The sequence below is a fragment of the Eretmochelys imbricata genome, chromosome 10, assembly GCF_965152235.1.
Source record: "Eretmochelys imbricata isolate rEreImb1 chromosome 10, rEreImb1.hap1, whole genome shotgun sequence".
NCBI lineage: Eukaryota > Metazoa > Chordata > Testudines > Cheloniidae > Eretmochelys > Eretmochelys imbricata.
Window position 1 is genome coordinate 22331629 of NC_135581.1, and position 225279 is coordinate 22556907.

The window sequence follows — 225279 nt, forward strand, 5'->3', positions numbered from 1 at the left end:
CGATTCTGGGACTCCATCATGGTCACCTCTGCTGATGAGCTCTGCATGGTCACCTGCAGCTTGCCACGCTGGCCAAACAGGAAATGAGATTCAAAAGTTCGCGGTTCTTTTCCTGTCTACCTGGCCAGTGCATCTGAGTTGAGAGTGCTGTCCAGAGCGGTCACAATGAGCACTCTGGGATAGCTCCCGGAGGCCAATACCGTTGAATTGTGTCCACAGTACCCCAAATTCGAGCCGGCAAGGCCGATTTAAGCGCTAATCCACTTGTCAGGGGTGGAGTAAGGAAATCGATTTTAAGAGCCCTTTAAGTCGAAATAAAGGGCTTCATCGTGTGGACGGGTGCAGGTTTACATTGATTTAATGCTGCTAAATTCGACCTAAAGTCCTAGTGTAGACCAGAGCTTAGGAAGGGGACAAGGAGGCCCTGCTGTATCCCCCCGGACTGGAACAAGGTGAAGAATTTCAGGACTAGAGCTGATGCGGGGGGTGTGGGGGGGTGATAATTGAGTTGGGGTTAGCGCAAAATTAATTTCAGGCAGGAAGACAGGCAGATGTGGGTGTGAAGATAGAATCCTATCTACCCAACCACCCACACTTTTTTCAGCCCATTTTAAGCACTACTTAAGCTGCTACTTCAGAAAAGTGCTACTTTCTAATAATTGTTTACAAAAGTTCATTAGGAATTTTGTGTAGATTAGACGTAACTTGTGAAGTTCCCCCCTAGGGAGAGAGAGCTTCATTTTCCCATAGTTTTCATAAAGAGACCATGGATATGGAAATGTATTAAAATGAAAAGCATTTTATTCTGAGAATCGCTGGCTTCTACATTAATGGTACCAAACACTATCTTAAAATGGTGTTACTACAGAGTTTTGTCCAATTTGGGAAGTAGTTTTAAAGAGAATCTAGTTCCTGGAATTAAAGATTTTTTTAAAACCTGATAGATTAGAAATAATATTTTGTATTTATCTAATTTTTATTTATTTGCCACAAATAATAAAGCAATGCATGAAAGTATTGTTTTGTGGTTAAAGCACCAGACTAAAACTGGTATCAGAATTCAATTGCTAGCTGTTTCAGACACTTTCTTGGGCATGTCATTTAATCATGCTGTGTCTCCTTTACCTATCTGTAAAACGTGGGTAATATTACTTCCTTTCTTCCACACTTTGTGTATCTTGTGTATTTAGAGTGCAAACTCTTCCTGCAAGGGACTGTCTGTCTGTACTGTGCCTAGAACAAGGTGGCCCTGATCTCAGATCAGGCTGTAGGTGCTACTGTGATAATGATACTGATATTAGCCCTGATCCTGCTACATTAGCATCAGACATGCTAACACAGACACCCATGTGGGGTCCCATTACTTTTATTTGTCACCCTCTTTAGGAAGAGGTATTGTGGAGAGGGCTGCTGCACTGGCTTGCCTCACTGGTATCACATGTGAAAAAGAGGTTTGCCTGTTAAAACATGCAGCAGAATTTGCCTCCAGCTAGAATGCATTGTCAGTGATGAAGTGTGGCAGCAGGTTTCTTAGACTCCATTCTGGCTCCGGTCCTGGATCTCAAAACTGCGTGCATGCAGATTTCCAAATGGCCACCAGAATAAAAGGTCATCAGTACCTACGTCTTATGGTGATGTTGGGCAGTTTAGAAAAAGCTCAGAAAAAAAGATCCTATTTCCAAACCATACCAGTTTCTTCAATTAAGAAATCCTATTAAAGAACTGAAAATGTAGTTTTGAGTATTAAAGGGAATGAACATCTAAAACATGCTTTCAAACAGCGCTTCACTAGTCCCTGAAATACTTGCTGGCACTTACACTTCTCAGGCCATTAACTTTCTCACAAACTGGTCATTTAGTGGTATAATTATTCCTTCCATGTATATTATTGGTTTTACCAACCACATCTAATGGCCTTTTAAAAAATTCATGCTATTATCAAGTAGAATGGCTTTCATACAAAACATTTACATGACAGTAACTTTTACCTTTGTGTTTTCTAGTTCATCCTCCTCCTGCAATGCTGTACTATCAATTAAATGTAACATGTTCATCATAGCCCACGGCAATCAAGGTATCATTTCAATTCTCAGTCAGTTACAATTTTATGATATGGTAGCAATATGCATGCTGTTGCAAAACTATTGTAGCAATAATCAGCAGTTTCTGCACAATACTATGATACCAAAGTCAAATGCAACTTCAGGATGGAATTAAAAGGTCAGATACACTGAAATGCAATAAACAGGTTTTCCAAACAATAATGACGAGGTGATATCTGCAGTACATATTTGCTAATGATACTACAACTCCTTAAACACAACATCAGACATTACTACCAAAGTTGTTTAGTAGGACTGTAGTATCTGTTGGGAAAATAACACAGCAGGGCACAGATTATCCAACAAGTTCCTGGAATGTATTGGAGACAATTTTTTATTTCAGAAGGTGGAGAAAGCTACTAGGGGAGAGGCTGTTCTAGATTTGATTTTGACTGGGAGGAACTGGCTGATAATTTGAAAGTGGAAGGCAGCTTGGTTGAAAGTTATCATAAAAGGGTAGAGTTCATGATTCTAAAGAAGGGCAGGAGGGAGAACAGCAAATGTTACCTGAAAGTAAGAACAGGCATTCGCATAACACTGTTGTAGCCAGCGTTGCAAGATATTTATGTGCCAGATGCACTAAAGATTCATATGTCCCTTCATACTTCAACCAACATTTCAGAGGACATGCTTCCATGCTGATGATGGGTTCTGCTCGATAAACAGACCGACGCATGTTCATTTTCATTATCTGAGTCAGATGCCACCAGCAGAAGGTTGGTTTTCTTTTATGGTGGATCGGGCTCTGTAGTTTTCACACTGGAGTGATGCTCTTTTCTGACTTCTGAAAGCTTGCTCCACACCTCGTCGTCCTCAGATTTTGGAAGGCACTTCAGATTCTTAAACCTTGGGTAAAGTGCTGTAGCTATTGTGACAAAGTTCCTGTTCTACTTTGGTGGATCTTGCGCTTATTGGCAGATTTGGTCACCTTGGAGCTTCATGGCAGCCTTCAGCTTGGCCGTTTTTCTGAACCCATAGTCCAGGTCGACTCCTCCTTTGTCTGACCAGGAGTTGGGAGCCTTCTACTCCGGGTTCCAGCCCAGGGCCCTGTGGAATGCAGCTGTCTAGAGTGCCTCCTGGAACAGCAGTGCGACAGCTACAACTCCCTGGGCTCCCTCCCTCCCCATGGCCTCCTCCCAACACCTTCTTTATCCTCACCATAGGATCTTCCTCCTGGTGTCTGATAATGCTTGTACACTTCAGTCCTCCAACAGTCTGCGTTCTCACTCTCAGCTCCTCACACTCACACCACAAACTGAAGTGAGCTCCTTTTTAAAACCCAGGTGCCCTGATTAGCCTGCCTTAATTGACTCTAGCAGCTTCTTGATAGGCTGATTAGAACACCTGCAGCCAGTCTTAATTGTCTCCAGAAGGTTCCTGATTGTTCTGGAACCTTCCCTGTTACCTTACCCAGGAAAAAGGGACCTACTTAGCCTGGGGCTAATATATCTGCATTCTATTCCTCTCCTATAGCCATCTGGCCCGACCCTGTCACATACCCTCTGCTCAACACTACGGGGTTGGGCAACTTGGGACGTCAGGCAGCGTACTCGTGACAAGCCATCTGCATTGCCATGGTGGCTTCCAGCCCGGTGTTCTATGGTGAATTGGAAAGGTTGTAGGGACAGCAACCATCTGGTCACCCTTGCGTTCTTCTCTTTATTTCGCTGCATCCACTGGAGGGGTGCCTGGTCAGTCACAAGGGTAAACCATTGTCCCAGAAGGTAATAACGTAGTGTTTCCATGGCCCATTTCAAAGCTAGGCACTCTCTTTCAACCACGGCATACTTCTGCTTTCTCGGGAGGAGTTTCCTGCTGAGGTAGAGGATTGGGTGTTCTTCAGCTCCAACCATCTGCGATAGGACAGCTCCCAATCCTACTTCAGATGCATCTGTTTGTAAAATGAATTCTTTGTTGAAGTCTGGGGCTATAAGCACGGGGTTTCTGCAGAGGGCTGTCTGTGGATCCATGAATGCTTTCTCTGCGGCATCTGTCCACTTCACCATGTCTGGACCCCGGGCTTTTATCAGGTCTGTCGGGGACTCGCTCTGGTAGCAAAATGGGGAATAAATAGTCTTTAGTAACCCACCACACCCAGGAATCCCCAGACTTGCATTTTCTGATTCGGCCGGGGCCAATTTTGGATAGCCTCCAGTTTGGTTAGTTGGGGCTTGACCATGCTCCTTCCTACAATGTAGCCAAGGTATTTAGCCTCGGCTAGCCCTATAGCACACTTGGCTGGATTGGCTGTGAGGCCAGAACCGCTGGTCCAGAACCGCTTCCACCTTTCCTAAGTGGGTTTCCCAGTCGAGGGTGTGAATAATCACATCATCCAGGTATGCCGCTGCATAACTGGTATGGGGCCATAGGAGCTTGTCCATAAGATGCTGGAAGGTGGCAGGTGCCCCATTTAGTCCAAAAGGAAGAACAGTATATTGAAACAGACCCTCTGGTGTAGAGAATGCAGTCTTTTCTTTCGCATCTTTGGCAAGGGGAATCTGCCAATATCCCTTTGTTAAATCAAGGGTGGTCAAAAATCGGGCATTGCCCAGGCAGTCAACCAACTCATTGATATGGGGTATGGATCAAATTTGAATATCTCATTCAGCTAGCAAAAGTCATTACAAAACCTAGTGGTGCCATCGGGCTTGGGCACCAACACAATTGGGCTTGACCACTGACTGTGGGACTCTTCGATGACTCCCAGCTCCAACATCCTTTTTACCTCTGCGTTGATCTCCTCTCTTTTTGCTGCTGGGACCCGATAGGGCCTTGAAGTTACCTTTGCCCCATGTGGTGATATGTTTCAGTGGTCTGGCCTGGTTGGGTTGAAAACACGTCCTGGTATTGGTTGATCATCTCAGTTACCTCCTTCTTCTGGTTTGGTGTCAGATCAGTGGATATCCTGATCTGCTCCTGCATATTATTTCTCTGGATCAGGGTCTCTTGGGCCACTACACATGCCTCTCATTGGTCCTAGGCTTTAAGAGGTTAATGTAATAAATTTGTTCTTGTTTCTGGAATCCTGGCTGCCGCACCTTGTAGATTACTTCCCCCATGGGTTCAACCACCTCATAAGGCCCCTGCCATTGGGCCAAAAGCTTGGTTTCTGTCGTGGGTACCAACACCATCACCCAATCCCCTGGTTGGAACTGTCGGACTTTTGCCTGGTGATTGTAAAGGGTTCACTGGGCCTCCTGCGCCTTTTCCAAATGTTCCCGTACAATAGGGGTGACCCGGGCTATCCATTCTCGCATCTGCAACACATGGTCAATTATATTTCTCCCCTCATTGGGTTCCTCTTCCCAGATTTCTTTTGCAATATCTAGTATGCCACGAGGGTGGCGTCCATATAATAATTCAAAGGGGGAAAGCCCAATTGAGGCCTGAGGTACCTCCCGGATTGCAAACATAAGGTAGGGTAGTAGGGTGTCCCAATCCTTCCCATCTCTACTTACCACTTTCCTTATCATTGCCTTGAGGGTTCGGTTAAACCTTTCTACCAGCCAATCGGTCTGCGGATGATAGACTGAAGTTCTCAGGGTATGTATATGAAGCAGCGTACAGAGGTACTTGTATAAGGTGAATTGAAAAATACTGTTTCTTTTCTTTATCCCTTTTTACATTGCAAATTTTTGTAATAAAAAGTAATATACACTGATTTCACAACGCAGAACACAATATATATATGAAAATAGAAAAACATCCAAAATATTTAATAAATTTCAATTGGTGTTCTATTATTTAACAGTGTGATTAAAACTGTGATTAAAAAAATTAATCGCAGTTTTAATCACATGAGTTTACTGCGATTAATCGACAGCTATACTGATTAACTATAGCTGATTGCCATTCATTATTTACAAAGCTACAGTGGTCTCCATTAAAGAGTAAGTATTTGCCAACAGAAGTCAGACATATAGTATCTGAAATAGATGTCATTACATAGATGTCAAATTATAAATACCTTAGAAATACCATGCATAGCTTAGAATGCTTGATAGCTACTTCTTCGGAAAATAGAAAATAAGTGGGATACACCTTACATTACCTTGTGTGATAAATATTAACAAATACTGATTTTTTTTTTAAAAAAATTGCAGCTACTGTACATGTGTTTTATATCCTGATGAAAATAATAGAAAGGAAAATATTAGGAAAGAAGCCCTGTGAGTTCAGAAGACACAACTTAGCTGCAGAAAATACTTTCAGAATATGCCTTTATAAGTTGCTTTATTGCTGGGATCTAATTTAACACACCAGAGAGTGAGGTTTCATTTACATTACACATTTACATTACATCAGAAAGTTCTAGGAACTGATATAATTTAAAAAATTTTGGCCAGTTAAGAAATATTTAAATTTTTTTCTGATACCATTAAAAAAGCGCTGGTAGTGTGAAATACTCAAAAAAAATCTGATGGGTCCAGCAAAATGGATGGACATGTAATGGGCTGAATTACTGTGAGCTTAACTGGGGGTGGATGTTGCTAAATGGAGACTTATGGGACACAATTTTATTGAAAACTAACCAAACCTATTTTATTTAACTAGCACTATTGACAAGTCACAAACGGCCACGTGTAATACAAAGGTGTTGTGCTCATTTGACCTCTCTCATCCCAGTCCAAACACTAACTACTTAGCCCCATTTTCTCTTCCTTCATAGGTGGTCCCTGGTTTAAGCAGAAAATTGCTTCTCTTGCCTGCTAAAAGTCACAGGCCCACCAATTCATAGATTCCAAAGCCAGATGGGATCACTGTGATCATGTAGTCTGATCTCCTATATAACACAGTCCATAGAACTTCCCCAAAATAATTCCTAGAGCATATCTTTTTAGAAAAAACATCCAATCTTGATAAAAAAAATTATCAATGATAGATAACTCACTATGATTCATTGAGGAAAAGATTATATTACACAAAATATGATGGGTTGAGTTCAATCTTCTAGGTGCACCACATGGGGCTTCCATAATCCAGTCTGTGGACTCCCAGTGGTAGAGAAGAAGGCAGACTAGAGTGGCATGAACTGCTCAGCAAACCTACTCTGCAGAAGATCTTGAAATGAGCTAATGCAATTCTCAAGTGGGCCAGGCCATAGTGGAAAAGACAAGGACAAACTGGCAGGAAGATTACTTGATTCACAGCTTCTCCTGGAAAACCCCTGCTGGGTAGACTCCTATTGAATGCCAGCTGAAATATAAAGCTAGCTTCCCAAGAAAGGGTGAAAAGCAATACTGTCATCTGTCCTTCCCTCAGGACCCCTTACAACATAATTGACCCAGCAGAGGTATGTGGGTGCAACTTACAGCCTCCTGTGCCCAAGGAAATGAAGTTGGCCAAATGACTCTATAGCTCAAATATTATAAGCTTGAAAACTCTCTTTCAACTGAGGGCTGTCATCCTTGCTTAAACTACAGTACCCTGAAAAAGCAAAATGAATTCAGAAAACTCACGAAAGCTTATGCTCTAATAAATTTGTTATTCTCTAAGATGCCACAAGTACTCCTTTTCTTTTTTGTATACTTTAAGAATCAGTGCATTCAAAGATAGGAAAAGGAGAAGATGGTTCCACGAATCAGGCAAACACGAGATTTTTTCATATCTGTTCCTAGATTACTTATAGCCATTCTTCTTTACAGATTTCGAGATCAGAAATGACTAGTTTTAAAGTTGTCAAAGTAGTAGTTCCTGTTGCAGGAACAATGTTAAGGGGGATAATTCTTCGTACGAATCTCAATTTTGGTGTTTTTTTTTTAACTGATTGAAGTAAGACAATAATATTTTCAGTCACTCTTGGTGGTTTGTAAATGCAGATGATGGACTAGAATGCAACATGCTTGGTTGGCACAGCTGTTCAAACTTTGGCATCAGTGGAAAACTACACAGCAATTAGATCATGTTGGTTATCAAGTCTGTTAAATCACTTAACCTTAAAAATGTTTGCATTTAGGCACTAACCTGTTCATGTGCATATACAGCTCCCACTTCATTTACAAATGGACATAATAAGGGCAAGGGAGTTTAAATTTTCACAGTTCTACTGAATTTTCTCCTATATTGTATGTAGGAAAAGATGCATTCCACATGGGTCCAGTAACTGTGACAGCCCCTTGATCTGCTGTAGTTCTCAGTGAAGCACATGGCAGCCAATAATTATCCTGATGCATTTTTGAAAGGAGCATCATGGATATTTAACAAATAATAAAATGGCAGTAACATCTTAATTACAAGTATAATTAACCCTATAAATTACAGCCTAATCCTCCAAACATTATTCGTCACACCATGGTGGTGTTGCAATATTTCTGTAAGGCACGGAGATAAAGTTTACTCAACAGGCTAGTGCCTGAGTAACATTTGACAATAAAAAAGATGATCTCTCTTCATTTAGTAAGTAGACTTTGGAATAAGTGAATGAGCTATTTGTGGAATTCTGTTCACTGCAGACATCTGCTCATCTGGCAATAATCTAAGGACTTTAGAAGCCAAGGACTTTTGATTATCTTGAGTGGTCCTGTGTGTGTTCTGAAGCAAAAAGTGCAGAAGGCATTTTTGCTTGTATTACATTTATTATTTCTTAAATAAAGACATGGGACTCAATCAGATGTCAAGAATTTCCTGGGGATCATGACAAAACTCATCATAAACCCTTAGAGAGTAGTAGGGGAGAAAGAGGTCAAATACCTTATCAGTTATTTTTATTCCTTTTAAAATCATAAGATACAATTCACTACTCAACTGTTTCCTTGGGGAAAAATATTCCCCAAGGAATATTTAATATTCTATTTAAAATTTTTATTTATCCTTTTAATATAAGGAATGTAGTACTTGCAGGATCAAAATGTACCTTTAAACATTAAGGGGGACTTGGGAATCTACAATCCTCAATGCATCAAGATTAAATTCATACACTGGAATTTTGATATTAAAACACTTTTCTTGGTGGATTATCTGGTCTCCGCCTTTTACTAAACTCAATTAAAATCAAAATTCTCATTAAGCATTTGAAACCCTTTAGACAGTTTGGTAGGTGATATTAACCATAACATACAATAGTGACTAAAGTTTGCAGGCATATGGATATGATTTGTAACTCATTTTACAAGCATGCATCAAATGCCCAATTATCAAAAATCTGAAAGTCTCTAAAGTTGTAGCTTAAAATTTCCCCCCAAAGAATACCAAAAATATGTAGCTCACATCATGGGCACACTAATTCCTAAATTTCAGTTTTTTAAAAAACCTCTCAGTTGTAAAACCACAAAAAAACCCATCACACTTAAGCTATTTTGAATACAAATAATGGTTTAATGACAGAAGATACATTTTCTGGACTAGCACCTCATCTCTAAATATACACATATTTGGTTAACTTTTAGTGCGCTCTATATAGTTAAGCCAGAGCTCCCACTATTCATGATGGAGTTGTGCAGCTAATATAAATCACTATGCTGAAAGTTTAGTGCACTGGAATATTTGGTGGTAAGGATTTGAATTACCATTTTTCTTCCAGTTTATCTTACATTTAATTCCTAAGAGGCCAACTATTTTTACATTAAATGTGTTTAACATGAAGTAAAAAACAAATTATGTCACACATAAAGGCAGTTAATATAGGACAAGAAAGGAATAATATATACATATTTAACTACTGTTCCCAGTGAATGTTACTATAATACAGTATTTAAAGCACAAAAATTTATATTTTGACTTATTCTCACGCACTATGACAATATGCAGGGGGACAAAGTGCAAAGTCAGCTGATAAATGAATTTATCACACACTTTTGATGACATTGACCTACCTTTTTACATGGGTCTGTCTGGACATGGATCAGCTTTATCATCAGGTGTGGCCATTGCATCAGTTTTCCCCTTTTTTTACTTGTCTTCTCTCTGCTGGAAGGATGAGTTAGTTTAGCCCTCCGGCTATATTAGAAGTCCTCCATTCTTCTGGGGTAAACAAGAGTCTGAAATCAAACACCACCACAAATCTAATGTTGTCCTCACTTCACTGTAGAAGCTCTATTGATACATTTTTACCCTACTTGGGCCACAGTTCCTTCTCTCTATGGTCTCATTTTCCCTCCCCGACCATCTCCCTCTCTCTCAGTCCTTTGCACGTAGGCTGCAGGGTGCAAACCAATCCCTCTTTAGGTGGCTCTACTCCCAGAGCCCTAGGCAGCAAAACAAATCAAATATTTTGCTTCACTGTTCTGCCTGGCCCCCCCAACCCTACTTCCTACACTTAATATGGCCAATCCTAAGTGTTCAAATGTCATGAGTCAGACCGCAAAAAAGTAATGACGGGCTTAAAAATAATGATTAATTTTAAATAAATCAAATAATATTTTTCACCAGCTTTCGGATTCTCACATTTTTCATGTTCTCTGTGTATATAAATCTCTCCACTGTATTTTCCACTCAATGCATCCGATGAAGTGAGCTGTAGCTCTTGAAAGCTTATGCCCAAATAAATTTGTTAGTCTCTAAGGTGCCACAAATACTCCTTTTCTATTTTCAATTGGTAAGTGATCTCAGGTTTAGAATTCAACCATAAATACGCTCGTGGTTCACCCCTTGGAGATGACCCTGTTTACCTCCTCGGGTGTGAGGACCTATTATTCTATCCCTCTTCTTAACTAGACAAAATAGGCAATGTTTCCCCTCATTCTCCCTCCATGCTCTCCCAGTATCTGTTCCGCACTACCCATTACATTCACTTGCTCTCCCTGTCCTAGCATTACCACCTGTCCGGATTTTCCCATGATCTTTCCTTTTCTGAAGTGTCTGTCCAAAAATATCTGTAAGGGTGCTCAGCAGATGCTGACAACTGTCTGGTTTTATGGACTCAGAATGATCCAGATACCCCTTTATTGTACCTCAAAAATGGCACACTGTTCTTCAGCCACCACATTTTCCTCTTCTGCCATAATACACTCCCTGGCAACTTCTTCAGTATACCACATGCCTGAAACAGTCTCCCACATCCCAGCTTCCCACAGTCCTCCCTCCCCACATACCCTGTTTGCCTTCTGCACCTCACATTCCTCTGACTTCTCAGTTTCCTAGCCTGCTCCTGCTCCCATTCACCTCAGTCTGAGTTAGAGCAGGTCTACATTTTCTGTCCCCTGCTTAGCCCTTACTCTGAAAAAAAAAAGGGGGGGGAGGCTTGGCTGAGGTAGTCTTGACATCAGCCTCACTTTCAGCAACAAAGCAGAAGGGAAACGGCAACCATCTTGTTAAGGGCAGCCTGTGACTTCAGTCCCACTGATGATAAAGTGAGTGGCCATTTGGGATGAGGGAAAATCTTGAGTTTAAAGGCAGAAATCAGAAAGCCATGAGAACTCTTGAAAAGCACCAAATATCTCAGACTTGTGATGAAGTCTGAGAGCCGGCCGAAGTACACACTGCAGCCCTTAGTGAATTTCCATAAACACATGTTGAGTATGACAGAATTACTTTTACTGGGGCTGCCAGAAAAAAAAAAAAAAAAAAAAAAAAGGTGCAATCACCAAAGGCCCAATTAATTATTTCCCCCTATGAATCAAAACAGTTCCAAACCCAGCCCAGAGAGCCAGGCCAGTAGAGGGTTATACAGATAACTTCAGTGTAAGGCCTTCTCACTGCCCTGTATCCTCCTCCTGCAGTGACTGCTCACCCCTGCCAGCAACAGGCTGTTGCTGGCTTGTTCTCAGCCTTCCAGTCCCAGCGCTCCTCCACAGCCAGCTCTCATGCTGTTGTCTCCAACCTGCAGCTCCTGCTCACCAGCAGTCGCTCTCTCTGCTGAACTGGGTTTCCTCTGATCTCAGGGTGACACTTCCTTTTCAGAGCCCTCTCCTGGCTGATGTTGCTAATGTAGCTCATTAGTCTTAGCCTGTGTCTCCAGCATATTCGGGCTACTCCCTCACAGGCTCCTTCCCCCGCTTGCTCACAGGAGGGATCTTTAGTCCCAGGATAGCCAAGCCAGCAAACTACTACTCTCCCTGGCAGCGGTGGAGCCAGGTTTTGCAACTGGGAGGGGTGATGGCCAAAGGGGCACTAACCACCTGCAGCAGTACTCTCCTCCCCAGCGTTGCAACCCTAATCCTGGCCCAGTGCAGCACGCAGACATTGGGGATAGGCTGTCTCACAGGGCTGCGCCTGGCTCCTTGCTCACAGGGTCACAGTGCCATGTGACCCCATGAGGGAGGGAAGCCAGGGAGAACCAAATTTGAGTGACTAGTGTTGCAACCTGGCACACATTGAAGTCCCATGTGAAAAGGCACAACACACACACCTAAATGCTGCTGTGGGGTGGTTGCTCCTTATAAGCTTTGCCACTGGTCCCTGGCTCTCTCTACAATGAGCAGAAAGGGCTTATTTGTAGTCCTCACTCTCACTTCTTAGCAGTCTTTGTTCTTTCCCCCTCATCAACCTGAAGCCAGTCTCATATGAAGGGAGAGGAGCAGAAACAGCCCAACAGCTCAGGGCAGCTTTGCTCCCGCACCTGCATTGTAACTAACGGGCAAAATGGTGCCTCTGTTCCTCTCCGTGCAGCACCAAGCCTAGGGAGAGGAACAGAAGACGGATGAAGAGCCCCTAGAGCTGCCCTCCCAAGCTAGGAAGGGGGAAAGGGGGCTCACTGCTGCTCTCCCAAACCTGGGAGAGCAGGTAAAGAACCCCAGAGGAGCAACAGGGAGGCTAGAGGATCTGTAGTGATGGGGGTATTGTAATTATCAAGCCCTTAAATGTACCCCTATTGTAAATTTAAATATAAAACGTATGTAAAAGTTTCTGAGATGTGGCAATAATCATGAAAAATAAGTAAAGTTGTTTACAACATTTTGTAACAAGTTCAAGAGAACTAGACACAGAAGCCAGATTAGTCTAAACCAAAAAGGCCATGTTGATATAATCCAAGGACTATTAAAATTACGCTTGGTAAAAACAAAAGATATGGAATCAGATATTAATAAAACAAAACTGGGGTGACATATTAAGTCTAAATTGTTGAACAAAATAACGAAAGGGATAAACTATGCAGCCCTTTTTGTGTTTTATAAAAAGAGACTGAAAAAACATGCTCAGTTCAGCCCTCCCTCATCTCCTGCCAACCTTGCATCACAGCTCACCTCATCTCATCCCCCAGACTGCCAGCACTGGAACTCATCGCGGCTCATCTGAAGGAGTTTTTTCCTTAGACGAAGGCTAGCTGGCTTTGCTTATTTAAAGAACTTCATTTTCACCTGTAAGTGCTGAAAGTTATCACATTACTATGACATCCAGTGGTCAGCCCATCAGTGGGGCTATCTAATTACCAGCACTGCAAAGGCACGTAAGATCTTGTATTGTATACTCTTCCCTTGCTGTATTATGTTCTGCCCACTATTTTCCCTCCTATCCTATCTCACTCATCCTACAATCATCCAAATCTGCCTTATCTAAGGAGAAAATATCCAGTCAGATGACAGCCCTGACTAGATCATAACCAAGGTCCAAGCAGCATGCGTCGTGGAAGACTTGCAAGCCAAAGCATCCACTTGTAACCATCCAGTGTTTCAAACATATCAACAATGTATTTTAACCATCTTTTCTATCCTGTCTCTCCTCTACCTTGCTAAGAGCAAGATAAGTAAATGCCATCTATACATCAGGACTGGGAGTAAAATTAACCCTTTTCCTTTTCATCAAAGAAAGGGAGTTCTGAAAATAAGAGACTGATGGTTTGCCTCCAAAAGGAGAAAGACTTGAAAGGTTTTGACTGTTTTGCACACTCAACCACAGTTTCAGTATAAATGACTGTTTTAATTTCTTGTTCTTTCCTGTGTTTAATAAATTTTAATCTGAATGAATGTTTTTGGCTGTTTGCCAATTAACCAAGTAAAACCAAGGCCTCACTGTTTAAAAGAACCCATTTTATGTTGGACAGTGAAATGTATAAACACCTTTAGGTCTTTGAGGTCAATATCCTTTGACATCAATATCAGTGTCCACAGGGGGACAGGACTGATTTTGAGGTTTGGGGTAGAATTGCTGGGCAGGTAATGGTCAGATGTGGGGGTGAGAGCTCCTGCAGCAGGAGCCAAAAATCAGTTTTACCCAATAAATTTGGGAAGAGGCAAAAATTGTTTCTTAGACACTGGGGAGAGGCAGGGATAGTTCAAAAATCAAGACAGATCAGAAAACAATATAATCTTTTAAAAAACATGATATTTGGAGACTTATGCATGATTTTTGATTTTTTGAGGTTGGTAATACTGGAGCCAGGTTTTGAGCTGTTCTAAAGGTCCAGCTCACCCTGTACCAGGTTCCTTTTATGGTATTATCCAAATTGGTGATTTTCCTACTGAAATAGGAAGACCCTCAGACCTCTAACAGGAGCTGTCACTTTGTTCTAATTTTAGAATATTCCAAAATGTCAGGCTTCAAAGTCATGATGTCTTTATGAACAGAGTCCATTTTAAGTCACATTTAGTAGTTTTAACTTTATCAGCTTTAATTTCAGTCATGTACAGTTGGAATTGTAACTAAGGCAAGTGCCTTTCCAGGCAGAGGGCTACTTCCAATACAATTTTAAAACTAAAACATTCCTAAAGGATTTTTGGTAAAATGTGTTATATACAAATTACATTAAATTCTGACACATTTTATTGGCCGTTAATTGGGATAACCTACATAAAACCACTAATTGCCACTTGATGCAAATCTCAAACTCCTGGTGAAGAACTGTTCATGCCACATCATCATTTTCATGTTTTATTTATATACATTTTAATTTATTTGTAGTATAGTAGTGCCTAGAAACCCTAGTCAAGGATCCTGGGATTGTGCTAGACACCACAGTTATGAAGAGAGAAAACACTTAATCACATTATTAAGTCTGTAACATTCCACATACACACAAAGGAACCAAAGATCAGGATTGTATGTATTACATAAATGAATTAGGAAACATTAGCAAAATTGATCCAATATAGGAAGTTGTCCTCTCCTTTTTAGAGTTACAATTGAGTGATTTCACTTAAGATAAAGGAAAATTTAATGAATCATGTTATCCTTCACTTGAGGATAGCATAGGAGGTCTTTGTGATACCACAGGGTAAGGAACTTTTTACGTTGGTGAGGGTCACTTCTTGCCTTATGTTACTGTTCAGAATTAATCCCTACCAGAACCCTTAAAAGTACAATTAAAGAACTATATATGCCCTGACTTCATTCTGCTTTATTGGTTTAGATACGTTGCTCATTTTAGACCAATAACCATAACAGCTACATTAAAATCTTTTCTGCTATAAGCAGAATAGCATGGTTATCTTATCTTTTAAAAACAAAAAAGACTGTAGCAGCTAGAGGCACCAATCAAAATGCCAAAGCACATACAGTGAGAGTTCCTGTCCCAAAATGCTTAAAATCTAAACAAACAAGACAAAATGGTAGGGTTGAAGATATGGTAGTAACAGTTCTCAAGATTAAAGCTAGGTTTCAGAGTAACAGCCTTGTTAGTCTGTATTCGCAAAAAGAAAAGGAGTACTTGTGGCACCTTAGAGACTAACCAATTTATTTGAGCATAAGCTTTCGTGAGCTACAGCTCACTTCATCGGATGCATACTGTGGAAAGTGTAGAAGATCTTTTTATACACACAAAGCATGAAAAAATACCTCCCCCCACCCCACTCTCCTGCTGGTAATAGCTTATCTAAAGTGATCACTCTCCTTACAATGTGTATGATAATCAAGTTGGGCCATTTCCAGCACAAATCCAGGTTTTCCATTTATTCTTTTACGTAGAGACTGTCCAGTTTGACCAATGTACATGGCAGAGGGGCATTGCTGGCACATGATGGCATATATCACATTGGTGGATGTGCATGTACATTGTACAATGTACTGCCATGTACATTGGTCAAACTGGACAGTCTCTACGTAAAAGAATAAATGGACACAAATCGGATGTCAAGAATTATAACATTCATAAACCAGTCGGAGAACACTTCAATCTCTCTGGTCACGCGATTACAGACATAAAAGTTGCAATTCTTCAACAAAAAAACTTCAAATCCAGACTCCAGCGAGAAACTGTTGAATTGGAATTCATTTGCAAATTGGATACAATTAACTTGGGCTTGAATAGAGACTGGGAGTGGCTAAGTCATTATGCAAGGTACCTATTTCCCTTTGTTTTTTCCTACCCCCCCTCCCCTCCTCAGACGTTCTTGTTAAACTCTGGATTTGTGCTGGAAATGGCCCAACTTGATTATCATACACATTGTAAGGCGAGTGGTCACTTTAGATAAGCTATTACCAGCAGCAGAGTGGGGTGGGGGGAGGTATTTTTTCATGCTTTGTGTGTATAAAAAGATCTTCTACACTTTCCACAGTATGCATCCAATGAAGTGAGCTGTAGCTCACGAAAGCTTATGCTCAAATAAATTGGTTAGTCTCTAAGGTGCCACAAGTACTCCTTTTCTTTTTAAGATTAAAGCTGGCTTCCACTAGAAAAGCCAGCAGAATTCCTGGGAGAACAATTACTTTAAAGTTTGGGGGGAAAAAAATATCCTCATAGCACATGCATTGTTCCATCTGACCCAGTCCAAATAAATGGAAAAATTGACCATTGTAATGTATGATATTCAGATTGTTACTAGAATTTAAAAAATTACGAAACTACTGTATTACTTTTTTGAATATTTACAATACTTGTTTTGCTGTTTTGCATCAAGGTAAGAACGTGAGGCTAAGCTCCTTTTCAAACTGTGTTCTCTTTGATCCATTCACATGTTTGAGGACTTTGCATTCTTGAAAACCACATTTTTAGAGAATATAGACATGAAAATCAGACATTGTGACTGCAGCTTATTTGTACATCTCAGCGTTTGAAAATCTTGCTACAAGATGGTGCACAACATGAGTAGTTCTTCCTGAATAACTCAAACAATGATCAGACTCACATTAAGGAGGGATTTGAAGCCTCACTTTGGTTTGAGGCCACCAAAGGCACATGGAGCTTGGTGATCCATACTAAGTTTTACTCCTGATATCATAGTACAGAAGACCTGGGGATCCCTAATAGCAACAGAGCTCACTCAGATTCATTACCATCATCTCCTGCACTCCAGTCAGACATTCTCTGCCTCACAACACAAAGCAGTGGAGCAGATGATGTGGAGCAGAAGTTAGTGCTAAGATTGAAAGCTAGTACATTCCTGGATTGTCAGATGAACATGCTGCCTTCAACATGTCAGGACCTAATATTTCAAAAGAAAAGTCAACCAGGAAAATTTAAAAATTACTTTTGAGAATTTGAGGCAGCTGCTATAGAGCATAAAGGAACAGTAAAGGGCAGAAAGTTGTTTTTGCTACACCCCTGACCTCCAAGGGGTTTCCCTTTATTGTATTTAAGGGGAAAGGGGTCAGGCTCCACAATAAATATTATCTCATGAACTCTGGTAGTTATTCCATTTGCTAGAATGATTTATAAAACAAGAATGTATGTGTCTTAATACCCACTAACCATATATGAATGGCAAAACAAGAGAAAAGTCACATAAATGATGTGAAAAATACAGACACACTGGGTCCTAAGAAAATGTTTTTTATTTTCATTTTATGGAAATACATTTTTCATTTTTATTTCCATGATACAAAAATGTTAAATATCAAAGTTTCTGAAATCTACCAAAGCAGATTTTTTGTAAATGAATAAAGGGCTGGTACAGTTTGCAGGTTTGTCACAGGTTTCAAAAACATTTTTACAAAAAACACAAACCATGGAAAACCAGATCAAGACTTGAGTGAAAACAGAAAAGAAAACCCACCTCCTCCCAACATTAATTTCTTTCTTTCTTCTTCTTTCTTTCTTTCTTCTTTTTTTTTTTTTTTTTTTAAGGAAAGTATAAGTTAAATTTTTCCAAGAGAACAAAAGGATATATATGTGTAGGATTAGTTTCCAGACAGATACTGGCTGAAGTCTTCCTACTGAGGAAAAAGGACAACACTGTAAGGTTTCCAGGGTAACTGGTAGAAAGCAGTAACCGATACTGAGGTTTATCTGTTCAGGACTACTGATATCGCCGGAACATCTGAAGATGAGAAGACTTATGTGATAACTCCCCTCAAGCACAAGAAACAGCCTAACAAAATTCTTAATAGTGCTGATTCTTTTTGTACATTTCATAGCCAACATGCCATAACAGGTGACCAAAACATGTTTAGTCTTGCTTCTTAAATCTAACATTGTTTACGACAGCAAAGTTTTCACATGATCAACAGACAGAATTGTAAACTAGTTAATACACGAGTAAAACTGACAGTGATTGTTCAGTAGACAGTTTAAAAAAATTAAACTGATTTTCAGGAGACATACTTATTTTTCAACACCACTTTTTATTTAAATAAAGTATGGCTTCCAAGTGGTATACTCTTGCAATTGCTTTGAATCAGCTTCACTTTTTATTAATACAGATGTTGGCTACCACGTGTCAGGAACTTCAAAGAGTGCTGTGGAACCACTTGTGATGCTTCCTAAGAGAAGAGAAAGATATTTACAACATTAAAAAGTACCATCTCAAAACATTTAAATGGACTAAGACACCTTAAAATACAACAAGTTGTAGCATAATACTTGCAATTCAGGGTAAATTTATAATGCTATAGTTATATGGGGAAAATCCTCAAAGCAACAATCTACATTTATACCATTATATTTAGCAGTCAATCCTAAGTATGTCAGAACTATGAAAAGTATGATTACAAACAAATCAGGCTTTGATAATGGACAAATTGCTATGTTTCAGCAATTAACTGTTGTTTTTGTTTGGAGTTTTTTAGGGGGTTAGGGTGGGGGGCATTTATGGGTTTAACAAGTGCAGCACACATGGCATGCATCACCAATCACAATTTGCAGACCGCCATGTAAGCAATTCTCCAAACAATAAGACCAAGCATTCTCAGTGCAGACACTTCCTTAAAATGTGAGGCTTGTTGGTAAAAGTTTACCAATTTTTTTTTAACCTGGATTTTAAAAGACTCATTACCTGTTTAAACCAAGAATCAGAGAACTTCACTCATACTCTTTCACATTGTGCAAAGACATTTTTCTTCAGAGACAGTTTTTACTGCTGGAATTAGCAAGTGAGAAAAGAGGACTCTCTAATTGGAACCCTAACAGACCCTGCCTTGATTGCCTGAGTGCTCTCAAAGACTAAAAACAAAACAAGATGGAAGACTGGTGAAACCTTTCTCACCACATGAAATTATAAGGTAACAAAGCAATGACCCTGGCAAATCATCAAGTGAGATTTAAGTACTTCAGGGACTTTATATTTTCATACAGTATTTTGCAAATCAGATCTAATTTTATTAAAACGGATGCAGCAGCATATTCAGTTTGTAGCTGCAGCATCAAAATTATAATAAATAAAAACGTTAGTGGTACTGTCCTACCTCCAAAGATCTGTACTGGGACATATGCTGTTCAATATATGCGTAAATGATCTGGAAAAGTGGATAAACAATGAGATGGCAAAATTTTCAGATGATATTAAATTACCCAAGATAGTTAAGTCCAGATCTGACTTTGAAGAGTTTCAAAGGAATCTAACAAAACAGGGTGATTGGGCAACACAGAGGTAGATGAAATTCAATATTGATGAGTGCAAGTAATGCACATTGGAAAATATAATCCCAACTATACATACAAAATGATGGGTTCTAAATTAGCTGTTACCACTGAAGAAAGATCTTGGAGTCATCGTGAATAGTTCTCTAAACATCTGCTCAATGTGCAGCAGTAGTCAACAAAGCTAACAATGTTAGGAACCATTAGGAAAGGATATATAAGGCAGAAAAGATCAGAATGCAAATTTATAAATCCATGGCACACCCACACATTGAATACTATGTGCAGTTCTGGTCTCTCCATCTTAAAAAAAAAAGAAAGCAGAACTGGAAAAAGTACAGAAAAGGGCAACAAAAATGATTAGGGACATGGAACGGCTTCCATACAAGGAGTGTTCTTAGAAAAGAGATGAATAAGGTGGGGGCGTGGGATATGATAGAGGTCTAAAAAATCATGAATGGTGTTGAGACTGAATAGAGAAGCATTATTTACTCCTTTCCATAACACAAGAACCGGGTGTCACCCAATTAAATAAATAGGCAGCAGGTTTAAAAGAAGCAAAAGGAAGTATTTCTTCACACAACACACAGTCAACCTGAGGAACTTGTTGCCAGGGGATGTTGTGAAGGCCAAAAGTATAACTGGATTAAAAAAAACAAAACAGAAGTTAATGGAGGATAGGTCCATCAATGGCTAAGGTGGTCAGGGACACAACTCCATGCTCTGGGTATCCCTAAATCTCTGATTGCCAGAAGCTGAGCTGGATGACTGAGGATGAGGATCACTTGAAATTGCCATGTTCTGTTCATTCCCTCTGAAACATCTTGTGCTGGCCACTGTCGGGCTGATGGGCAAGATGGACCACTGGTCTGACCCAGTATGGCCCTTATGTTAAATTCTTATGTCCCAACTGCGATTGTTGTTTAATCCTTATTCAAGGCAGTTGAGTAGAGGTAACATGCTGAAAACTAAAGTATTTCAGTTTCAAACTAATGTTGGAAAGAGAAATTATTTTCTGTTTTTACTGGCAGTCTCCATTTCCAAACAAGTACTAATGCCAAATATAGCAGAGGGATTTTACACACAATAGAGGCAGTTCCTTTAAAATATTTCTGTGGACAGATTTATCTAACATATTATTACGTTTGCACAATATGTTTTTATCTTTGTTGTGTGTGGAAGGAAGAGAGGCACTGAGAAAGATCTTAACATAAAATCAAGATCTAGGCAGTTTGAGACTTAGATGAAATGATTTGATAAACTGATCAGCTCTTTATCACTGACAGACAATAATTTGAGGAACACCAGTGTGGGATGTGTCACCTACACTAACAAGTATATCATCTTGATAGTGTTTAAAGGACTGTTATCCATAATTTAAGAAACATGAAAGTCCTTTAAAACAAAGCTATACATGAAAGTTTTATGAAAGAACAAAATTGTCAACAAAGGTACATTTGATCCCCCCCCCGTTTTTTTTTTTTACTGGTATGCTCAGCATTAATGGGACATCCAATATTTTTGAACAAAAGACAAGTTACTATACAGCTATGACCACCTCTGGGAATTACTTTCAGAGTGGTAGCCATGTTAGTCTGCATCAGCAAAAAAAACGAGTACTTGTGACACTTTAGAGACTAACAAATTTATTTGGACATAAGCTTTCGTGAGCTAAAACCCACTTCACCAGATGCGTGCAGTGGAAAACACAGTAGGAAGATATATATACAGAAAACATGAAAAAATGGGGGTTGCCATACCAACTCTACCGAGACTAACCAATTAAGATGGGCTATTATCAACAGGAGAGAAAAAACATTTGTAGTGATAATCAGGATGGCCCATTTCAAACAGTTGACAAGAAGGTGTGAGTAACAGTAGGGGAAAAATTAGCATGGGGAAATAGTTCTTTAGTTAGTGTAATGACTCATCCACTCCCAGGCTTTATTCAAGCCTAATTTAATGGTGTCCAGTTTGCAAATTAATTCCAGTTCTGCAGTTTCTCGTTGGAGTCTATTTCTGAAGCATCTTCAGTCCCCAACAAAAACCTCTCCAGCGCTTCATCAAGGATCTACAACCTATCCTGAAGGACGATCCCTCACTCTCACAGATCTTGGGAGACAGGCCAGTCTTCACTTACAGACAGCCCCCCAACCTGAAGCAAATACTCACCAGCAACCACACAACAAAAACACTAACCCAGAAACCTATCTTTACAACAAAGCTCACTGCCAACTCTGTCCACATATTTATTCAAGGGATATCATCATAGGACCTAATCACATCAGGGGCTCATTCACCTGCACATTTACTAATGTGATATATGCCATCATGTGCCAGCAATGCCCCTCTGCCATGTACATTGGCCAAACCGGACAGTCTCTATGCAAAAGAATAAATGGACACAAATCAGATGTCAAGAATTAACACATTAAAAAACCAGTCGGAGAACACTTCAACCTCCCTGGACACTCAATTACAGACCTAAAAGTTGCAATTCTTCAATAAAAAAAACTTCAAAAACCGACTCCAACAAGAAACTGCAGAACTGGAATTAATTTGCAAACTGCACACCAGGGTTAGGAAGAAAACACCATCTGATTCAATCACTGTATTTCAAGTAAGTGGCTTTGATGTGCAGGCTCAGAGGACAACTTGGAGAGCCTATGGAACTTCAATGTTGGGTTTTTCATTTGAATTAGAATGTAAATGAGATTTTTTACATGGAAATTCTGGAGCTCGGTATGGCAGGGATACAGTATTACTTTCTGGATAAGAATCATTAGAGCAAGAACTGAAGTGACATTTGAGCTAAGACATTCTGACATAAGAATGAAATATGTATCACTTTTAATACAAGTAGTTCTCAACATGACCAGGAATTGAGCACCTGGATTATAATTTATTATTAACAGCAGGAATTAGATATAAAACAAAGCCCCTATCTCAGAACCTCTCAGAACACTGTACACAGATAAATATAATGTTAAAGTATCCCCTTCTTAAATACAAATTATGAATCAATGAATTTTATAATTCCAAAGCCAGAAGGGACCATTGTGATCATCCAGTCTGATCTCTTGCATAACAAACCGTAGAACTACCCCCAAAATATTTCCGAGAGCATATCTTTTAGAAAAAATCCAATATTGATTTAAAAATCATCAGTGATTGAGAATCCATCACGATCCCTGATAAATTGTTCTGATGTTAAATTATCTACTCTTAAAAATGTCTGGCTGATTTCCAGTCAGAATTTGTCTAGCTTCAACTTTCAACCATTGGATTGTGTTACACCTATCTTTGCTAGACTAAAAAACCTATTATTAAATATTTGTTGACCGTCTAGGTATTTAGAGACTAATCACCTCACTCCTTAACCTTCTCTTTGTTAAGCTAACTAAACTGAGCTCCTTGAGTCTATCATTATAAGTAGGGCCCTACCAAATTCACGGTCCATTTTGGTCAATTTAACGGTCATAGTATTTTTAAAATAGTAAATTTAATTATTTTAGCTATTTAAATCTGAAATTTCATGTTGTAACTGTAGGGGGTCCTGACCCAAAAAGGAGTTATTATAGGCAGGGCTGTGGTACTGCTACCCTGACCTCTGTGCTGCTGCAGGTGGCAGTGCTGCCTTCAGAACTGGGTGGCCAGAGAGCAGCGGCTGCTGGCCATGAGCCCAGCTCTGAAGGTAGAGCTGCTGACAGTAGCATCACAGAAGTAAGGATGGCATGGTATGGCATTGCCCCCCCTTACTTCTGCACTGCTGTTGTCTTCAGAGCTGGGTGCCCAGGCAACAGCCACTGCTCTCTGGCCATCCAGCTCTGAAGGCAGCGCAGAAGTAAGGGTGGCAATACCACGATCGCTCCTGCAACACCCTTTTGGATCAGGACCCCCAATTTGAGAAACTCTGGTCTCCCCCATGAAATTGGTACAGTATAGGGTAAAAGCACACAAAGGACCAGATTTCACAGGGGGAGACCAGATTTCATGACCCGTGACACTTTTTTATGGCCATGAATTTGGTAGGGCCCTAGCTATAAGGCAGGTTTGCTTTTCTAATCCTTTAATCACTCTGTGGCTCTTCTCTGAACCCTCTTCAGTTTATCAACATCCTTCTTGAACTGTGGACACTAGAAGTGTAGACAGTATTCCAGCAGTGGTTGCACCAGTGCCAAATACAGAGGTAAAAATCACTCTACTCCTACACAAGATTCCCATTTACGCATCCAAAGATCACGTAAGTCCTTCTGAGTGCCCTGTGTGACGCCGGCCATGTTCAGCTGATTATCCATCAACACTCCCAAATCTTCTTCAGAGTCACTGCTTCCCAGGATAGAATCCCCCCCAGCCTTAATTCTTTGTTCCTAGATCTACACATGTACATTTAACTGTATTAAAATGCATAATGTTTGCTTGTGTCCATCTTGCCAAGTGATCCAGACCATTTTGTATCAGTGACCTGCTCTCTTCATTCATTTACCACTCCCCCAATTTTTGTGTCATCTGCAAACTTTATTAGTGATGACTTAATGTTTTCTTCCAGATCACTGGTGAAATTGTTAAAATACCATGGGGCCAAGAATCGATTCCTGTGGAACCCCACTAGAAACACACACGCTCAATGATGATTCCCTATTTACAACTACATTTTGAGACCTGTTAGCCAGCTTTTAATTCATTTAAAGTGTGTCATGTTAATTTTATATCATTTTAGTTCTTTAAATCAAAATGTGATGCACTACCAAGTCAAATGCCTGATAGAAGTTTAAGTGTACTACATCAACACTTTACCTTAGCAACTAAACTTGTAATCTCATTAAAAAAAATGAAGTTATTTGATGGGATCTATTTTGCATAAACCCATCTTGATTGCCATTATATTACCCTCTTTTAATTCTTAATTAATTAAGTCCCATAACAGTTGCTCCATTATCATGTCTGGGATCCATGTCAGACTGACAGGTCTATAATTACCTGGGTCCTCCCATTTACCCTTTTAAAATACTGGTCCAACATTAGCTTCCTTACAGTCTTCTGGAACTTAGACTTATCAAAAATCAACATTAACTGTCCAGTAAGCACCTCAGCAAGCTCTTAAAACTCTTGGGTGTAGGACAGACATTTTAAAATCAGCAGGTCTGACTCACTTTAGTAGCTGCTGTTTAACATTCTCCTGCGATACTAATGGGATGGAAGGAGTGTTGTTATATGATATTACTATATCATATTTTTTCTTCAAATAGAGAACAAATATTTATTGAACACTTCTGTATTTTCTGCATTATTATTGATAATTCTACCATTTCCATCTAGTAATGGACCAATACCATTGTTAGGATTTTTTTTGGTTCATAATATACTTGAAGTCCTTATTGTCCTTAACTCTGCTGGCCATAGATTTCTCCTTGTGTTCCTTTGCTTCCCTTGGCCATTTTCTATACTTCCTAGATAATGATTTACACTCATTACTATGAACTTCCCCTTTCTTCCATTTGTTATATATATCTTCTTTATTTCTTAAATAGTACCTTCACTTCCCTCTCAACCCGTTTTTTATTTTTTAACTAATATGGCCTTCTTCCTCAACTGTAGGATTGAGACTTTTTTTGGATATCTAGTAGTGTTTTTAAACAATTTCCAATTATCGTCCACATTTTTCTGATTAAATTCTTTCTCCCAGTTGATTTGGCTCATAATTGTTTTCAGCTTTGTGAAACTGACCCTTTTAAGTCACAATGTTTTTTTATTACCGGTCTGGACTGGATAATATTTGTTACGTGCAAACAGAATAAAGTCATGATCACTTGTACTTAAGCTATCATTTTCATTTCTGTGATCAGTTCACTCTCTCTCAAGATGAGGTCCAATATAGAACCCACCTGTCGATGCAACACTTTCTGTGTCAGGAAATCATCATCTATAATAGTTAGAAATTCCAAGGATGTTTCAGTATTGGCAGCATGAGACCTCCAGCATGTTCCACTCAAACTGAAGTCCCCCAGGGTCTCTCAGCTTTTTTCCCCCCTACACATTATAGATCAGTGCATAAAGGATCCAGTCATTCTGTTTCCCTGTGTCATTGGGTGGTCTGTATCCAATCTTATTCTTTACCTGTTAGGGAACTGATCCATAAACATTCAAGATCATTTTCTTTCAGTTCCTGGTGACTTGGAAACAGGCAATGCCACTTTTGCTGAGTGCTCTCTCCCCCACCCCCCGCCGTTGCTCATTCAATCTTTCCTAAATAGGTTATAATAATTGATTTTAAACATTCCAATCATGGGAATCATCCCACCAGGTTTGAGTAATACCAATTATATTGAATTTATGCTCATAAATGAGCAATTCCATTCTTCTTGTTTGTTACCCAGGCTCCTGGGATCAGTGTATAGGCAATTAAAGAATGTCCTTTCATGTCCTTTGCCACCTTGATTAATTTTGTTTCTCAACATCTGGATTTTTGTGCTAAATGAGTACTCGTATCTTTCCTCTTTTTACCCTTCTCTTCTGTCATTAATTTAATGCCCTCCTGACTAAATGAAGCGGGCCAGTTTAATAAAATAGGAAGATAGAAATATATATATTTTTATTTTTAAAAAGAGAATGTGGGTGGGAGGAGGAATGAAGCACTGGAGGAGGGATTTCCCACCACCAAAACATGAGTCCTACTCTCTAGTGCTCAGTTTTGTAAAAATGTGATCTCAAGACAACTCCACATGTGGTGAAATGATCTTTTAATAGTGGTGTGAGAAAATACACTCCAGACTTCATTAGACAGCTTTATATATACTGAACGCTAACACTGATAAGGGCCTTTACAAACTATTAAATACTTTTTAAAAAGTCCATCTACTATTTAGGCAGATACTATAAAAAAACAGAAAGGCATAAACTAAACAGTGTGCAACTGTGCTGCTACAGTCTGAACAAGCTCTAACGAAGAGAGAACTACAATGATTTCACTTCATGGTCAATGGGGCAAGATCCTGCTTGCTGACCGATGATTCATTCCAAAGCTGTGAAAAAACTCTTGGAAAATTAGTAACAATAATTTCAGTGCCAACTAATTAATTGTCTTCAGTAAGCCACTGCCTACACAGTAACTATCCAAATAAAATACTGACTCTGGGCTGTGAAGCTGTCCAGGATTAGAAGAATTGTGGGAGATACTATTAGCAGAAAAGAAACTATAAGGTAGAAGTTTCCCATTCTGTGGCCCAGTGTCTATCACAATCCTGATACGTATGGGTAGTCGTGAGCAGTAATGAGGAGTAGGGAGGAACAGAAAAGCGAACATAAAAAATAGGAAAGACCCCCTCCATCCATTTTTGAACTAAGCAAAAGCAATGTCTGGATCACCATCTGGAGCACATTCCTGCCAACGGAGATCTGTGTAGAGACAGAAAGTCCACCTTATAAATGTCTGATAGAGACATTTGCCCATGGCTACATGGCTGGTTTGCAGATCTCTGCAGTGAAAGCGCACAGTATATCGGCCCATGAGGTTGCCATGGAACTAAGAGAATGAGCCTTGATTCCTTCTGGAACAGGCGTGCGGGAAGGCTTGTAGGTCTCAATGATGCATAGTCTCATCCATCTAGAAAAGGATAGCTTGGATACTCTAAGCCCTTGGCATGTCAAGACGAAAGGAAATTAACAGGGAGCTTCATCTTCTTGTGGATTCTGTACGCTTGATTAAAGTCTTTAGTGTTCTCCTGACATCAAAGGTGTGCCGCTGCTTCTCATTTGGATGCTGTACCAATAGGCAGAATGAATGAAATCAGAGGCTCAAAGGGATGAATGGGTAGAGCTTTCAATCCCAGTGCTAGGTCCCTCTTAGAGAAGATTGGTCAAACTGTTGCCCTGATTGCTCTGAGAAATCCGGATATCTGAAAGTTCTGCGAAGGAGCTGGACCATCCTGTGAATAGAACAATACTTAGAGCTGATACCCAGGATGCTATGGTGCTGGGATGAAGGCTCCATGTGAACCTTTCTGAAGGAAATCCTGAGTAGCCAGAATCCCAGGATCTCTTGGATCTGTGTTGAGCTCTTGGACGACATGAACTCCATCCATGTGGAGGAGTAGGCTTTTAGAATGGAAACTTCCCTGGAATAGAATAGAATAGAGTCCTGATAGCTGCACTCGGCCTAACACTTCCCGTTTGATAGCCAGGCTGTCAGATGAAAACTATCTGGGTCTGGATGGAGGAATGGACAGAGAGAGAGAGAGAGAGAGAAAAAAAAATCACCTCATCTCACGGGAAACGGCAACTGCAATTCCAGTTTGTATTCCATCAGATTAGAGAACCAGGGTCTCCTTAGTCAATACAGAGTTCGCGCTATCACTCTTGCTTCTTCTTGCTTTATTTTTGGATAACCTTCCCTAGGAGATGGTATGGAGGGAACACATATAGCAGACCTAAAGGCCATCTATGTGACAGAACATCTGTCCCCATGCACTTGGTTGGAGTCTGCTTCCCAGGTGAAGAACGTTGGTCATTTTGCATTCTTGCAATTACCAAACAGGTCAACTGAGGGAAGGCTGAACATCGATGAGATCAGAGTGAAAACTTCCTGGTTCAGACATCACTCCGAGTAGTTGATTGAGTCTGCTGAGCCAATCTGCCTTTTGGTTCAGCTCTCCTTCCACGCGTATCACTTTTAGGGAAAGGAAAGTCTTGTCTGACGTCTCCATTGCTTCTGCATGTACAGCTATGCTCCTTGTTCCCCTTGGGTGTTTAATATGCAACTGTGGTCATGTTGTCTTGTTGGATCAAAATCTGACTGCCTTCTAGGTAGCTCTGGAATCTCAGTAAAGCTAGTTTAGCAGTTCTGAGCTCCAACATCTTGATGCTGCGATTCCTTTCTCTGGAGCTCCAGATATCCTATGTTGTTACTGGTCCCAGAAGTGCACATCATCCCTTCACAAATGGTGTCTATTGTGAGAACCAGCAGGTCTGGAAGATAGATAGGAAGACCCCTGCGGATGTTCTCTGGGACTGTTCATCATCTTAGGGGATCAAGCATCTGGTTGGGAACCAGTACCTCGTCTTGCATTTGCTCCAGGAAATGGTTCCATCCTCCCAGAAAAAAGGTGTGGAGACATCCGATATGTGACATCACTCATGGAGAGACCCATATGCAGAAGACCAGAAGGCCCAGTGACTAGAGACACTGTGCTATGGTTGGCCTGCATGCATTTGTCTAACATAGATATCAGAATTTGGATCTTCTGGAATCTGTCTAGTGATGGGTAGATCTTCATCACCAATGTCTCTGTCCCCACTCACAGGTGAATTATGTTGGTCAAGGGAATCAGCTTTTCCTGGTATTATCGTGAAGCCATGAGCTTGGAAGTTATCCAGAGTCCAGGTTGCAAAATTGTGCACTGTGGCCTGTGAGCTGTACCTTGGCTGGGACTACTATCAGCTACTTAAGATTCCGTGCAGAAGATGGATCAGAAGGAAGTGTCATGCTGAGGATTTTGCTGGTTAAGAGGAAAATTAATCTAGCTTTCCTTGGAAACTTCTCCAGATTCCTCGCACTCCCCCAGGTTAACAGTCCTCTCTTGGATACTCTTTGAGTTGGTAGCAACCAGTGGATTGCTGTGCTGGCTTTGACAGCAAGGGTTGAGGCCTCTGGCAGTCTCAGCTACTAATTTTTCTAATGTTTTCCCCAATAGCTCCTCATGTGTAAGTTTGAATGCACAAGATATCCATTTAGAATGAGCGATGACTATTCATGGGTATAACATGACATGACACCAAATTAGAATCCACTGCTTATCACAAATCACATCAAGTGTTTGAACAAGACAGAACCCAAGATGTCTCACTCCAAAAACCCATCATATTCCTGAAAGATGAGCCACTCGTTGACTACAAAGGAAGCTTTCCTTACTAAACATGTGAAAAACCTTTGGTCTGAACAACTATAGCTGAGGTTTTGCAATTGCTGTGCAGCATGTCATGATTCTTATGGTCTATAGGGTCTTTTAGAAGGAAGTCCCTTCTGAAGGCGTGAGTGTACCTTTCAATAGTGGAGCTACTACTGCTCCAAACTTAGGCTCCCAATATATATGTAATTTCTTTGTTTTTGTATTTTATATTATATATAAATTATCATTTTAGTTTAACATTTGGTTTAATTGGGGATCCTCATTTGGATCTTATGATGCTCTCAAAGGAGGCATCAATAGGAAAACATGTAACAGAATGCTAACAAAGAAAGATATTTTATTAATATTAATAAATTCCTTACAGGCCACCCACTGACATGTCTTGGAAAAGTTCTGTAGGTTTGTTTTTTAGGGTTGTGTGTTTTGTTTTGTTATGTTCTTTGCATGTGTGATAGTTCTCCCCCTGACTGTTTTACAGGTGGACCATACAATACAGAAGGGGTACTGGCATACATGCCTTCATCGTATGAAAGGTATGTGAAAGGCTGCCTGTCCCAGGCCAGCTAAGACCCAAGACAGTGTTGTATGAGTGACCTAGTACCACTCTAGGCTTTACATAGTAAATCAGAATAATTTTTGAATACAGGAAGGGATTTCTTACATACCCCTCTGTAATCCTATGAAGACACACCTTGTCACATATCTCTGTTATGGTCACACACTGCCTGAAGTGCTCAAGGCTTTAATGTCAAGCAGGGGAGGGGTGAGAAGAGAGCCACTTTACCCACCTTTCAGGGTCTGGACCCCTTTCTCTGGCAGATAAAAAAGCGGATGATAAGAAGGCACTTTCCATTCTGCTGCTGCCTCAAAATCTTAGTCCCTTTCTCAGGCAGAGCAAGGGTCCTCAAGCTAAAAAACATACAGACACAATTTCCATTAGGCTGAAGCCTGAGGCAGGGCTGCACAGATGGAACGGGCTTCTCTGCATGCCCAGACATACTGCAGAATTGGGGACGGGCACGGAGTGCGGTACAGAACACTGATAAAGATTCTGAAGGGGATAAATCCCAGCAAACCCTTCCTCAGGGGCAGAAGGGGGTTTAAAATCCCCCTTCACTTGGGGGGGGAGGATTTTCACACCACTTCACTTATTAATAAAAGTACCAGGTGCCTTGCAAAGAATACACTTCCTTTTTCCATTCTGGGACCCGGAGTCTCTGGGTTTTGCAGGACTTACCCCAGAGTATCATGAGAAACCCCTTATTCACGCTGAGAGGAAGGGATCTGAATAGGAGCCCAGCTTGTCTTCCCAGAGTTTCTAGGACCCACTTTTGGACTTGTGGGGGGACCAGTAGCCCAAAAAGGGTCTTAGCTTTTATGGTGTTTTTTTGCCCCAGGACTTCCCTGTTCTATTCTGTTCCCCTGGTTGGGGTTTTTCTGAGATGGAGTCTCAGAAACTGGGGAAGAGGTGAGGGACACATCAACGTGTTTGGCCAACTCACAGGCCCGTGCCCTCGCAAGTGGGAGGTGCTGCACCAGAGATTCTGGCTGGCTGTGACCACTGCAATGCTCAGTTCCCAGACCAGGAGGCAGTGTGGAGGCTTGAAAACATGCTTTATCTGCCCCCCAAATGGCTAACAACTAATTGAGAAGAAAAGGATGAGAGCTAAACACAATGACACCTAACTACTGCCATGGAGGCAGAAGATCTAGTAGCAAGCAAAAGAAGGGGTGTGGGCTAGCATAAGCTGTGTTGCAGATTTGAACCGCCTCCAGAAACTGCAGCCAAGAGAGGAATAGTTTATATGTATCAGAATTGTGGGAGAAGCTGAGCATCAAGAACACTTTCATACAATTACCTTTCCATGGAAAATAAATGGTCAAATGGACATCAAGACCCTTTCAATATGCCTTACTATTCTCAAACAATCTCACTGGGAGCATAAAAGAATGGGGCTCCATTTACAGATATCCTCTACCAAACAGCAAGATCCTGATGAGAAAGATATATATTACCAGCTGAATGCATTGCAGTTAAGCATTTGTTCAAAGCAGAGACCAAGCCTGCCTGGTCAGCTGAGGAAGATGCACACAATTGTGTGTAACAGCATACTCATACTATACCACACATTCATAAATGATCTCACTAAGAGGCTTTATACAGATATTCAACATGGGAAGCTGGATTTAATCACTGATTGACTACTGATACAGTAGGTCTATAAGTGTATTTTTCACACTTCAGGTGAACATGTAAACTATCAAGTTTCCAAGATCACTTAAATTTAAAGATACAGAAACATTGACATTGTTAATCAAAAAAAGGTTAAACCTGTATAATTCTTAGTGTCTGCACCATTTCTCATGCCACATTTTTCAATGCTCATTCAATTACAAAATCTTGACATAACTACCTTCATTTCAGAAGCCATGAGCCATCATCTTGGGATCTCCCTAAAGAAAGGTATTTCCACAATCCTTTTAAAAATGACCTGCTACACAATCATAATTTAACAAAGGCATACCCTGAAAACTCAAATACCAAGATGGTACTCTGTTTTACAGCTCCCAAGGTATAGTACAAGACAATATTTAGCCCTTCCATATTTTTCAAACCTATCACCATCAGTTAGGTAAAGCGGGTGAAAACTTCAACCTGCACAGTTAGTGCTTTTGTGAGTTTAATTAGAAGCTTGATGTTTGAACATGTTTATGATTTAATTCATAATAGCCTTATAAATAGGAATTAAGTTTTGCAGGCTAAGTGTGGAAATCTGAGGTTTGTCCTATATTATATGGATACTAATAGGATTGGGAATGTTTACATGAGACCAAGGTAATAGGATTCATTAAACTACCTTATTTGCACGGCTGAAAGACTTCAGTATTTTTGGTAATCTGAGAAGATAAAAATCCCTTGATTTAACTGATTTAATTTTAAAAAATAAGGTAAACAATGCTTGTAGTTCTTATTTATAACTACTTTGAACACTTTTTTAAAAAGTTAAGAATTAAGCTTCCTCAAAGTTATATTTAAGGTTAAACTCTTTAGTGAAATATGGTAATTTTATTGTGTATAGCTGGACATTGTTGCCTTATTTGCTATCAGACAATATTTGTACAGCACTGAGCACAATGGAGTCCTGACCCTGCCAGCCTCTGGGTGATCCAGAACATAAATATTAAGTTAGACACACAAAAACTAAATTAAAACAAACATTAAGATTGTAAAACGATGTGCTCAAAAGTTAGGAAACACCAGAATTAAAAGTTACGTCTGCAACCTTAATTCGGCATCCTTCTGTCTATGTATGATACAGTCTTTAATTACACAATTACATACAATTTTTTCCACAGGAATTCTGCCATATTCAGTGCACAGGATGCCTTGCTCTAGGGATGAACTAGGGCTATTAAAGAAGACTGGTCTGTAGAACCCCTGCCTCATATTGCAGAAGTTGGAAGGCATATAGTGAATGAGGCAAGGGATTGCAGGAAGAAAGGAAGGTCTCATGGATAAGGCATCTATATGCCATCCTGAAGAACTGGACTGTATTAGTGCCTATGCCACAAAGTTCCTATGTGATACAAGGCAAGTCACTGAAATCAAACTTTTCACAGGCGATCATTGTGTGTTCCTCGTTTTCTGGGTGTCTAATTTGAGACCCTGGGTCTGATTTACAGAAGTGTTGAGCACTCAAGTGCAACTAAAGCCAATGGGAGCTTTGCTTTCAACATATAAGACTCAGGTCCAAGGCACCTTAAACTGGGAACCCAAAATTAGTGCATACTTTTGACATCCATCTTTTTATTCCTCAGTTGCCCATTTGCAAAAATGAAGACCAGACCACATCCATGGGGTATTATGAATATAAATTCATTAATATTTGTGATGCATTCATATACTACAGTAATGAGTGCCACAGGAAAGTCCTAAGGAAATAATTCTGTATACAGATCAGGGTTTGATTAGTGTGCAGTAAATAAGGTATGGTGCATTATGAAGCTAAAACAAAAAATGGAATAGCTGCTCATTAAGTGAGCATTGTCCATCCTGGACACTGAATGAGATAGGGGTCCTATGGGGGTGGGGGGGGAATCATGAAATTAAAGTATCACAATGCAAATGTACATGGGCATCAAATTCAGGTTGCATAGGTCACTTGTAATTCTGACATTTCCTAACTTTAAGGTTGCAAACTCAAAATGTTCTTTTAACAACTTTGGTGTGTGTAATTGCCAGGTTTTTAAAAGAGAAAACTGAAGAAAACAAATTCCATTATGTGGAATCATACTGTCCCCTTCATGGGTCATCAGCAGGATTGGAACCTTTAGATCAGTGATACATAGATACTCCGTCAAGCTCGGGAGCTGCAAGTGGCTCTTTAATGTGTCTCTTGCGGCTCTTTGCAGTACAAGGTATTAAAATACTATGTGATTTAATTATTAACCAATCAAGATGCTTTTACTAGATTATTAACCAACTGTAGAATACTTGGTCAGTCATTTTGTAGTGAAAATTATATACATAAAATAGTAAATGGAACAACGAATTCACAATACTGTGGCTCTTTTGGGTAATGTTGATTGCTAATTTGGTTCCTGAACCACTGAGTTCTGTGTATCACTGCTTTAGATATACAGCACAGACCTCTAAACGTGAGTTAAAAGAGTAACTGACAGCAGTAGGTTGTCATCTTCTACATGATGAACCAGCCACTAGAGGGGGATGAAAAACGTTGCCAATGGGTATCAACTATAATTGTATCCGATATACTAGGCAGGAAAAATGGTATTTTCTCCAATGTTGTAGGCCACAATAAAGAACAGGTATACAGAAGTCTTCACCTGGCAACAGAACTGCATGTCTGAATACTTAGACCAGAAGCAGCTTGGGTACATTTTGTTCCCCAGGCCATACTGACACACCTAAGAATGGAGGAGGATGTAATGTATGATAGAAATTGTACCTCTCAGACAAAGAGCAAGACTAGGAGGCATGTATGCAACCTTCCTATTTAACCTGTGAAAACAAACAGAGGCTCAAGAAAACCAGGCTATACACAGAGGAGGGGAGAGAAGAGAATAGTGATTATTCCCACAAAAATCACTTTCAAAAATGATGGCTGATCAACAAAGATTAAAATGAACTTTATGTAAACATAGGATCTCTCAACTATTTAATCTGTGCCCCCATTAAATAGTTATGTGGTATAAGATTTCCCCTTTAAACACCACATTTACTCTGGGAAGAACACTTGATAGAGCAGGTGTTCCCAAACTTTTGTGGGAACAACCCTATTTTAATGCATTATTTCCTTTCAGGATCCCAGACAGCATGGAGGATATCATTTTGTAGAGCAAAATGTCATCCTCCACACAGCGTGACCTTGCACACACCAGACACGTGAGGTCATGCCACATGGAGGACACTATTTTGCTCTGCAAAATGGCATCCTCCATGCATCGTAACCTTGCATGCACCATACATGCGAGATCATGCTGTGCAGAGCAAAATATCATCCTCTACACACTAGGGATTGCCGTGACCCCATCTTCTGACTGCATGACCTCATTCGGGGTTGCAACCCACACTTTGGGAACTTCTGTGATAAAGACATTATGTGACTACATCTACATCAATGGAGAAAGGAAACTAAACAGCCACCCCCTCCAAATTATGTCACAAATGACCAAGTCACACCTGTGAGTAGCTCAGTAACGAACCTGCAAATGTATCTAAATAGCTTTCAGAAGATGTTTGAGAAGCCAACAGTCAGTTCTCTAGCAATCTAATTCAAACCTTTAGTTCAAAACACTCAAATTGTGGAAATTATAAAATATTAATATGCAAGTCAAAGGAAGGAACACCCACACAAAGGGCTGGTCTACACTAAGAAGTTAGATCAGCATAGCTGCATCTCTCAGGGGTGGGAAAAATCCACACCCTCATGAGATATAATTAAGCCTACCTAACCCCCAGTGCAGACAGCACTAGGTTGATGGAAGAATTCTTCTGTCAATCTAGGGACTGCCTCTTGCGGAGGTGGATTACCTACAGTGACAGGAGAACCACTCCCAATGCAGTATTCAGTGTGTACACTTAAGCACTAAGCAGGACAGCCGCAGCACTGCAGTTCTGCCGCTATTCTGTTTTAAATGTGGACACAGCCTAAGTTACCTAGTGCTGTAGAGTCTTACATGCAAATTAGAATAAAAACTACAGCTACAGCTGAGCCCATATGGAAGATGCACACAGAACACTGGGAATGTTTATTTAAACAATTAGAGCACTAGGCTTGTTTTGGGTGTGTGGAAAATATGGTTTTGGGTTACTTTTTTCTTTGTTCACAAATATAATTGACTTTCAAATTACACATCTTCATATCAAGACACAAACAAGACAGTCATACATACATTACATGGCAAAACAAAGTGCTCTTTTACTGTTTAGACAAATCCAGAATTTGGCAGTACATAACCAAAAAGATTTTTGCAACCTACAATAAGGTGGGTCAACTAAAACGTTCTACTTGTCCTCCAATGTCCAACAGACATGGGAACACTGGTAACTTACATTTTGCTCCTTTGAGCAAACATTGACAACATTTAATAATATGGCATTGGTCCCTAAAAGCTTTTTGATATACTGTACATACAACCTAAAGATCTTTTTAAACTGTAGGCCATTTGCACAAAGCTACTTGCTAAACAGAGTGATTAATATGCAAAGCTTGAACCTGTGAGCATGCCAAAACTTTCACATGATATCTGTGACTGAAACTGTATGGACACTGAATAAACTGGTTATCAGCAGTGTTCCCTTTATTATGAAAAGAATATTCCTCTCAATGCTTACATTTCATTTAACTTTTCATCCAGTAGAGTCATGATTGTGCACTCTGCCTTTCAAGTATGTAATGAAGTGACACTTGCATAAAAGTGAAAGCAAATGTGTGTGCATCACAATGATTGTTGACAAAATTTAGATTTGACAACATGCTTATTGTGGTCATAAATAGCGTCCACAGATTCTACCATCAGGTTTAAGCTATGCAAGTTAATACCACATGAACAAAATAACTCTGAACTGCACGGTAGTTCAGATGATTGACCAGTACTAATTTGGAAAACAAAGAAATAGTGGCATAGTCAGGTTTCAAATGAAATAATTCTGATAAGATATATATGGGAAAGTCTTTATTACCTCCTATATTTAATCTAATTATATTTAATATGCTGCAAATATCTCTATAAAGAGAAAAATTACAGTGGGTGACATCAAGGCTGAGAAGGAAGGTACTGTCACAATTCCTACTTTCTGTATATTTGTTGCTTTATCTAGATTCAGCCGCTGGATTTGTTCATCAAAACACAGAAGTTACAAGATCCCTATAACCTCATGATATACCTCCCTTTGTAAGAAGTACATGTAAACACACACACTATTATGACCTGCCATTAATATGGAAACTTTGTTCGCAAGTCAGTTCAGCATCCCTACTGCCTTCAGAACAAGTATTCACCTGCCCTTAGTTAACAGGAGGCAAGTGCAAACAATGAAAGAGGAGGTCACCTCCTGTTAATCCTATTTGTCAATAGGCTCTTAGTCTTCATGAAGTGGTCAACACTACATTAATCCCAGAGATGTATCAAGTAAATCCATAATTTGTTTTAGATAGCTAAAAATAGAAGTCATTTAGGCATGACCATCATTTCAAAATCCTTATGACATGATTATAAAGCTATTACAAGAGAGAAAGAGGACTTTATATTTAATAAAATCACATTTTTACTCCAAATTAAAGTGGAAAGAATTTACCATTTAACATTTTGCTGGACTCCAAATGTTTACTCAGAGTAATAAGAAAAACCAATTTATGTATGACACATGACATTCACTTAGCTATACTGAAAATGGGAAGTGATCAAGTTTTTTCCTATTCTACCTGGTGAATGAGGAAAGATGTTTCTTTAAGCCAGTTGATGAGTTTGCTTACATCAAATAAGCATTGACATTTTAGGAGCTAGGGAGAGAACATGTAATATCTTTAGGGATGACCTGGTTCATATTATGGGAAACTAAACACAATTGACAACATGTATGCACATGCTCCAATTGGAGGATATTTTATGAGGTGGACAATATGGTGTGGAATCTCAAATTCAAAGTTGGGGATTCAGAAAGCCCCACGTTCTGATGACTGACTTGATGTGTGACCTTATGAAAGTCCCGTCATTTCTCTGCCTCAGTTTCCCCATCTGTAAGATAATATTTTATTTATCTTGATGAATGGACTATAAGGTGGACAGAAAGCTGGCTAGATTGTCAGGCTCAACGGATAGTGATCAATGCCTCCATGTCTAGCTGGCAGCCGGTATCAAGTGGAGTGCCCCAAGGGTCGGTCCTCGGGCCGGTTTTGTTCAATATCTTCATTAATGATCTGCAGGATGGTGTGGATTGTACCCTCAGCAAGTTTGCAGATGACACTAAACTGGGAGGAGCGGTAGATACGCTGGAGGGTAGGGATAGGATACAGAGGGCCCTAGACAAATTAGAGGATTGGGCCAAAAGAAATCTGATGAGGTTCAACAAGGAGAAGTGCAGAGTCCTGCACTTAGGACAGAAGAATCCCATGACCGCTACAGACTAGGGACCGAATGGCTAGGCAGCAGTTCTACAGAAAAGGACCTAGGGGTTACAGTGGACGAGAAGATGGATATGAGTCAACAATGTGGCCTTGTTGCCAAGAAGGCCAATGGCATTTTGGGATGTATAAGTAGGGGCATTGCCTGCAGATTGAGGGACGTGATTGTTCCCCTCTATTCGACATTGGTGAGGCCTCATCTGGAGTACTGTGTCCAGTTTTGGACCCCACACTACAAGAAGGATGTGGAAAAATTGGAAAACGTCCAGCGGAGAGCAACAAAAATGATTAGGGGACTGGAACACATGACTTATGAGGAGAGGCTGAGGGAGCTGGGACTATTTAGTCTGCGGAAGAGAAGAATGAGGGGGGATTTGATAGCTGCTTTCAACTACCTGAAAGGGGGTTCCAAAGAGGATGGAACTAGACTGGTCTCAGTGGTAGCAGATGACAGGACAAGGAGTAATGGTCTCAAGTTGCAGTGAGGGAGGTTTAGGTTGGATATTGGGAAAAACTTTTTCACTAAGAGGGTGGTGAAACACCGCAATGCGTTACCTAGGAAGGTGATGGAATCTCCTTCCTTAGAAGTTTTTAAGGTCAGGGTTGACAAAGCCCTGGCTGGGTGATTTAGTTGGGGATTGGTCCTGCTTTGAGCAGGGGGTTGGACTAGATGACCTCCTGAGGTCCCTTCCAACCCTGATAGTCTATGTTTCTATGATTTATCTACCTTCCACAATGTTTTAGGAATCAGTTAATATTTGTGTAGTGCTTTGAGCATTTAAAACCCCTATGTAAGTGCTAAATAATATTAAAAAAGAGGAGTTCATGAACTTAATCAGAGAAGCTGGAAGATTTATTAAAAGCTGAGCATATTTGCAATCAATATAAAAGACCAGCTAACAAAATACAATCAATGATGTATCAGTCTAACCTATGCCAAGTCGAAAAATAAGACTCCATCCACTCAAGCCAATAGCCTAAAACAAAAGGTTGGCATAATAGGCAAGTCTTGCAATATGCATAGGTTTGCTGGACTGACTGGGGAAAAGTGGAAGAATCATGCTTCCAGCACTTAAATTTTCGATAGCATAAGCAAAAGTGTCCCAGATGACCCTAATTGTCAAGAGAGTGCTTAGCCACACTGGGAGAAAAATTACCTCATATCACCAAGATTATCCTCACAGAGGTCTTTATTTTATAACGGAAAGTAATCTTCTAGTAAATGACCCTCACCCTCGACCTTTGTTCTGGCCTCAAAATCTAGGTTAAAATATTTCAAGTTTCTATCTTATTGGCAATTTTTTTTTACACTGATCAATGCAATCCCATAGTTTGCAATTCAGAATGGGCTTTAAATTAAAGCACTGTCTTAAGATAGATATGGATAAAAGGAATGCTTAACACTCAAAAGACAACTTGCGCCTTGTTTAGGGTTATGGTGATTCCAAATAGAAAAAGGACAGAAATGAACATTCAGCCATATTGCTCTTACCTGTTGGATCTTGCTCTTTCTTGACTTTTTTGAACTTTTTGGCTCTCTTCCTTCCCTCTGGAACAGACTCTGCATAGCAATCTGTTTCATCAAGCTCTGTTTCTTGGATTTCTCTCTCTTCCATATCATCAGAGCCAGTTTCCTCTTGAATAGGACTCATACTTCTTTTTCCCATTGTGCTGGTAGCTGTAAAACTGAAATTAAAAAAAGGAAGACAACATGGTCATCTTGATAGAATGAATACAGCAAGAGTATTTAATGAAGCAGGTGGGTCTGGCTGCTGTATACCAAAATTAAAAATATTCATAGGCCAGCTATAAATTTTAGTAATAATGACAGTTCACCATGTCAACTGCATAAGTTGTCTGAAAAATAATGCAGTCTTAAAATTATCTTTCCAGGTGGAAGATTTGTCTAGAACCAGTGTTCCATAAAACTGATATTCACAATTTCATCTTTTTTAGATGCAGAATGATCCTTTCTTTGTCCAAGAATATTTTATATTTTCCCCCTTACTTTGATCAGGATATTTTTTAGCGCCACAATTAAAATCAGGTCTTAAAAAGTAAAGTTTTCCTGCATGTAAAATCTATATATCAAAATAAAATTGCACCTTCTCTTGTACCGTATATACCATATATACTCGATCATAAGCCGGTTCGTTTATAAGCTGACCCCCCGCAAGATGGATAAGTAAAAATGGAAAATTTTTATGACCCATTCATATACCGACCCTTTAATTCAGGGGTCAGCAAACCGGCTCCTGGGCCATCAGGATAAGCCCTTGGTTATGGTTTGTTTACCTCGAGCGTCCGCAGGCACGGAGGTAAACCGAAGTAAACAAAGTGTCCCAGTGCGCCAGCTGCTTACCCTGACGGGCCAGAACAGCAACTGGTGGGGAAATTTTTTTGGGGCGGGGGGGGAAGCTGGGTGTCAGGGGAGTAACTCCTGTGACCACCCCTAGCCCAGGACCCCCACACTTTCCCCATCCCATCCCTTCCCACCTTATCTGGGAAGGGCCAGGGGAGAATGTCTCTGGCCTGGCTGGAGCTGCTCCGGCAGGCTGAGCAGCGTGGGCGCAGCCTGCTCCAGCGGGCCAGACCGGGTGGCGCAGCTGCAGCATGCTCTGGTGGGTGGGGCCGAGCGTTAGGGCTCCAGCGTGCCAGCCCCAGAGCTGCAGCTGCTTCAGAGGCTGGGGGGAGAGCAGCGTGACCAGAAGCGGAGAGACTCTGGCCCCGCCTCTTCCCTTCTGGCTCTGCTGGATGTTCCGCCTCTCCTTGCTCCCTCTGTTGGGGGGAGGGGCTGTGTCCCACCTCTCCCCTCTCTACACCCACTCATAAGCTGGCCACCTCTGATGCTTCCCTTTTACTAAAAAAATTCGGCTTATGAACGAGTATATACGGTACTTACCCATAACAGTCTAAATTCATCAAGACTTGATTAAAAAGCCACGGTCTGAAGAGAATAATTATAACCACATTTTATTCAGAATGCATTGAAATTACACTGCACAAGACAGTTTCACCTTTTAATCCACTATAATTTGCCATTAGAGCAAAAATTCTTGGACATAAAATCAAGGTTAGCAAATATGAGTAACGCAGTACGAAAGTAACCTAGCTCAAAGAACAATTACAGTAATGTAATTGCTGTGTATCTGAATATCAGATGTTTGCTTAAAAATTACTGTGTACATTTTAATGCTTTTTAAACAAGTCATTTTAAGATTATTATAAATTTATGCTTATGAAGCTTCAAGTTTTCCATTAATTTAAAATGACATCTCACAGTACAGTATTCACGAGTTCCTAAACAAACGCTCTTACATAAATCAAAATGTAACATCTTCGTTAAAAAGCATATCACATCACATGGCTTTTTTGCACTTAATGACAAGGAAATATGGCTAACAATCCTTCAGAGGAATTCCTGTTTAGTTGTATTTTTTGGCTTCAAGATGAATTTTTTTTTTTTGCAGTGGATTCAGGAGAACTTCTCTCTAATTGAGAATGTCTTCTATTCGGATACCCAAAGGCACTAAAATATAAAATATATGATTAAACGTCATGCTCTTTCTTCCACTTCTGGGCCACATACACCGCTTGGTCTGAATGAATAGCTGGATTCTCCTCTCAATAGTCAGAGAAGAGAGGCCTTCCTTTGGGTCTCTTACAAGATCTTCTCATTAAGTCACACCATGACTACCATTAACAAGCGCTTGAAGGCTATTTAGCTACAAAAATTCAGATGGCCAAAAAAGCAGAAAAGAACTATTTACCATATATATCTACTCTAAACATCATAGTAAATCTGGATTTTGAGTTTTAGACTAAAACTGAAGTGAAAGAAGAGAAGGCAGGACAAGAGGTTTCATGCATTCAGAAAACTAAGAACCCAAACTTGATTCAAGACTTCTAAAAAATAGAAAAAAACATAAAAAAATTCGACTTCTGAGGAAAAGTATTAGTTCCAATGAAAGTGTGGGGAAAAGGAGGGATGAGAGGATTGAATAGTTATGTATTCTAATCCCATAGTTTACAGGGGTACTCAAAGCACCTGGATCTTAGAAGGGAACCTGCTGTCTTTTCCCAAAACACATTTTAAATCAGGATCATGACCCTCCCACACAGCTGCACAGAAAGAGTTGCTGCAGCAGTATAGAAAAGGAGTACTTGTGGCACATTTCCAGCACAAATGGCCCAACTTGATTATCATACACATTGTAAGGAGAGTGATCACTTTAGATAAGCTATTACCAGCAGGAGAGTGGGGTGGGAGGAGGTATTTTTTCATGCTTTGTGTGTATATAATAAGATCTTCTAAACTTTCCACAGTATGCATCCGATGAAGTGAGCTGTAGCTCACGAAAGCTCATGCTCAAATAAATTGGTTAGTCTCTAAGGTGCCACAAGTACTCCTTTTCTTTTTGCGAATACAGACTAACACGGCTGTTACTCTGAAACCTGCAGCAATATAGGAATGTGAGTGTTGCTGCAGCACATTACTACTAGGTTTGGACTGGATAAAGTGCAAAATTAAAAACAATTCTAGTCCTTAATTTCTGCCTGCATATTTCTGGAAGAAACATCAGGTAAGCAGCATAGAGACAGCACAGAGTGCAGAGACCAAGTGCACAGTCTATAAGAAGAATTGGTAACAGGCAACTTGCTTTCACTACCCCGGTGAAGTGTTCTCATTTCTTTTACAATAACATATATTTTCTGGTTTTTCAACTTTTTATTAAGGCAAAGTTTCAACAAAATGTTATCATACTACATCGTACATTACCTATTCTGGATCAGGTTAATATTCTAAAAATCTGGCTAAAGATTCTGGGTTGAAGAGCTGAAGAGCCTTCTTCCTCTGAGTACACTAAAAAGGATGACCAAATATCGAAATAACTATTCTCTTTTTTGGTGCTGCTCTTGTTTACGTACTTGGTATGAAAGATTTTCTATTAAAAGGACATATTTTACTATACCACAATTTCATAGGAGCAGCCTTATTTTTCCAATAATGTGCAATATAAAGTCTAGCTAACAATAAAAAAAGTTTAAAATATGTATTTTTTTAGTGGAGCATTAAGTGAGCAGGTCAGGGGATCTCTAGGAAGCTGGAATTTTGCTTCCTAGAACATTAATCTCTTTAATAATTTCCTCCCAAAACTATCCAATTTCTGGACAAAATCACCACGTGTTCAAGTGTTCCCCTGTCCCGGAGTGTGCCACCACAATAGCAAAAATAAGATTGATCTCTACATGGAGTCAAATGCAATCTATACAGAAATTTCAGATGATCTATATGCCCTTTCAAATATAGAGACCCACTCATCCAAAGCAATTGGTTTGTCCAAATCCCTCTCCCATCTTTTCACGTGGGCTGTTTTCTTATAAATATCTTTCAATCAAAATTGTGTGCGCGCACGCGAATATGTACGTGTGCACACACACCCACAAACTCTTAGAAATGAAACCTTTTGTTGTTCTAGCTTGCACCTGTGTCTACGCCAAAAATGCAGTTAAAGGTCTAAATCAGGGATGAGCAAACTACATCCACATCCGGCCCTTCAGGTGTTCTAATCCAGCCCTCGAACTCCCGCCGGGGAGCGGGGTCCAGGGCTTGCCCTGCTCCACATGACTCCAGGAAGCAGTGACATGTTCCTCCTCTGGCTCCTATGTGTAGGGGCAGCCGGGGGCTCCCATACTGCCCCTGCCCCAAGCGCTGCCCCTGCAGCTCCCATTGGCCAGGAACCATGGCCAATGGGAACTGCAGAGGCAGTGCCTGTGGACGGGACAGCACGTAGAGCCGCCGGGCCACACCTCCGCATAGGAGCTGGAGGGGAGATATGCCGCTGCTTCCGGGAGCTGCTTGAGGTAAGCACTGCCCAGAGCCTGCACCCTTCACTCCCCCCGTACCCCAACCCCCTGCCCTAGCCCTGATCCTCCTCCTGCCCTCTGAGCCCCTCGGTCCCAGCCCAGAGCACCCTCCTGCACCCCCAACCCCTCATCCCCAGCCCCACCCCAAGGTCTGCACCCCCAGCTGGAGCCCTCACCTCTCCCACACCCCAATCTCCTGCCCCAGTCCGGAGCCCCCTCCCACACCTTGAACTCCTCATTTTTGGCCCCACCTTAGAGCCCTCACCCCCTCCCGCACCCCAACCCCCAATTTCATGAGCATTCATGGCTTGCCATATAATTTCCATACCCAGATGTGGCCCCCAGATCAAAAAGTTTGCCCACCCCGGTCTAAATAGAGCTGCTTTGTATTCAGATTTCACAATAAAATGTTTGACTTGTAAATAATGAAAACACAGAATCTTTATATTATTACATAGCTCTTGGTATGATTTCAAATCAGAACCAAGGAACAGCTGTCCGATTTTAGTAACCTCAGCCACAATAAACAGTTACTTTAATATTTCCTAGGGATAAATTCCTGATGAAAGTAGCTAAGGGAGAGGGCCTCAGCAAAAAAATCTATTGAGACAAAGTTCCTCCTCTACCTTGCTGGGTCTTGTGCTTATTGGCAGATTTGCTCGCCTTGGAGCTTCACAGCAGCCCTCAGTTTGGCCGTTTTCGTGAACCCACAGTCCAGGTCAACTCCTCCTGTGTCTGACCAGGAGTTGGGAGGTTTGGGGGGAACCCGGGCCTGCCCTCTACTCCGGGTTCCAGCCAGGGCCCTACGGAATGCAGCTGTTTAGAGTGCCTCCTGGAACAGCTGTGCAACAGCTACAACTCCCTGGGCTTCTTCCCCTTGGCCTCCTCCCAACACCTTTTTTATCCTCACCATAGGACCTTCCTCCTGGTGTCTGATAATGCTTGTACTCCTCAGCTCTCCAACAGTATGCGTTCTCACTCTCAGCTCCTAGCACCTCTTGCTCCCAGCTCCTTACCCGCGCACCACAAACTGAAGTGAGCTCCTTTTTAAACCCAGGTGCCCTGATTAGCCTGCTGTAATTGATTCTAGCAGCTTCTTGATTGGCTGCAGGTGTTCTAATCAGCCTGTCTGTCTTAATTGTCTCCAGAAGGTTCCTGATTGTTCTGGAACCTTCCCTGTTATCTTACCCAGGGAAAAGGGACCTACTTAGCCTGGGGCTAATATATCTGCCTTCTATTACTCTCCTGTAGCCATCTGGTCCGACCCTGTCACACTATCCAAAGCTGGTCTGGATAGGTGGGTGGCTTTTTTTTTTAAATAAAGATTTTTGTTGACAAATTTCTTTGTAACCCAACAACTATTTTGAATAGCTGTATTTGGGCTCCAGTCTGAGTTTTATCTATTGTTTGGATAGTCTAATCCAACTGATCAAGTCTTTTTATTGCGATGCATAATACTAATAAGCCAAATTAAGGAACACTAGTTCACCCCACTTTTAGGCTTATAGAGAACTTTAGAAATCACCTTTTTGCCTTTTATGTTTTCATATAAATTTTAATAGTGCATCCTGCTATGTTTTTAAAGTCATGTTGGGGATATGTACAGGGATGCAATTAAACAAAAACTACACTTTGGGAGGATTTTCATCTTTACTGAGATTACCCTACCTAGCCAAGAAATTTCATATTTGTTCCATTCCTTCAAGTCTTATTTTACTCCATATTGGCAGGCAACTTACCTTAAAAAGATTAATTTCTCTCTACAATATTTACTCTTAAATATTTTTAAGATTTCTTTATCCATTTAAATTTATGTAGCTGACAGTTCGTTTTAATCCTCATGAAATATGGAGAAAGTTAACAAACATCTCAGATCTGTTTAGTGCCAGTTACTAAATCTCCCTTTTTATTTTTCATCAGAGTGATGGCTGATTTATCCTGTTTCTCTTAACTTTCTAGCTAAAAGCATATTAGCATTATTGCCCTTTTCATAATATTTGTATTTCATATATTTAAGTTTTTGCTCAGCCCTACTGCTTATAATAGGTTAAACTTCCATCTCCCCTCTTTTACTTTCTTATCTGCTCTTCAATCCTGTAGATTTATATCTATCTTTCAAAATAGAAAGTATTTTCACCAGACTCTCTTAAAGAATTCTCATTTTTTTTTTTTTTTACATATGATGCTTTATTATAAGGATTCCCCCCCTCATTACTGCCTTTCCAGCATCCCAGAGAACACTTTTATTGAGCCCTTCCTTACAATTTTCTTCTAGATATTTCTGGACATTTTCTTCCAGCTTTTGAATTCTAATGAAGTCATACAGCAAAGCTCTATTCAACCATGAGGCCATTTGTTTTTCCAATGAGTTCCAATCTTTTAATCTAATATATACAGAGGAATAATCAGATCGTGTTATAAACACCCAGATTATCTTTTTTGACCAAATTAGCCAAAGTCTTAGAAATAAAAATCATATCAATCCTGAAATGAGATCCAAAAGTAGAGAACATGTATGGTCCTTGATATCTGGATTCATTTCCCACAAGACATCCATCAGATCCTCATTTTCTAAGTGATGCAACAAATTTGCACTTCTCCTCCTGAACACCCTGCATGTACATTGCATTGATCCAGAAGTGGTACTAAGCACCTCACTAAATCTCTCCCCCACCCCCGCCCTGAATAATATCCTCTTCCATAAAACTTCCTAAATCCCTAATCAATTGGCTAAGGTGAGAAGTTTATCTTTCAAGGACTCCTTAATTCAAATATATCTGCCCTCTATATTTGAGTTGTGCTAAACAATAAACGACATGTTTAAACAAAGAATATTGCCACTCTTCTTCTACTAGATTGCTTTGGAGAGACATATGGTAGCTGTATCCAAGAAGTATTCAGGCATTTATCATAATTTATTTCAAGTATTTCCTGTAAATAAATTAGACTAGAAAAATCCTTTCAGTGGCAGAATTCCCTTTTCCTTTTTATTGGATTGTTCATCATTTAGCATTAACAGTCATTACAATATTAAACTCTCCCAGGAGTACCAAGTCTGCTCTTCTTACCCAGAACATTACCTTTTGTTAAAAGCAGTTAGACCAACCAGCCAAATGCCCGGTTTTCATTACATTGCATTTATTCTTTAAATAAGACATTTTAGATGGAGTTCCCACCATACAGACAGTAATTTTAAAACTCCCACAAATATCGTTTTTCTCCTTCTAATGCCTATATTGTTATATCCAGTCTCATTCAGAGTTTGATTTCCCGTAAACTTTTAAATTCTGAGCTCTAATATACTTTTTATTAAAACACATAATACTTAACATTTGTCTGTGTTCTAGGGACACGAAGCAATGAGCTTAAATTGCAGCAACCACGGTTTAGGCTGGACCTTAGGAAAAAATTCCTGCCAGGGTAGTTAAGCACTGAAACAAACTGCCTAGGGAAGTTGTGTAATCCCCATCATTGTAAGTTTTTGTCTAACCTGCTCTTAAACACCTGTCAGGAATGGTTAGTTATTACTTCGTCCTGCCTTGAGTGCAAGGGACTGGACTAGATGACCTAGTAAGGTCCCCTCCAGGCCTACACTTCTGTAATTCTCTGATTGTTTTACACCCTCCTTCCGTCCCTCTCTATGTATTCCCTCAGTCCTACTTCTTGTTCAGCCAATCATTCAGACAAACAAGTTTGTTTACATTTATAGGATATAATGCTGCCCGCTTTTTATTTACAACGTCACCTGAAAGTGAGAACAGGCGTTCACATGGTACTTTTGTAGCTGGCGTTGCAAGGTATTTATGTACCACATATGTTAAACATTCATATGCCCTTTCATGCTTCGGCCACCATTCCAGAGGGCATGCTTCAATGCTGATGACGGGTTCTGCTCAATAATGATCCAAAGCAGTGTTTTTCTGAGCAATTGGCTAAACAAGAAGTAGGACTGAGTGGACTTGAAGGCTCTAAAGTTTTACATGGTTTTATTTTTGAATTCAGGTTTTGTTTTTTTTTTTACATAATTCTACATTTGTAAATTCATCTTTCATGATAAAGAGATTGCCCTACAGTACTTGTAATGGGGAAATTAAAAACAAAAGAAATAGTATTTTTCACAGTACAAATATTTGTAATCAAAAATAAATATAAAGTGAGCACTGTACACTTTGTATTCTGCGTTGTAAGCGAAATCAATATATTTGAAAATGTAGAAAAACATGAAAAATTATTTTTAAATGATATACTATTATTCTTTAACAGCGTGATTAATCACATGATTAATTTTTTAATCATGCAATTAAATGCGGTTAATTTTTTAATTGTTTGACAGCCCTACCATTTACTAATCTTGTTCTTCTGCATCCAGACTCTTCTTCTCTCATGTCTATCCTGTTGTCTTGATGATGTATCTTCTTGACCAGTTCTGGTTGTCACTGATCTCACTGATTTCTTAGTGACCTGTAGGACTGATTCAGATTGTTCTGAGCCCATTCACCTACTCCCACGTCCCACGAACACCTATTTCCCTTCTTTTGGATCTGAGACAAACACATCTGTCCTTCTATTTAAACGACAGCCTAAATGGGATCCCTCACTTGTATCTTATATTGTTCTTTCTAAGAAGTATAGTCATCTGGTATAGTTCTCTTCACTTTCAAAGGGTTGAGGTTACCAGATCTGGGAAAATCTGTATGGACTGTTTGGGAATAATCACTGGTTCAACTCTCTCTCTCTCTCTCATTGCCCTCAGTATTTTATCTTTGTCTTGATAGAAGAGTAAACGGAAAATCATCTCTCTTTGTCTGGGAGTCTGCTGGGGGGAGGGGAAATAGGGAAAAGGGCTCTAAGTCCTCTCAATATAAATGTGATCTTTATTGCCAATGCATCTAGCAGATTTCTCCCTTCAGTCTCCTCTGGAATATCTTTAATCCTTAGAGAACCCAGGAATAACATATTTTCCATGTCCTCAAGCTTCAATTCTATTTTTTTCTATTTTTACAATTATTTGGATTCTTTCCTCTAGGTTAGTAATTCTGTCTGATTGCTTGTTTAATCCTGTTTCCATATCTGATATTTTCCCATTAATCTCATTAATTTCATTTTTTATATCTTTAACGTAAACTCTTCCCTCATCTCCTTATTCATCTTTTTGATTTCTAACAGGAGGTCCTTCAGGTCACCCTTAGTGACTGATACTTCTCCACCTGGCTTCATAGTTAGCTTTTTGGAGGGGGAGTAACTCTCTTTTGTGACTGTCAACTTTTGGTGGATGGAGGGGAGACAAACCTTTGTACCAGAGGATTGTTTTTTTTACTTTCCCAGACATCTAGATCTTCTGGTCTTTCCTTGCTTGTTGTACCTCTCTCAATATGGCTGTTGCCATATTTACTTTTTGTCTAATCTTTCCAAAGTGGCCACTGCCACACTTCCCCCGCCCCTCCAGACAAACAGTAGAATTATTTTTTTCTTTTAAGTAAAAAAAAATCTCATTGCACTCACCCACCCACTGTCTCTTTATGGGATAATGAGAATCCAAGTTTAATATCTCTAAGCTTACAGTCATTAATATGTTTTGCAGGCTGATATTGTTGCTGGATTTTCTCCCCCAGAGGCTGGAACTGGGATCTGCCAGCTCTCAAACTGGTTCCATGGGTACTCATTCATATTTAGGGCACATATCTTTGTATTCAAGTTGCCTTGGCTCTTTTTATCTTAAGTTGTTTTCATTTATTCACCCTTTATTACAGAGATAATACATTAAAAAACATTAAACCACCATTTTGTTTGCTGTCTTAGCCATGCACCTTCATTTTACATTCTTTGCATCCAATTCTGATTTTATACCACTAATACCTTATTTACTCTTGCTTTACATTGCTATTAGAATCAGGCACCATATTATCACCTGACATGATGTGTCAACATTATTTAGCTGACCATAATGAGGAGCATCTTTAGGCAGTTTACAAGGGGGGGGGGGTGTGTGTGTGTGTGTGTGTGTGTGTGTGTGTGTGTAGAGAGAGAGAGCGAGCGAGAGCGAGAGAGCGCGCGCTAGATAGATACACACACACACAGATTCTTATTTTTTTATATATATATAGGAATAAGAATCTAAGTGACCTAAAACAAATTTCAACTTTCTGCATTTACAGGAGATTTGGAATGGATCCACTATTCCGTATTGGAGTCAATTTCCTTAATTAGAGGGAGAACACAATTAAATCCAAAAGTTCAAGTACCAAACACAATAATAGTTCTCAATGATTGTTATCTTTAATTTGGGTATACTAGTTTAAGATCTTCAATTGTTTGCACATCTGTAAGATCCTCAAGGCAGGGACCTTTTCTTCTATGTTTAACATACAGCTGAGAACACTGCCCATGCACAATGTTCTCACATATTTGTGCCTGATGTAGGACCCTAGGTTCCATTATGGTTGGCAATTATATTTATCCTAAGACACCTGAACCTAGCCAGTTCTTATTATGCACAAATGCAGTGCATAATCTCACACAATATAAATATACAAAACTTGAACTGCTAACTTGCATGCAGAGTTTCAGCTCAGAGTGAATTTTGAGGCAGAGCTGAATTCTCAGGCTAAGAATTTTAATGACAAAGGTTCTAAACAGCATCAGCCTCCTAGAATAAGAATGTGCATAAACTATTTGCAAAAAAACACAAAAATCTCAGTTCGTTTCAAAATGTACATATACACCTGTCATCTAGGTGATAATGGGATTTATAGCCAGAAGCAATCTAAAAAGGATTTTTTAAAAATGTCTTTTCCTTTATATATTGTAAATCATTTTTGGTTCTCATGTTTTTCTTATAAAATCACTAGCCAACTTAAAGAAAAGAAAAACCTATCACACATTGCCAGTTGGCAAGACGCAGTTTTGGGAACACACTATTGCTTCCAGATCAGTGCTAATGAATGAGTGTTTAGTGGGTGAGATTCTCAGTCTCTTGAGTGAATGCAACCCCCTCCTCTCCCAGCTTTCATTTTGCATTGATCCACACTCTAGCAGTGTTGTCAGCTCTGAAAGAAGCTGAACAGATGAGTGCCAGTGGTGGAAGTGGCAGCAATACAAAGTGAAAAGTTTAACGTTAACTTCTAGTCAATTACACTGATCTCAATTCACAAAACTAAGTACATTTAGGGCCACTGTATATATCTGTTAAATTCCAACAGTATGACTAGTAAAAAAATCAAACAGAATTATTCGAACTAATCAACAGGACGTGGTGGATTAGTAGAATTCTATAATGCCAGAGAATTAAAGGAACAAAAACGTCACCTTTGCAACGTCATTTCAGCTACTGAAGAGCAAAAGTCTACTCACTGTTGGCTGCAGCAATTACTTTCCAAGGGACAGGGCAGATGGACAACAAGAGATCCAACTTTTCAGTTCTGCACGGTACATACTGCTTTACTTTCCTTGCATTACAACTGAGTATTTCATGTTTGGAGCATGACTAAATACATATCCCTAACTTCTTGGCTACTGTTTATGTGTACCAGAACTAAGATACGTGCTTTACTGGCATTTTAGTTTGAACATTTTAGTTTAAAACTGTTGTAGGAAAGAAGCCATATAGTCAAAAACACATCCTTCCTGCTTTTGGTATGGCACCTTTTTGGTTTTTTAAACTGACAGAAATAAATGTTGCCATTAATCCCATTTTTTATTCATTTTAGGCAAATGACCTGGGAAATAAACCCTAAAAAAAATTAAAGCTGCAAATAGAGCAAGATTAAAATTTTATACAAAAAGATAGTCTACTTCTCAGTTTGAATGCTATGATTTAACACTATTTTGCAAAAGAAAAGACCTGAAATGGTGCATTTAACATGAACATCAACTAAGCACAGACAGTGTGCTTTGCGCTGTGCAAAGCACAATAGGACATAATCCCTCCTCCTGGAGCTTAGAATCTAAACAAATGGCACTGAAACAAGAGAAGGTGATTTAGTGATAAACAGTTAATGCTGTCAAATGCACCAAGTAAAACTGAAAGAAGAGTTTTTCCTCCAATCTTTCACTTATCTTTGTATTAACAGAAAGCAATTTTTCCAGAGCAACGTATCGGTTTTTAAATCCGCAACATCCTTTTAACTTGACTCCTTGCAGTGATACAGCATTATGTAGAAGGGTGTATTTTCAAAAGAGACAGCTTTCACTGTGTAAGTACCATTAGTATTAGTGAGCATTAATGCATGACTTCAGATTTACAGATTGGCTTTAGAATGCAACACTGAGCACAAGACTTCACATGTCAATTTCTACAACACTCAAGTAAAAAGAGATGAGCTTGTGGGACAGAGGGTGACTTATTTTGCAATTTTTTCTTGTATCACATTAAGAGTTTCAACCCTTAAAGTCTAAGCCAAAAAAAAAAAAAAACAATTATAAGGCAACTGTCCCACACTGAAGAATGTCAAACTATATTAAATTAAATTAATATTTTATACAATTGGATCGATAATTCATATGAAAGGTCTTGGCAAAATCCAAGTCCATAGTAAGGAACATTAGGATATTACAGAAATAAGTTGCTGCTTTTGGTGATGTATTGTAGCTAATTTTCAAGTATTGCTCAAGCCACTAATTTTAGTGTGAACACTTGTAAACAACAGGCTTGCAAGGGAAAAGTTAATATATTTGCTTTATCTACCTGTTAAACTTAAATTCTAACATAAAACTACTTTTAAAAAATATTGTTGTAAAAGTGAATCCTGGGCTGACATCTTGCTTACCAAGTTTAAATCTGGACTGAATTTTTCAGGCTCAGTCCTAAACGCATGAAAATTGGCATTTATAATGGAAATGCTAATAACTGATTATAGCAGCATGAAACAGCACCTAAATAATATTTCTAACACCTACAGCAGGATTCAAAGTTGAGGAAAGATAAACCACATACAAAAAACAGTTTAAATTCAATGGAATTAACCTCTCAAGTTCTCTAACAAACCTGAATTAGTGGCTTTTTGATATGACCAACCAGATGTACAGTTTGATTTTTAATATATACTCCTCCTCCTATTGTAACTTTCCCATTATCAAGTTTTGAGTAGACATTTCTCATGTCTACTGATTAAAATATATTAACCAAAAAATTAATCTATGTCATTTCCTTACAATGGTACATTACCCCCAAATTCCAAGTGCAGGTAGGCAGAGAAAGTGAACTGGATTAAGAAGGTTTAATTTAGCTTTTTCTGAAAGCTGGACAATTTGCCTTAAACTAAAAATTAAATTGAATATAGGCTTATTTATTCTTGCCCTGGTACTCGATGGTTAAGGTTTAAATCAATAGCTGTGGTCCAGAAGACTGCTTCATTTAATCCTTCAGTCCACTTAGAAATCTCAAGATCTGTTCAAGTCTCCAATATGTACATTTTTTATAGGTTCTCACAGAAACACCAGTATAACAAGATGATTAAACTAATTATGTTTAACACCATTCCACTGTCAGACCTGACAGTACCAACCATAGCTCCAATGTGCCAAGCTCTCACACAACAGAAACTTTTACCTCTGAGGATGCACCTTAAGGAGTAATGTGAGAACTTCACCAACCCACTAAAAATCGTTATTTAAATTGAATTACCGCCTATTTTACCGTTCCACCTCCAAACAATTTCACCTTGACCAGTTCACAAAGGATCAGCAACAGGCTGACCTTTAGATTGGCAGCCCATCCCGACTAGTGACTGTGCCCCAACTAGTGACTGTGACTGATGAAAAAGTTGAGAAATTCTAGAGTGACACCGGGAAGGAGCTAGCATCTGTTCAACTCAGAGACATCCTAATTGTACAAGGTGAGTGCAATGCATGCAGTGGTCCCAAGAGTTACCCAGAATGGAGCAGCTGTGTTGGGAATTTTGGGTATGGCAAGACAAACAGCAGAAGACTGTGATTCATGCAATAAGCAACTGGAAATTGCTAAATACCCTTTTCAAGCATAAACTGTCATGGTGATGGACTTGGACACTGCCAGATTTCCAGATTCAATACCAAATACAATAACTCCTCGCTTAACATTGTAGTTATGTTCCTGAAAAGTGTGACTTTAAGTGAAACAACGTTAAGCGAATCCAATTTCCCCATAGAATTAATGTAAATGGGGGGATGAGGGGTTAGGGTCCTGGGAAATGTTTTTCACCAGACAAAAGATTATTATATATACACAATATAAGTTTTAAACAAACAATTTAATACTGCACATAGCAATGATGATTGTGAAGCTTGGCTGAGGTGGTGAAGTCAGAAGGTGGAAGAGGGTGGGATATTTTCCAGGGAATGCCTTACTGCTAAATGATGAACTAGCACTCGGCTGAGCCCTCAAGGGTTAACACATTGTTGTTAATATAGCCTCACACTCTACAAGGCAGCACAAATGGAGGGAAGGGAGACAGCATGGCAGAGAGAGACACAGAGACACACACCCTGTGTGAGTGAGAGAGAGCGCGCTGTGCATTGCCCCTTTAAGTATGCTAACCCACTAAGTACGTTGCCTTTTTAAGTAGATCAGCAAGCTGAGACAGCAGATGCTGCCAGCAAGCTCCCTCCATCCTGAGCCCTGTCATGTGTGTGTCTCCCCCAGCTCTATGGAGATGGGGTAAGCGGGTGGCAGAAGCAGGGGGGAGAGGACACTCTGACATTAGCCTCCCTCTTCCCTCCCCCTGCAGAGCAAGCAGGAGGCTCCCGGGAGCAGCTCCAAGGCAAAGGGCAGGAGCAGCACATGGCACTGGGGGGAGGGACAGCTGAATTGCCAGCAACTGATAGCCTGCTGGGCAGCTGCCACACAGGGAACTTAGGGGAGCGGGGAGCTGACAGGGGGGCTGCTGGTCCACCCTGGTTCCAAGCCCCCACCAGCTAGCTCTAATGGGCTGCTCTTTCTGGAAGCAGTGGACAAAGCAGGCGATTGCCAAACAACATTATATAAGGGAGCATTGTGCAACTGTAAATGAGCATGTTCTCTAATTCATCAGCAGCGTAACAATGAAACAATGTTAACCGGGACGACTTTAAGTGAGGAATTACTGTAGACCTCATCATGATCCCAATGAGGTGATGTTCTATTGTGATGGGAAGTCAATCCCTCAGGAAGGCTAACATAAGATCTGATCATAAGTTAATAATAGCCACCATAAAGATCAAATTGTGAAGCAAGAAACAACCAGCAAGTGCCTTCAGAGTCCACTGTAATGTTGATAAACTGAAAGTCTGTGAAAGTGGAATTCAAGATGAACGAACAAAAGCTGCAAGCTGCTGATCCTCTACAAGGGTAACATAGATCAGATGTACAGCAGATGTAGTGCTCTATTACATACACCACAGATGAACTCCTCGGGAAACAGATCCTAAAGCTGCAGCCTTGGATCACAGAGAAGATTATCAAGTTGTGTGATCAATGAAGGAAGCTAAGAGCACAAAACAAGATAGATCAAACTGCAAGAGAGCAAGCATTTCTGTGTGATGTGAGAAAGACTGAAGAGGCAAAAGAAGATTGGCTTGACAACAGTACATCACTCTATTGTGGCAAATGCCACGAGGAGCAAAAAGAATTTTAAGTTGGAAGTGAGGCAGAGATCTATGTCAGAAGATTGACTTATCCTATTGAACCTCCTCCTATGATCGAAGAACTTGATGAAGCAATGCAGACACTGAAAAGTAATAAAGCCCTTGAAGTGGATAATGTACAAGCAGAACTATTGTAATTAAAAGTGGTGAAGAGGCATTCGACAGGCATATCATAAGCTGGTCAATGTGATTTGAGAATCTGGAAGAGAACTTCGACACAGTCCCTGATGGTTCCTATACATAAAAGGGGGGCCCTGCTGTTAATGGAAATTACAGCAGAATCTCATTATTGACACACCCTAACAAAATACTACCACACATCATCCTGAAGAGAATTGCATCTAAGATAAAGAGCTTTGTGGTTGAAGAACAAGCTGGGTTTAGACCCAAAAGAGGTACATTGGAGGAGGTATTGGAGAGGCATCCTAGTACCTATAGCTGTTCCTACATTTGAACAAAGTATTTGTTGTTAAATGTAAAGGTGTCATGAGTGAGGATGAAATGTAAAATGAAATTGCATGCTGCAATCTCTTATCTTCAGTATCTTGCTATAAACACGAGACAGGATAGTAAGGAAAAAAGACATTAAGAGACTTTCAGCCTTCAAACTGAAACGCTACAGGCAATTTCTGCACACTAGTTATATCTCACATATGATTAAAGAGAAGGCAAATCACTCAAATTTACAGCCTAACTGGCGTGATTCCTGGTATTAAGACGACCAGATAAAGAAAACTTGAATATGCAGGACATGTGGGTAGGGTGGATCAGATGAGTGGAGGAAGGTTGCCAAAGCTAGTTTTGCAGGGACTGGTGTCAGAAGGCACCCACAGGGAGTGTGGATCAACAATGTGGCTGACTGGATGGGATATGGTATGGCATCAAGGCTGTGTGAAGATCATAAAATGTGGAGAAAGATTAGTCACCAGTGACTCCCATGTGTTGTGTTTAGTGTACATTGTGAAGTGACTATTTTATAGGTACATGCATACATTATTTTATAGTGCAAAGCAGAATAAAGTCCCATCTGTAGTCTTCCTTGCTAGCTAACCCACTGTCAACTATTCAGGCCACTGGACTTCAATTTGGGACATGGATTCTGCTAACAAGAGAATATATTATACATTCTGCCCTTTAAAGACCAAAACACAAAAAATGCTGTAAACTACTCATTATGGCACCGTGATGTGTGTGTGGGGGGGGAGGGGCTCAGCTGTAATAATGCAATCCTAAACCATGGTGAACAGAGCAGTCAGTATCAAAATACCTCAGAACTCTTCCATGATCAGATTACCAATGCTACCTAAATCTATAGGAAGTACAAACTGCATGAAGATGGATTACAGCAATGCAGTGTATTTTACTGTATAAATTCTATTCCTAGATCAATTCATTTCACAGAAAGATAAGTAACTGAGGTTTCAGAACCTTTAGAAGTCCCATAGTAGATTGCATAACATGCCTCTCTCATTATTCATGCTCCCTCATACGGAATACCCAACTATGAAACACAATATTTTGGAAAACCTAGATTAACTCATCACTCCACCTCCCCGAAGAATCACTTGTGCTCTTCCTGCTCTCCTAAACATTTCTCACAAACTTTTAAACTCCAAGTTTGACATGCCATCAAAATGTGACAAGCAGCCAAAACACCTGTTTTGTTCATATTAAATATAAATACTCATCTACAGTGTAAGTATAAAACCTATTTTTAAGGATGTTCTTACTGTGAGAGAGAAGCCAGTTTTCCATATTGCAAAATCCAACACATTCACAGGAGGACAGGGCGTGGAAAGTATAGATCGCCACATTATTCATACAAAAGAAGGAAGCAGACAAAGCCCAGCAGTTCACGGTCAGTTTTGCTCCCTATTTGTACCTCCTCCCAACCTGTAAAAATGTCAGGCCTGCAGCTCCCTTGAGATTTTTATAAATTTAAGAAGGAATCTGAAACATTGCAGCAGAGACTTTCAAGGACAAATACAGAGATGCTATGAATTACAGTAACACCTAGAGCCCTCAGACCTCAGACTTGCACCAGTGTACAGTGAGAGCCCCTTGTCTGAAAAGCTCACTCTAAACAGGCAAGACAAAGCAAACAAGAAACAGATGCAAGTCATACAGCAATTTACTGCATCAGGATTACAACACAGTTCTGCTGACTCAGTCCAATAGATCATCGAGGGCAAAAATTCATGGCAACCCTTTAATTTTCACTAGAGACTCAAACAAAATCTAACCTAAAAAATAATTCTTTCCATTTTTCCTCCCCACTTTTAGATACACAGAAGGAATTTTCATTATGATTGTTCAGTTGGCTGTTTCCCAGGGAGCGAGAGAGTATGTATTACCCTGTGCTAGCACCTTGGAAAGTCAGCCACAAGACATGGATAGTAGTAGTAGGAGAGAAAGCAGCTTAGGGCTTGTCTACACTGGCACTTTACAGCGCTGCAACTTTCTCGCTCAGGGGTGTGAACCCCCCCCCGAATGCAGCAAGTTTCAGCACTGTAAAGCGCCAGTGTACACAGTGCACTAGTATTGGAAGCTGCGCTCCCAGCTCTGGTAGCTACGCCCCTCGTAGAGGTGGGTAATTTTAGAGTGCTGGGAGAGCTCTCTCCCAGCGTTCTGCTGCGACTACACAAACCATGTTAAAGAGCTGCCACAGCAGCGCTTTAACTTTGCCAGTGTAGACTAGCCCTCAGTTTCCAAATCCTAAGAGAAGCCATCCAGAGCTGCTGAAATTAAGGATAAGTTGTTTTCTTTCCATGTGTTTTATTATTATTATTTTTACTTATGAAAAGTTCTCACCTGTTACCACAGTAGTACCGACTCTGGGGAATGTATGGTGTGTATTGCGTTTTTAACCGCTTTCTCTCCATCTCCTTCCAACTATCTTCTGTCCACTTTCTTTTTGCCTGTTTCTCTTCATGTTTTTTCTCAACATATTCTGCATAGGTCTGGATCCTATAACTTTCAGCATACCTGCTGGTGTTTACAGCTATGGGGAAGAAGAGCATTGGATATTATGTACAGAACAGCCTTTAAATACAGTCTCCCCTCCCCTGAAATAACTTATTTTAAGGTGGAGTGAACAGCTTGATCTGTGAATATACACAATCCGAAGTTCAACCGTTAGCCTTAAGGAAATGCAATAAGATCCTGCTAATTTTATGATAAACACTTCAGGAATGCAGGAGGCACAAGAAACAGATCTATTATGTAACTGTAAAGGAGAACTTCCAAGTAAGGGTGCCCACATTTTGCAGTCATCTATCTAGGACAGGGAAACTAGTTTGCAGGAGTGGAGATTTCCATCCTTACCCCCAGGAGATGGAAGTTTAAACATGACACTCATGGATACAATAGCCTACATTTACCCATACCAAATACAGTAGGACTTACTACATTCACATTCATCTTCCTTTGGTGAAGGAAACAAGTTGTTTTGTACCCTCTTTAATTCACATTGTTGCACATCATAGAATACTTGTACTGTTAGCACTGCTCACAAAAATGGGCCTCACAAAACGGTTAATTGGTTTGAAGATTTTTTTTTAAAATGAGAAACCATCAAATCTTCTGTCATTATCCCTTCCAGATTGCTCACTGCCAGAAAAGCCTTCTTGGATTTTTTTTTTCCTTTAAGTCTCATTACTTAACCCAACAGGTTTACTTTTCAAGATTGCCAGGAAAAGGCTACATTTACAAAACCTAGTTTTGATTGCTGCACTACACAGCTTTAGTTGAGTTGCATTTTCTATTATGCTAAATATTCATTAGAGAGGCAAGCAGTCTATTAATTAGCACCCAGTTACTCCCATTATTGCAGCCCTCTACTGTTAGGACTCCATTTCACTGAAACATGACTGCCAATTTATGGTGCAGGGATTTCTCTCAACATATGCAGAATTAGGATCACTTAAAAAAACACCCCACTTTCATTGGCTGCCTTTGCACAGCAACATTTTACCAACATTCCTTCAAGTCCCAGCAGTTTTACAGTTGTCAGCCTTTAATCTGCAAGCCCAGTTCTGGCCTGAAGCCATCGCTATAATGGATGAATCAGCAAAATGAATTGGCTGTCAACTGGTGTCCTCTGCTGTTTCCAGTTTAACTGTTTGAAAGAAAGTACTGTAGAGTGATCAGTAACACTAAAGTTTTACAAAAACAGTTTATAAATTATTCACACACTGTGTAATTCTAATTTAGTGAAGTTAGACACAAAATACTGAAGTTTATCATTGCTTTTTCAGTCTTTTGTAAGGGTCAAGTTGCTCCTTGCTTAACGTTTTACATTACTATCCCATGTATTGAAACTGGCATGCCTTAACCTCACAGTTCCATATAGGCTGGGAAGCAATATCAATGATGGTGGAATTTATTTTTCTTTTACAACTGACGTTTGTATCCAATAGATTAAATATTTAAAGTTATATGTAATTAAAGACCCATGAGCCACAGGTGGCATATTAGTGCTGTTGAAGGAGCATAAACATTTTATTACAAACACAGATAGCTGAACTAAAGCATGTTATAGACTCCAGGAATAGTCACGTCTTATTTAATTTCTGATTAATGGGAAAATTTTATAGGATTTTTGTAGCAACAGTAAGGCATTAAACATATACAGTACATCCACATACATTAAAATTTTCTATTAACAACAAAGCTTCAGGATCTGTGTCCTTAGAAGTTAAAGTTATTTATTGCCCAGAGAAGAAGTTTTAACCCTTTAAATATGATTTAAACATGGCCAAAAATGGAAGAACTGCAAGAAATACATTGAACTCTCCCCATATTTTTTCATCCCAAGAAATAAGTTTAATACAACTGAGGAAAAATCCACAGGAAGGAGCAATGTAATAAAAATTTGATGTTGGTGTGCATTTTTAAAATAAGAAACATTAACTCTATGTGAAATTATTTAACTAAGTGGAGGAATCTGCTCTTTTTGAAGCCCTGTGTTTTATAGCAGCACATTCAAAAATTTTATATACTGAATGACCTACCACTTTATGCATTGAGCAGTTGAGATTCGTATATACAAAGTTTAAAGAAGCAACACACAGCTGAAACTTTCTTGTATGGTTTTCAGCAATGACTGGTAAAGAAGGGTGGTTCTTTAACTCAATTTGCAGCTATATTAGGAACAAAGCTTTTAGAATAGTACTCTTCATGCCACAATAGCTCCAGCATGCTACACAGTGTTATCTCATTTTGCATCTCCAGCAAAAGAATGTGTTTCCAGAAGTTGAATCTCCCTATAACACAGTGAGCTCATTAAAAAAAGGTTTGCACTATTTTGTTAGTTGAAAAAGCTGTCCTCTCCCTTTCTACATCTGAGTTAGCAAGTCTGGTTTAGGATACCAAAAGAAAGCGGCTAAATTATACACCAAACTACATCCACTAAATGACTATTTTAAAAAACCCAAAAACTAAACTGTAATTGCAAACATAACACTATGTTATGAAGAATATTTCTAGCAAAGCATCACCCCCAGTTATGAGGCAGATTATTAAACAGACTGACTGAGCCTGAGTGATCTAAAAGGAATGTGCACAAACACAAAGATTTTCTTTCACCAAGTCACTGCCCTTGTACAAAACTGAAATCATGCCAGACAGCCACTGACAATACTGAGCATATGAAGTACATAAAGTGGTCCCACAGCTAAATACAGAAATTAAATGTGTAGATAGAAAAACTACACATAGATTATATTACACACAAAGAGCTATATTAAAAGAACATTAAAGTTGGAAAAAATCAAGCACTCAAAACGTAGGAAATTGCAGAATAAAGGTTACCGGGGGAACCTTAATTTGGCCCCTTGTATGTATGTATTATGATGCTGTCTTTAATTACATGATAACATACTATTTTTTCCACAAAACCCCCGACTCATTCACTGCACAGGATGGACGCCGTGCAACTAATGAGCAACTATTCAATATTTTGTTTTATCCTCATTGAGTAATGTGTACCTGTAAGACTTATTTACTGCACACTATTCAACCCTTGTTATGAACAAAGAAATATTAATTTCCTCATGGGCTTTCTATTGCACTCATCACAATAATATCCAAGTACTTTACAAATAAGCTATTTGCACAAAATCCCTGTAAAGTGAAGGGTGATGATATCTTCATTTTACAGATGGAAATCTGAGGCAGAGAAAGAGGAAGGTCAAAAGAAGCCACAAATTGTGTTTGCCCGATTTGAAAAATCAGATCCTCATAGTTTCAGAGTACTTTGCATTATATATCCCACTGACTTCAGCTGCAGGTGTGAGTGCTCAGCCCTAGTGAAAATCAGGACCCACAGTTTCGAGCTGGGCACCAAGAAAATGAGGAACCCAAATTAGTGACCACCTGTGAAAAGCTTGGTTTAAGTGACTTGCCCAGCATCACAGAGGAACTCTTTGGCAGAGGAAGGGATAGAATCCAATTCTACATGACAGCTTTCAACTGCCTTAGCGATGAGACCATTCTTTCTCTTCCTACAACCCCCCATCTCATTCATTACACACTTTTCAATTTCTGCAACCCATGAGGCAGGAGAGTCTTGCAGACACCAATTTCTTTCACTACACAACACTGATTTATCTCAAGCAGAGACATTCTGTGCACTGAATGAGAAAGGGGTTCTTTGGAAAAAATTAGCTGCGAGCATATAATTAAGGCTAATGTCTACACTACAGTGCCACAGGTGTACCACTGCAGCTGTGCCGCTGTAAGGTCTCTTGTGCAGCTGCTCTATGTTGACGGGAGAGAATGGAATGTATACTCCTGTTTTTGTGTCTTTTTGTATCTTAAGGTTTTGCCTAGCGGGATTCTCTAGGTTTTGAATCTGATTACCCTGGAAGGTATTTACCGTCCTGATTTTACAGAGGTGATTCTTTTACTTTTTTTCTTAAATTAAAATTCTTCTTTTAATAACCTGATTGCTTTTTCATTGTTCTTAAGATCCAAGGGTTTCGGTCTGTGTTCTCCTATGCAAATTGGTGAGGATTTTTATCAAGCCTTCCCCAGGAAAGGGGGTGTAGGGTTTGGGAGGATTTTGGGGGGGGGAAGAAGTTTCCAAGGGGGCTCTTTCCTGTTATAATATCTGTTAGACGCTTGGTGGTGGCAGCAATAAAGTCCAAGGGCAAAAGGTAACATAGTTTGTACCTTGGTGAAGTTTTAACCTAAGCTGGTAAAAATAAGCTTAGGGGTTTTTTCATGCAGGTCCCCACATCTGTACCCTAGAGTTCAGAGTGGGGAAGGAACCTTGACACACCACCTAGCATAAAATAAGAGATCCCACATTTAAGGACATATTCAGGATGAAAACAAATATTCAACTTCTGATTTGTGGTCTACATAGACAAAAAAGTCATTAGTGAAATGAAAAAGTACAAGTGAGATAATTACATTAGGTCTTGCATCACATAAGAGCATCACTTACAAAGATTTCCTTCCTTCAGGTTAAGACCTCTCCTGAAATCATTTCTCCAGTCAGCTGAAATAGACTGCATTTTAAAAACTTCTTTCCTATGTGAATGTTAATAGCAGTGCTGTAAGAGGTATGGGGAAAGAAAATGCCTTCGTTCATCAACTGCTCAGTAATAATACAAGCACAGCCTTTTAAAAAAGTTTTTAAACAGCTTTTAAATTAAGGTTATGAAAAACATTTCCTGTTCAATTCATTCTGAATTAAATCCTTAGCAACAACAAGGAGGAATGGTCATACTGGCCAGAGCCATGCTACCTTCAACTATTGGCGAAGAACCATATATTTACTGGCTCTCTTGCCATACCTATATCCACTTGGACTAAATGTATTTAATCCACCAGATGTGATTACAGATGGCAACCACCCTAAATGGAGAAACACAACATATTCCACAAGTCAGAAAACAAGAGAGACCACGATTGTAAGCGTCCTCCACAACCTGGACTGAATGGAGGCTTTTGCGTTAGCTAACTTGTTGCATCATTCACCAATTTTCATAATGTCATGAAGTATGGAGAAGATTCTGCAAGACTGGAGGAGAGGAAATGTAGTGCATTTCTCTCCAACAGCAATGACTTTTCCTCCCAATAACTGTTCCATACATAATTAAGTTTTGTCATTAGTTAAATAAAGGAATAATTAAAAAATTAATTGAACATCTGGTGGATAAGAGAAACGTAAATAAGCCATGTGGATTTATAATGAATATATCTTTCTAAACTTGAATGCTTTTGACAGAATTACAAAATCAGTGGACAAAGAGAAGGCAGCAGATTTATTTGTATTTTAGTAAAGAATCTGATGTGTCCCAACTTTCTTGAAAAGTCGTTTTAAGCTTTTGGCATTGAGATTATTCATGAGGAATAAAAATGGCTGAAAATGAATGGCAGAACAAGGTGGAAATATTAGAGAAAAGATACAGCGGAAATCCATGAAACACTTATCTCCCACCAATAGAAAGGAGAAAGGATAACTAAGGAAGTTGCCTGGTGAAACGGATCATGGATTTCGCAACTCACACTCAAAGCAGACAAGAATACCATGGATAATAAAGATCCTACAGAATTTCAACTAAACATCTCACCAAGCAGGAGGCAATACAACTTTTACACTGTTTTCTAAAGAATGATTATCCTAAAACATCATAAGGAGAAAAGCTTGGTTTGATTTGTAGTGAAGAGATTGGTAATAAGTCTGTTAAATATGTATAAATACAATTTTTCCTAGCAACATTCTCTGACTTGTGTACAGAAGAAAAAGCCTAACTGTGCTAGAAATCATTACTGTATACAGTGGTCCCTCTAAAAGTTGTAATTGTTTTTTTTAATGGAAGTGTTTACACAGTTTCTGTAGCACCAGAAACGTACACAAGAAACAGTCTGAGACACATTCCCAGTCCCAAAGAGTTTACAATCTAGAATGGTTTACTATTGATCTCAATTCAGCAACTGAGAAAGCAATCTTAACCATAGTATCACAAATCCATAATATTAGGTGGTGAGACTCTGTTAGCATTAGTTCTACTACTGTATAAGAATTGGTCCACAAAAGACTAAAGCCATAACAAATCTTCATTGATTTTAAATATTATGGCCAGCTGCATTATTTTTTTAAAAAAGGTGACTTTCATTAAAAAAATGTAAATATGCTTTTTCAAGTAGATGCAGAGTGTATTTCCAAGTAGGTGTGTGCATGCACTGGAGCCAGAGACTTTTCCTAGCAGTACATGTAGAGGGGTGATGCTCACGCCTTATGCCTGTAGCCCTTCCCCTAATTATATGAGCTGGCATTGCCCCGACCACCTCTCAGTTCCTTCTCATCCCCCATCGGCTAGAGTTGGAGCTCTGTGCAGTTGTTCTTTTATAACCTCACAATTTATCTCAGCCTAGTTTTTATTTCTATTTTGTTACATAGTTAATAGTTAATTAGTAGTGTTAGTTAAAGGTTATAGTATATAGTATAGTGGTAGTGTTTCCTGGTGATGCCCCCACCAGGGTTCAAGCATTGCCCTTTATGTGGAGTGGCGATTCCCAACAGTGACCCCACACCCATTGCTTGCTCTGCCTTGGCAAAGCCCATCTTAAGTAGTGCTGTTTGACCTGCAGATCAAGGCCTCAGGTGGTGCAGGACCTTCGCCTTAAGCGGCACCTGCATGAGCAGATATGAAGCCTGACCCAGTACCAAGGCGTTCTCACCCTTGGGTTTGGAGAGTGCTGCCAGCTCCTATTCTGGGGCAGGGACCGCTCTGAAGAAGTGCAGGAGTCGCATAAGACCGATTGGGAGTGCTTCAGGTCCTGGAGCAACTCCTCTGCCTCCCCTAAGACGCGTGTGAACTGGGATGTGGAAGCTTCTGACTTAGAATCTGTACCTCTATGCTCACCCCTTTTATAAGACCACGTTAAATTTTGTACAAAGCGTACTGTGTAATGTATCATTTGAAAACTCATGTTTTGCTGATTGTGTGGTAAAATGAGTGAGGCAACGTTGTATGTAAAGATAGAAGATTCCACTGTATAATATTAACAAGCCATGTTTCAACATCATGTTCTGGAGGGCAGTAACAAACAAGTTCCCCATAGACAAAAGGCTAGCTAATGCCTCAACCAGGTGTCAATGAGATCAAACCGACCATCACCTAATTAAGTGGCCACTCTTTGGCCAGAGACGGGGGGGGGGGGGCAGCGGTGGAAATCTAGATTTTGACAAAGCAGCAGTTTAAGGTTCCTGGCCCTGCACCTGGCTATATAGGGCTGGACAAGTGAACTGCACTCCATTTCTTCTTCACGACAAAATCTCTCAGCGAAAATTCTGAAGCAGAGAGAAAGAAGGGCAGGTAGTAGCACACACACCTTGAACAAATCCATTACTGCACAAGATGAGTAACCTCTCCTCCTTTGGATGTTCTCCCTATAGGTGCTCCACTTCAGGAGACTACTGAGCAGTACCCTGATTTAGAGGGAGATTTGGAGCAGAGTCCACGACTGAAAACACCACTGTATTCCCAAGGGCAGCATCTGATCTAAAAGAATGGACCACCAAATGTTTGGAAAAGGTATTACTGAAGTCCAAGTTGCAGCCTTGTAAACCTCCACAATGGGAACCTGCTTAAGCAATGCCACAGAAGTACAAAGAGAGCTTGTAGACTGGCTAACAACCTAGAATAAGGTTGTATATTGGTAGATTCATAGCATGAAATAATATACCAAGAAATCTACCTGAAGAATCTCTGGATGGAGACTGCAGACCCTTTGGATCTGTCAGCAATCGAAATGAACAGTCTGAAAGACTTTCTAAATAGCTTGTTTCTGTCCAGATAGAAATCACCACCTTACTGATGTCCAAGATGCCTAAGACAGTATCCTTCCTAGTTTTGTGGTTTTGGGGGGAGAAGGGAAATGAGATGGATGAGTTGGTAATGTGAAATTCAGATGACTCATTAGGTAAAAGTTTAGGATGTGGGTGTAACAAAGCCTTGTTCTTGTAAAACACTGTAAAAGGGAGGACCTGGCCTTTAAATTCCCCATTTCTCCGACTCTTTGGCTGTTTTCAAGGTAGAAAATCTGCCCTAAATGGTGTGTGTTCCTAAATGTGCCCCCAACCCAACAAAGATGCACTTGTTGTTAAAGTGACGATTGAAGATGGTGGATAAAGGAGAGACCTGCACAGACCTTGCCAGGGTTCTTCCACCGAGAGAGTCTCATGCTTGACAAGGGACTGATACCAGGTAGGCTAAGAGAAAAGGTAGCCATCGGTTCAAAGGAAGATTTCATAAAACACTTCAGTACTAAGCTTAGATTCCACCCACGGGTGTGTTCTCTTAGTCTGCGGAAAAAGGTTTCCTAACCTTGATAAATCTTACCATGCGATGAGCAAACACTGAGAATCTTTCAATTAAGGAACAGAAGGGCATTATAGCCAACAAGTGAACTCTGACAGAACTCTTAGATAACCCGGATTTTTTTTAAATTCCCAAACTGTTGTTCAGCATATGAACTGTTCTGAATCACCCCTGGAAACAGCAAATACATAACTTTGCATAACGTTATCCATGATGCACAACAAAGGTACAAGCTGCCATATGTCCCAGAAATTAAGGATAATTTCTTGTCGATGTCTGGAGTACTGGAAGTGATCTCGGCCAACCAGAAACCAAAAGAATTTCATGAGATGGGTGAATTGCGATATGAAAATACGCATCCTGAAGGTTAAGGGCCGAAAACCAAACTCCTGTATCCAACGGTGCCAATATAGATGCTTTCACAATGTTGTTTAGAAGTCTTAAATCTAGAATAGTTCTTCATCCTCTGTTTTTCTTCGGGACCAGAAAATACTTGGAGAGTAAAATCCCTTCCCCCTGGGCTGAGCAGGAACTGGTTCTATAGCTAGTAAGTGTAGAAGGGAGGTGATTTCCTATCACAACCAGTGTCCATGAGACAGGTCCCTGCAGAGGGGAAGTGAAGTGGGATGGGAGGAGGGAGGTAAAATGAGTGGAGTAATCCAATCTTATAAACTCCAATACCCATTTGTTGGATGTAATCTACTCGCATGCAGACAGAATGTGGGAGACATGGTCCTGACAGAGAAGGAGGTGGGTAAACTGGTGCAGCTGGAGATAAGAGAAGCATGGTTGTTCTGGGCCTCAACCAGACTGTCACACGTTTTGACAATGTGGGTGGTCGAGTGGCTCAATCAGAGGTAGTGTGTGGTCTCTTTCTTTGAAACCTGGAGTTCTTCCTTGACAGCTCAGTAGGTCTCTAGAAACCAGAAAACTGAACTGAGTAGGATCTCTGGGCTGTCTGGGATCCACTAAACCAGTTTATTTTTAGGTGTAGATAGATGCACCCACTGCAAGGTGCCATGCAACAAATCCCACAGGCTCCCCCTGGGCAACCATCTGGCTAGACTTCATTGTGAAGCTCCCCAAGTCTAAGGGGTATACTAACATCTTAACTATCGTCAACCACCTCACAAAGATAGCCCACTTTGTACCTGGTTACCCTTCTCCAAGGCAACTGTCCAGTTATAGGTAAACTAGGTTGTCTGTCTCCATGGACTCTCAGAGCTCATTATTTCTGACAGTAGTGCTCAGTTCATCTCTCACTTCCGGCAGGAGGCCCTCCGATTGCTGGGACTATGCTCCTGCCTCTCTTCAGTGTTTCAGCCCCAAACGAATGGCCAGATGGAAAGGGTGAACCAAATCCTGGAGCAACATCTCCCGCTTTATATCAACCATCACCAAAATGATTGGTCCTTGCTGTTACCTGATGTGGAGTATGCATATAATAATGCCAATCATGCCTCTATGGGACAAAGCCCCATTTTTTTTGTGAACTATAGGTTCCAACCCCAATTCCACTTTGAATTACCCCCATCCTCCCTCAACCCAGCCTGCTAAAAAGTGTCCATCCCCCTAAGCTCATTTTAAAAAGCGTGATACTATTCACAATTTAGTCCTAAGTAACACACAAGTTTATTCAAGAGCGAGCTATAATTGATCCATTAAATAACAATGACCACAGTATAATTAAAATTCAACATCCATGGGGGAAGACTCTGAGTCAAAATCTAACACTGCAACACAAACTTTTAGAAAAAGAATTTTAAAATAGAGCGTTATTCATGACCCAAAAGTGAAGAGAGGGAACTAAAATTCTTACACTAAGCACAGAGGCTGCTTAAGTAGACCATGTCAATCACAGAAAATATACATAACTAAACAAAAAAGAAGCAAGAGAAAAAAGTTAAAAGGCAAGACTCAGGAAGTTATCTGAGACAAACTTGGTCTCTTTCAGGTAACAGAAACCCAACCCCAATAGAAGTCAACAGAAAGGAGCATAAGCTATGGAATGTAAAATGGGAATTAGGAGAATTAAGAAGAGTATTTGAAAAGCAAATAACCAGACAAAACCAGGAAATGTTATGCATCAGAAATAGGAACTGGCCATTTAGGACTTTACAGGTTAAAATCAACAGATCTAATACCCTGAAAACCAATAGGTAGACAACACAGATTCCACAGATTAGTGTTGTATGTGCCTCACAGGTATCCTGGTTAGCAAAACAGGATGACATATCCTGTGTCAATTTCAGATTATGGGTTTATTTCAGGCACACCCTCGTGTATGGGACACTGAGTACTCTAATTTTGGTGGGAAAAAATTATGGATTATGACAGAAAGGGACAGAAAATACTGAAAATATGCCATTCTATAAATGGATGGTTTGTCTTCGCACAGAATGTTCTTGTTTCCTCTCTCTGAGCTGATATATCAAGAAGAAGATTCACAGATGGGAGACAGTAGTCAGAGGCACAGAAAGACTTTGCATAAAGAAATTGAAAAAGACTAATTTAAAGAGGAGATGAACAACAGGTGATAATGGCGATATACAAAATAAGCAGTACAGAGAAAATTAAGGCGCTAGTACTAGCTACGGTCAGGCAGAGGATACTGGACTACATGCACCATTGATCAGACCCAACATGGAAATTTTTGAGCTCCAGTTCAGATGCCTCAGCCAGTACTGTAACAGCACAATCTTCAAAGAAAAGTCAGATTCTGGATATGCAGACCTGAATGTGGTACTGCAACCCACTCTCCATTTAAGGTTACTTTAAAGATGTTATACAAATACTTCTTTACACATTGACTTTATTCCTATGTATGTTTCAAGATTCAATTTTTTTTTTTTTAAAGATGACAAATAAAACGGATAAAATGAAAGGAGTTAATCCAAGCTGCAAAATTTAAGTGACACGGCAAATGCTGCAAAAACAAGGAGTCCAGTGGCACCTTAAAGACTAACAGATTTATTTGGGCATAAGCTTTAGGGTATGTCTACACGGGAAACTCTTAAGTGTTGCTGTGCAAGCACTGGGAGAGAGCTCCTGGTAATCCACTTCCAAGAGGGGATTAGCTCAGAGTGCAGCTCCCAGCACTTGGAGCTTGTCCACACTAGCACTTTAAAGTGCTCAGACTTGCTGCGCTCAGGGGGGTGATTTTTCACATCCCTGAGCCAGCAAGTTAGAGCACTATAAAATGTAAGTGAAGACAAGTCCAAAGTCTTTAAGGTGCCACTGGACTGCTTGTTGTTTTTGTGGATACAGACTAACACGGCTAACCCCTGATACTTGACAGCAAATGCTGCATTTGTCATGGCTATCAATCACATTCCTTAACCCAGAAAGGAGAAACAAGTGGGGAAGTGATTGGCTGAGCTAAACTGAAATTGAATCACAACTAACAAAAAAACCAAGGGCTTGGCTACACTTGCGAGTTACAGTGCATTAAACAAGCCCGGGCACACTAGCTCACTACCCGTCCACACTGGCAAGGCACGTAGAGCACTCTGACTCTGCGGCTGGTCCGCTCCTGGTACTCCACCTCGGTGAGTGGAATAACGTTTGCTGCGCCCCGCTGGAGCACTGCAGCGCCAGTGTGGACGCACTGGTCTGTTAGTGCGCTCTGATCGGCCTCCAGAAGTGTCCCACAATGCCTGTTCTAGCCACTCTGGTCATCACTTTGAACTCTACTGCCCTGCCTTCAGGTGACCAACCAGCAGACCCGCCCTTTAAATTCTCTGGGAATTTTGAAAATGCCCTTCCTGTTTGCTCAGCCAGGCGTGGAGTGCTCTCAGGGAATCCTTCCAGGTGACCATGCCTCCACGTGCCAGGCGATCCCCAGTTTGGAGCAATGGCAAGGTGCTGGACCTCATCAGTGTTTGGGGGGAGGAAGCTGTCCAGCCCCAGCTGCACTACAGCTGTAGGAATTATGATATCTTCGGGCAGATATCAAGGGACATGATGGAAAGGAGCTAGGAGCGGGATGTACTGCAGTGCAGGATTAAAGTGAAGGAGCTGCGGAATGCCTACTGCAAAGCCTGCGAGGCAAACAGCCACTCCGGTGCTGCCCCCGCAACCTGCTGCTTCTACAAAGAGCTGGACATAATACTTGGGGCTGACCCCACCTCCACTCCAAGTACCACCATGGACACTTCAGAGCCCAGTTCAACAAGGCGGGAGGAGGAGCAGTAAAGCAGGAGCGAGGGTGCTGAGGGGGAGGAAGACACCCCAGAATCCCTAGATGCAGGCAACCAGGAGCTGTTCTCAAGGAAGGTAGCCAGTCGCTGTGGCCAGTGCTTGGGGAAGGACAAACACCAGAAAAGGTTGCTGGTAAGTGGCTTTTATTTTGGGAAGGAAGCTATTTGGTGCGGGCTCTTGTCGTGAGGAGGATTAGGGCTGCATGCATGCCTAGATGTGGAATAGGGCATTGATGTGCTCTCTCACATCACGGTAATCGGCCTCAGTAATTTCTTCAAAGATCTCATCCAGAACTTGGGCAATGCACTTTCGCAGGTTTCTCGGGGGAGCCACTGTGCTGCTTGTCCCAGTAAGGCTAACTTGTCTGCCCCACTGTGCCGTGAGGGGTGGGGGGGACCACTGCTGCACACAGGCAAGTTGCATATGGGCCAGGGTGGAAGCAGCATTGCAGTAGAAGACCCTCCCTTGCTTCCCAGGTCACCCTCAGCAGTGAGATATCTTCCAGGACGAACTCCTGTGGAAAATGTGGGGACAGTGTTCAGTATAGGGGTCCCCTGCTGCTGTTGGCTCTCCCCAAGGCCCAGAAACCTAGAGGACAGTACAGCTATGAAACAATCAGTCACGCTTGACCCTGTGCTTACTCACCATTTTGGGGCTTCTATGGGTTATGTGCGCTCGCTTGGGGATGGACAAATTATGCTATTGTGTAGACTGTGCTTGCCCTTAAGTACAGGGGAACATTGCTCTGTCTGGTGTGAACAATGCTGTCTCCGGTAAGTGTTGCATTTTGCCTTTACAGATGCAACCTTGAGATCTCAGCCGTCCGTGTTACCAATGGCGAAAGAATCAGAAAGAGGCCACGGAGAAGCAAGGAAGACATACTGCATGAAGTAATGCAGCATTCAAGTAATGAAAATTGAAAACTGCAGGGATGGTGGGACAGTGAAAGGAGGATCCACCAGCAGAATGAGGAGCACCAGCACAAAAGCGCGGTGCTCCGGGAGTAAAGCATGGATCAGCTGATAAGCATAATGGAGCACCAAGCAGACTCAATCCAGATGCTTGTAGTCATGCCCGACCCCCGAGCTGGAGCCCTTGTCCCAAAACTCTTTCCCTTGTGCCTTCATGTCACCTCCAACCCACTTTCCCCAACATCCGGGTTCTTACCGCCACCTGCTGCCTCTAACACCTGTAACTTCACCACCCAGCCCTGAAAACCTCGACCCTCACCCACTGCACTCAATCCCCATCACCATGCAGTATAGCCATCCTGAAGTGCAGCACTCATTGCACAGCACGCCAGACAGGAAGGCGGAATATGATAACAGGACACTCACAAATCTGTGATTGAACCGTTCCCCACCCCACCCCCTTCCCCTTTCTGTTTCCCAAGCAGTTGTGTTTCTTTTCAGTGAATGAATTTTCTTTTCAATAAATGGATACCTTAGCCCAGGAAAGAAACAGGCACTGCAAGTCAGCGTAGCAAACAGATTCCTTCTAATATTGGAACCACTACATTTCATTCCCATGCAGGGCACCATACATTACTGGTGGCTTTCAGCCTCAAATTGCTCTCTCAAGGCATCCCTAATCCTTGCAGCCCCACACTGGTGCCAAATGTGGATGGAAGCACAGGGATTGCTGGGATGCAAACCGATGCATCACAGGGTGTTGGGACAGAACCCAGAATGCCCCCCCCATCCCCTTCCCACAAGCCACAGGGCCAGAATGGGAAGAGGTGCTCTGTGGGATAGCTGCCCATAATGCACCGCTCCCAATGCCACTGCAAGTGCTGCAAATGTGGCCATGCCAATGCGCTTGTTCCTGTAGTGTGAACAGACGGCAGCGCTTTCCCTACTGCGCTCTCCGAAGGCAGGTTTAACTCAAAGCGCTGTACATCTGCAAGTGTAGCCATGCCCTAAGTGAAAGTCAGGCAATCCTATCACTAACATAACGGTGTCTTATGTGCAAAGAAGTTAAATGACTAATGATAAAGAGTAAAGTGGATATTAATGTCTCCTAATTTCCTCATCTCAGTAAACCTAACAGCTCAGCTATTTCATCTGTACAAAAATCTTGAGTTTGAAAAGCCAGTAAGATTGCTGTACACATATGCAAAACCACAACAAACAAGATTAAGACAGCTGCTTTACTCCTAAGCATCATGAGTTAACTACCTGTTAAACTATTATGCACAAACTGTGCTTTATATTTATCAGCTGATAACTGTTTTACTCTAGTTGCCAAGGAATGTGTCATTCTACTAGGGTACTGTAACAAACAGTTCTCAAACACAGTGTGGCTCACCAGAATGCTGAGTAATTGTTCCATCAAGTGGCTATTTAGAGGCTGTAACTTCGTAACACGTACATTGCTAGCACATTTCCTATAAAACACACATTCTCTGTAAGTATTCGCTTACAGACAATAGACAAAGCATACAAAAGAGGGGAAAACAAGCAAACTTTTATGCTTTTGAAAACAATCTTGTAAAAAACAAGATCCACATGTGGGAACAAACTGATGTACTACAATATAAGAAAACATCATTAGAAAGTTAGCTCACTAAATGATTTGAGCTTATTTTTTGGTCATACTCTTTTTATGGTTAAAAAATTAGCACCTATTTTAGAGTTTTAGTAATTTTAGGCAGTGACTGATTAACTTTCTTGTCCTTGGGTATTTTAAAACTATTGTCTCCCAGCTCACTCTCAACCTATGGGCAGGAAGTTAAAACATCCCCAACATCCCTTTAAGTACCTAAGGTAAATAGGAAAAACTTTATATATATGAAAGAATATAGATAAGAAATAGCATCCTGAGAGATCAGAAAGGTGCACAGTGGGTTACACACAGGCATGTCACATCAAAATAGAACTGGAAACCATTATGAAAAACATGTGTGTTCTTTTAATAAAGAGGTCCTGGACCTTAGACCATCCAGCTTTTAGGATAAGGGCTTGTCTACACTACAAAATTAAGTTGACTGTATCTAATTCAACCTAGAGTCCCCGAATTAATGAAGCTGATTGTGCATGGCACACCATGCTCATTGTCTCAGTGGAGTGCGTCCTCATTAGCACTGCCTGCATCGAAGCACAAAGCAGTGCATCACGGGTAGCTATCCCAAAGTGCAACTTGCCGCAGTGTGTTTTGGGAAATGTGTGCGATGCCCATGGGACCAAAACATTGTCGTAGGGGAGAATGGGAACATTGGGTCGGCATCCCATGATGCACTGTGTTCCCTCTCTCACTTCAACAGCAAACAACCCAATGGTTTTTGCATCTTAAAACCGCTGCACATACGCCATAACCCCGCCATAACCACTGCACATACGCCATAACCTCCAGAAGCATGGAGCCTGTTCAGCTGTGTACTCTTGCTGTGAGCATCTCAAACACCTCGCGCATTCTCCTGCAGTATTTCCAGAGCCGAAACAGGGCCCACCATGCAGAACATAGCGAAGTTCTGCAAGCAGCCCTGCTGCAAGCCATTGAAAAAAAACAATTCACAGTTGCTGATGGCAGTCACAGAGCAGCTGCACTCTGAGCGCTGTTTCTGGTCCCATGAAACAAGCACTGACTGGTGGGACTGCATCATTTTGACGAGCAGTGGCTGCAGAACTTTCGAATGCAGAAGGCCATGTGTCAAAGGTTGCTGAACCCTGTTACAGCTGCCTGCTGTGTGCTCCATAATATCTGAAAAAAAGGGGGGGAAATTTTCCACAGGGGTGGGAAGTTGAGACAGATCACGATAGTCATTTTTGAGCAGCCGAACACCAGGGTAATAACACAACAAGCGGTGCTGAGTATCCATGAGGTTTTGAAAAGCCATTTCAATAATGAGTCACAGTAATGTGAGCTGCTTGTCTGCACTGTGCTTTCTCAAACCTTCACCTGGCTTGTATCACTGTCCCTGTAAAGCCACCCCCCCACCCACACCCACTTATTCTACTCAATAAAGAAGATTTATTTCTCTAATTTGTTTACTTTATTTAATAAACGTAAGTAAAGAGGGAGAACAGAAAGAAAAGGTAACCTTGGGGAAAAGGCATTGGAAAGGGAGAAACATTTTCAGCTGTGTAACAACACTCCATTTTAGACCATCAAAGGTCTGAATGCGTGCCTTCTGTTCCTTGTACCCTCCCTCCGAGTTAAGTGAAAGGGATAATGGACTTTTCACCCACGCTTCATGGAAAGCTTGGGGAAAGGTGATTCTGCGCCAGGCGATGCTGGCTGTCTGTCCACTAGTGTCTGCAGAGGGACTCTACCTTCCTGCTTCTGTTCCTGAAGTTCAACCAGACACCTCAACATGTCTGCTTGGTCCCTCATAATCTGAAGAATCTCATCCTGCGACACACACTCTCACTCATTGGAAGCTGTCCTGTTCTCCATGTCCATGTCTAACTTTTCAGACAGTGAAATCTTCCACCCTCTCAGCTTTATCATTGTCCCGGAGGCGTTCATTATCTCGGTGAACATGTCCTCCAGTGTTCTCTTTTGCTTCCTTCTAATCACCAAAAGTCTGCTTTCAGGTGTTGATGACCCCCCAAAGGACACATTTCCAGCTGTCAGTCAGGGGGAAAAATAAAGGAGCCATTCGGGGGGAGGGATAGCTCAGTGGTTTGAGCATTGGCCTGCTAAACCCAGAGTTGTGAGTTCAATCCTTGAGGGGGCCATTTAGGGATCTGGGGCAAAAATTGGGGATTGGTCCTGCTTTGAGCAGGGGGTTGGACTAGATGACCTCCTGAGGTCCCTTCCAACCCTGATATTCTATGATTCTATGATTGTATATGAATAAAATGTTTCCAAAGCAAGGCTGCTTTCATTAAAATAATAAAAAAAAAAAACAAAAACAAAAAAACCCGCTTTCACTCCCAAATTACAGAATCTCTTATGTGGGGCCCCAGTCCCCTATCAGCCACTTTAAACTACTTCCTGACCCATGCCAAACACAGTAAAGGCACATTAGTGGCAGCGCGCTTTGGCGTTCCGGAAAGTGGGGGTGAGGTGTGGTGGGTTTACATGCTCTTTTTTTCCCTGTGTAAAAGCACTTTTAATGAGAACTTCCCCCGTTTCCCCTAGGTGACCCTATGTGATATCAGTCTCCTGAGGGTAACATAGGTGGAAAAGAAGGAGATGCTGCAAGCGTCTGGGTATAGACCCGGTTCATATGCTGCTATGCTGTGTACTGCAATGATGCCAGCAGAATTAATTCAGGAGTTGCGTGGGAAAGTGTCCTAGCATGGTGGAAGAAATAAGACTGCCCTGCCCAGAAATCTTCTGCAAAGGATTGCAGAGTACCTCTATGAACGTTTCCTAGAGATATTCATGGAAGATTCCCGGGCTATCCCAGTCCACATAAACAGTCTTTTCCGGGGCCACCCTCTGCATACCTGGAGCAGCCTCTTGTGAGAAGAGAACCATAGCACCTCACTTTTTCTTCACAGTAAACATGCAATACCACCGAATGTGTGTGCCCGCTAAAGTTTAACTGGACTTTCCTTTTAACTGTATAATCGCTAAAGGTGCCTTCCCTGGCATCACAGTCCGCCATAATGATGTCCTGCAACTCACAAGGCTCCAGGGTTAAAAGTATTTCCTGGCTCTCAGGGAGAATAGATCCACTGCTCGCCTGTCTTCCATTATCCTCTTCATTCTCATCCACCATATAATCCTCCTTGTTGCCCCTAGACACTCACACCTGTGAGGTGTCCATGTTGCTTGTGGGGGTGCTGGTAGGGTTACCCTCGACATTCGCATGCAGCTCGTTATAGAACTGGCATGTGTGGGGTTCAGCACCAGAATGACTGTTCGCCTCCCTTGCCTTCTGATATGCTTGGCAAAGTTTTTATTTTCACATGGCACAGTGTCCCTTGTGTAGCCTATCTCCTCCATTCCATGAGGAATCTTTGCATAGATGTCAGCATTTCTTCTGCTGGATTAGAGCTCTGCCAGCACAGACTCTTCTCCCCAAACAGTGATGAGATCCACCACCTCCTGTGCAGACCAGGTTGGAGCGCGTTTGGGGCAAGTAGTCTTTATGATCAGCTGTGCTCAAGCTGGCATGCTCCCAAAGCTGATCAAACAGGAAATGGGAATTCAGAAGTTCCTGGGACTTTAGCAGGGGAGGGGTTGTTTCCTATGTATGTGGCTGCAGTGCAGCGGAGTTGAGAAGGATCTCCAGAGCGGTCACAGATGAGCATTGTGGCACACTACCTGGAGGCCAATTAAGTCGAATTACACAACGCTGTGTCTGCACTACCTCGCGGTTGGCCCATGAAAATCAAACTAAGTGCTACACCTCTCACAGAGGTGGATTACAGAAGCCGACATCAGAGGTGACTTAGGACCCGGTAGTGTAGACACATACAACAACAGGTCAACTTAAGGAGGCTTCCTTCAAGCTAACTCTGTAGTGTAGATCAGGCTTAAGTCACTGATTTTTATGTACTCTGAATCCTCATCCAGATGTAATGATGCCTCCAGGATGATATCTTACAGGGACGGTGTGGAAGGAAGAAAGTACAACGGACCTGAGTTTACATATCTATTTATATTGGATTTTCATCTACATGAACAAGAAGGAAAGTCCAAAGTTGTTTTTACTTGTTCCTCTCATCTTCTAATCAGAAGTCAAAGTTGGACAATAATCAAAAACATAGGTTGGTGCAGATAAAAAAGTTAATATTTTCTGTGATTTGTTCTTAAGAGCTCTAATTTTGCAACTAAAACAAATTTTTCTTCATCTTGAAACATTTGGAAACTAGATAACTTAAAATCTCATTTGTCCATTTATGCTTTTCTTTCATAAATTCTCTGTAAGTAGATTTTCATCATAGCAACAGACAACATAGAACCATGTACCGTAGTTATTTGGAACGTGAGCAAAAATCTTAACGCCAGCTTTGACATGTAACCTGTCACCACCAAACTAATTTTTCAAATTGTAAATAGACATTTTTAGTTCACATACTTGTAGAACGTATATGAGCTTACCAAACAGAAACTGGCTAAGTGCTGTCATTAAGAACTATCTCATTGTTATAAACAACTACATGGAAGACTACCAAAGTTTGAGGAAATGTCTGTCAATAAATTTAATTCAGAGATTTGGAGATGCCACCAGGGTGAGCACAGAGTGTATCTTTGCTCAGTTCCTATGTCGCAGCGGTCTCTGGTGGCCAGGAGGGGCAATTGCAGGGAAATGCTTGCTCCGAAACCCTGCACTGGAGCACACTTGGTACAGATCGAAGAATTTATTTGGAGAATTTAGTCTACTGACCATGAATGCATAGACTTTTCAAAGGCTTATCAGTTTGCCAAATTTGGATGGTTTTCACAGGAAGAACTAAAAGGAAATCTGAACACAAAGGCAACCTGTCAGTCAAATTTCATACCTCTTCTCCAAAGCATGGGGATGTGGGTGCGTGGGTAACTAGACTGTTTCAATAGAGAAAGGTAAGAATTTAACATAGGCAAAATGTATTTGTCCCTAATCATCTTCTCGAAAATGGCTAATTCATCTTTGCTGAATCCATTTTGAGGATTGGTAGAAAATTCAAGCCCAAACTGCTATAATTTGGCAAAGTTATAAGCATGGTCTTGTAACAGGAAGTGCCAGGCAACCTTCACTGTAAGTGTTGCTACCATCTTTGCCAATAAGCAATATCCTAAGTTTCTCCTGGAAGCAGACTGGAATCAGTCCACTGCACAAACATGAGCTTGCCCTGTCGGATACAAAACTAAGAACAGGTGGTAACACTATTTAAGTGGGCAATTAAGCTGAAAGTGTAAGTGACTGTCTCCTGTTCAGACTGCTTATTTTGTAGTTGGAGTTTTAGTTAGAAATAAAGTTGTATTTTTTGGAAGCTGTATTTCGAAGCTTTCAATTGCTAATAATGATTTATTGCTAATGACAGTGAAGTTTAGATATACCAACACAGTTTGCTTATCTGGGAATGATGAAAAGGAAATGACAAATACTCTTCCATTAAGTGAACAGCGGACAGAAAATATTCCCTCCATTCTCACACTTTTAATGTAACAGACTTTTCTTCTGCATTGAAGCATCAATGCTAAATTTGAAATGTGGACATCAATTCAAATAAAACACCACCTATCAACTCTGACCTCACTAAGACCCATCCATGTTCCTGCTTTACTTACTCTTTTTCAAAAGAGGGCTTTTGAGAGTTCTCTGGTTAAAACGGCCATTTCCAACATGTCTCCCATCCATTTCCTTAAGTCAGAGATAAAACTGGCTCAAAACCAGAGAACTTTGAGTCATCTTTGAGCAAATTAGGATACAAATTAGAAACAGGTCCACACCTTAGTCTCTGAAAAATCACTCAGGAAAGAATGCTGGGCTATTGAATCTAACGACTCAAAAACCAGAGTCTAGGTGCTACTTTAGTCTCAAGTCCTAAAAAGGTAAGCTATTGGCTACTCCTGACAAACATCTATTTTTTTGGCTGAAGGCTCAGGCTCCTAGGGTGTTTCTTCTGTTCTCCAACCTTTCGTCAATGGCTTTTCTAAATTGCAAACAAAATTTGTTTGTTTGAAGTCTCTGCATCTCACCCAAGAAAAAAAGGGTGCACAACTTGCATTAAGCTTCAGAAAAATTTACACATTTTAAACTTGCTTTTAATTTTGTAAATCTTTAACAGTTGCTATAACTGTATAAGATGCACTGTACACGTTGATTGGAAATATTCGAATAAATGATATTTGGGTTGGCTTGCAATTCTGAAAAAGAAAAAAAAATAATTTTGGATTGACCCAAAAACAATTTGTGAAGATTTTTTTCAGTAAAGTGAAAATCTTGTGTTTGGTTGAACAAAATACTGTTTTTATTTTAAAAAACAAGCTGAATTCTAATTTATGAACATTTAAAAAAATAATTTGGAGTTGAAAAGTAAAAATATTTTATTTTGGAAATACCAAAACAAAGCATTTTGATTTTTTCTGACTTTTTATTGTTTTGGTTTTTCCAACTGAAACAATTTAGCAAATTCCACACAAAATGTTTTGGTCGACCCAATTCTGCATTTTACACCAGAAATAGGTTTGGATTAAAAAATTTCTCTGAGCTCTAACGTAGATATAATTTGCGGCTCAGAAGATTTTATAATTTAAGAGGCACAAATAGAGTGAAGTGTGACCTTTGTAGTTGGAATACTTCACAAAATGGAAAATTTCTTACCAATATTTTTTTTATTAGCAGCATCTCCCACAATTCTCATACATATGGGCTATTCCCCTCCTGTCAGCAGTTTTCAGAAGCAGTTCAAAGCTGCAGCATAGCCTATACTACCCATACCTTCTCCTGGTTGGTGCTGCCAGACAATTCATTCCAAGACTGCGAAACAAACCCTTGGAAAATTATTAATAACAACTTCACTATCAGATAATTAACTGTGTATGGTAAGCCACTCACTATGCATTAACAAGCCAAATAAAATGACCACCCTTGGCTGTAAAGCCGTCCAGGGTTGGTAGGATTGTGGGAGATGCTGCTAGCAGAAAGAAAATTATCGGGTACAATTTTACGTTCTGCAGCCCAGCATCTACCATAATTCTGAAACATATGGGACGTAGTGAGCAGTGAACAGGAGTAGGAAGGGATAGATAATTGAACATACATATTTTGAGTTGCTTAAATGCCAAGGTTAAGTCTGTTCTACTGCTTGAAGCACCTTCTTGTCATAGGAGGCCTCTGTGGAGACAAGTTCCACCTTATAGCATCTGATAGAAGCATTATGGGATGACAAGGTCGAGTGATTGCTCTACAGATCTCTACAGTGGAAGTGCACACCATTTCGGCCCATGAAGTTGCCATGAATCTTGTAGAATGTGCCTTGATTTCTGCAAACAGGCATGCCAGATGGTTTTATGCCTTAACAATGTACAGTATGATCCACCTAGACTGCTCGCTGGTCTGGCCAGTCTGATTGTTCTGAGAAATCTGGATACCTGAGAGTTCTGCCAAGAACCCTGAGGATCCTGCAAATAGTATGCTACACAGGACAGATACAGTGCTCAGTTGAAGGCCCTTATCTGCACTTTTCTGAAGGAAGTTCTGAGTGGCTGGAATCCCAAGATCCCTTGGATCTTCATTGTGCTCTTGGCACCAGGAATTAAACTTTGTCTATATGACCCATGATTTTTAGTGTGGAAACTCCCCTGGATGAGAACAGAGTCCTGATCACTCTGGAAGTGATCAGCTACAAGTGATCTGGGTCTGAATGGAGGAATGGACCTTGGAAAAAAGAAGTTCGGACTCAATGCAAGCTGCAACGATGATTCTAGCTTCAATCTATCAAATGAGCGAACGAGAGAACCCTGGTCGGTACAGATTTAGAACAACCATCCTTGCTTCTGCTCTCTACCTTTGCATCACCTTCCCTAAAAGACAGTATGGCAGGAATGCATAGTGTAGGCACTGCAACCATCTATGTGACAGAGCATCTGTCCCCATGGATTTGAGCTCTGCTTCTCAGGTGAAGAATTTTGTCCTGTTTTCTGGCAATTAGCAAATCAGTGTCCATCAGTCAACCTAACATCCACAAGATCAGAAGGAAAACTTCCTGGTTCAGGCATCACTCTGAGTAGTTTATCCACTGAGTCAGTCTGCCTTTTGGTTCAGCTCTACTATTATATCGCCTTTAGGGAAGAGAGAGTCTAGTCTGCCCATTCCATTGTCTTTGTTGCTTCTGCATGTAGAGCTACGTTCCTTGTTCCCCCTTGGTTGTTTAGTATGCAACTGTGCTCATGTTGTCTGGTTGGATCAAGATGTAGTTGACCTCTTGGTAGCTCTGGAATCTCAGCAGAGCTAATTTAACAGTTGTGAGATCTAACAGCTTGATGCTGTGGTTTCTTCCTCTGGAGCTCCAGATACCCTACATCATTCTGGGTCCCAGACGTGCTGCCCATCCCATCAACTGGATCTGTTGTGAGAACTGGCAGGTCTGGAAAACAAATGGGAAGACCCCTGCAAAGTTTTTTGGGCGTGATCATCATAAAGGATCCTGTATCTGGTCGGGAACCGATTCCAAGTCTTGCATTCACTCCAGAAAATGGTTCCATCCTCCCAGAAGAAAGTCCTGGAGACACCTGACGTGATCTCACCCACTGGAAAGCCCATATATACAGGACCAGAAGGGCCAGTGGCTAGAGACACTGAGCTATGGTTGATCTCATGCATTTGTCAAGCATGAATATCAGATCCTGAATCTTTTGTATTATGTCCAGTGATAGGCAGATTTTCATCTCCGAAGTGCCTAACTCCACTCCCAGGTGAACTATGTTTGTGAAGGGAATTATGGAGCTTTAGCCAGTGGTATTGCAAAGCCATGAGCTTGGAGGTGATCCAGAGTCCAGGCTGTGGCACTGAGTGCTGGGGTCTGTGAACTGTATCTTGGTGGGACTACTACCAGCCTCTTAAAAAATTAATCTAGATTTCCATGGAAACGTCTCCTCCTCCTCCGTCCTTTTTGGATACCCTTGGCATTGGTAGCCACCAGTGGATTGCTGGGCTCATTTTGACAGTGAGGATTGAGGCCTCTCTGCAATCTCAGCTACTAATTTCTGTAACAATTCAGCCAATAGCTCCTCACCTGTTAGTTGATACAAATGTTTAGCAGCCAGTTTTTGTAGCAAGTTAAGTGAAATTCTGCAGCAAGTAATGAGGGAGCAACAGGAGCCCATGCCTGGCTGAGGAGTTTCTGGTATTCCCTGTTTATCATCTAAAGGTAGATCTATCTCACCATACACAACTTTCTACACCAGTCCCCAATGGAAGAATAGGGTAAAGAAACCACTCTGAGCAGAAAACAGATTTTGCATGAAGTATTATAGAAGATTTCAATCGTCACAATATTTACTGCATTTTAGAAGTGCCTGAATCTCCATCTGCTTTTACATCAAAACAACTTCATCCTGGCCTAGTCTAAATCATTCAGTTTCTCAGGACCAGGGAAATGAAGCACCAGTGATGTCACTCTACACCAGGGGTCTCAAACATGCGGCCTGCGGTTATTTTCTGCGGCCCGCCAGGTCCCCGCAGCCCCCCCTCCAGCATTTACCTAGAGCGGCTCCGGCCTGGCACGCACCGGGAAGGGGTGGGAATGGAGGCAGGGAAGGGGTGGGAAGAGGCGGGGCAGGGCGGGGCACCAGGGGGGTGGTGATCAGTGGTGCGGCCCTCAAGCCAATGTACTAGTCCTCATTTGGCCCTCGTGGTCATTTGAGTTTGAGACCCCTGCTCTACACCGCTCTACTCTCAGCACAGGAGCAAACATGCATACTTTTGCTTAGCTGGCTATGGACTTTTCTTGAGGATATGAACTTCTCCATTCTCTGACTGCATGCCATCACCACAGAACAGCCGCCAAAAATTGGGACAGGTCTACACTATGGGGCTATGTCGACTTCAGTTACACAACTCCAGCTACGTGAATAGGTTGACTTACTGCGGTGTCTATACCGCGCTGGGTCGATGGGAGAAACTCTCCCGTCGACTTACCTTATGCTTCTCATTCCGATGGACTACCGGAGTCCGATCAGCAGTAGATTTAGCAAGTCTTCACTAGATGAAGACCTGCTAAATCAACTCCCGGGGGATCGATCGCCGCGCATCGATCCCCTGGTAAGTGGAGACAAGCCCTTAGAGAGTTCACTCTCTAATACAGATTTACATTAACATTCATGTAATCATTATATCTGGCAGTCTAAAGCACTTTGCAGTTAAGCTTAGCTATCTCACAAAGATATTATCCTTTTACAGATTGGAAAATTTAAGAAGAGTGGTTAGGTCACTTGTCCAAGATCAAGTAAGTCCTTGGCAGGGCCAGGATAACTGCTCTTACCATAATACACTCTTTTCCCCTTCATATTTTTAAAAATAAATCCACATTTTCCTTGAACTATACAGCTGGCTTAAACTTCCTATGTGAGCTACTTAAGAAAATAAATTGATCACTATATTTCTTTAAAAATCTTTAAACTAAGAAAATCTAATACAATCAGACCCAATACCCAGAATTACTTGAATTTGATTAATAAATCAATGAAAGATTAAACAATTTCAGGACTAAGTCAGAAATATAAAATGCCAACAAAAATGTTTTGACTCAGGGCAGCTTTTCTTGGAAAGGTAGCACCGGGAAAGCTTTGAACCAAAAATCTGTTAGGGGAAGTTTAAAAACTTCACAAAAACCAAGAGCCCAGTCAGGCCATGCAAAGTTAATACTTCCATTTTTAAGGTGTCCATTATTGAATATTAATTTAAATCACTAAGTGACTCTGTAAAATGAAATACGATTGAAATATTATAAACTGAAGATTTGTTTCAGAACTTTTCATAGGAACCAAACTGCACTGGATTACTAACAAGTGAAGCCATTACTAATTACACATCATCATCATTTTACCAAATAAAATTAATAAAATTTAATTATGAAAGTTACTACTTTTCTGACGTTTGTCCATATTCCCATATGTATATTGATAACAGCACCTGAAAATGCTAACTCTAGTCTATTTGCAGCATTATTTTCCTCAGTCCCGCATCTCACCTGTGGTCATGAACTTTGGGTAATGACCAAAAGGGTGAAATTGCGGGCATAGGTGCCGACTTGCCCTCTTTCCCCTGGGTGCTCGACCCTTGCTCTACTTCTGGCCCCACCCCCACTCCACCCCTTCCATGAGGCCCCACCCCGCCCCATCTCCATTCCAACTCCTTCCCCCAAATTCCCACCCCTTCCCTAAGCACACCACATTCCCGCTCCCCCCTTACCCCCCAAAGCTTGCCAGCACTGCCAAACAGCTGTTTAGCGGTGGCTGGGGAGGAAGAACTGGGAGGTAGGCAGAGGAGTGGGGATGCGGCGTGTTCAGGGGAGGAGGTGGGGCGTGGGGGTGAGGGGATCTTGGCTGCCAGTGGGTGCAGAGCACCCACTAATTTTTCCCTGGCGGTGCTCCAGCCTCGGAGCACCCACGGAGTCAGCGCCTATGATTGCGGGTATAAGCGGCAGAAATGAGGTTTCTCCGCACGGTGGCTGGGCTTACTTTCCGAGGCAGGGTGAGGCGCTCTGCTATTCGGGAGAGCCTTGCAGTAGGATATATACTCCTTCAGATAGAGAAGAGCCAGGTGAGGTGGTTCAGGCACCTGATAAGGATACCATCTGGAAGGCTTCCTTTGGAACTCTAACAGGCATGTCCCATTGGGAGGAGGCCCCGCGGTCAACCTAGGACACGCTGGAGGAATAATATCTCCCCAGCTGAACCAGGAATGCTGGGGAATACCCCAGGAGGAGCTGTAACCTGTTTCAGAGGAAAGGGAGGTCTGGTCCTCCCTACTCTCCATACTATCGCCGCAATCTTTACCAGGAAAAGTGGCATAAAGCAAAGAGAAGAAGAATTCTCAGTTACAACTATGTTTGTGAAGTCTTAATTTACTGGGCCATGTTAGGCAATATCGTTTCTGTATTATACAATGATTTATTATGTCATTTCAAGGCCAACTTACATATATGAATACTATGCAGCATCAGTTACATCTAGCCAAACATTTGCCTTTATGCATAGTCAGCATTTCTTTAAAACTGTGAAGCCTTTTTTAAAAAGGTTGGGTTCAGTTTGTATGTTTCATTCACTATGGGTTTGTGATTTCTTCAAACAAAAAATTATGTTTAGGTAAATTCACCTGCTGACACAGAATGCCTTACACAATGTTTACATTTGTAGCTTTTATGAATCAAGATTTAACTTGAAAACTAGCATTTTTATTATAAGGAAAATATAGGTCAAACATTGGCACTGAATTACACTGATGAACACAAAAATGTATACCAGTAAGAGTGAGAAAAAGACACCATGTACCCTTCACATTGCACATACTTTCAGGCACTGAATATAAATATTTTGACATTCCAAAGGAACTACTAAAAAATTTCCTCTTGGCAATGAAAACAGATGAATGATAGCACAGTCCATTAAATATTTCATACTGTGCATCTAAAATGTAGACTTTGTTCTAAAACGGTTTAAATTTCTTAAAAGATCCAGTTCGTTCTTAAATACTGAAAGGAATTCAAAGCATTTGACCTTTGCACACTGTTTAAATACTTCAGGGATTGAAACAGAAGCTGAGAAATAAATGAATCTATTCCAAAAACAGCCACACAATGGACCAGCTATAAAATGAAAGATCATCATTAAAGTTACATTTTTGCAATGGAGCATTATAAATGCCAGGGTCCTATATTTAAAGTTATCAGTCAAGCAACCTTATTTTGTGTACAATACATGTATCTAACTGAAGTGTTTAATAAAAATGAGGTGACAGCTGTGAATCTACAGCCAATGAAAAAGCGGTTTTTTCACATTGATTATAGAAGTCTGCCCCTGTGTACCCTCATAGTGAGTCTGCAACAGGAAAAATCAGACCTGTAATTCTCCACGAGTGATATCAATACTAGAAGCTGTAAAACAGACAGGGCTCAGGCATTGTAGCAGTCATTTAACCAGAGCAGCATTAGATAGTGATAAATGTCTGGTGCTTGCCTCCATTACAGCTCCACCACTGAAGGATAAGTTCAACTTCTCCCAGGGTAGACTGACCCTGATTCAGTAAGCAATTCAGTTCTTAGTTACAGGCAAATACTCTTGATTAGTTCAGTAAATGGACAAGTGCATTGCATCTCATATCCAGTGTTTACTGGTACAGAAATACTCTTGAAACAAAACACCAACACAAGTGCACAATTCAGAACATTTCTTACATCTCCAAAAGATCATTTAAATTAGTATAGTACTTTAAATTAACATTTAAGTCTATTAAAGTCTGGGAGCTAAAAGCCTTTAAAATATTTTGTAGCGTGTGTGTAATCAGACAAGAGTCCTCAGCCTTTATTATTACTAGCAGCAATAATTAGCACTTACATATATTGCTTATCTTTAAGGCATTTTACAGAAAGTGCTTGAGAATCACATCACCAAGTTCAGTAAATATCCTCAGGGTCCCTTTGCTGTCACTCCAGCAGTCCAACTGTCTGCAGGACTCAACCCCTGCTGCAGGATTTGATCATTTTTTTTTTAAAGTTTGCAATTATAAAACTTAGAAAAGAACCTTCAGAATATGAACTAATGTAGTGTCTCTGCCTGCGTCTGCAGATGACTTCAAACAATAGTTCCGAGGTACACAAAACAGCTTGCATTCACCGTAATAGGAGAGGTGCTAACTCAAGCCTACTAATATCAAAATTTCACGGCTAATCACTGTAGCAGAAACACCCAGCTAACACATTTGCCGACTATAGGATACAGTAGCAGGTATTGCTGGAGATACCTTGGTGGTTGGTTCCAAGGATTAGTTCTAACATGCTCAGCCTTTTTTCCCTCCCCTGTGACTAAGCTGTTCCTCCCGCTAAAGAGGGTAGTGATTCAGTTCCCGTCCATAAGCCTCCACAGCCTCGTGGTGCCAAATCTCCAAATCACTGCTTGCCTGTTCCTTGGTGCCAGAAACACTCAAAACCATAATGTTTGTCAGTGGTAAAGATAATCTCTTCTATTATATTCAAGGCCCATCACTATGGTATACAAGCACTTTTCAAAGACTAATGTGACTACTGTGGAACTTTTGAATTTCAAGTCTCAAGTGGCTTAACTTATAAAAGTCAGTGAGTAACCAAGTTGAGATAAAAACCCTAGAGTGCTGCTCTCAACTGGACTAAGGAAGTTTTCTACTTCATTTTGGATAGCCATTTAAATTAGAGCCACATTACCTTACCACTCCAAACATATTCAGTCACGGGTATACAAAACACACAAATTACAAGGAGAAACAGACAAGACTCATACACTTTTTTATTGCAGACTCTAAATAAGAAGGTTATGCCCCAATCACAGCCTCCAATAGCCAGGTAAGGGAGAGGATTCACAAGACTGAAGTCCACTAGGACCCTTGCTATCCAGATTCTGGAAGTGGTCAAATTAGGCTGAAAGATGCAATTGGAAATGATAAGATAAATACAACCTAATGCCCACTTCAGCCATCTCGATCCCATTCGGCTCTCAGAGCTTTACAAGCTCAGGAGGATTAACAATTGAAGTGAGAGTAGTGCAAAAAAAATATTACAACTTGCGCTGTTGCACCTGCTCTAGTCCCATGTCCTCCAGCTGTCTAAATGAACTGGACTACTCAAAGCCCAAGGGAAGAAAACATCTGACACAGTAAATCGTGTATGATATCATGTATCAAGATACCAACACACGGGAGAATTTAACAGTTGCTCTTCACCTGGTACGGGTACATTAAATTGACATTTTAAACATTTGAAAGCAATAGTAAAGACAAAAAAAAGTCCAAACTAGGAAAATTCAGAGGCTAAAACTATCCTTAATCTGAGCTTTTGTCTTTAAAATCTTGGGGAAATCGCCCAGAGACAGTAGATACTCCAGAGTACAACCTTCATTAAACTGCAGACAAGCCTTAAAGAATCACACACTTCAGAAAAACTCTGACAGCGTCTCTATAAACTAATCTTAAAAGGAAGAAAATGGTAACCAGATATATTCTTCAATGCAAAACTTGGATGAAATAAACCTGCAAGTATTTGGAGCGCATACTGTCTTACATATCTGTTTTTTAGGGCTGTGAGCAGAGTTAAGGATGTTTGGGAGACAATAGCTCTTTGAAAACAAATGCTCTTTAAAGTGAAACCTGCATTTTTCATTTCCTTATTTTCATTTTTAATTTCATTCCATTTTTCATTTCATTTCAATGTGTGTTTCAAAAAGCTGCAATAGTCTCATAACGGAGTTTTTCCTTATGTGACAGATTATTCCATCCTTAGGTACAGGTTAGCATTTTTTTTAAAAAACAGTTTTCGGTGACCCATCATTAAAGACCATTGCTATTAAGTAACCATGCTATTGTTTCTTTAGTGGTCACCCACAACAGATGTCACTGTTTCATGATCAAACCTGATAATTAAATATCAGAATAGGATAAACTGGATTTATCTGGCCAAGTGCCCATAAACATTCCAATAATTTACAATGATTAAAAAAATGTTATCCTATCTCCATTATAGCTCACAGTGTTTCAAAAAGTTTTTTAAAGAATGAATTAAAATGGCGAGTTATTTTGATTTAACCACTTTCTACACATGTACAAATATGGATTAATGACAGTCTACACTGCCTTCTAAAATATTAATATGACATTTAAATTTGAGAAGTGTATATGAAAAAGACATGTTTTTCTAGCTAGTGAACATCTCAAATCTAAACAGTTTATGACATATACCTCTATCATACTTAAGATCAGACCCTTGCTTTTAGACCATCAAGACTTGCTACCTGATACATTTTCCCTCGAGTATGAGTAATGAAAAACAACTTTACCTAAAAAGGAGCTGATTTTGACTCAGTTGATTGTTTCTTGTAGAAATTCACTATTAAAAAGTCCTTTGCTTTTTCATGATAGAAGATAAAGATAAGCTAGCAGTAGGGTTAGAGTAATTGCTCTTTTCGTGCATGCAAATACCTGAAAATTGCTTTTGTGGATGTTTCTAGAAGGGTCCTATACTATTTAACATTGATTCTTGGCCCTATGCTATTCAACAATTTTAATCGGTGGCCTGGAAAGCAATATAAAATCATTACTGATGAAGTCTGCAGATGATACAAACAAGGGAGTGGTAGATAATGAAAATGACAAGTTATTGATAGAGAGATCTGGATCCTTTTGTAAGGGCACAAGCAATATGCATATCGATACAACCAAAGATAACACTACACATCTAGGAATAAAGAATGCAGGCCATTCTTACAGACTATCATCTCGGGAAGCAGCAACACTGAAAAAGATTTGGGGGTAATGATGATGCATTATTATGCACAGTAGACTGACTGACTGCATGGTAATAATCCAAATAAAAGTGGTAGCCATCAGCTGCGAAGCCATCCATTGTGGACAGAACTGTGGGAGATACCTAATAATTTTCTTTCTGCTAGTAATAAGAAATTTTTTGCAGCCCAGAGTCTCCCACAATTCTGCAACACAGAGGTAGCAAGCAATGAACAGGAGAAGGGAAGGATAAAGAGAAATTAAAACAGAATGAGATAGGGAACCCTCTCTCCGTGAATATTAGTCGAAAAGCAAGGGTGTTACTGAACCACCGCCTGCAGCATCTTCGTGCCAAAGGAGGGCTCTGCAGAAGAACTAAAGTTCACATTTTGGTGTCTTATAATCATGTTAGCCAATTATCAAGTGGCCATTCTGCATCTCTCTGCATTAGAAACACAGTTTATTTGGGCCAAAAAGCAAAAAGTCACATCATCTTCCAGTGCATCTCAACAATGCACAGACTGATCCATCTAGCAAGAGATAGCTTGGAGGCTCCGAGTTCTTACCACTTTGAATGGAAGGAGACAAATAGGGCACCTGACCTCCTTGTGGAGTCTGTATACAATGTAAATCTTCAGTGCTCTTCTAACGTCTAGGGCATGCTACAGCTTCCCAATCAGGTGCTGTGACCTTAGAGAGAATAAAGGAAGGATCATCTTCTGTGATGTATGGAAAGGAGAGTTACACTTTGGGGAGAAAAGATTCTGAAATTCTCAGCATCGTTTCACTATGGAACATGCAGTAAGGTTCCTGGATAGATAAAGGTTGCCAGTTCTAAAACTCATTAGCAGACATAATGGCAAGGCGAAACAGGTTTTGATGGAGACACAGAATGCTGATATTCAAGTCAGAGGCTCAAAGGGGTGAGTGGTCAAGGCTTGGACACCAGTGCTAGGTCTCATGTGGGGAAGACTGGTATAATTGATAGCCTGGCCAGCCTGACTGCTCTGAGAAATCTGGATATCAGGGTGTTCATCTGCCAAACAGCCTGAGGACCCTTTTCGAGCTCCTTAAGGTAGAGGATGGCTCTCACTCTCCCTCCAACCCACCACAGTGCTCTTCTGAACGATAAAGGGGGGGAAGAACCTTTCTTCTAAGGGAATTCCTTTTATTGCTCCGATATTCAGAAGATAGGAAATCTCCTTCTGGAACAGTTCATGCCTGGCAGCATTTGCTGACGAAGAAGAGATGGGTTGGAGCCCAAAGTTCAAGGAAGTTTCCCTGATTCTCTCTGTTTCTTATCCACTTGTCTGTGGTCAACACACACTGCTCCTCTGAAAAGTGGGAAATTCTGCCTTCTAGATTCAGGTCTGGATGGAGACATATTTGCTCTTTGTCGTGTCATGGGGCCTGTGGGACTGTTCCACAACTTGCCCTTGGTTTATCCTTCCTTTGGTACTTCTTTCACCCATCTTCCTGACAGGAATGTCTCTGCCTAAAAGCTAAAAACTCAAAACTCCCTTCTTAGTGAGCTCAGGGAAGAGGGAAGGGCCTACTTAGATTTATCTGCATTTTTTGCCACTATCTTATCTAGTTTTTCTCCAAAGAGGTTAACTCAGAGGAACACAGGACTGCTTGGAGTGAGCATCTACCTTCCAGAGACCGAGACATACGAGCTGTCTAGCCACTGAACTGGGTACCACAGCCTGGCTGAAAAATCTCATTGCATTCATTGAGGCATTAGCCACAAATGCTGTTGCCAGGGAAATTTTCTTTAAAATGGCACTGAAGTCAGGGTGATTTATGTCCTTCAGGGTCCCCAGCCAGGACACTGTAGCTCTCATGAAGCATGTGGCTGCAAGAGATTTTTCTAAAGTGGCCAAGGAAGCTTCAAAATCCCTTCTGAGGGGGGCTTCCATTTTCCTGTCTGTTGGGTCCAAGAACTCCACTTCTAATGGGACAACCTCATCCTCTGCCAGGGAGGCCATTGCAGTATCAACCTTTGGAACTTCGGTAATATTTTGTTGGCTGTTACAGCTTATATCATCTTCAGTCATGTCTGTGAATGCATTTACTCTTCTTGGGTCTCTCCCACTGCTCTCTAATCACATCCTCAAAGGAGGAGCGCAGAAGAATCATGACCTCAGAGGACGATTTTGAAGGAAGGTGTTTGCCTGAAAGCTTAGCCACAGAATAACGACTGAATCCGGATTGTGGATGCAACTTTTTAGCAGATGGCTTCACACTTACTGAGGGGGAAAATATTGCTAATTTTTTTTCCAAGTCCTGCTCATATTCAGTCTGAAAGCATTCCTTCTTCAGCAGAGGAGTAGGAGTCTGAGTCGAATGTTTTTTTCAGGCTATTTATTTTGTGCACGTGCACTTTGTGGGCACTGCTGCCATGCTGTGGCCAGAGCATGGTCTTTTGCAGCTTGCCTTACATGGATCCTGGGGTCCTCCCATTTGGGGTCTCAATCCATCTGAGTGGGGGATGGGATCCCATTACCAGAATTCACTGGCTCACATTGTGAAGGAGGAAATCTCTCCTCAAGGAACTCAGACCCATTTTAGGACTTGGATGGGGACTGGCAGCCCCACAAGGATCTTATCTTTGCAGTCGTGTGTTGCCCCAGGTTTTATCCCCTGGGCCAGCTGGATGTGGTCCTCCTCCTTAGAGCCTCTCCCTGTTCTGTCCTCTGTCCCCTGGTCAGGTTTTCTCCCCATGGGAGAGTCAGGACTTCTTGGGGTAGCAGAGTACCCAACATGCCTGATCAATGAAGAGCCCCATCTCCCAGCAGAGTTAGGGTTGTGCCTAAGAAAGCTGCCTCGCATATAAAAGCGCCTTTTAGATTTTGCCCAGTGCTTATGCGGCTGCTCTGCCATGGCTGAAAGGGAGCAGAGGAGCTTGGCAAGTAGGCACTACTGCAGAGGTTTCAGGTGGCTGTAACCACCACACTCTTCAGATTCAGGACAAGGAAGGAGGAGAAGCTTGAACTAAAAAAACCTGCTTGCTACTGCCTGAAAAACAGCTAAAAATAAAAGGTTAAAGAAAAGGATGGGAACAAAGCAAACCACCATTTGACTGCTGCCACCAAGGCTTAAGATCTGGCAGCAAGGGGGCATGGCCAGCACATGATCTGCTGTAGCTTTGAACTGACTGCAGAAATTAGACAAAAAGCCCATGCATAGCAGAACTGTGGGAGGTGCTGGGCGGCAATATGATAAAATATACCCATACAACCTGACAGACTCAAAGTACCAAGGTACTAATGAATAGCTCAGACTGGTTATTGAGTTATTTCTGATTTCTTACGCTTAAACCTCATTTAAAATAGGTATCTATTAGATTTTGCTTTAAAGCTGTACCAGGTGCTGAATCTTTCCTCCATCTCACCCCCACTATTCACAGACTACCTAAATGTAGTCTAAACATACAACTCAAGATTCCTACAAAGCAAAACTCACTCAGATTCTCCAACAGTACTTATTTACATGTGAACTTCTACAGATGAGAAACCAGCTTCATAAACAGATGAAGCTGGCAACCATCCAGAAACAGAATAATCTAATGCAACTGGTTGGAGAGCTGAAGACCCTAATATTATATGCCAAGAATTTGTTGTGAAGTTTTTTCCTATATTCCCAACTGACATCAAGTTAATAGGGTGGACCACGTCTACATTGGTTTGTCCTTTTAACCAAACGTTTAAACAGTAAAAAACCCTGAACTTAATATCTGATGGAAATATCTGCTAACACAGGTGGTGCAGTCGTCAATGTACTTTCTTTCCTATCATGTAAAAAGCTGCCGATATACACAGTAAGAGAAATAGCAATGGTCAATCGACAACCAAAGTGCTTTCTAATTAAGCAGTTGCCTCTAATTGGAGGCTTCAGATGGTAATTGACTATACTGTAGGTTGTATGCTCTGAGGTGAAGGAAAGGTTGCATAATGAGGTAGAGCTCAATTATTCTCCAGAGAGCACATGTAACTCAAGGAATAATTTTTATTAGAACATGTATAAAGAGGTAAATTAAAGAAATCTGAATCACTGTATTTTAGAACTACGTTTATTTGCAATTAATTTGGCAGTGTAATGAATTAACACCAAATATTTTCAGACAAATGTATATTAAGATAGAGCCAGCTAGGAACTAGAATTTACAAAAAAAATTTCTAGTCAGATTTAATGTGAACCATATAAGCAAACAATGTCAGGTGACCAGTTTAACACAAGGAGGTCCATAAGGCAGATAAAAGTGTATGAGAACAGGAGTACTTGTGGCACCTTAGAGACAAACATATTTATTAGAGCATAAGCCCACTTCATCGGATGCACAGAATGGAACATATATCTCACACACACACACACACACACACATATATAGAGAAGGTGGAAGTTGCCATACAAACTGTAAGAGACTAATTAAGATGAGCTATTATCAGCAGGAGAAAAAATACTTTTGTAGTGATAATCAAGATGGCCCATTTAGACAGTTGACAAGAAGGTGTGAGGATACTTAACATAGGGAAATAGATTCAATATGTGTAAAGCTTCAAAAACAGACTTCAGCGAGAAACTGCAGACCTTGAATTAATATGCAAAACTAGATACCATTAACTTGGGTTTGAATAGAATCTGGGTGTGGCTGGGTCATTAAACTTATTGAATCTATTTCCCTATGTTAAGTATCTTCACACCTTCTTGTCAACTGCCTAAATGGGCCATCTTGATCATCACTACAAAAGGTTATTTTCCTCCTGCTGATAATAGCTCATCTTAATTAATTAGCCTCTTACAGTTTGTATGGCAACTTCCACCTTCTCTGTGTATGTGTGTATATATCTATCTCTTCTTACAATAGGTTCCATTCTATGCATCCGATGAAGTGGGCTGTAGCCCATGAAAGCTTATGCTAAAATAAACGTGTTAGTCTCTAAGGTGCCACAAGTACTCCTGTTCTTTTTGTGGATACAGACTAACACGGCTGCTACTCTGAAACCTGTCATAAAAGGATATGTCTTCAACCAAGAATATCCGAGATATAAATTGCACTTTCTGTTAACATACTGTAATTCCAGAGAAAATCTCAGCATTACAAAAAAGTATTGTGACAATAAAGGTCTTTGTTTGTTCCACTGCATAATAATATAGAATTCTGTCAAGAAGCTATTAGTCTTCAGTCACTTGAATGATTGAGGGCTTGGCTACACTTGCAAGTTAGAGCGCATTAAAGCGGCCCCAGGCGCCCTAGCTCACTACCAATCTACACTGGCAAGGCACGTAGAGCGCTCTAACTCCACAGCTAGAGCGCTCCTGGTACTCCACCTTGGAGAGAAGATTAACGCTTTTTGCACCTTGGCTGAAACGCCCGGGCATCAGTGTGAACAAGGTGTTGCATTACTGTGCTCTGATCAGCCTCTGGAAACATCCCATAATCCCCTTAAATCAAGTGGCCACTCTTCTCATTGTTTTGAGCTCGCTGTAGGAATGCGGATATGCCCTTTGAAAGCTCCGTTTCTGACAGCCAGCATGCTTATCTGCTCCGAGACAAAGCAACCATTACTATGGAATGCTGTGTGTAAGAGAGAGGGGTGGGGAGGGGTTCTGCAGCTATCTGAACTTACAAGACAGCATGCTGACATGCTCTCCCCCCACATACACACAACACACTTCCTGTCACACTCCACCTCCCACCCCCATTTGAAAAGCACATTGCAGTCACTTGCATGCTGGGATAGCTACCACAATGCACTGCTCTCTGTGGCCATTGCAAGATCTGCTAATGTGGCTATGCCAGTGCGCTTGTAGCTGTCAGTGTGGACAGACTGCAGCACTTTCCCTACTGCGCTCTACGAAGGCTGGTTTAACTCAAAGCGCTCTATATCTGCAAGTGTAGCCATGCCCTGAGTTGGTTGAATATTCTTGGGTACTTTATAACAGAAAGAACAAAACTGTTCAAAAGCAAAAGAGTTTCTACCTGGTTTGAAACATTGAGAATGTGGTAATGCTATGCAAATTTCAAAACAGGTTCATATACTGCCTGTAAAAATAGTGCCCCATCCTGTTTGCTTTCCATCAAAATATTTCTCCGACATGTAAAGATCTGTCAGTCTTTGGAGGGCAACAGGAATGCTTAAAAATTAGCATGTTTTTCACATTGGGCCATATGGGATTTGAAAGTAAATTTTACATTTCTTAAAGTAAGATAGAGCTCATATGCTCTCCCACTTATTAAATATTTTTTTACTATGCACTACAATTACCAGGATTGATATTATTTCTTTCAGAAACCGATCAGTAATTTATAGATCACTGGCTCCACAGATACAAAAGCTTTATTGCTTCACACTTTTATACTGGATTTTAGTTCATATTGGACTGTTACATCCGGAGCTAAAACATTCCCAACATGCAGATAAGCAAGCTTTCAGTTAATCTGAAACCCACAAATCTACAGTTAACAGGGTTACAAATGACAAACAGCACAGAGGAGATGAAACAGAAAACTTCACATTAAGAAAAAAACCTCTCTTTTAAGTACTGTAAATGACTTTGTATTAGTCTATCAAAAGTAATTAGACATAATGGATTAATCTGAGATGTCATTTAAATAATCTGAATGTGTTATGGTGTGAAGACTTGAAAAATTAAAAAAAATCCTCATACAGAAGTTTAAACGAAGAGCTCAATCCTGCAACTTAATCTGTAGTCTTCAGTGAAGATCCAAAGAAGCAAAGGTCCACCTGCTCAGATCCAATTACAACCCTGGAGTTTAATATACTAACCAGACTTTTCTATAAACTGGTGACAGGTTTTTTACACACACACACACACACACACACACACACACACACACACACACACACACACACCCCCCCAGCATTGGTGAGTACTACTATAACCAGAATAGTGAAAACTGACATTTCTGTAATTTGAAGTATATTCAGAAGTTTTCAAACTAACCTAGATGTGTGCAGTATTCCCTGTGTTGTTCTGATATTATTCTTAAATGAGATTCCTGGAATACATGTCCATTTTATGCTGCAAAATCTTCAGTTTTTAATTTGGCACAGAATTATGTATTGTCAATGCACACTTAATATCTTCAGTACAGTTACGTGAATGTTGAAGTTTGGTACGGGATATTTATAGCCTTCTGATACCAATGAAGGGTTAAAAGATGGTTGAGGCTTGTCTCTCTGGAAGGGGCTGAACTTCTTTCCCTGCCCTTGCTGGTAATAATGGAAGTGACCTAAATTTTGGAGGTGTAACTCCTAGTTTTCCAACCCAGCAATGCTTGACAGGAATCAGCCATCCACTGAAACTATAAGCACATAAAGCTGTATGTTTCCATGAAAATCGTAAGCAGTTAAACAATTAATATTGACATTAAGATTGATTTAAATGAATAGGGCAGATTTACACTTCAGGGCAATTATTCAGGATGTCTGAAGCCTCAGGAAGACAACACTTCAGTTTAAGAATAAATTTAATTTTTAATATTTTTTGAATGTGTCTAACTTCATACAGATTTAATTTTCAAATAACTGCTTAGATTCTGTACCAATTCCAGAGCCATGAAATTAAAAAAAGAACTGGGATCTCAACTGTAATAAGCACAAGCAGGTCAATAAATAAAATGGTGGCTACATTCCCCTGAGGAAGAGAACACAAAAATGTTTAACAGCTAAAGTATTAATGCCATTGTCAAGGTTCCTTCTGCACTCTGAACTCTAGGGTACAGAATGTGGAGACCTGCATGAAAAACCCCCTAAGCTTATTTTTTACCAGCTTAGGTTAAAACTTCTCCAAGGTACAAACTATTTTACCTTTTGCCCTTGGACTTTATTGCTGCCACCACCAAGCATCTAACAGATATATAACAGGGGAAAGAGCCTCTTGGAAACTTCTTTCTCCGCAAAAATCCTCCCCAATTTGTACAGGTGAGTACACCCACTTTCCTGTGGAAGGCTTGATAAAAATCCTCACCAATTTGCACAGGTGAACACAGACCCAAACCCTTAGATCTTAACTATGAAAAAGCAATCAGGTTCTTAAAAGAAGAATTTTAATTGAAGAAAAAAAGTAAAAGAATCACCTCTGTAAAATCAGGATGGTAAATACCTTCCAGGGTAATCAGATTCAAAACATAGAGAATCCCTCTAGGCAAAACCTTAAGTTACAAAAAGACACAAAAACAGGAATATACATTCCATTCAGCACAGCTATTTTATCAGCCATTTAAACAAAACAGAATCTAACACATATCTAGCTAGATTACTTACTAAGTTCTAAGACTCCATTCCTTTTCTGTTCCCAGCAAAAGCATCACACAGACAGAGAGAGCCTTTGTTTCTACCCCCCTCCAGCTTTGAAAATATCTGGTCTCCTCATTGGTCATTTTGGTCAGGTGCCAGTGAGGTTATCCTAGCTTCTTAACCCCTTACAGGTGAAAGGGTTTTTCCTCTGGCCAGGAGGGATTTTAAAGGTGTTTACCCTTCCTTTTATATTTATGACAGCCATAGTTTATGCTCTATTCTGCCACTGAGAAGTGGACACTTCTTGTACCAGTAAGTGGCAAACTATACTAAAATTCTCCCATTCTGTAAGTAATAATGTCTTAACCAGCCACCACACATTTTGCAATCATACTCTTGTACATAACTAAAGTCTCTCTCTGGAGTATTCTCCAACTTGATCAACTCAATTTGCTGTAGAGTGAATTCAGTTATGTACCAATACAAAAATCTGTGTAAGTTTTCATGTAATATTTATTATCTTCCTTGCTCTCCATATTGGCTAAAATGCCATCAGCACTGCATTACTTATCCAATATAACATACTGAAGATAGCTCACTACATGTGAAGCATATTCCCAAATTTTATTTTGAGAGGCAGCTTTTCTAGAACATATTATGTAAAATGAAGTGGGGATTATCTTAAAAACCTCTGACTGGAAGAAGAAAAGGATTCAACAACGGACTCTGAAGGTGTGTGGTACATCCTCACGTCTCAGACAAGGATGTGGACAATTCACTCAGTTGAAATGAGGATTTTAACAGCAATCCATGTGGACTAAAGATTTTGAGAGTTTTGTTGATTTTAAAGTTAAGTAAGTTCTAAAAAATGAATTTCAAAGTGTGTAGCTGTTTGACATAAGCTTTGTTTATCACAGCATTAAATTTGGTGTGATTAAATTTAGAGTATTTAATAGTGATTATGTTAAGAAGTTAGTGCTCCAAATAGGAACTAATCGGTTACAAACAAAATATTAATTGATTAGGTACATTTAAATTTGTTCTCTATTTTTCTACTTCAGTATAAAAGCCTTAAGAAAGTGATGCTCATGTATGATAGCCATTGAAAGCAAGAAATACTAAAATCAATATAACTAGCTAGCTAATCTTCTTAAAATATTAAATATCTACCCAGGGTACATTTAGACCAAAAACTGTTGCAGTAGAGAAGTGATAAAAACAAGTTTCATTCCACCACAACTACAGCTAGCAAAATACATGTGAAATCTTGAGCTCTGTGACGGAACAGAGAAAACAGGTTAACTGTCTTGACCATTAGCTCAGATATTAGTTTTTACAAATACTCAATGTTCAAGTTTTAAAAGAATGAAACCTGTTAGTTGCTGAATTCAATCATATTCAAAATGAGACATGCAAGAATTCTAAGTACAGTCCAGGTAACGTAAATTCTAACTTCAGAAATTTAAGACTACTAAAGTCTCTAGTTTAAAGAAAACTGAAAAGTAACTAAAATTATTAAGGACAATCAATGTGCAGATTGAATTACATCCGAATCTGACGCTGTTCTTTACATTAAAGATTTATACAGTAATTCATCCCGAGCACATACAACGTCTCTCATAAAAAAGTTTATATTCACTTACATTTGTATGTCATTTACTGATACAAAGGGAACCCAGAGTCTGACTCACCTTCAAAGGAGAAATGGTGGCAAGTATCCTCTATATGTTTAAGGTAGCAGACCAATTAAGAACAGGAGTATCTTCTATTTTTGCAATGCACACACACTGAAGTACAATGATCTTGTGCTCCCTCTCCTGGATATACCACAGCAGTGAATATTCACAGACTTATGCATATTATATTAAAATTGAAGATGCTATTGCATTACAGAGCCACCAGTGTCCATTATGAACCAAATCAAGGTTCACCAAGAGGATGAAAGCTAGGTGTATTTAAAAAGGCAACAAACACATAGTTCTAGTCACCAATTCAGAGCTAGCAAAAAACTTCAAATTCAGACAGAAAATACTAGTCACAAAACCAATTTGTAAAGAGATTTGAGTCCTTTGGCTAGAGAATACAAGCAATGAATAGAATGAAATATGAACCCAGTAACAAGCAGATTAGGCAACATTTTAAGATGTTAATTTTAAGAAGTTAACTCCACCAATAGCACTGATCTTCTCTACATCTGAAATTAACATGTTTTCTCCCACTTATAAAGTGGTGATACCGAGACAGTTGTTCATCACCAAGCAAGTCAGTTGCACAGACCGTATTAGACCTATAGGTTCCTGACTCCTACCCTAACCTCTAATAATTCAAGGTGATTGAAGTCTCGCCAACTGCTACATAGAAACAAGAGCAGACAAGAATACACCCTGTAGCACATTGTCTATGGACAGAGGGAACAGCGTACCTATAACCTAAAGTTATGAAAGCTGAAAGAGGATGTGATATATAGCTCGACATAACAGCATGAAAAATCTTGAAAATAAAATTCCAAGTAATCAGACCATTATGACTTCAAAATACTCTCCTTTAAGAAGGTGGATCTACACAGAACTAAGACTTCAAAATGGTGGACAAATTTTGTTTTAACATCTATAGTTCAAAACTGATTAAAATGACAAGGAGGGAACAGAAAAAAAATTACAAGAAACATGTCTGATTCTCTGATTCAGTCTAACAGTGCGTACTTCAAGCCTGGTCTATAGTGAAAAAATCTTAAGATTTTGAAAGAATTTAGTACTGTAATCTTATTTTAGCATAGTTACAACAATTAAAGGTTCAAATATTCTACCATCCATCAAAGGCAGCAATAAGGTGTTTACCTGGATTTGAAGCTGGGAATTTTATTTAATAATTTTAATTAAGACGACTACATCTGGAAATGACACTTTATAGTAAGGTCACAAAATGAGTAAACATCTATAAGTCTCTTCACAACATTTCTAAATGCATCACTAAATAGGAAGCATGTATGTCTGAAAAGACATTAAAGAATGCTGACACTGAGACATCTAAGACATAAGCCAAATCAGGCCACCTTACAAATGCAGAAATACCTTTGCCATGCTTTATCATTTAACTCAACTCCCAATAGTCAAGAGGAATTTATGCCCAATCCTCCACATATCCAGAGTTCCTGCTGCATATGTACTCTAATGCAAGATCTGAACCAATCAGACAGCTCTTCCAAATTAAGCATCAACCTCAACCAGTGGCAGTGAGGTGCTGAATTGCACAATGTATTCTGCTTGGTGACTTTGCAAGGTTATTCTTCTCTTGCACACAGAAGATTTAGAAGCATTTTTAACTCAGGTTAAGGAATAGGACATCATGTTTATTTTTGTATTGTTAACTATTTAAAAAATGAAGTTCACTAAATCACCAACACAGCAAGAGACCTTTATTAACAAAAAGAACAGGACTACTAGTGGAACCTTAGAGACTAACAAATCTATTTGAGCATAAGCTTTCTTTGTGGATACAGACTAACACATCTGCTACTCTGAAACCTTTATTAGCAAGTAATTCATGAACAAAGGAATTAAAATGAGCCTTATTTGAAATGAAAATAGAAAAGGATAGGATCCTTCTGAACATTCTGCTGGTACTGCTTGCTCTCTTCACCTCCTCCACATGGTATCCCTTCACTTGGTTCCAGTGAGCATAACTAAAAATGGCATTCAAACGGAACCCAAAGGCTTTATACTGCAGCATTTGAATTTCTGGCACAAAGAAAGAGAGAGCAGCAGTGGGGAGAAACAAAGATTTTTGTTTGAATACTCAATCTCTGCAAATATGCAGGGCCGGCAACTCAGCTATAAGGGCCCAGAAATATCCCGAAGTAGTGTGGGGCAACTCAAACATGCACAGTAGCTGTTTCTGAAACTATGTAAGAAATTTTAATTTAGGGCAAGCCGTCTTGCACGTCCCTCACACATTCACTGATGCTTGAGCCAATCAGTGCTTAGGGGCAAGGTAATGAACATAGGCGATAAAGACAGCCCTGTAGACTCAGCAGCTGACAGACACAGGACCAAGAGTGGTATTTGGTGAATTCCTGTAACACTCTGGACACAGGTGAATGCTATTTCAGCTTACTTATTAGGGAAGCCCTTCATTAGGATAATGTTTGATCCACTGCAGTACTCTATAGACAGAGGAAGAGCTGGAAGGGGAGCACTTTTATCCCTTGAGGCTACATAGTCTATGGAAGTTACATTTAGCTGTTAACTAGCTGCTTTTAACTGGGATTTTGTTCCAGTTAAAGATAAGAGGAAAGATCTTAATGAGTTGAAAGACTGTAAACGCGTCCCCGTCCCCCCACCACTGTTCCTCAGATGTTCTTGTCAACTGCTGGAAATTGATTATGACTACAAAATGTTCCCCCCACCGGTAATAGCTCACCTTACCTGATCACTCTCCTTACGGTGTGTATGGTAATACCCATTGTTTCATATTCTCTGTGTATATAAATCTCCCCACTGTATTTTCCACTGACTGCATCCAATGAAGTGAGCTGTAGCTCATGAAAGCTTATGCTCAAATAAGTTTGTTAGTCTCTAAGGTGCCACAAGTCCTCCTTTTCTTTTTGTAATCAGAGTACTTATCAACTGTTCTCTGTCAAATTGGGAGGGTGTATCTAGTGGGATCCTGCAGGGGTGAGTACTGGGTCTGGAACTATTCAATATTTTCTTAAATGACTTGGATAACGAAGTGCAGAGCACGCTTATAAAATCTGTGATGATATGAAGCTGGTAGGCGTAGCAAGCATTTTGGAGAACAGAATTAGAATGTAAAACAATGTTGATAAATTGTAGAACTGATCTGAAATCAACAACATGAAATTTGTACTACGGTTGGGAAGGAAAAATCAAATATGCAACTACAAAATGGAGAATAACTGGCTTGGTAGGATCTGAAAAAGAGCTGGGGTTAGAGTGGATCAGAAATTGAATGTGAGTCAACAACGTGATGCAGTTGCAAAAAAGGCTAACATTCAGAGGTGTATTAACAGGAGTGTTGTATGTAAAACATGGGAGATAATTGTCTTACACTACTTGCTCAGGCCTCACGAGTACCGACCTGGAATACTGCATCCAACTCTAGACACCACGCTTTAGAAAAGATGTGCACAAATTGGAGAGATTCCAGATGAGAACAGCTAAAAAGATGAAATGTTTAGAAAATCTGTGGAAAAAGCTTTCAAGCGAGTTTGGGGAGGTTTTTAAGAACAAAGTTGGACAAACACCTCTCACGAATGGTCTAGATTTACTTGGTCCTGCCTCTATACAGCAGCTGGACTGGAGGACCTCTCAAGGTGCCTTCCAGCCCTACATTTCTATAACATTATGATATTCTTAACTAGCTTATCTCAGTTTATGGCGGGGGTCTCAAAGTCCTGGCCCGCGGGCCATCTGTGGCCCGAGAACCTCCCCACTGCAGGCTGCAGAGGAGAGATGCACGCAGCCATGCTGCTCACAATGTCTGCTGTCGGTGCTGCTCCCCACAGCTCCCACTGGCTGGGAGAGAGGGACAGAGATACCATCACTAGTCGTCGGGCAGAGTCAGCCAGGGAGGCAGCATCATTAGTTGCCAGGCAGAGGCAGCCATGGAGGCAGCATCACTTTTTTCCACAATGAATATAAACAAGTCAAACTACCGAACCCAACTATCTGATGCACACCGCGCTGCAATACTGAAGGTTTCAATTGCTCAGTCACTGAGGCCAAACATCAACAAACTGACAGAACTGAAGCGTTGCCAGGTGTCTGGCAAACACTAAAAACTCTCTGGCAGGCGAAGAATTGTATAATGTTGAATGAGAGTTTTATTATTTCTAAGAAATTCAAAATAAAAAAAATATATAAACGTTTTCTTTTCTGAACACCATCTTCAGTGACATTATTGGCCCATTGGGAGGATTTGAGGACTGGCATTGGCCCTAAGGTAAACTGAGTTTGAGACCCCTGGCTTATGGGGACAAGATACCGCCCTCCAGAGCGATAGCCTTATAGAACTCTAGGGTACAACTATTTTTATATGCTGATCTTTTCCAGTTTGGATACAGGCTACAGATTTGTTTAATCAGAAACTGAGTCCAGTCAACTATTAACCCAAAGACTGGAATGCTGCTAGCTGTAAGGATCCTCAGAGTTGCTTACTAGCAAGACTCTGAAGTGTTTGGAGAAGAACAGAGATGCTGCCATTCTTCTCAAGCTCTGAAGAATCCAGGTGACAAACTACATATGACCACACTACAGAAAGGGGGAAATCATCTCTAAGAAAGTCAGAGGGGAATGTGTGTACTAAAGTACAGAACTGTAGGTGTTATGTTGAAACTTTGCATTTAAATATATGTAACAGAAACAAAGATTGGCATCACTCATGTAGTCTGAGTTGCTAGCATTGAATTAAGTCTTTTTCAGTCATGTAATTTACCTGATAGCAAAAACAGATCAAACAAGATATGCCAAATTTCACATCTGCCCACAAGTCACAAACTGAGGTCTACGCAACTGTTCAACTACCGATAATAAAGAACAAAAACTAATTTTTGCTATAGCACATAAGCAGAATGACCTCACCTCACATAAGAGTGGGGGCCATTGTTTGAATTGTAGGAAAAGGTGTGTGGCCACTTTAAAGGCTAGATAGCCAGAGAGTGACTCGCTGCAGCAGCTTCAGACTAGGTCAGCATGGGGACACTGCCCTATCCCTCCTCCCAGTCACTGGAAGAGAGGGGAAACTATTTAGGTCCATGCCAGTGCAGGAAAAGCCCATGTGGGTAGTTTAATACTAGGCTTTGTCATAACCCACTGAGGGCATTATGCTAATCGCTCCTTACACAGGAGGCTGTGAAGGAATTTTTTCCCTCACCACAGACGGGCCAAGGTGAGGTGGGGGCTTTTTCCATCTTCCCCACAGCGAGTTGGGGGCATAGTTTGGGAAGACATGCTGAAGAACTGGCACATGGCAGTGCAGGTATGGGAGAACCAAAACGACCTTTGGATGCTCAACACAAGGGGTCACCTAGTTGTTAGTGGATGTTAAAACACAGCCTTTTGACAGTAAAAAAAAATTAAAACCTGGAAATCTTGTGTGTTTCGAATGACTGACTTTTGCTGCCAAGCTGTGTGTTATAGAAACAAATAGGTATTTAGAAGAATTTATGGGTTAGGGAAGGAAGAAAGCAAGAGTGGCACTAGAAAAGAGACTTCTAGATATCCAGTTGGCTGCTCCCCATATAGGGGTTGAGATCGTTGAGAAAGTACATTTTACGCCCATTTTTGACTTTAAACTTCAGAAGGTGGTGCAAGGATTGAACTCCTGCCAAGTATTCTGAAAACACTTCCATTTATGCTATGTGACACACAGTTTTCTCAATTAAATGCACGTATTTTTGGCTGCTGAAATTTTCTATAGATCTAGCATTTATGCATTTCATATATTTGGAAGACAGAGCTGGGGCTTATTCTGTTTTCTTTTAAGTGATTAATAACATTTCTAACCTTCTGGTGAACACTGTTCTGCTCCATTTCAAAACAGAGAGGACAAAGCACATGCTCTCATCTAGCACTACATTCTATCTTTTTTATAAAGCTAATGCACATGCTTAATTAAAAGAAAGTAAGATAATATTCTTTGTTACTTTTTCACATACAAGTAGTCCAAGCACAGGAAAACTGACTTGAGCAAAATGTAGTAATGTGATATATTTCTATAACTTTTTACAGAAAAAATAAGCTACTAAAGGTAAAGTTACACAAGTTAGAAAGTTTTCATTGTGTTATAGTGATTCCTATCTAATTCTCATGGGGTCACACTATGGTGCCAAGTTACTCAGCCTCCAATTTACACACTTTGAAATTTAAAAATCAAAAACTGTCTATAAAGTATAGGTCAGTTATGAATTCCATTTACAATGTCCACATTTTATCTCAAACCTTTGCATTTTGCTGCAGAACATACTTAAAGTTGACATATATACACAAGCACTGTTTTTGTAGCCATGTTGGTCCCAGGATATTAGAGACAAGTTGGGTGAGAAAATATCTGTTATTGGGCCAACCTGAGTTGGTGACAGAGATAAGCTTTTGAGCTTACACAGAGCTCGTCATGATCTGAAGAGTGCCAAGCATACTCGAAAGCTTGTCTCCGTCAACACCACAAGTTGGTCCAATAAAAGATACCTCACCCAACTTGTCTCTCTAACACACAACTGGTGTAAAAGTAAACTGTACTTTGTTCAGATATTCTGAATATCTTGACTTAATAGTACCTACTGGCAGAATTAACAGACTGGAATTTTTATAAGAATACCTATAGTTTATAAAGCCACTATCAAATCTAGCAGAAAGGCGTTTTCATCAGTGCATTTTGTATGCGATAGATACACAAGTCATTAACTTTAAGTGCATGTGTATTACAGATGTGGTCTCCTCATCTCAAAAAAGATATACTGGCATTAGAAAAGGGAAACTAAAATGATTAGTGGTTTGGAACAGGTCCCATATGAGGAGAGATTAAAGAGACTAGGACGTTTCAGCTAGGAAAAGAGGAGACTAAGGGGGGATATGATAGAGGTATATAAAATCATGAGTGGTGTGGAGAAAGAGAATAAGGAAAAGTTATTTACTTGTTTCCATAATATAAGAACTAGGGGCCACCAAATGAAATTAATGGACAGCAGGTTTAAAACAAATAAAAGGAAGTTCTTCACACAGCGCACAGTCAACCTGTGGAACTCCTTGCCTGAGGAGGTTGTGAAGGCTAGGACTATTACAGGGTTTAAAAGAGAACTGGATACATTCATGGAGGTTAAGTCCATTAATGGCTATTAGCCAGGATGGGTAAGGAATGGTGTCCCTAGCCTCTGTTTGTCAGAGGGTGGAGATGGATGGCAGGAGAGAGATCACTTGATCATTACCTGTTAAGTTCACTCCTTCTTGGGCACTTGGCATTGGCCACTGTCTGTAGACAGGATACTGGTCTGGATGGACCTTTGGTCTGACCCAATATGGCCATTCTTACGTTCATACTCCCCACCCCATTATCCAAGTCATTAATGAAAATATTGACTAGCTCCAGACCCAGGACAGACCCCTGTGTGATCCCACTAGACAGCTTACCAGTTTGACAGCAAATCATTGATATTTATTGAATACTGTGTTTCAGCCAGTTGTGCACAAATCTTATAGTAATTTCATCTAAATCACATTTCCCTACTTTGCTGATGAGACGGTCATGCGGGATTGTCAAAAGCCTTATTGTTAAAAGCTAAAAATCAAGATGTGATATATCTATTGCTACCCTCTACCCACTAGGCTGGTAACTTTATCATAAAAGGAAATTAAGGTTGGTTTGGCATGATTTATTCTTGAGAAATCCATGTTGGCTACTACTTATAACCCTATTATCCTGTGGGTGTTTACAAACTGATTGCTTAATAATTTGTTTCAGCATCTTTCCAGGTATTGAAGTTTGACTGACTGGTCTATAATTCCCTGGGTCCTCTTTGTTCCACTTTTTAAAGGCATGTACTATATTTGCCCTTCTCCAGTCTTCTGGGACCTCACCCATCCTCCATGAATTCTCAAAGATAACTGCTAACAGTTCCGAGATTGCTTCCAATAGTTCCTTAAGCACCTTATGTACTTCAGTACATGTTTATTGATTATTTGCAACTTTGAGTGGAAAATCATGGCAACTAGGATGAAGAATTCCTTCTAAGGATGGCTAGTAATGGCATAATGCCTGAGGAAAGAGGGTTTGAAGATAAGCAACCTTCCTGTGAACAAAGCAACTGCCCTCTCTATCCAGGAGGTAGAATTGGACCTGCAGGGATTCCCAAACACTTTTACAGAGCTCAGTGGCACTAAGACTTGACCTGGCAGGCTGTAGAATAGGACTACTCATATGGGTTTTGGGGAAGTAGATTGGTCATGATCTGGAAATTTTGAAAGGCTCTGAAAGTGATCTTACATTAGGAAACCGTTGAAGATGACCTGGGGTGACCCTTTCCTGTACTGTTCTAGATTCACTATCAGGTAGTGCTGCCCTCAGAAATTATCCTCCAAGTTATCTTACTTTAGTGCACTGTTGAATAAAGTTGCAGCCACTTATCCAAAAATTTCAGATGTTTGTTTTCAATGGCCCCTTACCACCAGCCAAGAGAATTTTCTACCTGTTTAAACTGGAACTGCTAGAGGAGAAAGTCAGAATTTGTTCTCTCTCCAACCACTACATAGTCTCACTGAATTACTTTTGAAAACTGAATTATATCTATGTGGTAACAGTTGCAGCATGGCAGGTAGTTGACTGCATGAATGAATTTATGTGAAAGTGGCACCTAATTCAATAGACCTGGTCTATGTGTGATCTGGACTCTGCTCACTTCAAAAGCTAAGTTTATTTTACTTCCATCTGCACTGTAGAGTCAATATATCTAAGAGAAGATGCGCAGATTCCAAACAGGGTCACATCATTCAAATTGGTCATGTTCTGCTTACAGAATTTTTCTTGATCTGTGAATGAAAGAGGACTCAGCTTGACTTTCAGATCCCAAGTTGAGCTTGCAGAGCTGGCAGTTAGGAAAAAATGCATCAGGGAGACTAGAAGAAATATGAAACCCCAAAACTTCATTTACTACAATGCTTAGGAAAATGGACTGACACCACCTTTTATTCACATGTGCAGCACTTCAATATTGATTCTGAAAGCCATGTACTTTCAGCCAACCTTGATGACATTTCTCCAGATTAACAGGCACCTAAACAAATACCATAAAACCCTTCTCCCATTTTAATTATACACACTGTATCAAGATTAAAACTGGAAGAGATTTAAAACCTTTAAAAATATTATTTGTTTGGTAACGTTATTTTGAAAGGATGATGATTTTCTGCCTTGGCTAAAACCCAGTTAAAACAGAACATATTGTGCTAGAAAAGTGTGTATTAATTATTTCACATGCAGTTTACCCTCAAATTTCTTACTAGAAAGTCTTTCAGGTTTCAAACCCTGAACCACTCAGCATTTATGGTGTTGTTGGTCTCATCATAGAATCATAGACTTTAAGGTCAGAAGGGACCATTAGGATCGTCTAGTCTGACCTTCTGCACAATGCAGGCCATGGAATCTCACCCACCCACTCCTGTAACAAACCCCTAACTTATGTCTGAGCTACTGAAGTCCTCAAATCGTGGTTTAAAGACTTCAAGGTGCAGAGAATCCTCCAGCAAGTGACCCGTGCCCCACATTGCAGAGGAAGGTGAAAACTCCCCAGGGCCTCTGCCAATCTGCCCTGAATGAAAATTTCTTCCTGACCCCAAATATGGTGATCAGCTAAACCCTGAGCATGTGGGCAAGACTCACCAGCCAGAGACCCAGGAAAGAATTCTCTGTAGTAACTCAGATCCTACCCCATCTAACATACCACCACAGGCCATTAGGCATATCTACTGCTAATAGTTGAAGATCAATTAATTGCCAAAATTAGACTATCCCATCATATCATCCCTTCCATAAACTTATCAAGCTTAGTCCTGAAGCCAGATATGTCTTTTGCCCACACTGCTTCCCTTGGAAGGCTGTTCCAGAACTTCATTCCTCTGATGGTTAGAAACTTTAGTCTAATTTCAAGTCTAAAACTTCCTGATGGCCAGTTTATATCCATTTGTTCTTGTGTCCACATTGGAGCTTAAATAATTCTTCTCCCTCCGTGATATTTATCCCTCCGATATATTTATAGAGAGCAATCATATTGCCTTTCAGCCTTCTTTTGGTATACTGTAGGTCAAGTCAACACTACCACATTCAATCCTGATTAAATAATTTCTAAATCAGAACAAACAAAACTATTATTCTACAGTAACTGTGCTTCTTTAAGATACTGTAATCAGTGTGGATCCCACATAGATGTTCATGTGCTTGCACAGGACCAAATCTATTTATAGCAGCTGCATGCATCCAAGCTGCATGTACTCTGTGTACCAATATCAGGGCATAACAGGTGGGGTGGCCACAATCCTCTTAGTTTCCTCACAGTTCAAAGCCCATGTAGCTGAGGACTTTGAGAAGTGGGAATGGAGGTGGGTTATGAGACCCCCATTGACTACAACATCTCAGAGAAGCACAGTTATTGTGAGGTAAAGTAACCATTTTTTTTTTTCAAGTATGCGTCAGTGTGGATCTCACTGTAGATCACTGGCAAGAAGTACCCTTCCCGGATGGTGGGTATGAAGTCTCAGTTGTATTAGTAAAACTGACTGGAGTACCACTCTTCCAAACTAGCATCTGCCATTACAGCCATATCAAATGCATAATGCTTAACAAAGGTCAATAGTTTGGCTCCACATGGCTGCCTTACTGACCTCAAAGATCAGCTCACTCTGTAGGAGGCAGAAAGTGTTGAAGTATGCCCTGGTGGAGTATGTCTTGACGTTCAGAGGAAGAGGTTTCCCAGCCAACTGATTTCAGATGAAAATACAATGTATGAACCATTCTGAGCTTCTCTATGAAGAGATGGTTTACCCTTTTGATGTGCCAGACATGGCCATGAGGAGGTGGGGAGAGAATCTCAAAGGCTTGGTTCTGTTGAGCTAATAAAGCAGGGCCTTAGACATATCCAGTATATGAAGTTTCTTCCCCGCCCCCCCAACTCTGTGAGGAATGTGGCTTCAATAAGATGACTGGTAAGGTAATAAACCAGTTCAAAGGGAATTCGGAGAGCTAGGGTGTGGTTTCGTCACTTTCTTGTACCTCTGGAATGATGCGTATGGCAGTTCAGCCACAAGGGCCTGCATTTCACGGACTCTTCATGCTGATACAATGGCTATGACTCAGACAGTTGAATTTGGGGTGGTATAATGAGCATCCTGATAAGGGTTCAAAGCTCTAAGAGGACAACACTGAGATCCCACGTGAGACTTAGGTCTCTAATCAGAAGGCAGACATGAAGGCCCCTGAGGAATTTTGATAACACAGGATGTGAAAAAAACAGAATACGACAGTATCAAGAAACTGCATGCTGCCAGTTGGACTTTAAGAATACAAAGGCTAGACCTGCTTTCTTCAGCAGCAGTATGTTGTCCAGAATCTTTATCATCAGGGTCTCCACTGTGTTCACTTTGTTTCAGGCTGCCTATTTGGAAAAATCATTTCCACTTCCATGGGTAACTCTCTGGTGGAAGCTTTCCAACTTCATAAAAAAATCATCTGAATCGGTCAGTCTTGCTCATCCAGCCTGTCATGTAAAATGGCTGAGGGCCTGGATGTAATTTTGGCCCTGATTTTGCAACAGTATGTCTAGACAGGTGGGAAGGTGTAGGAGAAACTGACTGCACATCTGCAGGAGAACAGAAAACCAAAACTGCCTCAGCCAATAGGAGACACCATCTCACATCACTGCAGATGACAGACTTCTCATAGCTCACCACGAGTCCTAAAACAGGAAAAAAACAGGGAGAAGACAGGATATCTAGGGGCGCTTCAGTCTTCTCCCAGGACTTGCCTCTGATCTGCCAGTCTTGATATGGGTAGGTGTGGATTCAGTTTCACTAGATGTGTCGCTAGTTGGTGAAAACTCAGTGCTGTGGAGGGTCTCAAGGGCAGAACCTTATTTTGATAGCAGTCCCACAGTGAAGCTTTAGTGTTTCCTGTGGGCCAGGTGGATGATGAGGAGCTACGAATGAGTTGTGGGTTTGGAAAGATGGACACAAGTATTACCGACCTGAACCTGAGACAGAATATGTATCTTTGTGCCATCTCTTCAGAGATTTCCCGCTGCTCCCCCATCTCTTCTGAACTGTTGGATAGCATTAGTTCAATGTAAAATTTTCAGTGGTTATGAAATATTATTACATTATCATAGCCTTTCTGCATATTGTCCTGCTTGAGGGGTTCTCATGTAAAACTCAATGAATTTTGCATCTCGGTGTTTGCCACCTGCACACTGACTGACACAGGCACAGACTTGCTGATGTGAATTTGCATGTTAAGTCAACTGTCAAATTCCACTTCAGGACCAATTTAACAAGTTCGTAAAAGCATTTTCAGAGATTGTTCTTTTGATCATTAAGGGATAACGAAAGAAAATCCCATCCTCACAATCTATCAGTATCCTGGAGATGATGCTGCAGATGGAAGCTAGCTTGTGTACATTTACTGAAGCCGGAAATTACACCATCAGATCCAGTGCAGACATACCCTTAGTGGGTTAAAATGACCCATTACGTCTTATCTTGTAAAAATGTAATGCCTATTTCCAATCCTAAACTTACCTAACAAATCAAATCCAACGAACTTTATAATTTAACAACTAACCTTTAACATCTCAAAATCTCCTTCTTCTCCTTTGGATCCCTATTGCAAAGACAGATGTCCAGTCTTTGTTAATCTCTACATGGACTATCACACCACCTTGCTCTGTGGCCTACCTGGATCCCACCACTACACTGTACTCAAAACACTGCTGCTAAAATCATTTAACATTAGGTGTAGCTAGAACAGCAAGCACTACCCTCCTCCCAGTGTCCTTCATTCCTTGGAGTTTTCTTATATGAGAAATGACTCAATCCTGTCAGCTCAACTTCAATGTCCTGTTCAGCTCTAATCCCACCTACATGTATGGTCTCTTTGCCCACCACACAACACTAAGACCATTACTCAATCAGCTCCTCTCACCATTATGATGTGTGACCTTCTCCCAAGCTGTTCACTGCACCTGAAATGACCACTTTGACCCCAAATACAATCCAGCCTTCTTCAAGGCCCACTTGATTAGCATGCATGCTATCTTCTGCAATAAATATAGTTTAAGCATCGGAAACTGTGATGCAAACCAAGATATAAATCAAATATCTGGAGCTGGTCAACATTTCTCATTTGAAACTTTTGACAAATGGTTTTTGTCAATAAAAAAATGCCCATGGGACATATCCAATTAATGACATTTTTGGGGTTTACATCAAAAAACTGAAAACTCAAGAAAAAAATGTTAGGTTTGGGAAATTAGTCAGTTTTTTGATGAAAAACAGAAGACATTGAGAAATTTTTCAATGAAAACTTGTTTTCAAATGTCTTAATTGGAAATGTTTTGTTCCTAACCATCCGAAAAAAAATCAATTAAGCCAATAAATAAAATGGAATACTAGGCAAGTAAAAAAAGTAGCACTCTTACAGCCTTATACCTGGGATGGCTAAAGTTTTTAGAACTACTGCTTGTCTAACATCACTCCCTATATGTCATGTCTAACACTGTAAACCCTTTAATGACAGGGACCAGTTATTTGACCACTAACCATGCCTGTTTATAGTGCAGAATATTTCTAAGGGACTACGTAGACAGACCCTAGCTTTGCACTTCTGATTACGGGTTAATTAAAAATCACAAAGAACTTTAATGAAAGTAAAACAGACTTTAGGCACTAGACAAAAGAATGCTGCCTAATTAAAGTGAGGTTTCAGAGGAGCAGCCATGTAGTCTGTATCTGCAAAAAAAAAAGGAGTACTTGTGGCACCTTAGAGACTAACAAATTTATTTGAGCATAAGCTTTCGTGAGCTTATGCTCAAATAAATTTGTTAGTTTCTAAGGTGCCACAAATACTCCTTTTTTAATTAAAGTGATTTACACCAGTAGTTCAACCTATTTACCATTGTGGATCACATATGCAGCTTTCCATGTGTTATGTGGGCAGCAGCCACACAATATATATACTACCTGAGGATGTCACATGGGCCGCAGCTGTGTGCTGATTGGGCCGCAAGCAGCTGGTGGGCCACAGATTGAGAACCACTGATTTACGCCCTCCTCAGGGTCACTAACTTGATAGTTTGAATTAGCTACCCTATTGAGGTGCATCTTAACTTAGGTTTACTATATGGTAGCAGTGAATTGCAAAATGTAAATTAATGTATTTTGATTTCCAAAGCAAGCATATGTATATACAGTCAATTTTTTAAATTCATTCAAGAATAAGCCACTTATTTAGCCACTTTATTTTCTGAAAATATGTTTGGACTTTTTTTTTTTTTTAAACTTTTGTAAGTAAACAGTGCTCTCATTCTCCTTCCCATAGTGAGCAGTAATTTCCCTACTGGACCTTGTGTGTGTCTAGAGGTCAGTGTTTTAAAGAAGGTCATTGACTACTTATCAGTATGAAATTGGCGATGAGGATTAAGTAAGGTTACAAGGTTTAAACATTAATATAAAGTATTCTGTCCAATAGCATTAGGAGTCTGCTTTCTATTTTCTGGGTCAGAATCAATACCTACTCGGAGAAAAATGCATTCAACAACTCAACTGTTTGAAGATTTCTGAACGCTAATACTTCCCCTCATCTCTTTCACTAGACCCCATGGGTTTACTCCACAGCTGAGTTGGCAAGTTCCCTGAATGATTGTCAAAAGGGAAAACAACCCATGATATTAGGCTACGACTGTCGCATAGCATTTCAGAACAGTGTTAAAAATTTCGTAACACAATAAAGTATTCTGTTTGTAATATATCAACCAACTACCTTAATACAGTTATACTATTAGAGAAAGTTAGTTTTAATGCCTGAATTTGATTTAAAGTGAATGAAGTTTGGCATCTGAAGTATTTAGGCATATTTCTACCTATTCAGCTGTACACAACCTTTGTGTTCTTGCTTTAAGATAACTGATGTTTTCTTGAACAAACTACTGATGAGGAAAAGCCTTTACAAAACTTGGTTTTGGTAATAAGCCTATCAACTCTGGGACCAAGGAAAGTCAGCAATAGTGAGCAGCTTGGCAAAGCTCACTAAGTGTTCAGTACGATAAAGAAGAGCTAAGCAAACTTAAGATGCCCAAGCTAGAAAGTGGACTTTACACAAGCGCTCCAGTAGAGACTGAACATGGACAGAATCATGTTTTAAGCATGTGAATGTTCAAACATTGGCAGCCCAAATTAAGTAAAAACTAATTTTCATCTTTCCTAAAATGTTTTGGTCCTCTTCTACAATAAAGACAGAAGGGTACTCTGTACTGCTGATGCCTTTGGCAGATCATGAAACATCTAAGCAGATAGGTCACACCTTAAGGTAGTTGGAAACACAGACAGCTAGTGAAAACCTTCACAATTTTGCTCTACAGAGACTACCATTTGGTAGGCTTAGTGAGGAAGGGGAGAGAAAGAAGAGAAGAAAAGAAACTGGAAGCCAGGGAACTGGGTTTGTTTAGTCTGGAAAAGAAGACAGAGGGGACAGGATAGCAGTTTTCAAGTATGTAAAAGGTTGTTACAAGGAGGAGGAAGAAAAATTGTTCTTCTTAACCTCTGAGGATAGGACAAGCAGCAATGGGGTTAAATTGCAGCAAGGGAGGTTTAGGTTGGACATTAGGAAAAACTTCCTGTCACGGTGGTTAAGCACTGGAATAAATTGTCTAGGGAGGTTGTGGAATCTCCATCAATGGAGATTTTTAAAAGCAGGTTAGACAAAGACCTGTCAGGAATGGTCTAGATACTTAGTCCTGCCATGAGTGCAGTGGACTGGACTAGATGACCTCTCAAGGTCCCTTCCAGTTCTATGATTCATGATATGCAGGCAGCAGTGTGGATAGGGAAAACATGGAGTTTCAGTTTGTTTTACTACAAGAACTACTCAACTAGTTGCAGTGAAGCCTATAAACCCAAAACGTGCACTGGAGCTACAACAGCCTGGTGGTCCTCTGCATAATACTTCTCGACTTCACAGTGCTTTGCACCTTGGCACCTACCCATTCTGCTGGCTTCTTTTATGATGCTCAGGAAGCAAACTGTGCAGGAGAACAAATGGGTTCTGAATCCTTGTCTACCTCAACTGACTCTAATAGTTCAACAAAATTCCCATACCTGTTTGTATTGCTGTTATGTCAATGATACTCATACACAAAGAGAAATGGTTGATACAAAGTGACAGTGGCTTATTAAGAGAAACATAGTGGCAAATGAAATTCCTACTATTTGCCAGCTAGAAGGAAATTATGAACTGAGGAATTTTAGAAGAGACAGTAGCAATCCTTTCAATGTCTGTTTATAGTGCGAACAGGCAAACCTTACAATGAGGTGATTCCAAAAACACTTACCTATTTGTACTTGTTCTGGCTGGCTAAGTGACACAAATGCTGATGTATCATCAATCCAAGATACCTGAATATTACCTAAAAATGCAGAACAAACAAGAATCATCATAACAGTTATGACATTTCACGCAGTCTAACGGGTTCACTCCGTGCACTGATGTGCCATGGGATGGGTAAAGTCACATGCTTTATAGTAACTAGAGTTTGAGATGATTATGTCCACTTGGATCTTATTGTAGTGTGTACCCCTAACATACATGAGCCCAGAATCTTAACCACAAGTGGGCATGAAGAACTGAGCACCCTCAACCTCCACTCATTTCCTTCAGTAATATAGGCAGGCAGAAGACTTAGTTACAAGTGGGGAAGGAGGGTGGGTCATAGTAACCACATGGACAAAGGCATCTCTAAGCCACTCCACTTACTGAAAATTAGGTAACCTTTGCAAGCATTTGTCCACCTGCATACCACTGTCAGTGACTGACAAGCAGTTAACTCAAGGAGCTGGGTGATAAGACTCCTATCTAAAAAACGACTAAGACAGACCTGCCTAATCTGATCTAGAAGCTGCTACAATGGAGTAATGACTGGTAAATATATAAGCAAAACTCCAAGTAACTGCTCTACTTCTCAGAAATAGAGATTCCCCTAAAATGAGCCATAGGAGTACCTGCACTAGCTTGAAAAGGGAGGATTACTTTGCTCAATATGTAAGAAACAAATACAATCTGAAACCTACTTTGAGTGTCTAGGTGGCAACAAATCATTCCTTGGATTTATTAGCAAAAGCTACCACAAGCCTGCAAGAGTTTCAGAATGACTGTTTTAAATAATGTTATTACAGCCTTGTCCTCTTATTTATGTGTATAAAACTTATTCTCTGTGGGAGAGTCAGGAGGCTTGGGAAAAATACTGGCAGATGTATAAACTAATTTAAAAGCCGAATTACAACTCTGTGCTTATGGAATACAGCATATATGCATTACCATCACCATTAAAAAGAGCAGCAGTACAACATTAAAATCCCAGGTTGGAAAGTTTCTAACCGGTAGAACTATGAGTCAATCCTGTTGGAAATGTGGATAGAGTGGTGTGGAGGAAAACTGAATGACCCTCAATCTGTGGATGATGCACAGAAACAGCTGCCAAATGCACTCGAACAGAGCTGATTGAGAGTCCTGAGTATTCTAGAGACAATAAAAGACTCCAAGGGATGAGAGTGCCTCTGAATGGACTACAATGAAAAAATCTTTCATTCAGCTTTATAGGTTACGCTTGTAAAGGCCTTTCTGCTCTGCATCAAAAACTCAAATGGTCATCAAATAGAATTGAACCAGCTAATCTCCATGTCATCAGTTGTAGAGACACGAGATCTAGATGGAACACTAGATTATGATTCTTTGGAATGATGTCCAGAAGATTTTGAAGTGGAAGAAGTGGGTGAATTGATGGGTGTATTGGGTCAGAAAAAAACTGATGTGCCCAGGCTGGTTTTTGCATTATCTGGGCTGTCCCAGCACACATTCCTGAGCACTCTGGGAATTAGTGGAATGGGGATACCATAGTAGCTTCTTTTCCCAATGAATCAGAAATGCCTCTGTTAGGGGACCTCACCCTCCGCCCAGTTGTAGAATACTTTATCTAAAACTAAGTCCATTAGTCCCCATCGGTGGTGACTGAGCCTTTCCTGCTGTGAGGATCTGCATGTTTTGAACCCCTGTGAAATAAAGAGCTATTGAGTTGATTTAATGAAGAATACACCATTCTCACAAAATAAACTGCTTCATGATAAGGGGGAATATCGTGCACCCCTCTGTTTATATAATGCATCGCCATCATATTGTCTCTCTTGGGATCTTGATAGTGCTGTCCCAAAGGAAGGGTAAGAAAGCCTTGCAGACTAGACAAACAGCTCTGAGTAGAAATACACTTGTGTAACTGACTTTGTCCAAGGCAATAGACCTGAACCTGAAGGTTGTTTAAGGTCTCTTCTACCCTGGAAAACGTTTGCTGGCATAGATATGCCAGCAAACCCTCCAACTGTAGACACAGTTTATACTGGCATAAGAGTTCTTCTGCCAGCCTAACTCAATTTACTACTACAAATCAAATTCCAAAGTAGGTGTTCAGACATGTGACTAGAAACAGCAAAATGTAGCATGCTCTCAGACAAAGTTTGTCTCAATTAAATCTCAATCACAAATTAACAATCTTTTCAGATCAATACTGATAGAAACTGATTCCACGTGTAAATTAGTTTAATAATTTTAGCTTTCTAACCTATTCAGATAGGTTACAGAATGCTTTTTGAAGCTCAGATAATAAAGTGCTGCTTGTTTTTGCTATGATTAATCATCCTGAACTTTTTATTCTTTAGTTTGCAAGTTAAGTACTGTACCTCTGAGTGGCCAGGTGTTCAGGACGTAAATTACAATAATCTGAAGACCACAAGAAACAATTGATTCAATATGGTTTCTGACAGCCACAAACTGAGTAACTGTTTCTAGTTCAGGACTTTAATAACAGAAAGCTCAATCGTCCTGTAAACGAAGTTTATCACTTAAGTGCAAGTTCTCTGAAGTTATGTTTATACATCATTGCATTTCAAGAGGTTCAAGCGTCTCCATTATTCTAATAGTCCAGAATGTTTTAGGAATGTGGATCCCTGCCCTCCTGTGGGGAAGAGATTCAGTACAGTGGGGAGAATTAGCCTTTCAGGTGGCATAACAGTTCTTTGAGTATAAGGATTCAGAGTCAGGCAAAAGAGTTGAGATGAGAGTGCACAATATGCATCTGGTAATGATCTGTTAACCTCACACTAGCCAGAAGAAACCTTTTCGTGGCCGCTTTAACCCTGCTCCAAACATATCTTAAAACAGTTTACTATACTGATTATGTCAGGCAGTATCATTTTTTTCAATTTATTTTAAATTTTGATTAATTCATATTAACTTATTTCATTGGCATCCAGATGGATGGTTATGTCACATCCTTCAAGTCTTCTTGCATTTGCCATTCTACAGTTCTACCCTTCATTACTGGATTCTGACCCAATTTGTACTCATTTTCCTTGATACTTGCTCATTTCACCATCTTTAATCCATCAATACGAGGGATGTTAAGAGATTCATAGATATTAAGGTCAGAAGGGACCATTATGATCATCCAATCCAGTTAAATACTAAAAACCAGATACTAGGTTAAATATTATTTTGGGGGCACGAACATAAAAATCTGCAATCCAAAGTGAGTGAACCTCAAAAGGAATTCTTATGCAATTCCTCATGCTGATCAGAGAGTCTAGGCAAAAGAAGTTTGCTCATATTTGAGCTGACCTTTGATTAAGAGTATGTTAACTGAAGAGAAATAGGCTATAGAAGCAGGATAGACTAGTAAGCTAGGTCATCCAGCAAATGCGGTAAGCACTCTTAATAAATTTTGTAAATACTGTATATTTCACGAGTATGGTGAAAGGATAATAGGTGTCTGAAAAATAGACACAGCTGTGCTGCAAGTACAGTATTTAACAAAAACATAGCTGGATGCCAACTTACATACTGTAACACCAAGCCAAATATAAGACATTCACTAGAGTACAGAACACTAACTAGCAGGAGAAAGTTGAGCCAGGAAGAGTTCTCAGTTTTGAGACATCTAATACAAGCCAACTTTACAATCTGAGAAGTGACATTTTAGCCTAGCCTACAAGGTCATGAGTTGTCAAACAGATTTTTGCCCCCATTAAAAAAAGTTTACACCTTCACTTTTAAGTATTATTAGAACTTATTTTATCCAAACGGCAGTAGATGAGACTTAAATTTGCCATTTCTGAGGAAAAGCTGCCGGTGTTAATATTTGGTCTCAATATTTTAGTTTTTATATTTATTTTCCTTAAATTAAAATTATGTGACAACCTAAAATACAGGAATTATCTTCTTGGACAGCACATTGCACTATAATGCCTAAGTGAATTATACATTATTCAAACAATATGTATGAGAGGATATGCTAAGACTTGCCCTGTTTTCATGTTAAAGATTGGCTGAGTACCATATAGGTCACCCTGAAGCTGCAAACAACTTCTGGACATCTGCTCCAGGACAGTGGAAACAGTTTTAAGACTTTATCTTGTGGGCAGGGGGTTAGGGCAGGTACTTGTACAGCATTTGCCAGTTAAGTAACTGAGAATGGTTAATAGAAACTATACAATTAACCTTTCTGGCTGGAGGACAGAATGCAAAGATAGCAAGAACAGCTGGAGGGGATGGTCAAGAAATCTGTCTTCAGCTGGGAATGGAAAGGCCAGAAATGCTCAGAGCACAAACAGAATGGAAAACTTTCACGTGACCTGTATAACCTTTCCTCGAATTTCTTTAATACACGCTGAATTCCTCCAGAGTATATGGGAGGTATTTAGTACATATTACTATATTAGAAGGGTTTAAAAAAAAAAAGCTGGGCAGTTCACCTTAAAGTACCTTTTTTATTTTTAAAACATAAAAATGTATAAAGTTAGATTAAATATTAGTTTTATGACAGACATTAACACACTTTCATCATAATTAGTAAAGCTTGAACACAAATGCTCAAGCAACAGTGGTGTTACAACCAAGCAGTGTGGAATATGAAGTATAGATGTGCAGGAGCGCATAAGGTTTCTCAACATATGTTTCAAATGTTGGTTTAAAGTGACTTTAAGAAGTCAAATTACCACCTATGTAACACCTGAATTATTAAAACTGAATTTTAGAAAATCCAATGTTATTTGTGCATTTCACATTTTGATCACCAAGCTTAGACAATGAAAACAGATTATCATCCATTTTTCCTCCCCCACTAAATGATTCTCTTGCACTAGCAAAATGCTATGTTTAGTCTGATTAAGTCCAACTCACTCATTCTGGTGAATTTAAAAAAAAAAACAGTTTGGTAACAGTTTGACAATACTTTGAGTCTAAGTTACCTATAATTAGCAAGGACTGAACAAAGGCTATGAATTCAGCATGAAACCTTGGTTAAGTACGATTACATCTGTCATCAAATGATTCTTGAATATTTAATACCATTTCAAGAGTTTAAAGAGATAAAAATAATGTTTTATGGATTTCACAGTCCTGTGCTGAGATTTCTTTAGGCTCTGACCAGCACTCATTATGAAAGGGTAAGAAAATTTGTTAAAAAAAATGCAGTATGAAACATTTTAAAATAATAAAAACAGGAGTGGTAAATAATGAAGACGACTGGTCACTGATACAGAGCAATCTAGATCACTTGGTAAACTAGGCAGAAGCAAATAATGCATGTTTTAATATGGCTAACTGGAAACATGTATACTTCCAGGAACAAAGAAGAGGAGGTTACTCATCTGTGCAGTAATTGACATTCCTCAAGATGAGTGTCCCTATAGGTGCTCCACTCCAGGTGTTGGTGCGCCCCTGCACCTTTGCTTAGAGATTTTTACAGCAGTACTTGCACAGGCCACACACATGCAGTGCCTGCCTCACTTGCCGACTGTGTCTCAACAGCACAGGCATGGCCCGGGCTCCTCAGTTCCTTCGCTACAATGGAGACCCTTCCAAACTCCGAAGCAGAGGCGAGGAGGGGGGGGTAGCGGAGCACAGGGACACTCATCTCAAAGAACGTCAATTACTGCATAGGTGAGTAACTTCCTCTTTTTCGAGAGATGTCCCTGTGCGTGCTCCACTCCAGGTTACTGAAAAGCAGTATCTCCTAAGGAGGTAGGGACATAGGGTCTGGTAAGAAAGCTGTAGACAGCACAGCTCGGCCCATTCGAATGTTGGGCAGGGGTTCCTGAATAAGAGCATAATCTTTAGCAAAGGTATGCTCCAAATCCCTGGTGGCAGCTTTGCAAATATCTGAGAGGGGAATGTTATATAAGAATGCCACAGACGTTGATACAGATCTTGTGGAGTGTGCCCTAACAGAAGCTGGAGAATTCATCTTCTTTAGTTGGTAGCATAGGCGGATGCAGTCTGCTATCCAACTGGATATTCTCTGGGTAGAGATGGATTTGTCTCTGGATTGTTCTGTGATTGAAATGAAAAGTTTAAGGGAAGCCCTAAAGGGCTTAGTTCTATCCAAATAAAAGGACAATGCTCTGTGCACGTCGAGTGGGAGCACTGCTGCTTCGAAAGCATTCGCATGCCGTTTAGGAAAGATGGTTGGTAGATGGATAGGTTCACTGAGGTGGAAGGAGGAATGCACCTTCCAGAGAAATTTGGGATGCGTTCGAAGCATAACTTTGTCCTTAAAAAAATATAGTGTATTGTGGATCAGCCATAAAACACTCCAAGTTCTCCTACACATCTGGCAGATGTAATGGCAACTAAAATGCAGTTTTCATGGACAGATGTAGGAGGGAGCATGTTGCAAGCAGCTCAAATGGATGGCGCATCAAGCACGTGAGTACCAAGTGCAGGTCCCAAGGTTGAGTGGGTCGTCTAATGTCCGGGAATGGGGTCTGGAGGCCCTTGAGGAACCACTTTGTGATGGGGTGGGCAAAGATAGTAGTGTCTCCAATCTTATTGTGAAACGCCATAATTGCTGCTAGATGCACCTTTATGGAGCTTAAGGAGAGCTTAAGGATTAGGAACATGCCTCACAGCGATAGACTCAAGAAGCTCAATCCAGTTAGCTTAACAAAAAGACAAGGTTAAGGGATGACTTGAAATACGTACATGGGGAACAGAAATTTTATAATGGGCTCTTCAGTCTAGCAGAGAGGCATAACACTATTTAATCTCTGGAAACAGAAGCTAGACAAATTCAGACTGTATACAAGCTTTAAATTTCACAGTGAGAGGAATTCACCACTGGAACAATTTACCAAGGTCATGGTGGATTCTCCATCACTGAATTATTAAATCAAGACTGGCTGTTGTTCTAAAAGATAACCTCTAGGAATTTTGGATGTCAGACTAGATAATTACAATGGTTCCTTCTGGCCTTAAAATCTATTCATCTTTTTTTCAAACTAGAAAATCTAAATCTGCTTCCTCTACTATTTTAAGCTTTGCAGAGACTGGCTGCTCCTTAAAGAGTTTCAAGTGTTTCCATCAGAAACCTTGTATTGGAGCTCTTCAAAACAATAGATTTTATTTTAAAAAAATCAGAGCCTTGGGGTTTTTTTTCAAAAATAATCGACTGTTTAGTTGTTAGTAGTGGGATGAGATTTATTACTTCTATGACTACTATTGCCTTTCTTTGGGGGCTTTTGGCAAGTCACAACCTCACTGTCCCTCAGTTCCTACCATCTGTAAAGCAGAAGTACATCACCCTAGGATGCTGAAATGCTTAGATGACAGGATCTAAACTGAAATACTTTGCATTAAGGTAGTCTAAGTATCAAGTGCTCTACTGTGTCAGTGGGATTTTACGTTACAGTTTTATAGCACCAACTACACCTATGAACAATACTATTCTATTTAAATTGAAAGTTTATTGCATTGTTCATAGATATGAAAGTATGACCCCTACTGGCTATGACCTATGGCTGCAATACATGCCATCAGTAAGGCCTGGTCTAACATAAGTCTTACTTCAACCTAACCCTGTCAGCATCTACACTACAATGTTGTTTCTGCCGACATAAGTTGCCCATTCCACCTCTGCGAAAGGCGTAGCACTTAGGTTGAAGCAATGTAAGCGGCGGGGCTCCGGCTGTCAGCCCTCCACAATGTCCTATGCTAACAGTTAAATCGGTGCAAGTGCTCCTGCTGAGGATGTGCACCACCAACAGAAGGAGCTAGTGTGGACATGCTAAACCAATTTCATTACTGCAGTGACTGTATTAAGTCGACTTAATTTTGTAGTGTAGACTTGTCCTAGATGTTAAAGGGAGATATGTGAATTAGGGAGAATAATTCTATATCAGGTTTTGGTGGTTTCTAAGCTGATGCTTTTTCTAGTGAGAATAAAGTTTGCAAACAAAATCCTATGCTTGAGCCTCTAAGAAACTAGAAAGTAAAGTCCTGGTAAGCTATATACTGTTCAGCAACCTGGAGTACCAGCTTCTAGAAATTTTTACAGCTTTTACAGTATTCCAATTCAGGCAGTCAGGAACGCAAAGGCCCAGCCAGTGGTATGCTGGCAGTGCCTTATGGTACAACTCAGGTGAAATAAAGGGAACACAGCCAGCCTCCTGGTTTGTGTTCTATATATATATATACACCCCCTAAGACCCAGAACTTAGAGAAACAGAGGTGAACTTCTCAACTCCACATAAAAAGCAGTGTATAATTTCACCACTACAAACCTTGGGGTAGCATGAAATCTTTTTGGTATAGGATCACATTCCTACCCTCTAACGAACATTGCCATTGCATGAGCAAGACCAAGGACCACCCAAACTTACACAGCATGAACTACCTCTTAACCATATCTTCTGGACCACCTATCCTCCCCACTGTTGAGTCAACATCCTTGTAGCTATTATAACAATTGCTTATCTGGGGCAAACAGCATATTTTTAGCTGTGTTTAAATGCAATTTAAGGAGTCAGCACCATGTAAACACTCGGCTATCCGTGGATGAGATGAGAGAAAGGAAAGCTTTAGTAGAACCAAAGGTCAAGGGGAATACATAGCTATAAGCTTAAGTCTGCCAACAAACACCATTCCTGGACCCTGATTTTAACTAATGCATAGTGCTTTAAGAAGCGTCAATATGATATAATAAATTAACACTGATCTAATATGTTGTAGGTGTTTCACAGCAAATACCCAGTCTAGCAGCCTTGACTTTCAATTTCCTTTTAATCAATTTATATAATGCTGAGTCTCAAGTTGGTCAGCTACTCATTTACAACTTATGGTATAGTTGCAGTAAGTTTAATGGCTATGCTGCTTCAATAGATAGAATTCATAAAGCCTGCTTTTAAAGAAAACTCTTGATTAGGAGATCAAGAAGTGTGCAGTTTATCCTTTACCAAAGTATTTTGATTTGGACTCTATCACAAAAAACGCAAACATTTCCTAGTTAAAAATGTTTCAAAACTATTACAAGGACTGATGCCAAAGAGCAAGAGTCATCAGAAACATTTTTCAGGAAGGATATTTTTCAAGCATTTCATTCTTAAAAAAGCAATATCAAGGCAAAAAAAAAAACTGGATTATACAAGTATTTCAGGAAGACAAGACGGATCATCCACGATCTAACTTTGTATGATATATGTAACAATTTTATATACTTCCAATAGAGTGCTATAAGCAAATAAGTGTATCTGAACACTCATGCAAAAGGAAATAATTTTGCTGAAAAGAAATCAAGCATGTTTTGTAGGCAAAGAAATTAATATTTAACGAACAGAAATTATATTTGAAGAAATGTAGCAGTAAAAAGTGTTTAAAATTTGTTCATAAGACCAAGAATTTTATTTTTAAGCTTCACCTTATTTTTAGCACTTTATACATGACTAGAGCACAACCCACATTAACCATAGACTGGATATTACTTCCAGAAATTGCAATAGCAACAGCATGCTTGTTATGCTCCATGAACACAAAACTTCTAACACAGCTCTACTGCAAACACCAGGTACAAAGAGACCTGTCACTGTGCGCTAGGCTCTAAGCACACAGGACACATACCACCACCAGAACAGTTTAGTAACATAGATCCCTGAAACTGTAGGAGGGGAACTGCAAAGAAATTCTTGAAACAGTGACACTAAGAATTAAAAATTAGCAGTTTAGGTGCAGTTGATCATGACTTGACTGCATTTGTTATTTGTGAAAAGGATGAAGTTCAGCAAAATATAGTTGGTGCTTTCAACAGGCCAATTTCATAAATCTGAAAACAACTGAGTCAAATCAAATGGGAGAATACATTTCAAAATGAAAAATGTGAATAACTGGAAACTATTTAAGAACATTTTATTAGATGCCCAAAAAGCCACGATCAAGAAAAAAGCACCTGGCTTAGAGGGGAACTGAAAGCAGCTATAAAAGGAGAAGCTGATCGCAATGGATATAAAGCTAGCAATTGTAGAAAATTTATATTGAAAGCAAAAGGACACAGAAATCTACATCCAGCAGAGTTAAAGGACAATAAGGAGTTATTAAAGTATGTTAGGAACAAAATGAATCCTAACAATGGCATTCATCCATTACTAGATGGAAATGGGAGAGAAGACTGAAGTATTAAAAAACTATTTCTGTGTTGTATTTGGAAAAAAGCCAGATGTTTTCATATGTGATGAGGCTGTATTTTCCATTCCAATAGTAACTTAGGTGGTTATTAAATGAAAGTGTCTCACTTTAGTAGCTGTTAAGTCAGCAGGTTTGGATACCTTGCATCCAAGAGTTTTAGAAGCTGGCCAAGGAGCTCTCTGGAGCATTAATGCTAGTTTTCAGTAAGTCTTCAAACACTGTGGAAGTTTCACAGGACTGAAAGTAAATGTCGTGACAATATTTTTAAAAAGGTTAATGGGATGACCCAGGCAATAATAGGTCTATCAGCATGACACAGACCTTTGCCAAACTAACAGAAAGGATAATAAAGAACTAATAGTTAATAATAGAATTTAAAAAAGGAGGCTAATATAATTAATACCAATCATCACAGGTTTATGGAAAATAGATTGTGTAACTTGATATGTTTTTGATTAGATTAGAAGTTTGATTGATAAGGGTAATAGTATTGATCCAACATAGACTTCTGTAAGGCATTTAACTTGATACTGCATGATATTTTGGTTAAAAACTAGAATGACTCAAAATAAACATCAGCACAAACTAAACTGATTAAAAACTGGCTATCAGGTCTCAAATTTTTAAACGGGGAATCTTCATTAATTGGGTGGGTTTCCAACAGTGTCCTGAAAGGCCTGGTTCTTGGCCTTATGTTATTTTATATTTTTTCCCCAGTGATCTAGAATTAAAAGCCATGCCTCCTAAAATTGTCAGATGACAAAGACGGGGGAGTGATAAATAACAGAGGACAGGTCACTCACACTGAGCAATCTGGATCACTTGGTCAACTGGGCATAAGCAAACAATGTGCATTTCAATACAGCCAAATGTAAGGTCATATATCTAGGAATAAAGAATGTAAGCCATCCTTAAAGGATGAGGGACTATCTTGGGAACCAGCGACTTTGAAATGGACTCGAGAGTCATGGCAGATAGTCAGCTAAAAATGAGTTCCCACTGCAACGCTGTGGCCAAAAGGGCTAATGTGATCCACTGATGCACAAACAAGGGAATACTGAGTAGGAATCAATTATTATTGCTGCATTTGGCACTGGTGCTAGCACTGCTGGAATACTGTGTCCAAATATGGTGTCTACAATTCAAGAAAGATGTTGAGAAATGGGTAAGGGTTCAGAGAAGAGCCACAATAATGATTAACAGATTGGAAAAACATGTTTTATCAAGAAAACTCAAGGGGCTCAATCTGTTTAGCTTATCAAAGAGAAGGTTAAAGAGTAACTTGATCACAGTCTCTAAATACCTACATAAGGAACAGAAATTTGACAACGAAAGGATCTTCCATCTAGCAGACAAGGCATAACAAGATCCAGTGGCTGCAGGTTGACAATGGGCAAGTTTATATTGGAAATAAGGTACTTTCTTTTTTTTTTTTTCTTTTAAATCAGTTGGGGGCAATTAGCTACTGGAATTTTACAAGGGTTGTGCAGGATTCTCCATCTCTGGAAACTTAGATCAAGATAGGATGTTTTTCTAAAACCTATGTTCTAATGCAGAGGTGGGCAAACTACAGCCTATGGGCCACATCTGGCCCACGGGACCCTCCTGCCCAGACCCTGAGCCCCCGGCCCTTCCCCTGCTCTTCCCCCTCTCCCACAGCCTCAGCTCACTGCGCCGTCGGCGCAATGCTCTGGGCAGCAGGGCTGCAAGATCTTGCTGGGCAGCACAAGTGCAGAGCTGCGGCCTAACCCAGCGCTCTGTGCTGCACGGTGGGGTGGCTGGCTCCAGCTGGACGGCACAGCTGCCTGTCCTGCTGCTCTGGGTGGCATGGCTGTAGCTCTGCCAGCCACTGGTGCTCCAGGCAGCAGGGTAAGGGGGCAGGGAACAGGGTGCTGAATGGGGGCAGTGGGTTGAGGGGGAGGGGGGAGGGAAATCAGGAATGAGAGGAGAGCTTGGATGGGGTGGCAGGGGGCAGCCAGGGGCGACTGTCAGGGGGCAAGAAGCGGGGGGCGGGGGTTGGATGGGGGTGGGGGTTGGGCCATGCCTGGCTGTTTGCGGAGGCAGAGCCTCCCCTAACTGGCCCTCCATACAATTTTGGAAACCCGATGTGGCCCTCAGGCCAAAAAGTTTGCCCATCCCTGTTCTAATTCAAACAGGAGTTAATTTAGGGGAGTCTTATGGCCTGTGTTACACAGGTAGTCAGATTTGATTATCACAAATGTTCCTTCTGCTTTATAATCTAACTAACATGAAGCTCAAAATGAAGCTTTAGATAATGAAGGTTGTGCTATATAGACCTTACATAGTGAATAAACAGTTGGTATGAAGGTTGTTCCCATTCTCCCTAGTGTTCCCCGTATCCCAAAACATCCAGACTATCTGATGTAGGATATGCAGCTCTTTGTCTTTTCAAAACATATGCAGCCAGGAACCCACAGACAAAAACACCAGGACTGAAGTACGAGCTCCACTGCACAGAACCCTGCTGAGCAGTTGCTAATAGCCCTCTGATTAATGTCTACTAGCTTGACTGAATTTCTACCTCACCAGACTTGGCCACCCCTTACCATGACTTTTACCTTCACTCCTTTCCCATCTCACTACATCTTTCCCTCTTTGCTCAAAACAACTCTATTTTTACTCTTACCATTCTCACATCAGAATAGCTCTCCCTGCCTCCAGCAGAAATTTTGACTTCTGATTTGCAATTTCCTTTCATCCCAATCCTGCACTTCTGCTGACTTCAGCTTTAATGTTGAGGATTTCAACAACTCTACTCTCATTGCCTTATTCAATCCTTGGCTAGATCAATTTAGTTAATCATTGCCTTTGCCATTCTTAATCTTGTCTTCACCAGGCAATGCTCCTCCTCAAATATCACTCATTTACTGTATTCAGATTACTACTTTTTCCTTATTTAGTACTGTACACTTTCCCCATCTCAGTCTCATTCCTTCCATAACCTTCAATACACTGATAGCAAAGACTTCTTTGCTCCTCTTAGCCACCTCCTTCCCTCCTTAAGTGCACAGTACGTCCATATCCTCCTCCCCTTCACTGACACTATGATCACCATTATCCTCTCCTCCATCCTCCCCTTACTCCTTTTCCCTTCACTAATTCCCCAAACCCTGGGTCAACTTTCACATCTGTTTCTCCCCATCTCCACCAGTGCTGCAGAGTACATCTTACAAAACCTAAGGACCATGAGGGTGACATAGCTAGATGTCCAACACCCATACAACAAATATGCTATAGGCTAATCATGATTTAGCGTTGTCTACTCTAGCAGCTGAACAGTCTACAACCATGGTTAAAGGGTACAGACACATCTGTTCAAGACCACCATTATCCAAAGCAGGACAGTTTCCAAGGCCAGACAGGGACCCAGCTGTGTTACTTACCAAAGGCACTGAAAAGCTGGTAAAGATCACTAGTCTTCCACTCTTTGGGAAATGTAACATGAAGAACATGGTCTCGTTTTGGCTGCACTGCAAGATAAGAATGCATTTAATAATGCTGTCAGGTATTCATATAGGTTTGAATTGTTCAGTGAATCAGAAAAAACTAAAATGCATACTCTAACACAACTACTCATTATAGAAAACTGGTTCACGATTTTCAGAACTGCATGCAGTTAACTGACAGAAGTGAGTACAATTACTGTCATTATGCATGAAAATTACTACTTAAATCAATCTGGCCCATTTGTATATGCATTTGAAGCAACTGTGCATGAAACAGTAACTGCTCACAAATTACGTACGTGCCTTTTTTGCCCAGCATTGCTCATATGTAATTATGAAAATCCAGTCTCTTACATCTCTTTTGCACCAAGTTCAAGGAAACTAAACTTACCGTAAAACAGTTCTTAATTAGGTTTTCACACAGTACCAAATACATATTAGAATATAAAACAATCACATCATCTTCATGTGATTTAAGTTGAAATTGGGAAACAAATGACCTGTTTCTTTATACTACTGATAAACGGAGAGGTACACAAGTAGGATGGAAAAGTTAACTGTATGCCAGGAACCCTAGGCATGTAGTGAAAATTATTTGGTTTTCAGTAAAAGACAGAAAGGGAAAATGCAGAATTTGGCTGAACCCACAGCACAGCACTCCCCCCATAAACTTATTGAATTTGTGCATGATTGTAATGAAAGCAACTTTGTTTCATTCTTGGAATACTCACATTCTGTAATTTCCTCATCCCATTAAAAGAGAAAAGAATGGGATACCAATATTTTAAGGTGCAGCTAATTTATACTATTTGTCACTTTTATTCATCAAAACATCCAGAATTTATCCTCTGTGGCTTATGTCCTTGACGTAAGAATTACTGGACATTGCCTCATTCTGTTTTATTTTGTTCATCCTTCGCTACCCAACGTCAATTTGTCTACTCGTGCCCTCAAAAGAGATCAGGGAATTTATCTGGAATGCCGACTACTGGGACAACCTCAAGGGGCAAATATAATCCACTGGTGCCAACGTTCTCCCTGATGACAGCTGCTTCCTTCCAGATCCATATAATCCTAGGATTTAATCTAAAGTAATATTTTGGATTGGTTAATTCTAATTCATTGCTCCAAGTTGTTCAGGAGAACACACATCTTTAAACCAGGAATGTGAAGTTGAGTGCAATTCCCACCACTGCAAAATTGTACTAAGGAAACACCTTAGCATTTCTAGTATACTCTCCATGAGTGTCTTACTAAAAAGTCCTATTAAGAATTCCTTACAAACCTGAGATTTTTTTTTTTAAAAGAAGAATGAGTACCTTAATTTAAAAATTCAACTTTGTTTTGGTCTGTACAGTACAGAAACCTATTTTGCAGTGTACAGGCAGTTTCATATTTTAAGCTTTTGCTTTGTCAACTTTCAGAACTGCTGGTTATACAAGTGTATTTTTAATCTTAAAAAGAAATTTTGAATTTCAGCACTATTTTATATTAAATAGATTGCTTGCTAGTTTTGATCATTTTGGCTCCCCTGTACATTGAATCCTGTACAATGTAAGCCTGACAACTTTACTTGACTTCAGATTAGAGTTTAGAAATTGAAATGCCTTCTATTTTAGGTAACATTTTTTAGTTTGTATAGCTCTGAATAGTAGTTTTCATATTTAAAAAGATGGCCTCACAATTTTTATGCAAAACACTTTCTACGAGGACAAGTAACGCTTAGTTCACTGGTTTCACAGTGTCCTCTGTTGGGCCCTAACTGCTCCCTCCACCTACTATTTCTAGCTAGTATAACTATAAGGTATTAAAAAATTTTAGTGCATCTCAGCCCTCCACCACATGAAGTGACAGCTCTGTCTAATGCTGGAGAGTACACCGATCTTGACAATGTAACATTCCCGTAGTAGTTCAGTGCTAATGGAAGCTACAGATCCATATACAAGCAAGTCTTAATCTGGAGTGAAAGGAGCAGACCTATGCACAAAGTATCAATATACGGGCGTTAGTGATAAGTACAGGTTGTGAAATGTGAATGTTGAGGTATATCAGAAAAATACGTGCATTTAACTAGTTAACATCAAACAACTTCTCTCCTCCATGATAAAACAATTATATACTGATTTAAGATGAGTGGGATTTACAGGCAATACTAGATAGTGACAATAGAAACCCCTCCGTATGTTATATTGCCTGTACGTTGGTTATTTCTTTGTCTATGATTTTGTAATTAAGATTGCTATCAAAATCCACAGTTAGCACCTTTAAACCGATCATTTTAATCTGAATTTAAATCTAGTAGCATACATACCAGGATAGATCAAGGGCTTGAGTCTTTTCTCATTTACACTTGTTTAATTATATTGGGTGAAATCACAGACTCGTTAGAGTCCATGGAAAAATTCACTGATTTCTGGGGGGGGGGGAGAGAGGAGAGATTTCACCCACTGATCTCAGCAGAGTTATAACTGATTTACGCCAGTTAAAGTGGATAATTAGGCTGTTACTTTGAACACCAAAAATGAACAGTGTGTGTAGTGCTTTGTGTCACAAGTAGTGTCAGCAATTTCAATTTGTGGCATGCTCATCTTAGCCTAAGATTTGTATGAAAACAGGAACTTTGTTTTAAAGACACCTACCCTGCTGCTCTCCCTCAATTCAATCAGTTCTGAATAGAAAAATCCATCATTTCTACGGAAACCACTGAGAGGATGATAGCTTCAGGTAGGACATAAATGGAGTAATTCAGCCTCTCAGAATAAGATTTCACTATTTATAGAAATGTATTTCATAATAAAGAAAATGCGCTCAGATAAAGTTTGTTAAAAAAACATTTAATTTAAGCCCTCCATTATGCGTTAGTAGTTTGGAAACCAATCAATAGATCAAAGATCACCAGACAAAAAGGGAATTTGAATTAAATACACTTACGCTAAAGCTGCAGGTGAAGCCAGATATAATGAAAAAAATATTGCCCTGACAAGTGTAACTCTACTATAAGGAAAAGCCAGAATTGTACACTAAGAAATTTTACTGCTGAAAATAGCGACACCTAAAGTACAGTACAAACTAGAGCTAATGCACAAAAATTCAAATTTCATAAACTAATTTAAGGAAGATCTATTTCTTGTTGTGAAATACAGTTGATGGTGAATATTTCAAAGGGTTTTATTTAATCTTTGCAACTCAATTAGTCTCGCATTAGAACTCTAAATTTCCCAGTTCAAGATAAAGGTTTGAATAGCATCTGTTTCCAAATTAGATAGAATAAACTGTTTATGGTCCTTAATAAAGGAACCTTACCACATTTTCTTTTTATTCTTAAATTTTACCCCCTATATTGTAACCACCTTCTGATGAACACCAATGCCTAGCCAGGATAGGAATGTTTCTGTCATTTCACCAACAACCGTTGTTTTATATAGTGTTCTTAATACAAAGGTAATCAAGTATAACTGCTGTGAAAGCCTCTTCATATTCATCACTTCTTGAAATTGAGGAGAGGTTACTGAATTCCTCTACACTATAACTTTTACAGCATTAGGCTAGCTGAAATATACTATTCTAGGTGTTTGCTCTATAATTTGGCATAAAGGTAACATCTGGCACAGTTGCAGAACTAGCTACATCTCTGGACTCTACGTGAATCCCCTTCAGATATGAGGCCTTGTACCTTTATCTCTGTTCAGTGGAATCACAGGATTCTTCCACTCCTACGATAGGTCCTGGGCCACATCATCCCATAGATCAACTGTGCTTACCCAGCAGGCCCAAGTGGTTTAGGCACCCACAAGTGTTCCCTGCGGGAGCCTGAGACCAGTGGATAATGCAGGAGACCAGACAGCTTTCGCAAACCAAAGTATTGTTAAATCTTTTTAGTAGGAATAAAGCATGTCTACCCACCCTACAGTTACCGTGCCATGGAAGTTTAAAGCCCAACTACTTCAGATCCTCCAGCAGTCACTTTGTTTCCCCTGAACAGCTCCCTAACAACTGCCTCCCCCTCTCTAGAAGGAATTTTTAATCATTTAGGGTATATTTACACAGCAGCTGGCTGATTCCCAGCACAAGTGGACATACACGTATTAGCTCTACTCGAGCTACAGTACTAAAAATAACATTGTGGCCGTGGCAGTCAAGCGAGTCACCCAAGTACAATCCTACCTGATGTCCTAGGTAAATATTTGGGTGGCTAGCCCGAGCCATTACTTGTGGCACCATAGCCACGCTCCTCTTTTTAATGTGCAAGCTTGAGCAGAGCTAGAATGTGTATATCTACTCACTTTGGGAATCAGAACACCCAGCTGCTGCGTAAACACACCCTTAGGGTCATTCTGATCTTTTTGGCTGTCAGACTTAGTTTTGTAATTTTGCTGGCACCTGGCAGCAGCAACTTCACAGCTTAGTAGCTCAAGCATTGTCTTAATGATCCTAAAAATGTTTACATTGAGGTTACTTATTTCCCAAATGCCTACTATTAAACTAAACCAACATATGCATATAATAATCATACCAATAAAGCCATACTGTAACTATCCCAATAACTACGTCACATACTATATTCATAAATTGCTACTGATCTCCCTTACAACCTTCTCAAACTAAATTTCTCTCTGAAGTAGTTACTTCCCTCCAGTCAGTGAATTTAATGAAGCTGCCATCAAAAGGCTATAGTTACAAAAGGCTATTTTTAGTCAGAATTATTCAGAGCACAGAAAAAAGAAAAAAAAAATCTTAAAAAGGGACAAGAAACGGCTATTATCAGGAAGTTGTATTTTGAGGGCAAAAGCAAATGTTTTTCTTGAGTGATATGTTTCAAAGTCACTAGGAATATTTTTTCTCCTAAAAAAACTAAAACCGATGAGGGTATTTATATAGCAACCTTTCCTATGTTAAAATACTTGTTAAAAATTCTAGTCTTGACATTAAATTAGTCTTTTACCACTCTTTTATTGTGGATTATATATTTACTATTGCTGTAGTGCATATTAAGACTACAAACAGACTTGTGTTTTTCAAGTGTCTGTAGGGCTCCAATGGTTTTTAAAGAAAACCTTAAGCACAGGTATGAAGAATTTTTCAGCCTCTCTCTAATCAAGGACCAAAACCTTCCCATATTTTTAGACAAATAAATCAAGTCATGAAAGGTTCAGATCTCTAAAGTTTGTAAGGATGATAGGGTCCATACAATGCTTTCCCTCTTGAAGTTATAACCTTGTATGAAAATGAACCTCTGGCTCAATAGCCTTAATAAAAATAAATTATTCATTATCATTCTATGGTTTTGAATCCACAGCCAAGGTAACACTGATTCTATTTGAAGGCATAATTTCAATCCTCATCTAATTTCATCAAAATATCCTTTGGCCTGAAAATTCTTACACTTAGGTGAAACAAATTTTTTCTGAATTTTGAAGCAAAGTTGTCAATCTACTTTCAGAGTCACTGAATATTCACTACCTTGCATCCTTTACTTACCATAAGATACGAGACAAAATGGCCATTTAAGACTGCAAACTTTAATTTGGGCCACTTCATTTGTGCGTAGATCAAGGATAGACTATGACCCAAAGCTATTATTTTCAACTACGTTAAACTTGGTACCCACAAGGAGTCCAGACTGATCTAGACAAAACCCATTTCAAATAATATTTACTGTATAGTGCAGATCCTCCATCCAAAGTAACAAGGATGGTTACTTTTTTTTTTTTTATACAATGGAGAAGCAGTACATTAATGCCACTTGATAAGAGTTGTGAATAGAGCTCAGCTGCAATTTAAGTCCCATGCTCTACCCATAATACTGTCTTACACTTGCTTCTACAGAGGACCTTTCTAACCAGAACAGTAGTAAGATCAAGGCAAAATGAAAACAATTACTTACAGTCTGGTCCTTCCAAATTGAGATATGGTATGTCCATTACCCTCATAAGAAATAACCTAAGGCAAAAAGGAGAAGTGTCACTAGCGAACTTATGCCATACAGATCTCTTTAAGAGGCTATTATAAAGCTTAACAACACACTGCTTCTCTAAGTTAGTCGGGAGCAGTACTAGTCACCCTAAGCAACGGAAAGCTTTAGTCCCACTAATAATTTAAAAATCACAAGATGTAGGGAGTATCCCACCAGCTAGCTTGTTCCACGCGGTGCAATTATTTTAAAGTGAATGCTAGTTATCTTACTGACTTGCTCTAAAACAAATATGCCTAGTGTTATTAAAATAGGAAAGAAAATGTGAAAAGTACAAACACATTTCAAAATAATCCAGTAACTTATTGGTAGTGTTTAAAGCAGTTAAGTAATTAAGAATTGATTACAGTGTGGAAGGAATCAAGAAGCACTAGCCTAAATATGTTGGAGAGGGGGCCATAGGAGTCAGCTGTTAATGTATTGTAGTTCTGTCTTTTCCTCCTCTACCTACAACTTCCCCAGCCCCTTATGTCCCTATCTACATTGAATGGAACTGGAGAGCTTAAAAACTGATAGCCTATGCTATTTTAATGGAGAACAATGAGAGATCTGGCCAAATAAAAGCTGTCCCCCTCAAAACTATGAAAACTACAGGAATGTCTACACTACAGAGGCACAGCTATGGTGCTGGAGCTCTATAGTGTAAACACTTACTACAGTGATGAAAGGGGTTTTTCCACTGAAGTAGTTAATCCATCCTCTTTGAGAGGCAGTAGCTAGGTCGACAGAAGAATTCTTCAGTCGACCTAGCAGCGTCTATACCAGGGCTTAGGTACGCTTAACTATGTTTCTCAGATGGTGAGAAAAATTTACAATGAGCAATGTACATAGGTTATCCTAAATTGTAGGTATAGATCAGGCTTCTGTAATGGAAAGTAAGTTTTTCATAATTTTGATTCATATCTAAATAGTGCCTCTCTTTATGATCTATCTGGTTAAAATTGTTAGCTTCAGCATGCAGTAAGCCAGAAAAGAACAGGATGACCTAATGGTTTTTAATTTGATAAAATCCATGCCACTCCACATTAGAAGCACAAGTCCCTATTTGCGTAACAGTTTACTAAATAAGAGACGGGTATATGCTGCACACACCTAACCATTTTGTGGAGAGAGAAGCCAAGTGACACTTGAGATTATAAATGGAATGCATTCTGTCACATTTACTGTCCAGGAGCTCTGAACTGAACATCTACAAGCTATTTTGTTTCTGTCATTAATGAGATTTCCATTGGTATGGCTGGATGTTTTTCAACAAGGTTCATAAAAAAACCCACCACGGGAATTTCACAAAGTGTTAAAACAAGAAGAATTCTCAGACTGATACCAAATTGGTGCTATATTATTCCCAGGTCACTAGCCCCAGCTCCTCCCGCATCCCTAGTTCCACACCCAGTTCTGCCTTCAGCCCAAGCTCCATTGCTGAGGAAGCCTTGGCTATGCAGTAATGGAGGGGAGAAAAATTCCATTAATGGGAGAGCGCAACTGGAAACATTTGCACACCACTGCTATAGAACTTGCATAACATTATTAACAAAATATCTCAGAGAAAATGAAGTAACTATGTACATTAGACCAAGGAAACACAGTCCTATGACAATTCCACTTAATATCTGACCCTTGCATCATCCAAGGTAGGTAGAGTTGTGGGAGATGCTGCTAGCAGAAAGGAAATTATTGGTAAGAACAGGTTTCAGAGTAACAGCGGTGTTAGTCTGTATTCGCAAAAAGAAAAGGAGTACTTGTGGCACCTTAGAGACTAACCAATTTATTTGAGCATGAGCTTTCGTGAGCTACAGCTCACGTACTCCTTTTCTTATTGGTAAGAAGTTTTCCACTCTGCTCCACAGTATTTCCCACAATACTGGACATGAGGTAAGTAGTGAACAGATGTAGGGAGGGTTCTGATAAAAAGTTTGGTAGATATGTACTCCCTTTTCATGAGCTCACTCAAAGGTCTACATTATTTGGTTGTGTTTTTTTCAGAAACCACTGCAACTTCGGGGCCCACGCCTGGATTCAAACTGATGGCTAAGAGATTTGTATTTCATTCTAAGTCTTCACCCAGAACCATTCTGTTCACCAATTTTAGTTTTCAAACTGAAGACTATATTTTGAATGAAGATTTTTATATACTATGGCAAATATAATATTTGAATAACTGTGTGTTTTATGAGAATGACATTTTTACATAGAAAATCTGTACACTGTTTAAGTTTTCTAGGAACTAAAAGCAGGGTAACCTTGTTTAAGTGCTCTATTTTTTAACTGACAGTAAGTGCACACTACTATATTGTGTTTGACCTATTTATGCATGTTTATAATATATTTGCACCTCAAAAATGGAGAAAAATATTTAGAGAGTTATAAAAACAATTCTTCAAGGTACGTATCATGATTAAGGCTAAGTTTTTGTCACAGACATTTTTAGTAAAAGTCATGGACAGGTCATGGGCCTCCGTGAATTTTTGTTTATTGCCCATGACCTGTCCATTACTTTCACTAAAAATACCTCTGACAAACTGAAGAGGCGGGTTCAGCACCCACTGGTCCTGGGGCTCCCGGGTCCCCCACCACTGCGGTCAGTGGGAGCTCTGGGGTCCCAGCTGCGGGGGTCCCCATTGCGGCTGGGCAGCTGTGGTGTGCCCCCACCATTGCATGGGCTGGGAGCTGTGGGGAGGGGATAGAGGGGAGGGAAATGGGCTGGGAGCAGAAAATGTCACAGAGGTCAATGGAAGTCATGGATTCTGTGACTTCCGTGACCTCTGTGACATAATCGTAGCCTTAATCATGATGAATCCATCTGTAAAAAGACCATATAGAAGTTAGCAGTATATGTACCAAATACAACCAAGTTCATTCTGTTAAAAAGTATTTGTTAGGTTGTCTTAGTTCTAGTTAAAGCCTCCTCACCATTTTAATTTAGGAGGGGTTCCATGGTTGAAAGTGATACAACAGCTAAAAATTAATGGAGCTATGCAAGATTACTTCAGAAGCAACTCCGTTTTTTTGAAAATTCAGCACAGCTATTTAGCTTAAAGTAAAAATACACAGTACATTTCACAATAGGCAACATAGCTAACTGCAATTCTTCATATTAGCTCAGCCAAAAGACAAGCTTCTAGGATCAACAAGACCATGGCTGTTTTCAAATCCTCTGAAAGCTTGGTAAAGGTACTGAATTGAAGCAGACAAATAGCGTTTAGAAAAGATTGATCAACAGCTTGTTCTAAATTCTACATTTATTTAAGTTTAAGAAATTGAGTAAATAAGCTTATAAGCAGGGATCCTAGTCTTTCCGTGATAAAAACCCCACAAAATTCTCCAATAAAAATCTGAAAATCAGTGTTTTTCCGTGATTAAAATGAAACGCTGAACTTTCATTCTGTAGCTGCAATACACACACATATATCAGTTGAACATAATATCTTATTGATATATTTACCATTTTTAAGCAAGTTCAAAGCCTAACAGTGTCATCAATCATAAGAAAAAAATACAATTACAATTTCTTTTTTACATATACCAAGCCTTTATGCCATTGAGTAACCTCTATATGCCAGAGGTTTACTGGAGTATGTAAATTTAAAGTGCATTTAAAAATCAACCACAAAAGGGGGAGGTTGCATGCATTGAATAAGTGACATTGGTACTTTCAGTAAAATTTAGTTAACAGTTAATACGTTATTTTTTCACAAAACGTAAAAACTGAAGATTTTCTGTAAAAACGCAAATTCTGCATTTTTTCATGGCAAATGGATTTCTAGGATTCCTGCTTATGAGTAAAATACTGTTTTTTGCAAGTCAGTCATCCTTAGCTATTTGACTTACTTTGTATTACAGCCATCACCCTCTCTTGTCATGTAGTCACTACTGATACACATACAGGTATTGTGTTGAGTAGCATTTATGCTACTTAATATTGTGTTGAGTAGCATTTATGAAGTCAGAAAGTAAAGGTACTTAATAGAACGAAACTGGTATTTAGAACTTAAGTCCAAACCCAAAGTATTTATTGTAAGATTTTCTGTACGGAAGCTAGAAGCAGGAACTACATTTACCACTACAACACGTAGTGAAAAAGTAGCAGGTGCTCCAAGTTTAACATTGGATTTATTTTTACCACATGAAAACATATTGATCCATTCTTGACTGCAGATTTGTGTTAACTTAAGTTCTAAAATGTATCTGTTTTCTGATCTTTATTCAGCTACCACACAAGAAAATCATAAATCCACTAGGGAAGTGATTTCCGATATCATAATGTTGTAAAACTGAAGTGCTCAACCTGTAGGTCACGACCACATCGCCCTCTTGAAGTTGACAAGTGTGTGGGGTAGAGAGGTCTCAAGCCAGTTCTCATGCCCCGATTTTGGTTTTCCTCTGAAGTGATTTGCTTAGTCATTCAAAACCATCCCTCCAACATCAAAACCACCAACCATTACATAGATTTCAACAGCACATCCCTTAAGTTCTGTTCAGCTTCCTGCTTCTGACTGAATGAAATAACTACTTTTTATAAGTTAATATGCAATATTTATACCCAAAATGCGCCCCTCTCCCCCCCCCATCACCAACACACACCACTTTGCTTTACAGGGAACATTTTTCATCTCAACTGTTAAAAAATAAAATACACCTAAATAGATTTACAGATTTTTAACTCCAGAAAGGATCATTGCAATCATCTAGTCTGGTAAATTAACAGCTCCATAGTTTGGAGAAAAGTGCATTTATATATGCATTGAAATAATGTGGGTTATTGATTTATGAAGTGCTTCTTGTGTAGCAGCTAGGTGCTAGTTTACTAAGTTAAGAAACCAGTAACAAGAGTTCCCACACCACACTAGAGAATCACTGCAGTTGTTCCACAAACACCATAAACAATTCTGATAAGACTAAACCAAATACAAATCTTACAAGGTGCCCTGACAGAATGCAAGTCCGATACTGAAGCCAGCTCCTTCAACCCAGAAAGCACGGCCATCAGCCCTACAGAGTTCAACTTTAGAAATTGGAAAGAATCATCTCCCAAACAATCTGAACTGCTTCAGTGGGGGCCAGGATAAAGCTGCTTCTCAGATAGAAACAGCCACAACCTCCTGAATGGCCACAGAAACCACTTATGCTACTGAGAAACCAGGCACATCAAGGGTTCCAACAAGACCCAGAGGCTGTGAACAATGGTGGAGAAAGGCAAACACACAGCCTCAACAGACTGGAAGCTATATTCATAAACAACATTCCTCCATTTGCTTCCACTTACTAGCTAACTCATTTCAGAATTATCCAGGTTGATATGCAGCCAGTTTACATGCATGCATACATGATAGATTTCTCTATCTGCATCCAAACCCTCATTCTGGAGTATGATTTTTCCAAAGAATGACAGTTAAAGTATTTGAATATCGTTAATATATAAAATTTTTAAACAATTTTGTGCTCATACTTCGCCATTACTGGTAAAGACAACATTTGGGTCACGACTGTTATAATGTGACACACATTTCACTACACTTGGTACGATTAATACATTAAGTGGACAGTAAGATTTGATGTTCTTGATTAACTCCTTGCTTCTAGGTGCTTGAATTATGTGTGATAACTACAAGACAAAAACACTGTCCACATTAAATGGCTTATGAAGTTTTTTTGGATTTAGAATTCATTCAATATTAACTTTAACTCAGTACCAGTTATTGTCTAATGATTAGGAAATCTGAACTGACAATCTAAGGTTCTTGCTAGAGATCATGTAATCTGATGAGACCAAGTAATTTTGAATTAGCTACTAACTAGCAATAAATTGAAAAAATATAAAGGGAAAAAGTGTAATTCAAAAAACCCAAATCAGTTGCAAGTCAATATATTAATCCACTAGACAATTTTATCATTTAGGTGGTTTAGAAACCAGTTTAGCTTGTAAGAGTCAGAGATCTAGCCAGAGTTTTCTCTTCTTCTTAAGGTTAACATGTTTTGTGCGCCAAATCTATAAAGCAATACTGAGTTCACTCTAAAATAAGCTAGTTGACCACTGTTATTGGAAAAGTAAACAAAGGAATAAATGCCTCTGCACTCTAGTCCTCAGTTTACAGTACTGAATTAAAATATTTCATCGGTAAAGAGCTTGGACACTTATTACAGATAGATGTGTTTTCCAGGGGCAGCCCATATTTCCACATTGGGATCCAATCACCTAAGGAGCAAACTGCATGCTCAGTGTCATGATGGTCAGAGTATCAGTAGGGTTACATTAGTTGCTGGGATAGTGATTAAATGTTAATGTTTTTACTTGTATTGGTTGACTGAATTAGGAGAGCACAGAGATCCTAATAACCATGAAAGACTGAGCATGTACCCTATAGGGAGGAACACAGTACTAAACATTTATGATAAATCTCACCATAAAATAGAGTTTTCCAACTTCCTTCACTGATACTTTAGGAAACAGTCTATGCTGCAATTGAAGCGTGACCTTTGACAGTTTTAGTTTTGAATTTTAAGCTGTAGAATGCCAGTCCTAACCTTTTAAAATCAGAAGCTGGAATTTCAGCCACCACCCAGCTGTACTGAACTTGCTACTAGTTTCAATATTTTCTGCAGCCAACAGTATTAGAAGTATAACACAAGCAGTTTATATGCAATATTATACATATTTATATGACATAAGTTTCCAGATAAGCACATTTTTAATGGTAGTTAATGGATTTTAAGAAGTGGACTAGACTAAATTGCGCCATTTATTCAAGATATTAATATTCAAGATGCATCCGATGAAGTGAGCTGTAGCTCATGAAAGCTTATGCTCAAATAAATTGGTTAGTCTCTAAGGTGCCACAAGTACTCCTTTAATTTTTGCGAATACAGACTAACACGGCTGTTACTCTGAATACTGTGGTGGTAAACTTTAAAATTGGCTTATTCATAAAGTCATATTTAAACAGTAACTGGCACATCAGCTTGACAATTAGTTCTCTATGATCATACATTGTACATTATCTCTAAGTACTAGGAAACTCCCCAAAAAGAGGAGTTATTGACAAAGTGACTTGTTTACCAGTTCTGAATTGCCAGGAATTGCAACAAAGGTAGAAAAATTTCAGCAGATGCCAGACCAGAGGTCTGAAAGTCCCGGCCTGGGGGCCATCTGTGGCCTGAGAACCTCCCCACTGCAGGCTGCAGAGGAGAGGCACATGCAGACACGCTGCCAGCAATGTCTGCTGCAGGCACCGCCCCTCGCAGCTCCCATTGGCTGAGGAAGAGGGACAGAGATACCATCACTAGTCGTCGGGCAGAGTCAACCATGGAGGCAGCATCGTTAGTTGCCAGGCAAAGGCAGCAATGGAGGCAGCATCACTTTCTTCCCCACAATGAATATAAACAAGTCAAAATACCGAGCACAACTATCTCATGCACACTGCGCTGCAATACTGAAGGTTTCAACTGCTCAGTCACTGAGGCCAAACATCAACAAACTGACAGAACTGAAGTGTTGCCAGGTGTCTGGCAAACACTAAAAACTCTGGCAGGAGAAGAATTGTATAAAGTTGTATGACAGTTTTATTATTTCTAAGAAATTTGAAATAAAAAATACAATATAAACGTTTTCTTTTCTGAACACCATCTTCAGTGACATTATCGGCCTGCTGGGAGGATTTGAGGACTGGCACTGGCCCTAAGGTAAATTGAGTTTGAGACCCCTACTTTAGCCACTGAAGCTACCATATGCATGTGCAACATAACCTCCCACCAGTAACTTATTTGTGACACCACCATTATGTATAAGTTGTATATATTGCTTTGTGTTGCAGTGAGTGAGTATGCTGCATCCTCGATTGGTAGATTATCTTTGCCGTTTATGTCCTCACATTATGTACAAGGAGAAAACACTCAGGAGTGCTGCTATAATTTTTTGCCCTTCACAACAAAAGAACCAACCATATTTACTAGATTTGAAGAGTAACTGAACAAAGCTAAATTGCATCTGCTCTTAACCAATTTCAAAGCTTTTAAGCCATCATAATATGTAATTGAGTTCAAAATTGGTAACTCAATAAAAGTGAAGTGTTCTCAAAAAATGTTCAGGCTTCCATTAGAAGTGCAGAACACCAAGTGTTAAAGAAAAGCAGCTTCTCTGAGATGGCAAACACTGGAGAAAACTCTTACACAAGTTGTCTGAGCACCAGCTACCTAAGGGTTATCCAATTCATTTGTTTATCCTTAGTAGTAATTAAGCTTGTTGTCGTCATTACGCTAATTGTCGCAGATGCTAGTTTACTAAAATGCTAGAGAAAAAAGTTTAGCTAGAATACTACCAATGGGTATTTAATATTAAGGCTATCCTCCCATAAGTTCACTTTAAAAGCATGTTTAGGAAAACAAATTGTGGCTGACAGCAAGAATAGACAGGCACCAAAAATTATGTATACCCTAGGAATTTATCAAGATCAGAGATCTGCTTCTTTGTAAAAAAGCACTGATCTTAGAATTGAGATAGTTGCAGTAATATTTCTTTAAATGAGGCATTTCAAAACACAGCATTAGTTAATATAATCAATATTTACACTTGCATTTAAAACTAAGTTATATCAATGGGAATGTGGTGCAACAAATGTGATCTGCTACATCTGTATTTTCACTTATCTGCAGAGATTAGGAATACAGAGTCAGTGTCTTTATCCATGATTTGAGATTACCTCTTTTGTCGGTTTGAAACTTCTGCAAACAGACAAATAGCCATATAAGAGTGTCACCTTATCCTATGAAATAAGTAAGTGCTGCCTGTGCTGAATTAACTAGATTTATGTAATCATGTGTAAACAGAAACATGTTTTCACTACATTAACTCAAAATTTGTTTATTTTAACTTTATTAGAACTCAAACTTTTCCTGTTAAGCATTTACAGTCAATAGCTAATGCAGGAAGTCAAAAGGAGAAATAACGTCCTCCCTATACATCTTTATGTAGTATAGTCCTTTTTGCATTTGGAGGAAGCCATCTTTAAGATCTTTGAATTAAAACTGCTATAGAAGTGATAACTCTTAGTACTGGGAAGAGTGTGTTAAAGTGCTTCAACATCCCTATGTGATAGGTTCACAAAGTATTCCTATTTTACAGATAGGAAACTGAGACAAGTCAGTGGTGGAGCCAATAACCCAGCTCCTCCAATCCCACTCTAACTACTAGAGTAACTATACACAATATTTACATACTCTATCCTAGATTTCCTAAAAACTGAAATTCTTTAATATCTGGAAAATGTCACAACAAACAGAAAAATAAATTTACTATTAATATTGGTTCTCAATCTAACAAAAATTCATCAGCATGGTTGCTTGCAGCCCAGTATTTTGGAAATTTTAGATTTGTAGTTTCTTTAGAAGACTCTACAAAACCTCTTTGATAAGGATATTTTAGTTTTAAGTGTTTAAATTTCATATATTACTGACTTGGAATTCTCTCAATCCATATATATTTGCTGCAGAGATCACCAAGTCTAACAAGACCTATACATTTTTAATCAGTTTCAGTATATTATAAAGATATAATGATACTCTTGGACTTTCGGTAAAAAATGTATTTTAATCTACAGCTACTGGGAGTCAGTGAATGAACGTGTTCATGTCATGTATTGAATAACTTCCCAAAATATAACTTTAGAGTGAGATGTATCACAGGATTAAGTGAGACTAGACTGATCAATGCTGCAGCCAGCTCTCATTTACTCAACTGAACGTATGCAATAAGAGTGGTGTTGAATTCTAGTTGATCACTAATCTGCACTTTTCTGTCACTAGTATATCATAGATAATGGAAGAACTTACAAAATGATCAGATAAAATGGCCCTTTTGAAATGGTAGAGAACTGATAAGGTGAATTTCAAAAGTCTACTTCAATGGGCTAGCGTCACAAAAGGACTTAAGCAACTGCCACTTCGGGCAACTACTGGGATTCACAAAACCATCACTCAGCTGTTGCCAAATCCTGCAGGCACCTAAACTCTGCAAGCACCCGAATTTTTTTCTGTAAAAGTTCTAGGTGTCTCTGTTTCTGCCTCTGAACATACACAATGCAGCCCCATGCCAGGCATCCAGATGCATTAGTTCCAGAGCCATTCACAAGTCAGGAGAAAAGAGGGGTTCCTCCTAATTTGCCTACGGGGCTGATCTGGTAAGCATGCAAACCTCGCCTAGCAGATCAGAACCCGATAGGCAAGCTTACACAAAACGGCTGGGATGGGATAACCTTTAGCCCAGTGGTTCAGGTACTCACCTTGGATGTGGGAGAGCCCTGATTCAAGCCCTGCCAACCCCCTCAACCCTCTAACTGAGGGGGAGAAGAGATTTCAAAAGGGATATGCCACCTCTCTGGTGAGCATCCTAACCGTTTAGCTGTAGGATATTCTGGTGTGGGGCTCCTTCTGTCCTTCCTGATGAAGCTGTTCTATTGTGGACAAGTAAAGTCATTGGAGCAGGTCTCCTACCTCCCAGATGAGTGCTCTAACCACCAGGCCACTGAATGACTTATTCTTGCTCCCAATGACACTTTCATTATTTATTCACAGTGGAACACCTGCAAAGGGAGCCCCACACATCACAATATCCTATTGCCCAGTGATTATTTACTTACACGAAAAGTGGCATATCCCTGTTCAAATCCCTTCTTCCCCTCAGGTGGTGGGAGGGGCATGAACCCGAGGTCTCCCATATCCCCAGTGAGTATCCTAAGCACTGGACTAAAAGTTTGAGGGAGTCCTCCTCCTTCCCCTCCCTTTCAGTTTCTTGATAGAAAGGCATAGGTGCCTAATGTCAAGCAAGGATGTGCAGCTGAGAATCCCAATATAGGAAAGCACCTCCCTGTGGCCCGAATTTAGGCATGCCTATCTCAGAGGTACAGGGTGTAGGATTCAGAGTGGTAGCTGTGTTAGTCTGTATCAGCAAAAACACGGAGTCCTTGTGGCACTTTAGAGACTAACAAATTCATTTGGACATAAGCTTTCATGGGTTAGAACCCACTTCATCAGATGCATGGAGAGGAAAATACAGGAGCAAGTATAAATACATGAAAAGATGGGAGTTGCCTTACCAAGTGTGAGGTAAGTAACGAAACAGTTCAATTAATAGCAGAATACCAAGGGAGGAAAAATAACTTTTGTAGTGGTAATGAGAGTGGCCCACTTCAAACAGTTGACAAAAAGGTGAGAGTAACAGTAGGGGGAAAATTAGTAGGGGGGAAATTAGGTTTAGGTTTTGTAATGACCCAACCACTCCCAGACTTTATTCAGGCCTAATTTGATGAAGTGGGTTCTAGCCCACAGAAGCTTATGCCCAAATAAATTGTTAGTCTCTAGGATGTAGGATGCAAACCTCATCTTGGCATCTCCCATTGGCTAGCTTAGGCAAGGAGCCGCCAGCATGCTGCCTTTTGTGAAACCCACTCTCAGGAGGCTCTCCCCCCTGTCTCCTCACTGTATAGGGCACCTCAATGCCTAACTCAAGCTTTGTGAATCTCAGTGATTTTGTAAGTGCCAAAAAATCAGGAGTGGTGATGCCCCTAAGTTTCTTTGTGAATCTAGCTCAACATGCCTTCAGTATTATCTCCAATAAGGTGACAGTTTGCAGATTTGGCTATTTCTTTCCAAAATGTGGTAGTCTTCAGTTTACAACTGTCACTAAACCTCTGTCAAGAGATTCCCCATCATAACCTTACTGTGTTCACATGCCATCATGTAAGATTATTCTACCACCAGAAGCATGACAAGGAAAGACTATGAATAAGCAAAGCATCAGAAACATGCACAAAAAAAAACTTTAGATTTCTAAAATTCTCAATTAAATCTTTAAGATCTTCATGAATATCTAATCCAGCAATAAAAGATGCTGTGAATTTAAGATCCCATGAATTTATTCTGAAAAATCAATGTAATTTCTTTAAAAGTTTATTGCCTGATATTTTAAATATTAGATTTTGGTCCAGGTAAAGCAAAAGCTGTATCAAAAATACCACTCTGGATCCTTTGGACATACTTCTAGGCTACATCTATCTCTCTTTTTTTTTTTTAAATCAGTGCAGCAACAAGCTTTATTGCTCACACTAAATCTCCAAAACCTATCCTTGCCTTACGAACTATAGAAACATTTAAATCAGAGTTATTTTTCTCACTTTGATTATTCCTTAGAACTATGCAAACATTTGCTAACTGACAAAAGTATAGATCTCAATACCAAGAAGAACAATGAAGCTAGAGCCACAATTTAACATAATCCCTTCCATGCTCTCTTAAGCAAGTTGGCAGGCATCTCCCTGCTCAGAAGCAATACTTAATGAATATATGGGAGTTTTTACCTCCCAATACCAACACTTCATTAAATTCTTAATACGAATAAGATAGGCCACTAGGGAATTTTAAATGTAAAACAGTAAAATACAAGTGATTAGTTTAAACTGACGGTAGAGTTTTCAGCTCCACCTTCAGATTATAGCAGGTTTTGTAATGTACAGTGATTTACTTACTTGTTAAAAAAGGGTTCAATGAGTTTTGATCTAGCAGATACATGATTTTTCGGAGGACTGAGAAATGAACCTAATAAACAAAGAAGAAATTCAGCATAACATATGCATTGAAACAGAGAGTAGAGGAATAGTTTTTTGGGGAAAAAAATATATAGTACCTAGGTAGTTAGCCATGGAGATGAAACACAGTCCTGTTATGTAAGCATCATAGCCTGCTTCATGAAGTTGTTCAGAAGCTGTGTCATAACTTGGAAACCCTTCTGCACTTTCTGAAGAAGGAAAAGTCATGTTTACCTAAGGGTATCATGTAAGTGGAAGTTATATTTAACCAGAAACTCACATTTGCTGCAAGTGCATAATGCACTATGGATAATTCTAGTAACTTTTACAAATTACAAGCAATTTAAAGCTTCACTGACAGAAGAAGGCTTCTAGGAACCATTCCTATTCCCACTGAGTCAAAAATTGTACCACTAGACTCTCATAGCCCTTCTCATCCAGAGGTATTCTGGATCATACTGCCACTTTAGCAGCCAAACTTCCATTGAAACAATGACAGGTTTCAGAGTAACAGCCGTGTTAGTCTGTATTCGCAAAAAGAAAAGGAGTACTTGTGGTACCTTAGAGACAAACCAATTTATTTGAGCATAAGCATCCGATGAAGTGAGCTGTAGCTCACGAAAGCTTATGCTCAAATAAATTGGTTAGTCTCTAAGGTGCCACAAGTACTCCTTTTCTTTTTATTGAAACAATGGGAACAGGATTAGTCATCATCTTATTTCTTCTGACTCTTCTGCAACACATGACATACAGCATGTAATTGTTACTCCAGTGGTAGCAAACAGACTAATATTTTTCAACAGTGCTTAAGTGACTTCAGCATCTAAATCCCATTTCCAAAGGTGACTTAGGGCCACATTTTTTAAAGATTCTTAAATGCCTATATATGCAAATAAGTACCTTGTGGCATTCTGAAAATCCCACTAAATACCAAACTGCATTTTTAAGCACCTAAATACTTTAAAAGTTTACCCCTAAAATACTTAGAAAGCCTAAGTCCCATCGACAGTCAATTAACTCCCACTCCACAAGCCCCCAATATTAGCATTGTGTAGCCTTTCATACTTAATTTCCCAGTCTGTAGAGAGACATCTGAACAGTTCAAGCAATTTTTTTGGAGGGGAAACGGGACTAGAAGGAGAGAAACAGTGCTTAAACCTATCAAACTTAAGTACACCCAGTGGAAATGGAAGTCAAGCCTAGTTATATCCACTTTATTACAATTAAGGAGTCTTTTCCGCAGCAAAAATGATGAATGAATATAGCTATGAAGTACACCCCAATATTTACAATAGGGACATAAATAGGTGTCATAATATAGTATTTTAGCCATATGTTAAGGAAGCCTATATGTAACAAAATAAGCTGACTAACTACCTTATCTAGTATTTTTCCAGCACCTAACCATGACTCAAAATTCTTAGCATATTTAAGTTTAAAAACCTACAAAAAAGTTATACAGCACCATAAGCATGCCAATGTTTCAGTCAAAAACAGAATATATTTTTAAGAAAAAATGTTAATACTACCTAACCAATAGGTTCAGGTAACTTGATTTAAACTCAGCTCAAACAGGTTATCCTTTTAACGCCACAATGCATACCCACACATTTCTCCACAAATCTAACAATCGACAGAAGTATTTCAATAACTTTAAACCGTCTTTGCCTTGAAAGTTCTGACCCACATCTATCGCAATATCAAACTTTACAGTAGTCATTCATACAAGTGATTAATGTTAACATATCCACCAAATTTTGATGCAGAACCCAACTAGTAGCAAAATTAATATGATTTCATACAATCATTTGGTACTACATCAACTAAAAGAGCTCACCAGGGAGAGGCCAAGTTGTCCCATCCCCAAGTTGGAAGAAGTTACAGCAGTAGTTCTCAAACTGGGGGTTGGGACCCCTCAGCGGGTCACAAGGGAATTACATGGGGGGTCATGAGCTGTCAGTCTCCACCCTAAACCCCGCTTTGCCTCCAACATTTATAATGGTGCTAAATATATAAAACAGTGTTTTTAATTTATACATTGGGGGGTGGGTTACACTCACAGGCTTCCTATGTTAAAGGGGTCACCAGTACAAAAAAGTTTGAGAACTACTGGGCTACAGTGAATACATTGTGAAAAGTACACATGTGGAAGCAGGAAACTATGCTGTGTGCACCAACACCTCCTGCTGGTTGGCTAATAGAATTATTACAGAAGAAAAAGTCAGAAAGCCTCTGGATTACTATTTCCTTTCTTGAAGCCACCCAAGTTTAATAAACTATGTGCATTTGCTCTGCATATTTAGAATGCTAAATGGAGTAATTCAAACATCTATATTGCTTAAGACAAGAGACCCTCTCCACCTGCCTTTCAACATGTTACGCCGCCCAATGGTTTTTCCCTTTTTATATCAGCAGTTCATGAACTCCATTCCAGAATGTTAAAAACAGTCTATCCCTTCCGATCATTTCACATCCCTTCTTTCATGCCACCGCCTTAGAAAAAGTGGTACAGCTCCACAGTACTTAATTACATTCTAACCATTAGTATGGGATCTAGTTACTACTGTATTCTTTCAAAGAGTCCAACTAAGTACTACTGGTAATTAATTAAATAAGAGCTTTTTAGAGCAAAGTACTTACACCTGGGCTTAATTTGAGACTAGCAGAAATTATTCACCAAAACCTAAGCTACAGAACAAATGCCATCACTACAGTGACAGAACAGCTGTTCATTCAAGAATTACTATTCTACTTCACCCAAAATAAAGCTGAAGTATAATGCCTAAAACCACGAAGAATAATGATCACAAATAGTATTGCATATATGTAACCCACTGCCAATACTAAATGGAGTTTAAACACCATTTAATTTAGAAATAGACCATTTCACATCCCAAACCAAGCAATTAGCATATCAATTTTTTCTGCGAAAGACGAAACCTAGCACATAATTTAGGAGCATAGGGCAAACGCTTTTATGCATCCTTACCAACTTCAGGAGGGTTGAATGGAATCTCTTTTAAACGCTTTTCCAGTTCTGCAAGGGATGTGTTGTTAATAATTTCCTAAAAACATAAGAAGGCACGTATGTGAGAACATCAATGCCAAATGCATTTTCCCATATATTGAGATTGTATGGATTAGAGGTAACATTTGGGATTTAATACTGCCAGCCTGTGTTCTCTACAGAGCTATACACAATCCAGTTCCAAATTCTAAAGTCCTGGAATGAACAGTGTGTTCCGACTCAAGTTTAATGTTACATGCAAACAATTGTTACAATTACACTATTTCTATCAAAAGCATTTTAGGCTCTGGGAACCCTAGGAAAAAACAGCAAAATCAATACTGAGGCACAATCCTTATCTAAAATCTGGCCTCCTGCTGAAAAAAGAGCACAAACAGCAACTCACAAAAACCAAGGTTTACAGCAGGTTACGGAATTAGAACTGAGCACATTTTACCCAGAAAGGATGTAACTGACCAAAAACATTGGTACTTGAGCCGGTGAGATTTATTTTTAACCAGACACACCTAGTAAAGAATATACAACAAGATGTACCGCTGCTTAATGGGGTATCCAAGCAACAGAAATAGACTGACAATTTACTTACACAGTTATATGGTGTCTGATTTATTAGAGTTAGGCAAATCTTATACATTAGCTTAGTTGACTAGCTTTATTCAATGTAACAAGAGTAGTCACTGACACGTTACACAAAGATTCTTAAATCTGAAATAAAAAGACAATCTAGTCTAATTCATTATTTGGGTCACTAAACACTTTGTATTTATAACTCCATTAGTCTTGCCATTGCACAAAGAAAGAAACAGGCAGCAACTTACTCAAGGCGATAGCGCAGCTGAGTAGGGAGAACTAAAAGTTCTCCAGAGGTTATCCACAATATACTTAATAATTTTGTGGTTTGAGTTAACTCTTACATTTCAAGACAGAAGCCAAGAACCAAAATGGACACAGACTGGAATACCCTCACTCACAGCGGCCATCCATCCAGTGTAAAACTACATGGGTAGAATAGGGAGGGAAAGCTTGCAACTAGCACTGGGATCAGGGAAAAAGCCCCTGGTGGGCTGGGACGGTTTGTTTACCTGCAGCGTCCGCAGGTTCGGCTGATCATAGCTCCCAGTGGCTGTGATTCGCCGTCCCAGGCCAATGGGAGCTGCGAACCGTGGCCAGCGGGAGCTGCGATCAGCCGAACCTGCGGACGCTGCAGGTAAACAAACCAGCCCGGCCCGCCAGCAGATTTCCCTGACAGGCCACGCGCCAAAGGTTACCGATCCCCGCACTAGCACTTCCTCAGACAGACCTATTCTGAGAAAAAAAAAAGTTTTAGCCACCAGAACAGAGAAAAAAGATAAACAAGTACTACTGTCTTTAAAAACTATATTTAGAACCTGCCAAATAATTTTCAACCCGGTGATCAAGCTCAGAATATTTGTTGCACTGGCATCCAAAACCTCCAATTAGATGCACAAGGCATGTACACAAATGATAACATTGTTTCTATCCCACCCCCCCAAATTATAAGTACTGTAAAAATTCCAAAGCAAATATCACTGCAGTATCTGAGCTAAACAGAAAAGCCAACATGTATTATCAAAATATTAGTTTTCAAGTCACAAAAGCCTCCAGATTTATTTGTATTCAAACAGGACTACTCAACACAAGGCTGAAATACTTGAGACATAATTTAGTTATTTTTTTACTCATTAAGACCTTGCCCCTGCCCCGAAAAAAAGCTGCAGAAGTTATTATTGCAAGGTGTGCTCCGCTAGAGGCCCTGGCTTCATCAGGTCACCTTTCGGCTTTAGAATTCACCCAGTCCTGGGACACAGGAAAGTTTTGCAGAATGATCACTAGCCTGGCCATTCATTTCTCTAATTGGTATGCCATCTTTAGGAAGCGTTCACGCAGACTGCTCCCAGTATGCAAGGAGTATATATGTGCCGCAGAAGAACGTAAGTACATGCAAGCGACATTTCCTTCCAAACTTCCTGGAAACTTCTAAAAGCTAAAGATGGAGTGTTTTCAAAACTCTAGGGCTTTAGTATCCAGATAAGCAAGCAACTTGAAGGACCTAATATTTGCTGGCATGAATGTGAGAAGAGCAGAGGTGAAAGTAAGCTGGTCCGGTCCGGCGTACTGGCAAGAAACTGCCGACCGTACCGGTAGGGCCGCTGATGGGGTAAGCAAAAGGGGCTGCTGTTCCAGGGCCTGGCAATTTAAAAGGGCTCCAGCGGCCATTTAAAGGGCCCAGGGCTCTCAGCTGCCGCTGCTTCTACCATGTCAGCAGCCGAAGCCCAGAGCCCTTTAAATCACTGCCAGAGCCCAGGGTGGCGCCAGCTGGGCAGTGCTGAAAGGCTGGCTGGGGGATTTTGGCTCCAGCCCCGCCCCCTCTGCCCGAGCCTCCACCCCTTCTGGGGACCCAGAGCCATCCCTCACCCAACCTTGCCCAGGACCCTGGCCGCCCTGCATACTGGTAACTTATTTAAGTTACTTTCACCCCTGAAGAATAGGTCCACAAGAAGAAAGACAATTCAGGATGCAACAACTGTTATTCACAAAGCAAAACCATTCTACTAGTCTCTTTAATTAAGACCACAATTTAAACAGTAAAAGCAATATGCTTTTCGAATTTAGAGGACATCAAGTCAATACGTAACATATGCAGAAGTTAAGATTTGCAGCCAACTTAGAACAGGACAAAAATATAGCTAACTGCCCATATTTCTTTAAAAAGTAGTATTTATTCATAATTATGAATTAAATAGCTTTTTCCTTTAGTGCCCCATATTGTTCTTGAATAGACCACATATACTGCAAGCGAATGTGTGCCTAGAAATTTAAGGCTACCTTTAAGATATTGGTCCTACAAATATTGTTCCATTTATGCAACATATTGAATTGTTATCCCAGTGTGCGTATACACACACAAGAAGGGTTAGTTCGCCTATTTTGTGTATATACAACACGGAAATCAATTCTTACAGCTATACCTAAAAAATTATATTTTACTATACAGCTAGAATGCGGCCATGATGAAATCCTACATTCAAATCAATAGTTTAGTATTACCATGGATATAAAATCCAGCAACTGTGGTACAACACAGCATTAAATTGAACTTTACTGAATACTCAGTTCAACTGAAATTTTAACGAGAGATTTTTAAAACGATATTTGAACAGTCAAATTAGTCTAAACACAAAAATGATGCACCTCGGACTCGAAAACCCAGAGTCCTGCTCAGGCAAAAGTCCTGTTGATTGAGAGGATAGTTACCCAAGTAAGGACTGCAGGAATGGGGCCCCCAGAGTTCAAGGAAAATCATGATGGAGAGTTCATAAGACATTTTCTTGTATTAACTCACAGTAGAAATCCTAGAAGATTAGTTTTGGCAGAGTTAATTAAGAACTTTACATTTGTCCAGAACCTAAAGCTAACTGCTCAAGACCAGGCATTTAGTAGAGTTTTTACCATGGAAGAATGGAATTTAAAAAGTATCATAATTTGTTATTTTAAAGCTCATTTACTGTAGTTTTAGAAGGGTTAGATGAAAAAGTTTTTTACAACAGTATGAAGTCATCCTGCTACAACAGAGATAGTATTTATAAATGAAACATTCTATTATCCGTTGTCCTCTATCAAAATATTACTTATATTTCAGTACTCATTTAAAACTCACAAAAAAGATTAGACTATAGTTATTTACATTTGTAAGTTACCTTAAAAGGTTGCGTACTTGCCATCAGTTTAGTATCCAATAGTCTAAAAATGAAATTTAAGAGGTAAGAATGAATTGTTTTGTTTTTATAAAAAATTTTGCCAAACATTCAAGGATATTTTGTTTTATTCAGGGGTAAACAACAACATTAAGATGCTGAAAGTCATTAACACAGATCTTTAGGGAGCATTAGAACTGAGCTATGTCCACTAGAAAAAGTCAACAGACTAAAAAGATGAAGCTAGTAACATTAATAGCAAATGAACACTGGTCCCGATTCAATCAGGGTTCACAACAATTTTCATACAAAGAGAAGACAACTTGTAAAGGCTTCTCTTTGACTAAGAAGTATTCTGACAAGGGCGATGCAATCAGCAATGTCATAAATATGAATTAAAATGCAGACATTAAGATTATTTTTAAACTAAATTGTTCCTAAATCACTACATATTGTGATATGAGTCACAAGCATAATTTTATGCTTAATTTAAGCAAGAAGATAGCTGGATACACTTTACTGACAGTTGATATCAGTGAAAAACTGCTCATTTGTAATTTGAAGATGAGCCTACCTGGGAAAGACACATGCCGCTAACTCCTTAAACTCGCTTAGGTCCTAAAATTCAAAACAAAGTTTTGTTACTGTCAAACCCGAAAAGTATAAAACTCATAAGATATGCTACTACCCTGAAATAAATATTGATCAAGAGATTCCAACCCTTTTATCCACTAAGATTTCTAAAGTAAGATCCAACGGCTGTACTTTTTTCTATTTCAAATCGAAGTGTACTTGATTACACTCTTTGAATGCCTGCTGACACTCAGTTTTTATAGGATTATAACCTTTCAACTTATCACTGTTTTTTCATCTAAACCTTCTGCCACCCATCTCCAATATTTTGCTATGCAAAGATAACTGAAAAGGCTGCTACAGAAGATAAGCAGAAACTTTTAACCTGAAGAAGTCTGGTATAACCCAAACCCCACTTTCCATTAGAAGCAAGTGCTTTTCCCATCCCAATTTATCATACTAACGATGGCAGCCTCCATGTTCTGTCTGATATTAGAGCTAATCAACTACAGAAAACTGAAGAATTTAGTAAGTATTTCTTATATATTTTATAGTAGAGAATTAATTGAATGTTCATTTTCAGGAGATATTTTACTAGTGAAATGCTTGTTAAGTCATTGGCCCTTCCTTAGGATAGGTTTGTGTATGTCAACTCATTCTCTTAAACATTAACTCTTTGAGCCAATGAAGCATATGAACAGATGGTCACCTGGGGAAGGTTGAGAAAACCAATCCTCTGTATTCACGCAGAAATGGCGGTGAATCTGATAGTAGAGGCAAAGAGTCCACTCTCTGCAGCAGAGATTTATACCAGAACCCCACTCTATGCCCAATGAGGAGGGGGAAAGTAACCCAGCTAAAACCCTTATGAGGGGGCAGGAGGGGAGAAGTCACTGTGATGTTCTTGGGATCACCCAGACCAATAAGCCATGGGTTGCCTTCATACTATGCTGGTATGGCTCCATCAATAGACAGCTCCATCAAATTCACAAAGAGGTTGTGACAATCAGGGCTCAAACACTCCAAGGAGAGAACAGTGGGTCTGAACCTCACAGAGTAAGCAACTGAATCCATAGGTTGTATACAATGTTACGGTGTACAAAAATATGTTGAGTAAGGTCTTTTATGAAAGCCTGTAATGTTCTGAACTTGATGGTTTGAAATATGTATACAGAGTGATTACGTAAATATGTATATAGAATACTATGCTCATGATATCTACTACAATTTCAAATACACCTCATAGCAGACAAGTAACCATCCACGGTACAACCTAGGAAAAGACAAATAATGAACCATTACAGTTAATGGGAAGACACAAGGGAATTTTCCCTGCTCCGAGAAACAATGAATTACCATAGTCAGGGGAGAAAAAACTGTAAGCCGTATTAAAAGGGAAGGTGGGGTTTGAAGTGAAAAGCATTGAACTGAGGAATAATTTCAACAGCAGAAGGGGCAGCGGTGGAGGGCGCTGCCTGAGAACACTGGATCTCATCACCTAAGGCTAGGGGGCAAGCTGGGAAACTGTTCAAAAGCAATAGGTAGGTTTGTATTAGAAAAAGGAATTTATTTAATATAGAAATGTAAAGCACGAAGTTGCATCTTTATGTTTATATTCTGTAACTTGTTTGCTTTTTCCTTACTATTTCATCTTTGAATCTGAGATTATTTTATTAAATAAATGTTGTTTATTTTTATCCCAAGCAGGTCTCTGGTGTGCCAACTGTGTGGAGGGGAGAGGGATATCTCAGTGGTTTGAGCATTGGCCAGGGTTATGAGTTCAATCCTTGAGGGGGCCATTTAGGGATCTGGGGCAAAAATTGGGGATTAGTCCTGCTTTGAGCAGGGGGTTGGACTAGATGACCTCCTCAAGTCCCTTCCAACCCTGGTATTCTATGAGTGTCTCTGCTAAAGTGTGCTGATGACTGAGGGCTGTTTCCACACTTTTGGGGGTGACGAATCAGAAGGGAAGAGTCCCAGTGTCTCATGCTTTAGAACTCAGGTTAGACAAATTTGGGGAGGCTCAGGACCAGAAGGGCTGTTGGAGTCACCCTGCAAGGAGTAATTAAACTGGTAGAAGCCAGGGTGAGTCTTTGTTGGCTGGCTGGCTAGTAGTGTCAGGGCTCCGAGTCATAGCAGCACAGCATTAAGGCACGCAAAGTTACAAGGGAGGCTGATCTGGGTGATCCCAAGAATATCAGTCATTACTCACTCTTCCCGGTGCCTGAAAATCTCCACCACAAATACAAGTCCTAACTCACTCTGCCCCTTCTCTCTCAGCTGCCAACCTTCGTCCACAACAGAAGCCGAAATTGCCTTAATGATGGCCTTGGATTCTGGGTCTCCCTATTTCCACAGGCAAATAGGGCTAACGCAAGCGCAAGTTACAACTTCTGAATGACTCAACAGCATCAAAGCCTGGTCATTTGTAGGAGTAGGTAAAGAAAAATCAGCCTACATCATAATAACCATTTTGGCCAAAATCTGAGGACTTCAGAAGCAGTGACAGCAGCCTCACCTGCGCTTTAGTAACTAAAAAGGCCAAGTTACACCACTGTCTAAAGATGGTTTCTTGAGCAAGTGACTCCCTATTTGCTTATGGGCCAACGTAGTTCAAACAGGCCCCAACCCACTTCCCCCACATCTAATAGCCAAGTCTCGCATGCAGCCTCACCCCAAAAAGCCTCCAAAGTTTAGGATGCTTGTACAAGACACAGGTGATCCATTTCCAGCCAGATCTCTTGCTTCCTCAAAGACTAGTACTGTACCCTTACCCACCTAGCACAAAATTAGGCCAGGCTAGTAGATTAGGACTTCTTAAATAATCAGAACACCCTCCCCCTCCAATATTCCAGTACTGCAATTCCCATCCTTATAACCAATTTGATTTTATCCCCCCAACTTCTGCCATTAGATTTCATAATGTCATCTCCATATCACAACTCAGCTTCTAGATAACATCACAGAAGAGAACTTTCTTTTTAAAATACAGCAAAGGAAAGTAAAAACACTTCCATTAATGCTAGAGGCCTTATTAAGATATAAAAAGTAAGCAATTTAAAAATAAACCATAATATAATGCACCTAATTACCCAATTACTGAAGCAGCATTGAGGGCCAAGAGCTGCAAGTACACAATTCACTTCAAGTTTTATGTTCACTTTCTGATAAAGGAAAACTAGGATTTCCTACAACTTAAATTTTCAACTGCCATAGAGCATTGCAACTCCTGATCACTGAAGACAATTCTGCCCTTTAACAATTATATTCTTTAGCATTATTCATGCTCCATAGAAAACTGCCATTTCCAATTAGCTTTCCTGCACTGTAAATACTTAGCAATATGGGATTATAAAGGATAAAGGTGATGAATGTAACAGATCTTTAGTCAGACTAGGTTTTCAATTACAGTCACTTCATAAAGGTTATTAGTTTTATACTCAAATCTCTTAATTAAAAATGGCTCAAGGACAATAACAAAGGACATATACTCAATTATACATTGGTTGACATTTTAAAGCTTTCAGGACAAATGCTTTTAAAAGTGATTGAAGTATACTGTTAGAGATGCTATAGTACATAAAGTCACATACTAGAGTTGACTTTTATTTGCACTCAACTTACGTGTTTCAACAACATACAAGTAATACCCTGAATCCTCACCACTTTAACTGCTGCTCCACATTGAGCAGATATTTTCAGAGAACTATCCACATTGACTCCAAGATCTTTTCCTTGAGTGGCAACAGCTACTTTAGACCCCATCATTTTGATTGTATAGTTGGGATTATGTTTTCCAATGTGCATTACTTCGCATTTATCAACATTGCATTTCATCTGCCATTTTGTTGCCCAGTCACCAATTTTGTGAGATCCTTTTCTAACTCTTTGCACTCAGCTTATGACTTAACTGTCTTGAGTAGTTTAGTATCAGCTGCAAATTTTGCCACCTCATTGTTCACCCCTTTTTCCAGATCATTGATGACTATATTAAACAGCACTCATCCCATTACCGATCCTTGGAGGATCCCACTATTGACGTCTCTCCACTGTGAAATCTGACCATTTATTTCTACCTTTTGTTTCCTACCTTTTAATGAGTTACTGATCAATGACAGGACCTTTCCTCTTACCCCATGACTGCTTACTTTGCTTAAGCGTCTTTGGTGAGAGACGTTGTCAAAGGCTTTCTAAAAGTTCAAGTACACTATATCCATTGGATCCTTGTCTACATTTGTTGACCCTAGGGTGACCAGATGTCCCGATTTTGTAGGGACAGTCCTGATATTTGGAGCTTTGTCTTATATAAGCGCCTATTACCCCCACTCCCACCCCAATTTTTCACACTTGCTATCTGGTCACCCTAGTTGACACCCTCAAAAAATTTGAATAGATTGGTGAGGCAGGATGTCCCCTTACAAAAGCCGCATTGACTCTTCAACATATTGTGTTCATCTATGCGTCTGATCATTCTATTCTTTACTATAGTTTCAACCAATTTGTGTAGTACTGAAGTTAGGCTTACAGGCCTGTAATTGTCAGGATGGCTTCTTGAGCCTTTTTTTTTTTAAATCAGCATTACATTTGCTCTCCACCAGTCTTCTGGTAGAGACTAATTTAAGCAATAAGTAAGCAAGCAGTTCTGCAATTTCATGTTTGAGTTCCTTCAGAATTCTTGGGTGACTACCATCTGCTCATGAGATTTCAAATTACTGTTGAATTTATCAGTTTGTTCCAAAACCTCCTCTACTGACACCTCAATCTAGGAGGGTCCCTCAGATCTGCCAACTAAAAAGAATGGCTAGGTGTGGGAAACTCCCCTCCTATGCATCTCTCCTTGCGTCTATCTGTGGCACTTCATACAAAGATATATGGTTACCAAATGGATGATGGAGTTAATTTCAGCCCTAAACTGCAAACTCTCCCTAGTAGAGAGTTTAAGAAAACTGAATGAACTATGGGCCAGTATCTCCAGAGAGCACACAGATTTCTAACAGCATTTTAAAGATTCTATTTCAGTTTGTTCAATACACCCTAGTAAGCTTCCATCCACAATAGATTTCAGACAAATTACTTCAAATTTCAGGATACATTTTATAAATTACCTGAAGACTGACAAGGCCACTTACTTCAGGCAGAGGACAATAAAACTGGTGGATAGTGTGCATGACATCCAGTAGCATGTTGTGTCCAACAACAAGTTTGCCCTACAGAAAGAGACCATTATATGTGTGAATGACATTTCGAATTACTGTATACAAAATAGGTTACGGAAAAGGCTCTGGTGCAGTTTCACTCAGTTTTCAATTCATTACATTTTAACTTCAAACTACCATACTGAATCACAAGCATATTCTTTACAGTTCAAGTATCTGTTATCTGTACATTGGTAGTGCCAATAAGAAGAGGAGAGAGGGCTATTGTGGCAAGCACTGTACAAAAACGATGAGTCCTGTTCTAAAGAGCAAAGCAAAACCACTTTAAATCCTATTTTGAATATTTAGGTAGAAAATAATCAGTCTGTTGATTTTTTTCTTTCTGTGGTTATGTTTTTTACCTTGTTGTTACAGCCAAAACAAGAGCTATGTCCTTTCTGAAAAAAATTAAATGACTCAGAATCTTGTTAACTGCCATAAGAAATTGGTATTATTCACTGTTTAAAAGATCTAATGCAGAGGTGTAGCAAAATTTCCTATTACTAAAAACTTTTTAAAAGGAACACACTACACCTATCTTCCATATCAAAGCATTGCCATAACAAAAAAATCTTAATTAAAGTTGATAATGTACATCAAGTAGAACCTTGCATGGATACAAAATTTATATCCATGGATACGGATATCCACGGAGCTGCAAGGCTCTACTAGGAACCGCTGCAGCGAAAGTAGCAGCATGTCAGGCCGCTGCTCACAGAAGCCAGCATCCCGCCCACGCAGCTCCTCTGGGGTGGATATACCATCCCCAGCCCCGCCCATTGGAACAGATACCAAGCTCACTGGCAGCTGCCCCAGTCTCACTAGTGTGTGAGAGCAGCTTTCATACTCCCATACCGTGGCCCAACATGCTGCTGCTTTCACCGTTGTGGTTCATGGAAGAACACAGCAGCTCCACAAATATGCACTTTAGATTCAAGAATATACATTTTGTATCCATGCGGGGCTCTAAAGTTACATACATTTCAGTTGTACTTCAATAGTATTTGCTTATTTGTACAATTTAGTAGTAATTTAGTTGTCATACTCTAAGTGAATTATCAATTTTTTACTGTTAACTACATTGGGATTCCCTGAGACCTTTTCCACTCAGCTTAACCAGAACACTTCAACCAGTTCTCTGGGAGCTAAAAGACTCAGTTTGACTCCAGATTTCATCACTAAGGTTCATTTGCCATATAGTAAAGCTACACTGAGCTTATCAAACAAAAACAGGGAGGTGGATGCAGGGTATATCACACCTCCGAACGTGCACAGAAACCCTCTCCCTTCATATATCTCACTGCACTTTCTATATATGACATCACATTTTTGTATTGGTTTGATTATTTTACAAAAACCAATCCCTGTGCTGCATGCTCTGTCCATACATTGTTGATCTTGACCTCTTCTCTGCATTCTTAATTAATCTTGTCCATTGCTAGTAAATGGTTCCCTGGATGTTCTCCCTCTTACCTTAGCTGGCTCAGACATTCTGTTTTTTTAGCCTACTGACATATTAACTTATCTTATTTAGTACAAAAGTTCTCTTTTCAGCCTGATGATCCGTTTACCTCTCTAATCCTATTTTCCAAGTAATGAGACCTCCCTCCAGGTGTTAATTACTCATGTCAGGCCAGGCCTCAGCTGAAAACTAAAGAAATATATGAAAAAAAGCAATGTGTTGGTTAACTTACAGAATTAGCAATGGCATGAATAACTCTGGAAAATCCCACTGCATCACTGAGCTCTTCCTGTAAGTAAAATATCAAGTATCAAGTATAAATGCAAATAATGGACAGCAATGTCTGTATATTGCAACAAGACAATATCCCTTCAACTCCATCTCAAATTAAAGGTCCCCCATTCTGTACACTCCATAAAATGATAATCAGATCAGACCCTAGGAAATGGATTTAGGTGAAGGAATCCCCTAAGAAAGCTGGAAAAGAGGGGCTGGGGCTCCAAACATCAGGTACAGCCCCTGCTTTTTTTCAAGCCCACTTTAGTCCTCATACAAGGAAATAGTGGTGGGGTCCCAGCAATGGGCTGGGACCAAGTTGAAAAGTGGGAGGGCTGACGGCAGCCCTCAAAAGTGGGAATAATTAACGAAAGAATGAATCTGCACTGTATGACTCATCGCCAGATATGTTAAGTGAATGAAGTTGCAGCCTAAATGAGTCACATTCATTACATTTTGTCTTTCTTCCTTTCCTTTCTTCCTTTCTGTGGCCAGAACCAAGGTAGTAGCCCTCTGATTGCTCTTAGAACAATGCATTTTTATTGGGCTAGTGTACAGTAAGGAATATTTTTACATTAAAAGTATTACTTCAGCAACATGCTACAGTACCAATTTGGTGCACCAACTTCACTTAGAAGCATCACAAGACTTCCATTTAAGTATCAGTGCTCAGTAATTGTAGATAATTTATTTAAGGCTTAAATGTTTCATACATGTAGAACCTGCAGATCTGGTAGAGGAGATTCATGTAAGGATACAGAGAGCAAGTGCAAGGGAAGATGTTTGAGCACTGGAAACCCACTCTATGCCAGAGGCAGGCAAACTTTTTGTTCTGAGGGCCACATCGGGTTTCCAAAATTATATAATGGATCAGTTAGGGGAGGCTGTGCCTCCCCAAAAAGCCAGGCGTGGTCCAGCCCCCCCACAAACAGCCAGGCGTGGTCCACCCTGCCCCCCCCCGGACTCCTGCCCCATCCAACCCCCCCTATTCCCTGTCCCCTGATGGCCCCGCCGGAACTCCTGCCCCATCCACACACACACCCGCTCCCTGTCCCCTGACTGCCCCCCGCCGCCCCATCCAACCTCTCCTCTCATTCCCGACTGCCCCCCCAGGACCCCTGCCCCATCCAACCACCCCTTCTCCCTGTCCTCTGCCCACCCCCAGAACCCTTGCCAGACTGCCCCATCCAAACGCCCCCACCCCCCATTCCTGACTGCCCCTCCAGGACCCCTGCCCCCATTCAAACTCCTTGTTCCCTGCCCTCTGACCGCCCCGCCCTCTAGCCACACCCCTGCCCCCTGACCACCACCCCGAACTCCACTGCACTCTATCCAACCCCCCTGCTCCATTACTGTGCTGCCTGGAGCACTGGTGGCTTGCGGCGCTACAGCCGTGCCACCCAGAGCACCAGGACAGGCAGCCATGCTGCCTGGCTGGAGTCAGCCACGCTACCACGCAGCACAGAGCACCACGTCAGGCTGCAGCTCTGCAGCCCCGTCGCCCAGAGCATTGCGCCAACGGCACAGTGAGCTGAGGCTGCAGGGGAGGTTGAACAGCAGGGAAGGAGTCAGGGCTAGCCTCCCAGGCCAGGAGCTCAGGGGCCAGGCAGGAGGGTCCCCATGGGCCAGATGTGGCCTGCAGGCCATAGTATGCTCACCTCTGCTTTATGCTCATTCTAATGGTAAGAGGACAATACTAAAAAAGGCTTTGATCCTCTTACTTTATCCCTTATTAATCCACGTTAAGAGCTACTAAGAACACTTTTTAACATTTATGGGGAACCTCAGTCTCTGTAGTTATGACTGGATAAGTTCTACTGTGACTAGTCAATTAATTCCTAGCACAGAAGCATTTGATGTCCCAAAGAAAAGAATTATAAGCACTAAAAATCCATTACAGCAGGCAATTCAGTACTGCAAGCCATACATCTGGAACTGTATGCCCAGTTTCAGATCTATCCTGGACAGACTGAAACAGACAGCTATTAAAGTCTTCTCTAATTCTCATTAAAAAGAATAACTGAGGTACTTAATGTTATGAGGGGTACAGTAAAAAAAACACTCAGGCTTTCCTTTTGACACCAATTCAAAGAAAGAAAATAAGGTGTCACTTTAGTTTGAAAATAGTACAAGGAAACACCTTTCAGAATGCAGTTAGCTACTACTGAAGGTTTTCAAATACTGTAGCAAGATTTTAAGAGACAAGTAATGATAAACATCTTCTAGCTATGCTTACTAAGATAAAGGTAACTGAATATGCTCCATGACATCAGCAGAGAGCCATAGTGAGCAGGTACAAATATTATCCCCCTCCACTTCCATCATCCATAGCACTGCTTACTTAGTCAAGCGCATCCCTGATTTTTCCTTCCTCTGAAAGATCAGATATCACCAATGCAAGAGGCAGGATACTGGAGTTGAGAGGTGGGGAAATTTCAGTGTCATAAGCATATGGAATTCAAGTCAGCCAGGTCTCTTCCCCAATTCCAACATTTCAATTAAAATGAACAGCATTTTCCTCACCTTAAGAAAGAACAAGGACACTAAACATTTTACCTGTTCTTTTGCTTGTTTCTGCTGTTCTCTTCTTTTGCGCTCTTCTTCATCTACCTTGCTAATGACAATGTATCTTTCCTTCTGAAAGCAGTAATGGCATAAGTAAATTATTCCAGGAATAGCTTGACAAAGAAAGTGAAAAACTAAAACAGAATCCCATAAACCAATCACAATTTGCTATCTAAATTTCCACTGCAAATATAGCTAAATTGCATCCATTATACTCAGAGTTTCGCTGCAACAGTTTACCTACTAATATTACAGTGTTTCTTTTATAAACTCTTATTTTTTTCTAGGGACTTATAATTTTAACAAGGCTATCCAAACTGAATCTACTCACATAACGAAGCCTAAGGAAAATACACTTTTTGGTTGGAATGAAAACATTTACCATACTAAGTTTCCCTATAACTTTAGGTTTTAATCAGGTGATTTGGGGTTCATATTGTTTACCTAGCTCTTTGGGAAAAAGTTAATGTTTAATATCTGCTGCAATTATTGTTCTGTTATCAAACCACTCAGCTGACCAAGACTTCATACTCTCAATGTACTGAATGTTAGATCGACTAAGTATTTAAAATAGCCATTATACTTTCCACTCACACACTTAATATAAGTCATATATTTGTATTTATACCTCATGGATTTTAAAGTCAGACCACTAAGGTTATTCAAAAGTATTTCATCACAGTTTAATGAAAGTTTAAAAGTTTGGATAACAAAGCTTCAGCAGGCAAATTTAGAGCTCAAGTAATATGAAATTTCATTAGGACTGAGATTTTCCTTACACAGAACAACAATTTAAGACAGTATGTTGTTAGTCAATTAATTACCTTCTCTGTCTCCAGAGTTTCAACATGGATACCTTTTGGGTACCTACAGCAAATAGTGAAAGGTAAAGTACAGTTTATGGACTAATTTGGCAGTATACTGTTTAGTATACTGAAGCTCCCATCTTCAACTAGGCTAATTTTCATAGCTACACAACTTGTAGTAAGGTTACAGACAGGTTTAATATTAAATGCAAAAACTATTAAGGCAGTTTTTAACCAAAGTGAAGTTGGCAAATTCAAAGTACCAAGCTATTCAATAATTTTACCTTCTTGTATCTCAAGAATTTCAACAATTAGTGTTAGTATATTAAGAAAATAAAATTATGCAGATAGCTGAACAACTGTTCCAGAGAGAACTCTAACTCAATTTCTTGACTTCAGTGCAATTAAATCAATCTGTGTAATCTGATGTTGGGTTAAAAGTACTGCTTGTGCATTCTTTCAGAACGAGAAACTTATTCAAAAAAGCAGTTACTAAGTTACCCGTTCAGGAATGCACATACACTCAGATTTCACAGGGAGCCCTCATTGTGCAGTGTGGGTGTAGGCAAAGCAGTTTAAAAAAAAAAATCTGCCACAATGATAAAAAAATGCAAAATGCCATTATTTCAATGTGCAGATACTCTAAATACATGTTTGGATACCGTATATACTCATTCATAAGCCAAATATTTTTGGTAAAAAAGTGACACATCAAAGAGCAGGGGTCAGCTTATAAACGGGTCTACACCAAAATTTGACTATTTTCAACTCTATGAAATCATTGAATTGAATATCTAATACATTGTTGTTTTGCTTACCTGGAGCATCTGCAGGCATGGAGCCCCTACTTCCGCAGCTCCCATTGGCTGGTAACGGCGAACCGCAGCCACAGGGAACTGAGGGGCTCCATGCCTGCAGACACTCCAGGTAAACAAAACGCCCTGACCCACCAGCGACTTACCCTGACGGGCCGGGAGCCGAAGTTTGCCAACCCCTGAAATATAGGGTTGGCTTATGAAAGGGTCATACAGTTTTTATTATTTTTACCAGTCCATCTGGAGGGTCAACTTATAAACGAATGGGCTAATGAACGAGTATATACGGTAACTTCCTCATGTGCATCAAAACATTTTGAAAATATATTTGTTAAACAGCTTAAAGACCTCATCCCATCTCCATTAGTCAAATGGCTTCTTCAACAGCTTTTTTATCTGTTTTTAAAATACAATTTACTTCTAAGATGAGAATCAGCACAAAACAATTTTAGCTAAGAACAGTCTCTAAAGACAGGATTTTAAGAACTACTGACAACTTGAAACAACCTCCCACAATATCACCCATAAATATAAGAGCACCATCAACACCCTATAGAACTAATTATCATTCAAATTAATCCCACTATCTATGCAGGAATACATTCCTCCTCTTCAGTTGTTTGCAATAACTGCACACTGTATGTTAAGAGTCACATGTTATTACATAACACTAATCTGCTACATTGTACTGTTCAATTTACAACTATTTTAATAGTTGTAAGTGATAGAATAGAAATATGCTCAATTTAAAAAAAAAAAAAGGATTCTAATGAACCACTAAGAACTCCACACTTGTATTAGTTCAGTTTAACCACATTACAAGACTGTTTCTCTTCTTAAGCAATCTAAACATAATGGATATGAGATTAACCGTAGATCAGCTTTTTATCCAGATTTTTTCATGTTAAAAAACAGCACAGATATACAGTAGGTAAGGTAAGAAATTAACACTAGTAACTTACTTCCAGCTCAAAGTCTGATATATTAGTTTCCTCTGAAATCTTTAAAAGCAGAAAAGAGTAATGTTATTAATGGTTCTCATATATAAATATTTCGAAGTCAAATAAAGACAAATTTATGTTAAAAATTCAGGCAGTGAACATAAAACAGCTCATGGTGTTATCACATGGTATCTTAAAAGGCATTTAAAAGGCTAAACACTAGTCTAATTTTCCAATGAGAAATTGATTTACATCTTATTGTACACATATCTGCCTTTCTGATGAGAATGACTTGCCAAAAATTAATAGAAAAATGTTTGTTTGGCTCTGTCAGCTAAGTATTATTCACTCAAGTCTATTTAGATGGAATAACTATTTCCTTTGTCATTATGGTTAGTTAAGAAATAACTATACACCCAATGATGGTGGGCCTAGTAATACAATATTCCAATGTGTATAATATTTCACATGCACAAGAGCCACCTTGTATCATAGAATATCACAGTTGGAAGGGACCTCAGGAGATCATCTAGTCCAACCCCCTTCTCAAAACAGGACCAATCCCCAATTTTTTTTTTGCCCCAGATCCCTAAAGGGCCACCTCAAGGATTGAACTCACAACCCTGGGTTTAGCAGGCCAGTGCTCAAACAACTGAGCTATCCCTCCCCTAAAGATTTGAACTTGCAGCCCTTGGTTTACAAGGCCAACGCTCTAACCCCTGAGCTATGGGTTCACCACCAGCTGATTCCAAAAATATGCAGACACATGAAGTACATTGATTAAAATGGAAAAAGCAGTTTTAAAAAGTCATCTTGATAATCAACAGAAAAGGCACAAGAGAAAGTTTGATACTTTACCTAAATTCCCATTAAAGTTTTATTTATGAAGAGCACCTCTTCGACTTATAAACATACAAAACTGTAAATTTATGTATATTCAAATAATGCCATATGCATACTATACATCACCCTTGGTATGTGTTGCCACCACTGCAGAACTTCAGGATGAACATCTGGAAGTTTAGACTTTTTAAGCAAGGAAAGATACCGAAGCTCCATGACAGCAAGTCTTTACTTCCCGTCCTAAATCAAACAGTTTTTGCTAGGACTAATCAGGGATAAAATTGTTGAGACCGCTATGTGCAAACCTACAGAAAGAGGCTTTTCCCCCCATATACCTGGCTAGTAGGTCAAACCTAATTTCTTATACAGAAGACAGTTCAGAGTTCTCCCTTTACCAGAGAACTAGTGTTTATTTTCAGAAACTGACCCTGTGCATGGCTCCAACTGCAAATTCTTGTTTTCTTCATTCTGTATTAAATCTTCTATTTGCTCCCTGGAGAAAATAGATTAAACAGATTATTATTTGCTTTTACTAATACAATACTATTTTCACAGAAGCATTTAGTGATATATACCAAAAGGCAAAGCAAATCTTTTATAAGAAGGATTAATGGAATATTTAAGACATGTTTATTGTACATATACCAACATTTTTCATCTTTAGAGACATTAGTATAGTGATAAATATGAAGTCTTGCGTGATTAAGAAATCTAAAACAGAAACCAAGCGTAGACTTAAATGGCTTCATATTTGAGGGCCAGAATATACATGGCCATTATTTTCCAGCCAAGATCACAAACTAAGAATTGGATTAAACTTTAGCAGAGATTTCGAAAAAAGGACAATACCATCATGAGGCAAAAATGTAACTAACAATTTAACTACCCTTGATGTAGCTGAAGACAGATTACTGAAAGTTGCAGATAAGCCTCAAAAAAGCCTGATTAAAAGGAAAAGAAGTTTCCCAGACTTAAACTCTCTCATTCAAAGGAACATTTTGTTAAGACTGACAAATTTAGAATCAGAACACTGGCAACTTCAAGTTTTTAGGCAACTTCAGAATGGAGGACTACCACATAAAGAAGAGTGTGCACACATTAGAATAACATGATTTTTATATTTCCACTTACACCACTCTTTCAATGAATTTTTTCTGATCCTCAGGAATAGTCACAGGACACTTTGTGGCATTAGGGGAAATGTACGATAGGGTCGCTGCACCATTTGCCTGAGAACGTTTTTCATCATACTGCTCCCGTAATTGTCTTTCCTCGTCCTGATTTAAATATGGGATTCCTAAGAAAAACATTTTACAGGTTTTATCATTAAAAGCAAGCAAGTATTGCACAGCTCAGAGAAGCTTAGTCACTACTCCAGTCATGTGACAACCTAAAAACTGTGGGGGGGAAATGCATCTGTATCCCTCAAATATTTCTTCTAAGTTTCCTTTCCTTATCTCTAGTTGCAAAGGATTCCTTTTGAGAGAGCAAGAGCAGCTGGCACCTTCAAGCCCAAATGAGTCACAAGCAATTTAGGCCCTCCTCCTGAAATCTGATCCTTACAGGCAGACGCCTATTTCTGCACAGAACCTCACTGAATTTGATGGGCCTTCATATTGTTGATACATAACTGGGGCTTCTAAGTGCTACCACAAAGCAAATAAATAAGGAATAGGGATCTACCCATATGGATATAGTTTAGTATCAGAGCCACAGATTGCTATGGAGTCAAGAAGCTTTAAAGTAGTTGCCATTTATCTCACAGAAAAGATTTGCAACACATCAGAGCCCTGCAGGTACTAATTACCTTAAGAAACCTGCTGAAATAGGAAGGGTTGAGCAGAAGAGGGGCAATATATAGGTACCTAAATTGAGAAACAAGTCAAATGACTAGCACTGTCATATTAAATGTCACAATTATCTAGTCCTTAGTTTTACAGTATGACAAGCTAGAAAATGCCATTGTTCCAGTAATAAGACCTATAGGAATGTTCTTTTGGAAATATTACAACTTTGTTCTGTGTTTAACCACTGAAAAACAATTATCACTAAAATATGCTTAAACAAGTAGGCACTCACCTGTTTCTCAGAAAATGTAGATGGACAGTCACTTTCCCTCCTCCCCCACAAACAAACATCAAATAAGCTAAGATCTTAACAACTTTACCAAAAGGTCAAAATGTACATGTTTTGCCTTTTGTTTTAAACAGGAAATGGAGGAAAAGAAAGATAGTCTATAAAAACAGGCTGTAAAATGAAAGAAAGCTTACCATTGCGAAAAACTTTATTAAAATCAAATCCTTGGTTTGCTAAAAAGTCTATACTTGAACTCTGAAAAGGAAAAAAACAAACAAAAAAACCAGCTATATGACTGATTGTACACCATTGAAATTTCAAAGGTCAATTAAAAAACAACCCAGGTATTTTCCTCAAACATATTTGTTTTAAAAAACCCATACTAACTTTTTTCTTTGTCAAAGTATTAGGTTAGTGAACTCAAAGTTAGTCTGTGCAATGAAATAGTTTATTAAAAGATAAAGTTTAATAGAGTAGAACAAGTCATTCATAAGTAAATCTCTCCATCAGTATTTTGTCGCTTACTTATCCCTAACAGATAACCCATGGCTTGTGCACTATAGATAACAATACATCCCAAAACCTTAACATCAAACCCACCATAACACCAATTAATATGTAGTACACTGTTTAAATTATAATAAAAAAGCCACTTTGAAGCTATGTATGTACCATTTCTGATCTTAGTTAGAAGCTGTAGAGTCATGATTTTAGTTTTCCGAAAAGCCAAGTGAAGCTCAGGATTGTTTAAAACAAATTCTTCTTTCAAACAAAATCTTAAAAATGCATCTACAGGAGCCATGTTGGCGATGAGACTCATGATATCCATGGCAACATGGAAACCAAAAAGGCAACAGTTTCTGCCATAGGCAAAGCATAATACAATGGTAATAAGGGTGGAAAGGAGTGTAAAGCTTTCTACATATGTATCTATTACTATACAGATTTTTTAAAAATACATATGCAACTTTCTGTAATAAGAAGAGAAGTACCTTCTGGGTTCTACCAAGCTAAATAGGACTTGTACCACTCTCTTCTGGCAAAAAGGTTCAACAACTGTTAGAAAAGTGTCAGCTGGACAAAACACAAGACTATACATTGATGATGTCTGCTGGCTTTCCTTTAGTGCTTAGCACTGGCTAGGAATCCCGATCTTTGGTATACTGATTATATCTTTAATGAGGTATGGATGAGAGACAAGAGAAAAATAAAGACATAAGGAGAGAAAGAGTTGGGTGAGGGACCGGAGGTGGAGGGGGGAACGGGAATCAAGTGAAGGAACTGGTGTGGCAAAATCCCATGAGTCCAGAAATTCTCACAACAGCTTTGTGAAGCAATGAGAGAGAGAGGGAGAGAAGAAGAATGGATAGGAAGAGAAAAAAGAAAAAAAGCTGGATAAGAAAAGTCACTTCTGTCTACAGAAAAAACTAAGCCCTGTATTAAGCAGCAGGAGTTTAAAAAGGGGAATGACCTTTACTTCATTTTTCAGCCTAGTTTTCTTCATTTACAGAAAATTGTTCCACTAAGACTTTTTTTTTTAAATGGAATCTGCCTTCCTTCTCTATGCACTGGGGAAAAAAATCCATGAAGAATGAATTATACATAGGCAAAAATGCTTCAGGGACTACTCAAAATTGACACCACTACAGAATTTTCACAAAAACCATTTTGAAAAATTTTCCAGTAGCAATATATATAAATCTGTTTTTCCACTAACCTGACAGACAAACTTGACATCTGGTGAACTTCTGTTGAAGGGTTTTGGAAAAATATAGAAGTTAAATGATTTCATTATGTATCTGTGAAAGGTAAGAGTTACAAGTCAAAATAGAGCTTATCAATATTACTGGTATAAAAAAAGTTAGGAATAAGTCAAGGAAACAACATACTTAGCTTCTGCGTGGTCATATTTAAAACTACAAAGGCCAAACTGAAAAAGCAAGAAATCCATGGAATGCTGAAAAGGAAAACAAGACAGACTATGGTTACAATACATTTTGAAATGCAACTGAGAGGCATTCGGGAAAAAATTATTTGTCTGAGGCTCAGACATCTGTAAGTCATTTATAAATATAGGCACTCAAGTGAAAATGCCTTGTCATAATACCTTAGTTTAAAAAAGGATCTTTGTCTACAAAAGATTCATGTTTAAAAACAAAATTATTCTTACCAATAACATTCTTTTTTCTTCTGAAGTTTAGCATTTCATTTTTACCTTTTCTTCATTTTTGCAATTTTTTTCTGCACTTCACTCAGCTTGGATAGTGAATAGACTAAATTTTCACTTTGTTTCTCATGCAGTAGGGCAATATTGTTTCAGCTTCCATTACTGCAAAGGTATGAACTAAAACCAGCTTTTAAAAAACAAGTTATTTTATATTAAAGGGACACCACCAACTTGATCTGTTCAACTTCAAGTGCATTCAAATAGTTTCAAGTACCTCCTGACAGCTTTTCTAATGTTACAGCTACCTTTCCAAAAGTTGCTTCTCTTCTCCATTGCTATGCACACAACCCACAAGAGGTGAGCCTGATCAACTATTCAGGGAGAGACAGTGGAACTGTACACAAAGAGCTAAAAAATTCACAAAGTAAACAAAATGCAAAATAGAACTATTCTTCTAATATCTTGAATTCTAATAATCCTAACTGTAACCCCTAACAATAGCAGATAAAATATATAGATACGTGATTTAAGCTTGGTAAATCCTTGCTTTAAAAATCTAGTGTTGGGGCCAATAGTCTCTTTAAAGGGATAAATGTAGTAGTTTTTATAGCTAACAGCAAATATGCATGATCATAAACTTAACAAGTATTTTACAAGAAAAGGCTTACCTTCCCTTTCTGAGATATAATCTTAGTTTTAAATAGTACTGAAAGTTTTTGGCATGTTCCTTCTCATGACTGACAGTCAACATAACCCCAAGATCTGAGAAGTAATTTAAGCACTTCCAGTACAAGATAATAGTATTTGGAAAAGGGGGGGAGGAGAAGGATACCTATTACAGCTTCAATAGTCAAAGTTGTTAAGTGCAAGCTGTTGCCACAAAACCCTTTCTAAAGGCGTGTCTATATGGCAGGTTAGTGCATGGCAAGGGAGGGTATAAATCTACAGCGCTTCAGCATGCCATGCAGTGACAGTCTGTGTGGACCCTGCTGCTGCACACTAAAAGTTCCCTAGTGCACTTTGTGTTATTGTGCAGCAGTAAGTACACATGAACAGTAAGTGTGTGGCATGCTGGAGCACTGTAGATTTACACCCCAGCTTGCTACACCTTAACTATTTATCTAGACAAGCCCTAAAACCGAGTTGCAATCCTCTCTTTTCCCCATTTCATCTGGCAGCTGCCCAAAGGGTTCTTGTTTGGTGGTGTGTGGTTTCCTCCTTCCTCCCCGCCCTTTTACACACACAGGCAATTTGGCCTTGTGTACAGTGTCAGATATCAGATTCCCACCTTCCACTATTTGTCTAGCACAGGGGCTCTCAAACTTATTTGATTGGGTCCCCCTTCTTTGTGTTTGTAGTAATTTACACTGCACACACCCCGCCACCACACAGCTCTGAAGGCAGAGTGGAGAGCAGCGACTGCTGACTGGGTGCCCAGCTCTGAAGGGCGCACCATCCCAGCAGCAGCACAGAAGTAAGACAATGTGAAAAGTTTCAGAGTAGCAGCCGTGTTAGTCTGTATCCGCAAAAAAAAAAAGAAGTACTTGTGGCACCTTAGAGACTAACAAATTTATCTGAGCATAAGCTTTCGTGAGCTACAGAGCATCTGATGAAGTGAACTGCAGCTCATGAAAGCTTATGCTCAAATAAATTAGTTAGTCTCTAAGGTGCCACAAGTACTCCTTTTCTTAATGTGAAAAGTGATATTCATCTACATCACTTTCCACAGCAGATTTAGCACCACATTGCCACCGTTACTAAAGTCGGGGCTGTCAACCGGAGCCCTGCCATCTCCAGATGAGGGATTGGGGGGGCAGGGGAACGAAAGCCTGAGCTGCCTCCTGGTGAGGGAATGGGGTGAAGAGGAGGAGAGCCTCCCATCATGGCCTTTCTGCACAAGCCCCAGCCACCCAGGACTGACAGCCAGAGCTTAAAAAAGGCACTCAGCTCATGGTTCCCCTTGACACATTCCCACACCTCTGTTCAGAGGTCCGCCCCATAGTTTGAGAACCACTGGTCTAGCATCAATGACACTTACATTGGCAAAAGAACTAGTGTAGACTGGATACAGGCGCTTGACCACCATAACATCTGGCACTTGCCCACTGTTAGACCAATGCTGGAGGCTCTCAAGACAGTTAGCATAGACATTGCCAGACTCTGGTTCAACAGGATAAGCATGGCCTTACTGAAACACTCACCAATTGCTGTAGAACAGTGGTTCTCAACCTATTGACCATTGTGGGCCACACACGTGGCCCACAGTGTGTTACGTATGCCCTGAACCGCAGGTTGAGAACCTCTGCTATAGACTAAATAGATCAAAAGTATTGTTTTTAATCAATAACTATTTTAACCTAATGTAAATTTAAAATCTTACTTGTCTCCACTGTGTCCCTACCAACATCCTGTACGCAGACAAATATTAGACAGGCAAAGTTAAATATTTAGCCTATTTTTCCTGCTGGAATTCAAGTTTTTACCTATGAGTACTATTTAGAATGAAGCAGAAGTCTTAATTTGTCTCAGAATAAATGCCTATCATGACATACTGATATGCACTACTAACAAATCTAACAGTTTGTTCTAGTCTCAGACATGTTACACCTCCTACCAAGTATGGCAAAATACTTAAAATAGTTTCATTTTAGCTCTTAAGTTTTACATTTACCTTTTTAAGTTTTTGATACCTTTCTTCTGGTGTGTCAAAGCCATTGGTTAATGTGCTAACAGATGGCCCATCACTGATTCCTAAAAAATATAGGAAATATTACATAAAAATAAAGCTATTTAAAGACAGTGGGTGAGGAGTAGCAACAAAGGACAATTATTAAGAAGTCTGCCACTATGTAACTAACATAATATTACATTACATATGTATAAGTTACCATTCAACTGAAAAAAACCTCTTCCATTATAGGTGAACATCCCTCTTTAAACAAAAGCCAATTAAACAATGTAATTCTACATAAACAATCTGGTGAGTTCAGAGAACATAATGTGCTGGCAGTGAAACCATGTTCTAGGAAAAACTATGAAAGCCTTACTTGTGTCATTCACAGGTTAGAAAAATAATCCTGATAGAATGGCATGTGGTACCAATGACCTGATGTTGATGGGTCTCAAGCCACATTACTGGAGACAAAACCAGAGTCAATGAAGTGACAAACCAATAGTACATAAGAACTTAAGAATGGCCATACTGGGTCAGACCAAAAATCCATCCAGCCCAGGAACCTGTCTACCAACAGTGGCTAATGTCAGGTGCCCAAGAGGGAGTGAACCTAACAGGTAATGATCAAGTGATCTCTCTCCTGCCATCCATCTGCACCCTCTGACAAACAGAGGCTAGGGGCACCATTCTTTATCCATCCTGGTGAATAGCCATTAATGGACTTAACTGGATAAATTCATGGAGGTTCTCTTTTAAACCCTGTTATAGTCCTAGCCTTCACAACCTCCACAGGTTGACTGTGTGCTGTGTGAAGAAGAACTTCCTTTTATCTGTTTTAAACCTGCTGTCCATTAATTTCATTTGGTGACCCCTAGTTCTTATATTATGAAAACAAATAAATAACTTTTCCTTCTTCACTTTCTCCACACCACTCATGATTTTATATACCTCTATCATATCCCCCTTAAGTCTCCTCTTTTCCAAGCTGAAAAGTCCTAGCCTCTTTAATCTCTCCTCATATGGGACCTGCTCAAACCCCCTAATCATTTTACTTGCCCTTTTCTGAACCTTTTCTAATGCCAGTACATCTTTTTTGAGATGAGGAGACCACATCTGTACACAGTATTCAAGATGTGGGCATACCATGGACTTATATAAGGGCAATAAGATATTCCCCGTCTTATTCTCTGTCCCTTTTTTAATGATTCTTAACATCCCATTTGCCTTTTTGACTGCCGCTGCACACTGCATGGATGTCTTCAGAGAACTATCCACGATGACTCCAAGATCTTTTTCCTGATTAGTTGTAGCTAAATTAGCCGCCATCATATTGTATGTATAACTGGGGTTATTTTTTCCAATGTGCATTACTTTACATTTATCCACATTAAATTTCATTTGCCATCTAGTTGCCCAATTACTTAGTTTTGTGAGATTTTTGAAGTTCTTCACAGTCTGCTTTGGTCTTAACTATCTTGAGCAGGTTAGTATCGTCTGTAAACTTTTCCACCTCACTGTTTACTCCTTTCTCCAGATCATTTATGAATAAGTTGAATACGATTGGTCCTAGGACTGACCCTTGGGAAACACCACTAGTTACCCCTCTCCATTCTGAAAATTTACCATTTATTCCTACCCTTTGTTCCCTGTCTTTTAACCAGTTCTCAATCCATGAAAGGATCTTCCCTCTTATCCTATGACAACTTAATTTATGTAAGTGCCTTTGGTGAGGGACCTTGTCAAAGGCTTTCTGGAAATCTAAGTACACTATAAAAAGAAAAGGAGTACTTTTGGTACCTTAGAGACTAACAAATTTATTTGAGCATAAGCTTTTGTGAGTTAGGCTTATGCTCAAATAAATTTGTTAGTCTCTATGGTGCCACAAGTACTCCTTTTCTTTTTGCGAATACAGACTAACACGGCTGCTACTCTGAAACCTAAGTACACTATGTTCACTGGATGCCCCTTGTCCACGTTTGTTGACCCCCTCAAAGAACTCTAATAGATTAGTAAGACATGATTTCCCTTTACAGAAACCATGTTGACTTTTGCCCAACAATTTATGTTCTTCTATGTGTCTGACAATTTTATTCTTTACTATTGTTTCAACTAATTTGCCCGGTACTGATGTTAGACTTACCGGTCTGTAATTGCTGGGATCATCTCTAGAGCCCTTTTTAAATATTGGCGTTACGTTAGCTATCTTCCAGTCACCGGGTACCAGAAGTGGATTTAAAGGACAGGTTAGAAACCATAGTTAATAGTTCTGCAATTTCACATTTGAGTTCTTTCAGAACTCTTGGGTGAATGCCATCTGGTCCCGGTGATTTTACACTGTTAAGTTTCTCAATTAATTCCAAAACCTCCTCTAGTGACAATTCAATCTGTGACAATTCTTCAGATTTGTCACCTACAAAAGACGGCTCAGGTTTGGGAATCTCCCTAACATCCTCAGCCGTGAAGACTGAAGCAAAGAATTCATTTAGTTTCTCTGCAATGACTTTATCGACTTTAAGTGCTCCTTTAGTCTCTCAATTGTCCAGTGGTTGTTTAGCAGGCTTCCTGCTTCTAGTGTACTTAAAAAACATTTTGTTATTACCTTTTGAGTCTTTGGCTAGCTGTTCTTCAAACTCCTTTTCGGCTTTTCTTATTACATATTTACACTTAATTTGGCACAATGTATGCTTTACGTTTATGTTTTTTGGGTTGTTTTTTTTAAAGGTAGTTTTTTAAAGGTATGGTCAACTGACTGTTGGCCTCTCTTATGCAATACATAACCCATACGTACAGGGTTAAATTTAACATTTTGACCTAGCTTTTGTTTTAAGTATTTCAGTTCCCTATTCAGGCATCTTAGAACAAAAGAAAATTCTAAAGACAGTTATTACATCTAAGGCAATGGGAAATCCATAAGCAAAGTGGCTGCATATTCAGTACAGTAGATCACGGTTAGCCCATTTGCTAATATTCCATGTTCACCGGGTGATCTGGAACAATTTTTATAGTGGGGATGCTGAGAGCCCTTGAATCAAACTGTAATTCCTGCATATAAGGAAACCACTTCAAGTCAGGGGCTACTGCAGCACCCCCAGCACCCCAATTCCAAATCTATGACGTTCACAAAATAATCTTAATAGTACCTGAAAATTCGCCATCAATAGCCAAAAAGTCTGCTTCCTCGATGGCTTCATACACTTTATTTAGGTTATCCTTAAAATCTATAAAGAAATCAGTAAAAACACCCCTGAGAACAGGGCTATCAACTCGAGAATCTCCACCCGGCCTCCCGTTTGTGTGCGGGACCAGCGAAGCGGACCCACCGCCCGGGAACTAGACGGCAGGGCCCTGAGAGCCACCCTCTGTCTCTCAGCCTTTTTAAGAGGCTCAGTGTCCACTTGCAAAGACAGCGTCATCTGAGAGATAACCCAACAGCCCCGGGCGTGCAGAGGGGAGGGTCAAATACAGGGCGCACAACGACTCGCCTCACGTTCCGCGGCTTCCCCGGGAGCTCGCTGGCCAGGGCCCGTGTCAGCGCAGGGACTCAGGCAGCAGCGCAAGGGCCGGGCTCTGGGGTGCAGACAGCGGGGCGGAGGTCACAGCTCAGCCCGGTACCGCGGCGGGGCCCGCGCGTGCAGCCCTGAGCGGTACCGTCACGCAGCCCACCTACCGCTCCCCGTCCCCTCACTCCGGGGCGCCGGAGAGGAGCCTGCCCTGCCCGGCGCTCTCTCGCGGGGCCTCCCCGCTCCTCGGAGCCCGGAGCCTCCTCGCAGGGGCACATGCAGCGCCCCAGCACACCGGAGCCCCGGCTCCTACGTTAACGGGCGAGTCACGGCACCGAGGACGCTCTCGGGCAGCGGCCCAGGAGGAGAGAGGTGAGGCCAGGCGCTGGGAAACCGGCCCCCACGCGGCGCGCGCCCCGCCGTCACTCACTGCTCCTGATGATCTCCATCCCCGCAGCCCGCCCCAGCCCGGCCGGAGCCCCGCTCCGCAGCGCCCGAAACCCGGCTCTGCCCGCGCCGAGCACTTCCGGAAACAACCCTCCTCCCCCGCCGGGCACGTGAGCGCTCACGTCAGCCGCCCGACTTGGGAGGTGGGCGGAGATAGCCGCCATATTGTCCCCCTTGGGCGCCGGCCCGGCGGGGCGGTTTTAGGGGTTTGTGCTTCGTGGCTTCTCACGCACAGCCGCGCTCGAGGTTGCATAGCGTGAGCCAGGCACCTCCCGTACCTGCGACTCCTCGGGGAGCTGCAGCCCACACAGCGGTACCCTTTAGCTCCTTCTCCTGGGGGCATCGCTATTGGTAGCTGCACCCCGCTGCTTCCCTCAGCCCATGGCGCCCTCCCTGTGCCCCTTCCTTCCCGCCCCCATTTAGCTCCAGGCGCGTCACTTCTTCCTGAAGCTCTGGCTTTTGCCCTGTCAGTATCCCCCAGCAGGAATCACACCTGAGCGCCACAGTGCTTGCAGGGTCCCATTCATTGTCAGGTAAATGAGGGTTTTGCTATAAGAATATTTTACATTGTTATTTGACTGCTGAGTGTACTTAGTGAGGTACAGCAGAGGAACTGTGCCCAGAAGTAACAAAGGTTCACGTGGGAACCCTGGCCACCTTGGGGCACAAAGAGGTGGGGAATACAGAAATAAAAATGGGAAGACACGGACGTGTCATTATGCTGGAAATGACTCCCCACAGTCAGCAGGTGTGTGCTTTGTACAGGGAGTGAGTGCACTAAGTGTATGGAAGCTTGACCCAACATAGGGGCCCACTCAAAAAGGACAAAACTCAACCATGAGCAAAGCTCAGCCTTTGCAGCAGAAATTTAAAACTAAACTAGCACAAAGCTCTAGTATAGGGAATAGCCCTACACTGGTACCCCAACCGGCTGAGAGTAGCATTTTTTCCATCTCTTAATTTCTGTGATTCTAAGAGCAGTAGGAGCACAGAGAGAGAGCAGAATAAGTGTCTAAGGGAAACTCTATCATACAAAGTTAGGTCAACCTAACTAGGTCATGCAGCCCTGTGAAAAATTTCACACCCTCTGCAATGTAGGTAAGCTAACCTAAGCCCCGCCAGAGATGCCACTAGATCAATGAAGCATTCTTCCAGCAGCCTAGCTACTGCATCTCAGAGAGATGGATTTACCAGACAAACCCCTTCCATAGTGTAGTAACTGTCTATAGGCTGCATCAGTGCAAGTGCAGCTGTAGCATTTCTACTATAGCAGTGGTTCTCAAACTTTGTATTGGTGACCCATCTCACACAGCAAGCCTCTAAGTGTGCCCCCCCCCTTATAAATTAAATTTGGGTTTTTAATGTAATGTAATTTGTTGTGTTTGTTTACTACTTCTCATAACACAAGAACTAGGGGTCACCAAATGAAATTAATAGGCAGCAGGTTTAACCCAAATAAAAGGAAGTATTTTGTCACACAACACACAGTCAACCTATGGAACTCCTTGCCAGAGGATGTTGTGAAGGCCAAGACCATAACAGGGTTCAAAACAGAACTAGATAAATTCATGGAGGATAGGTCCATCAATGGCTATTAGCCAGGATGGGCAGGAATGGCGTCCCTAGCCTCTGTTTGCTCTGGCAGCTAGATTTTGAAGGGGATCCAATCCAATAAGTGGCCTTTAGGTATGTCCACCTGATTAGGTCCTGCTGTGACTTGCCTTAGGTGTTCAGTTGCCTATCTTTCCCCTGTTTTGTGACTTACTCTAGGACTTAGGCAGGCGATACGCACCTGAATGTCTACAGTGAGGCAGCAGTGTGCATGCTCAGAGGCAGAAAGTGATTCACGTGTGTGCACACTGAACAGATTCCAAAGGTCAGATCATCTTAGACAGAAATTGATCTGGGTAGAAGGTTGCACCAGTACATAAAGCTAATTAGACAAAATGAACCTGAATGGATTTAAAAAACAAAACAAACACACAAAGTTTTCCTTTGCAGTTAATATCTATGAATTACCATTCCTAAATGAAGTATTAAGCTACCAGGAAGTCAACCGGAGCATGGCTGTTAATCTCAGTGGGACCAATATGGGGCCTATGGACTAAGCGCTGGTCAATTTCAAAGTTTTACTGGTATAACATGGTCTACCAAGGGTGTGATCCTCCTCCCCCAACACAGTTAGTGGTAATAGGCCTAGTCTGGATGCATTTATACTGGTATATTTTATTTTTATTCATAATCTAGAATAAACTGTATTGATAAGAACTTTTATATTGGTATAACTGCTGTTCTAACTACAGCACTAAAAGTGATACTATTTTTTTAGTGTGGACAGACAAGCCCTAAAGTATTTTATTTAAAAAAAACAACAACAAAAAAAACAGCTTTCCAGGTGACTTACACTAGAGCAGTTTGACAAAGATAAGGCATTTTTGAAGGGAGTCAAAACACCAGGCTTCAGTCTCTATGCTGAAAAAACAGAACTATGGTGGGAGTGAAGGGGTATGTTCAGCGTTGTGGAAAGGAAAAGCCAATAAAAATGTAAGGATCTCTTTAGACATATGCTGTAGAATTAAAACAAAATATTTTTTTTCAATTATAGTTCACTTTCATACAGCAAACTTTAATCTATGTTTAAATTAACATCATACCTCAGCAATAGATGCAAACTTCCTGATTAATTTTCATCTTGCTGGAAACTTGAAAAATTAATTTGCTGTCAGTGTGGACAACTAAGATTTCAGTGCATGTGCTGAAGCAGGTGTATGTTTGCTCTGAGGTGCTAGACCACGTTTCCATTTCCCACTCTTGTGCAAATGTATCATATGGCAGATAATTGCCACCTTATACATTGACGATGGCCATTATCTACAGGGTAGAAATGTATTTTTCTAATACCGTGTATGTTTGAGAAATACTTCTGTCATCTGAGGAGTCGGAAATCCCTCTTCATCCTTACAAGGACAGTAAGTATATGCTTTGTTTCATCCAGCTTCCTCTTCTTCATCGAGCCAAATCCATAACAATCTATAGCTGTCAAAAAAATCTTTCCCTCCCATTTTTTAGTTTTTACTTTGGTCAAGCTTCCATACACTTAGTGCACTCACTCCCTGTACAAAGCACACACCTGCTGACTGTGGGGAGTCATTTCCAGCATAATGACACGTCCGTGTCTTCCCATTTTTATTTCTGTATTCCCCACCTCTTTGTGCCCCAAGGTGGCAAGGGTTCCCACGTGAACCTTTGTTACTTCTGGGCACAGTTCCTCTGCTGTACCTCACTAAGTACACTCAGCAGTCAAATAACAATGTAAAATATTCTTATAGCAAAACCCTCATTTACCTGACAATGAATGGGACCCTGCAAGCACTGTGGCGCTCAGGTGTGATTCCTGCTGGGGGATACTGACAGGGCAAAAGCCAGAGCTTCAGGAAGAAGTGACGCGCCTGGAGCTAAATGGGGGCGGGAAGGAAGGGGCACAGGGAGGGCGCCATGGGCTGAGGGAAGCAGCGGGGTGCAGCTACCAATAGCGATGCCCCCAGGAGAAGGAGCTAAAGGGTACCGCTGTGTGGGCTGCAGCTCCCCGAGGAGTCGCAGGTACGGGAGGTGCCTGGCTCACGCTATGCAACCTCGAGCGCGGCTGTGCGTGAGAAGCCACGAAGCACAAACCCCTAAAACCGCCCCGCCGGGCCGGCGCCCAAGGGGGACAATATGGCGGCTATCTCCGCCCACCTCCCAAGTCGGGCGGCTGACGTGAGCGCTCACGTGCCCGGCGGGGGAGGAGGGTTGTTTCCGGAAGTGCTCGGCGCGGGCAGAGCCGGGTTTCGGGCGCTGCGGAGCGGGGCTCCGGCCGGGCTGGGGCGGGCTGCGGGGATGGAGATCATCAGGAGCAGTGAGTGACGGCGGGGCGCGCGCCGCGTGGGGGCCGGTTTCCCAGCGCCTGGCCTCACCTCTCTCCTCCTGGGCCGCTGCCCGAGAGCGTCCTCGGTGCCGTGACTCGCCCGTTAACGTAGGAGCCGGGGCTCCGGTGTGCTGGGGCGCTGCATGTGCCCCTGCGAGGAGGCTCCGGGCTCCGAGGAGCGGGGAGGCCCCGCGAGAGAGCGCCGGGCAGGGCAGGCTCCTCTCCGGCGCCCCGGAGTGAGGGGACGGGGAGCGGTAGGTGGGCTGCGTGACGGTACCGCTCAGGGCTCCACGAGAATGTAATTTGGTAGTAAACAGGAGCCAAACATTTTTTTTTTTTGAAGCAAAAATATTTGTAACTATTAATGCAGCAAATAAAGAAATCTTGAAGAGCACCTGAAAAAATAAAACGTGAAAGATGACTGGTAATCTGAGCAATCTATTTTATCTCCCCATCTACCCCCCTGAAATAGATCTGACCACTTGATCTTCCCACTAAAGTTTATCCCAATAAAATAGGTTTATGGTCTTCTCAACTGGTGAGACAGTAGAAAATTAAAGTAACTTTTTGCTGGGAAGATATGTGCCCCGTTGCACTGTGACCATCTAATCATCGTTAGGGAAGCTAATTGGCCCGCATCCTGCACTGAAGTCTATGCTAGCCAGCCCTTACCCAGATCTACATTTATTTAACGAAAAAAGAAAAGGAGTACTTGTGGCATCTTAGAGACTAACAAATTTATTTGAGCATAAGCTTTCAGGAGCTACAGCTCACTTCATCGGATGCATCCAGTGAAGTGAGCTGTAGCTCACGAAACTTATGCTGAAATAAATTTCTTAGTCTCTAAGGTGCCACAAGTACTCCTTTTCTTTTTTGCGAATACAGATTAACACGGCTGCTACTCTGAAACCTGTCATTTGTGTAATGGTGTCTGCCTCTGTAGGAGGCTGGGGACTCTACATAGGAATGTGCAGGGCAAGAATGGGCAGAGGAAATTTGATCATAGTGTACCACGTGTGCAATATTTTTAGGTTAAACTTTTTAAATGTTGCTTAGCGTGGTGATTTGGTGTCTGTTACCCAACAGAATTTTGATTAAATACATAGTTTGCTAAAATAAAAAAAACTTACCTTTTGATCTTGTCTTGGCAGATGCTTACTGGTTTTTGTTGTGGTGTTGGTTATTTTATATGTGAAGATAAATGAAGGGCAAGAAAGTGTCAGGGACCTATGGTTCCATCTATTTTAGTTGGGTACATCCAGAGTCTGCTTTTGATTGTAATCTCTACTGGATGTATTATAACTGAGAGAAGGTAGAAGATGATGCTACGTCTGCTAGAATTGGTACTCTAGCAAAATGATTAATTTTTTTGTGAATTTGAGCGAAAACATTGAGGATATAACTTTACATGTCACATAGAAAATTTCATCATTGTATTAATACTGCTTCTAATACTTGCTTAGGTTTTGTAAAGGAGAAAATAATTGCCTTTTTCGTTGTTTTGCAGAATTAATAATGCCTCGCATGATTTAAAGACTTTGGAGTGTGCTTTCTGGTGATCTGATGCACAAAGGGAAAATGGAAGAAGATGTGAAGTTACAAAGAGAGAATGAGAAGTTGAAAGTTAAAGCAGATGCTGCTCCTGAGATCAGCCGTCTGATTTCAGTTAATGAGTTCTCTTGCCACTGCTGTTATGATATTCTGGTGAATCCCACCACCTTGAACTGTGGTCATAGTTTCTGTAGACACTGCCTAGCCTTGTGGTGGGTATCCTCGAAGAAGAATGAGTGTCCAGAATGCAGAGAAAAGTGGGAAGGATTCCCCAAGGTCAACATCCTCCTCAGGTGATTGTAATGCATCTATTTGGTCTTTTTAAAAGCAAAGACACATACATACTTTGTTGCTTGTTTTTGGCTACATACTTTTAAAACCTCTCAGTAATCAGCACTTTCTTGCAGATGTTAAGGCTTGCAGTCTCACAATATGTAATTGTTTTTAACTGTTCAAGTAATCACTTCTGTATTTTGGAGTGGATCTCTGAATTTTCTTTTCAGATTTTTTTAAGTGCCTTAAGTTTTTTCCCCTCACTTTTAATAGTTCTTAACAACATATCACAACTAGAAATAATTCTAGCTTTGAATGTTCAGTGGTATTAATGTGAGTACTGCTTTAGTTCCTTGGAATAAATTCTGATCTCATTACAGCACAATAGTAAAGTATTGATTCATTAAGTACTTGCTGGTGTTTTGAGTTACATACAAGCTCTCTTCTTGCATTTTTTAAGAAAGTAATTTTCTGAGCTGTGTAAACGATAGTCAATTAAATAGTTTACCCTGTTGATTTTAGGCTTTTCTGTTGGACTTGGCCAGTGCTATTGAATAACAACCTATCAGCTGTCTTTCAAAAGTAGTAAGGTATATCCTGACCATCTAAATTTAGAATAGTGGTTATTGTATAAACTTCAGTTTTTCTTGTCATATATTTCTTTATAGTGAACCTTAAATTTAACGTTTGTATGCAAAAACCTTTTATTCAACTTTTAACTGATGATGATTGCCAAAACCTCCTTTCACGCAAAACTTAATATGTAACTAATAAGCTGTAAAATACACTTTTCAGCTGAGTCCCAGTTCTCTGAGCTATAGACTTGGATAGACTCAGTGATATATTGTAAAGTGACTGATGTGTGTTTCTCTAGGGATGCTATTGAAAAGCTCTTTCCTGATGCTATTGCACAGCGAAAAGAAGACATTCAGCAAAACAGTAATGTAGCTCACAGCCTTGCAGCCTTCCAAAAACATGGAAATGATCAGATTTCTGCACCTCCAAATGTGAGAAGAATTAATCCTCGAGGAGGAGGTTTCTTCTCTGGAGTTCTGACAGCTTTAACTTGTGTGGCAGTAAGTTTCATCCCCATCCATTTTCCAGATAAACATGGAAAACAAACACCATCAGCATTTAATTTAAGCTGTCCAGAAAAGTAATGACAAGGATTTGGGGGGGAGGGGGTTGGTGTTGACTATATATTTCAGTGCCAGCTGTGGATGGACAATAAATGGGGGTGGAAGCTGTTGAGATCTTACTCAAATTTGTATTTGTTGTGGTATTTGAGTGTACCCCATCAAACTGGCAGGACTTTCAAACATTTGATCCAAACTTTGTCAGTGATGTTCATACTGCATTCCAAAAGGATCTGTTGGCTGTTTTGCAGGTGGTTCTGCTTGGGTATCATTGGAGCAGCAGAGAATATGAAGATGATCTTCTTGTCCACAAACCTGTTGCTAAATGGACTCCTGAAGAGGTGATTCTTTGGCTAGAACAGCTGGGTCCTTGGGCTTCCTTGTATAGAGATCGATTTTTATTAGAGAGAGTGAATGGAAGGTGAGGAAAATACAATCTCAAACTGACAAGAGCTGCCATAATAGAAACACTTCATTGGATAGACTTCATTTTTCATACCATATATGTAATGAAATGTCAAAATCTTGTTTCCCAGGTGATCAAAAATTCTGGTACCAAAGGACATTTCAACCCTCAATTTAATTGACCTAATTCTAATAATGGTTGTTAATACTAAGTATGTGATTTTTTTTTTCTTTGTTTTACAGTTTTGATAGCTTATAGTCAGGAAAGATAAGTAAAATGTTACTAGGTCTCTAACAGGGATTTGGGCAGTTATTGAGTGGCCCAGCTTCTGGAGTTAGAGGCTTAGGGACATCTGGATCATGGGGTTGCATCCCTTACCATTTTGGCTAATAGTCATTGATGGACCTATCCTCCATGAATTTATCTAATTCGCTTTTGAACCCAGTTATAGTTTGTCTTCACAACATCCCCTGGCAACGGGTTCCACGGTTAACTGTGCATCATGTGAAGAACTTCCTATTGTTGGTTTTAAACCTGCTGTCTATTAATTTATCGGGTGACTCCTTATTCTTATTATGTGAAGGGATAATAACACTACTTATTCATGTTCTCCATACCATTTGTGATTTTATAGACCTCTATCATATCCCCTCTTTTCCAAGCTGAACAGTTCCAATCTTTTTAATTTCTCCTCATATGGAAGCTGTTCTATACCCTTAATAATTTTTGTTGCCCTTCTCTGTATCTCTTTTTTGAGACCGGGTGACCAGAACTGCACGCAGAATTCAAGGTGTGGGCTTACCATGGATTTACATAGGGGCATAATATTTTCTATATTATTCTATCCCTTTCCCAATGGCTCCTAACATTGTTTAGCTTTTTTGACTGCTACTGCACATTGACTTGCTCCTCACCAATCTACCTTCTAGTTCTCCTCTGTTTGGAGGTCTTTTCTCTTCCCTCGACTCCTCTCCCCTCCCCCACTCTTCCTCCTAACTTGATGCTCCAGTAGATGCTAACTCTTCCATTCTAAATTGATGCACAACCAGTTAAATTACAGAACAGATCTCTTCTCATGAAACCCAGATTTAAAACATAAGCCACTATACTTATATAGGATCTTATCTTCTAGTGTAGTGGTAGTTATAGTTATTGTGTGAGCATAGCTCTAGGAATAAAAGGAAAGCTATATTGGCTTGCCTGGCTTAAAATTTGGTTGCCAAATGTGGAGACAAAATGAGTAAGGAAAGATTTAATTCAAGCTTGTCAATGATAAGATCATAGAATGTATTTTATAGGATTTGGGGGCTTTTAGTGTGTTTAAAAGTGTATAGTATGGGACATAATTTCTAAAGGTGATATCTTGGTGATTCAGTATCTTGTTACTATGTGAGAATTAAAATAGTGTGTCTGTTACAAAAGAGGTGAGCTGTCAGTATTTACCCTTCTGAAATATTTTATTTTGTAGGCTTCTACTAACAATAACAGATGAAGATTTCACAAAAACTCCTTATCATATAGAGAACAGTAGCCATAGAAAAGCCATTATAATGGAATTGGAACGTGTGAAAACATTGGGAGTTAAACCACCACAGAACCTTTGGGAATACAAGGTAAATTTGATAAAGTAGTGAATCGTGTCACTTGGAATAGATATTTTCAAAGACTATTTATGCAACTACGAAGAAACATCCAGTTCTTTAGAATGGGATCAATAAGTGTCTGAGTACAATGCAAGGGATAATGTGAATGAAAACTCTCAAAGGTGAATGAAAAACAGGATTCATGTGACTGGTATGGCAATGGATGCAACTGTAACAGTACTGTTGCATATTGCAGAACAAAAGCCCAGAAAATCATAAAGTTCAAAGAGAGCAAGGCAAGGAAGTAGTCTGTGTGCAAACTGTTAAGTTTAAAAACTAATGATTTTTAAAAAACGTGATTTCTGTAACATTTGTAAATGCTAAATGATTTTCATTGATGATTGTGTAAAGCAAAATAAACATACTTCAGAAAAGTCTAAAGCTGACTTCTCATAATAGTATGTCTCACTGTTAACCTTCTGATTCATTTCAGGCAGTAAATCCAGGAAAGTCACTCTTCCTGCTATATGCACTAAAGAGCTCTCCAAGACTCAGTATGTTGTATCTATACTTGTTTGATTACACAGAAACATTTCTACCATTCATCTACACAATATGTCCTGTGCAAGAAGATGAATATGAAGATATTATCACAAAACTATTAGTAGGTGTTTAAAACATTTATCGTTATGCCAATTGCTTTAAATTGAAGCATTTGTGTTTAAAATTTATTTTTCAAATATGCATAGCACATTGCTTACCATTCTTATCTTATAATAAAAGCTTTTCTTAAAACAAAAACAAAAACTTCCCTGCAAAGTAAGCTTCATCCTCAAGCTTATTGTGTAGGGTGTTGATAGTGTAACAGCTATTAAAGTTGCCCAGCACTTCCCGTTTAGAACGCCCTGTTTTTAATTGGTTACTGTTTGGCAGTTATAGATGGTCAGGTTTAAAAAAAAAAAAAAAAAAATTGTTTCTATGTATAGATTGTGTGTTAATCAATGGTAAATTAAACGAGACGTACCAAGGGATTCCTTGCCCAGAAATGGAAAGGCATTGCATCTGTTCATATGGACTTCTACTTTTAAGAGCAAACCTTGTGAAAGCACATACAGTGAAAATGTCTAGTTAAATTGTGTATATTACTAATTATATTTGAAAAGCGCAAGAGTTCAGAAATCTAATCTCTTCCCTTGGCTTTTCTTTTTGTATTTGACATCTTAGACAGCTTAAAACAATTGTTAGTTTCATACTCAGGCTTTACTGTTTAAATGTTTGGGTGTCAGTTTTTTCATACTCAGGCTTTACTGTTTAAATGTTTGGGTGTCAGTTTTTGGGTGTCATAAAGAGAAGAAAGGAGGCTTGAGTCATTACAGGGGCAAAGTTGAGGCTTTCATTAGGATTCAATATTGATATGGAAAATGAGAATAAACCCTCATGGTTTCAGGACATGAACCAATTTCTGGCACTAGTTAAGAAAAAAGTTTCCTTAAGGGCAAGTTTATTTTTGTAACTACCTGTCAAAGGCTTTCTTACTCCTTCCTTTGAAACATCTGTTGCTGGCCACTACTAGAAACTAGACTGTGGAATAGGTGGATCATTTGCAGACATGCCAAACCCATGAAAAAAATGCAGAAATTGGGCTTGTTTTTGGCTTAATTTGCTTGTTGGCTAGTTTTTTGGCTTGTTGCTTATTTGGCGCCCGGCAAGGGGGAGAGAGTCAGGAGTGCACAGCAGGCCCACCACAGTCCCAGATTGCATGCCAGAGGATCTAATCACATAGAGTGTTGGGGTTCTTGGGGATTGGCTTGTTTTGGCCTTGTTTTGAAACGGGATTAGCTTGATTTTTGGTTTATTGTGAAAGTCAGGGTGCTTATTTACCGTGTGAGTTGGCAACTGTGATCATTTGTCTAATCTGATATGGCAGTTCCTGTGCACTTCTTCTGTATATTTTTAAAAGATTGACTTTCCTGGATTTAAAATGTCAGTGTCCTTTCTATAATCTTGCGTTTTTAAACTCTTAAATTGCTTACACACATACTCAATCATTAATTCCAGTATAATGAAGACTTTCTTTAATTTCCTAATCACTTCAGCGATTAGTACTCATTGAAAGGAATCTCACTCATATCTGCAACTGGTGCTTGTTCATAGAGTATACTTGCTTATTTGTACCCTCACTTAAAAACTTGTGTGATGGAAATTTTAATTTTAGTTTAACTAGCTAGCAAAATTTTAGTGAAGCAAAGGTACTTCCTTCAATGAAGGAAAAGCCATAAAGCAATGAAAGGTAAACTCAACTAGTATGTAGTTAATTTGACCATTGATTTTAATTTTTTCCCCTTAGGACCTTAAGGATCCTACTTGGAAACAGTGGAGAGAATTCATTGTTAAGTATTCATTTTTGCCATATCAGTTAATAGCTGAATTTGCTTGGGATTGGTTGGAGATACACTACTGGACATCACGATTTATCATTGTTAATGCCATGTTGCTCTCTGTTCTGGAGTTATTCTCCTTTTGGAGGCTCTGGTCAAGAAGGGAACTGAAGTAAGTCATGCTCAGATTGTTTCAATTTCTTATGGTTGCTGTTGAAGAGTGTATGTGTGTGTGTGTGTGGCCAGGGATAAATGGTGACAATTGGTTATTTTTGTAATTTGACAATTAAAATGACCATGTTGAAACAGCACCATCAGGGTGAATAAGTATTAGATGAATTTGCCCACAGAATCAGTGTATACCACAGTTGGTGAATAATGTAATTGCTATTTTACTTACAGACATTTGAGTGACTTTTAATTAGTACATCTGTTGATTCTGAATACTAGTACTATACATACTACTGCTTTTCATAAATTCACTAATGTTAATTCTCCAGGAAAAAGCTTCAGATTTCTTTTATGGCAATCTTAATGTATGGAGTATATGCTAAAGATCCAATGCAAATTAAGGCAGTCTAATTGGCTTGGAAATTCAGTATGGTACAGTAGTCCTTGGAAGATGTTTACTTACAAAGAATTGCTATTTTTTTTCTCAAATTTAGATTACTGGTATTTATTAAGGCTTCACTTAAGATGTTCAACACCTTTTACAGAGCTAGAGAGTGGAAAGAATTACTGTTTACCACGCACTATTCTAGCTTGTCCTCCAAAACGAAGGGCATCAGTATTGCTTTATTAGAATAAAAATGAGCAATGATTAGTGTCTACTTTCATGCTGTGCTTGGAGGGGATGGGCAAAAAGAGGGTTAATGTTTTGACAATATGTTTTTGTTATCTTTCTACTACTGGAGGGCAGAGTAGGCTTTGTGGAGAACAATCCACATAATTTTTTTCTTCATTTAAGCAATTATCTTAACCTGCTACAAACTCAGTGGCTCAGTAGCAGTATTTTATCTGTGAGTAGGCCCGGACAGGAGCTACACCTGCAAGGCATCCTTTGGAATTATAGGATGCAATTAGTGAGAATGCGGTAGACTAGGTGGCATCTCACAAATTGAATGAATGTTGTAATGATCACTCAGAGGTATTTTTCTTCATTCATTTGTTTTAATAGCAATGTCTAGAATACCTTGTCTATAGAAAGATGATTCTCTTGCTCTCCTTTTTTCAGGACTATCCCTCAGAGAATGTGGAGCCATTTCTGGAAAGTGTCAACCCAGGGTCTTTTTGTTGCTATCTTTTGGCCCCTTATTCCTCAGTTTGTCTGCAACTGTCTGTTTTACTGGGCCTTGTACTTTAACCCAATTATAAATATTGATCTTGTGGTAAAAGAAGTACGACGTCTGGAAACACAAGTGCTGTGATTTGACATTGAATCTTTTTCTTAGGAATCGAATACCTAAGCTGTCCAAATGTCTGAAATCAGACATCTGAAAGAAAAACAAATTGCTTTCTTTGCTTGCTTCCTTTGTGGTGATTGAAAAAATGCTCATTTTGTTAATTTAAAAAAAATTGCCTTGAGGTAAGTCCATTTTGAAGCAGTAGGTATCATAACCCTCACGGTAGGCTTTATGTACCATTGCCATAGATGAGGAGGATATTGTATTCTTAAATGGGCCTTTTAAAGTTGCTGTAGTCATGCCATTTGATTTTTGGCTAACTATAAAAGTCAGACTATCATACTACTCTTGTGAAATCTGGCTAATGCCAAGTTGTTAGGGCCTTTACACTCAATATCTTCTAAATAGTAAAAACTGACTGGTGTGCTATCTGTAACTTAACATTTCCTGACAGTTACATGTTGTTCAAAACTTGCCAGAAGGGCACTTTTGGACAGTTGCTTTAATTGGTTTAATACTGAAAATACTTGAGGCTTTTTGACTCCTCTTTACATGCTAGGATGCTACAGACAAACCCATATATTTATAAACATTTGCTAATAGTGCTCATTTTAAAATTCCCTCTATTCCAACTGTATAACACTTAGTTTTCTTTGTATCACACACCTTTTATAATTGGCAAACATGATTGGCATGACTTAAGCTGTTTTATTCAGGCCAGTTAATTTTTATCAGTCAGAGCTGACTTAGTGCTTCCTCTCCTAAATCAGTTTTTATTTGCTAATTTCTTAAATGAATTCAGATACCTCTCACAGTATTAATCTGGTAAAGTGGCCATGATACTGTAATAGCTTATTGTAGTCTTATGTATGTAGCAAGACCTGTATCTGTAAATACCGAATGAGAAGTGATTTATTTTGTATAAAAGCCCGACCAGGTTGCCATTTTGTTTTTGTGGTGTTTGAGAGAAACAAAAGTTAACTTTTGTTCTTAAAATACTTTGTACTAATGAATCTCATCTTGTTGAGTTTGCATTTGTATCATACTATTAATGAATTCCAGATTTGCATATGAATACTTTTAAAAGTTGGACAAAATTAAAGATTTTTTTTCTAAATCTTTGTCTTCCTTTAAATTAAAGGATCAAATTTACCTTTAAATTTTTTTCTTGTCAAAGCTCTTGACATTTCCTTTGTACTGTAATTAACCAATAACTTTTAGCAAATCTGCTGGCTTAAAGTTAGACATCACAGTGGACACAAGATTTTTGTTTTTCAGAAAACGTGGATGTTCACAATTAGTTATGAAAAAAATTCATTGTACAGTACTCATTAATTTGAAGCTTTTCTGAAGAGAAGCCCAAAAACTTTAAAGTTTGCTTACCTAATAGTGCAACCCAGCTTTACATTCCTGTAAAGCAAAACCGTTCTCTTCTGAGTATTGTAGTATATAGATCCTGTGCCCTGCGTGTTGAGTCAGGACCCTCTTTGTGTAAAAGGGAGGACAGAATATGGGAATCCATATCGTGGAGCTGTGGTCTTTGGAGACTTCCTCTGGTTCAACACACTTTGGGGTAGAGAGATGGGTCCTAGTGGCTTAACCACTCATCTCCTCTACGTTTGTGGAATGAGGCTCCAGCTTGCGACCATGGAGCTACTGCAGCCTAGAGGCCACGCTAGTATCTGTGTTGCTGCTCTGTATCTGGGAATGTGGGAGGCAGGCAGGATTTCTTTTCCTTAGTCTCTATGGGATTCCGACTCAAGTTGTACAAAGGGACCAGGGTTTGACGCAAACTTAACAGTCAGTGACTTAATGTCTTTTTATTATTATTATTAATTATTTAAATACTCAAGCAACTGAACAAGACAGTGAAGCTAAATAGTCATTGTGTTGCCTAGGCCAAGTGAAATTTAGAACTTTAATGATTTAGTGAATAGTAAACTATTGTTGGTTATCAAAAGTGTTGCTAATAACAAAGGTTAAAAGCCCTTCCTTAAGTTGACAGTGTCACTCTGAGTGTGCCTTTCCCTTGGCTAAATCTAATTATAAAATTCTAGCTTCAGGATTCAAATGAAATTTAAAAGTGGAGGTTTTCACTCCAGCCCTACATGCTGTTTTGCATATGTGGGTGATAGATAATGAGTAGTTTGCAGTGAATAAGATTGTGAAAGCTGGTGTTCTAGAGGCTTTTCCCATAGTTAACATTCCATTGCTGCTTGTGATGATAAAGGTTCACACACTATTAGAAATCTCTGATAAAATTGTTCTTATATTTAGTCCGCGAAAGCTGCTACAGTTTCCCAGCTGTTAAGAACCACTAAATTTTCTTTTAGCTTATGCATTATGAAAACTAGGCATGCACAAACATTGTTGGAAAAAATCAATCACCGCTATCCTTTTTGATGGGAGAAATTTTATTTTTTAAATTCAAAAGCAGATACAGATTTTTATAAATATTAGAGTAGTGTCCTCCTGTTTCACTAAAACTTACACTTTGGGTGATTGTCACCACATACAAAATCTGGCCAGAAAATGTACCTTGGGTAATAAGGGGCTTTAGCCAAACACTTGGCAGCTTTGCGGTCACATTCACACACTATTTTTTGGCATTTGTCTTCTAGTGAATCTGGAAAAGACAATGAAAACAAAGTACAAATGGTTCTTAAAGTAATTAAAGGACATCAAATGGTAACAGTAAGCAGTAAATGTAGTATTCAGAAAATTGTCCTGAATGTTAGTTTATTCCTGTATAAATTGTAACATCTTAATTTTTATAACAAGCCTTTTATTTTAACCAATTGTGATTTCTTTCCTCCTCTACTGTTCTTTACATATTTTGAAATTTTGTGCGGTACTTAATTAATAGTAAACCAGAATTCTCCCCAATTACTGGGCTAGACTGAACCTAGATGATGATAGGTTTCAGAGTAACAGCCGTGTTAGTCTGTATTCGCAAAAAGAAAAGGAGTACTTGTGGCACCTTAGAGACTAACCAATTTATTTGAGCATGAGCTTTCGTGAGCTACAGCTCACTTCACGAAAGCTCATGCTCAAATAAATTGGTTAGTCTCTAAGGTGCCACAAGTACTCCTTTTCTAGATGATGATGATACCTTCCAGCAGATGGAGATAGTGGGAGGAGAGGAGAGGAGAGGGGATTTGTGAGCAATCCCATCTGCAGAGCTCATTTTAGCTGAGAAATTAGTTCTGCTAATTGTGTTGGGAGGAATAAACCCTCAGTGAAGAGTTACCTTTTAATCCTCTGATGCTTACAAAATGGAGGGATTTTATTAGTTTAACTCCTCTTCAGAAAGAAGTAATGGTAATTGTTTTGTATCCTCCCTCTGCTCTAGTCAGAACTGTGTGAGAGAAGTGGCTCTTAAATACATACAGAGAATGAATGCCCTTGTAAAAGATGCAACATTAAAAGTTAGACTTATGTACTATAAAATTGAGTTGCAAAGGTGTTAGACTTCTACAGTAAACTTAACTCACTCATTTATACAATATGACTTGTTAAATAGGCTGTTGAATATAGTGTGTAAGGTGCAATTAACCTTACAAAAACTTGTTTCCTGTGTCTTTCACAAAGGTTTTGTTTGTAACTGTCATGTTGCAGTAACATGGTCTTTTTATTTTCTCCAACTCTGGTATTTGATCAGGTATTTGTAGTATACAGTGACCTGTAGAGAGCAAGTACAACAGTCTTGGAGGACCTACTTATATCAGGTGGCTTCTGACACTGTTAAATCAAAGTTGAATTGAGAAGCATAGAGTGGATCTTTAACTCTGTCCCTGAATCGCTCCCAGCTGTTGGCACAGTAACAGTTAAGATCTAGTCCATGCTATGAAATGGAACTGTGCTTGAAACATAACCATGTTAGATCTCAGAGCAGGTTACATCTGTAGAATAGACAAGATCTTAAATGAGAAGAATGCAGAACAGCACTCTCCCTTTCCCTCCCCCACCCCAAACTTTGCCTCCTTTCTGGCATGTCAGGCACCCTAAATTTAATACTTTGTATATCACGAGCATTCAGTTAACTTATTTTGGCTGTTACTAGAAGGCTGCCTTTAGACCATATTTTTTTTAAAATGGTTAAAATGTGTTGGTTAACATTTGTAATCCTAGTGTAGAAATGGTTTAACGCCTTTTTTAAAAAAAAAGTGATAAATCCACGGACACCTAAAATTGATCACAAGCACTAGTTGGTTAATAACTTTAAAATAGTGCATCTTAAACATGACCTATTGTCATAATCTAGACATGTCCCCCAATGCAGCATTACATGCATTTAAATATGCTAGACTAAAACTAATTCTCAAACGCACCTGAGCAAAACAAAGTAAGTTCAAAATGTGCCCTTTCTATTGGCTAAATATCATATTTGTAAGAAGGAGTAAGTGACAGTAAGAAACCTACTGGCAAGACAACTTCCTGTTTCATATCAGTGTCCATATTTTTGTGTGGTGCCAACAGTAATTGCTTTCTAGATGGCTTCAGAGTTTTTGCTCCCAGGGTTTACCTCTGCAGCAGCAATACAGTTGGAACTACAATTACACGTGAGTAACTTTTGTCTTAAAATTTGTCAAATACTACAACATTTTGTGTTGCCCAGTTTTATGTAATCTTGTAATGAACAACTTAGTTTAAGCAGGGAGAATTAAACTTGCTGAGACCACGAATACTAAGTTTACAACTTTTGTGGGCTTAATCCTTCCTTCTTTTTGTAAACTTAATCACAGAATAACCTCTTCAGCTTCTGTTTTGCTTTACTATTCTCTGCACAGTTATAAAAATAGGAGGTCAGGTGACCAAATGAAAGGTGGAAAGCTAAAAGATAGGAACAAGTTACTGAGTCTGGACAGGGATATTAAACAAATTACTATCTGTTAACTTCCAGTCTCTGTAGTCTGTATACTTGGTATTAGAAAGGTCCCCCCCATTTCCCAATCTTCACTCTTGAAACCAGAAACCAATTTTGTGTCAAAATTTAGCTACATAAATAGAAGAACATAATCTTCTCTAATCTACAGTGGCGTCAGGTGTATAATGGCAAAGCATGCTTCCCTCTAGGTGTATCAAATTAAGTTGGTAGCAATAATAATGGTAAGAATCAACACACATGCTCTTTTCAGTGATTGGAATCACTATTAGCAGGTATAAAAACTTTGTGAAAGTCTTCAGGAAGGATTAATGACCTCCAAGATTGACTTCTTTAAATTAAGTAGTTTTCAAAGTAACTGCAATTAAGATATTCATCAGTAAACTAGGTAGAGATGGGGAGAGAGGACAGTAAAGATTTAACAAATAATACATAAAATAATTGTGGCTGTAGGAGTTATACCATACACATTGCAGAATTACTGAGACAATTTACATTGTAATGTTTGGCTACTGTTGTAAAATTGAGAGGGAAGTTATACAGAAAACCTCCCTCCCGACTCCAAACATTTAAGTCATAATTACAGCAAAATCTTTCCACTCTGAATCTTATTGTGTGCTGTCAATCTGAGTGAAGTCTTTGATTTCTAATTTCATTACTTTTGATTTAATCTGAGAAAAATTCTGTATAAATAACATAACTTTAGTTCCCATACTTCAATCTTTGTTTCTGGCTCTCCACTAAAGATATTTCTTGAGGCTGAAGGGAAATAATTTGACTTCCTTCCGAGAGAAGGAAACTTGAACGGTACTCACAATTCTATTCTGCCTCTTGAAGGTATGTTAAAGCTTACAGCTGAAACTCTGGTGCATTGAAAAAAATTGTTTAAGCAGCATTTTTGTTAAGCATGCATATTCTAAATGTGAATCCCATGTAGTTCCTCTTTCACATTAGTTTTCCTTATCCAAATTTTAGGGCTCAATGAATTCCTATCCTGACTTCTAGGGGAAATTTTTCTGTAGGGGCCTGATGCATTAATTTAGGAAATGAGTACTTGATCAATTTGACAGACTGTAGCTATTGTATAACCAGATTGTTTTGCTTTTCTTAATTTTACATGGTTTTTCCAGCTGGTGATGTCATTACTTAGCATTCCCCTTCTGCCCTCCCATAGTTTGGCAAATGTATTGTAGTTTAAATCTTACGGGAGAAAAAACACATTATCAAGATGCTGTGAGCAAGAAAATAATGACCCAAGGAATTCTGAAGAATGAATTTCTACATATTTTCAAAAAGAGAGTGCGTTTTTTGTGTGGCCTGTGGACATGTTGCTCCCCATATGTAAAGTAGCGCATTATTACATATACTAAAGCAGTGGTTCATAAATTATAGCTATGACTAAGTGGAGCCTTTCCCATTAGGCTGCAGTGTGAAACATTTTGGGAACCCAGCAGCAAGGAACTAGTAGCTGGGAGGAAAGATGGCTTATGAAGGGTGTGTGTGTGTGTGTGTGTGTTGTTTTGTTTTTTTTGGGGGGTGGGGGAAAAGTAGGCAAAGAATAGAAAAGTTGCAGAATCACTGTACTAAAGTGTATAGAAATGACAGTCATCCCAGATGTGCTTATGTCCATTTTGAATATTCAGATGTGGAGAAGCATTTCCCGCTATGTGTAAATTGTAAGATGCATTTGAAAGTACTTCAGTTTCTGAGTCTACTGTTGGCAGTGGCTATCTTGATGATGAAGATTCCATTTGTGACCATAGCAGTGTAGCATAGTGTGGTTCTAGTAGCATGACAGAATGCAAATTGTGTGTGACTGGTGATTAACTTTTTAAAGTTGCCTTGTATTGCTGTACATAAAAGATCGGATATGTATACCCAGTCATAGAAAAATCATCAGTTTGTGATCCCTCACTTTAAAGCTGTGGTTATTTTGAATCTCACTGAAGCTAAAACTTTAGAGATGAACAAATTTAGGAGCGTTAATAGAAATGGTGCAAAGAAAGAAGGGCCAAAAATAAAAGAAGAAGGACAAAATAAGGAAGTTACAAGTGGCAGACTGGCATTGTGGTGGTCTTCCATGGACATGTGCCAGAAAGGGAATAGAGGTAATTACTCACCACACACAGCAGCATTGTCTTCACATTCCCAGTTATAGCTCTCTATCTTGGGCTTACAGCCTGCTTGCTCTGCTTTACTGTAGCAGCAGTCATGCTTAAAGCAGCACCTGACAACAATAAAAAGATGGATTTATGTTTCTCTCACTATAATATTGTGTGGTCATGTAATGTTTGTAATGCTTTTGTTGGCACACTTACCTATTACCACAGTACACTCTCACTATAACAAACCTGTTGGGATCCATGCCTTTTTGTTAGGGCCAGGGGTTCTGTATAGCAAAAGGACAATCAAAGGAACGAAACTGCTTGAGTAAGTTAATGAAGTTGCCTTAGATAAAGGAGTTTAGCTTAATTAATAAAATAATAATGATACTTAAGGCTTGGAGTTGGTCACAGAAGGTGATTTTAGGTGATCTCTGCACCTTGAGCCATGGTAACAAGGGTCAGGCTGTCGGCCCCTGCCGCAGCAGGGCTTCCGCTTCAGCCCTGGGAGGCTGGATGTGGGCCCTCTCCTTAGTTTCTGCCCTTGGGCTTAACATATGATGCCACAGAAAAATTGTGCATGCATGTGCAACATCCTTTTTTTTTTACAGTACTGTACTGTAGTTGCGATCCAGGGACTGCTACGTTATAGCTGAAGGTTTGTAATAATGAAGGGCATTATAGCGAGGGTGTACTGTACATAGGCTGTGCAACCACAAAACACTAAATGTCTCCATGAACAAATTCTTCTAGATCCAGTCGAGTCTTAATGAGAGAATAGATAATTGGCTTTAAATGTAGTATAGCACTTAAGCAACATTCTTTTGCCATGTTTATTCATATATCTAACCACTACTGAAAAAAACAAGTAGAATATCTAAGATCCACATTAGCTAATTTCCTGCAGTGCGGGGAAGGGCTTCAGCAGAGGGCAGGCAGCTGGAGGCTACATTGCTACAAATAGCAATGTATCTGTTGAGGCATGGTTTAGGCAAGCAGAGTAAAGACAAGTCTGAAGGGCGCAGGTATGTAGTGGAGTACATATCCTACATGGCCCACAGCCCCACACACTCAAGTATGTACTCCCTTCAGGTGTGTCTTTACTTGCCTAAGCTGTGCCTCACTGTCTCCATTGCTGTTTATACCTGGAGGGGGTTACCTGGGTCTGTACACTACACACCATGAAAAGAAGTGTGCAGTATAATAGTACCCTGGCACAGTTAAGGGCATCCATTTTTGGTTTTTATTACTAAAGAAGATAAGACAATAAGGTATATTATGAAATAGTATTGTTTAAATAAAGACATTACTTAAGCTATACTGTACTGTCCCTTAATTGTGGTAGAGAACCAAGCAATTCTTGTAGAGTGTATGGCCCTCAGTGAACAGACATGACTACTGTTTAATCAGAATAAAAGCAGAATTGTTGCTTAATTGGGATTTATTTGGACAGCACTGCTGAATTAAGTTGGTAAATGTCATTTAGTGAATGAAATTGAGTTGCTAATTTAGAAAAAATTTTGGGGATAACTCAAAATGCCTCACCCTTCCTGTTTGCTTTGTTTTTAAAAGACTTCATAATTAACACAGCTAATATAGAAAAGCTATATAGGAAATAGTATTTTATTGTAAAATTGCTAGCATTTCATAAACCTTCTTGATTCTTGAGCCAGAGTCACTACTGTTGCAACAACCTTTGACAACTGGGGACATTTTGGGGGGGATCTGGAATTAGGCGGCTGTAGGCTCTGCTACAAATTTTGGAGTCTTAACTATGCAATCATTACTGGTACACTCCTTTCTGTTCAGATGGAGAGTCGGATGTGTTAGTGAGCCCTTTTTGTTCAGTGATGACATCTGGTCTTTTCTGGTGACAAACAAATATAGTATTGTAGTGCGTATATGATTTTTTAGATAGTTCCTAGATTGGCATGTTTCACTTTTTAGGATCTGGACCTACAAAGATTAAAAAGTAGTGCTTTGACTTTCAGCACTATCAAGTTTTTATTTTTGTCTTGATTTTACAAATTGCTGCCAACAGTGAATAAACAAGTGATCTTTTTTTTGCTATAATTTGTTAAACTAATACTTGGCAGCTCGACATGACCCTTCATCTAAAGATTGCGAAGTTTCACAATGCTCTTGTGGTGTAGTTAAATATATGTATTTGACAGATAAAGAAACAAAGCACAGAAAAAATTGGTGACTTGTCCAAACTCCCTCAGCAGGACTGAGGTAGTCAGAAATATAGCCCAGGAAGTCATGGTTCTCTGCACCATGTTCTAACTACTAGATTATGCTGCCTCATGGAGTTAAAATTTACTATGTTTGTGGAAAAACAAAACAAGCCTTTGCCTAGCTGAAGTTTAGGAATTAATTTTAATCCATTTGTTTCAAATGTTTAAATACAAAAGTGTATTTAAGAATTGCTGTATCTTACTTTGATTTTTATGAAAGTAACATAGCTGTAGGGATGTGATCAAAACATCAAAGAAATAAAACAGGGAGAATAGGAACTCAGCTGCCCTTTGTGAAGCCCAAGTCTTCATAAAGGTCTTGTACTTTCTAGCTGCTGTCTAAATTGAGAAGCTCCATAAAGAGGTCTTAAAAACCAAGACAAAAGAAGGCAAGTTGTGTACCCACTAAACACATACCACAAATAGCCATATTTTTTAAGCAGGAAGCTGGCTTGCCACCAGGGGCTTTTTATGGCATCTGAAAAAATATACCCCAGAATGAAGGATTTGAGCTTACAGTGACCACAAGCAAAGATACTACTCTTCTTTCCATCTGTATTCCTAATTTAGTAATTAAAGTAGCAATTACCTTCCATAGAGTTGTCTACAAAATAAATGTCAGATGTTACATTCAAAAGCTTCAAATAACCAGCCAGAGGATCATAAAATTTACTCCGCGTACAGTCAAGATTTCAGTACAACAAAGAAGTTTAAAATGTGATCTGTTTGTATATTCTAGCCCTAAAGAAATATTCAAAATAAAGTTCTGCTTTCCTGTTGGTTACAATACCATTTACTGTTAGGGTACCAACATCCCGAATTTGGGGTGCAACAGATAATGCAGAGGAGAGGGAGTGTCTTAGTAGGTTCATATTCCCAATGATTATCTTTAGAGCAGGCATTTTGTAGCTGAAAGATCAGAGTATGGTTACTACCAAGTGTAGTTTAAGATGTTGACATCCGTATGGATCCCACTGTAACCACTCGTGCACGTAACCAGATCTTATTTTTCATAGTGTCTTTGAGGCTATGCATGCTTGTGTTTATGTGCCATACAAATCCAAGAGCACGGAATTTTAATGAATCTGTAAACTCCCTATGACAGGAGAATTGCTAATATATTTGCTCTTTTTAAGAAAAAGGAGGGGGAGGGAGTAATCCAGGCAACTACAGGCCTGTTAACTTGACCTCAATTATGTGCAAGGTCTTGGAACAAATTTGGAAAGAGAAAGTAGTTAAGGACATAGAGGTGAATGGTGATTGGGATAAAATACAATATGCCTTTTCAAAAGGTAGATTGTGCCAGACCAACCTGATCACCTTTGAGAAGATAAGTGCTTTTTTTAGACATTAAATCTTCTACATTTCCTTTATCTGGATTTTAGTAAGGTATTTGAGACCGTTCCACATGGCAAAATAATTAAATTGGAGAAGATGGGGATTAATATGAGAATTGAAAGTTGAATAAGGAACTGGTTAAAGGGGAGATTTCAGTGCGTCATACTGAAAGATGACCTGTCAGGCTGGAGGGAGGTTACTAGTGGAATTCCTCAGGGAAGGTCTTGGGGCCCATTTTTATTACTGACTTGCCACAAAAAGCAGGAGTGTGCTAATAAAATTTGCAGATGACACAAAGTTGGGAGGTATTGCCAATATGGAGGAGGACCAGAATATCATACAAGAAAATCTGGGTGACCTTGAAAACTGGAGAAATAGAAATAGGATGAAATTTAATAATGCAAACTGCAAGGTCATGCACTTAAGGACTAACAAATCTTTTTGCTATAAGATGGGGATGACAGTTGGAAGTAATGGAGGACAGAGACATTGGTGTGTTGGTTGATCACAGGATGACTGAGTTGCCAAGGTGATGTGGCTGTGAAAAAAGGCTAATGTAGTCCTAAAATATATCAGATGAGGTATTTCCAGTAGAGACAGGGAACTGTTAGTACCATTATGCAAGACATTGGTGAGACTTCATCTGGAATAGTGTGTGCAATTCTGGTCTCCTCTTTTAAGAAAGATGAATTCAAACTGGAACAGGTGCAGAGAACAGCTACTAGGATGATCCAAGGAATGGAAAACCTACCTTAGGAGAGGAAACTCAATGAGCTTGGCTTGTTTCATCATCATCATGTTCCCATTACGCCTCTGGTGTTTAGGGCAGCAACAAAGCTCCCCCAGTGATGAGCGCTGTCATTGCCAGGAGGCGTTGGAGATGGATTGGCCATATGCTTCGGATGGAAAATGATTCCATCACTAGAGTAGCAATAAGATGGACACTTGAAGGCAAGCAAAAATGAGGCTGCCCAAAAAAACATGATGAAGAGCTGTGGAAGCCGAGCTGAAAATCTTGGGGCGTAGCTGGGGAACCACTGAAAGACTTATCAGAAACAGACAGGAGCAGCTTGTTTAACCAAACCAAAAGAAGGCTCAGGGCAGATATGATTGCTCTCTATAAATACCAGGGAGAGGGAAGAGTCATTTAAGTTAAGCACCACTGTGGACACAAGAATAAATGGATATAACCTGGCCATCAACAAGTTTACGCTTGAAATTAGGCCAAGTTTTCTAACCATCAGAGGAGTAAAGGTCTGGAACAGCCTTCCAATTGGGGCAGTGGAGGCAAAAAACAAGTGGCTTCAAGACAGAGTTTGATAAGTTTATGGAGGGGATGGTACGAGGAGAAGGCCTACAATGGCATGTAGCTGATCTGCAACTGCTAGCAGCAATCATCTCCAACAGCTGGCGATGGGGCCCTAGATGGGGAGGACTCTGAGTTACTACAGAGCATTCTTTCCCAGGTGTCTGGCTGGTGTCTTGACCACATGCTCATGGTCTAACTGATTCCCATATTTGAGATTGGGAAGGAATTTCCCACGGTCAGACTGGCAGAAACCCTGGGGTTTTTAATCTTCCTCTGCAGCATGGGGTGCACAGGTCACTTGCAGGTTTAAACTAGTGTAAATGGCAAATTCTCTGTAACTTGAAGTCTTTAAATCATGATTTGATGACTTCAGTAACTCAGCCAGAGGTTAGGGGTCTATTACAGGAGTGAGTGAGATTCTGCGGCCTACAATGTGCAGGAGGTCAGGCTAGATCAGGGGAGGGCAAACTACAGGCTGGATCTGGCCTGTCAAGGCTTTCAATCCAGCTCGGGGGATTGCCAGTCCCGTGGCGCAGCAGAGCTAAGGCAGGCTCCCTGGCCCTGCGCCACTCCCGGAAGCGGCCAGCACCATATCCTTGTGGCCCCTTGGGTGAGGCGGAGGGCTGTGTGTGCTGCCCTCGCCTGCAGGCACTGCTGCCGCAGCTCCCACCCCCAGGAACCACTGCCGGACATGCTGGCCACTTCCGGGAGTGGTGCAGGGCCAGGGCAAGCAGGGAGCCTGCCTTAGCTCTGCTGCACGCCACTGCCACCCCGGAGCTGCTGGAGGTAAGTGGCGCTGGGCTGGAGCCCACACCCCAAACTCCTCCGGCACCCCACACCTAAACGCCCTGCCCTAAGCCCCCTAACCCCGTGCCTTGAGCCCCCGGTGCACCCAACCCCCTGCTCTGAGCCCCTTCCTGCACTCTGCACCCCCTCCTGACCCCAACCCCCTGCCCTGAGCCCTCAACCCCCTGTCCTGAGCCCCCTCCTGCACCTCACACCCTTCCTATATGCCAACCTCTTGTCCTGAACCCCTTCCTGCACACTGCACCCCCTCCCACAGCCCACACTCCCTCCCGCACCCCAACCCCTTGCCCCAGCCCTACCTTCATGGTCTTGCATACAATTTCCCCACCGAGATATGGCCCTCGGACCAAAAGGTTTGCCCATCCCGGGCTAGATGATGATGGGCCCTTCTGACCTTAAAGTTTGAGTGATAAAGGGTGGGTCAGCCACAAACGTTCCTTAGCTCCCTTGCAATTCCTTAGCTACATGGGCTTTGACTTAAAGAAGCAGGGATGGCACGTGGGTCATAGAATCCACACTGACTACAGCATCTCTAAGAATCACAATTACTGTAGGGTAAGTAACCATACTTTCATTTTCAAGTATGTGGGTAACGCATGGCCAGAAAGTGTTAAACATCCTGCAAAATAAATAACTCTCAAAAGACACGTGGGGAGATAATGTTTGTCTATTTACGTATGTCTGAGTAGGGTTGACAATGTAATCAACAGTCCCTGTCTATGTTGTATTCTGATAGTTCAGAGATCAAAAGAACATCCTAGCATTTAAATGAATTGTAAACATAGGATATCTCGGTATTCATCTATCTTTCATACTGTGAATGGTGGAGGAACAAGCAAATGGCTTTAATTCTATAGCTAAGTACTGGTAATGGACCTCCTTCTAAGTTATCCTAATTACCTTTTGTTCCTGGAGGAACTCCCAACTTGTCAAAGAGGACATGAAACTGTATAAAAGATCCTTGGGTCTTGATTCTGTCATCTCAGATCTGCTTAAGCTTCATCAGGGAAAGTTTGAGTCACAAGACTGAGGTCCCAGTTATGCTATTATGCCTTGAATGAGATTTGGACATTGGACTATAACCTATGAACTATTTCTGAAAACTCTTTGCAACTACAAAGCTCACGATCTCTGGTATGAATCTGAACCTCAATGAATTGAACTCATGTCTGTATATATATTCATCTTTTTAACCATACTCTTGTTTTTTAATAAATTTTAGTTTACAAGAATTGGCTGTAGTGTATATTTGGGTAAGATCTGAAATATTCAATAACCTGGGAGGTAATGTGTCCGATCCTTTGGGATTGGTAGAACCTTTTCTTTTATATGATGAAATAAGATTTTCAGATATCATCATATTTGACTTAGCTACTTGGATGGAGACCTAAGGCTGGAACACTTTAAAGGAAGCGTTTGGACTTCTGAGTAACCAGTAAGGTAATAAAGAAGCTGTTTTGTGCTGGCTTGGTAAATCTAAATGTTGGAATATCCACCAGCTTTTGGGGTTTTGGCTGCCCTATTCTTTGCAGTTCACCATAATTGAGTGACCACAGCTGGCCCCACTGGGATCCCGGTCACAATGTGTCTGTGGATCCTGCTGTAGGTGACTGACAGGCAGTACCCTTACCAGATGGTGAGAGTGAGGAATCTTGGCTGTATCAATCAAATAGGGATTGAGGTACTGCTTTTTGAACTTAGTCTTTGTTTTGGCTGCCACGTCAAGTGCACAATGTTTCACAAAGGTCAGTGACTTGCTTATGGCTGCCTTACAGATCTCGGAGATCAGTATATTTCTAAAGCAGGCTGAAGATGTCCCCTGGGCCCTGGTATAGCATTCCTTGACATTTTTGGGAGAGGCTTTCCAGTCAATTGATAGCAGATTACACAGTGCATTTCACTGCTTTGAGATACTCTCAGGCTAGATGACTTGGCATTTCTGCACACCAGGTATATGGGCACAGAGACCAAGGTAGAAGTCCTGAAAGATTTGGCCCTTGTAATAAAGCAGGGCCCTGGACATGTATGAAGCTTCTTTACTGATGAGTGCAGCTGAGGGAAGACCATCCGTAGAATAATACTGGTTCACAGGGAATTCTGAGAACACTTTAGGGATGAATCTTGGGTGCAGTTTAATCACCACTTTGTCATCATGGAAGGATATATATTGCTGTCCTGCCAGGAGAGCTTGCAGTTCTCACTCTCCATGTTGGCGTGATGGCTATGAGAGAGACTCGTAATGGTGAGGTGGTATAACGAACATTACATTAACTATTTGAATTGAGGCTCCATGAGCTGTAGAACCACATCAAGCTTCCATGTGGGAGCAGGGTCTCTAACCATAGGGCAGGCATGGAGAAGGCCCTTGAAGAATCTCAATACGGTGGAATGTGAAAAGATTGAACGTGACTGTATTGGGGTGTGGCATGCTAATATTGCTGCCAGATGGACTTTAGCTCCATTTAAAAGGCTAGGCCTGCTTGCTTCAGCAGCAGTATGCAGTGCAGAATCTTTGGTATTGGGGCCTCCACTGGCTTCACATTGAGTTCACCCTGACCTGCCAGTATGGAAAATCTTTTTCCACTTCAAGAAGTAAGGCTTCCTAGTGGAGTGTTTGACACTGTAAAATGATCTCTTGGACCTGCAGGGAGTAATTTTTAGCAGTCCTGCTCAACCACCCGACATCTAGGTCATCAGAAGCAGTAATTGGGCCTGGGAGCAATATTTGACCATAGTTTTATGAAAACATGTCTGAACAGGTGGGAAGGCATATGGGGAAATGGCTGGGCATATGTAGGTGGTCTGATAGCCCACTACTGGCAGAGGCAATTTTGACTATCTTGACCATAGCTTGGATATGATCCTGGAGATCAGTGGGAAGATTTACTTTGCTGGTGTCAACAACTGCTGTACAAGGCACCTAGAGGGGAGCCAGAGCTCATATCTCCTTGGGAGCAGGAAGGGGATGATGCACTTGGCATTGTCTGCCATGGCAAACAGTCTATCGTGGGAGTTGTATACCAATGGAATATCAGTTCCAGGATGGATTTCTTCAGTGACTGCTGATGGCTGGTTGCCACGTTCCTTATCAGAAAGTCCACTAGGTTGTTGCTGACCCCTGGTAAGTGCAGAGCTATCTTAGTCACTCCATGCTGACTGCACCATTCCCAGAACTATAGCCTCCCCTGCAGAAAGGGGATGATGATCAAGTGCATCCTTGCCTACAGTAAATCAAATACTCCTTGTGGGTCAAGTAGATGGTGATATGCAAATTGGAGCAGTGACCTCATCTTGAGTTTGGAGTGATGGGATGATGGAGGCAAGTATTACCATCCTGAACTTGTGATGGTATATATATTTGAGTCTGCTGAGGTCTATTATAGGATGGTGCCCCTTTATTTCCTCTAGATAAAGGACTCTGATGGGTCTGGCACCACAGTGCCCCTTTGTGGCAGGGGTGGATGGGATGTCGGGGCCTCGCCACTCAAGTTCCCACGCCCCTCCCTTGAAGGGCGTTCCAATGTGGCTCAATGGCCGGTTTCCCCGTGCTCGCCCCTTGGTCGGGGTAGCGGGACCTAATGGCCAGAGTCCATCTGTCGTGCCCCAAGTATCCAGGCAGCGTGGCCCAACGGCCAGAGTCCATCTAGCTCGCCCCGAGTATCCAGGCAGTGTGGCCCAATGGCCAGAGTGGTAGGGGGACCCGGGCCCGCCCTCTCCACAGGGTCCTGACCCAGGACTCTCCTATTGGCGGGGTTTCCCCTCGCGCTTAGCTCATGGTGATCCGCCCACAACACGCCGAGGGTCAGTGCAGTTTTAATGCTGCTTGTCTCTAAAGTTCCCCTGGTCACTTTCTACCCTCAACGTTGTGTTCTCCACACTGGGGGGCAGGGCCTCCGGTCCATCCCCTCCTGTTGAGACCTCCATCTGGGACGCCAGGTGCGTCCCAGCTTGGCTGGATCCTGGAGCATTGGCTGTCCCTCCTCAAGAGCTGGCGGTGTGCCTCCTTCTACTCCGGTGGTCAACCTAGACTGAACACTTCTGCAGGCTTTTATACCTATTCTCCAGTTGGAGCATGCCCAGCAGGGCTTCCGGGGCGGGGCTTCCTCTGTCAGGAAGGAAGGGTTAACCCCTGCGGTACCAGTGCAGGGCCACTCTGCCCCATCACAGACTCTCTTTGTTGTACCTAGGGTATTTCCTGGTCTAGTACTCTGTGGTAAAACTGGGTATGCAATCGCTGGTGTGTGGTGGTTGAGGGTATGCCTTTCAATAGGGTGGAAGAGCATAGATTCCCAAAGAGCATAGGTTCACTGTGGAATCTCAGTGAATATAAGTAGGGGGTCTCCTTAAATCACAGAGTAATCACACAATTTTTGCAGGTTGGTCATGACATAAATAGCATATTTCAAGGATGTAACAACCTTTACTGACTAAAGTGCTGTGCTGCGCTAGCATGCCTTCAGAGCTGCATGCCCAGACAGGAGCTGCCACTATCTGCTCGGCTTTCAGAGCTGGGTGACCCTAGACCATATTTCACAGGGGAGACCAGATTTCCCAGTTCTGAATTTGGTAAAGCCTCATATTTAGGGGTCTCAGTCCATTTGCTGAACAGCTACCAACATTTGAGGGGTTAATTCTAAATTGTGGCTTGTACCTTACAAGGGAACATCCCAAGATTTGGCATCTTAGTGCTTTTTGCATGATCACCATGGTGGTCATAGACTTGGGTGCCTTTTAGGCTAAACTGGCTTTTTATGATGTCTTGGCTCCTCTGCTTTTGTAAGGAAGCTTGGGCAGGAAGAACGTCTCTCTCTGCCTATTTGGCCCACTCACAAGAATAGGCCACCTTCAATTGGAGTGAGGCTGCTTGAATGTACCTTCCTTCCAAACAGCTCACAGGCACAGGACTCTTGTGCGGCCCAGATGCACAGTATTCAAATAAAATCCAGTGTTGCATGCATAAGGTGTATGAATGCACACCTAGAGTGGAATCCACACTGGCACACAAATGTATAATTTATAAATATACTTCTTTGGATAATTTGGTCTGTTTGCACAAGTTTTCTTTCATAGATTCCTTTTTTTCAGACACTAATAACAATCTAAAACACTCACTTTTGGGGTTGAGATTTTCCATGTTTGGGCCCATAAATAATTTTTTTCTAGAAAGAGTAAGAAATATCCTTCCAGCTGTTCATTACAAAAGGCAAAAAAGCTGCTTTTTATCCTTGTGAGAACATTACCATTGTTTCTGATATACAGAACTTAAAAAGGGATGAGCTTTAAAACTTCCTCTGAGAAGATGGATTATAAAATGAAGTCTGGGACACTCGGTCAAACAATAGCAGTAGCAAAGTGGTGAACTCATCCTATAAAGTTAGTACAACTCACTGAGCGGAGTTCAAAGCCAAGGAAGACTCACGTAAAAATTTCATTGCAATGGAATTTTAGCACTCTGAAGCTACACCTTGCCCACTGGGCCAGATACTGCCCCCATTTATACACCCCACTAGTGTTAAATAGGCTAAATTCTTACCTGATTTACAGCCTATTTTATTCTCTCCCCTACCGTTCTTGTGTTAAACCCAGTATTTTGGTTAAATATAAATGTGTTCTCTTACCAGTCTACTTTATCCTTGGGCCAGCCTTGCCCTCCCAGACCACAATAGCATCCATAACGTAGATAGGCAAAAGGAGTGCGTCCTGTGCTGCATTTAATGGCTCCAGCTAATTCAAGGATTCCTCTTCGATTCCTAGAATGTTTTTTTCCCAAAGCACCTTTATAATCCAAAGAAAAACCAAGATGCTTCACTCAGTATCTGAATAATCTTTCTGAGAATGTTCACTATGCACTTTAGAGCTTCAGTTATTTGAAACTGTTAATGTTGTCTTTACTCTGTTAGAGATTTTAATGTTTAAATGCTTGGTTTTTAACATACTACTAAGAGCATAGTAAAGTGGTAATCTCATGCTTCCTACAGAGACCTTGTGTTAAGGTTTTGCACTAAGACTCTGGTCATCTGGGTTTAATTGGCAGCTCTGCCACAGACTTCTTGTGTGATGATGGGCACTTAAGGCTTGCCTATACGAGTGGCAGGCTAGCAAGAGGTAGATTTACACCCCCACCTGGCACAAACTAAGTGTTCTCATAGATGAGCCCACACTGTCTTTGCCTCCGTTCCCTCCTGTTGTGAGGATACGTTAACTGAATGTTTGTGAGGTGCTCAGATATAAGGGAAGAGGCCCAATATAAGAAACTAGATACCAAGTGGCCAGTATCCAGACTATTTAGGCCTAGTGTACGCTTAAAAATTAGGAAGGATTTGGAGGGAACAGGAGGCTCCTGCTAGCAGGGAGCCTGGCCAGCACCTGAGTGCCACTCTGCCTGCCAGGTCCTCCACCAAAGGCCATGGCAGCTCCTCCTGGGGCTGTGGACCAACGGGAAATCTTGATCCAGCAGGCTTTTGGGGGAGGAGGTGCAAGCTGGGCTGTTTCTGTCTGACCTGACAGTGAGCTGCAGTATGCGGGGGAGCCTGTGTCACTGCTGGGGCAGGGTGCCCAATCCATGGGCTCCTGCCTATTCCAGACTGTGATGGCAACTCCTTTGCAGGGACCCCTAGCAGGGGACGAATAGGGCTGGATGTGGGGCAGGGAGGGTTTCTTTCCTGGGTTTCTAACTGTTATAATAATTATAATTGTGACCTTAGCTCAGTGTAACTTGCAGTGTTGCTACAATGGTATACATGTGTTGTGTAAGACTCTTGCATAATCAGTCTTTGGATAGTGTGTAGAAACACAGTGGTGAGTTAGTTCAGTGTAAGAACACTTAATTATGATTTTTTGTTTGTTTCTATCTGACTACGCAGTTAAGATTTCATAGCTGCTTTGTGTCCATTAACTAAAGTGAAATGGCTGGTGCGAATTCCTTGGGGATACCAACTTGGACCCCCAGCCCTTTGGGGAGGGCAGTAATCCCACAGGGCTGGCCCCCCTTATTTTTATTGCAAAAATAGACCTCCACTACAGTATGTCTAGATGTCATCATTAGGAACTTTTTTACATACCACTCACTTATAAGTAACGAGCTGAATTGTTCATTGGAGTAGAGTCCTCTACATTATTAAATAAAATTGGGTCATGTAGTGGGGAGGATATGTTGGCTTTAAATTCCATTGTATAATCTATGACAGATTATCAATCGTTATGACAGAAGTAATAATGGTCATACTTAGACTTCAAAGGAAGACTATAAATGACCCTTGGATGAGAGGATTAGAATAGAGTTTGACTGACAGTTATGACCTCAAGCACTGGGATGTTGGAATAAAGGCAGAGCCCATTATAATTGGAGAGAGAGAGCTAGAACGTTGGAACCGTAATCTCCAATTTACCAGGACTGTAATTATAAGATGTAACCTACCTAACTAGGCTTTTACCTATCCTGGATACGAGATAATTCATTTATTTGATTTACTAATACACTACAAAACTTCCCAACCTGAGTAGTGCTGCAACCCAGTGTGCCAGGTTGCAACACCCAGAACAGGGAGCCAGCCCAAAGGACATGAATTGCTGCTGAAGAGTGAAAACCCGTCCCATCTCCCTCCCTCCCCTGACCTGCTCTCTGCACCATGCTGCGATTAGGGTTGTGCTGGGGCAGAGGGTGCTGCTGCAGATGGTCTGTGCCCCTCAGCAGGGTGAGGAGGAGGAAGTAGAGTTCACCATTGAACCAGAAAGCTTTATCTGCTCCAGGAAATAATTTTTATTTAAACTGAGGTCTAAGGTGCATAACTTCATAAAATTATGATGCATAACTAAATAAATTTACAGAAGCCCATTATAACACTGCCTATTCTTCAGGCTGCTTGACACTTCCCATTATAAGACCCTGTCTTCAGTGGCTTACAACTTTTGCCAAATTTTAGTCCTTTGGGGTGAAATTTTCCATATTGGGGGTGTCACTCACACATATATTGGGATGTGTTACTCAGACACAATTTTGTTTTAAACATTTGAGCCACAACAGTTCAGCCACTTCAGAGATCAAGTCTACGGGTTGTTATGCAATGTTTAAAAAAAATTCTAATGAACTTTTCTCTGAAAATCTCTGACCCCCTTGTTTTAGAGCAGTGATTAGTAATTTGGCTGGGGGAGCCCTTTGTGTCATGGATATGCCTTTTTACTTCCCTATGAAAATCTGTCCAAATTGGCCAAGTTATGCACTTTTGAAAAATGTTTCCACATGCCTAGCAGAGACTTCATAGACTTCTAGCAGTTAATTTTTTTTCAAGATTCAATGCATGCTCAAGCTTCACAGCTCCTAGTACTGACCAGATTGTTCATGTGCTGTCTCCATAGAGTGACTGAGCATGCCTGAGGCTTCTGGAGAAGCTGGGCCTTCTCTGTAGTTGTTGCTCAAGAGTGGGCTTGGTTGGGTGATGAGCACCAGAACTGAGAGGAGGGAGCCTGTCTCTCCAATGCTCTCAATGTCCCCCCCCTAAAGAAGCCCAGGCAGCATAAAAAAGGAAGCCATCTGACCTGAATACAGAGGGGACCAGAGCCAGACTTGGAGACTGGGAGAGTGTGTGTGTGTGTGTGTTTCAGGGGGGAGGGGGATTGGGACAAGGAGCCTAGTAGAACCTTCATTGAGTCCCATTGTGCATTTGCATTAGTATAGAAGAATTCTTCTTCTATAGTATGTGATCATGTACTTAGACTGTTTTCCACAAGACCCCTGCCTCATTCAGGGCACAGGCTCGAGCCCGTAATGTAGAGTCATGCTATAATGAAGGAGATTGTCTGTCTGTAAGATCCCTGATTCATTTGTTGCAGAAATTGGAAGGTGTGTAGTGAATCAGGCAGGGGATTGCAGGAAGAGAAAGGACTATCTCATGGTTAAGGTAGTTAAATGCTTCCCTGGAGAATTGAATTCTATCCCTGCTTCTGCCACAGAGTTCCTAGGGCAGGAAAGTCACTCAAACCAAACGTCTCATTGGTGGTCATTAACTGTGTTCCTTATTTTGTGGGTGCCCAACTTGATACCCTGGGTTTACTCTGCAGAAGTGCTGAGCACTCAGCTGCAACTGAAGTTCATGGGAGCTGTGCTTTGAACAACTTAAATCCTATCTAAAGCTAAGTATTTGGGAAAATCAGGTCCTAGTGTCTCAAGTGTGGCATCCAAACCGATGGATACTTTGGACCTTACTCTCTCTCTCACTCTCTCTCTGCCTCAGTTCCCCATCTGTAAAATGGGGATAAGACCCCCCCCATCTCATGGGGTGTTGTGGAAAATAAAATCATTAATGTTTGTAAAACACTCATGCTGTATTAAAGAGCACCACAGAAAACCCCAGGATAAAAGTGAACATGGAATTATTAGAGCAGGGTTTGAATAATGTGCAGTAAATTGAGCAATAAGGAGAAAATAAAATATTTAATAACTGTTCACTAAGTGAGCACTGCTCCTTCTGGACAATGAATAGGGGAGGGGTCCTGTGGAAAAATAGTATGTAATTAAAGACTAAATCATAATGTGCCCACATAAGGGGGCTTACTTAAGGTTGTACAGGCAATCTTGATTCTGGCATTTCCTAATCTTTGATTCTAGCATTTCCTAATGTTTTGACTTTGCCCTCTTAATATTTTTATATATACTCCACATGAGCTATGGATAAATGTGTAGGTCTGCAATATATATTTTGCTGGGATCTGCAATCTTTAGTTTAAAGTATTGTTATGTAAATCTTTTGTATATAGCACTGATTTTTTTTTAGGTTTTTTTTTGTGTGTGAAAGAAATGCAAAACCTACTTTATATTTGCAACATTAAGGTTACAGTTAGCCACCCAGAAGTCAAGAAACTGAAAAGCTCTGAGTGCCAGCTGTAAAGTGGCCGCATTACAAATATTCTCTCTGAAGTGGTAGATCATTTTTCAATTACTACTTGGACTATCCGTTTCTCATTTGGCTTATACGTTACCCAAATACTTTCTACAGACTTGTGGCACCTTAGAGACTGACAAATTTATTAGCGCATAATGAATGCTCAAGAGTGGGCTTGGCTGAGTGACGAGCGCCAGAACTGAGAGGAGAGAGCCTCATGCTCTAATAAATTTGTTAGTCTCTAAGGTGCCACAATTCCTCCTTTTCTTTTTACGGATCCAGACTAACGGGCTGCTACTCTGAAGCCTGTCAGACGATTGTAACTGCACACGACCAGCCCAGGTTTTGTGTTCAATTAAATAGAATACAGCCCAGATCCCCGCTGTGAGGCGATGCCTGGAGGAGCCCGTAGACCCGTATTAAGACCGAAGTGATTTCTCGCTCACCCGACCCCTGAACTTTTCACTCTGGCTTCCCTCTCTCCGCTCGGGGGGGCGGGGGGGGACTCTCTCCTTCCCAACTTCTATTGGACTCTAACTTGTTTCAGACCAATGGCCCCAAGGCAGCTCCCCCTGTGTTCGCTGCAGCTGGGTCCCGGCGAAAGGGCAGGCCGGCGGCCGCAAGCTCTCCACTCACCCGTCTGCAGCAGGAGCAGCAGAGGCAGCAAGAACGCCAGGCGCCGGGGTCCCATGAGGAGCGCCGCGGAGTCCGCGGGTGAGTCGCTGCGCTTCTGTCTCCCTGGCGCTCAGCCTCGCCTCGCGGTCCCTGCCGAGGCTGCTGCGCACCGTGAGCGGTGGGTGGGTGAGAACAGCGTCTGCTGCCTATAAAGCGTTGCCCTCAGCCTGCCCCCCCCCCCTGTTCTTCACGTCCCCAGAGCGCAGAGCGTGAGGCCAAGCCTCGGGGTCCATTCGCCCTTGGGGAGGGGCGCCTGCTGCTGCCCCAGTCAAGGAAGAGACTCGTGCAGCGCTGGCACCATTCACTTGGGTAGCAAGCGACCTGAGGCTGGGCTCCAGGGCCAGACTGTCGGCTCCAGAGCCCTGCTCCTCAGGGACAGTCGCTTTTGCAGCGGCAGTGGAGCTTGGTCTTATTTCTGGAGACTTACTAGTCATCATCATTGTAATAATTCCACAAATGCTCAAAGTAAAACCCCCAGCACAAGAGCATGAAATCTTGTCAGTATCGGAAAATGCAGGGGACAAATATTAAAACCTCTGCATGCATCAATTCTGTGTGCAGTCAGATACTCGGCTCTCTGCTGTAGGCTCCTACTTATCCACACTCTCTCTCCAGCCACCACAGGGGGATTTGGGGGTGAGGGAGAATACGGATTTTAAGGAACTAAGTATATTCTTATATTATTTCTATTGTGGCAGTGCCTAAAGTCCATAAACAGGGATTAGAACCTATTTATACTCCACAGTCTACAAAGCAAGAATCCTCCCTTCCCCAGAGAGCTAGCAATCTCGGATTTAGACAATATGTAACAGGTGAACAACATGTTCTAAACAGAAGAAGCAGTTTGGGGAAAAAAAAAAAAGTGGCAAGGGTGTTGGAACTGCTAGCCAGACAGTGGGTCTGGAAGACGTTGGAAAATTCTCCGGAAGGGGAGGACCTTAGTGACCTGGCCAGAGCACCAAGCCACAAAGAGGAGACTTTTGTGCTTGAGAAGCCAGAAATTAGTCTCATGTTTGTCGGGAAACTTACTTGTCTACCAATTTTTACAATTGTGGAAGTGCTAGTGAAGTCTCTGACATTTTAACCACCATATCATCTTACATTATTACTACCACTGGCTGAGCTGCTGTAATATTGGCTACTTGTCTGAGTTTTTTTCCTAGTGTAGCCTCAGCCTTAGGGATGGCTCACGTCAGCAGGAACTGCAGGCAGCCAAAAAGTCACCTTGCCTTGACCTAATGACACATCTTCACGTTTAGGGTCAGGGTGTTAATGTTTGAGTGAGAGAGGTGGCACAGACAGGAGACAGGGTCTGAAGTAGAGGAATGCTAAGTCGGGGGAGGAGCAGAGAGTCAGAAGATGGAAATGGGAGTGGAGGTAGGAGAGACTCTTGGTATTTAAGAGAAGCTTATAGAAAAGTAGAGAAATTAAAAATTTAATAAAAAGACCATCCTAGGGAGCACATGCTGTGTTTTTTTCTGGCTGTTTTTAAAGGGACACTGTTAACTTTTATAAATCACATGTAAGTAAATTTCTTTATGATACTACTACATAGTATGTATGATACTAATACATCTTAGATAATAAAGTGTGAAAGCATTTTAAACATTCCATTTGTTTGTCATTTTGTACTCTGTTTACTTTTCACGTATCGCAGGTTGGGCAATGAAAAAGAATGACATGTCCACTTTTTGCTATAGTTACCTCTTCAAGTTCTTAGTATTGCAAAGTGGGTTTCCAGTGTAGGGAGATGTTGCATCTGTTTTTAAAATAGCTGTTTTCATTAGAATTGTGTTAAATTTTGAAAATTCCATTTCCACAGTGTGACTGTGGGGCAGCCAAAGTAATAGCAGTAATGGTGCGGAATGAAATCAAACACGGAGTTTTATGTTAATGAAATATTAAGGTTTATCGTTTTCAAACACTCCCTTGTTAGGGAAATGTAAAAGTTAAGGCTCACATAGTGATCTTAATCTGACCATATTGCATATATGGGATATTCTGAACTGCTTGTGTGTATGAGACCTTATATCAACACACTTATAACCTCCATATGTAGCTGAGCTAATCTTACTATTAGAATCCTAACTTCTGCATTTCCTATTTGTATATTGAAATTTGTAACCTTATTATATTAATATGTAATTTTATTTCCTCTTTCAGAAGAGTTAAAAAGATAAAACACTAATTGTCTATAGTCAATGTAAATCCTGGGAAGGATTTGCAGAGGACAGAATCCTTCTTTGGTTGTTCCAATCTCCTGTTAAGAAATTGGGGAAAGATATCCCCAGTTTATTACGTGTTCCCCCCTCAATTGTTTATGGTGCAAAACACTACTTATTCTTTATGGTCTTTTGGGGAAAATACATGTGGCATACAGTTGAAAACAGACGTTCACTTCTGTGGAACATCTGCCACAAATGAACTAGAAGTGTGTCTGTGTTTTTTTAAAATGCAGCTTTTGTTTTGTTTCTCAATCTCAAGGGTCTAGTCCACCTATCTCTGCAGTTATGATGGCTTACTCCAGTGGCCTTTTCATGATCCTGTTTTGTGCATGGATGCTACCCGGGTAGATTTGGCATCCGAATGTGAAATACAGATGTAGCTGACACTGTAATTTCTTCACACTCGCTCCTTGGGACAGGAACTTTGTCTTTCTGTGGCCATTGTACAACAGTGAGTACCCTGCTGGTGCTAAGCTAATTATAACAAGCTGTCCCTTTTATGCAGTATGCATTTCCACTGCCTTTGTCAAGATCTCAAGCAGATAGAATATATATTGCAAGCTAGTAAATTATAATCCTTCACAGTAACTGATTCAAGGCTGCTGAATTTAAACCGTGCCATAGATTGAGAGGAAGTACTTGTTAAAGCAGGACACAGTCCTCTGTGATACATTTTTCAAAGCAGCCTGTAATTTTGGATGCCCTTGTTCTTGGATACCCAATTTTAGACACCTGGGGTGTAATTTTTCAGAGGTGGTGAGTAGAGCTGGTTGAAAATTTTTTCATCACTTCTGATGAAAAATGTCCTTTCTACAAAATGAAAGTTTTTCACAGGTTTAGGAAGGCAGCAACCTTGTCCCTGGTTGAGGAGAAAGTTGAGAAACACTGAATTCTAGTCTAGTTCCCTGCACTGAGCAGGACTAAGTATTATCTATACCAGTGATTCTTAATAGGTGGCCTGGGAGCCAAATGTGGCCTGCCCAGGCTTCCTGTGTGGCCCGCCAGCTAACCTTTTTTAAAAAAAAGGTTTTGGTTTTTTTTAATGAAATTTGCTGCCTGAGCACCGCCACCTGGGGCTGAACTCAAAGGGTGCCCAAATACAAGTTTGGCCAGGGCACTATTTTCCCTAAGGCCAGCCTTGGCTGCCACCCATTTTTTCATTAGTGATGGAAGTGCAGCAAAAAATGAATGCAAGTGGGAGTAAACATTGCAAAGTTGATAGTGAAAACCAAGCTTTTAACCCAAACTGGCCATTTGCTTTTCTTTATTTATGCCACCTCATTTAAATGCAAAACCTTTGTGTTTAATATGCCAAGCCACTGTATCCGTCTCTAAGGTTGTCGACGTGAGGCGCCACTTTCAATCAAAGCACAGTAACTTCAATGCAGCCTATCCCCCTGGCAAGGTTGCAAGACACGACAAAATTGAAAATCTGAAGTCTTTGTACCACACTTCAGATGTCATTTTCACAACATCAGCAACTGCACAAGAAAAAGCAACAGCTGCTTCTCTTCGAATAATGTGGACACTAGCTAAAAAGAAGCCTCTCCTGGGGGCTGAGCTTGTGAAGGAGTGCATGTTGGAAATGCTGGAGGAGTTTTTTTTCTGGAGATAAAAACAAAGGTGACATTATGAAGCCAGTTCTCCTGTGTGATTCCACAGCAGTACAAAGATTGCAGGTAATTTACGAGGATTGTTTGTCAGCACTGCTTTCTGATTTAAAAAATGCCAAATACATGTCCCTTGCTGTGGACGAATCAAGCGACAGCTATCACTGTCAGTTAGATTTTATTATGGTTAAATTTTTAAGGAAGAAACTTTGTGCTCAATACCATTAAACCTACACCACAGGAGAGAGCATTTTTGAAAAAGTAAGGTAAGGATAAGGCCTTTTCCTGTAACCATATTGTAAGGTTTTGTCTGTGGCCATATTAGGAGAGCAACAGCCATTAGCCAAGAAGCAGGAAGTCACATCCTCATATTGTGTTAATGTAATTTAGATGCAATGTAATATCAGGCTGTTAAGAAGGAGATCCTGTCCTAATAGCACCCACTATCACTAGCTAAAGAAACAGATCTTAAGGTGGTTAAAGAAAACTTAGTTTGATAGCATCCTGTCTGGCAAGAAATCACTTATCAGTAATAGTTACGAAATCCTTTCTTTATTGTTTTATATTTATAGTCCCCACTTCTCTATTGTTTGTTTGATCTGTCTGGTTCTTTGTTTGTTGGTTACATAGTTAATTTTCCTAGGTGTAAATTAATTAAGGTGGTGGGGTATGATTGGTTAGAGAATTTTGTTCAGTATGTTAGGATTGGTTAGTAATATTTTAGTAAAATGATTGGTTAAGGTACAGTACAGCTAAGCAGGACTCAAGTTTCATTATATATAAGTTCTTGGGAACCAACTCCAGGACACAGCCCCAAGATCAGACCTGCCAGACCTCAACACTCTGCCAATGACACCATGCAGAAACTGGAGTCCCCCAGATGACTTGATCCTGACTGGCCATCAAGAAAAGTTCATCTGTCTTCTTGGGAGTGGTGAGCATTGTATGTGTAGCATGTGCATTCTGTTTTGGTGATTGTTAATAAATAGAGGTTAAGTAGGATATTACTGTGTAAGGCTCTTTCACTGGTAAAAGACCCCGTAACCTGCAATAGATTAAGCCCTAAGTCCACAGGGAATGGGTACTTGCCTAGAGCCCATGGAGGGGTAAAGTTGGGTGACTATCACCTGGAGCCCTAGGAACTGGGAAAGGGTGGGGGTGCCTAAATTAACCAGGTTTTGGTTGAGCCCTAGGGACTAGATAGAGGTGGAAGCCTTGAGCCCTAGGAACTAGATAGAGGTGGGATGTCCTAGAGTGTGCAAGTAACAGAGAATTTTGTGCTGGTAACAGTAAAGGGCTTTTTTGGGGGGCGGGGGAGGGGGTTGGACCTACAGAAGGTAAACTTGCTTGTTAGAGATGGAGGTCCCTCCATGATGGGGGGTGGGGGGGGGGGTGAAGGGCTTTGCTTCATGTTTGGCAGCGATACACCCTGCATTAAATACACTCCACTGCATCATTCAACAGACTGTCCTGTGCATGGGGAGTTGGAGGGGAAAAAAGGGTATTGTGATGACATTAGTGCTCTACATATGCTCAACTTCTATCTTGCAACATCTTCTTTTATAAGACGTTTCAGCCGAATAGTGACCTGTTGTAGCATAATGATGTTCTCTGGTTAAGTGTGGGGGGGGGGGGGAGGGGAGGGGTTAGAGAGGTTCTGTGCGCTTGAAAAAGAAGTAATAGAATTTCTTTCAAACCACAAGACCAACAAGGCTTGTGAGTTCCTGGAATTTATGAATGATGTCCCCTCTGTCACAAGTAGCTTTTCTATGTGATATTACTGGTCACTTGAATTCCTTCAACTTGCAGCTCTAAGGCCATGCAAGCGGTGTCAGGGATCTGTTTGAAAAAGTGTGTGCTTTTCAGAGGAATCTTTAAATGCTTCAGACAGTCTTAACAGGAAAGATGTTGCACTTTCCCACATCATTTGAAACTTCAATGAAAATAATGGAAGAATTCCTAAACAGTCTGATGGAAAATTTTAAAATGTGATTTAGAATTTTTAAAATTCCAAAGGACTTGCTTTTGTTTGTGATCCATTTGCCTCTACTGATGGACCTTGCCCTTCTGAAGAAAAGAATATTCTTGATTCAATCAGTGAAGTTGCCTTTCAATTAAAGCTCAGATGTTCTGAAGGCAAATTCCAGAGAAGTGGGACTTTGACTTCTAGACTCAATATGCTGAGCAGTTTCAGAATACCCAGGCTCTAGCCATCTATCTCTTAACTATGTTCAGATCAACGTACCTCCACGAATCCGGGTCTTCTACTGTGAACATAATAAAAAAGCCACCACTGCAGTGGCCTGACAGATGACCATTTTCACCAATGCATGCTGCTTGCCCTGACCACCTACAAACCACTCTTAACAAAGTTTGCCAGAGGTTGTTGAAGTCACCTCTCCTATTAGAGATTGCCACAAACACAGGTAATGTTGCCTTACCAACTTTGTTCAAAGATAGAAACACTAATACTTATGTTGCAATCAAGGTCTCTTTTTATTGGCAGCTGAAGTTTTTTGTTTTTTATTGTCAGCCTTCTGTGCAGATGGTCCGCCTCTCATCATAAAATACTCAAATCAGCCCGTGGGTAGATATAATGAAGTATCACTGAACTAGACCATTCCTGACTGGTGTTTGTTTAACTTTTCTTAAAATCCTCCAATGATGGAGATTCCACAACCTCCATAGGAAGTTTTTCCTAATGTCTAACCTAAATTTCCCTTGCTGCAATTTAAGCCCATTACTACTTCTCCTGTCCTCAGTGGATAAGGAGAACAACTTTATCACTTTCCTTTGTTTTTACAACTTTTTACTTACTTGAAGACTGTTATGTCCCCTGCTCTGTCTTCTCTTCTCCTGATTAAACAAAACCCAGTTTCTTTTCAAAATTTCCTCATAGTTCCTATTTTCTAGATCTTTAATAATTTTTGTTGCTCTCCTCGACTTTCTCCAATTTGTCCACATCGTCACTAAACTGTGGTGCCCAGAACTGGACACAGTTCTCCAACTGAGGCCTTACCAGTGCTGAGTAGAGTGGAAGAATTACTTCTCATGTCTTACAACATTCCTGTTAATACAACCCAGAATGATGGTGTTTTTTTGTTTTGTTTTGCACCAATATTACATTGTTGACTCTTACGTAGTTTGTAAGGCATTATAACCCCCAGATCCTTTGCTGCAGTACTACTTCCTAGGCAGACATTTCCTGTTTTGTATTTATGCAACTGAATATTTCTTTCTAAGTATAGTACTTGGCATTTGTCCTAATTCATTATCCTAACTGAATTTCATCCTATTGATTTCAGACCATTTCTCCAGTTTGTCAAGATCATTTTGAATTCTAATCTTGTCCTGCAAAGCACTTGCAACTCCTCCAAACTTGGTATCACCTGCAAACTTTGTAAGTTTACTCTCTATGCCATTATCCAAATCAGTTATAAAGATATTGAATAGAACCAGACTCAGGACACATTCTTGCAGGACTCCACTTGATATGCCCTTCCAGGTTGACTGTGAACCATTTGAACTACTCTGAGTACAGCTTTCCAATGAGTTGTACACCCACCTTATAGTAGGTTCATCTATATTTTCCTAGTTTTGTTTGAGGTCACGTGAGACTGTATCAAAAGCCTTTCTAAAGTCAAGATCTGTCACATTTATTGCTTTTCCCCACTATCCACAGGGCTTCCTAGCCTGTCAAAGAAGAGTATTAGGTTAGTTTGACATCATTTGTTCTTGACAAATTCATGTTGACTGTTTACTTTGTTGCATTATTATCTTCTACATACCAATACATTGGTGGTTTGATTATTTGCTCGATTATCTTTCCAGGTACCAAAATTAAGATGCTAGGTCTGTAATTCCCTGGGTTGTCCATATTCTCCTTTTTACAGATTTGCCTTTTTGTGGTCCTCTGGGATCTCTCCTGTGCTCTGTGAGTTCTCAAAGATAATTGCTAATGATTCAGAGATCTCTTCAACCAGTTCCATACGTATTCTAGGATGTAAATTTCATCAGGCCTGCTGACTTGAGGACATCTAATTTGTCAAACGCTGTCTCTACAGAGACACTGTCTCACCTTGACTACACTGATATAAGCCCGACGCTTCTCAATGAAGTGGTTTTATGATGTCAGCATAGCAGGGGAGTTACATCTGCAGGAGAAGCATTTCAGTGTGTACACGTCTACTGTTTTGTTGCCAAAAGCTGACTTCTGTTGACAAAACTGTGTAGTGTAAGCAAGGCCTAAGTAATTCTTAACTTGTTCTTTCCCTATTTGAGCCTCAGATCCTACCCTGTTTACACTGATGTGCACTGTTAGTGGTCTGATCACTGCTAACCTTTCTGATTAAAAAAAAAAAAAAAGCATTTAACACTTCAGCCATTGCTGTGTTTTTTATTGTTGTTTTCTCCCACTTCATTGAGTAAAGGGGTGTACCCTGTCCTTGGTTTTCTGTTTGCTTCTAGTGTTTTTGTAAAACGTTTTCTTGTTACCCTTAATGCCCCTAGCTAGTCTAATTTTGTTTTGTGTCTTGGCCTGTCTAATCTTGTCCTTACATGCTTGACCTAGTTTCCACTTTTCACAGGACTTTTTGAGTTTCAGGTTGAATATCTCCTAGTTAAGCCAGAGTGGTTGCTTACCATACTTCCTATGAAGAAGGTAGCTAGGGACATAAAGGTAACAAGAAAACATTTTAAAATACCACATTCTGCCTACTTGTTCTTCTAGTGTGTTAAACAACCTTTCAGCTGTTGAGGTACTATTAAAATTAACTAAAAACCAAGGCTCAAAAACCAGTCCACCCAAAAATTTGTAACAGGAAAAGCATTGATTTGACCATACACAAGAACAAACTGTTTGGACTTTGAGTAAAATAAAACCCCGCTGAAAAATTTGCGATTGCAGAAGATAAGAAAAGTTGACATTAAAGAATCATAGCGTGCCCTCTAAAATCCCTCTTGTAATAAATTAAGCGGGAGGATAATATACACATACTGATCTAAACATTAACATTGTGGGATTGCTATTGATAAGATAAAAGCTTTGTTAGCTATATGTTTTAATAACTTGTATTTATGAAGAGTGAGTAAGTATAGCTAAGGTAGCATGGAGGCCAAAGCTTTCCTTGACATGAGTGTTTTTTTTTTTCCTCAATATAATTTGCTGATTTACTTATCTTGCCAGCAACATTACTTTAACCTGGTGTGTTGGAAGATGTAAGCAAGAGGTACAAACATGCAACAATAAATGCCTGCCTTACCCCCGCATCTTGCAAACTTAGAAACAGGATGACCCAGGGTAATGTGATCCAGAAACTACAAATTCAGCAGTAAAAATGTAGATACAGGGTAACTGAAGCTTGTGTATGCGTAACATGTAGGTTAGGTAAAAATCAATAAGTAATGTGTTGAATGGTGGTTGGAGGAAAATTAGGAATGTTAAAAGGTTTAAGAATCCAAGTGAAAATGCGACCAAAACTGGAGAAATGCTACATCAGAAACTCAAGTATGGGACTGAAGGACCAGACCAGGAGATGAGGGGAAGTGATGACCATCATGGAGGAAGGAAGGAAGGACTTCTTGGCATCCCAGGATACAATAACTTGGATCCATTTACCTATTCAGTCTTATCTGTTGTCACTTGTGTCTGGACATAAATTTATGTCCAGACCGAATTATCAATAATTCTATTCTGAAATTGTATTAAAGACAAAAACTTATTAAAACTAAATTGGATGGACTTGGGACTGGGTTTCCCACTCTACCCTCCCAATAGAGGGTGCTATTTATTAGCCTTCTCAATCTCTATCTTGGTTTTTAGATAGGATACAGAATATCAAATT

General features: G+C 40.2%; 3 protein-coding genes across 8 annotated transcripts; 1 reads left to right on the forward strand and 2 right to left on the reverse strand.

The window, feature by feature from the left end:
• Positions 1-17666: 17666 nt before the first annotated feature.
• Positions 17667-179827, reverse strand: PARN (poly(A)-specific ribonuclease). 6 transcript variants are annotated; one of them, XR_013347317.1, is made up of 25 exons: positions 179720-179827; positions 178930-179007; positions 175787-175866; positions 172838-172905; positions 172666-172747; positions 171143-171203; positions 170004-170169; positions 169300-169365; positions 168051-168089; positions 166292-166334; positions 165459-165539; positions 162859-162915; positions 161099-161176; positions 155971-156014; positions 155400-155442; positions 151642-151717; positions 148751-148861; positions 148593-148662; positions 135994-136049; positions 130047-130133; positions 116477-116551; positions 58538-58727; positions 39753-39946; positions 30401-30521; positions 17667-18611 (listed from the first exon to the last, which is right to left on the reverse strand). XR_013347317.1 is itself a non-coding variant. In XM_077828295.1 (25 exons), exons 1-25 carry the CDS (start codon positions 179736-179738, stop codon positions 18559-18561), a joined length of 2031 nt encoding a protein of 676 aa, XP_077684421.1. In that variant the 5' UTR covers positions 179739-179813; the 3' UTR covers positions 17667-18558. The 6 variants fall into 6 exon arrangements, 5 of the variants coding, with proteins under 5 accessions (XP_077684421.1, XP_077684420.1, XP_077684422.1 ...); XM_077828295.1 differs by lacking the exon at positions 30401-30521 and adding an exon at positions 168999-169112 and having other exon boundaries at positions 179720-179813; XM_077828294.1 differs by lacking the exon at positions 30401-30521 and having other exon boundaries at positions 179720-179825.
• A 3444-nt stretch (positions 179828-183271) lies between these two features.
• BFAR (bifunctional apoptosis regulator) lies at positions 183272-193487 on the forward strand. Its single transcript, XM_077828903.1, is given in 9 exon segments — positions 183272-183336; positions 185148-185178; positions 185180-185484; positions 186339-186540; positions 186852-187021; positions 188475-188619; positions 189083-189253; positions 190937-191139; positions 192202-193487. Coding segments are annotated over 9 exon segments (1485 nt in total). The 3' UTR covers positions 192395-193487.
• A 1363-nt stretch (positions 193488-194850) lies between these two features.
• PLA2G10 (phospholipase A2 group X) lies at positions 194851-215617 on the reverse strand. The gene is made up of 4 exons (XM_077828434.1): positions 215563-215617; positions 210667-210856; positions 199376-199482; positions 194851-194996 (listed from the first exon to the last, which is right to left on the reverse strand). Exons 1-4 carry the CDS (start codon positions 215615-215617, stop codon positions 194851-194853), a joined length of 498 nt encoding a protein of 165 aa, XP_077684560.1.
• Positions 215618-225279: the final 9662 nt, after the last annotated feature.

Bases quoted from the DNA above. Each gene is read 5' to 3' on its own strand.
- PLA2G10 (XM_077828434.1), bottom strand. From the start codon at position 215,617: ATGGGACCCCGGCGCCTGGCGTTCTTGCTGCCTCTGCTGCTCCTGCTG. The intron at 210,857-215,562 runs GTGAGTGGAGAG...TCAGATACTGAG, and splicing joins GCTGCTCCTGCTGCAGACGG to TGAAGCATCTTGGTTTTTCT. The intron at 194,997-199,375 runs GTGAGTAATTAC...TGTCTTTTCCAG, and splicing joins AGACAATGCTGCTGTGTGTG to ATTCACTAGAAGACAAATGC.
- PARN (XM_077828295.1), bottom strand. The intron at 170,170-171,142 runs GTAAGCTTTCTT...TGTTTTTCTTAG, and splicing joins TAATAAAGTTTTTCGCAATG to GAATCCCATATTTAAATCAG. The intron at 39,947-58,537 runs GTGAGAACTTTT...TTTTAATTTCAG, and splicing joins CGGTACTACTGTGGTAACAG to TTTTACAGCTACCAGCACAA.